Source organism: Clupea harengus, chromosome 3, assembly GCF_900700415.2.
Source record: "Clupea harengus chromosome 3, Ch_v2.0.2, whole genome shotgun sequence".
Lineage (NCBI taxonomy): Eukaryota > Metazoa > Chordata > Actinopteri > Clupeiformes > Clupeidae > Clupea > Clupea harengus.
The window spans coordinates 2,196,637-2,473,604 of NC_045154.1; the positions used below are offsets into that span (position 1 = coordinate 2,196,637).

Consider the following 276,968-nt stretch of genomic DNA (forward strand, 5'->3'; position numbering starts at 1 on the left):
TATGTTTGAGGAACATATGTAGATACAAAATAGTGTTTTGTATTTGAAAATCCTCAGTTTGAGACAGAGGTAGCCTGCACGAAGTAATACCACAAAAGTTATTAACTGCATGTGCATGTAATGACAGCTGTATAACTCATCCTCTACCCTAGGCCACATACTTATCAATCACCCCTCATATTTTCAAAATACTTCAATTATTTAAGACAAAAGGCTTCCCAACATCACCATGTATTGGCATGGTATGACATAAAACATTACATTGGCATTTCATTTTTCTCATTAGTATTACACATGACAGCACAACCTTTTGTCATTTTTCCATTACTGGGTATCTGTTGATACGTGGCTAATCTGCTACCTAGGTCCTAAAGCTAGGTAACATTACTAGTGTACTTTTTCCTTCATAGAATTGTATGGTTTTCCAGAAATCACACACTTCACCCACATGTATCATTACTCAAGCAACACATACACATGTAGTGAATATTATAGGAGGGCAAGATTACACAATGAAAACAATGGTCAGTTTTGCATACAGTATGTCTGTGGGAGAGATTGCTGCTTGTGCACTATTAGGTGACTGATGTATGATCAGGGTCACATCAGGATGATAAGTGTGATACTAACGTGAGTGAATGTCCTTCCACAGGCTTCGGAGAAGAAAGGAAGAGAGTTCCAAAGGAGACGTCAGGAGGAGGACAACAACAGGATGGATATCCAGAACCAGCTCCAAGGGGGCTTTAAACAGAACATTAGCATGCTGAGCACTCTGGATGCGCAGCATGACAAGGGCACGAAATATGAGCAAGTAAAACACTTCACTGATTATCGACAACAGCAAGTCCAGGAGAAGAAGGTAAGGTCTCCTATTCACATTTTCTCAAAGTTTGTGTAAGAATCAATGCAATTCTGAAAAGTTTGTCCTATCCCTTTGTAGAGGATATGTGTCATGGAACGGCAAAATGAGCTTGAGGAGGAACATCTCCGTTTGGCCTCAGCTCGTACTGCCCTGCTTCTTGAGAGGCAGCAGATGAGAGCCAACAAGCAGCAGCGGAAGGCTCTGGACAACACCAATGTCCAGCTTGCTGAGGCTCGCCGTGTTCAGTACGTTTTTTTTTACCTTTTACTTGCAGTTGAGATTTTGAGACCAGATTTGCCTCACAGCCCTTTTAGCTGTCTGTTCAGTGTATGCACTCAAAAAACACTCCAGTGTTTTTACACAGTCCTGGCTCTGTAAATAACAAACAAACATAGTGGCCCAGACTGAGCCATAAACAATTCCACCCAATCAACATGTTGCTTCAGGAGCACAGAAGGGAGGGGTGTCATTTGATTGGCTGTTGGGCTCAAGCATAAACAACCTTTCACTAGAATCGCGGACTCTACCTTTAATGCATTATGCTCTGTAGAGGCTGGAACTTCATGGATGCTGTACCTTTAATGCATTATACTCTGTAGAGGCTGGAACTTCATGAATGCTGTCAAGAAAAATTACATAAATTCTTGCCTTGAATCTCAAACCAAGCTCAAGAATTAGGAGAGGGTCATGTGTGCTACGCTTCCTACTTGAATATCACATCAGGAATCAATTAAATACGTATTTTGCAGAACTGTTGCATACAACTGTATATTTATTTGTTAATATTGATATGATGTTGATATTCATATGATATTGATCTATCTGTTCTCTTTTTTATTTCCAGGGGGAAAGGGCTTGAAAAGAATACCAATATCCCTGACGAGGGTTACTTTGCCCAGTTTAATACAGATTGCAGATAGAATCTGTATATATGTTTTACAAGTTAAAGCAAACGAAAATGAAGTTATCTTTTTCGGAAGGGTTGACTGACTTACTAAATCAATAAACAAATAAATGTGTAATGAAATAAAACTCATATTTAAAGCATCTTATGGTATTTTTTTGACTAAGATTAATTCACAAAGCCACTTATCCCTAGCACTGGGAGAACTAAGGAGTCGTTTAGCTATCATTGCTTTACATGCACTGTAAAAACTGATATTTGCAGCAAAAGCAGTAGAACACAGAACACTGAAAAGATAATACCTGTGTACTACAACATGTTTAATACCTGTGTAATACAACATGTCTAATACAACATGTTTAATACCTGTGTACTTCAACATGTTTAATAACTGTGTACTACAACATGTTTAATACCTGTGTACTACAACATGTTTAATACCTGTGTACTACAACATGTTTAATAACTGTGTACTACAACATGTTTAATACCTGTGTACTACAACATGTTTAATAACTGTGTACTACAACATGTTTAATACCTGTGTAATACAACATGTTTAATACCTGTGTAAAACAACATGTTTAATACCTGTGTACTACAACATGTTTAATACCTGTGTAAAACATTTTTGGTTCTACATAACCAGGCTTTACTGACACTGCGAACGGTTCTGGTGGTTATGGTGCCAGAAGTGGATTTTTTGGTGTTTTACTTTTTTGGTCTCACATATGTCAAAGAGAGTGATTAACTATTGTAAACACTACGGTGTGGTCATGCTTACATTCCCTCAATTTGAATCTGTTCACCTGTTTTCTTCTTGCCACTGGGCACCAAATCAAATTGTAGATGCCATGTTATTTTCAATATGTTATATTATAATAGACCCGTATAAAAGACCCAAAGGTGTGTGTGTGCATACTAAACCGAACCCGCTGCAGACGTTCAAGTCCCATTGCCTTCGAGCAAACATCTGAAGCTCTATGCGTGACTGTGAGGAGGGGGGCCGATTCGAAAAAAGGCCCAAAGTTCTACAAACTAGTCCATTTTAGGGATCAAAACATGAAAATTAATTTATAGAAAAAACGCCCCTAAATGCCTTTACTTTTTGACAGCTATCACTAGAAAACAAAATACTTTTAGAACAAAAATGCCTTTGGGTTCTATTCTCAGGGACAATTTGTTTCGATTCAGTATAATTGCAAGCTATTAATCAATCAGAAATGGACATTGATATCTGCTCGGAATTTTACACAAAACATGAAAGGGTCTCGTAAGAAGGCGAAGTCTGGCTCACATTATTTATCTTGCTATTAGCTTGGTTACGGCTATGGTAAGATCACACAGGCTACACACACAAAGTTATTTGAGAACGTAGATTTTAGAAGACTCTATCTTGACACTGAGCAATTTTCAGTATTGCTACCCTATCATTCAACTGATCAGAACATAGTAAAACTATATTGAAAATATCATAGTCTTCAAAGATGTTAAAAGTGAAAAATGGATTAGCTCTTAATAGCACTAGTACTATTTTTTGCAAAATAGGCCGTTTCCAGGTGAGTTGTTTTTACTGCTGTTTTTTTTAAAGATTTTCTAAAGATCTTTCCTCTGATATATCCTTGTGTACAAATATGTTTACCTGACTTGTTTACTCTTCTGGAAACACATAAGTTCTGGAAGTACACATACAATTCTTTGGACACATATTTTCATAATGACGTGTTCATTTATTCATCAAACTGGGATATATCATCAGCAGTCATATCCTCTCTAATTTTTCCTAAAAGAAATCGGTCCTTAAAAAACACTGTTGGCCAAATAGTACCAGCATCTCATCAGTGTTCCAAAATTAAAATTCGTTCTCAGCACCTACAGGCACCCAAGTTCAACTCCTGGCCATTTCCCATAGGCTACCCAATCTCTGACATGCTTATTTCCTGTCAATCTCTACTGTGTAAACATTTTACTTTGTAACGTTTACTAAAAGGAAAAATGACAAATGCATCACCCACCAGGAGTAAACAACTACCATTAGAAAACACTTTGGGAGTTTCCATGTCCATTTGAAGGCAAAAATCAAATAAAAAATTAAAAACAAAAAACGGCTTCATTTCTGTGTCTTCCTTTACTGTGAATATTTATGGTAAATTCTCCACCACAAACTTGTCCCACTTCTTTTGCCATTTGACCAATGCTTCCTCTTTTAGCTTAGGGGACAAGGAACTGTACCTGAAAGAGAATATAATGTTGGATTGTTGAGTAATTACATGAAATTCCCTCCTTGTACATGCAAGTTTTAAAATATTTTCATTATCATTTGTATGTTATTGCAAGCACTGAAAAACGAATTTTAATTTCAGAACACTGATGGGACGTGTATCAATGTAGTTGAAAATATGAAATAGTCTCACCTGATAGAGTTTACTGCTAGTTCTTTCAGTGTGCCTGTATCAGATTTCAATCCAGCAATGCCCACAAATGCCTCATAAAAATCATATGAGAGACCACTTGCCCCAAAGAGGGCCGGGTCATCTGAGCTGATCACAATGGGGTGACCCTCAGACATCAGAACTGCAGCAGGGTGGTTCCGCATGTCTGTCACCAGCTTCAGTACCTATGAAAGACAGAGAGTTAGTAATATGACTCCCGTGAAACAGCTGCAGGGCCCTGCATGTCAGCCAGTGCTTTGGGTATCTTAAATCATGTTTAATGCTTTTTTGTAGTCTGCGGTTTGTAAATAATTTACAATGAATGTGACTACTCATGTAAAAACATTCTGAAATGCTCACCTGGTTGGATATGGGACACACCTCCACTGCTACCCCCATTTTCCTGGAGAGGGCCTTGGTAGTTGGATGATGCACTAAAGCAAATCCGTGTCCAATGCGTGAGGTATTCAAAAGGAGGGCATCTAGCATGTTCTGGTCCACATCTGTCCCTTGCACATCTAGGATATCACAGCAGAAAAACTACAGCAATTCTTCAACTGAAAAAGTGAAGGCACTTGATTTAGCCACCCATCTTATTACAGAGCACAGAGTTAGCCACCCATCTTATTACAGAGCACAGAGTTAGCCACCCATCTTATTACAGAGCACAGAGTTAGCCACCCATCTTATTACAGAGCACAGAGTTAACTTGAATTTCCCGCTTTTTTTGTCAATACCCCCAGAAGACTTCCTTCCATTCCTTTCTACACATATTCGGATATGCACTGAATGTAGTGGTACTCTGCAAAAAATACAATTTGGATAACGTGCCAATCAGAAAGACATAGCGTTTGCATTTTTTTTTTTTACTGACTGACATTTTAAGACAGACATACAGTGCAGTACAGTTTACTCCTTATAACATGTGGATCACTGAAATCTTTCATCTGTAACTCTGGTTCGAGAATGACATTACCAGTCTCCCCGGCATGGAAGAAGTAGGGCATAGAGACTCCCAGTTCTGCTGGTAAGGACAAGGCTTCTCTGTAGTACCAAAGAGGTCTTCCAGTGTCCTCTCTCCCCACCTACATGCAGAAGTACATGGAAGACATTCCACCTTGCAGTGTTAAATCTGTTCACCTACATTACATTTACATTTAGTCATTTAGCAGACGCTTTTGTCCAAAGCGACGTACAAGGGAGAGAACAGTCAAGCTAAGAGCAATAAAAAAGCATGGTGTAACAATAAATACTACTTTACATGAGAATTAGAAAAACAACAACCTAGAAAAGAGGAAAAAGAAGTGCAGGAATGTAACTGCTGAAGTGCAAGTTAAGCGCTAGTCAGGTGCCAGTTAGGAGGGGAGGTGCTCTCTGAAGAGTTGGGTCTTCAAAAGCTTCTTGAAGGTAGAGAGGGACGCCCCTGCTCTGGTAGTACTAGGCAGTTCGTTCCACCAACGTGGAACTACAAATGAAAATAGTCTGGATTGCCGTGCTTGCACGGACGGCAGTGCCAAACGACGCTCACTAGACGAGCGCAGCGTCCTGGGTGTAACATTTGCCCTTACAAGAGCATTTAGGTAGGTGGGAGCAGAACCAGTAAGCACTCTGTAGGCAAGCATAAGTGACTTGAACTTAATGCGAGCAGCTACTAGCAGCCAGTGGAGCTCGATGAGTAGCGGGGTGACGTGTGCCCTTTTCGGTTGGTTGAACACCAGACGCGCCGCCGCGTTCTGGATCATCTGTAGTGGTTTCACCACGCAAGCCGGCAGGCCCGTTAGGAGGGCAACCTAAATCACAGATTATCGCCAAATGTGCACATCTGGGCAGACACCACTGGTTCAATTAAAACTGAGAACACGTACAGGGCCATTATCATGTCAAGACTGAGCATGTAAACTCAACATTTGTGAAGCAATTAACACATGATGAAATCATTCAAAGGACACACATACTTACTAAATCAAACCCAGCCATAATCTCAGGAAACTCTCTCTGTAGTTGAACTGCTTCCTTAATGACTTCTTTTAACTCTGATGCATTTAATCCTCTGTGAGAAACAAAGACTGCATTTCATTTAAAATTGAAGTTAAGTTGCTTCATAAAAAGGCATTGCACTGTGAACTTGATGAATTTACTTCTTTGTCAGACTTATGTGATAGATAAAAAACAAGTGTTTTCATTTGAGGTTATTCATAATACAAGTCTACCCTTTAATTTTCAAAATCAAAGTCTGGTTTATGTTTTACGTTGATTTTGATGACATTCACAAGGTTAACGCAAAATGTTCCACATTTCCCTGACAGCCAAAATAAAGGAGGTTGTGACTGTTTACTTCTAATGTGTCTATCTGTTTCAATCTGTCATGATACAAATTCCGACACTTTTTTGATAAAACCATAACTGGGAGTGTTTGAATTATATATGATTTACAGTGGGGAAAATAAATATTTGAACCCCTGCCGATTTCGCAAGTTTGGCCACTTGCAAAGAAATGTGTGATCTATAATTGAAATGGTAGGTGTATTTTAACAGTGAGAAATAGAATATCAACAAACAAATCCAGAAAACTGCATTTTATAACATTTATGACTTTATTTGTATTTGATGCAGAAAATAAGTATTTGAACCCCCAAGCAAACACTAAGAATTCTGGCTCCCAATGACCAGTTATGTGCCCAAGAAGCACACAGATTAGTCCTCATTAGGCCTAACAAGGTACACCTGATCTCAACTGGTGACGTGTATAAAAGAAACCTGTCCAAATAATCATACTTCACACCTTCAACCTCACCACCATGGGCAAGACCAAAGAGTTGACCAAGGACATCAGAGATAAGATTGTAGACCTGCACAAGGCTGGAATGGGTTACAAAACTATCGGCAAGCAGCTTGGTGAGAAGCAGACAACTATTGGTGCGATTATTCGTAAATGGAAGTAACACCAAACAACTGTCCATCGCTCTAGGTCTGGGGCTCCATGCAAAATATCCCCTCGTGCGGTATCAGTGATCATCCGAAAGGTGCAGAATAACCCCAGAACTACACAGGGGGATTTTGTGAATGATCTCAAGGCAGCTGGGACCACAGTCACCAAGAAAACCATTGGCAACACACTACGCCGTAATGGTTTGAAGTACTGCAGAACTCGCAAGGTCCCCCTGCTCAAGGAAGCACATGTACAGGGCCGTCTGAAGTTTGCCAATGAACACTTGAATGATTCTAAGGAGGATTGGGAGACAGGATGTGGTCAGATGAGACCAAAATCAAGCTCTTTGGCATCAACTCGACTTGCCGCGTTTGGAGGGGGAAGAATGCTGAAAATGACACCATCCCCACCGTCAAGCATGGAGGTGGAAACATTATGCTTTGGGGCTGTTTCTCTGCCAAGGGTACAGGACGACTCCACTGCATCGAGGGGACTATGGATGGGGCCATGTAATGTGGAATATTGGGCTTGAACCTCATTCCCTCATTCCCTCCCATTGAAAACGCAACCTTAAGGATTTGGAGAGGATCTGCAAAGAGGAGTGGACCAAAATCCCTCCTGAGATGTGTGTAAACCTGGTGACCAACTACAAGAAAAGTCTGACGTCTGTGCTTGCCAACAAGGGTTATTCCACCAAGTACTAAGTCATGTTTTGCTAGGGGTTCAAATACTTATTTTCTGCATCAAATGCAAATTAAGTCATAAATGTTATAAAATGCAGTTTTCTGTATTTTTTTTGTTGATATTCTGTTTCTCACTGTTAAAATACACCTACTATTACAATTATAGATCACACTTTTCTTTTCAAGTGGCCAAACTTGCGAAATCGGCAGGGGTTCAAATACTTATTTTCCCCACTGTATAGGCTAATTTGAGGTTAACTTTATCTGCAACTGCAATCAAAGGGACAGAAAAGTACATTTCAGAAATGTTGGGCTCCTACACATCTTTTCTCGATTTCGCATTTAAGAACATCTTGTACAATGAATAACCCTGAGGTACCACTGGCTAAGGCACTTTAATATTGTCCCTGGCTCTATAAAGATAAGTATTCCTGAAGGCCCATATTCCTAAAGTGAAAAAGCCAGTTCCAGGCTTTTAAATCCAACAGATATCTTTTGATAATCTGTTTCTGTGATGATCTGCTGATACAGCAACATAATCGTTTTTTCATCACACTTACCTATGGGCTGTGAAAATCACCCGAGCTCCAAAAAAGTCTGGATGTTCTGCCACAAACTGTTTTACTACTTCTTGATACGTTTTTAGTGTCCAAACTCTGTCATTTAAGGTTCCATCCAGCTCATATGTCTGTACAATAACAAGGAAACAAAAAGGGATCACCAGTTATTGCACATCAGCCATGAGAGCATTCCCATGTGTGGAGTGGACATGCTGTACTTACATACCTGTGGTAGCAAAGCCCGCAGCTCCAAATACATGACATTATCAGCATTAAACTGTTTCAGACCCTCAAAGAAATAATCTTTGAAAACAGGAGCATATGTGACCAGTCCCCATGCCGCAAGGAAGGTTTCCTCAAATCTTTTCCACACAACATCTTGATTAGGATATGCAGCCTCTGGGTTGTCAGTGTAGAGTGTTAGGTTGCGTATGAAGCTGTAAATGAGAAAGAAGATGGAGGAAGATGGATGGAGAGGATACCAACATGAATCAGTACACATTATTTTTCCCCAAAGACAAAATAAGATGTAATCATCTCAAACCTGTTGTCCAAATCAGTACAATTGTCAATCTTGGCCCTCATAGTTTCAAGCAGCATCCATTCGGAGCAATGAGGAACAGGTTTTGGTTGACAGGAAGCGAAAATAAACCGCACTGACTGATCATCAGTAAAACAAACATAGCAATGTTGTCTGTATGTAACATTCTTCACCAGCCAGTCCACATCCACCAAGGCAAAATCATGGACATGAAGAGCTCCACCTAAGGCAGAATGGAATAAATATTGACATATATTCTTCAGGAGCGGGTATATTAAGGTTATAAAATGTGGTAGTGTTTTTAAGGCTATCTACTTTACAACACCTTTAGGCATCTTCTGCAATAAACTGAAGAGGGTGCTGTTCCTTATCAGGGGTTTAGCCTTGAAGAAATGCATGGCTGGGGGAAACTCTGAACTTTCCATTTCTTGCTGCTTCAGTTTGTGTAACAGCACGCCGAGTTGCTGCTCTGCCTTTGAGAGAAGCACTCTGCCACCTGTTTGCTGGGACTGCTCCATCTTGATCAAGTGTTCTCTGTAATTTGGATCCGGCATGGCACTGCACAGTACTGTCCAGCAAAGCAGCACTAGTAACAGCTTTGTGGCCTTAGTGGTTCCTTCTAAAGGACTTCTTGGCATTATGATTGAATCAATGTTTCTTTCTGAAAAAACGAGAAACGTTTGCTGCATTTAATATTCAGGGACCACTCATTCACGGCCTACTAAAAATCAGTGTAAAACTCAGGGAATCGACTGATAAGTTCGCTGTGTTTTCGCTGAGCAGGTCAAAACGTTTTTTTCTATTGCCCTACACCACACCTCATTAATCAATTGTAGTGATCACATTAAGCGCTACTTGATATCTATCCTATGCAGAAGTAGGCCTGCAACGGACAAATCAGTCTATATGTCAAACCTGACGGGTCCGGTCTTACGAGGAAAATATCGTTTACCAAACAATCAGGTTCAATTCAGGTTGTTACGGGACTTCCCGAAGCTCTCCCTCCAGAGATGGCAACAATCAGGTCTAAAACATGCCTGGGTGACCCCTGGGTGCATGTAAAAAAGTTAGAAGAATCAAAATAAACAAATGAGACGCTGCGGTTTAGTTGACAAATTGGGTTGCATCATACAGTCTAATCGGTCGTCTTCAGTAGCATACGTTTGCGATGAGATATTCCTTCCGGAAAGGGTTGGGATGGGTCGTCGACGAAAACAATACGTGTTGAAACATGAATGCCAATGTTGTAACAGTTGTTGTTGTCATAGTTTCATTTATGGAGACGTCAATAGACACAGCCCAGTCAAGACCAAAGCCTACAGGCTGATCCCTCGCGACTGGGTATCTTCATATTTCCTCATATTCTTCAGACGGTAAGGTTTTAGCTCTATCTGGTAACGGTCATGGTAGCCTAAAGATCTTGTTTGGAATCGAATCACTTGCGCACTCAGCACCTGTGAACTAACTGACCATGGAATACTAACTTTCTCTTGCTTCTTTAATATGCAATGAATTTTGTTAGCTTATTGCACACGCGATGCAAATCGGAGGTGCACTTTCACCAAATGCTGTTGCACAGTGAGAGATATCCATACACTGTGAAAAAAGAGCTATCAAAAAGAAATCTGACCTCTCACATTGAAGAAACCCGTTCTGCTTTCAAAACAGTTGGCTACACGTCACATCCGTAAACAAAATAAACTCAGCGTAATGACAAAACACTTGAAACCGGAAGGGCTTTTAAATAAGCGTGAAACCATAGACATAAGATATGAGTGCTATAATAGTGTACTACATACTGGCCCAGTATACACTGTGTACTGCACGCTGTCGGTAGACGATGAGTGGAAGAGCAGATGATCGATATACCGGGAAGTCTACAGACACACGCTACTCCACACCCGAGTATACAGTATAGTATGCAAATATGAGAACCATACAGCACACTACACAGTCACATGAATGAAACATTCTAGGAGCTTTTACGTCAGCGTTATCAGAGGGAAAGCCTCATAACTGAATGAAGAAAATATAAGTTTTTTTTTGTAGTTTCCTGGAGTAAGGAAAACTCATCAGGACAAAGCTGAACAGTGCACCAACAAGAGACAAGAAGACCACGCAAAAATTGCATGCAAAGATTGAAGACCACCTGAATAAGTAGGCCAAATATTCCACATCCACATTAGGATGAAAAGTCATGCTGCTATTATCAAAACATATCTTAAAATATTTTTTTTTTACAGTGTTCTGCGTTTATCCACGCTGACACCACATTGTCAACTAAATGGCAATGCTCCTGCTGTTTTACTCTCTTGGAGATGGGGAGCTTAAAAAGATTTCCACTTTTCCAGACATGCCATGAAAAACTATCCATGGAGTTGTTTATCAAATTGCAGAGGGAGTTCTCAGCATTTATAGCAGGAAGAACACCTTCTCTCGTATGATGAGCTAGAGGTCACCAGAGAAGGGTTCACCCACCTGGCAGGTACTCCTGCCATACGCCATGTGGCTTGGAGTATTGACACTGGCAACATAGGACTCTTGTTCACTCAATTCAACAGCAGGCCATCTGTGACCACAAAGACTGCTTCTTAAATATCTACCTGGCTCTGTTCATGCTGTCCGGGACCCCAGGTTGAGCACAGAATATGTACAGAAGTGCCAGACCACCTTGCTGGTACAGCATTGGTGATGGTGGTTATTCTTGCCTTATTTCCCCCCATCTGTTTAATGACACCATATGGAGAGCATGATCAGAATGCTGTGCACCTGGCAAAAGTGAGGTGTTGAATGGAAGTGGGCCTTCGGGATAATTATGACCCTTGAGTGAAAGGAAATAAAATATATCTAAGTTTGACCAGGCATATGTACTTATGAAAATGAACTATGCACAGAAAGTCTAGAATAGATGCTCTACTCATGAGACCTTTGGTGCTTCCTGAGTAGGTATGATGAGAGTATGAGTGTGGTAGACAAGTAGAACATTGGGTCAACATTTGCCCCAGTAGTTTTTGTCCTGCTGTGCCTTCCCTGTATAACTTGTGCTTTTTGAAAAGTGATGAGGAACCATCAGACCAAACAAATAAGTTATAATACGCTGCATATCACCAAACTTGACAGTTGCTTGGCGGCTAGGTGATACTACGAGCACTCCTCTCCTTTATGTTCCCTGTGATATGGACATCAATGATAACCAAAATATCCATGACTTTCAAAACCTCATTATACACTATACATTTTCAGGTCCAAATGGACTTGGTTCTAAATCAATATTTCTGTATCCCATTGCATTTCCAGGCTTTTTATGTGCATACTGAATTGAACAGCCAAACTGCCCCTCACACTCATTTTAGCTCTGGCCACATGCATACTAGAATTAAAACTATTTTTCTCTTCTCCTGGGTTGCATTTAGACTGGTACCAGCATAAACCTTGACTTTGCATGTCCTTTATTAGATAGCCATAATAGTTCTTGTAAAGTCAGATTCACTCTCATACTTACAATACAACTCATTCTATCTCAAACACGGCCCAAATGTGATCTGGCCTACTCACTCCAAACTACAGTGCATATTGTAATGATTTCTGCAGCACATGCGAGATGTGATCATTTGCTTAACTGTGGATTTCTCATACATTATGACATTCCACAAAACATGTATACAAAGTATACAAATCATTCAAATACATGATTCTAAGACAGTTATACTTTCAAAAGAACCACCACACATCCTTGTACTTTTTCAGAATTAAAATTAGTTTGGAATCAAGTTTGGAAAATAATGTATTCCAAAAATCATCCACCACATAATTACTTTCACTTTTGATTTGCATATATATGCTCAATAATGACACTGTTCATATTAAGGAAAGGTTATTTATTTATTCTAAAAAAACAAAAAAAGTACAGAACTACATAACAGAAAATACTCGTCTGATTTACAAAATAATCTGTAAGTCAACTAAGAACTTGTAAACTTCACAGTAAAATGAAGGAAAAAACAGGCTTCTTTAGATGCACTTTGACTTTGCTCTACAAAAGTAAAATTTGATGTTAACAGGTAAAACCTGATACATTTATATATAAAAGTCAAATGTACAAGAGAAAATAAATATGTTTCACATTAAAAATCTAGTTTTTTTTTACTATTGCAGTAGAGAAATCAGACTGATATGGTCTCACACACACACTAGACCATTTCTAGTGTGGCAAACATAAAAGCACAACTAAAACACTGTAAAGAAGCTATCACAACCTCAAACAGAACAGCAATATAAACAGTGTTTCATAACAGTAGAGATGAACACAGTATTCTCAAGCATGTTGTACCTAAAGCAATAAAAGGGAAACAACATTGTTTACATTCCCAAATTTCTACCATCTTTCCTTGTCTAAAAAACAAACAAAAAAAAAAAATATTAAAAGCAATCAATGTGCGCTACATACTACAATTTGAAACAGTCAGGGAGAATCAAGAACTCTTTCTCCACAACAATGGACATCTGCTTTGTGTGGCAGCTAAAATTAACTGGGGAAGCAAAATTGTACTTATCAAAATGACTCTCTCCTTTTATTCAGTGAAAAACAAAACAAAGGGGGGAAAAAAATAAAAATAAAAAAAACTTCACAACCTTTCACCCTATATTTGGGAAACAACCACCAGTACATTTCCCCCCTCTATGTAAATGGTGCAATAGGGGTGAGATCAATTCCATTTTATTGAAAGTGGCCAATAAGATGACTTTAGCCAAACCTGGCACTGGTATGCCAATGCAAAACCACAGGGCCGTGTAAAATCTGATTTAGTGTAAGGTACCACTCAAAATTGGCCACGACACAAATATGTCTGTGCAGTGGGGAAGAACATGTAGTGTGGTTTGGATGTGTGAGGTAGATTTGTTAGTTGTGAGGCTCATGCTGTCCATGTGTGCACGTAGGGGTGGGGGTGGGGTGCAAATGGGCAAACAGGCAAGGAGAAGCATCACAAGTCACAATAGGTCAAGCACAACAGCTCTAATAACGCATACACTAACCAAGGAATAGTGAAAAGCAAACAGACTAAGAGGTTCAACATTTTTCGAAATGTACCACAGCAGGCATGATTTTGTTCCAAATGTTCCAATGCAAACCTGAATAAAAGTATTCTTTCACAGGCTCATAAGGTGAGGTTACCATAGTAATCACAGTTTCAGTCGTCTGTTGGTTGTTTTGTAATGTTCGAAAAATACCCGTATTCAAAACTACACCCTGAGGACATCATCAGTACACTGAATTGAGAAAAAGTAAGTTACAACAGTAATTAGTAACACAATCACACTATCGTTAGTACAAACAGTCATTTCACACATGAGATGCAACTCTTTCATCAGTATTCCCAAAACATACTATTCACATTTGAAAGGGCTTTAGTGAAAAGCAATCCAGAATATATAAACAGTAGATTGTTAAACTATTAACAATGACTTAAACTAGCCAGATCACTGTGATGACATTATTAAAACTAACCTGGCAAGAAATGCAGGTCAATGCAGAGTCTACTCCTTTTGTCTATCTGAAAACATTGACTGGGTAAGTAAACCGACAATAGGCGTAAGGTGTGATATCACGTACATTTTCAGGAAAGATTCTATATTGCTTTATTATTTACATATGGATCACCATTAACTTAAACGCTACCGAGTAGAATCAACTCCCCAGGAAGTAAAACCTTTTTCCATTAATGGAACATGAATCTGTAGAATTATAAAATGAAACTAAGTTGAAATGAAGGCAGCAATTAGCAATGCATAGCAAGAAAGCCTAAAGACTAAACAGAAAATACAAAGTTTCCTGTTAAACAGAAGTTGTGTTTTCCCTCCTTCCACAAAAGCCCCTGGTGGCATTAATTTACATCTAGTCATTCATAAATACATTCAAAAAAAGAAGGCAACCACATGCCCTGCACACTCACAGGGTTCCAGAGAAAGATGATCCAATGCAAGTTTGGAATACCCTTTCCACTTTTCATTAATTTGTTACACCTGAGTTTACTACTGATAGGAACTTTTTAAAATATATGTATGCAATTTCCCATAAGCATTCAGTATTTGCCGGTAAATGATCAACCATTTCCAGTTAAAAGTGATAAAATAGTGAAGGCTAGGGGCTCGACCACATGAGAAATATTAAAAGATCTTTTAATGGCACCGCTCTGCCACCTGCCCCTCAAAAGCCCTTCTGTGACTAGAACAAAAAGCACCTCCAAACACTCAACAGCTTCTGCACATGAAAAGGCTGAGCTGCATTCACTTCATGATAAGAAAAACTCACATTTTCGATTAGTAAAATGGTTTCACAATCACAATACAGAAACTGATGTGTTTATAGCTAGTCTGAAGAATTGATTGAAGGTATTCAATTTTGCTTGACTCTTCCTTTACCTGTTGATCATGAAAGAGAACCGATTTAGAACAGGAATTGAGAAGCATAAACTTAAAAGAAAATGTCCTTGATTGGTTTCCCACATCATGCACTTAAAAATGTTAAACTTCCTGTTTAGTGCTTAGAGCACTGGAGGATGCAAAAGCACTCAGTTTCTCATCATTATTATTATTATTATTATTATTACAAAACAACACAAATTGGTGATTAAAATCCAGAAATCCAATTAGTGCCCTCACCTGGGATGAAAGTAATGTTCAGGTGGCAGGCCACTCTGTGGGGGCATCCTCCCATGGTAGTGAGGCCCTGGCGGGGGGCGTCTCAGCGCCATGTGTGTGTGGCCAGGGGGGAAGGGGAGCTGCTGGGGACGCTGCAAGGCCTCCATGAGATGAGAGTTTGGTTGTTGGGGGCTGTAGTGTCCTCTGGCGTAGTGCTGCGGGGGATACGAGACTCTGGTCATCATGTGGAGTGGATGGGCCCCCCCATCGTGCTGCATCCCACCGTGCGCCGTCTGAGGATCGTATGTGCGGTTGGCCGAGTGCTGTGGGTAAGCGGGACGGCTCTGTCCTGCAAGTCTATGGCTGTCCAAATCCAAAATCTCTTTTGGGCTCTCGGCTCGATCAACATGTTCTTCAAGCTGAGCAGGCTTTACTGAACTGATTGCCTCCTTAGCCTCTACAGGACCACTGTGAGACCTGTTGGAAAGAGGGTTTGGGGAAATCAAGTTGCCACCTGTGCCATCTGAGCTCATAGGAGAAATGCTGCTCTCTTTGAGACGGCCATTTCCATTGGCTTGAGGGGGGTATGCATTACCAGGGCCGGTGTACTGGGCCCTGTGCCACTCCTCAGTCAGAAAGCCACTCCTGTTGCCTTGCTGCTGGGGATAGTAGTGATGTTGCTGATACTGTGGAAATACATTAGGGTGTCCCTCGGGAGGCTTACCCATCATGTGATACGAGTACGGAACGTGATGCCGATACGGGGGGTAACGAGCAGCCATGGGGTGCATATTCATATTTTGAGGTACGTTCTGACTTAGATGTTGGCCATTTGGAGATTGCAAAGATTTGCCCATGTGCTGCATGTAGAGTGGATTTGTCTGGCCGCTGTGGTTGTAATGGGCTGTGGGGTCATTGGTGCCATGGTGAGAGGGAGGCATGACTTGGCTATGAGTAGCACCTGCCACCTGAAGGCCTTCCACTCGTAATGAGTGTGATTCTGCACTGACACTTTGCTTAAGATGCCCATTGGGGGGCGCGGACCTCATCATGTTCGAGTTATTGTTGTCTTGGGATTCCAACCCACCACCCGAGACTCTCTGCTTTGGGGGCTCACTGTGTGTGTGATGATCTGTGCGTGTCATCTGGGGCCCAGTGGAAGTGAACGGAGCCATCTTTAGAGTACCTGGCTGCTCAGATCTTAGATTGCTCTGTTTGTCCTGTAGGTGGGCTTGGACGCCACTCGGGACATTTTGTGCAGAATTCTGGGTGACTTGAGAGGGACTGTGGGGAGGGTAATGAGGTCTCTTTTGAAAGCTCTCCAATGGGGAATTCTGTGTCTCAACCAAAGACATTTTCTGGGATTCCGTCACAGCACTTTTGAGGACTTGTTGAGGGGGGGCCTGGGAAACTTGCTGTCCTTTCTGGGAGGGGTGTTGAGAGAAATTCTGCGGAGTATGTGAAGAAATGTTTGGGGGTGACTGTGAGGAGACGTTCAGTGATATCTGTTGTGATGTAGTCGGAGGTGCATTCTGAGGACCATTTGAAGAAATCTGTATGGTTGGGTTAGGATGAGTTGCATTCTGGGAGTTCTGTTGCAGATGAGTTTGGGGAATTTTACTAGGTTCATCCAGAACCGTCTGTTGGGAAGAAGTCTGAGACACTTGCTGATTATGAGCTTGTTGGACACATTGGTTTCTCTCCTGTTTGCCCACATCACCATCAGGAGCACGACTCCCTTCCTCTGAGACTGAGCCTGGGCCACAAGGTTTCTCATAAGATCCACCAGATTCAGTTTTCAGTGGACTCCTTAAGCTGGAGCACTCCAAAGATTTGGAAAGAGTTGCTGACTCCTGCTTAGCTGATGGGAATCTTGTGGCGGATGGGATGCTTGACATTTTTGATGGTGTAAAACCTGCGAAGACAGAAACTTTCTTTCAGAGGGTATGATAAAAGATCCCAAACTTCTGAGCTTAATAATGACCTTAAAAGGTGAATGTGCCAAATAAAAAAATTAAAAAGATTTGAATTGGTACTAAAACTGACAATGTTTTTGTTTGGCTATAACAGTAAATTCAAATTCATAACACTCTCATTGCATGCAGAACTAATCCTTAGAAATTGACAATCACAGCATGCATGAAAACTCACACCCCTCCAGATTTTCAGATTATATCTGCAATGACTAAATTGGGGAGTTCTACAAATGCCAATCTGTGACTGGGTGTAAGCAGCTAAACTTTCTACTTCCAAATTCGGTTGACAAAGTTGTACTTGCCAACTGACAATCCTGAATCTGACAACCAGCAGATCTGGTAACATTAAGATCTCTGCTCTTCACAATACGTATCCCTCTACTTGCAGTAGGGGTTTAAAAAAATCCTGTATCGTGCTGTTCAATGCAACATCTTTGATTTGGTACACACTTGTAAAGTTCAATATATGAATAGCAATTAACTAGTCAATTTACTGTATAATAATGCATAGCCTGAAAATAGCCTACAGTCTGGTTGCAATCATTAGCTATCTAAGTAACGTTAGCAAGCTTGCTAGATCTCGGACATTGGCACTGGTAAGAAGTCCTGTTAGCGTTGGTTGCTGTTTAGCTAGCCAATCAAGTTTGCATCACTTTGAATCAGGAGGAATCCACCTTCAGTTTCATTGGTCAGTTTTTCTTTTCCCATTAGCATTCCCGCAACATCCATATGTTCTAGCTATGTGTTCATTGTACTGATTAGGATAGCTTAGCATCCTGCGAGTCTGTTTTGTGGAATGCTTGTGCTATCGTAAAATTCTATGGGCTGCTAAATTGCTTTTTTTACATGATGGGACTTTAACTGGCTGATGCATGAGCTAACTTGTTAGCTGGTTTACAGACCAGCTCGTTAGCCAGCTGCCGAGTCATAGAATTCTATGCGCAAAGCCATGAGACACAACCAATTTAAACAGTGTATGTTTTCCTCAAACTCTATCAGTAAATAATTGTTGCATGATTCAGAATTCATTACAAATTAACAACTTCATTTCAAATCCATATGTTATTGCATTGCAACAAGGTAATGTAAAATTAAGTTATTGCTTGTACTATTGTTATTTTTAAATGTTTGGAGATATATGTGGCATTTTACTGAGAGTTCTCACCCATTTGATTGCTGTGGATACTGTGGCTGTCTGTGGCAGGACAGAGAGGCTGGACCTCTGGTGGGGCCTTCTGAGAAGAATACAGTGGACCACTGCCGTGAGGATGCACCGGAAATGTGCCGATGGGTCGGTCAGCACAAGCTCGGGAAGAAGCAGACAACTGCTGCAAGGCCAGCATCTCTGGACTCTCAAGCATTGAAGACAGATGAGGCTTAGAGTTTTGAGGCATCATTGGCCGCTGAGAGATATGAGGAAGGGAGCCAACAACAGCTGGCATCTTGTTGGGATCATTGTGTGGAGTGCAGTCCACTGGTTGCTCTGCCCAAGACTTTGGCGGTAAGGGATGAACCACACCCAGGTTAAATGGGTGTCTGGGATTCCTATTTTGATCTACCATCATGGGACCCATCTGTCTGTGCTGTACATGATTGTTCATCCCTGACCACATGTTAGGTGGCTGACCGGGTGGACAGGAACTATGTTGAGGGGGAACATCTGGTCCTGGATATCTGTTGGTACCTCGGTAGAATATCTGGCCACCATCAGGAAGCTGCTGAGATGGGTACATGCTGCCCTCTGATGGGGGGGCACACAGGCCTCCAGACTGTAGGGCCACTGGTCTGGGACCCAAAGATGGGCCATGCATGGGGCCCATATAGGCATGCTGCCTCTGGTGCTGCGGTGGAAATGGTCGAGTCTCAGTCATTGGGTACCTTGGGCCTGTATAGTGACCCTGTCCATAAGTAGCCTGAAATGAATAGACAGTAACTGTGGTTATACAGCTTATTTTCCAAACAACCATTCTTTAAGGTTACTTAAATTGCTTAAAGGTGAGGGGGTAATATTAGACATCTCGGAGACTTTAAGTGCCCTGTTACTAATTTACCAGTATTCATTGTTTTTGTACAAATGTTATGGGAATTTCCGTCCATTGTGCATCTCACCTGCATGTTATAATTGTGTGGCATGCGCTGTGAACGGGAGTCCTGAGCCATAGGCATCAATGGGTTTTGCCCCAGGACCATCATCTGCTGAGGTAACATGCGAGGCCCAGAGGGATCCGCTGGATGATGGAGCTGCTAAGAGTCAAAACATCAGAAGGTTTTATTTATTTATTCATTCATTTTTATTTATTCATTTTTTTGTTCTGCTGTCCAGAGATATCAAGTTAGATATGTTTATTCATGGATATATCACTTACAGGAGCTATATGCAATTCTGGCTATCTGCCAGCTAGCGTGTTAAATTATTTCATAATCCATTCTCCAAGTACATTGGGGACAGTGGATCACTCTGGTGGTCCACCCCTACCTCTTCTCCCTTGACAGAAGTAACCCAAAAGGCTAAAGGCTCCATGTAGCATTTATATGATTGAAAGGTCACCATTAGTGTCTCCATCAACATCGATGGATATTTATAGGTTACATTAACTTAATTGACCCCTGGGTCATTCCATGCCAATTCACCTACAGCCTCCGGGTCATATCATGGATTTTCATGAAAAACTGTCCACTTAATGGTTTTTGTGTTATAAAAGTTTGAAGCTGGTGCCCCAAACTAAATATCCTGAATATACATATGTTTGACCAAATGGCTGAAATCGTATTGGATTTGGCTGAAATCTATTCTGGATATACATAGCATGCTCCAGATAAAGTCCTAGATTTCAACTTCATCTGTGTTCCTGAATTCATATACGTAGCTATAAAATAAATAAGAGCAGGACATGTTTCATGAATCAGCGTGCAAACACCAGTGTTTACAAAATAATATCTTGGGGATCTATATTTGTGCATTGTGTCTATGTTATTATTTGTGGAAATGATTAATATGTAGAATAAGGTGTCTCAAACTGGTTGGGGAGCTGAGGAAACTGGGACCAAATTTTGCATGGATAGTCACCAATTAGCACTAATTGTAACATATCCTGCAGAGATATATGAGAACATTATCAAGCGGATGTTACATTTACATTTAGCAGACGCTTTTATCCAAAGCGACTTACAATGTATACACATTTTACATTTACACTGATGGCACACTGCACATCAGGAGCAATTAGGGGTTCAGTGTCTTGCTCAAGGACGCTTCGACAGGGAATCGAACTAGCAACCTTCTGCTTACTAAACGACTTCTTTACCTCCTGTACCACTGTCGTGGGATGCCTGAAGAAAAGCCTGTTCTGTCATGCAACAACCGATACTAGAAAAGGAAAGTTCCTCTCTGTAGTCTGTTAGAACTAGAATCGGACAAGGAGTTACTGTATGGAATTCACTGTCTGTCTGCCGCATAAGATGACCAGCGGAACGGCAGGTGTGTTTATGACCATAAAGATGATTTTGAGGATTATATATATATATATATATATATATATATAAAAACTGCTTATGAAAACATACCTCAAAAGGGGCAAATTATTGCATAGTTTAACTTCAATGTGAACACTAAGGTAAAATGAAGTGGCTCTCTAATGATTATTTATGCAGAGAGAGCTAGTGACAAATTGTCTATTTTTCATAAAATGATTTGACAATGAAGACAAAATAACATTAATCCCTTTTGAGAAAATACAGGGTCAAAATTTCCTTAAAATACCTTCTGAGTTTTGTTGAAGGACAATATAATCCATAGGATTTCTAGACCTATGCAAGTACTAGGCCTACATATGATCAAAATCTGTAAGAACTACTAAGAAATGCCTAGGATTTTAATTTGTAAACACTGACGTTTGCATGCTGATTCATGAAAAATACAAATACAACAAATACAAACAGAAAGATATCACAGTAAATATGCTGGTGTCATGAGTTTTAAACTTGATTCCACTATCGGGCCAGTGATACTAAGGTTATCTTCAGGCCAAACGGGGCTAATGGCCCCGCAGAATTGCCCTAATACCCGCCTTATCACATGCTGCCTTGCAGTAAATGACACCCATTTCACAAGCAAGTGGAGAGTTCAAGGTGATTACACACACACACATGAAAGACACAATGGTTCAAGAGTTACAACAAATTCAACTTACATGTCTGGTTGGAAGGTAAAGATTAGGTTGAACATCACTTGTTGGTGGCGGCAGCGCTTCCATTTTGAATTTGTTCTCATTACCAGTTGTGCTGTTCTTGCCACTGGGGAATGCTTTGCGTCGCTGGACCAGTTCTGTGGCTCTTATCAGGCTGTCGGGGCCCGCCTGCCGCTGGCCCTTGCCTCGCTTGCGCTCCTTCCGATCTCGGTCGTCACTGCTCACATGAAACTCCTCATCTGTATCACAATCCTCAGAAGGCAAGTGCTTCTGCAGTGCTCGAATGAAACAGCGGTCCAGAGACTCAGCCATGATCGTATATTCTAGAAATATATAAAGAAAGCAATATGATAACTCATGATACTATCAGCAATGTATTTCACCTATACACTCTGCACACATAGACAAATCCCTGCTTTGTTACAAAAGTTGTTTCCCAGCTAGGATAGGTAGGCAGGCAAACAAATATGTTGTTGGGAATTCAGACCTATTCTTGGTCAGCTGCTAAGCAATAACAAGATACTACATTGTGTTACCGATTGGTCCTTCAAGTTTTAGTGGTCTTCTCCAATTTAATTTCTGTATTTGAAATATGTTTCGAGAACAAAATATGTTTCGGGATCATCAATGTACTTCTGAGAATCTAACCATGATGACAGTGTCAGACCACAGAAGGTGGTTGATTTCAATCATTGCCATAGTGCCAGTTAAGCGGTCTGGCAAACCTTTAAAATGGCTGTTCCTAGAGGTTTAAAACTAGGGGCTTGCCATGCAAAAATGTTACTACTAACGCAACCTCTATAAGGGAATGATATCAACACCATCACTATGACACAATATTTAGCATTGTTAATGCATCAGAACTATATGCATTGTCTTCATTTCAGTGTTCAATTACTTTTGTTAAAAACATTGTAAAAATCTGAACCAAGAATCATGGATCAAAGACAATCATGAGACATTTGAGACGGTGAATTGAATAGGCCAGGCACCAGACCCTGGAGGGTGAGTGTGTCGGTAATGCATGGGTGGGAGACACCATTGGAACATGAGCATTAAATATTGCTTAGTCTGAATCCTTTCATCCTTACTTACCACTATCCTCTCCATTGTATTCGAGGCAGTTCTCAAACATGAGCTTCACATCTTTCACAAACTCATCCTTGAGTACATACACTCCATCATTCAACTTCCTCTCAATTTTGGACAAGTCCATTGGCATCTTTGGGGAAAGATCAAAGCATAAAATACGTCATGACTCACAGTTTCTCTTTCCATTCATTCCTACTCGTGTCATATTCAAGAAAACCATGATGCGTACCTGGATAACCTCATTATAGTTTGGAGCATAGGACTCATCAACAGGTTCCAGGAATGGCCAAGCATCTTTATGAGCTTTAAGCACCTCCAACACTAAGAATACAAAGACCTCAATTAAGCATGTCATTGAGCATTTAGCATCACAAAATATTTACTGACTTAACAAATGGCATTTACGTTACCTTTGTACAGTGCCATATAATCATCATCCATTTCATAGCTGTAAGAGAAACAAATGTTTAAACAAAATACTATAGCAGTCAGTCACAAAAGAGTTAACTGCGAGCTGAGGCTGATGGGGCTCTTACAACTCTTTGGCGTGGTGACTGTGATGGATGGGTGAGTGTGGCTCCAGGTTCAGCAGTTCAGGAGGCAGGGGCTTCCCTTGAGACAGCAGCCAGGCCTTCTCCTCCCGCAGCTTCCTGCGGCGGGCACGCTCTGAAACAAATATACATATGGGTGAACACAGCCAGTCAGGAAGTGGCAGTGAGATGCTTCAGATATCAAACTGTTATATTGATTGGTTGCCCACGGTGACGTCATTTCGGTGACAATATTTTGATTTAGAATCTAAGTAATCTAAGTTGAGGTACTTGGGTAACTGGAAACTCTGAGGCGCAGATCAAATGAAAAGATGCTGGACACCATCTCTTAAGCAGGGTAGAAGAAATGTGATGGTCTGGGGGTGCTTTGGTGATAGTAATTTTACCATAACTCCATATGCCATACCTTGTGGACGGCACAACTGGAGCAACAAGGTGACCCAAAGCATTGCTCCAAATTACAACAGACCTCTTTAGGAAAAGTCTTAAAGTTGGACAGTTGAGTCCTGGAATTACTTCACAAAAAGAAAGGAGCTTTAGATTGGATTAGATTGGTGCTCACCCGCCACGGCTTTCTCCCTCTCCAGCTCCTCTTGCTGACGTTGCTCTTGCACCAGCCTATCCATCAGCAGCTGCCTGCCGGCCTCCTCCTCCTCTTTCTGCTGTTTCACTTCAGACCTTGCCTTCAGCGTCTCCTACGCATACATACATATTCAGACAAATGAGCTACTTACATTCTGTTCTGTTGTTCAAACACTTCTCCTTATCACTATCAGAGTGTAGCAACACCTTAAAGAAACAGAAGGTCATGGTTTGACCAGTTCACCTCAACAAGCACTCTATCTTTGTACCCTGCACGATAACCCGCAAGAACGCTGTCACGCTACATCCCACATCACTAAATATGATCTTGTAGGTGCTACTAATATGGCTGCTACAGCTACTGGCTGACTAGTAATAGCAGCTTGCTATACTCAGAGAAGTTATCATGGCACAGCTAAACTGGCTTGCAATGTCTTCTGCTGTTGCTCTAGCTTGCCGCTTGGCTGTGTTTGCAATATTGGCTTGCTAGTTTTTGACCGTAAGCTTAGCCTGGTCGCCTGGTCATCGGTACTGGTAATAAGTACTGTTAGCGTTGGTTGCTGTCTAGCTATATTGGAAAGCTAGCCTCATAAGTTTGCATCACTTTGTTTCAGGAGGAATCCAACTTCTGTTGGGCTGGTTAGCTGTTCTTTTTCTGTAACCATCCCCGACATCCCTATTAGCTAGGTGTCCGTTGTTCAGATTAAGTTAGTTTAGCATCCTATCATTCCGAGTTAAGTGGACTGCTTATGTAAACCTCGATTTGTAACCGGGGTTTTGTAGTCTTCTTAGGTGGTTCCAAATCCTTCAACATATCAACAAATGCACGTGTACAGCTGTCCCTATGAAGACTACAATTTGTATTTATGACTGCGGTCTAAATGTGAACTATACTCCAAAACTCTAGGGGCTGCCAAATCACAAAAGCACTTAAGTTGCTGTATTTAGTGGCATGGCAAATCATGTACGAACACAACTTGATGGATGATGGATGATAGATCTGCTTACCTCCTTGTTAACATATTTCTCAGAGTGTTTATGGTAGCTGCCCATGAACTTCTGTTTCTGCTCCTTCTCCTGTGGGGGAGATAATGTTATGAATATGTATCAGCCATTAGATCCAAAAAGGTTCAAACATTTCAATAGACTGACAACTTTTATTGTTCATTTTATATTCGTTCGATACCGTTTTATTCCAAAAATGCCTTTATACATTATAATTGGATCCATTGCATGTCTGGATTTGGACTAAAGTATTTTCAATAAACTACCGCTGTTTGGAAATCATCAACATGTCCGGCAAGAAGTGAAAATTTCACTTTAGAAATTTCATTATTGAAACATTTTATAATGTTAGAAATTTTGTAAGGTTTAAAAATGTGGAATTTGTAGATCATGTTATGACATTTGTCATCAACTCTTCCAGAGGATTGCCCCACAGACATCTACTTTTTACAGTGCATGAAATGCCCTGTATTGTTATTCCTTCGTTTCTTATACTACTTCTTATTATTCTTTGTACTGACTTCTGCTCTTAATTCAGCTCGAACCGCTTAACGTAGAAACTTCATTCGAAATGTGTCGCGTATGTCTAATTTTTCTAAACTTTATACTTTTTAAAATATTAAAGAAAAACTAATACAATTTCTCTCATTGACTTACATTGGGCCATTATGACATCATAATAGGATCATTAAACTGATCTGCACCTGTGCTTTAGTGACACCTGTGCCAAGGTTCCAAGGCTCCTCTTCTCTCTGTCCCTCTCCATTCAACTGTATAACTAGGAATATTAAGAGACACCTTCCATACTCTACTTTTTTTTTCTCTATCCCTCTCACTCTACTTTCTCTCACACTCCATCTCTCTGCTTCACTCCATTTTCTCTCCTTTCAATATTTTCCCTCTTCACTCTCCCTTCTTTCCTTCTTCCCTTCTTCCACTCTTCTTTCCTTCTTTCACTCTTCTTTCCTTCCTTCTTTCCTTCTTTCCTTCTTCCACTCTTCTTTCCTTTCTTCACTCTTCTTTCTTTTCTTCTTTCCTTTCTTCTTTCTTTCCTTCTTCCACTCTTCTTTCCTTCTTTTACTCTTATTTCCTTTCTTCTTTCCTTCTTTCACCCTTCTTTCTTTTCTTCTTCCTTTCTTAACTTTTGCATTTCATGCACTGGTATTTCCTTCAGGAAATGCATTTTCTAGTTTTCATTGTCATTTAGAGTGACTAAGATTTTAACGCCTCTTGGATAATCACCCTTCTTAAATTGGGGCTTTATTAGTTGCACCTGATCATCATGTGATTAGCCAAGTTAGATGCGTCTAAGAGAAAACCACCCTTCCTGAATTTGGCCCAGTGTAATTTCTGTGTCCGTGACATCAGTCTAATCAATCTGTCAAAGTGTGCGCTTTGATAAGATAATAATTCATCATTGCTTAAATCTTTAGTTGTCTTACAGCTGTGTCTGTTGATCCTTTAACCATGTATTAATGCATCAGGCTTAGTATACAAAGATGTGTCCAGTCATATAGCATACCTGTTGAAGCTGTTAAATATATTCATATGATAAATGAAGGATACCTAGCCATTGTCAACCGTTATACGTGGTGCAATGTTTTATGTTTTGAACATAAAATAATGTAAATTTGTTTGTTTACACAGACAGCTAGCAATATCACAAACTGTAAAATGGCGGCCATATGTTTGAATTTGTTTGTTATGTTTAAATCTACATGATTGTAAACTAATTTGCTTTTATTTTTGTTCTTTATAGACACATATACACACAGATTCATGCCCACTCAGCCAACTACATTCATGAATGCTGTTCTGACATAATTTGATAAATCCTGGATTAGATAACCTCTGCCTTAGACCATCCTTCAGACTGAGTGCCTCAGTTGAGGATCAGCAACTACTATTAAAACAACAATACAACCAGAAGTGCAGAAGTTTGACTTACTTTATGCTCCATCATACTGCCAATCTCTGGGATGAAGTTCTGGGTGATGATGCGGTATAGCTGCCGATCTTGAGATGATTGCCTGTGTTTGATGCCTTCAGCAAGTTTGACCCACTGTTCTTCTGTGTCGCAAACCAGAGACCAGGCTCCACGCTGACGTTCTGAAACAGGACAGACAGACAGGGGTGGATCTACATCTCTCCAAGGAGACATCTATAGACATACACATCCAGGAACAGACACCCACTCCTGCTTCACTCAGATAATCATCCTTTGATCAGAAAACACAACAGATGATTTCAAATGAGTACATAGACTGCTACTGCCTATAACTCACTGAAACTAATGAAACCACTGGTAAAATGAACTGAAACTAAAGGGAAATTCAGATTGAATACAAACATCATATCAAAATAAGAAGCTCTGCTGCTTGGCCCCCAATGAGAAAAGGTAGAAACACGTTTCTTACACCCTAGTCTGTAGATGCAACTTTTCCCTAATTCACCTTTCCAAGCCAGACTGTTTATAGTTTGCAACATGAATTAAATCAGCAGCTAAATATCGTTGTAATACCAAATCGGGAGGTCTGGCAACCTACACTCCTTATTTAAATAATTTGATTAGACATGCATTTCACGATTAAACCTTAAAAAAAAGAATATAGAACAAAATATAATGGAAATCACAGAATCTTGAAAATAATAAAATCAATTGATTTCATACAAGCCTTAATAATGACTTACTGCCAAAAATGGCTGAATCTAAATGCAGATGCATGTCCATAAGACATAGTAGACTCTTAACTACCTGAACCAGGGGCTGAAGAAGCGTGTAGAGCCTCACTTTCACCCACCATCATGTCATCGGTCGCACTGTAAAACAGACATCACATTAAACTACTAGACCTATTTAGATTGGCAAACAACACAGTTCTAGAAAACACGAGGCACGTTCAAACAGCACATGGCAGAAAGTCTCAGTGCCTTCTTGCTCAAGAGTACCTCAGTAGTTTCTCCTCAAGATTCTTCTTTTTTGGTGGCCTTCCCCTCTTCCTTTTCTCAGGTTCTTCCTTCACTACCACAGTTTCCCTGAACGAGAGAGGATCAGAGACAGAAGAATTACAATAACACCCTTTATGTAGTCATTACTCATCAATCATGAATCAATGGCCACACATTGTCCAACCCCTCTCCTTACCGTGCTTCTACTGCTTTGATGACTGGTTCCTCCTTATACATGCGAGTGCCATAGAAGTACCAGTACATAGCCCCGCTCCCATCCTCTCCAAGGGGCTCCACACGCAGACTGTCTGCATCCAGGCCCTAGGAACAACAGAAGTGAGAACCACCCAATTGTAAACTGAAAGACCACAACTGTAGCCCCAAGAGAAATAAGAAAATAACATTGCAAAATGGAACTTAACTCGGTCATCAACTACTGTCATTATGTGGATTTGGGGAAATATTTTCGATGCATGCTTTTATGGGTTATGAAAAACACAAATGAATTGATAAAAACTGAGGGGTAAAAATGGAGGTGAAATGAAAAATAGTGTGATTAAATTAATCAAAATGCTTGATCATTTGAGTCGATTTGATTAAAACAGCCGTGATATAATGGAAACAGAACCATGTTTCATCATTTTCATTCATTGTTCATCATTCACAAACCCATTTAGTTGAAATGATAGAAATATGTAGGTGATGAAAATGCATGTGAAAAACAGAGTGATAAACTGTCAATTGATTTGATAAACTACTGTCTACCACTCATCATTCACAATACCCAACTGACATTTATCGTTTACAGCAAGCACTTTTTGTTCCTGTCGCCCCTCAGAGGACATCATTAAATAGTCCAGTTACAGTTAACTGGCTTATGTAATCCCCAAATGTATTGTATTTTGTTTCAGTGGAGATAAACATTTCTAAACATTTGCCCAGGGTTATATACAGGATGATTTTTTTGAGGCCCTGATATCTAAAAATGTAACGCAAAAGGTCAAGTAAGGTAAAGTTGTTGTTCAATCGATCAGATATTCAACATTACCTTGAGAAGATCAAAGACATCAGCAGCATCCAAACGATAATCACACAGTCTATGCAGCAGCTCCACCTGTATGCGGGGAGGCAGCTGCTCAAAGGGACCCTCCCCCAGAGGGTTGGGTTTACCCTCCTCCAGCTCCCACCGGTAGCTGATGATGTCCTCCAGGTAACTCCTGAAGCCTTGAGGCCTGGGGGGGGAGAACAATGTTATAGAGGATGGGACACAGTAGGGAATAGCAGTCAACGACTTCAATTCCAATTTCATAGTTTTTTTTTGACCCACCCACTGAAGGACCAGCTTGTATTCTAAGGTGGTCAACAAACCTAAAATGAGTTAGATTATGCGCCCTCTATGTTTAAACGCGTGTCAAGTATAGCTAACATACAGATGTGTGAAATGTATTAAACATTTAAACATGGAAGTAGGTGTATCAGGGGCTTATCTCCCGGAAGCTACCCACTCCTCTCCCAGGAGTCACTCAGTTGGACCTTGAGAGAACCTTGCAAACACCAACAGCCCAGTTGGCACTAATAAAAGCTTCCCAACATACTATCTGGTGTCTTTGGGCGTTATTGCTGGCAATGTCGTGATGTGAAGGCTTTTTTTATTACAATTCCACAGGGTGTTCTGCCCGAACCACAGAACTACATAGTACATAGCCTGGACAGCTAGGTGTGTTTATCTATCCTTCACATGACCATATTCCATCAAAATTAATTTTGAAGATGATACCAAAAGTAGTTGCTCATAAAAGCATACCTCAAAAAGTGGAAAATAGTTGCATAGCATTGCTTTAAACCCAAGATTGGTACACTGTTACCCTCATTTCCTGACTATTCCTAACTCTCTCTACCTCTCTCTCATATATGAATCCCATTAAGGTATCTGGTCAGAAACGCCATGGGACAGACACATTTTCATTCACACTTAGTGCTGTATTCCCACCTGACAGTATTAAACGAGATGATACAGAGTACAAACCTTCGCGAGGTGTAAAACATGCAAGGTCTCATGCAAGGTTAACCTAGCTATGAACTATCCTAGTTATCCCCAGCTTAGAGAACCATACAGTTGGTAGTTGCCAACTTGTGTAACGTTAACATAATGTGAATATGAACTTGTGTTAAAACAACATTATGTGTCAATTGTACCTTAAAATAACAGCTTTAAAATCATTTTGGTGGTACACTGCCTTGTAATACGGAGAATGGTGTCTGTGCCACTGCCACAGCCACAGCATGCCTGGTTGCACTATGTACTTTGGTGGACAGGGCGCAACACCTACTGTGAGAACTACATAATGCTTTATGGCACCACCTCGCACAACAACAACTAAACCCTTCTGCTAACTATAAGAAGAAGCTAGCGCAGTATTCTCTGTATGGGGATCGTGGCAGAGGCGATGAAGAAACCAAAGGAGACGCTGTCGGAGGAGGCGAGGAAGAGGAAAGGAAAGAGTAACCGGGCAAGAGACAGAACAAGAGTTAGTCTCGGACTGGCTTTTGCTCGTTGGCGAGAGGTAAAAGAAAACAAAAGGATGCGAGTCAGATGCCGATCTGGCCTTCTTTCTGTTGGACTAGTCAGTAATAACTTATTAGCGGTATAGCTATGTCTTGTGTTGTGCTTGCTTGATGTTTGGCTGTGTTACCAAAGTTGTGAACTCACTAGTTTTTCCATCACAAACATCCCTGCAAATGTTATTTATGAAAGAATGCAACATAGTCTGTAATCTTATCAGTGTCATCCTTGTCTCCCTGATGCCTCAGTCCTGTCTCAGGCCAGCATCTAAATTAATTTATCTCACACCAAAAAGTAAAAAACTGGCTAATGAGTACAAAAAAACTTGAGTACACTGCAGCAAGGGAATGCCTATCGGCTTGTAAGACGCTCCAGTGAAATTGGTGTTAAAGCCAGGCCCTGAACTCTCACATATTTACTGCATTGTGCATTGAAATGGGCAGCAGCCATATGACGTTATTACTGCACACGACTAACAGGGAGTTTTTTCTTGCCCGTGTTGCCATTGTGCTTGCACTAAGGGGGTTCGGGCTCTGGGCTCTGTAAAGCGCCTAGAGACAATTGTATGGTTATGGCGCTATATAAATAAAATTGAATTTAATTGAATTATCCCTTTTCTGCTGTGCCTGCTGCCTAACCGGCATCTGAACAGGAGAGCCTCATTGATGTGGATCCATGAAAATTGTATTCAATCAGAAGCCTCTGCCAGATTTCTGGATAGGACTGTGCACAGAGTACCCTGCACTGGCAAAACGTGCTGTCAAGACATTGATGCCCTTTGCCACCACGTACTTGAGAGTGGCTTCTCAGCTCTGACGAGCATGAAAACAAAATACAGGCACAGACTGTGTGAGGAAAACAATTTAAGACTCTGACTTTCTCAAATTCTGAGGGGGTACGGGACTGTAAAAAGTTTGGGAAACACTGTATTAGGGGATATAAGCGCAATTTGTATTTACGACAGTGGTGTAAAAGTGAACTACACTTCACTCATTAGCAAAAAATAACAATTCTGGCATAATGGGGCTTTAATATGAGGCTGGACGGGCCCAGAGGGTTAAATTGTGGAGACTGTAACAGTGTGGGGAGGTGGTGTAGTATTTTTGCGCGAAATGCCCATTCTTACTTCACACAACTTTTAAATAGCTAGCTCACAGAGCAGACATCCTGTCAATTTGCTAATAGATTAACATAATTTAACCCTTCAGAATTTCTTCAGAAGGGATAGGGTGCCACGTAGTAGAGAGCCTATGCATAACAGTGGACTGTTTTGATTGGTTATAACTCAGCCGCAGAGCACAAGAGCGACACTACCCCATAGTCAGTGAGAGGGTGCACTTCTTAAAACAACAACAACAACAACAACAACAACAACAACAACAACAACCTCTTCTGCGGTGCTCCTCTGGCATTTTACGCCGTAGGCAACCGCCTAGGTCACCTATGCCACGGGCATACTGCAATGCAATCAATGCACTATTTAAAGAATGTGGCTTTATATAGCCTTTTGCGCATATTGGCGATTTAATGTGAAATTAGAAACTTGGCATAGGAATGGCTGTAGCCTTCACTAATTTCAGAATAATTCACATAACTCACGTGTTTCAAATTAATGAAATACTTGAGCCCTGCCCTAGCAGGCTTTGAATACTCAACACAACACGTGACAACTTGCCCCCTGGTCACTGAGACAGCGGCGTAGCGTTCTGGTGTACACTTACGTGATGTCTCTGCGCTGGTAACATCCCTGCAGAAGACAACAAATAAGATCTGCCAAGAAGTCTGCATCCTGCTTCAGCACAGCCTGCTCCAACTCCTGGAAGACCAAAAGAAAACAGAGGACCGAGTTAGCATCTTCACAATTGCCTTTGATCAGGCAATACCTGATTTTAAAATGACCTTTCAAAATGTACTTAATTGACAGTGGATCAGTAACCAATTCATTCTGATAATACAACAATGTTCATTAATAACCATTCTAGCAAATAACTAGAGATGCAAGTGTGATTGCTCAACAGCAGCAGAGGCTCACTAAGAGGAACTGCACAGATCAGACATGGGAATGAAAGCAGTGCACAGGAAATTGGGACAAAAAAAAACTAAAATACTGTTGAAATACAAGAACCCACATATATCAAGAGCAACATCCGTCATCATTACATTACCATAGTCACCCAACATAGGGGGCAGGGACAGGGGTGCACGCATATTCTTTTATTCATTCTTTGTGTCTTCAAAACACAGCTGCTTTTCATTCATCAAAAACTAAAATATGTAGAGCTATCTGTTGGTGTGTGAATATTAGTATGTTATTATAAGTATGTATGTATACAAAAAAAAAAAAAAACTCCCTGTTAGTCAGGAAGTACCCTTAAGTGTAAACGGGGCAAATAGGGGGGGGGGGGGGGGGGGGGCTCTTGAAGCCAGCTCTTGAAGCCAGCTGGGTGTATGAGAAATACAAACACCCCGAGCCACCTATATCCTACCCTAATAAACCTCTTACAGCCTGCCGGGTGTCCAAACCTAAACATACACCCACCATGAGACAGTCAGATGAATGAAGCGATAGCAGTGACAATAACCAGTGCTAATGTATAACCGTATCACCAACAGTAGATAGGTTGGGGTAATATTAGTAGTTTGATCCATCACAGTTCAGTCAAATACTGATCCATCAAATACTGGACACTCCAGAAGGAAGGGGACATGAAACCACGTTCATAATGCATTCTTCAGTGCCAGAGGGTATCACAGAAAGAAAAAAAAAAGATGTGCTGTCGGGCCGTGGTGTAGCTATGGTTCGGGTCATTGGGTTGGCAAATGATGGAGCTAGTGTAATGGTGGGTTGAAAGAGTTGCTTCAGAATATCCGGTTAACATGCCTGCAATGCCTCCAAGACTGTGCATGAAATAACTGCCTGTCACCACTATTAATAACATATATACACATACTACAAGAATTCCCCCATTCAAACACACCGACTCGCACATAAGGGGGGGCCCATCTGCTTGGAGCCGGCCGGGTAGAGAGGTAGAGATAGAAAAAGAAGGGGGGAGGACCTGTAAAGACTACAATTTTCATTTCAGTAGTAGACTTATATATGACAGTCAGTGTTTCAGACAACTTCTGTACTGAGTACTATGAGATTGGCCTTTTACATATTCAATTGAAAATAAGTCCTGTCCAATGACATAGGCCTACATTCATTTCATTTCATACTCAACACGTCGATGGATCAGATGAGATGCTAACACTAGGTCTTTAGGCTAGCCTTTAAACTGCTATGCTACTATAACTGAAAACATGTTGATTATGTCTTTAACAGGAAGTTGTGGATAACTCTTCCCTGAATAAGCTTTGACTTTTGTCAGATCTGAACATTGAAGGCGCATGAGAACCGTTTTGACACAACATTAATATCAGTGTTAAAAAATTCCCACACCACCACTAGTGTTCTACACACTGAGTCACTGGCATAAGTTATTTACCCCATAGATTAGGCCTGTAGCATTAAACAATATCCTCTCTAGCTAAATGTAACATTACAGTTGTTTGTCCACGTGACATTTCAGTAGTGGGGACGTAACTTGAAGCAGGGTTGGAGGTAGGGATGTAACGGTTACCGGTTTCCGCACATTTTTTGCAAATATTTTGTCAGCTCTATTTCATTTAGTAACATTGTGGACTTCAACTATGTGTCATTTTGGTCTGGTTTTAAGTTAACAGGAGTGAAATCCTAAGAAACAAATAGAAAAGTGTCCTGATGCGGGTCAATTGTAACACCCGTGTCTAAGGCGTAATTAACCAAATTTGTGATAATTGTGTCAAGTGAATGGTGTGCCGCAACTAAACATACAACAAAACATAAGCCACCTTAAACATCACTGTAAAAACAAATGCAGCAATCATGTAAGATATAAGCCAAGTCCTAACGGTTTTCCCCAAGTCAATATAACCAAAATAAGCATATTTAAAAAGGTTATTAATAAATCACAAAAAGACCAATAGTGTTACCAAAAGGTATTGTTTTTCCTGACACTCTTACTAATTTAAAGATACACTACAATATCATTTTTGTCAAATTCCTCCTCACAGCTAGCTGTCTGTTACAAAAATGTAATTAAAATAAAAACCTCCAGTGTTCATACACTGTCCTGGCTCCATAAATGGGAAACAGAGAGGCTTGGACTGAGCCATAAACAATTCAAGCCTATCAACACGTCACTTCATGAGGGAAGGGATGTCATTTGAATGGCTGTTGAGCTCAAATATCAACAACAAATTTCAACAGAATCACAGCCAGCATCGTTAACATCACCAGCCAAACACACGGTGTCAAATCTGATTATACCCAGTTCCAGGCATCTTTGGAACATTTTAGCATAAGCAGTGGTGAGAAGTTTTTGTGTAAAACTAGCAACTAGCCTATGGGACAAACCTTTCATGGGGGCAGGAAGCAGGACTGAAAATCCATTCTGCATAGACAGATTTCGTATGGGGGAGAGTGACAAAATGTGAAAGATGCGGACAGGAGCGGAATTAAACATTTTTGCAGGAGTGTGACAGAAAAATGTCCTGCGCAGACCTTCACAACATACCGGTCTCAGACCTCTACACCATACCGGTCTCAGACCTCTACACCATACCGGTCTCAGACCTTCACAACATACCGGTCTCAGACCTCTACAACATACCGGTCTCCTGCGCAGACCTCTACACCATACCGGCCTCCAAACAAGTTAAGAGCCTTGGCGTCATCGAGGACAATGTCTCTCAGATTGCTTTTTCCATCTACAAAACATCTCAAGACTGCGCCCTGCTTTAGCACAGCACTCCACGGAAGTCCTTGTCAATGCTCTGGTCACAGCACGCATTCACTATTGCAATTTGATCCTGGTAGGCAACCAACTCATTCACCCACCACATCCAGAGCTCAGCAGCACAGATTATTACACGCTTTAAGTCCACTGATTATGTCTCGCCCCTGCTGATTCAATTACACAGACTCCCTGTATTACAACAAATTCACTTTAAAATCTTATTAATGACATTTAAAGCTCTTCATAATCTTTCCCCTGCCTCCCACAGACCTTCACTCCCTCTCATTCCCTGCAGTCATCATCAGTACATCTAATAACACTATCAGTCTTCAACCTCAGCACAATGGGCACAAGGGCCTTGTCCTATGCTGCACCCAAACTCTTGAACTCACTTCTGACTGCGCACTGGACTTCATTACCCAATTCAAAAGTACTCTTAAAACTCATCTTTATAAACTAGCATACTCTCTCACCATCAGCTACATTCATTTAATTGTATCTTATTGTATGTTTTTATTGATGTAAGGTGACCCATCATAATTACTACTATTAAAGCTTTTCTTACATTTTTTGACCCAGACCATAGAAACTACATACTGATAGGTGTGTTTCTCACTTTTGCCATCCAAATTAATTTAGGATGTTATAAAACCTTGGTATCTAAAAAACATACTTCAAAGAGTTGCATAATGGGTTGTTGACACCAACACACATGCTTACTAAATGGACCACAATGGTCGAAAGGGATGGCATACTGATCGGCCATAGGGCTAACTAAAAATGTAATGACAATAAAAAAAGTTTCTTCTTAAATCCTCAATTTTGTTAAAGGAAAGCAGTGGTTATGCAACAGTTCTGTGACAATGGTACCTGATTCGTTGGTAGCTTATGTGGCTGTACAGGGGAGCACTGGCACTTTAACCAATGTAACCACTGGGCTAGTAATGCTATGGAGCCTAATTTCAATGAAATCCAACATAGTGTACCTTTCACCTCACCCTCCCGATCCAATAACAAAGCAATGGCTTTTTTGTCCTTGGAGGGAATGTGGTTTGGCGATGATTGCAATTAAAGATTGCAATTAAATCGTAGTCTGTGATTCTGGCGAATCATTGTTGACACCGTATTTTCCAGACTAATAAACTCATTGTATATAAACCGCATTACGGTATTTTATAAAACAAAGCCATGTATTGACCTCACAATACCGTATATTACTACAGTTTAGTCAAGGTTACATCATTATGTCAGGTAGAACTGTAGTTGGGGTGCGAGCGCTGGCCTACTAGCCATTTAAAAGAAATGGGCATTTCAAGAAAAGATTGGCCATTACACCCCCTTTCCTCACATACACACACAAAAACCTCACTGTCACTCACAGTTAAAACCATTTATTGAGCGTTTATTTGATGTTATGGTGTCTATCGGAATGGACGCTAAACGCTTCAGTCGAATCGTTAATTCATTCCCTGGCGACCTCGTACAATAAACAATAGTCTTTGCAGTAGGAAACCATTTGCATGAAATAATAGCTAGTCTATGTTAGGTGTAGTTTATGTTACAGTCTCCTCAATTTAACCCATAAGATTATGATAGGATAAGGTAGAAACCCAGGATGCCTGTGCAGCTTTCATATTAACATGAGACATGAGTTCATATTAACACACGCTAGCAGCTGCCAACTGCTAGAGATCTAGGACAGTGCATAGCTAGGTTAACTAGCCCTTGCATGTTTTACACACCTCTCACGGAGGTTTGCGTTTCGTAGTATCCGATAAACAGGCAGTGGGAATACACAATACCCGTTACTTTAAAGTTATGGAAGACTGTGTGTGTGAATGAAAATGTGTTATCTATCTCATGTTGAATTAACCTTATACGTTAATGGGATTTGTAAGTTAAAGAGGGAGAGCAAGAGCAAGACCCAATCACGCTTTACCTGGCAGAGTTACTGTGCAGTTACTGTTACATTTGGACTGGCAGTCTAAACCAGGCCCAAATGCTTGCTGCACATAGAGACATACTGAGTATCAGGATCCCCCAGTTTTCCCATTCTTCCAGTTTATGTCTCACTTCTTAGGCTATGTTCAGACTGCAGGCAAATTGGATTTGTTTCTCAAATCAGATCTTTTGCAATGACTGCACCAATCACCACCCTATCTGCATGGGTTGCTGTGGTAATGACATAGGTGTCAGTAACTACGATAGGTTCCTTCCAGCTATGCCCTGTATAAGCCTCCCCCAAAGTGCCAGCAGACAAATTGTTTCAGCATCTGTCCATGGACTGTTGTTCTCCATGTTGTCATGTCGACATTCCTCCATAGCGCTCTCAAAACAGTATAGAAGCAATGAATCAAGCAATGAATCAAGCAATGTTCTTTGGCGCTCCGCTAATAGCAGCATGTATTACAGCACTCCCGTCACTCTAGATTTGACACTGTCATTGTATGTCGCCTTGTGAGTGGCTCAAAAGACACTTTGAAATTCGATTTGAGAAGCCAGTGTGTCCGGACTGAAACGCATCTGCAGAAATCCGATTGGAATTGCTTTTCAAACCACTGACAAATGTGGTTTGTATTTTTTTCACTGTCCAGACTTTCAAACATCAATCTGGATATGACAGCAGCGTATAAAAGCAGCGTATAAAAGCGTATAAAAGCTTAGTTCTGGGTTCTTTCCCTGTTGGTAGTGCATCCCCAACACACAGCAGCTTTTAGGCATTTAGCAGACGAAAGTGACAAGGAGACACCTTCACGCAATACAAAGTGAATGGAGAGCGATGAATTGTTTTCCCCTCTGTTGTGGGCGGGACCTAATTGCGCCTATCCAATTCACTGCTGTTAAGATTTACTCCATCTGAGTCCATTTACAATCAAAACATTACTTTTCCAAAAATAAACCAATAGAAACCAATCTAGCTTCTTGGCTTTCACGAAGAGAGAACTGGGTAGCAAACTACATGATTTTAAATTCCGCCAACGTTAACTAACTTACCTACGCCTATAACGTAACAAAAGAAGCCACAATGAACGCAGTCACAACAGTTTAGCAAAAAGAATGTTAGCAAGATGTTTATCCAAATCAAAACAAACGGGGCCAGCCACATGGCCTAGCCCCGACTGAAATCACAGGGCAGTAGTTAGCTTCAAACGTCTCTGATTCATACTTTGCTGGCTAACTAAGCTAGGTATCCTTCCTTCAATGCTCGGGTTATGTCCCAGACTGTTAGATAGCCATGTGAGTTACTAAATAAAACTTTAGAAACTGCTTGCAGAAGTAAGCTATCGCACAGTAAGCCACTTCAGCACTGTTCAAGTTTCTTATTGTCTTCAGTTAAATTATACATCACAAATATATTTTAACAAAGCCGATCGACCAGCCCACAACTAACTAGCTAGCTAGCGTAGTAATTGGGTAGTTGGTTAGCTAGCTGGTCAGCCAACGGTTAGCTCGAGAGCTACTTATCGCAACACAGCATGCTGCCAGAGTTTTGACTGGCTAAGTAATTTAACACACCATCTAACGGTGTCTTACGATGACTAAAGCTACCACACTCGTTACCTTTTGTATGAAGTGATATACAGACAAATTCATCCAATAATTACCTCAATTTCAAAGTCTGGCAAGTTGAATGCTGTCCTAAACAGCGAGCAGAAATGGGCTATGGCGGGTACTTCCCACCAGGACTGGATCTCTTCCACAGATATTGTACATCCCTGGGACATTTTTTAAATGGTGTAACCTACGTGTCTCACATTAGTAAGGCGTCATCAAAAATACACACTACAGCCACTTCGTTTGCTATAACGTTTGGTGAACTTTAAACAAGACAAGCCGAGGCAGCGGGATTACTGATGCCATTGCAACCCTGGGAGGGTAGCAAGCTAATCTGTTTTCACCGTCCTCACAATGAGAGAACAGATGTGGTGGCGATACCACTTCCAATGAGAGGGGTGTGCATTAAAGGGAACAAGACAACAGTACTTAATTTTACAAACACTTTCAATAATTTCCTACTACACATCAAATATGCTGTTAATAAACTGTGTTGGAATTTTTTGTTATACAGACTGACTGTATAAATGTCGTTTTTAACGGCTCAAAAAACATTGTTGTCACGTTGATGTCGACTTGTCAAACTGTTTATTTCAAGGCTTGCCTTGATCTTGTTAGCACGCAAGACACGAAGCCCATCTGCTAATACAAGTAAAAGGACGGAGAGCGTACCAACCAGGGAAACTAATCGAGTCGCCCCCTGGTGGTAGTATTCCTAAGGGTGGGCGAAATTAATAGGATTCTCCATAGAGAAGATTTTAGAAACTGTGGCCCCTATTTTGAGACCAATTCCGCCACGGGTTGTCTGAATTCCGAACGAAATTTTTCGCCGTGGCATGGATTTTAATTATGGGTGTGTCGAAATGTTCTTCTCTGACAAGGAACATTAAAACATGCCAATCATAAACTATCCCTTTCGAAGTCTGATTTATCTATCTGGCAAAAAATAACAGGTTTGGACACATTATGCCTTCATATTTCTGTAATAACCAAGGATGCAGGGGGGAACCTGTGTTATGAGTTAATGCAATAAATGTATCTCGGATATCTTCGAAGTAAACACATATCCTGCCAGGCTTTAAACAAATAATACAAACAATTATTTTAAAGGTTTAATGCAAAGCACCCGACAGAAAGCAGTCCCAGGTTAGATGGTCGCCAACCCACACTCCACGACTTCTCTAGGAAAATAACTAGACCAGTCCGTGAAAAAGGTTACCAACGCTTAAGCAGTTTGGGTTGCCGGTGACTGTCGGCCCATCAACATAGTTGAGGACGGTGGGCTGACTGAGGTGATTCGAATTGCTTCAGGGGACAATTCTTACGATTTACCGTCGTGGGGCACCATTGTGTCTCGCATACATTCCTTGAATGACGGCGACAGAGCACGAAAAATTCAGCTCCTCGAGCAAGCTGCCAGCGTTGCCTTTACTGGTGACCACTGGACGTCAGTCAGCAATTACAATTACCTGGGTGTCACAGCTCATTTTATTGGCAATGTATGGAAATTGAGATATTTTGCATTGCATTGCAAAAAAAAAAAACAGAGGCGCGACATTCTGTGCAGAGGAATTCATCGACGTCTCAAACAGATGGGAGATAAGTGGCAAACTGACCACTTTAGGCACTGATAGTGCCCGTAACATGTTGGCAGCTGCTAGGCTACTTCCATTTTAACATCTACCCTGCGCGGCACACAGTCTGTACCTGGCTGGCACTTTATAGGTATGAATTATAGGCCTGACCTCTTTGAAAATACAGTTCTGTGTGTAGTTTTTTGTTAAAAAAAAAAATACAATTAAACAACAGTGTCTAAAATACACGCTGTCTGAAAGTGATTACTCGTTAATTTATAAGATTTAGTTTTAAGAAGTAAAACAAACTTTTAATCGCGATTAATCTAGATTAATGAATTTCAAAATGTGAGATTAATTAGTCATTTTTTGTATCTATTGACAGCCCTAATATTAATACAATGATTGAAATTGGATGTTTTAAACACAATATAAAATATATAAATAGGCATAACAGACAGATCATAAAAATAATATCCTATCTTGTTCGACTTTACAGCGTCATCAAGTTGAGGCGCTCTGTTAAGGTTTAGTCTGTGGCGATATTAGCGGGAAAATTGAGAATTTGCTGTGCACAAATAGGCCTAGGCCTACTGCAACTAAGTTCCTTTGTTTCAAAACTCTTTTGGACTAAAAATGCTCTGTGTGGTTTTATGTTGTTTTCTGGTACACAATACAATTTTGATGCAATATCTAGAGTTAGATTTCCTTGTATTCATTTCTAGGCTTCCACCTGTAGCAGGTGCTGATGTTGCTTTTTATGACACATAACAATCGCTTATTAATTAGAATTAATGGATTATAGATTCAATTAGCCTAATGGAATATAGATTAGCTAAAATAAGCGGGGTGTCTGTTGGGCCCCGATCTGTTACAAATACGAAAAGTTGGGCCTCGGAGTCGAAAAGGTGCACTGCAAACGTCCAATCAACATAAAAAAAAATTAAAAACCTGCTCCGCGGCCCACCAATGAAACCCTGCTCTAGTCCTCACAGTCCCTGAGCCAAAACTCCAACTTGATGATTATAGCGCCAGCTATGGGTACAGTACCTCATGTTTTGGGGTCTGGGAAGTGGGGAGAATCTGGAACAATGTGATGAAGGTTCATGTTTTGTGATAAACACTTTTAATGGATTAAAAATGAATCCGAAAAATAATCGGAACAATAACAACAGAGTTCCTACAGCTTGGACCCCTAACACGAGAACATTATAATACAGAACTATAGTGCTGAGCCTGAGGACATAATAATGCAGAACTATAGTGCTGACCCTGAGGACATAATAATGCAGAACTATAGTGCTGACCCTGAGGACATAATAATGCAGAACTATAGTGCTGACCCTGAGGACATAATAATGCAGAACTATAGTGCTGACCCTGAGGACATAATAATGCAGAACTATAGTGCTGACCCTGAGGACATAATAATGCGGAACTATAGTGCTGACCCTGAGGACATAATAATGCAGAACTATAGTGCTGAGCCTGAGGACATAATAATACATTTACATTGACATTTAGCAGACGCTTTTATCCAAAGCGACTTACAAGGATGTATACACATTTTACATTTACACTGATGGCACACTGCCCATCAGGAGCAATTAGGGGTTCAGTGTCTTGCTCAAGGACGGTTCGACAGGGAATCAAACTAGCAACCTTCTGATTACTAAACAACTTCTCTACCTCCTGTACCACGTTTGCCCCGATGCAGAACTATAGTGCTATAGTGCTGAGCCTGGGCAGTCAGTGGGAACGACAGTCATTCATAATGAACTTGCAGATGACACCAAAACTAGTTGCCTATACAAATGTACCTAAAAGTGTAAAACTGTTGCATAGTGGTGCTTTAATAAGGTCTTAAAAATAGCAAGGCTTGTGGTCCCCAGATTGGGTACAAACGGGTAGGACATTCCTCCACAATGGTACCACAAATGTCTGGAAAATGGAAATGTCTGAATTGCAATATCCTGCTGCAGAGAGAAAGCAGTCAAACATCATGCTTTAGTAAAAGTACACAAAACTGTAAGGACATAAGGATGCACTCCATGATTCTGTCAAAATCTTGTAGATATTTGAGCTCAACAGCCAATCAAATTACACCCCTTCCGCCCGTGCTCATGAAGCAATGTGTTGATTGGCTGGAACTGTTTATGGCTTGGTCCGAGCCATTATGTTTGTTTCCCATTTACAGTGCCAGAGTTCTACAGGAAGCTACAGGAAGGCCAGGAACAATTCGCTGAATTTGACAAAAAGTGCATTGGATTAGAAACGCAGACTGCTGCACTTATAAGCTGACACTGTACCATCCACATTTCTGTTTGAATAAAGCCTCCAGTAAAGATTCCTATTCAAACATATTCCTATTAAACAAATAAGATTTTGTTTAATGGCAGACTAATTGAGTGATAACAGCTCCACTCACTTAATAACTTAATAAAATAACTCATTAAACCCTGATATCCCTTATAAAAACAATACAATACCCAAATTATATATTACGCTTTGTACTCTCTCATTCTGAGCCAGTGAGTTGTTTTAGCTGATAGATTATCCAAGCCCCTCATGGGTGTCTGGCACTGTGTGGACTCCTACCAAGCCCGATTAATGTCTGTACCCCGCTGGGGTTTGATGATGATGGGTACAGGTCTCTTCCCAGTGGCCTCTGGCTTGACTTGACTGGTGAGCTGAGACACAGCCTCACTGTGCCCTTCTGCTGATGCACCAATAGGCTGCTGACACTCTGCAGACCACGTCTTGGCTGAGTTCTCTCTCATGTTTCTCTCGCAGGCACCGGAACTCAACGTCTCATCTGTAACTCAGAAAGGATGTGGGACAAGAGCACTGTCACAGATCGCAACTTAGACAATGATGTTGAGATAAAAAAAAATAGATAAGTCGCTCCAATGTACAAGTGGTCAACAGTATAGTTAGTCCTAGAGCTTTTAGAATGTGGGATTTCAATTCAGCTGTGTATAAATATGCATTGTAATGTGTAGTAAGATGTATACAGATGATGCATGGACATTTTTGACTATATGATGATGACTTTTAAAGGACATTACACCATGGCTTAGTTGAAATGTCAGTTAACTTTTGATACTGGCACACGTATGAAGTAGTTAACAGTTTTGTGACTGTATCACACTTGCATTTCAATTCGCCAAGTTTGTTCTGAAGTTTATAATAAACATTTGCTTTGTGACCGAATCACAGAGACAAACTGTTTTGTCACTTCTGAAATAACCTATATCACAATTAAACTGTATCTGGGTTCACAGTCATTTTACAAAGCTAAGGCTATACTAGCTTGGCAATGACAATGAGTGGAACTACCAACAGGGCTCTGACCAAAGAAACCATCTATTTATTTAGAACTGATAGCAGTTTGGGATGTAACTTATTCTACATCCACTAACTAACATATGTAAATGTAGTACACGGCATATCCTGTGGCCACCTACCTTTTGTTAAGACTATGATCATTTGCACAAACATGAATTGCGTGTACACTTGAGATCAGATCATAATGTGAACCAGAGCACCTCTGGTGCTTTGACTGATCTCATCACACAATTATTATCACAATTTGGGATGTGCATGTTGCTATCTTGTGTAGCGACATTTTTCACATACGTTCTCCAGATTGCATTGTGAGTAGATACGGCCCCAGTGAATACAGTTCATGTTACCTTTCCTTGTCCTGGATGCTTCGTAGAGGTCATAATTGCTGTCTGGTTGGTCAGTAGGCTTTCTGTGTGGCTGAATTTTCATGTCAGCCTTATTGAGGTACTCCTGAATCCACTCATGTTGCATGGCCTCATCCGGTGGCATGCGCTTATTGGGGTCCCACCTGGACAATTAAAGGAAAATCATTTCATTATTATTAAACAGAAGATTATTTAAATCAATAAGTGTTTTTTTTTTTTTTACTTTACATAGTGTTAGAGGACATGGGGAGAAGACAAGGGGACACACCAAATCAGTATACCTACATAAGACAGCCCTTCAGAAAGTCCAGGAAAGTAGCGTCATCTGTCCTCAAAACACTAGCCAGGTCTTTTGAGTTAGGGTGTCGTATTTTTCCCTTGCTGTTTGTAATGTTCTTAAGGTTTCCGCTGGAACCTAAATACACATTTCATATCATATAAAAAAGTGTATATGCCCCAACTAATACAAACTAATGGTCCATAAACATAGAGATCTGATATTATGAGTATAGATAGGATATTGGATTATAGAATCTTACCAAAGAATAGTCTCCGTCTGGATGCAGTCTGGATGAAGTCATCAGGAGGCATTCCTAACACCTAAGACAAAATAGAGAAGTAAACAAAAGATTAACAAAACTACCAACATCACTTTTTAGTAGATTTTGTTGTCTAAAAAGTCACTCTTTGGTCTATACACCTGTTATAGTAATTATAATATGAATGAATTACACATGGTTTTATATATATAATATATGGATATAAACACTTTCTATACACACACACTCACATACACACTGTCCTATCAATAGCACCTCAACAATGCATGCCATCTGCTCCCGTTCACTCTCCCCTGGAAACAGGGGGTAACCGGTGTAGAGCTCTGCCAGGATGCAGCCCAAACTCCACATATCGATAGCCATACTGTATGGGTGCCCAAGGATCACTTCTGGGGCGCGGTAAAAGCGGCTTTGGATATAGGTGTACACTATGGGGGATGAGAGAAACATATTAGCCAAGTTCAGAATGGTATAACTGACATTCAACCTAAAATCCACTGCTAGAAGTGTCTTCTACCTCTTTGCTGTTCGTAGCAACTGGATCCGAAGTCAACCACTTTAATGTTCCCCTGGCCCTTGGGACACAAGAGGATGTTCTCCTTTTTTGCACCAAAAGAGGAAACATCATTACAAAGATATACATTCAAGTTTGTTTTACAGACATAGATTATTAATTAAATCATCATTCAATTGTTATGTAGCTTAACATACAACATTTCTACAACATTATATAAAATACATATACCCAAATATTAATATCAGCATTTTATATACAAATATTTAAATCATAAATATATAATTACAGAATACCGGTTTAAGATCACAGTGGATGATCTTCTCTCTTCGTAACATCTGCAGGCACTTAAGTAAGGAATGAGCTATGCAACGAATCAGTGTAAAGCCGAAGCCATGGAAATGATTCTTCTTCATTAGCTCATACAGGTTCCCTCTGTTCCAAACATATCAAGAGAAATTGATAGTTCAACTGTAGTTCAGACAAAAAATCGTATAGGTTTTATTAATAAAATAGGTAATAACACATACGGCAAATAATGGCAATGACTTTCAATTAGATAGACCAAGAGAAAAACAATCCCTGGATCACAGTAAATACATTTTTGATTTTTAAAATGTATGTGATTTTTAATTCAATTGAAATCAACATATCAAAAAAATATTATTTAGGTAAAATAATGTAATACTGTAAGCTAAACTAAAACAATGTGCAATTAAAATGATATAATTATGTAGGCTACATTCCACGGTGAAAGTGCATACGGTTTCATCTTTCCCAGAAATGCATTTTACCACATGGTACCACAAACTTGGCAAGATTAATCAAACTTCAAAGTTTCACAGACACACAACTCTTTGTAGTCAGTGATTTGGTGGATAAGTGTGGATGGGTTTTCATCTGAATAGTTTTTGTTCATACAACTTATTAAAGTGCAAATGTTTAATGCCTATTCACTGTGCTACCCATTACCCTTCACATGCCACCTTACTCAGAGCTTACATATCATTATGTTGCATTTATTAAGCAAATTGTATGTGTTGTCATACAAATATAAAAAGCTGACTCACCCCAACAGCTCAAATGAAATGCAGAGATGGTTGCGGAAGTAGAAGTATTCTTTCATGTGAATGACATTGTGGCTGTTGTCCTTATCTTTTCTCCTCAAAGCATCAAGGATCTTTAACTCTACTAAGGCCTGATGGTGGAATCTACAAACCAGACATGAAAATCAACATAAGAAGCACAGTAGCTAGATATGAAATGGTTAAGCCTAACCACATTTAAGCAGGTTCCATGTAAAAATCCACTTTTTTAAGGGATGTGATTTTGAACTATGATGACTTATTAGTAATCATTTAGTCAAATAAAATGTAACCCAAACTATATGTTCCCCGAAGATTACAAGACTTTAAAGGCATACTCTGGATTGCTCAACTCTGTTCACATTAAACTGTGAGTGTGACATTTAGTTAACACATACAGCAAAATAGTTTTTTTAAGTTTGATAATTTGGCATATCTCAGTGTCTGATGTTTAGATAATTAGGCAGTGAATTGTTCAATCTTATTACACTATGGCATGCCACAGGCTAAAGATAATAATAATAATAATAATAATAATAATAATAAGTCCAGGCAAAAGACACTGCCCAGGTATACATTCCTACCCAGCAGCTATATTGGTTACATTTACCTATATATCGTCACAAATTATTCAAATCCCATTACCTTTCCTTGTTGCGAATAACCTTAATTGCAACAACTTCATTCGTTTTATGATCAAGACATCTGAAGACTTGGCCAAAGCATCCTTTCCCAATCATCTCCAGAATCTCAAAGCGGAACGCAATATGGTCATGTAGAACCTGTGTCAGTAGAAAAATGTAACTATTTTAGGAGCCACTGCTGCCTTTAACATTAAAAGAGTAAGATAACTGTACTGTCAATAAGGAACACTGATTGCAAGAGTGAAGAATATGTAGAGTCTCACCTTAATGTAACTGCCATGCTCATCATCATAGCCAGAGTTGTGTGGTGTCCTACGGGAGGCCTCAATCTTGTTGGTGTCCAGACCCAAGTACCATATCTCAGAATAATCCATGATCTCCTCCAGTTCAAACTCAGTGAGGTGACAGTGGAAGTGCTTCAGTGTTTCTGAAAGCGCAGTTAGAAGAGAGGACATACTGGAATACCGCACAAGCTGATCCATGGCATGAATAGACACATAGATCTCACACACAGTAGAATACATATACTATAGTGTTGTTGTGATATACATAGCATACTACTTTATAACCTTTTTGCAGAGTGATAAAGTATGCTAGATAAAGGAGATTTAGAACTGATCTCCTGCAGTGTATGGTTGCCCAAAATTGCATTGTGGGAAAATACTACCTTTGTATGGTGCTTTGACTTTTACTATGCACACATTTTCTGATAAATAATTACTTTTTAGTTTTCATATTCCTACTACCGTGAGTGTTATGCATAAAAAAATACTGGACGACATTAACACTGTGTTCCTGGCCAATTGCTGCCTGCAACATGCAGCCGTTTTTACAGGATATTTTCACAGTGTACCTGTTGGTGACATTGGTTGCCTTTGTCTTTCACATGTCCTCTCTTTTCCAGTATTATTCAAAATCCGTCTGGTGGCTATAGAATCTGAAGGTTCCTTCGCTGAGGAACTTGTTTCCATTTGAGAAGCCTTTTGGTTCCCCCCCTGTAAATCATACAAACCAAATGGGTTAAAAATGTTTTACAGAATTTCCTTGTGAAGACCCCTTACTTAAACATGTGGAATCACCTTATTTATGAAGTTGCTCCTCTGCACCTCTTGACTGATTATGTATGGCAAGATGCCATCAGAGTGATGGTGATGTTCCTCATTACCCACCACCATCTCATTCATGGTGGCCTGCACCTGAGATAGGATCCCGACCTTTGTGTCCAATTGCTGCACAAGACATAGATGATGAACAAGAAAATACATTCTTCAGGAAAAAAGAGAAGCATAGCTGAGTAAAGTTCTCAGTCAGCCAACAGATGAAGAGTGTCCATGACAGTGTCCTCTTCCTCTTGAACTAAAGCTGACTATTTTGTCTGTTTCAGCCTGACCCACAATAACACAAACAAATATGCATGCCTCTCTAATGTTTATATTTTAGAGCAGGTATTATGGTTGTTGTAGCAGCTTTTCAGGTTTGTATGGTATACAAACATCTGCCAAGTATAATCACCATCAGTTGCCAACTGCTACTTAAAGATTGAGTGTCATTGCAGTTTGTCAACACACTCAGGGCATTAAAGCCATTCACTAGGCTTTGGAACATACCCTGAACAGTTTCTTACATACAAGCATAGAGGAGAACTTTATAGTCCTTTATAGTAAGAAATGTGTTTACCTGGGAATAGGACCAGTGTGATGGCTGCGGCATGCTCTCAACCTGGAGGATGTGTGAGTGCGGAGAGGCATCAAGTTCTGTAGACTGCAGACGGAAGAACATCGAAAACATTGTGTACAGATTTGATGCAAAAAAGAAACACACTCACAGTTCTCCTCAGGTGTACTCAAACCAGTGGGGATTCTCACGTGGTGACTGTCCCTTATTCGTGGGTCAGTGTGTCATCTTGAGCTGCAGACACCATATGGAGGGACTAAAATCCCTGCAGCAGATGGCTGCTGGCTCATACGGTCAAGCCTGGCATTCTAGGCAGAGTAAAGATATTTGGTCCCTCTCTTTGGTAAATGTTTAATTTATTTCAAGTTTAGTTTGATTACCCAGCTTATAAACATCGATACTGCCTTCCGGAAACATAAATATTGAACATCCTTCCAGAGAAACATTAAACACAAAACTTGTCATGTAATTCAAAAGACAAAAAAGTGTGTGCTTTTCTAAATGTTCTGAGATAAACAGGCAATTCAGTAATAAAACAGGTCATCAAACATCTAAAACATGCTGCAATAATAACACACAGAATATTTTTCACAGAATCAAATGTCAATACTCCTGTGCCATATCCTATTATATTTTTATTTTCATTCATTTTTGTTAATTTCCCTTGTGTCAAATTGCCAGAAAAAAAACCCAAATGCTATTCCTCCTAATGGAGGGAAACAATGTGTATTTGCTTGTGTGTGTTTCATAAGCACACGTGTTTTTACAGTAGCCTACTTTAAATAACATAGTTCTTGTTAGTCCTGAAATATTTTATTTGCTTCCATTTTTATTTATATAAGAAGAAAACTAATGACTGCACTTTTAATGCTCTAAACAGATCTGGAACATATGACTACGATTCAATTATTTCATATTTACAACCTTTTCCAAATTATTTCCACCCTACCTTATGGATTTCAGGAAACATGATGCTGGAAATTTGACTTTCTTTCATCCCAAGGAGTTCATGAGGTAGACGCGTGGATCACGGTCACACTCTGTGTGAGATGATAGCCAATAGATCACCGCCAGTTTATCACGGCTGCTTAGCTTCCAGTTGTGAAAACGTAAGCGCTGTCGTCAGCTGGAGATCAGGAAAACAGAGAAGCAGGTGGTGCAGCTTACTCAATTAGATGGACAGGACCATTTCCAGAGAACCGCCACCTGCCTACATTTGCTTCTTGTTGACTGTGTGCAAGCCTGGCTGGTTTACCTCTATGTAGGCTAAGCGCCATAAGGCTTGACGGCTGTTGTGGTGAAATATAGCTACACCTACAGTGTAGCCATAAGGCTGACAGCTGTTGTGGTGAAATATAGCTTCACCTACAGTGTAGCCATAAGGCTGACAGCTGTTGTGGTGAAATATAGCTTCACCTACAGTGTAGCCATAAGGCTGACAGCTGTTGTGGTGAAATATAGCTACACCTACAGTGTAGCCATAAGGCTGACAGCTGTTGTGGTGAAATATAGCTACACCTACAGTGTAGCCATAAGGCTGACGGCTGTTGTGGTGAAATATAGCTACACCTACAGTGTAGCCATAAGGCTGACAGCTGTTGTGGTGAAATAAAGCTACACCTACAGTGTAGCCATAAGGCTGACGGCTGTTGTGGTGAAATATAGCTTCACCTACAGTGTAGCCATAAGGCTGACAGCTGTTGTGGTGAAATAAAGCTACACCTACAGTGTAGCCATAAGGCTGACAGCTGTTGTGGTGAAATATAGCTTCACCTACAGTGTAGCCATAAGGCTGACAGCTGTTGTGGTGAAATATAGCTACACCTACAGCTATAGAGGCAACCATGACCCATGATGGATTACTTCCCAGGCCTGGTGTTTCTTTTACCGCTTAGTAAATGGCTACTTATTATTAGGCTATGCACTGTTGCAAGATGTAGCTACCTCCGTCAATATAAGGAAGTTCATGTGTCAATGTGATATTAATGCATGTTCTATGCATATTTAGGCTAATATCTTAGTGTCATGTGGTACGGCAGGTAAAATGTGGTACAACAGAGATACTGCATGTTCTCTGTTCTTTGATTTTGACAGAGATACTGCATGTTCTCCCAGGTGCTTTCTCTCTTTCCCTGCACCTGCCACTCCCAGCTGTGCTAAGAGCAGCCTGGAGATGTCCATCACTCATCACAGTCTGGGTCCAGCAGTCAAGATCAAAGCTCCAGCGGTGGAATCCAGGAGAGGCAGTTCAGCACAAGGGGCATCGCAGCATAGGGATGGGTGGGTGTGTTACATCCCACAAGGCTCATTTGGTGAGGCAACATGAAGGGAGACCAGATGTGGAACGTTTCAATAAAGTTATTTATTAAAGTAAATAATAGTTAAATGCTAAATACCATCAATGTAAGCAAAAACTAAAATGTGATGCCAGTCAAGAGTAAGTTGTGTAGTAGTGTATAGAGAAAGCATAAGTCCAATGCATGCTGAAGAGGAGAAAGGGAACCCCACACACCAGCCAGGTATCCCTTTTACGGCCCCCGCAACCAATCAGGCACCTACCTGTCCTCAAGCTCCACCCTGCAAGACAGAAAAACAGGCAGGGTCGTAAGAGACGTCATTGGCCAGGTACAGAGTAGAATAACTGGGTTTGGTTTAGGTGACACTTAATAAGTATGGGGTAAGGCTACATTGCTGGAGAGGACACCACGGTAACCAGCTTCGTTTGCGTGCAAGAAGACGAGCAGCTCAGTGGCTCCTAAAGCAAAGCAAGGACAACGGATGAATTAGCATACTGTCAGATATTGTATAGTGACACAGTACATGTTAACTAGATTCATGTAGAGCAAAAATAAAGAGCTGGATGACGACCTGAATGTCTTCTACTGCAGGTCTGAGGGACAAATTCACACCCCAGCTCCAGCCCCCATCATACCTCTGGCATCCCACTTACCCTTCCACCCTGATAATCAATTTTCTGGGAACTACCATTTCGCAAGAGCTGAAGTGGGACACCTACATCAACTTCATCCCCAAAAAGTCCCAGCTGAGGATGTACTTTCTGCGGCAACTGAGGAAGTGTGGTCTGCCACAGGAGCTGTTGAACCAGTTCTACACCGCAGTGATCAAATCTGTCCTGTGCACATCCATCACAGTCTGGTTTGGAGCAGCCACTAAACTGAATAGGATCAGACTGCAGCGAACGGTCAGGACAGCAGAAAGAGTTTAGGCAGGCCTGTCAATGTTTTCTCGTGACACACCAGGTGTGGCAGAACACTACAAGGTGGTACATATAGCCAGAGACCAGACCAGACTACGCCACGTAAGGACTTGCACCTTGACAAGCTAAATGACAAACAAATGACTAGCTAGGAGGATCCCCAAAGCTATTAACTTCTTAGACAGAGAAGTGCTTTACAGTTGACTGGGAAATTGTAATCAATAGCAGCATATCTTTATTATAACACACACACACACACACAGCAAGCCATAGTAGAAAATGAAAATGCTCATTATTTGTACACCTAGTTCACCTCATGCAGTGTAGGGAGAAGGGGACCACCCTCCATTTACCCCAGACACTGGCGCCGGTACACTGACTCCTGCTGGTCCGAGGGAGAATTGAGAAGTGTGATTACTCTTCCTGAAGCCCAATATTAAAGCAAGGTGACCAGCCAGTACCCTGAAGCTGAGTACTAGAAGGACAGGACTGTCCTAAATGCATCTAACACATTGCCCAGTCAAATACCTCTTATAACAAGTAGTCCGAACATTAGCAAACAAAAATACACAAACGAAAAAATACAACACAGGAAAAAGACCCAACAAAACCAAAGAATCATTAAAACAATGAAAGAATTTGGAATACCGTTGTCACTGTTCGTGCATTTCCGTGACTGTTAACGGATACAATGCATAGCAACTATAGTTTAATTACATGTAGTTCACTACTTCCCAACACTGCAATTTAGGGGTCAGAAGGGGGTACGATTTTTACTTATTCCAGCCTGACAACTTAAGGCAGTGTCAGTGTATGTCAGTTCAGTGCATTGAGATAAATAGGTGGTGATATAAATCATTTCTCTATACATTTGCGAAATGGTGGCTGTAGTCTTATTCAGATGCCAGACCAAAGCAAAGAAATATAGCCTTGGCTAACAATGCAAATTGGTGCAATGGTATATGTTACCACCATAAACCATCTCCTGAAGCCACAACCATCCTCTTCAACTGAGGCTACAGAGGAGCAATGCAACAGCTTCATTGACTTTTTCTGATCCAAGGTCAACAACATTCACTCTCTGATGTCCAGCTCTCCATCTCTGCTTCCCTATGACACTAACATCTTATCTGCGAGTGTGCTGTCTCCTGTACATCTCGCTGAGGTTCGGGAGAGCCATGTTGAGGAAATCCTCAGAAAAATGAAATCCTGTACCTGTACCCTGGACCCCATTCCCACTGCTCTGCTCAAGTCACACATCCCCACTCTCAGTCCTTTCATCACCAAAGTTGTTAACCTTTCCCTTCAGTCTGGCTATGTCCCACCTGCTCTCAAGGTTGCTGTCATCCGTCCCCTTCTCAAGAAGCCCACCCTGGACCCGGAGGTTCTAGCCAACTCCAGGCCTATCTCAAACCTTGCCTTCCTGTCCAAGGTGTTAGAGAAAGTAGTTGCTTCTCAACTTCAGGACCATCTCAAACAGAACAACTTGTTTGAAAAATTTCAATCAGGATTTCGTTCGGCCCACAGCACTGAAACAGCTTTGCTCAGGGTGACGAATGACCTGCTGATGACAGCCGATGCAGGATCACCCTCACTCCTCATCCTCCTGGACCTGACTGCTGCATTTGACACAGTGGACCACACTATCCTCCTAGAGCGCCTCCACACCACCATTGGACTATCAGACTCTGCACTCAAGTGGTTTCAGTCCTACCTTTCTGGCAGAACTGAATATGTCTCACTGGGAAGATGCAAGTCCAGACAGCTCCCTGTCTCCTGTGGTGTTCCGCAAGGGTCGGTCCTCGGCCCCATCCTCTTCATTATTTACATGCTCCCCCTCGGTCGTGTCATCAGCAGACATGGGATGTCTTTCCACTGTTATGCTGACGACACACAGCTTTATATCAAAACTGCCCCAAACCCCACTGCAGCCATGTCATGTCTCACCGCCTGTCTTGGGGAGATAAAGGCATGGATGAGCAACAACTTTCTCCAGCTAAACAGTAGTATGAATATGAATGAATGTTGGTGGTGGTCGGAGGGGCCGTAGGCGCTGATTGGCAGCCACGCTTCTGTCAGTCTGCCCCAGGGCAGCTGTGGCTACTGATGTAGCTTACCACCACCGGTATGACTGTGTATGAATGACTACTGGACTCTGGACTCTGTAAAGCGACTTCGGGTATTTAGAGAAGCGCTATATAAGATTGAATTGATTGATTGATTGATTGAGTAGCAAAACCGAAGCCCTTCTTGTTGGCACTCCACACCAGGTTCAGTCATCCTCCTTAACTCATCTCACCTTCGACAGCCAGGTCATCCCCCTCTCCTCCACAGTCAATAATCTCGGAGTTAGGTTTGACCCTCACCTGACCAGCTCGCTCATCCACGACCCCAAAACCACTCCGCACCATGGGGGACCGGGCCTTTTGCTCGGCAGCGCCACGCTTATGGAACAGCCTCCCTGACCACCTAAGGGCAACGCAGACGCTGGACTCATTTGTATTCAGGAAGGCATTTCTGGCCTTGTGTTAAATCACTGCCACTAAGTTTTCTATTATGCTTATGTTAACTAATTTTTATTTTATTGTATTATTATAGTTAGTTTCTAATATGTTGGCACTCTGAGATTCTTCTGGATGAAGAGTGCCTTACAAATGAAATGAATTATTATTATTATTGTTATTATGTTTGTACAACATTAAATGTCAAAACGTTTTACCGCTGACTGGATTACACCTGTAGCTGTGATGTTTTCTGTGGTTTCATACCACAGCGAGTAATCATTATTCTTTGGCTTTTACTTTGAAATGTCACCGTCTCCCATCCTGAAAACGTGACCGGAAGTGATCTTCTGTATTTACTCTTATTTCACGCCGCTAGTTTCAATTTTCCTTTTCCTGCTTCTATGTTTATAGTTGGTTTAAATTACAATATACTGAAAGAGTAGTTTGTTACTGGCAAGGTGGGGGTGGACAGAGCACAGATGCAGACGAAGGACCTGGACAGGTAATAGTTGCAGCCATTAACCCACATTTGGATTAGCGAATTTGACAGCTAGAAGATTGTAACCCTTGGATTGTCGATAGTTAGAAAGGGAACAGTAACGCTAGTCTTTAAGGTCGAGGCACTAACGTTAGTCAGTCATTTGGCTCCATTTCGTAGGTTTCTATTAACACATAAAAACAATCAATTTATGTATTGCGTTAACGAAAAACTGATTAGCCAGCTAACGTTAACCAGTTCACTGACTGACACTTGTATGGTCAAGCCAAGAGAACAATCAAGAGGACAATTATTTTACACATATCCTTGTACAGCTCCTTGAAGCAATATGAACACTGTCATCCAGAATTATTTCGGGTAGCATATCTCAACCAGTTGGCACGGATAGTTTAATAAGATATTTCAATCATGATATAATAACACAAAGGACACACCAAATGGTTAAATAAAACAGACAAGATATTCAGCCACGGCCACCTCTTCTGTTAGAATAATTAGCTTCCTTGGACTTTGATTTTACTTTTCACAGACACTGTAAAGCAGTGCGGCAGTACCTGCACGCCACCAATTCATGTGAGATTGCCTTAAATATTGTCTATTTCTGGACAGGAAAGGAAAAGGACAGGATAAAAAGTGAAGGAGGGGGTTGTTCATGGCAGGAAGGGGGCTTTTTTATGATGGCACAGCATGTTAATTGCAGTACCCGGCCAAGACATGAAAACATTTGGAACTAATAAATAGGCCTAAAGGAAAATTATGAGATTGCAGTTATCGAGTATAGCTCAATGACTGTAAGAAAACAGCAGAGGCTGCACACACAATGTACTAAGACACAGACACGAACACCTCTACATACTCAGAGTGCAAGGCTCTGTGTTGGACCGTTGGGTTCGTCACCAAACTTGGAAAGAAACAAAATAATTGTATTTTTTATCAACCTCACTATGTGCACAGTTGCATTTTACTACTTTTTACATACTTCTACATACTAAACTTTGCAAACTTTACACAATGTACTCTTGGTTATACAGAGTAAATTATATAATGTGATACTGTTTGAATGTACTGTTGGTTATACAGAGTAAATTATAGTATGTGATATACTGTTTGAATGTACTGTTGGTTATACAGAGTAAATTATAGTATGTTATGATGTACTGTTTGAATGTACTGTTGGTTATACAGAGTAAATGATAGTATGTTATGATATACTGTTTGTGCTGATTGTGTATTTCTTTGTAGGTGTTGAATGGCTGATACTAAACTTTAATCCGCAAGTGTAACATTCAGAACAAGCACTTACGCTTTGCAGAGGAGAGAACATGAAGAGGAATAAAGAAAAGGTAAACGTCTCTGAAAAGGATTTTGTGTTCGAGTTCAAGGCAGGACGGCAGCAGTGTGTCCTGAAAGTTCCACTGCAGTTTCCTGTCCAGGAGAATCTAAATGACCTCCATGGAAGATTCATGCTGCTGCATAAAATTCCCTGCTTTGTAGAGAATGGTAAATATACTTTAGTTACCTTTGCGTTAATGTAAGAATTACAAAACCTATGTTGTTTTGGCACTTGAAAATGCCCTTTGTACTGATACCTGATTTATGCGATTTATGCGATGTACTTTCTCAATAGACTTGAAAACTTGTCTTTCCAACTTCATTGAGAGAGAAACCAATCAAGATTATGACAGAGTTGCTGAGAAAGCCCTTCAGAGCTTGATGAACAGTGAAGTAGACATCAGTGAACTCACTAATGCATGGGCAAAGACCTACTCTGAGGTAAGTTTGCACATTAGATGAAGCCTTATATCCTTTCAAACATAGTTGTATAGGAGTAGAAACCCTCTAGTAAATTTCCAGGGAAAAAATGCCATGGTTGGAATTGATCCATTTTTAATATTTTGGGATGCCATTTTGTAGTTAATTTCAGTTTCTTTGGTCTGCTTATTTATGCTTGTGCACATGCCAGAGGTTGTAAGTCTTAACTATTTAGAGGGATGGCTTTGAGAACATGATGTTGAGTTAAAAAAATAAACTCAAACTAAATATGAGAATGAAAATCAGTCAATAGTCAGTATTTTGAGGCTCAAATATGTGTTCACACATCTCTTTTACTATCTTAGTCTATTCCATATGTGCAAAGCAATTTAAGTGTAACTGTATGCAGATTGGTAACGTGTAAGAATAGACATATCAGTTGTACATTACAACTAGGAAAACCGCTCAACACTGTAGTCCACTGTGTGGAAAGGTGCCTGTCCCAAATGTCAGCTGGTTCTTGCTGGTGAAAGGTGTGAAGGTATGCATATGACGACTGCAGTCAGGAAGGCAACAGTGTTTACCCATTCACATTAATCCTTAGAGTGTTCATATACCTTAGGCCAGCCATGGCATGGTTACAGACAAACATGCCTTGATTTGAAAATCGATTTGATTTAATAGGAAAAGACACAGGGATAAAGAAGATATAATGGCATGAGAGAAACTTAAAGTCATGAACTGAACACCATTACACCACAAGTTACAGTCTTATTATTATTGATTTTATGATTCATGATTTTATGTTGTAATGCATGTACTTGTCAGTGAAATACACTTGATTATTTTGGCTTCCGAAATAGTGTAGTGTAGCTGTTCAGAGTAAAATACTGAGTGTGAAAATGTGTGTAAGTTTTATTTGTATGAAAATGGTGATTTCATGGGATTGAATACTTTCGAAAAATAAATCCTGAAATCTGATTAATCAGGCCTGATCATATGCAATCCAGATGTGCAGCATATGAAATTACAAAAAATAGGATGAAGATGTTAAATTTGAACTTATTTCCACTTAGTCCTGATTATTGTCCGCTGATTGTGCACGGTCTGTCTAAACCACTGCCATTGCTTAATACCCCATTCGTTTGTTGTCAGGTGTGTGATTGACGACCATGGTGAAGTTATCTTAGACGTTCGCTTGACGTTCAAGACATAGCTTTATCTATACTGTCATCTAATTAAAGATTTAATGAACTACGTGCACATTACGTTATTCTGCCTAATATGCAGTTGTTAAATGTAATACCATGTTCAAACACTATTTATAATTTTAAGGCATATTATTGCGTCCAACTGTTTAATCAGCTGTTTGCAGAGATGGCATTTCAAAATAAAAGCCCTTTCCTAAATTCATGCATAGGCCTATTGAACAGTAATTTGAGTGAGTAGAATATCAAGGCAAGAAATGGTCACCGATATTTGAATAATCATGTTTTCTGTTGTCTGTTCTGTCAGTTTTCTTGAAACGATTGTACAGGATTACTCATGATTACTGTTCTGAATATTAATAAGAATGTAAACCAAGGCATGACATTTTATTTCTTCATACATGACACAGATGACACATGTAAAGTGAGTGTACTTATGCCTCCATGTCATGAAATGAAAACATAAAAATGCCCCAAAAAAGTATTATAACTACTATTTCAAAAACTACTATCAGAAAACTAAAGTACTCGTATAGATCATTTTCTGATGTCTGTGATTTTAAACTCTAATTCTCTGTTTTCTCGTATATGTGGAGTTTAGAGGAACTAAAATCACAACATTTGTTTAGAAATCACCACCACAAAATGTGTCATTTTGATTGCAAATTGTAAAATCCTGGAGGGACTGATTAATTGATATAGAATGCCCCATATTTGAGTCATCCTACCACATGATGGCCTGTCTACTTCTTGTGTCCATCCAGACCACTTTGGAACATTCCCATCCGGAAGAGCCAAGTTGGGATGAGGACTTTGCAGACGTGTACCATGAACTGATCCACTCACCTGCCTCTGACACGCTGCTCAACCTGGAGCACAATTACTTCGTTAGCATTTCTGAACTCATCAGTGAGAGGGACATGGAGATCAAGAAATTACAGGAGAGGTCAGTGGAAGAAATTCAGTTGTACACCTGTTTTCTCGGGATTTGGAGTACACTTTGCATGATTTGACACGAAATTCAGGCAGCATTGTTTATTCAATGAGAACTTTTTAGTTCAAGGAACAAAATGGAGGAAACTTTCATTTTGGTAGTAGCACCCAGAGCTGTTCAGTGTAGGTCAAAGGAGTCACCCTGACATAATATGCTCTCACTTTTAAAAGATTGCTTGGAACAGTCACTGGACTGTCACTGGTGTGGGACCGAGGGCGGGGACTGCTTTCCATCTAAAGGGCCTTTAAATTCAAATCTCTTACTCATGACTACAGATCAGCCACTGCATCAGAACCGTCTGTCAATCAGATCTAGTTCAGCTACAAAGCCCTGTCAGATGTGCTGGTGTCTATGTGAAATGAGTTCTGACTGTCTGGTCTAAAAGGCCATTTACTAGCCAAGCACACAACCAATACAGGTAGCCGCGCTAGCCCCAAACCTTTGTTGCAGCAAATCATGCAAACGGAGACATTATTAGACATTATTACATCACATTATTTACACGTCTAATGTAAATATGTTCTTAGATATATTATTATATAAGTCCTATGAGGGTTTCTGACAATCTTTGTCATTGTTTTGTGGTGTTAATTGATTTTCAGTAATAAATGTACACATTTGCATAAATCAAACATATCTCATCCACTCCCATGTATTATCACATGGAAATGTACCTTTATGGTAAACTTTGAACAGTACAATAATGATGAGTTCTTATGTGAATAAGCGTGATTAAATATTATAACAGAAATACATTCTTTGTACTGCTATTCCTTTTTAAATGCTATGATTGTTTTGCTCCTTTGACTTCTTACGCTTAAGCTCATTTTCTTATTGCGATTCTATTCTTATGTTGTCATTGTCACTTGATAATTCTGCACCTAAAATGGAGAGTTTGGATATCTGGAGAGAGTCAGTGACAGCCCATTCACACATTTGACTCTCCTCTGCTGCGAATGTAATGGCATACCGTAACAATATCTGTTCTCTTTCATCCCAGGCAAGCAGCTGCAATGGACACAGTGATGCAGGAACTGGGGAAGACATTCAGTGACCAGGATGTAAACGCGGTGGCCTCTCAGCATTTTGATGCTCAGCAGGTAGGAACTATTTCACTGGTGTCTTTTATTGCCTTCTGTCTTTTAAAACGGTGGTAGTATTCTATCTACTTATTTGATCATGATCAGGTATTGGAGAGCAAGTGGGCCACTGAGCTAAAGCACGTGACAGGCATTCAGAAACAAGAATACCAGGAGTGGGTGATCAAACTCCACCAGGATCTGAAAAACCCCAACAACAGCACCATTAAGTAATGCCCTCTTACTTTTTCAGTGCATCGTGGATTGTATTAGAGTGTTATTAGAGGTTGTATGTGTTATTAAAGGCTGTCTTTTAAAAACAAATTCAGGTCCTAGAAATGTTCTTTGTCATTTTTTTTTTTCAGTGAGGAGATTAAGGTACAGACCAACCAGCTCACAGAATCCCCTGAATCTGGCTCGTGTCTCTTCGAGGAGCAGAGACAACTGGAAGAGAGCTTCACAATCCACTTAGGTGTGTCTCTTTGGACACTTCGCATGCATGCAGTTCAACAGAACCATGTTGGAAATACACAGCATATTCATTTGAATGTATGTTGTGGGATTTGTGTCTTCTTAGCGAGTTATATTTGCATGAAATTCCAAACATCATTTTGGCAGAGGAGATGTTTTTGTTTGGGATGAATGAGGAATGAGGAATAAGAATTTATATTTGTATGAGTGGGGCATACCTGTATACATGGAGGCATATTATGACAACTTTGAGCTGAAAACATGCCTTTTTAACATTTTAATAAGTGAATTCAACACGGACAACTCAGCTTGTGACTTTTAATAGTTTCAATTTAAAATTACTTTTGTCTGTATACATTTTCTTTGAACCTTCAAGACATTCTGGATTAGAGAGTACAACTCAACTAAAGCTTTCATAAACTGTCAGTGGTTGAATCATTTTGATTGCAGCTGTACATACAAGCTCACAGCACACCTCTTAGTATTTCTATCACAATCCAGTTAAACTTCTGTTTCAGTACCACAGCTTGTTAAGCACAGCTGTTTGGCTCTATCAGATAGAGCGTTTCCATACACAGTGAAGGGCACAGTTAAGCAAAATAATTCCATCTGCAAAGTTAAAACCACATTTGTTACATTTATACGGCAGAGACAGCCTTGGTCAAACACCTGCCAAAAAAATCCCTCTTGCTTCAAAAGCACCCTGAATCAAACCTTCTTTCTATGGTCAAAAGGCCCCTGACAGTGGCATGAGAATATGTGCAAAAACACGCCATACATTTAACTGTGTATCAGAAATCATTGTGTCTCAAGATACAAAATGATATTAAGATATCATTTGACTGTGTTGTTGTAGTTCACTCTATGAATTTTATGTAACTGAGCTCTGTCTGATCAATTTGGTAAATTGGTAGTCATGACAAGTCTGAGAAAATGAGGGAAACATTTAGGCTACTTTTCCGTGTTCCTCATTATCATTATGACATTTTATTTAGAAGTACGGTGATTGTAACATTTTGTAGCTATGTTAAGATGTTAAGATTTAGCAATACAGCCAAAATACTGGAACTATCTTTATGATGGTTCACAATGGAAATTTTGTTATGTTGCCTGTGATGGAACCATATTTATTATAGTCTGATAGTGTGCCATTGCCACCTACTGACTACTCTTGGTATTGCTGGTTGTGAATACTGAAACCTGTATATTCAACTTAGGACTGGACAATAGCGCACTTAAGTCTCTATTTACTGGGGAACGGCGTTCAGTTTAGTTTTAATAAAGAACACTATTTATGAATCATGTTTTGTCTTGAGTTCATGTGGACAGAAAAAAATGATTAAAATCATGAATCATTCATAACTCTTTAGCTAGCCCAGCCCTTGAATTGATGTGATATGTGCTTTTGTCTTTGATCAGGGGCTCAGCTGAAGACTATGCATAACCTGCGTCTGGTGCGGAGCGATGTGTTGGAACTCTGCAAGCACCGTCAGCATGGTAGCAGTGGAGTAAAGCTGCGCCGACTCCAAACTGCTCTCTCCCTGTACTCCTCCTCACTCTGCGGCCTTGTGCTGCTGGTGGATAACAGGGTGAACTCCTACAGCGGCATCAAAAGAGGTCGGGAAACCTTCCTCATCCATTTCACTCATGTCCCCATGCTACCCTGGGTCAGTTTGGTGTTGTAGTCGGGTGTTTGGTGTTGTAGTCGGGTGTTTGGATGTAAACTAGCATGCTACCCTGGGTCAGTTTGGTGTTGTAGTCGGGTGTTTGGTGTTGTAGTCGGGTGTTTGGTGTTGTAGTCGGGTGTTTGGTGTTGTAGTCGGGTGTTTGGTGTTGTAGTCGGGTGTTTGGATGTATACTAGCATGCTACCCTGGGTCAGTTTGGTGTTGTAGTCGGGTGTTTGGATGTAAACTAGCATGCACCCTATCCATTGTCCCCTGAGACATCCTGTATGAAGCTCTTCTTGGGTATCTTGGTCACCATCAAACAACTTTACCCACATTATTTTGGTTTTGCTTTTATTTCAGACTTTTCAACTGTGTCCATGGAGTGTACAGACTTCCATTTCCCACGTCTGGAGGAGCAGTTGGACATCGTGCAGCAGGTGATGTTGTACGCACGAGCACAACAGTCTAGCAAACTGAGAGAGCAGCCAGGTGAGTAACAACCACAGCTCTACATTATCTGTTTAGACGAAGATGAGTAAAAAACATGTCACAACTAATCTCACTATGTGAAATTTGCTACAACTAATTGCATTGGAAGTGGTTGATAGCCGTAGTTGGCCAGCTTCTAACAAACATTAGCTAACTTAGTGCATTATAATTTCCACCCAAGCTGGATGATCCATCTAGCAAATCAAACCTCTGTAGAATTTCCTTTAGCTAACATAAGCATTAGGGGGTACCTAAACCAATCTAGTTAGCTAGTTTCATGTAATAAATTGACTCCAAATTATAAAGCATAGGCTTTGGTCATTGGAATTGCGTCTTCCGACAAAACCAGCTGATTTCTTACGATGACAGTACAGAGTACCTGTAATGCTAATTTGCAATCTTCATAATTTTATTTTTGGGGTCTACTAGAGTATATTTACATGCTTCAATGTTCCAAAAACAAATTTGTCTCATACTGTACATCTCTATTCACCCTCTGTCCTGTGTCTTTAAGCCCCCCTCCCGATGAGCCCAGTGTGCTCTGATTGGTTAGCAGGATGGGCAGTAAGGATCGCGTTGCAAAATTGCTTCATTTAGTAAAAAAGGAAAAGGGCTGGAATTCCAACGAGGCATTTCAGGCAGCTGAGACAAGTGGTTTCTATCGAAGACTCCCTCTGACCTGTACTTCGGGCTTTGTAACTTTGCAAACTGAACAAAAATCAATAAAACACACTGAAGGAAAGGGAAACACCGGAAAGCATAGCATAGGTCCTCTTTAATCAGTGTTCATCACAGTGTACGTCTTAGCCCATTTGATACTTCCATTGAGTAAAGAAGACAAAATAGCCTATAGGTTAATGTATTAATCCCCATGAATATAGACTAAAGTATGAGTATTATTAGTATTATTATTATTATTATTATTGTAGGAAGCCGCTTTCTAGAGCAACAACGGAACTGGGAGTGGATGAAGGTTTTTGCGTGTTCCTCTGCCTGCACTTTGCTGAAATATAATATTTGATTAAAGGACCCAATCTTTGTGATTCCAGCATTTGTCGCTGCTCTGTTAATGCAATATTATTACCCATTAATACCTCCCTTACTTTTTGTCAATCTGGTTTCTTCTAGGAATAGTGTCGCTCAGGATTTCGCCATGGCTGTTTTCTAGATTTAGGCATATTCCACGGACACAACATGTTACTACTGTATTTTCCAGAGTATTAACCGCGGTTCATACATTGATTTAGCCAACATTTTGCATTTTATAGTCAGGTAAAAAGAACATGGGATGGGTACGAAATCTTCATTTACACTTCCATAAAGATAAAGTGAGAGGTGTTGTGTATTCCCAACCGACTGTTTTGAACTCTAGTTAGCTAGCATAGCAACTAAGCCATAGCAACCAAGTAACGTTTGCTGCATAGCCTGAAACAAAGTTTAATTTCTCAAAATCAGCTCACCAATAAAAGGGAGTCTTGGGTTCAAAGTGATCCCAACCACTTGTGGATGATGTTATATAGCTTCAAATATACGTTAAATAATAAATACTAAATACGTATAAATCCTGAGAGGTGTCGTGTATTCCCAACCGACTGTTTTGAACGGATGCTACAGAGCGTGGACCTCCATGAGAGGTGTAAAACATAGAAGGCCAGGTAACCTAGCTATCTCTAGCTTAGGGAACCATTTTAACAGGTAACCTAGCTATCTCTAGCTTAGGGAACCATCTTAACAGGTAACCTAGCTATCTCTAGCTTAGGGAACCATCTTAACAGGTAACCTAGCTATCTCTAGCTTAGGGAACCATCTTAACAGGTAACCTAGCTATCTCTAGCTTAGGGAACCATCTTAACAGTTAACCTAGCTATCTCTAGCTTAGGGAACCATCTTAACAGTTAACCTAGCTATCTCTAGCTTAGGGAACCATTTTAACAGTTGGTAGTTGCTAGTGTGTGTAATATGAACTCATACTAATATGAAGGGAATATGAACTCATGTGGATTCATTGGGCCTCATTCTCGAACGCAGTTAAGAAGAATTTAAGAAGGAATTTCTTCTGAATTGGATTTAGGAAAACATTTGGCATTCATGAAAGTTTTCTCATCTGGGATTTGTTCTGAACTTCAGAAGACTTTCCGAACTCGAAATAGCAGTCGTAAATCGGCAAAGATTTCTCAAATGCGATTCCTTAAAAAAACACAAGATGGCCACATGGGCCATCTTGTGGTTTTTTGAGGAATCGCATTTAAGAAAACTCTCCGTGTTAGAAGTGAGAAGTGTTAATGAATTTGTGAGAAATCGTTGGTGATTGCCGAGACATCCTCGAATTAAAATAATTATAATAATAATAAATACGAGAATATTTGTATCATTAACAATTACGTTTCACATGTATAGTCATGATTCTACGAGGCACCGTGATGTCATAAAATAAATAAAAGGACTACACCAGAATGCTGCGCTCGTCTCGTGAGCGTCGATTGGCACTGCCGTCTGTGCAAGTACGGCAATCCAGACTATTTTCATTTGTAGTTCCACATTGGTGGTACGAACTGCCTAGGACTACCAGAGCAGGGGCGTCCTTCTCTACATTTAAGAAGCTTTTGAAGACCCAACTCTTCAGAGAGCACCTCCCTTCCTAACTGGCACTTCGACTAGTGCTTAACTTGCACTTACAGCAGTTACATTCCTGCACTTCGTTTTTATTATTATTTATTTCTTATGTAAAGTAGTAGGCTATTTATTGTTACACTAGGTCTCTATTGCCCGTAGCTTGACTGTTCTCTCCCTTGTACGTCGCTTTGGACAAAAGCGTCTGCTAAATGACTAAATGCAATTACTGGTTTACGAGTTGCTTTCGTGTAGATTCGGTCGATTCCGACTGCACACGTCACTACGGTTGCGTGCCCTTATAAGCAGCTGTCGGGGCGTGTATGTATGCAAATTCAGGAGCACGAGAACGCGCTTTCAATTTAGGAAAACTCTTCCAGTGGAGCACAGCTCAGAACACTTCGGCTGCATAGGAACACATTTTCAAGCGTTTATGAATTTGGCGGATGTCTTTTCCTTACGTTGTTTTTCCGAAGCCCGTAAGAAACATTTCAGAAGAAACTTCAGAAAATGTTCGAGAAATGTTCGACAATGTAGTGAATGGAGGGGGTAAAGTCTCCCCTCCCCTTTGCCCTTCCCAAACACACTAATTCAATGGTTATGATTTCCACTGCAAGCCTGTCAGAAGATTGTCGTTTACGGTAGCCTACTAGGTCACCAGTGGATTGATTTAATGATTCGACTTAAACCTTTATCGTTTGTTCCCACACGACACCATTACACTAAATTAGCACTTAATTAAAGATTTTCACTGTGAGTAGGAATGATGTAGCCTATAATTCTGTGTGTGTGTGTGTGTGTATGTATGCATGTCGTGGACCTCATGGATCCCCTGGTGCCCCACATACTAGTGTTTAAAACATCTCAGGGGTCCTTCAGAAGGCGGTCGACCTGTCATGGGGGTCCTTCAGACACACTGTGTACTTTTAGAAAAACAACAACACTGGTATGGTTACTCAGACAGATTTGGCTCATTTTAGACACGATGAGCCCACAATTTAAAGACTGTTTTGTTCAGGTCATTAATATTGGATCTGGTGTTTGTCACATATCTTTGCACTCTAGAACTGTCAAGATCAAGCGGAGCCGAGGATAAGAACAAGAATGTTGACAAAAAAAATGGAAATATCTTACCAGGTATTTGTGTGTGTGTGTGTATCTGTCTGTCTGTCTAATTCTAACATGCATGACTGCACGACCACATTCAAATCATTGTTTTTAATGCTTAATTTTATTGGTTTTGCTCTGATCGTATTTATCTTGTGCTTATACCTCATTCAAATATTGAATGGCTCACTGCTATCAGGCACTTTACTAAAGTCACTCAAAACAGCTGCCATTAAGCCATACTTAAAAAAGAGAACTCTGGATGCCTCTGTGTTAAACAACTATAGACCTCAAATCTTCCTATTATAGCTAAAATCACTGAGTTGTTTTCAATCAACTCAGCAATGTTTTTTCTCAAGTGGTAATTTTGAAAGAATTCAATCAGGCTTCTGCCTTCAGTACTGAAAAGGCTCTTATAAAAGTGTTAAATGATATACAGTACGTCTGAATACTAATTCAGGTGTAATATCAGTTCTGGTTGACTAAATCTTAGTGCTGCATTTAACACTGTAGATCTCAGAATACTGCGAGACAGGTTGGAAAATTGGGAAGGACTTTCCGGAGCATTCCGTAATTGGTTCAGGTCTGATTTAGGAGGCTGGAGTTAATTTGTCACTGTCGGCCGTTATGAGTCTGATATGAGAGAGGCCATGACATGCTGAATCTCCCAGGGATCAGTTCTCTGACCTCTTCTGTTCAACCATTATATGCTGACCTTTGACCTGCATGCTCTATAGAACAGCAACATTGATTACCATAGTGATGCAGATGATGTCAGATACACAGAGATATAGCGGTCTCTCTCGCCAGATGACTACAGCCCAATGTGTAGATTTATAGAGCAAATAAAGAATTTGATGAGCCAAAAATGAATTAGGACAAAGCAGAGATAATTGTGTCTGGCATCAAAATTAGAATTAGAAAGAGAATTAGTAGGCACCTTGACTCTCTTGGCTCTAAACAACAAAGACCAAGTCCGAAATCTTGGCATTCTAAGAGACTCATTCTGTGCAAACCAAATCTATACAATGCGATTAACATTTTCTTTGCTAGTTTAATTAATCCATGCTATTTCATTTAAATCTTGTAAAGGGCCATATAGATATTTAAATTGTCCTACAGATCTGAAGATCACTTCTTCATCTATTCCTTCGTTGGGTTACTTTCCAGTGAAATTAAAGTGAATCGAGATGAAAATGGTTTATGATTTTACATTTACATTTACATTTTACATTTAGTCATTTAGCAGACGCTTTTGTCCAAAGCGACGTACAATGGAGAGAACAGTCAAGCTAAGAGCAATAAAGAACATGGTGTAACAATAAATACTACTTTACATAAGAATTAGAAAAACGACCTAGAAAGGAAAAAGAAGTGCAGGAATGTAACTGCTGAAGTGCAAGTTAAGCGCTAGTCAAGGTGCCAGTTAGGAAGGGAGGTGCTCTCTGAAGAGTTGGGTCTTCAGAAGCTTCTTGAAGGTAGAGAGGGACGCCCCTGCTCTGGTAGTACTAGGCAGTTCGTTCCACCAACGTGGGACTACAAATGAGAATAGTTTGGATTGCCGTGCTTGCACGGACGGCAGTGCCAAACGACGCTCACTAGACGAGCGCAGCGTCCTGGGTGTGACATTTGCCCTTACAAGAGCATTTAGGTAGGTGGGAGCAGAACCAACAAGCACTCTGTAGGCAAGCATAAGTGACTTGAACTTAATGCGAGCAGCTACCGGCATTTTCCACATTGACATATAATCATTCTTTCCCCAGGTGAATTCTACATTACCCGACATTCCAACCTGTCTGAGGTCCATGTGGTCTTCCACCTGTGTGTGGATGACAATGTGCGCTCTGGCAACATCACAGCCCGAGATCCCGCCATCATGGGCCTGCGGAACATTCTCAAGGTCTGCTGTACCCATGACATCACCACCATCACCATTCCCCTTCTGCTGGTACATGATATGTCAGAGGTAAGACTTCTGTTCTGCATGGCTGGATAGATGGATAGATGGATGGATGGATGAAGTAGAGGAGATGGTGCTTGGTGCTTGGTGGTTGGTGGTGTCATCAGAAACACACTGGGCTTCGAGCAGGACGCGATATATGAACACATTTCCTCTTATTTTTTGTTCGTATCCACGATTTGTTCTTATTTTATTAGTACCCATTGATTTCTGTAATTCATTGGTATTCTCTTAGGTAAGAGAACATTTTATTCTAAGCATCTCCTTCTTTTTAAAAACATTTTTAGCCACAGATGGGGAAATACTAACTTTAATACCCATGTGGAGGACCTCATTTGTAACTCTGGGTAGAGTCAGTGGAACATTCTCCGTATAAATTGATGTGGCATCCACATGAAGCGATATTGAGTGATATATATTATATATAAGTGGTTCAATAGATATATATTATATATAAGTGGTTTAATAGATATATATTATATATAAGTGGTTCAATAGATGTATATTATATATAAGTGGTTCAATAGACGTATATTATATATAAGTGGTTCAATAGACATATATTATATATAAGTGGTTCAATAGACATATATTATATATAAGTGGTTCAATAGATATATATTATATATAAGTGGTTCAATAGATATATATTATATATAAGTGGTTCAATAGATATATATTATATATAAGTGGTTCAATAGACATATATTATATATAAGTGGTTCAATAGATATATATTATATATAAGTGGTTCAATAGATATATATTATATATAAGTGGTTCAATAGACATATATTATATATAAGTGGTTCAATAGACGTATATTATATATAAGTGGTTCAGTAGACATATATTATATATAAGTGGTTCAATAGATATATATTATATATAAGTGGTTCAATAGATATATATTATATATAAGTGGTTCAATAGATATATATTATATATAAGTGGTTCAATAGATATATATTATATATAAGTGGTTCAATAGATATATATTATATATAAGTGGTTCAGTAGACATATATTATATATAAGTGGTTCAATAGATATATATTATATATAAGTGGTTCAATAGACATATATTATATATAAGTGGTTCAATAGATATATATTATATATATGTGGTTCAATAGACATATATATTATATATAAGTGGTTCAATAGATATATATTATATATAAGTGGTTCAATAGATATATATTATATATAAGTGGTTCAATAGATATATATTATATATAAGTGGTTCAATAGATATATATTATATATAAGTGGTTCAATATATATATATTATATATAAGTGGTTCAATAGATATATATTATATATAAGTGGTTCAATAGATATATATATTATATATGTGGTTCAATAGATATATATTATATATAAGTGGTTCAATAGATATATATTATATATAAGTGGTTCAATAGATATATATTATATATAAGGAGACAAAGTTTGCATGTGCCCCGTAGTGTGTCAAATAACTCTGACGCCTCCTCCAACACAACCGGGCTGAAGGATTAGCGTCGAGTATTTGAATCATATTGATCAAGTTATCGCCAAACTAGAACCCTCCAAAGATTTGGCCGCTCTCAAGTCCACTGCCTAAGACCTTGAGGTCAGCATTTAATCAAAGAAATTGGATGGTGATTGGTGTACCCCAAAGGGTCCTTACCGGGTTTGGGTATAACTGTGATCAGTCGACAACTGTACTACTATCAAACATCAAGTAAGCGCAACACAACACAATGAGTGAGGAAGACATCCCTGCAAAATTACTTTTGTAATATCTCATTTTCAGGAGATGACCATTCCCTGGTGTCTGAAGCGAGCAGAACTGGTGTTCAAGTGTGTCAAAGGTGAGACTTGGAACAGGCAAACTAGAGAAACACGACACAAGCAATTTACATGACAATTAGATGCTTTGGAAATTCTAATGAAAAGTGCAAGCTTTGAATTTATGTATATATTTTCAATTCATTAGAAAGTAAAAATTCCGTAAACTTCATAATATGAATATACCGTGGCTAGGTTGAATTCCTACAGTTTGCTGTCACTGTGTGGAAAAGTTGCAAATGAATGGAACAATAGAAGTACAGAGAGAAACAATACGTTCTAAATGTCTGAAATAACTTAGTAAGGCATGAACATTTATATTACTTTAGTGGGGCATCTGTGGTATAAGTGTGAATATGGGTTTCCCAGAATTTGGTTAGCAGAAAATAATGCACTAAGAATAAGTTTTAAGTTGCTTTAAAATGACACAAACGTTGCTTTCCCATGACAGGTTTTATGATGGAGATGGCCTCCTGGGATGGTGGCATCTCCAGGACAGTCCAGTTTCTTGTTCCACAGGTAAACGTTTATGTTTATCCACTGTCTCTGAGCCCACTTTAGCCTTTCGAGACAGCACAGTAACCCCTCGTTTGAAATGTATTTTTTCACACTGAAGCCATTGAAGTATGTATACATTTTTTATAAGTATTTTATGTCACATCTGTGCACTATATCAAAATCATTTCAAATGTACTAAATGTACTTACATTTGTGATCTATTCTCTTTTTGTTTCATTCCCAGAGTATCTCAGAAGAGATGTTCTATCAGCTAAGTAACATGCTACCTCAGATCTTCCGTGTCTCCTCCACCTTAACGCTCACTTCCAAGCGCTGAGTGAGACCGATCTGCTGGCCTGGACAACGCTCATGTTCTACAAGGCCATGTCAGTTTGCACTTTTAAATACCAACATCATCTTCATTTTGAGTCAGTGTGAAATATAACACACTTACACAAAACTGCGTACATCCTAGATTTCAGACTGTGGCTAGGAAGCCATCCTTGGCCATCGAGGGCCCCTTTTTCCAAATATTTGCCTTGTTTGCTTCTCCTGACGGTGCGCCCCTGAACTGCATACACTTTCACTACTGAGCACTCTTGTCATCCGAAACCACGGAATAGGTGCTGGCCAGAAGCAGTGTATTTTATGGTCCTCTTTAAAATGTAAATGTCATAAATAGACAAATGCAAGGAACTGACTGTATGAATAGAATCCTGTACGTCTAGACAAGAACACAGTTTGTGTTATTTCTAACTAACTATTTAACACAGCATTTGTGTAAGTTTTTTGCTCTTACTCTTACACATAATCAACACGTGTTTATAATGAATTAATATACAGTTCAAAATAAATGACTACCAAATAGCCATGACTACAAATTGACATGCATTTAATTAAGGCACAGCGCGTGTGTAAAGGAGCTCATCAACTATTAATAAAAGCTACAAAGTTAAGTTCTATACAAGTTTTTATCTTGTATTTATGTGTATCTCAACATCACGGTAAGAGATACAAAATCAGCAGCATCTTTGAGATGAATCATTTTGTAGTCATCATTCCTCTCTATTATATAAGTGTTGGGGTGTTAATATTCTGAGAAATTTGGATATGCTACATACAGCACAACATGGAGCAAAAGACCTCCAAAACGGTTTCATGTTTGGGATTAGGGACTCATATTGGAAAGTAGTTGTTGGGTTTCACCAAGCATTTAACCATTTTTGTAAATAAATATTTTATTGACTTTTCTGGCACCACTGTAATTCACAAGTTAACACATCCCAATCATATATTAATGTGCTGATGATGAATGTGAATGAACAATGATTTGCATCTGAACACAAAATACAACAAACATACAGCTTCAACATTTTTAATGATTCCTTCAATACATCTATCTCTTGTGCACAGCACATATGTACAAAAATAAAAGGAAAACATTTGCGATATATGTACCTATTTTCCCCCCAAAAATACACAATTGTTGGAAGCAGCAGGTGTTGCCCATAATGATAGCAGATCAGAACTAAGGAAGAAAGTGAGGTATGGGCCAAAAAGAGGAGGGGCATTGGAGGAAGCATTAGCCCCTTCAGTGCAGGATTGTACTTCTGGGAGAAGGGGCCAAGTTCTGGTGAGACACCCTTGTGCAGTATTTTGCAGAGGGGATGTTCCATAGTCAGACACAGCGTTTAATGTCTTACAAAACAGATTTAATGTCGCAGGAATCATGTTCTATGAATACTATCCAGTAACATCCCAATGAACTATTAGAGTGCAAGAAAGACTTCATGACATACAATATGTCCTTACATCAAAATTATTTTTGATTAAAATGTAAGACAAACTTAATAACAATTGCACACAATATTTCTGATACACAATTTTAGAGAGAGGAATATGTGAAGGGAGGTTTTTATGTCAGCATACGTCTAGATGTCTGAATGGCGAGCTTAAAATACTGCTTTCAAAAGTATAATGTTGACATTATGTCAATGGGAAACAACATACTATTTTGACCGCAATCAGTCTTAAACCGCAACCAGTCTTAAACCGCAAGTGGGACCTGTGGCTCATGAGCTCTCTGCAGCTCTTACTGAGAGTTTACACTAATCATTTAACATTGCTCCCAGTGCCAAACAATTAGAAAACATCTCCAGGGGAATGGTTTGGTCTGAAGACTACTGGGAATCTATTTTTGTATCAGTTCCAAGAAATTTGTATGTGAAGCCAACAGTCAGTGAGTTACCTTCTTGCTTAGAGCTCCAGAACAAGTGCTCACCCAAACAGTACGGAGCACCAGTGTCCAAAATCATCAAATATGTAACAAATATCTGACATGAGGTAAATGTAATGTTCAAGTGCTATTTAGGTACAACTGTATACTACAGCCAAAAAATACTATTAATGTCTTTAGCAGCATGCAATCATGTGCAAACTCATTTCTTAATGCGTGAAACTGTAAACAAGCACCAAGGCAGCAAGATCTCCCGAAGAAAGGAATAAAAGATGCACACACACTGTGCCTTCCTTCTGATGGCATATCATGAATGGGTCTGCAGATGAAGTTCACACTATCCCTGTAATCACTGGAATAGGGTCTGGTTAGTGTCTTGTGCTGATCGTAAATTATCTGCAAAAATAAAACAATAATAACAATAGTCAGGATTCTTAATATTTGCCACGTGTAACTGCCTCCTCCTTAAAAGGCAGGGTGGTTTACTACAGCATGTTTTGCAAATAAGGGCAGTCCGGTTTAGATGGAGGCAGTTAAACAGGTCACATACAGCAACTTTATGAGAAAAGGTCAGATATGTCAGATTTCCATTTACATTGGATGCTTAATCAATCCTGGTGCTGCAGACTGCTTTGTAAATTCTCGGTTCTAGGGTTTCAACTGTCATTGATCTAATTACAGAAGGAAATAAACTAAAGATACCCCAGGCCTTCTAGGAATTAGGCTAGTACACTTTGGAGTGTTACCATAAACCATGACTTGCAAGCAATGCATATTTTTTCCCTAAGTACATTTGCTGCATCACCACAATCAGGAAACTTAGGCACCCCCTAATTTCACAACGTGAATATCACTTTACTAAATTCAGTTTCGCCCACAAGACAATGACAATGATGAGCGTAGTCATCTAAACAAGCATCTCTCTCTCTCTGAAACCATCATGCACACTGAGGTAATAAAACACTGAAATGTCATTCCTAAAAGCCAAGGATATTAGTCATCCCAATGACATGGTATAATTTGCACCTGTTGTGGTAAGCACCCATTTAAAGTCATGGGCCATAACAAGAATAACAGAAGTCCCTTACATAATTATAACAGAAACTACAGGTAGCATAGACAATGAAATGCATAAAGATCTGACAAAAGTCTGTTGATGAAATTAGAAAGTATGTCTTTGTTTGTGTGTAAACAGAATAATAGGTCATCACTTTCTTCTGAAGTTCTGTGGATTTTCAATTTTCCTCGAACTCAAATGTGCAAATTAGTGACACCATGTAAGTAAAGCTCATAGCCGTGGTAGGAAGTGTGTAACCGTCATGGTGATGGAGGCCTTGGACCCTCTCTTCAGGCGCCCATTTTGTCTAATAGCGATGTAACATCCCCTATGTAGGGAAGACTCATAAGCATTGTAGTTGTTGGGCAGCAGGGTCTCCTTGAACTTGCATTCATCTTGGAAGACTCTCTGAAAAAAGTCAGGCAGTAAAGAGTTTAACAAACTGCTTCTATTTAAAACCACTCAACTCAAATTCAGCTGGTAAGTATTTCACGCTTTAATTCTATTGCACTGCTGGTCTGAATATTCACAGCGGCTGTTTTGACTATTTACTGATCACTTGTCATTCCTGCAGAAGACCAACAAGATAAATAATAAATGAAGCTATTGACTGATGTCTGAATCTGATATATCAGTCAATATATTTGGACCACCACGTTATCCACGGCCATTTCCTCTCAAATTCCTTCCACTCTGGTTACTGAGTAATCCGATGGAGTTGGATTCCAAAGGAATAAGGTCATAAAATGTGCAATGACAAACAGTCGTCATTAGGCTATACACCACTTATTCAAAGTCAGTATTTTATTTGTGAATTTCTGGTTTAATTCACAGTACAAAGTTAGGTGTAGGTTAGCTTTTTTTAAGTGTCAAAATGTGTAAGATATATTCACATCAGGTATAGGTTATCTATTCACAATATACAGATCTGCAGGATCCAAAGCAATGCCTTGTTTTCCTCAACATAACTTTTACCATTACTTCATTACTTCTATGACACATTCAGCAATCCGACAGGCATGCTCTCTTAGTTATGTACGTAGGAATACCATGGATGGCTTGATAAAATCTGTGATATAATACATACCGTTCCATACAATCTCCCACGGCTATTCATTGCGACAAACAGCTCACTTTTCACCCCAAACAAGCTAACGACTCCTCGCTCTACCGCTGAGATCTCTATTAGACCTGATAGAACAAAACATCGAATTAGCCTACACAAAGCAGAACTTCAACTATCCTATACTGCATGAAACATAGGATAACCTGGGGTGGAATTCATTAAAGATGGCTGATCTATGTTATGCAACTGTTGGTTTATTTCGATAACCCATATCTAATGTTAAGAAAATCCAGCCAGTTTTAGATGTGGGAGGCTAAATTCATTTATGGACACTCTGCAAAAAGATAAAAAGTTGTATCTTAATATTCATGTCATCTTTGAACTTTGAGACATGTATGGCTGATTTACTATCTGTCTTTTATTTGGGACACTTGTCTGTTCTCACAATGGATCATGCAAAAAGCAGGGATATGGGCTACATGCTTTATGACGTCATTATTTGTAGCCTCTTGAAGTGTGTAAGATAGTGCTTTAAATTTGGGGGCCAACTCACTGTACTGGTTTTCATTATGTGCGCCGTTTATCTTGCCGTCTGGGAGGATCTGAAGGTGAAACCCGATACCCACGTTGCAGTACAGCCTCCGCACTCTCTTGATACCAAGCAAATAGTCTCTCTCCCAGTTCAGGTCAGATTTCTCCCCGGAGATCCCTAAAATGGAACGAGCGAAAAGGTTCTCCCATGTTTCCTCCAATAAAATGACATTAGTCCTCTTTGAGATAGGATACAGTGACACAATCCCACAGAGGGACCCAAAGAAAACCAGCGCCGTCAACGTCCAGTGTGTGCTGGCTTCGTAGGACATACTGATGGGGGGCTTTTGCCCAGTGGCCATCCAGTTTACCTTCAGGGCACGTGGTCAAAATTAATGACCCTAAAAATAAGACTCTTCTTGTTTTTCTTCCTTCGGCATGGTGGCACAGACTTATTTTTGGAACAGAGATCACGACTTCAAGCTTGCGACAACAGCCACTGAACTGATCAGAAGCCTGGAGAGACAGAGCAGAGCTCGAGATTAAACTGGTGATTACCATGTTTTACTGGCCTAGGCCCCTGTCAATGAACAACGTTGCATGAGAAGAGGACTACTCACTGAAATGCTAAAGCTTACATGCTCGCAATATGATATCACACTGACATTAAAGCTGTCCTAACTAATAGAAAGGTCATTTAGAGAGAGCAGGAGGGAGGGGGGGAGGGAGAGAGAGAGAGAGAGAGAGAGAGAGAGAGAGAGAGAGAGAGAGGGGCTACGATCTACAGTGGGCAGCGTGGCAAAATGGTTGGCTAAAGCCCAGTCACTGATTGGCACTGGTCGCTCCCAAAATTGGATTAGTGGTGATGACGGGCTGCTTCTTTATTTAGAGTGAAGGAGTAAAAACAGTCCAGAGATCACTACATGGCATGACAGTCCAGGGATCACTATATGGCATGACAGTCCAGGGATCACTATATGGCATGACAGTCTAGAGGGGACCTTCCTTGGTTATTGTACATTAACCTGGGGACATTGAGGCCTAGCCTACATTTTCACCAGTAGTATTATGTGAAACCTGAGCATTTGGGAAAACAAACAAAGAAATGCTTTGTAAATGGTCTAAATGGTGTACAAATTTAACTGTAGTGCTGTTTGTCCACAACTCTGATTAATGTGATGTAAGACAAAATATAATTCCTTACGGATTTTGCATGTCTGCCTCTTGGCTTTGCTATGTCATATTGCCTGGAATTAGTATTATTGCTGTCTTTCTCTCAAAGCGTCACCTTATCTTACTGTTACTTGGTAACTGTAACTTACTTAAGTGTCTCCTTATCTAACTGTAACTTGGTTATTGTCACCTGTCAAATCCTTTGGATAAAAGTGTATACCAAATGAAAGTGTATACAAAATGAATACATGTAAATAATACTGCCACATACCAAATGAAAGCCCTCTAATACAAGTGAACCAAGGATTCAGGTGGAATTATTAGACAAATGTGGCCTATGCCTATATTGTAGTAATTACTGTTCAATTCAATTTACATTAAAAATTCACATTTCACATTTCACATTTTTTCCAGTTAGACTCTTAATGCACCTGAGGACTTAGACACCCAAGCACCAAATCAGGCAGCGGAAATGACAAAAAAAGAAAACAAGGCAAAAAGAGTGGCCTAAGCCACACACCACGCACATCTCATGAAGCTATTTTGCACATTCATTTGGTAATTTCATAACATGCACAGAGACCTAAGCGCCTTTGAGGTCGGACTAACACTAACTAATTTGTGTGTGTCTGATCAAACAAGGCATTTCAGTTCAATTGTTTCAAGGAAAATGCACTGATCTTGGTTTTCAATGTCTGAATCTAATTTTATCATCATCATCTAATCTAATCTCTACTTAACTCAACATTTTACCAAATGGCTACACGGGTGATGCCTTTAGGCACAACGACGCTCTCTGCTGCACAGAGAGTGAATACAATAAATTAATATCAAATCCAATATCATGCATTTGGGCTCATCAAAACGTGAGACACAAAAGTAATATCTTGTTTGTAATTTACAGCATAGTACTCACTCAGATCAGACCACTGATCAATGCAGGGTTCTCCCATTCACCGTTCTAAAATAGCCCAACATCCCTCAGTGCCGTGACAATGGAGATAGGCCTAATGTGAGAAGGGCTGTGCAATTTCTAGAAACAGGATAATTGCTGTAAAAAACTTGATTCATCTTCACTGTTCATTGCTGCTATCTTGGGCTAATGACATTTAAATTGAGATTTTCACAGCAAGTCTGTCCGAGTTCAGCAATGTTGTTTGAATAATAGTAGCACTATCTTATTCACCATTTGAAATGATTCACTTTGCTCTTTGATATGGAATATTATTTGTGTTTCATGAAGCTTTTTGCCATTTCCTGAAAAGGATTCAATTATTACAAGTCACTGCATTTAAAGAATTGTCGGTGTGGGATCAATACTTTTCTGTCATTCTTCTGTTGGGATTTTGCAGGGACTGTTTTGACACTATACTGTGAGTGTTTCGCAAAAAAAATACTTTGAAGACTCCATTATTTTTGGTCTATTGATTGATTTGCGCATAGCCTACCACTGTGATGACAGGAATGTTTCCCCTAAGGAAATTAGGCTACCCATCACTAGTAGGCTAACGTTTGACATTCAACATTTTGACTCTTCCAGTACCACTATATTCTACATAAATAAATTCCCTAATATCTTATGTAGCTGGCTTTCATGCCTGACCCAGAGGCCTATACGTGAAATAATAAAGGCCATGGCAATGATTACACTGTGGTGGTTTCAGTACTGGGCTGTTATCAATTCAATACAACTTATTTACTAAACAAGTGGCTCGTCATCACAGCACATCAGAATTGTTGGTATAATTGCCTCAAAAAAGACGGATTCTCCGTTCCCACACAGGCTTCACGCTACTCTTGCGTCCCATGAGTGCTGAAATGCAACTAACAATTATTCTTGGCCCCTCCCTTTCGTGTTGAATCAGTGGCACATTATCTTTATGATGTCATATGCGTAAGTCACAGCTCGTTGCCCTTTCAAATTAGGGTCCAAGATATGCAGTGTTTCTGAAGAGTGGTGTAATGACCAGAATTAATCTACCGGTGCATTCAGATGACTAAAATGGACTGAGCTGAAATGTATGCTATAATGACATGATATAATCATATGATATAATATCCTTCAGATCATTTCCTTCCTCTGAAATATACTGTATGATAGACAGGACATTAAAACAATACTCATTTTAATATACAATTTTTAGAAAACAATCAATTGTACATTTAAAAATAACCCATTATATTACATATAAAGGCACATGTGCCACCAACCATGTTCAAGAACTGCATGATTCAGAATTCCACTCCTCATGGACGAAATAGCCTCATTTGCAAAATGCTTAATCCTCATCACTTCCGGAAGTGCTTTAAAAATGGATCCTACACAAATAAAGATCAATATCTACACACTCTTAAAGCTGATTATGTCTTGGAGGCATTTGAACAACAAAAATAAAATAATGTGTAACAATAATGTGGGCCACAATAGAGAAAAACATGTTCATGATCAAACTTCCTGCTTTTGATAAAGTTTTAAAGAAAAGCATAATCTTGCCCTTGTGAAACTAGAATATCATACACATATACACATACCTCCTTAACCCTGAAGACATTCGGGTGATGTGAGTGAAATTTAATAAAATATATTAATTATGGACTAAGTAAACAAACAGTCAAACACTGTTTATTAATACATGTTTGAGTTATCTTGATAATATGAAAATGATTAAAAGTCTGATTCTTTCCACAAATATCCATGTGCAAAAATGACCCCTATTCAGTATTGCTCTTTTCAATGACTTCTGGTCATAAAGGTCATTAAATTGTGTTAAAACACTATTGGAATTTTGGAAACTTTGGAACTCTATAATGACATTTTCTTTGCCCAAGCTGTAATGCATTTTTCTTTTTCAGTGTCAGCAGCCATTTCCATGAGACAGTTGGCAGTATCAGATGCCCATTTAAATTTCATAGTATAGAAGCAAACTTATCTAGCAATGGAAGATTTCAAACACAGGGATCAGATATTTGATCAAAACTCTGTGAGAGGGAGAACAAAAGATTTGGATAATCCTGGGAGACAATTTTATAGACTAAAATTGAACTGTTTGGCCCCATGGATCATAAGAAAATAATGTCAGTCATAATAGAGGCCTATGACGAGAAAAAGACCATCGCCACAGCCAAGTCTGGAGGTGGATCTGTGCCGTTTCTGGGGTGTTCTGATACCACGGGACCTGGTGGTCTTGACCATGTGACGGGTACCATCAGTTATATGACAAAGAAGGCTGTTTTGGAGCAGATAGGCTTTCTAAGCTCAACTTTATCAAATAACTACATCAGTGTATTTGTAAACTTTATTAAACAGTTTACTAAAGTGTTCATTAACTTGTGTTAACAGCAGCAGAGTGTCTTGAAGGTAAAAAGGAGTTGAATACTTTTGATTGCAGCTTACTTATTAGGGTTTCTTTCTAACATTTGCTTTAGTATTGCAAGTTGTTTGGTTTAAGGTCAAACAATAAAATATACCCGCCCAACACTCACTTAATAATGCTTACCACTGAAAATGCAATTAGAAGCATCGGTGGCATTCATATGGCTAGGTAGTTAACATCTCAGGTCTTTTTGGTCAAAAATGACATGGTTTGCCAAGCAAATGGCAATAGCACCAAAAATAGCAGAACAGGCGATGTAGGCAGTGACAGACTGTGTAAGTTGCACGATCATGCCCATGAAGAAAGTGGGGAACACTTGAGACAGTAGAAAGGTGCTATCCAGAATGGCAAAATCCAGGCCAACGCCACGTTTTTCATGGTCATCTTCCTCTATGGAATTAGATGGGAAGCCATTCTGGTACTGCTGTGGGGGGTGGTATTCTGAAATATCCCTGCTGAAATATGCATTCCCGTTGACACAGCCAGGTTTATTGTTCAAGACCTCACCGCGATCATCTACTTTCAAATGCACAGATTCTCTTGTGATGGTGACACCATTCTTGTTTAATAATTTAGTTTTCCCATTTGGCATGTAAACCTAAAAAAAAAATAATAAGAAAAATAAGATCACTTGTGACACTGATTACATTGCAATATTATAAAACAGGTGAGAGCGAACCATTTATTTTTTTGCAGAGGAGAAATAAGTTACATGCAGATATGAACACGAGGTCTTACCTCTTTGTCTTTGTGATACTGGCACGTGAGAGTGTAGGGAAGAGTCTGCAGGGTCGCATAGGCAAATCCTGTCAGCGCAGACATGGTTGTAACCAAGATCACATTCTTGGACAAGCAGATGATGAGAGCAGAGATGGTGAAGCACACCATACTGCTCAGGTAGACCGTTCTTGAGCCAAAGAGACACACCAACCGGCTCATGAGCAATGAGAAGAACGTTGAGGTAGCACATTGTAGAAAAAGGCCCAAACTGCCCATTCGAATGCCTGTGTGAAAAAAAGAGGGTTATTCAAGTTTTAAAAGGAAAGACTCATCTAAATCTAGGAATAAAAATAAACCTATTTCTTACACATTGTCGTATTAATAATGATACGTAATAATATACAAACACTAAAGACTTTTCAAGTAGGGGCAATTTGTATTTTTTGGGGCTCCAGGGTGCATAAAATGTTTGGTCCCATTCAAGAGAGAGCATATATGATTCCTTGCTGAGGGAGCCTATACACTGCATTCATTGAAGTACTGTGAGTTGTACAAATACACAGACAGACATCTATATTTTTTGATGCTTAGGTTTGTGTTATTGTCCTCCTTTAGTAGTCATCTGAAGAAATTCAAACATTGCAAAACTCTTTTACAAATAAGCTTTATCTTAAACTCAGAGGGGCTTTCCGTGAATAACTGATGCTATCATTATTCTTGGGATATTGCCTGTTTGAGACATGGGTTCCTTTTTCGTGGGTGTGCAAGGTTGGTGCTCAAGGAGCAAACACTTGTTTTATAACAGAACAAAGCTGGCGCTTAGTAGAAATCTGCACTTGACTCCTTGAGTCCTTATAAATAACTGCATATATATTGTGAAGAAACAGTAAGCTGATGTGTTGTCTATCATGAGATGGCTTGACCAGTCATGTGATCTGAGATGCTATGGGAGTAACTGGACCATACATCCTTTAATAAGGTCCAACTAGTGTGAAACGTCCTACTCCAGGAGGCTTGGAGTAATATATAAAGTGAATACAAAATAAAATAAAAAACACCTGATTGATACGATGACTAGAGCACACAGCTGCTAATAATTTATTTGTTGAATGCAAGATTATTAAAATTATTATCCTATTGTTAATCAGGTTATGTGATTTTTGAACCTGTAAAAAATAAAGTGTCATCATTTAGATACCATGACAAGTTATTTCTGTCGAGATAAATATCCATTCTGGAGAATTTATTTAGGTCTACATTCATGACATGTGATACACATTCAATTTAAACATCTAAATGTGTCTAATGGAACACATTTGCAACTTCAGAACTAGGTACTGAAATGAGAAATGAATAGCTTACATCTCTGCCTAAATATTAAAATGTCTCAGCAGTTATTCTGGTACTTCTATTTAAATAGAAGTTTGAAATGGACACCCAGGTTTAGTTAGTACTTTAACTCTTTTCACCATTATGATAGGTGGTGTGAAAGGACAGTCTTAAGCATTTACAGCAACAACATATTATGTTTGTCTGAGATGGTACTACTATGGTATTCAATGTCAATTAGGTTAAGATTTTATATTTTACATAATTAATATTAATTCATTTTTACTTTGAATTATTCTGGGAACAAACTGTGGTTCTGCTAGCACCAGTTGGCCTAAACAGGTGAGAGAGTGGACACACAAATGTATTCAGTGTGTAGATGTACCGTGTGGCCGTTAGTCTACGCGAATGGAGGAATGAACCTCGAGTCTTTTAAGGGGCTTGAACATTTTTTTTTTTTTTTTTTAAAGCCTGATAGGATATGTGTTAACTTTGAGGTGTATCCGAGATGTATTAATAGCATTAACCCATAACACAGATTAGCTCCTGCTTCCTTGCTAAAACAGAAATAGGCATACTGCGCCACTCTTCCAATAAAGGGAACGTGATGTATATTTGCCAGATAAGTTAATCAGAATTACGCAGTGATGGTTTGTGATTGGCGTATGCACATTTTTCCTGTCTGAGAACACGTCGACATGCCTACCGGTATATCCAAAATCCAAACCTCGGGGGAATTGTTCATTTATCGTTTAAGACTAACTCATAAGTCATTTCCCCCGCCAAACTCGGGCCCAATGTCTCTGATATAAACAATGTGGTGAATTACAGGATGACAGTGAGAGGTTCACTTTCTCCAAGGTGACCATTTAGGGATTTGTTTAGAAATGCATTTCCACAAGAAACTGTGAATGTGATTGCGCCGCTCAGCAGCTCACCTTGCATATTGTAACCTGTGTAAATATCTGGACACTAACACTCTGCCCTAAGAAAGAAAGGGTTGACTCTCCTACCACCTGTTAGAGCAGCGATAAATAGAATCTAACAAGGCGCAGGGCAGCTATTCTCGAACACCAATGACTCACTGACCCACACACTCTGCTGTTTAAATATTATATTAAACAGTCAATGCTCAAAATTAGTTAATTGTGCCATTGTCTCCCTTCGTTGTGTGCAATGCACCTTATTGAGATCTAGAAAAAACTCAAATCACTTTGTTCCTCTGAAGAACGTCTGTTGTTGATATAGGCATTTTTGTAATGTCTTTTATCATCATCTTGAACACCTGTAGAACACCACTCAAAGCTTTGTTGACAAATGTAAGGATGCAAAAGCCTACATCCCATGGTATCCCCTACTTGGACATAAATTGACCAAACCATACAAAACCAGTAGCCTAGTGACACCACTTCAATCTCAAATCAGTCTCTTCAGAGCAAACCTGTGCCAAAACAATGCATGTCTGTTCATATGGTGAAATGCATGTCTGTTCATATGGTGAAATGCATGTCTGTTCATATGGTGAAATGCATGTCTGTTCATATGGTGAAATGCATGTCTGTTCATATGGTGAAATGCATGTCTGTTCATATGGTGAAATGCATGTCTGTTCATATGGCGAAATGCATGTCTGTTCATATGGTGAAATGCATGTCTGTTCATATGGTGAAATGCATGTCTGTTCATATGGTGAAATGCATGTCTGTTCATATGGTGAAATGCATGTCTGTTCATATGGTGAAATGCATGTCTGTTCATATGGTGAAATGCATGTCTTCATATGGTGAAATGCATGTCTGTTCATATGGTGAAATGCATGTCTGTTCATATGGTGAAATGCATGTCTGTTCATATGGTGAAATGCATGTCTGTTCATATGGTGAAATGCATGTCTGTTCATATGGTGAAATGCATGTCTGTTCATATGGTGAAATGCATGTCTGTTCATATGGTGAAATGCATGTCTGTTCATATGGTGAAATGCATGTCTGTTCATATGGTGAAATGCATGTCTGTTCATATGGTGAAATGCATGTCTTCATATGGTGAAATGCATGTCTGTTCATATGGTGAAATGCATGTCTTCATATGGTGAAATGCATGTCTTCATATGGTGAAATGCATGTCTGTTCATATGGTGAAATGCATGTCTTCATATGGTGAAATGCATGTCTGTTCATATGGTGAAATGCATGTCTGTTCATATGGTGAAATGCATGTCTGTTCATATGGTGAAATGCATGTCTGTTCATATGGTGAAATGCATGTCTGTTCATATGGTGAAATGCATGTCTGTTCATATGGTGAAATGCATGTCTGTTCATATGGTGAAATGCATGTCTGTTCATACGGTGAAATGCATGTCTGTTCATATGGTGAAATGCATGTCTTCATATGGTGAAATGCATGTCTGTTCATATGGTGAAATGCATGTCTTCATATGGTGAAATGCATGTCTTCATATGGTGAAATGCATGTCTTCATATGGTGAAATGCATGTCTTCATATGGTGAAATGCATGTCTTCATATGGTGAAATGCATGTCTTCATATGGTGAAATGCATGTCTTCATATGGTGAAATGCATGTCTTCATATGGTGAAATGCATGTCTGTTCATATGGTGAAATGCATGTCTTCATATGGTGAAATGTACTGCATTGCAGTAATGTCCAAGTAGCGCTCAGGTGTCTTGCAAGTCCATGGGGTGTTCTGTACAGACGTTAAGTTGTCAAAAAAAACTGGACCATGACCGTGTTAAAATGTAACCCATGAAACCAGTACACAACTTGACATGTGCTAACTTAACAACTTGGGACTTGACAACTTCAATTTTTTTATAATAAAATTGTCTCTCCATGAAAATGTTGGTAATTGTATACGACTGCAGCCGTCTTTGATTCTGAAGCCGGGGTGTGTGAGGACCGTCCAACTTTCTGAGATGGAATTATGACTTAAGGGGGTGTTCCAATCAAAACTTCTGACTTGGAACTCAGAAATTCCAACTACTGAGTTCAAATGGAACACACCATAAGTGGTGATCTCACACATGCTCACTTGTTTTTTTGTTTTGTTGTTGTTGTTGTGGTTGTTTATTATGGTATAATGATGCACTTTCTTAAAGAACCAATATGCAACATATTTAGTGCACTAAATCATAAATTGACCATGATATGTCATCAAAGATAGAAAACATGCTAAGTTGAAATACTGGCTTCCCCGACAACAATGCTACAGCCAGTATGTTCTCCTTTGAAATTTTAGTTCTGGAGCGGAACGTCTGTTTGTGTCCACTTAGATCCCAGAAAGATTTTTAAGACTGAAGCCGAGTTGGCTAATTTTCTCTGAACAGGTAAGTACTGAGCTTCAGCTAAGGTTAGCAAACCTTAACTAATTTATTACGGCTACTAGTAGGGATGTGCATTATAACTAATTACAAAATTGGAGTACTCACATTCATACTCTACACTACATGTGGTCTGTGTGCAGCTGGGTTATCAAGGCGGCAAGAATTTTGACACACAGCCGGTGAAGTGATCCCAACTAGTGCTGGCTAACGCTGTCATGCCAACACACGCTAACATTGACTGCCATCAGTAACACTAGAGACCTTGGCAACAACCAACGAGACAGAAATATATGACAGAAACGGCAAGTTTGATTCTAAACTGACTCAATTGAACGAATACTGACGTCTAAATCACGTAACATTACTCATTCCCATTCCTAGCTATTTATCTTACCTAATAGAAACAATTTACCCATTTTAGAAGACTTTATTCTATTCTGACTCAATGGATAGGAAATATAAGAGCATGTATTTTTTGGAGCTGTGGGCTTTTATTTTTTGGGATAATGAGCTTTGGCTACCGTAGCCAGCAATGCATCTAGCTAACATTGACAGAGTAAAAAAAAATCCACATGATCGGGTTAAGAATTTGCAAACAATAAAAACATTGCAACCGTATACATTAGCTGATCTACTTACAGTGTAAGACTCGTTGTGGCTTGCCATTGTCTAAGTTTAATGTTTGTGTAGGTTCAGTGTCCTCAACCTGGCAACGTGCGTGAGTTTCGAGTCTGGGAGGAGGAGCAGGAGGAGACAGGTGGAGACAACTCTCTCAAACATTTAGATTTGGACTGCACTACCCATTTTTAACACTTGCTGTTAGTGTTACATATTTGTGCCTTTAAGTTAGTCCTTTAAATGACATCTGAACATTTTATAATATCTCTTACTTAAAGCAGCACTAAGGAGTTTGCGTCCAAAACTAGTTAGCTAACTACCTCAAAAGTATGCAAAACATACTTTTTAAACAGGCGAAGTAGAGTGACTACATCATATTTTAATTCTAGAATTTCAAACAAGAAATGTCTTAAGGTAAATTACAGAACAATGAAAAAGGCAACAAGAGGGAAGTAAAAAGAGAAACTCAAACAATCTATATCAGGATGTATTTGAGTACAGTAAAAATATATAAAGAAGAGGCTTTTATTCAAAATGACTTATAGTCAAGTAGCTTATTAACTTTGATAGGGACATGCTGGACAAAAGCACCAAATTTAGTTTTGTGTCTCATTGGGTCCTAAAGATTCAAACTGGGTGCCACTGTATTTGAGCATTACCATAACATACATAACAAGTCATTTGACCATATTCCCTAATTTTTAACATGCAAGAATTGCTTGCTGGTAACATAATGACTGATTCACAGGGTAGAAATCCTAATGTTTATTCTTATTATTATTGTTGTTGCCCCTGAACCCTGAGGACAGGCTATTTTTGTGCTTATGTATAGTTGTCCTGAGTTATGCATGTAAGCAAGCAGTGGCAAGCTCATATAGCCATGCTGCAGCCAGGCCCGCTAAAAATATCACCATACAGGAAACTAGGGGAGCTTAATCCAGTGGCAGTATGTGGTTGTGATTAAACACGATATGTGGAAAGTGGTTATGAACGAACAAGTGTATGAAACACAGTCCAAAATGACCTGTGTGTTTTTAAACAGCACGCATAGGGGCAGATGCATGCACCTTTGAGAATGCAAGGCAAAAAGCAACTTTTTGGTTGATTGTACTAACCATAAACAATGCATGTCTCCACCCTCTAACCGTAAATTGTGGCGCTCACAACTGAAAGGAATCCCGAATAGAAGAGCAAAATGTAATAGGATCATGGAACCTCCAACAGATAGAGAAGGAAACGAAGGGGGGCACTGTGGCACAAGCAGTAGCCCCAACCATATACGGGCTTGAATGCCCACGGGGACACAGGTTCGATTCTGACCTGACCTGTCATTCCCCGATCCCACTCCAAAAACCTTCACTCTCCTATCCGATTAAAGGCAAAAAGCCCCAAAACAAATACAAAAAAGAAAAGGAAACGAAGGTTTAAGATCAGGAGATAGATATCCATGCTAATGAGGTGTTGATGGAAATTGATATTGCCATTCATTTATAGACTTACATTGCATTGCAGGCATGTTCTCCTGTGTTTGTGTGTGTGTGTGTGTGTGTGTGTGTGTGCCATGTCTATTGATAGTCTTAGTACACCTTTGTTTAAAGGCCCCAGCAGACATCCCCCTGCCCCAGGTGGAGGAATACACATTGTCCACCATTTTGGGCCTGTGTGTGTTCCTCCATAAGAAAATCCCCTCCCACTCACCTCCCCTTCCCAACCTTGACCTGTAGAACCTTCCCCAATGTTGACCTATCACCCCCAAGGTATCCTCCCATGATTGACTGGTATTTAACCTGTAACACTGTGGTGCATCTTTAGTCTTTGCCTGCCTCTACTTGATGTTGGTATTGACTCCCTGCAGGAGCACCTTGAAATACACCTCCAGAAACCTTTGATTCGCCTCGTGGTCCTTTGTCTAGAAGAGTGTCGGCCTAAGAAACCCCGTCAGTGTCCTCAAACAGAGAGGTATTACAGGGCCCTAATTCTACACCCACTCACAAAATACTTATTTACTAAATACGTATTTGGACGGTCTAACAAAGAAAAAATCAATGCTGTAACAGCTACACAAAGGAAAGTGGATGGCAAAAAATGGCAAGACAGAAAGAGACAAACCAAAGAAAAGGTTGCTTTTAACATGGCACAAATGAGTCAAACTGGTGTTCGGAATACTGCTTCCCTTGCTTCTGGAAGTTTTCCCTATGTACGCATCAAACGCGCAATTATATGTCTGTCCCCATCCCATCGAAAATGGTAATAGACTTTTACAAAACATATTTAAAAATTTAGATGCAACACCAATGCGCACCTACCCCTGTGTATATTTTAGTTTGTATTGATTTTAGTACACAAGTAACTAAATATGTGTAAGTATCTTTTGTAAAACACAAAACGGTTATTTTCAGGATGGTTGAATATTTTTGCAAAGTTTTGTTTCACATCTTACTCCATGGTTACTTTTCTACTCTTTCTCGAGAGAATGATTAGTTAGTAGGAATTAAAAAAGATGGATGGATGGATGGGTGCGTGGATGGACAGACTAATTAATAGACTTATTAGTGATCATATATTCATTTATAGTGAAATATTTTGATTGAGGTCAGAGAATGTAAATTTGAAATGGGTTACTAATTTCATTAGAATCGCTAATTAAGCACACACTTTCTGTTTCATCTGTGGAAATGGTCACTCATACAAACCTATGCTAAATTGCATCCTGATTGGTCAAGTATCTATAACTATAGTTCTTCTTACCGTCGTCATAACGTTGTCTCAGGGTTGTCCCAGGAGCAGCACTGGGGACACCTTCATACAACCCCTCTCCCACAAAGTCTGTGTAGAACAGCATGAAAGACATCACTGCGATCCAGCTGCAAAGCTGTGCTACGCAGAGCTGTCGCATCACACGTGGCACATGGCAATAGCTCCGGTAGATGGCGGGTGTCATGGTCCAGCACGTCTGCAGCAGACATAGCAGGGCCCCTGACTTCAGAAACCTGAATTTGCACCTGAGCAGGTAACAACAGGAGCACGGCACCCAACGGCCCGTCTGCAGGGGACTTGGCTCTAGAGCTGCAGAGGGATGCCCTGGCTCTTCTGATGCCTTCATCGTCACCAAGGCACTGGACACGAAGATGACGATGAGCAGTGAGAAGAGGCACTCTGCCTGCCCTCCGAGGTAAACTGACAGCAGCCCTCGACTCCAATCCAAAGCAGGAAGCAAATACCCAATACAGCCTCCCAGGCTGACCATGAAAGAGAACATGGCAAACGCCTGGCTGTAGTCCTCCTGGTCATGGTACAGGTCAGACAGCAGAGCCTCCAGAGGAGTGAAGCACAGCTGGCCACAGAAATCAAGCAGGCCCACGCCCAGGATAAGCAGACCCACATGAAGGGTTCGACCACCCCAGAAGTATGTGGCCAGAGCATCTGCGTGGGGAATGATGACCAGGGCAATCAGCACACCCAACGACAACAACCAGATGAAAGGCCACCGCCGCCCATAACTGCTGTTGCAATGATCACTAGCAGAACCAATCAGCGGGATGAAGAGTAGTCCAAAGACTGGTCCTATACCTGGGGGAAAAAAGAGAGTCACAGTAAGAAGAGTACTTTATCTCCACAGATACATACAGAATTGATGGAAATTGACTGTCAAGAATATGAAGATGTGTTTCATGCAGCTGCATTGAAATATTCCATATTTTTGAGTAAAAGAGGGATTTGATGCTATGTTGACATGACATCACAGGCTGGAGGAGTAGTCATTAAATCTTTAGAGCTGTACCTAACACCATAGTCATGTAGCGCTCCTCCACCCCTGCCTCCAGCAGCAGTGGGGGCACATAGGTGATCCCAGCTGCCACACAGATCTCTAAGCCACAGGTCAAGGAATTCAGCAGTATAAGTCGCCACCGGGACCTCCATTCAGGCATATTTTCACAGGCTGCCTTCCTGTCCTTCAGAACTGGGAAATCCAACAGATGGTGTCCAGTTTAGTGCCCGAGGACAGTGGCCACCGGAGGAGGGGAGCTGGGACACACAGAGGTCTCAGATGTCCTGATGGATCCATCCTGTTTTAGGCATTCTAGATCCACAGAACAAAACGCAGCATGAAGATAATGTCAGAGAGACCAGAACAAGAGAATCTCCTCTCTGACAACAGACTTGAAGGATAAAACACAAAAGGTGGACAACAGAACAGAAATATATGCAAGATATTAAATCAAATTAAGAACAATGGTTTAATGCAAAGTTTCTAAACATTTGTTGTTTTTATTGGCTAGACATGGAAAGAGTAATATGGAGCCATGCTTTTTAATTTTTTCCACCCTGAAGCAAAATGGCTCTCAGTAGGTGAGATGGTTTTCCCTTATTTATTCCTCTGGACAGGACCTTGTGAAACGTGTCTGTTTCAATATACCATAGTTCAGAATTTAGAAATGTAACATCCATATAAACGACTTAAGAGAGAACTACATTTTATGCAATACCTGGCATTACTAGGATTTTAGTTCTATCTATGTTTATATTAAAGCTTCACTATCCCCCCTCATCTAACCCCACCATCCCCTTCTCATTGTTAGGAAGCTAGTAGGCAAGCTATTACCGCCAATCTTGCCCCGAATTGTATCAGTTTCACACAAACACATATTGGCGTTATACCACATTCTAGTGGGAAAAAGTTACATAGGATCTGTTTAAAAATCCAAGAGTCATGTAGTTACTGTAGGCCCTTCCACACTGTAGTAATTAAATGGACAAAAGGTACGTTTGTTTCGTTGAGCGCATACATGCAAATTACCACTTATTTAGGGTATGTTTTTATAGGCAACTAGGTTTGGCATCATCTTCAAATTCATATTGATGGTGTGGTAATGTGAAGGACAACTAATTCGATTCCGTACCAATAGTTTGAATTTTATCGGTCTGGAATGTTTTTTTCCGTGTATATCAAAATTTTCTTTTTCTTTCCGTATGCTTTACTCCAAATCAATAGCATTAGGGACCATGGTGTTTGTTAGTGAAGAGGGTCAAAAGAATGGTTGCCTCCCCAACTGTGATGAAACCTAGAGCAGTGCTGTGTGGACGCAGGGGGCCATTGGGCAAAATAAATAGTTGCTAACAGGGCCCAATGGCCCCCTATCGGCACGGCTAACAGGGCCCAATGGCCCCCTATCGGCACGGCTTACAGGGTGGGCCATATGTCAGTAACAACATAGGTGAAGAACTCAGCACATTCACTAGGTATATCAACTTGGACATGAATTGTAAGGGGGCACAGGCTACGCGCAATAGTCGCTCCGAGGGCTTAAATGGCATGGGGGTGGAATACTAAATACACCTAGGCCTACACTACAGTGTGGTCTCAAAAATGATTTAGTGTTATCAGCACATGTAGGCTATGGGCTAGGCTACATTTCCATCATACAGTTCTTAAACTGCCACTAAGCTCGCTAATATGCATGCACACTGTTGTGCATACACAGACAATTTGACACTTCCCAATATGTTCATTAAAAGGTAGGCAAATGTCTGAGATGCTGGTGAAAGTTTGTTGATATTTGAGCTCCACAACTAATCGAATTTAAACACTCCCTTCTGTGCTCCTGAAGCAACGTTTTGATGTAGCACACGTGAATCAGCTCATATTAGGCAAAAACAACAGTCATAGATTTATTGGACTCATACATTCACTGCACAGCATTATCAGACGTGTCACTCGTAGTCTCGACAACTTCAGCTATGCAGATTTTCATACCACGAGGTTGACGAGAGAGATTTCAATAATAACTGAAACAGTTATGATAACTTTCTTTGGAGTGCAAGAGCATGATTGGTCCATAATTCAAAGTTTGTTATGCCTTGTTTTGTGATGAAGATTTGCGTTGTTTGGTTGCCCCCGTGCGCTCTTCCCCTCTCAATTATAGTCGTATAGCAATGATTTTCTCTGGCAATGCACTGCTTTTTTGTGTTTTGTGGGTAGTTCCCAATGACCAAGATGTGAATGTTCTGAACAGCTTGACAGGCGTAGCAACAGTAATCTAGAGTGCAAAGGGTCAATTGTTAAGGCTCGTTTACAGAGCCAGGCTGTGCACAATCCAGAGGTTTTTTTTTTTAATAGCATATAGACATTACGGACAGCTAGACGACCATGAGGAGCAATTCGCTAAATTTCTCAAAAAGTGCACTGGATCAGAATTGCAGACTGCAGCAAGTGATGCAAGTGATTTCTGGGTGAAAACAGATAATGTTGAACTGAACTGATACACCAACTTGATGTCCATAAATATCAGCAGAGCAAGTTGGAGGTTTTGATGCGTCTAACGTGAAGTTAGATACATTGCAGGACTGTAATTGCTTCTATTGCTGACTGCTTTTAGGCTAGCCTAAAAACATCACAAGCTAAGGAATTGCTATTCCGAATGCCTCCTCCCCCACTCCTATACAACACCGGCCCACTTTTGGTTAGCAGTAGTCTATGCTTAATACCTTACCAGCCGTTGGCAAAAGTAGGGTATATTTGCGAACAGTTGGGCAACCACAAACATCTAGTCTGCTATGGCCCTAAGTCTTCAGCAGGCAAATATAAAACTTAAGTCGTGAAATATCAGAGTGGATATCATAAGGGAAAAGTCGTTTGTTGTTCAATCATAGACTCTTCTTTTCACCAGACCACGGGATTTGGTGAGCATACCCTAGCCTAAGCAACTGCAGGAAACGGAAATCCTTAAGTTTCATTTATTACAAGCACTGATCATATTTTCTAGCCAACTTTAAAAAGAAAAAGGCTTTCGTGAACAGAACATGTCACTAACAGCGGTAGGAAAGACAGCTTTGCAGAAATCCACTTACCTTTAACCTTATCACCATAGATCTGAGGGCAAGTCGTTTACAAATTCCAACCCTCGCTGTTGCGCTGCCTAACTTTGTATGGAATCGACACGCACGTTGTGACGTGATGAGACTAGTCGGGGGAGGGATAGAGGAAGAGTCCTGAATTCGTCAGATGATAATAGAAACTTAGAAAGAGTAGGCTAATATGCACTGTCGTGTTAGGCTACGCTGCAACACGCAACTTTTACGTAATTAGTGGAACTCCTAATTGCTATGTGAAGGAGCGGTGTTCCGTGATATTGGTTTTCTAAGGTTGAGTTCGAGTTCGAATTAAGATGAGTTACTTCAGCTTGATGGTCAACGTACGTGAACTGCCAGTCTTGGTCGGGGAGGAGCTACAAAAGACGCCAGTCAAGCCCGGACAATTTTCTCCTTCCCGCATCTTACGTGACCGGTCGGAACTACCGGCGTGAAGCTATCCGACACTTTTGGCTTGGACACGGCTAATCTTGACGTTGTCCATTGACAGTTTAATATCCTGTTTATGCGGTCGATATGCTGAGATCTCGCGGAATTGTGTTCCTTATGGTTTATTGTGGATACAGTTGAAATTCTCTTTTACTGACATTAAAATGAACACGATGAGGGACCAAAATTATTTATTGGTGCTCATTTAACAAATACTTGTTTAGATACATTCAACAGGTCACCATTGCAGATCACATAAATTCAGAGTGTTTTGTGCACATTTCTTATCATCAGCCCACACCATAGCATAAACTAATAGAGGCATTAAAGGTTTTCAGTTGCCACGTTCAATCTCAAACTATTTTGCTACGGTTTTCGGGTTGAACATGTTTACTTGAAAGAGTTTGCAACGTTTGGTGGGTGTGTCAGAGGTGTTATCCAATCAGCAGCGACGTTTAAATATTTAAAGGTAGTCCATCGGCTAATGGGATGTTATATGGCGACTTTCAGGGAACATTCACGCAACGTTTAGAGGACCGTAATTATGCCTCCAGGTCTCTACACTATGTTCCCATAACGTTTGCAGAACTTTTAGTGACATTATAGGAACCTTTAGAGGACCAGCCTAGAATGTAATTTTTTGGTCTTGTTTAGGTCCTTCCATCATGTTCCCATAACATTTCCAGAACCTTAAGTAACATCCCAGGAACCTCAATAAGTGTTTTGTGTTTGTACTAGCGTATCTATCCAATGCAGAACATTTCAGCCCACTATTTTTGAAATACAGTCAAAACCATTTACCATTCATGTGTAATGCAAGACATTCTCAACATTTCAGTTCTTACTGTATGCAAGTGGTCAGCAGAAACAAATAAATACACAAAACGTTATTACTAGGATTTAAAGTGCAAAAAAATATATTAATATATATTGCCGTTTCAAATGAAAGCACAGGCAGTTTTGCTCATATATAAATTCTATTCTTTTATTTAATAGCGAGAGCGAGCTCTAACTTGCTGTCTTAATCTCCAGGGGCTGCTTCATTGCCTTCTTCCACTCCCTGACAAACCAGTAAATAACAATAACATAAACACATACATTACATTACTTTATAAACTTAGTCTTTTAGGGGTTTGACTTAAATTGTCATGCAACTGATTATCATGAACCTTAGCAGATTCTACAATATTACAAGTTACAAGTTGTTACCATCGACTGCAATGCTTCCTTGGCTTGTTTGATAAGTCTACAGGTAGCCTACCATGAATTTATATATAATTGAATATGAATAAATATGTCGCTACTTGATTTCTCTTTAGGTTAGTATAAGTTTTTATATGTGTATTATACAGTATGTTTAGTATATTGTATTGTATATTTATTTTGTATATTTAGTAGGTTTATTATATGTTTATCATATGTGTAATTTATGTCCAGAGTACTTATATGTTATGTTATAATATGTTATATTATGTTATGTTGCGGTGCGGTGTCTTGTCTTAAGAATTTCAGTGCCCAGTCTGTGTTCTGTGCATCTGACAATAAGACTTGAAAATGTCATCAATGTGCATTGACAAATTGGAACTGTTAAATGCTCCAAAAAAGATCTTACAGGTATTTGATTCCTGCCACGGGGAGGTGTGTGTTTAAGGGTGTCCCCTATATCTCTTTCCATCTCCTTTTCAGTGACCTTTGGGAACTGAATACCGTAAGCTCCTGGTCTTTAGCTGTTTAAGCTATATGAGTGAGAGTAGAGTTGGTAAAGAATAAAATTACACTTTGTTGTTTGTATGTGATTAGGCTACCTGGCAGAATAACAGCACAACACAAGTTTCATATTGCTTTTATACAACAGCTCTATTACCAATGAAATGAGTTTGAACATACAAGATTGTGATTTGTTTTGTTTATTTCTTTATGGATTCTTTATTCATTCAACGCAACGTTTGCCGGTGAGTGTTGCCAAGCAGAAAATACTGGCACTCTACAGCCAAGTTGATGTTGTGGAATTTAACAGTTACAATTGATCAAATGTGATTAGGAAGAGGCCGAGTGGGGTCGGAAAAGGATATCCTCACTCATGAAATGCCTCTTCTCCAATCAGGAATCAATAAAGTGCTCGACCGGAACTAACTGTTGTATAATATAGAAAGATAGACATAGCTTAGTGCAAAGCTTAGGCCTATACTTAAAACAATATGACGGAGTGTTGTCCCCAGGAAAGGAAGCTTTCATGCTATAATTTGCCCAGGTCTCATTGGTGCCAAGGTTCAGAGGGACTCGCCTCACTCACTCGGAGTTTGTGTGGGTGTACAGACGAGCAGGTATTGTTTGTAGGTTTTTTTAAGGTGTACGAGTGTTTAGGACTGTGTGTGTGTCTTTTACCTGTTCTGCCCCCTGCTGGTGGTGTGTGCTGGTGGATGTGAGGATGATCTGCAGCAGCCTGAGTGTGTGCAGAAGAATCTGCCTGTAGCGCCCCAGAGAGCAGAGGACATGAAGGAGGACCTCGAGCCAAACACCCTACATGGAGGCAGAGGAAAGGAGCATTCAAAAGGGAGAGACAGAAAGGGTTAACACACTCATTTCCCCTCTGGAGCATTCAAAAGTGTTCAAATCTCGTACCATTTTTTGATAGGCTTGGCCTCAATTGTCAGTGGAAAAGATCTGGGTGGTTTCAGATGGACAGTGCAAAGTACAGGCCAAAAATATCTGCCTGTACTCTTAAAAAGTGGCAGCCCCTCAACATTGAGATAAATCTCAAGCTCAGTAATGTCTCGAACATGATTGTGGGGATTTTAATTCAGGCACACAATAAATTAAACTGTCACACTAAAGTTCACATATTCCACTCCAGACACAATTTGGCTCTGGCATGATCTGTTTTTAACAGTAGTACATTCATATTTAAAGTAATAATTTGTAGAAATGTTGGCAAGCTAAGGTATCTAACTTAACATTGTGTATTATAACACAGAGCACAGACCTCTGAAGTTGGAACTACAAAAAGCGTCCATATTTTGCCCATCTACGGAGTCTAGTAATTGTACTGAATGACATGGGAATATTCAGTAATCACATCTACCAAACTCGGTTAGGAAGTAGTCGGAAATGCTCCCGTTTTGCTTTTGTCATATGGCTGAGTGGATCCTCCGATCTTTGATGCTAATATTTTGCTACATGGGAGCTAATCAAAGTTAACTGCTCAGCACACACTTAGGACATTATCCTGGAGAAAATGAGGGGGGGGGGGTTTGCTGTTGGCAAACCACTGTGGCATAAAATGTGCAGGTAGTGACAAGCAAGTTTTAGATTTCAGATTTACAGTACATTGGTAGTTTACTAGTTTCTAGTATGTTGTCTCTTGTTGTTGTCTTGATTGAACAATTGTATACACATAGGCTTTAAGCTAGATAACTTTCATACTAAGTTACCAGTTAGCTACCTAGTGATAGCTTTTTAACTAACATTAGCTCACAACGTGACAATTCACCTATTGCTAAGCCCCACCCTCCTTACAGAAGGTGTACCACTGATAGTGCTGGTGGTTGTCAAGGTAACATTAGTTCCCTGTAACTCACCCATGTGGTCCTGACCCAGGCAGATCAGCAACACTATCAGAACACAGGGGATGGATGCCATCTTCCTCTCCTGTCAACACCTTTCCTCTTCTTCTCAGTCTTCTGTGTGTGTGTGTGTGTGTGTACAGAGCTGGAAACTGAATGTGACTCTAGGCTCAGTGTCAATCTTCCTTCTGTGTGCGTTTCCTCTAAATGCAGCTGTGTGTGTGTGTGTGTGTTCAACCCCTTCTGTTCCTCCTGTGGTGTTTTTGGTTCTGAGAACTACTAGCAGGATGGGACACATTTACACCAGCAAAACCAAAACCACACATGCTACTGGTGGTAGTTCTGAAAGCACATCATCACTCTGTAGGATCTGTGCACGTGTGTGTGTGTGTGTGTGTGTGTTCCTTTATTTGAGGTGTAACTGGGCCCAAATCCTGAATCTGACTAATGGTGTTGTGCTGTGGTGTACATCTCCTGATGTCCTTTTGAGTATCTTAAACCACGGTCTACTACAACTTCAGAACTATACTGACACCAGTGTGTATGTTTGGTGTGTGTGTGTACACATTTTGAATCCATTTTCTTTTTTTTTCCTGATCCCATATGTTCCACCCCCAGTGCGCCCAAAGGAGCAACAGACCACAGAAGAAGACTGAAGATCATAGATGACTGTCTTCACACATGTTGGTGGTGTGGGGGGTTGTGAGAGTCCGACAAAGAGCTATGACACTTCTACTCCCACAGAACTTGTATCACCACTGCATGAAATATCTTGTATGCTAATAAGAAAACAAGTACCATAATTTCCGGACTATTGAGCGCACCTGAATATAAGCCTCACTGAATTTTTCAAAAATAATTAACATAAATAAGCCGCACATGTCTATAAGCCGCAAGTGCCTACCGGTACATTGAAACAAATGAACTTTACACAGGCTAAAATTAATAAATCAAAAGTAATACAATAGTGATGCATATTATTAGTTTTGCCAGTTACGATAAGTGCACTGTTGCTTTAAGAGAGCACAGTTGCAAGAGTCAATCAGAAGCTAGAACGTTAGATTGAAGACAGAGAGATAGAAGAAAGACGCTAGTTTGAAACCAGTGAGCTAAACAACTTGAAGACTGGATTTGTATTGTAGTAAACTTTTATTTTCTAAAGTGTTTTGAGTTGTGTTCTGTCTATGCCGGTAGACTGTGGTTATTTTGACATTAGTTAAGTTATTGAGAGATACTGAGAAATCGCGTGGAGCTAAGCATCCATGCGGCTGCATCCATGCTAGCATCCTAGCTCCACAAAGCCACCGTAACAGGTATCATAATCCATAAATTAGCCGCGTCATTGTTTAAGCCGCGAGGTTCAAAGCATGGGAAAAAAGTAGCGGCTTATAGTCCGGAAATTACGGTACACACAGTCCCAGGTCGAGCTCCTGTGGGTCAGTGCCTGACTCATTGAGCCTCAGCTCACTGCTCTCGGATCTGGCCTCTCTGGGCAGGTGGCTGAGGGCCTCAGGGGTGTTGCTGTTCCCCTGGCGTAGTTCAGATCTACCTGTAGCCAGTAGTGAGGTCGGCTTGTCAACCAGGTGTTGGGCTTCTTCCACGGTGGGAAGGCTCTGCAGACAGTAGTCCACATAGAAGGACCTTTCTATGGACACTCAACCCTAGGGTTGGGTACCGAAAACCGGTGCCAATATGGTAGCTAGCTAGCCATTTCGCAAAAAAAGATTCAAACAACACGACGTGTAGCAAATGCAACAAAACAATTGCGTGTAAAGGGGGGAACACATAAAATCTCATGAAACATCTGGCAACGCATAACATCCACTTGAAAGCAGAGGCATGCACCGTGTTCGACTGCCTGCGTGAGCATAAGCCCATGCCAAGCACATCAGCGGGCAGTGTAGACCTCCCTGGCCCCGGCGATGGGGAGACTGGTCCCAACCCTGAAACAGTGGATACCGATGAGGACAACAGCAGCCTTACCTCAGGTTTGTAATGTAACGTTGATTGCAAATCTTGCATTTATAAAAGTAGGCCTAATAACAAATGATAAATTAGGCATTATAACCATTTTTAAGTTAGCTAGCTAGCTACTAGCAAACTGTAATGTTAATGAAACTAGCGATGGCATGTGCAGTGATGCTTCTGTTGCCTGTAAAATATTTAACATTATTTATGTTTATATTTTAGGCTCTCCAGCTTCAACAGTGACCCCATTCACCTTGGCAAAGAAGGCTAATTTAACAAAAGAGAAGGTGGAGGAACTCCACAGGTCTGTGACCAAATTTGTGGTCAAGGGACTGCATTATTTTTCCACTGTGGAATCTCCATGGTTCAGGTAAAAAAAAGTGATGTGAAAACAATATTTGTATAAAATCTGTTCCATTAAGGCAATTCGTCAAAAAGACTAAAAAATATCCTCAAATGTATTTTATACAGAGAGATGACCACTGCCCTCAATCGTAGCTACCGACCCCCATCCAGGGAGGATCTGTCCAATACACTAATTCATGCATGGTATTCTGTTGAGAAACAGAAGTTAATAAGGCGGCTATTACATGTGATGGGTGGACCAGTGTGGCACAGGACCACTATTTAACAGTAACTGTAAACTACACCAGTCATGGCCACATTAAGCAGAAGGTGCTAAACACCAAAGCTGTGTACGAGTCACATACAGGCCTGGTGGTGGCAGACGAGATAAATAGCATTCTGTTGGAATTCTCTCTGAACACGAAAGTTGTAGCTGCCACAGTTAACAACGCCAGCAACATGGATGTTGCACTGAAGGCATTAAAGTTTTTAAAGGTGGGGTGCTTCGCCCATACCCTAAACCTGGCAGCACAGAAGGTTTACGGCATCACTGCTGTGACAAAGTGGTGTGCCAAACTTCGAGCTGTCGTGGTGTGGCTGAAGAGGTCCACCATGGCCAAAACCGTCCTGCAGGAGAAGCAGCGACTTCTCGGTAAGTTAAGTAGCGTAGCCTTATAAATCTAAAAAAATATATGTTTGTTTCAAACATCTTCAGCAGTGTAGATTGTAAATCAAAATGTGTATTTGTGTTTCAGATCTGCTAGAACACAACGCGATTCTGGATGTCAGAACACGGTGGAACTCCCTTTTCCTGATGGTGGAGAGGTTTTTGGAGCAGTACCCGGCCATCCAGGCAGCATCACTGGACCAACGACTCAGGAAGCCAATGGACAAAGACAGGTGAGTTGATGAATAAGAAGATCAATTGGTAAACAATGAGTAACAACATAATAATAGTTGATATTTAATTCTTATCTTCATACCTTCTTTTTAACCCTAGACTGAAAAGGCTCACTGATGACGACTTCCAGAAAACAGAGGAGTTTGTCAACATCATGAAGTTGTTGTACACCTCAACCCTCTGTGTATCCAGTGAGAGGTCCCCCACATGTGGCCAAATTCTCCCCATCCTGACTAAGACAACATTTACACATAGCCGGGTATTTACAGAAACGAATATTTCTGCCCCTCCGTTTTCAAAAATAACGTTGTACACACAAGATCGTTTTCAAAAAAGTTTCTGTTTACATGAACCCGCATAAATACGCCCCCGAGCTGATTATTATTGAAACGGCCGACCTAGACAGGCCGAATGCGTTTGCCGTTTTACGTAGTCTACCCTCATCAGATAAATAGTATAGAGTGAGGGCAACTTTTTTAATTACACTGACCGGCGACCGCATGACAGTAGTCTGACCTTTTATGGAGGGATGCAGTAACTCCGAAAGAGACAGTAGTGATGAGCGCGACATTCGGAAGTTCTTATGCCATTCCTCCGGGAGGACGACTTCTTTTTTCAAAGTTTTCCCACCAACACAAACAGGCAAAAAGCGTTTGCGGTAGGAAAGGAAAGAGTTAGGGAGAAGAAACCATTGTTTAGAGGTGCACACATAGAATCTTCATTGGACTTAACCAAATCCTATTTCAAACTTTTGCAATGCATCCACCATCTAGAAATTTTAAATAAATGTATTTTAAACAATACCTGTCCAATTGGGATGAGACGCAAGGTTGATCATTTGACCGGGTTCATCAAACCCGCATCTCCTGATAATGGCATCCTCACGAGAATAATGAATAACACGAACATCTGGATGATGAATAACATCAAAGCCTTAAGAGACCATTATTGCACTCTCTCTGTAGCTATACACACTGAATTAGGTCCCTTCCAACCGGTGGCCTTAGATAAAGCTATCAGATGGGCTAGGATGAGATATCGTAGGAAACTCACCAGTTCTTCCATAAACACTCTTTACTCCAGACTCCTCGTGACAAATTCTCACACAGCAGCCCCCTCTCAGACCCCTCGGGTTCTCTCCACTGGCCCATCTATTTCAACTTCTATTTGTCATCTACCTACCCCTATTTCCATCCCCCACGCATCTACATCTGCCCTTCATACATTGACTCCTCTCATCCCCCCTCCTCTACTACTGACAAAGTCTTCTCCTCCTCCTCTTTTACAGACTAGGCCTAAACATCTGGCCCAAAAGTCCTAATCTGCCCACATCAGTCAAAGCCCCATCCAGAGCCTCTAAGGCTGGACCTGTTCTTCAGGGTCAACCACGCACCACACCTCTCTTGAAGCCCCCTCCTCTTCCACATTGGCGGTCTCCTCCTGCTCCCTGGTCGCATCGGACCTCCTCGGTGCCCCCCCCCCCCCTTCCCTGTTGCCCAACCATCTAGCGGACACAGCTTGGCCCAAACTGGCTCGCCCTCATAACATTTCAGACAGCAAAACTCCTAGGTCTGAACCTGGCAAGGACAGGGTGGTTCTAACTATAGAACAGACACCCTCCACCCTACCACCGCTCACCCCACTCCGCACCTTTACACCCCCTCATTGAAGAACAACATCCCCTACAAACAATTGCCCTGCACCACATCTCTCTTCTTCTTCTTCTTCTCTCCTTGGAACTGCCAACATTCCTATGACTTCATTGGCATCTCGGACGCCGTGCATACCTCTTGTAGCTTCTGTTATGCCATCTCACCCTTTTGTAGCCTCCGTCATGCCATCTCACGCTTTGACTGGCCCGTCCCGTGCCACCTCACCTCTTCCTTCGGTGGCCAGAAACCGCCTATCCCTATCCCTGTCAGGAAAGAGAACGCAGCCATTTGCAGATCCCAACAGTTGGGAACCGGTCAGACACAAACAAACACATCGCAAACACACAGACTGGTTCGTAAACATCCGCAAATTCATTGTCTTTTTAGGGGACTCTAACCTGTCACGGATTCCCCCTTTGCAGTAGGCTGCAAATCGACAGCTACCCCGGCGCTAACATCCGCCACCTGACAGATATCATCAGGCAGCTGCCACAGCCAGATCCCCGGCCAACTATGGTGATATTCTCAGTGGGCATTCTAAACTGTGTGAAACCCAACTCGGAGACTACTATCCGCAAATACCTTCTCAGTCTATTGAGGGCGACTAATTCCCAATTTCCTGTGGCCAGAATTTGGTTCGCCCGCATCAATGACCACACAGTGTTGGCGAATGACTTCCGCACCGCGATTCGTTTTCTGAATGAGCTTGTAGTGGAAAAGGTGGATTCCTTGCCTGAGATTTAACATACATTTGTATGACATACATTTGTATGACCTGTGGGGTCCCTCAAGGATCCATTTTAGGGCCCTTACTTTTCAGTCTATACATGCTACCCCTTGGTAGTGTAATTAGGAGGCACAACATCGACTATCATAGCTATGCAGATGACACCCAGCTCTATATTTCTGTAACACCCAACAACTACAGCTCTATTGATTGTTTGGTAAATTGCATTTCTGATATAAATGTATGGATGTCACAAAACTTTCTCCAGCTAAACCAAGATAAAACAGAGGTATTAGTCATTGGTGAAAAAAACGAGAGAGAGAAACTAACTGCACACTTAAAAACACTAGCACTTAACACCAAGCACCAAGCCAGAAACCTAGGCGTCATACTTGACTCAGATCTCAATTTTGAAACCCATATCAAAAATATAATTAAAACATCTTTTTATCACTTAAGAAACATTGCTAAGGTGCAACCGTTTCTCGCTCAGGCTGACACCGAAAGACTGATGCCACGCGTTTATCACGAGCAGGCTAGACTACTGTAACTCGCTTTTGTCTGGTCTACCAAAAAAAGCCATTAGTCAACTACAAACAATACAGAATGCAGCAGCGCGAGTCCTCACTAAAACAAGACGGAGAGCGCACATCACACCAGTATTAAAATCACTGCACTGGCTACCTGTTAGTTTTAGAATAGATTTCAAGGTTCTCCTACTAGTCTATAAATCACTCCATAGTCATGCACCTGAATATATAACAGACATGCTCTCAAGGTACACACCCAGTAGATCCCTGAGGTCCTCCGGCACTGAACTTCTAACAGTTCCAAAAGCCAGGACAAAGAGACATGGGGAAGCAGCTTTTAGTTTCTATGCCCCCAACCTTTGGAACACTCTGCCAGAATACCTAAGAATGGCCGAAACGGTTGAAACCTTTAAACATGCACTTAAGACATACCTCTTTGATCTCGCTTATCACTCACTGTAAAATGTATTTAACATTTATGGAACATTTATTTATTTACTTATTTCTGTCTCTTTTCAAGTATTTGTACCCCCCCCCCCCCCCCCAGCAGCTGTCTCTTAGTTTGACGATAACTGTGCTGAGCAGTCCTTTATGGTGCCAGTGCGGTTAGTACGTAATTTCCTGTTCATTTATCTCTGGCAAAATCTGTGTCTTTTTATAAGTGTTTTGTAACTTGTAAAATGTATTTATTTAACATTAATGTAACATTTATTTATTTATTTACTTATCTGTGTCTCTTTACAAGTGTTTGTAACCCCCCCCCCCCCCCCCCAGCAGCTTAGTTTGACGATGACCGTGCTGAGTAGTCCTTTACGGTGGCAGTGCGGTTAGTACGTTTATTTTATTTTATTCATTTATCTCTTGAAAATCTGTGTGTTTTATACAAGTGTAACCCCCCCCCCCCCCCCTTTTCTTTCCTACTGTGAGGCGCATTGTGTTACTTCCTTGTATGAAATGCGCCGTACAAATAAAGTTTGATTTGATTTGATTTGAGATCGATCAGCAGCTGTTTCAGCTAGACCATCATGATCCCATTCACTGGACAGCTAACACAGCCCGCCATATTTTTGAAAATTGGTTACTAGAGTTAAACTGTTCAGAGGGGTTGAGGGCGATGAACCCCGATTGTCTAACATTATGAATTTGTGTTCTACATTCCGACTCACCACTAGGGATGGGTATCGTTTGGTTTTTATCCGATACCGGTACATAACCGATACTTTTAAAACGATACCGGTGCCCTAACGGTGCCGGAACCGATACTTTTTTTTTTTAAGCGCAAAGCGACGATTGACAACATTAAAGAAAGGCTTTTTTTATTGCCAAGGCAATTTTTTTCTTCAAATTGAACAATATATGAACTGTTTAAAGTATATTATAAATATAAATACATACAAAACACTTGGCTTCCAACTACAGCTTCAAACTTTTTAACTTCAAACTATGAACATTATATTAACTGTAAACAACAGTTTATAGTATACTTAAATAAATATAAATAAATACAAAAAAACAGCTTCAAACTTCTTTTGCAAAAATATGAGCATATTTGCCTTTGGAGTCAAAAACATATTATTTTGTTTGCATTTATTTCATGAAATTTCACCATTTTATGATTTGTTTATACCTATCTTTTCTATCTTGTAGTTAATCTTGTTACTTGAACACACTGAGAACGAGAAAATGTGTACTGCCCCTTTAAGAGACTACCGTTGGTAGTTTATCTGTCATCTCCGTTTATTTTTCAGTCTTCAGTTGCTGATCTGCCGTTGACTCTTGCCTTCTCTCCCCTCTTTTCACGCAATTATTTTGTTGCATTTGCTGCACGTCGCGATGTTTGAATCTTTTTGTGCGAAATACAGCCACACTTTTGACCGTTTACCTTTCAGTATTTTCTCTGTTAAAAGGTTGATGGCTAGTTCTGTTTGTGCTTGCCTGCTCTTCACTGTCATAAGACTGTTGCTATGAAAACACCAATGAGCGTGAGCGACACAGGACAAAGTTTACATTGGAAGCTGGGGCAGTTTTACATGTGCCCCACGGAATCTGCCTAGCGACAGTGTTCAATTGGCTCAGGCACCGAAATGAAGCACCGAAATCTGCGTTTCATTTCGGTCCGGGTAGGTACCGGTTGTATTGGAACCGGTTCCATATTGGTACCGGTTCTCGGTACCCAACCCTAGTTCCGGGTGGCTGACTGTACGTAACCTGTGTAGGCGACATTAGTGCCCTGTCCAGCTGAGGGTGCAGAGCACGCCTTATCTTTGGCCTTCCACTCACTAGTCCCCCACAGTCCAGGTGGAGGAGACGAGCAACGGTCGCCCACCTCCGACTAGCTGCTCGCTGTCCCAGCCCCCTGATGGAGGAGACGACCACCACTGGCTCAGACACCCTGGAGGAGACACCGGGGACCACCGCCGTGCCGCAGACTAGCCCATCACTGCCCTATTCCCCTGCCCTCTTGCCATCATCCCCCTAGGCCTAGGCTCTTAGACCCCCCCCCCTCTCACTCTTGGAGGACACGAGTAACCGCCACGCCTGCCATCACGCTCCAAGGCTCTTAGACTCCCCCCTCTCACTCTTGGAGGACATGAGTACCTGCCTACTGGTTGAAGGACGTTGTGTGCTGTCAGACAGACAGACAGAAAGACAAACAAGCTACTGGACGGAGACTACGGAAACCGGCATTCTGCCGGAGCTGGATATCGCAACTCCTCACCAGTCACGCTCGTCGGAAAAGTCTGCAACAAAGCTAGCAAAGGCAATGAAGGTGGAGAACGTCCCTAACACTGCAACGTTAAGTAGCCTACCTCCTTGCACACATTGTTGCCCTACTCAGCTAAATCGTGGAGATAGCTGCCTAGACTGTTCGTCAAGTTTTGTCCAACAGCGCTGTGTGTGTGCACCCCGAGCAAGGAGACGCTGAAGTATCTGAGCGGACCTGATTGTTCCAGCAACAGTAGGCCTCTATTCTTCTAATTACTTGTTTTAATAGGAGATTGTGGATATGCGCTGGCCCCTTGGCTGATGACCCCACTCATCAACCCTCAGACGGAGCAGGAGGTGGCCTACAACGAGAGGCACGCGCGGACTCGTTCCACCGTCGAGCGCAGCATCGGGCTGCTGAAAGGGTGGTGGATGTGTTTGGACGCAGCAGGTGGAAAACCAACACGCTCCAAGTCTGACAGCAATTAATTTGAAGAATGTAGGGCAAATAAAGCCTTTCAACATTCCTTTGACTGTCACTATTCTTTGATACAGTTTACAATTTATCTCAAGAACTAAACACATCACTTAAATAATACTCAAACAAGGGTGTCAGGGCATCTTTCTGTTCATTTGGGTGAAGGTATCGTGAATTTTCGCCATCGTTGACGCAAGCGCTTCCAGTGCCCCCGCGATTCTCTCCTGGCTGTCCAGCACCGCCTGTGTTATTATGTTGCCACAGCCCTGGGGGCAGAACAGCAGGGGCCCGTTCGTTGTAGGATTGAAGCTAAGTTAATCAATTGGCCTTTTAGCCCGTTAATATTAGCGAGCTGATTGAGAACAGCAAATATCGGTTCGTTAACGGCTGATCCGCATCCTAATCATGTGGTTAATTTCAACCAGGCTAAATTTATCATGGCATTTGCGCATGCACGTCCTACTTCAAAAGGCAGGAAAGGTCGATCACCAAAACCATGATTTTCTAACGGTATTATGGCGGAAAAGATAAAGGCGAGAGCGGTGATTTTCTCCGCTTCCGAGCAAGCTATCATAATTTCGCTATACGAAGACCATAAAGACGTTATTATGGCTAAATAAAACACCGCCACCGCTGCCAGAGCAAGACAGGCAGCTTGGCAAAAAATTGCCGATAAGCTAAATGCGTACGTTTTGGGAAAATGTATAGGCTCATCTTAAGTGCCTCATTACCCCAATCAATCAGATCACATTTCTTTAAATGTGCCTGCTGGCAGTAGGCTTAATGGAAATAATCATCGAATGAGATCTTGCTAGCGAAAATAATGATCTCAACTCTTTCAGAATAAGTAGATAAAAACAAGGCCAAAGAGTATCTAATTGATACGAATTCATAGACACATATATGTACTGAAAGCGCTTAAATATCAAGTACTATGTGTATATGCATGTATGTGTAGATGACCATATAGAAGTAGGAGTTTGAATATTTAAGTGCAAATCTGTGTATGGGCGGAACACAGTATGTATGCATTATTCATAATCAGAAATCCAATCAGTTGAAGCAGTGAAAAGAAATTGTGTTAGATTCTCTCTTCGTATCATGAGTCCACTTTAATCATTTTCAACAATAATGGTATGGTGTACTAATAACACTGTCATATAATTATGAGTGCTTTCAACCCCCATGTAGTTGCAACCCGGCCACTAAAAGGACTTGGGAGCAAGTAAAAGTCAAGCATAAAAACATCATTCAGGCTGGTGAGTCAATACAATTTGTGCCATGGTAATGTATTGAACAGCTTGTCAGTGTCATATCCTTCATAAAAATAAGGGTCAGTCAAACATACAAATAATCAAAACAGTATTACAGTATGAGCATACTGTGCAAGATAAAGTGTTAACAAAATAGCAATAAATGATGTGCACTTGCTATGATGTGTTGAATAAATAAGGATGCAAACTGCAGTGCATTGTGTGCGGGGGTCCCAGAGTCAGTGTGGTGCAGGGGGCTTGTTTGCGAGCCCCACTGCCGTGGGGAAGAAACAGGTCAGGTGGCGCCAAGTTTTGGTTTTAATGGACCGGACCCTTTTGCTGGATGGGAAGAGGTGGTGGACAGGATGGGAAGGGTCAGCAATGATCCTGCCTGCTCTCTTGCTGGTCCTGGAGTGAAACAGGTCAGGGTGGGACGGCAGGTCGCAGCCGATGGCCAAATGATCTGCTGCAGTCTGCCTTGGTCCTTGGCAGTGGAGGCAGCAAACCAGACGGTCATTGATTGATGAGTTGGGATGGACTCGATGATGGCTGAGGATGGACTATTAATGGGTAACTTAAAAGCAAAGAGGGTGGCAAACCATATACCCATTAACCATATAAATGAAACATGCAAACATAAAGGGAAAAACATGAAATGAGTCCAACATTACCCAAAGTCATCTGGACACCTATCTGAAATGATGATGGGCAATTATGTCCCTTGCAGCCGGTCCGGACCGCTCATCAGGCTGGACAGGTTCCAGATCGTCCTCAGGATAGGCCACGATCACTGGGACCCTCTCCCTCCTGAGTGTGGCCACATTGTGGAGCACTGCACAGGCCACCGTTATCGCACAGGCCCTGTCCGGTGCCACCCTCAGCCCCCGCAGACAATTAAATCTGGCCTTTAGTAGGCCAAAGGTCATCTCTATTCGTGCCCTCGTTCTAGCGAGAGCACCGTTGAACCTCACTTCAGGGCCTGGGGCTGGCTCGGGATAGGGGGTCATGAACCAGGGCCTGCAGGCGTAACCCCTGTCTCCAATTAGGGGCCCATCATAGTTACCTAGTATATGATATGAACAATGTTGGATCACCTCTACATAAAATAATCAATTTCTGAATGACATGAGATTTGCTATACCTTGCTCGAAGCTGTGGCACAGTGTAGACTCTCTGAATATCCGGGAGTCGTGGACAGAGCCCGGCCACTTGGCCTCAACATTGGTAATGAGGCAGGTGGAGTCACAGATCATCTAAGATGAATTGCAGTCAAGTCATGGGTATTGTACAGTACATGGGTAGCCTACAGCAGGCAATTGCAAGGTCCATGTCTATTGTCAAAGACAAATGATTGTTTTTATTGCAATGTAATTTGAGGAAAATGATGTCATAAGTACCTGCACATTAAGGCTGTGAAAGCCCTTTCTATTTACAAAATCGGCCTCGTTTGGCCCAGAGGGCCTTTTCAGGCGGATATGGGTGCAGTCCACTGCCCCAATGACATTAGGAAACTGCATAATGATAAGCTCCGTAATGAATAGTGATAGGAATGCATTCTCATGAAATGGTAAAATATTGAATTACTCAATTACCTGCAATTGCATAAAATCCCTCTTTGATTACATCGACGTGGACATGGCCAGGGAACATGATGAATTTATTCTTCAGCTGGTTTAGCGCCAGGTACACTTTCCTTACAGCAACGCATGCTGCGGCTTTGCCAATGTTTTCGGCATCACCTACACTGTATAAAAATGTACCTGACGCAAAACACCTCAACGCTATGCAGAGAGTCTGAAGCACAGTAAGAGCTCTGCTGCGGCGTGTGACATTTGCAATGTACGGCCCGAGAAGGTCTTGCAAATAAATTAGTCCTTGTCGGCTGAAACGATATCGCTCAAACAAGAACTCATCAGTGTAAAATAAAGGATCTTGGCAATCGCGCAGAACTCTATTCGTATGGAAAGCTAATCGAACTAGAATAGCTCCTTGGTCAACTGGGTCTCTCAAAAAGGGAGCTGCCATGTTTTTCCATGCTTATCCAGCTACACTTAAGTTAGCCTGCGCTGGAGCAGGTTAGTGCTAATTGATATGTTACTATGGTGATTTATCGAAAGTTGCTTCCACGAACCAAAAAGAGGGGCGTTTTTTATCTTAGCCTGAAAATTTGCTCGCTAAACCGCTTAGCGAGCTACGACGAATACCCCCCAGAGCCCCCTGCTTAGATTTTCAATATAACCTTTAAAAACACCACTAAGGCCATTTTCAACTAGTAATATTTCATCAAATTAAATTTACAAAAAAAAAATCGCTTTTCTATTGAGAAGATACAGCATATTGACCGAAAATATGAGCAAGCAAAGATCATCGTCAACTACTACACTAAGAACTACTGTTGCTAGCAAAGTCGCCACCATGGCTAGTAATGCTTTTAATGAGGAAACATCAACTTCAAACGGAGTTTCCATGCGTGAACTAGTTGCTGAACTGGGCAAACAACGAACTTCACTGAAAGAGGACATTTCTGCCTTAATTCAAGAGTCTATTGCCCCTCTCCAAGCCTCTGTGAACACATTAAATGAGACTGCAACCAGTTTCCAGACACGGCTAAATGCTACTGAAGCTCCCGCTGGAGACAACTTCACTGCATTAAACTTTGCGGGGAAAAAGATAAAACAACTGGAAGAACAAAACGTGACCCTGTTTGACCAATTGGAGGACCTGGAAAATCACTCTGGAAGGGCTTAGGATCTTAAATGTTCCGGAGGACAGCGAGAAAGGTCAGTCTACAGTACAGTGAAGTTTGTATCCAACATGCTAATGTTGGTGATGTCAGGACTTTTTGACAAACCACCTGAACTGGAACGAGCGCATCGCTCTCTTGGCCAAAAGCTCAAAGAAGAACGGCCACCCCGACCTTTTGTGGTCTGCTTTCACCGGTTTCAGGAGAAGGAAAAAGCATTGTGGTGAGCTCGTGTGAATGACGTGGAGTTCAAAGGCACTCCGCTGAGGATATACCCAGATTTGTCAGCAGCATTGGCGAAAAAACGCTCAACATTTAAGGATATCAAACAACTCCTGTACAAGAAGAATGTGCGATTCAACTTGCTCCACCCTGCACGAGTTCGAGTTGAGTTTGACAAGCAAACACATTACCCGGACATGTCCTCTTTTCGAGACCTAAAAAACGCGTCCGGCAGGGATTCCAAAATTGTCCGGGATTTTGCCTCGTCGGATATTTGTGTTTTTCTGTCAAAAATTCGTGGCGGGGGAGGCGGCGGAGTCATCTGCATGTGAAAAAGATGTCCAAAAACTCCGTCGCGGGGGAGGGGTCCCGCGACGAAGTGTCCTCTTTTTCACAATCTCAAATCTGGTCACCCTATATTACTCAACCAGTTAAATCTTTGGTCTAATCATGTTACCTAACTAGTTGTTTTAGTGGACTGGTTGAAAAGGCTAATTCACGTGTGCTGATTCAGAATGGTGACTGCCTGCGTTTACTTGTTTAGCATAAAGGGTAGCAATGTGGGGAGGATAACGTGAAGATGGACTATTGGAAGCTTAAGCACTATAGGGCTGCGGTTCGTCAGTATTCAGAGGACGAATTTAGAGTTCTTTCCTGTTCTATAGGGGGGTTTTGCCAAGGGTTTATTTTTCTTTCTTTTCAGTTTTTTCTCTTCTTCATACTTTGTCTCATGGCTATACAATAACATTACAAGCTTTACTACTTGTGCAAAGTGATATTAGGCTACTAGAACCACATGGATAGTAGAAGTTTGTCAGGAGGGTTTCAGTTACAATAAAGGAGTTTTTACATTGTACAGTGTCTATTTCTCGGTTACTTTTTAAAAATCTAAGCAAAAGAAAAGTCAAACAAACAACTTTTAGGTACAAATACGACCATCTACGGAGTTTGGTCCGGCATATTTTTTTTTTAGCTTCCCGCTCTTTAGACGTGAGCATAGACGCGATTTGATTGGCTAGCGCCTGTGCTGTCAGTTATGCATGAAAGGCAATTTGATTGGCTGACGCATGCGTTGCCTCTCGAAAAGTTGAAACATTTTCAACTCCTGCCGCAAGCAACGCATGAAACCCGACGCAACCTGAACCCAACGGAGCCACAATTCAGTTCGGCAAAGGATGACGTCACCCCATTGACGGAACCTTGACGGATCAACGCATTCCAACGTGTACGTGTGAGTCAAAGGATAGGGTCTCACCGTCACTCACCTTCTCACTCACTCACATACCTTTTCTGTCTGTGCTATGGCTGCGCTCCGTGTGGGATCACCTGCTTTGTTTTTGAACCGAGACGCGGAAACCCAAGGAGGCGATTGAATGGAGGTAGATGTTGCCGGTTGTGCAAGCCACTTGATACCCTCAAAATCTCCAGATAAGTTGGTTAACTGACTATATTGCCGATCGAGAATTTACCAGGATTAAGCCCTACGCATCACGCCCGTTTAGGAATACCATCACGGATATTCAGAGGAGGTGAGATTGATCCCTTTTTTTTCCTTTTTTGGTGCTTGTGACATTCATAAGGAAGGATTGACTCGCTACTCTTTTGGACTAATACATTTTTGGGGGATTTTTTCCCCGTGTTGTGGCTCTTGGACTGAAGTACAAAACTGCGCGTTTTTTCCGGTTACGTTACTTACTTGGACTGTGATACAGACTTTTCTGGGCTATGGGCTCTTTATGTTCCTAGTTATCCTCTCTTCACTCACAACAAATAAGCACTTAAATAAAAACAGAGTACAGGTACTTACAGGGACGTGCACAGGGCTAAGGTTGCTTGGGCAACTGCCCGTTTGCCCTCCTCGACTGAAGTTGCCCCTCCGAAGGAAATATAGGCGGTTAGTGAGAGTTTCAAGTGATATAGGCAAAATATGCGGGCTTAGAAGGTCTTGCATCAGGAAAAACAGAGGGGCTCTGAGGGTCAAGCTGAAATCGCACACCTGATCAGCGTTGGCCCTGAGTCACGGGAGAAAGTTTTGGGGTGCTGGTGAGCTTTAACTGATTTAATTGAGACTGCCATTGTGCATCTCGCCTCTCCATACATAGACTCCTCCAGAAAATGAAGAAGAGGAAATTGTTTTCCATATACCTTCCGAACACACGCCTGTTTATCAAGCAGAAATAAATTAGCTTAAAAGAAATCTAAAGGAAACTAACAGTCGTTTTAAAGCTCTTGAAAAGCAAGTGTTAGAGTCAAACTCAAACTTCTCCCATGACTCAGGGCCAAGGCAGATCAGGTGTGCGATTTCAGCTTGACCCTCAGAGCCCCTCTGATTAACCAAAGATTAAAAACAAAGCTGACTTAATAGTTGTGAAGTCTGAGACACACTCTCATGTTCATACTAAACACCCTCTGTCTCTCCTTGCTGTACCACTCTCCATCCGTGGCTTCCAGGGACCTGCCCTGCTGGACACAGGAAGTACTTTTTCCTGATGCAGGATAAACTGTGGCAGCAGATCAAGAAGCCACATGAAAACCTGATGCCTTGTGGAAATCAGGAGTTCGCCCTGGCTAATGGCACAGCTAAGCAGGCCTTAGGGAGAGCCCAGTGTACACTTGACCTCCACAACAGTTTCTGGACACACTCAATGTATATTCTTGCTGATAAAGATCTAGCATTTCCTGTCATTTTTGGCCTAGACTTCCTACAGAAGAGTGGCCTGTGCCTTGACTTCCTTCGAGGAACCTATGGTGTGAAAATTGGAGAACAAATTACATCCCAGCAAACAAAATAACGTCCCCTTGACGTCCTCTAATGGTCCTCTCCGAACGTTCCCTAAACGTAAATGTGTATGGTTCCCTTGACAGCCTGGGGACGTTCTGCAGGACGTTCCAAGAACATCCCAACGACATTGAGGGGACGTCTGGGAAACGTTTTCTAGACTTCCTGTGGACGTTATTTAGGGACGTTCAAAGGACGCACCCCGAACATAGTAGGGACGTTGGGGTAACGACCATTTTAGCAATGCTAGATGTGCTTTTGACGACCTTTAGTCGCCTTATATGGCACTTAAGTTGAACAGCAGATGTAGAATTCTTCTATTGCATAATTTAAATAGCAATAGAGATGGACTCCGGAGGCGATCTGCTGACTTTGACCTGCGCCACTGTATTTAAAAGTTGATCTAACACACCCACAACAGCCCTGATTGGCTGACCCCTTCAACTAATGATTTCACGAGCCCTCCCTCTCTCTCTGACCTCTCATCTGACTTTATCCATACAGAAGGTGATGCTGTACCTAATGACCCACCCCTTATTTTCCTTAGGTCAACACCTCCTTATTTGAGATCTCAATAGTATACAGCTATGTAACTAACCCACATTAAACACCCAAACTAATTAAATGGGTTACCTGGCAAATCCCTTGTTACTCGTATAAAAATATCCCACACTAACTGTCATAGCTGTTGCCTATCCCACGAGACGAGCATTTGAACGAAAAGGTCCGTGAACAGAAACCAATACTATACTGTGTCCATGTCCATGACAACAAAAGTTGCAGGCTGGTTAGTAAACGAAAGACCGAATGCGAACGTCAATGGGACGTTTTTGAAGGACCGAATGCGAACTTCCGGCAGAGGACCACAGGTAAACGTTACGGGGACGTTTTTGAAGGCCGTCCTGTGGACGTGTGCCGAGGGACCAAATCTGAACGTTCTATTAAAGTCCGATTTACGGCTCATTGCGAACGTCACAGAAGGACCAAATGTAGACTTGCTACGAACGTCAACAACGTCCTGGTAACGTCCGCTAGCGAACGTTGTGGCGGGGACCAATCGGGGACGTTGCAAATGTCCTGTTAACGTTTGCTGGGATACCATGCATACATTGACCAGAGTTAAAGGGAGTGGCACACAGCTAAAGGTGTAGCAAATGTTACCATTTGTTATGCTCTACCTGTTAAAAACACAGTCCCCAAAACACCACCTGTCCATCTTAGCGTTTTTTTTCCAACTTGCGCCTCACTGACGACATGCCCTTACGCTGACCAGCCTATCGAGAGAGACATCATCCAGCAGCAGCTGAAGGAGATGGAGACTGATGGAATCGTTGAGCCTTCTTCTTCCCCATGGGCCTCCCCGGTTGTCTTGGTGCCGAAGCCTGATAGGAAATGGCGGTTCTGCGTTGATTATAGACGCCTGAACAAGAAGACTCTGTTCGACGCCTATCCCATGCCCAGGATACATGACATCCTTGAGTAATTTTCGGGTGCATGCGTGTTCAGCTCTTTGGACTTGCGCTCTGGATACTGGCAAGGCGCTATGGACAAGGCCAGTATTGAAGAAAACAGCTTCCATCACACAATTCGGCCTCTTCCAATTCCTCTCCATGCCTTTTGGCCTAAATAATTCTGGGGCCACATTCCAGAGAATGTCTTGTCTGAACTGAAGGGTGTTTGTTGTTTTGTTTACATCGATTGTGTATTCAAAGTCTGAAGGTGTTTCACAAGCTCCATCATGCCTCGCTGACACTTAACCTGCAGAAATGTCATTTCTTTAAAACATCTCTGACGTTCTTAGGTCATCAGGTTTCCAGCCAAGGCATTTCAACCGATCCAGAAAAGCTCAAGGCCATCAAGGAATACCCACGACCTCAGAACATCAAAGAGCTCCAGCGGTTTCTCAGACTTTCTGGATGGTATCACAAGTTCATCAAGAACTTCGCCGATCTGGCGGCCTCTTTGAACCACCTCAAGAAAAAGGATGTTGCGTGGAATGGACAGAAGACTGTGAGAAGAGCTGGGAAAGGCTTAAAGAGGCTCTACAGTCCCCTCCAGTCCTGGCTCACCCAGATCTTTCAAAGCCCTTCAAGGTCTCTACTGACGCCAGTGATGTCGTACTCGGTGCAGTACTGACACAGGAAGACACCGATGGAGAGCACGTGATTGCCTTTGCATCTCGTCTGTTGAATGGGGCTGAACGAAACTACTTCGTCTCTGAAAAGGAGTGTTTAGCCGTGGTCTGGGCTGTCGAAAAATGGCAACATTTCCTTGAGGTAGAGTTTGAAGTGGTGACAGACCATGCAGTACTGTCCTGGGTGCTCGCCTCATCCACTGGACCCTGAGACTTCAGCCCTTCACCTTCACGGTACGGGAAGGGGACATTGAATGTGGTTCCTGATGCGCTGTCACAGATCCCAGAGTCTATTCCTGATACTGCACCGACCCTATCAAGCATTGCCGTATGCAGTAGTACTGCCAAAGTAACTGCTGACCTTCCAAGTTATCTGGCCGAACTTGCTGCTGCCCAAGCCAGAGATAGTTATGTAAAGGAAGTCTGAGAAAATCTGTTATCTACTGATTCTCTTCCTCCAAACATAATTTTCTTCCTCGACCTGCAGGGGCTGCTCTACAGAAGAGTACCGATTGCTCGGGATTAGGGGTGTAAAAAAACCCTGATACGTATCGATATCCGTTTTTAGCGTGTAAGATACAACTACATGGATGCGTGAAGTCCCGTATCGGTATTAAAATGGCATAAACCGGTCTTTGCCCGATTTAAAAGTTAAAAACCGGTTCACAAACGTTTGTCTCTCCGTTTTTTGCTACCCAAAACACAAAACATTGGCTGAACTGTTGCATTTGATCTCAGTCAGAACAATGACAGCCTGTCAGTGGCCAAAGCCTGGATAGCATAAACCAATCAGGCTGTATTCTCACAAATAACGCCAAGACGAGGAGAGAATGACAGATTACAACTCCCATTCATTTCAACGGCCAATGCTATGCTAGCTACGCTATTCATTTCAATGGCCAATGCTATGCTAGCTACTTCAGCCAAGGAAGATACATCGTTGTTGATTGCGTGATTCTACAGACATCCTTGGATTTAAATAATTATAATAATAATAAATAGGAGAATATTTGTATCATTAACAATTATGTGTAACATTTATAGTCATGATTCTGAGACCGAGCCATTGTGATGTCCTAACATAAATAAAAGCACTATATGAACACTGGAAATGGCAGTGAATAAATAAATAACCACTAAACTCAATCGCGTGGATATAGCCATAGTGGAATAGAATGGACATATCTACATTCTGTAACAGTACCTCTACCTCTGCCCCGGTGAAATTAGGTCTGGGTTTACCGGTGCTTGCTTTGAAATGATTTTGATCTGAAGTTGCTTTCGCGTTGCCCGTGGAGTGTGCACACGTTGCAATAGCATGCCCTTATAAGGAGCTGGCGGGGCGTTTCTGTATGCAAGTTCAGGTGCATGAGAGAGCGCGTTCAATTAAGAACACATTTCCAGGCATTCATGTATCCAGCGGAGATCTTTTCTGAGGTTGGTCTTTCGAGGTTGGTAAGAAGATATTTAATAAGACAAGTAAGAAAATGTTTCGAGAATGAGGTCCATTGTTTCCTCACAACTCAGTGTTTTCATGTATTGAACTGATTGATTGATTGATAGATTTATTTATTTATTTATTTGAGCCTCGGAAAACACATTGAGGAATAAGACCCTCATTTACAATGGTGCCGAGGGTACAATGAATAGTTAATACATTGAAAAATAAAATTAAAAAATTAAATAAATATGCATATACAATAGTACAGGAGTACAAGGGAACGATCATAAATAACAATTTTGAATATTCAGTAAAATACTATGGTTGAGTCAACAGTTACAATCATTGCACGAGAAGTCAGTTGTACATGTGATAAGATTTGAGAATTCCCTTAGTGAAATAAATGAGCACAACCGTAAAGATTTTTGGACCTCATTCCAAATGTAGGGTACCTTATAACAAAAGGCTGTCTTCCCCAATTTGGTGTTAACATGTGGCAGATATAATGAAAGGCAGCTTTGGGAGCGGGTATTGAGGGTATTACAGTTCCAGTGTATGAGAGAGGAGAGATATAGTGGCATTAGCCCAATGATCGTTTTGTAAATGAAGGTCTTCCAATGACCATCCCTTTTTTCAGACAGGGCTGGCCAGCCAACCTTGTTATAAAGAGTACAGTGGTGTGTGCCATAGCGGTCTCCAGTGATAAAACGCAGAGCAGAATGGTATACAGCATCCAGGGTTTTTAGTGTGCTGTGGGATGCATTCCCATAGATTACATCACCATAATCTAAAACTGATATAAAAACAGACTCGATAATGCGTTTTCTGGCTGGGAAAGTAAAACAGCACCTATTTCTGTATAAAAAGCCCAGTTTTATTCTTAGCTTTTTTACGAGTTGATTCACATGTGGTTTAAAATCAAGCTTCTCATCAACCCAGATGCCTAGGTACTTGTAGCTGGTGACACTTTCCAGAGCGGTACCATTTCTAGAGCAGAGTTTTAAACTGTTAAAATCAGTGCTTCTAGCTTTAGTAAAAATAATCCATTTGGTTTTAGCACAATTAAGGACTAGCTTCAGGTCACTTAACTGCTTCTCAAGCATGTGGAAGGAGAGCTGCAGTCTATTTATAGCAGAGTCAATGTGAGAGGCACTACAGTACAGAACTGTGTCATCCGCATAAAGATGAACTTGACAAAGTGGAGTGAGTGTGGAGGCAATTTCATTGATATAAATTATAAAAAGTAAAGGCCCAAGGACAGAGCCTTGGGGTACCCCCTTGTCAATATCTAAAAAAAGCGATGTTATTTTGCCCACCTTTACACATTGGGAGTGACCATTGAGAGAACTCTTTAACCACTCTAGGCTCATATGGTCAAATCCGATAAGTGATAATTTGTGTAAAAGCAGATGGTGGTCAACCGTTTAAAGGCCTTTGAGAGGTCGACAAATAGTGCGGCACAATGTTGCTTATTGTCCAAGGCAGCAATGACATCATTCACCACAAGAGAGGCTGCAGAAATAGTGCTATGTCGGGCTCTAAAACCTGATTGAGATGGACTCAAGAAAGAAGATAGTGAAAAAAATGACTTTAGCTGGGTATTAATAAAGGATTCAAGAATCTTTGAGAGACATAATTTTGAAATTGGCCTGTAGTTGTTCATATTATTAGTGTCACCACCCTTGTGCAGTGGGAGAACATGGGCTGTTTTCCAGGTTGGAGGGATAACACCAGTTGTTATGGAGAGATTGAAGATGTGAGTAATATGTTCAAAACTGCATCGAATCGCACTGAATCGTTTTTTTATCAACATGCAGCTTTTCTTGTATCATATCGTGCCCATGTATCGAGATACGAATCGGATCGTCTTTGTCATGAGAGATTTACACCCCTACTTGGGATGGATATAAATACCAGCTTGTTGTCCCAAAGGAACTGCATCTCCCATTCTTGCAGTATTACCATGATAACCCACTAGGTGGACACTTTGGGTGCATGAAGACCCTCCTTCGCATCCTGAAGGTTGCCTGGTGGCCAGATATCCGAAAAGACACCTGGACCCACATCAAAGAGTGCACTGTCTGCCAGCAACATAAACCCTCTAACACCAAATCCAGTGGCCTGCTGCAGTCAACCCAAGTGTCTGAAGTTGGAGGGATGGTGGGCATTGACCTCATGGGCCCCTTCCCTCGCAGCCGAAAAGGTAACTTTTACCTGGTCGTCCTTGTGGATTACTACTCCAAATGGAATGAGTTGTTCCCTGTGCGTAATAGCCGAACACCTAAATTGGAGATATTCACCGGGTGGGGGACGCCAAAATACCTCCTCTCTGACAGGGGAAGCCAGTTCACTAGTGGGTACACGAGTTCCGGTTTGCCATCAACTCCTCCTGGCAAGAGTCCACTGGTTTTGCTCCAGCCCTCCTGCATCTGGGACGTGCTCTGAAAGACAGAACCACAAGGAACAGGGAGTTCATGACAACCAGGAGATGAATCGTCAGGAGATGAATCGTCAGGGAAGTGGGAAGATTCTGGAGGTAGAGCTAGCAGGGATGCAGGTGACAGAGCAGTTCCTGTCCCAACCAGTTATTTCCCCTGTAGCCCAGTTCATGTGGGGGTTATGCTTGGAGAGCCATGGGAAACCCAGAATGAGGGGGTGTGATGGAGAGTTAAACAGATGAAAACTCAGAGATTCCGTATGTTTTTTGGAGATCTTCAATTGAATGGGACGAGTGAGTTATCCTACACAGTAAGCGTCCATCTAGAGCGGGAGCCTCTACTGACTTGGGGAGAGAAATAAAATGTAATTTTAATTTCTTAGCTAACCTCCAATCTATAAAGCTCTCATCAGCCCCAGAGTCTATTAAGACAGGAAGAGTGATAGTCTGAGATGACGTGATAAGCTGTGCTTGCATGAGAGGTCGAATAGAAAATATAGTAGTGTGGCTTACCAGAGGGTTTCTAGCAGATGACTGGTCTCTCACTGGACATGTAGACCCATCTGAGCACAATAAACGCACCTTCCCTCACACATTCAGCGTTGTCGTTCTTCAGCAGTAAGCCTGGTGCGACCCCAGTTTCTAGCCCACTCGGCAGTCGCCCATTTCTCAGCTCTGCCGGTGAGATGAGAGATTTTATACGCCACTCGGGAGCGCTCGGTCTGCAACTCAAAATGCAGACCACACTGGACCAAAAATGCCCGACAGTCCCCAGAGTTCCCAGAAAATCTCTCGGGACGGGAGAGATGTGATGTCGGAACAGGCGGAGCAATAGTGGGAAATAGAGCCGGAGCCGGAGCTGGAGCAGCACTTGCAGCTGTGAGGGCGTCCAGACGAGCCATGATCTGCTGGTTCTGACTAGTCAGTAGACTTACCTGGTTGTGAACATTCTCTGTCACTGCTTGCATCTCGAGGCGGACAGCGTTGAACTGTTCCTCCGTCTGAAAAAGTCGTTTGCCTTGCGCCTGCAGGGCAGCACGAATACATTCGGAGTCGGCTGGATCCATCATGGCCAGTTCGTACTGTAATGTACGTGGAAGTTTCGGATCCAAATGCTCGACTCGGAGACAGAGATGCAGAATAACAACTTTTACTGAACAGGTTCGGTACACGGTAAGACAGTCCAGACACAAACAAACAAATCCAATAAGGGGTGGGCAGTGGGGATCATCGTTTATCCAGTCCAGGGTTGTTACACAGGTAGCAGGTTGTAGAGGCAGAGGTACCGGCAAGGAAGAGGCAAACACAGATTCGATTAAACAGGCAAGGGTCGTTATCGCTAGAAACTCAGGGAACATGGAAAATCGCTGGGACGCTTGAAACGGGGTCAGCCCTATGTTCCCACATTTCTAAGGATTTTTTTTTCACTGACAATTTTGAAAATTAGGCCCTATGTTCCCACAGATCTATGTTCCCAGATTTATTTTGAAAAATTAGTCCCGGTGTTCCCACAGCCCTATGTTCCCACATTTCTAGATTTTTCTGAAAATTAAACCCTATGGTCCCACATTTCCTGTTAAACCCCAGCCGTTTTCGGGACAAAAACACCTACAAATGCATGCCTAAAGTAAATGATCAATTCCTCCACAATTATACAGTCGATTTGCATGTTCATGTTGCAATTTTTTTTTTTTACAAAAATCGCCATTTTGAAAAAAATCGCGGACCCGCCCGCGGGTAAGGGTTATAGGTTAGATGAACTGTAGGAACATAGGCCCTAATTTTGTAATGAATATTAGAAATGTGGGAACATAAGACCTAATTTTGAAAAAGCTCCTAGAAATGTGGGAACATAGGGCTGTGGGAATATAGGGCTGTGGGAACATTGGGCTGTGGGAACATAGGCACGCTCCCCTTGAAACACGGGGGAAACAAAGACGAATTGGCAACGAGACACAGGAATGTTACGAATTGCGGGTGATGTGCAGGTCTCAAACGCACGACTCAGAACTCAGCAGTACAATACAATAAATGTTTACTGGCAGGATATGGTACACAGGTTGGCAGTCCAAGAGCAGGCAAACAAATCCAAATGGGCATAGGCAATAGAGAAGTCGTTGTACAGTCCAGGGTCGGCAACACGAGAAACTTGATTAATTAACTATATACACACACAACAGATAACGAGGGACAGGTGAGAACAATCAATGTGGGGCAGACAATGAGACACAAGTGGACTAACAAGGGGCATGAACAGGACACAGGAGAAACCAATCAGACTAACAAACCGGGTGATGATTGGGAACAGGTGAGGGGTGGAGACACACAAGATGGCAGATGGCATAAACAAACAAACACAGGAAAGCACATGGTGGGAACAAGGAAGCACAAGGACTAGACACAGGAAGGAAACAATGGCAGACAGGAAGTAACATAAAATATCGAAAGGGAAACAAAGTAAAAGCACGGACAACAACAGCACAGACCTGACAAGGAACACACACAGACTAAATACACAAGGTGATGAGGGACAGGTGCAAACAATCAAGGAGGGGCAGATAATCAACAAGGTGGAGCACACACAAGGCAGGGCGTGATGAGTCTGAAATGAGAGGAGAGATGAGTAAACACACACAACACAGAACAGAAGGATAAACTATAAGAATCAGGGCCCCATTCGTCGTAAGGGTTGAAGCTAAGTTAATCAATTGTCCTTTTAGCCCGTTAACATTAGCGAGCTGATTGAGAACAGCAAATATCGGTTCGTCAACGGCTCATCCGCCTCCAAATCATGTGGTTAATTTCAACCAGGCTAAACTTATCAGGGAAATTGCGCGTGCACGTCCTACTTCAAAAGGCAGGAAAGGTCGATCACCAAAACAATGATTTTCTAACGGTATAATGGTTCTAAACTCAAAGAAAAGGGCAAGACAGTCAATGTGACTGTCGACTGTGGTGTTTGCAATAAATGACTCGAGAAGGTCTTGTAAATTAATTATTCCTTGTCGGCTGAATCGGTAGCGCTCATACAAGAACTCATCATGATGGAATAATGGATCTTGGCGATCGCAAAGAACTCTCTCCCTACGCTAATCTAACTATCAGTCCTTGGTCAATGGGATCTCTCCTTTTTCCGGGGCTGTGGCAAGCTTATCCGGTTCCATGGCAATGTTCCGAAAGCCCATTATTCCGACAGCCCGCTGTTCCGAAAATGTGAGCACAGCAACGTGAACCACTAAAGCCCACATGCACATCCCAATGAATTGATCACACAATCATAAACATATAAATGCATTTATTTCACATATAAATGCATTTATTTCACAAGCATGAACTTTAATTCAGAATATTATTATACACACATGGCATTTGCATCGCGATGATACTTTTATATATAGCATAAGGCTATATAGCAAAAATACTTTTATGATAGCCAACGCATGCATGCTTTGTCAGTGCTTGACAAGATCTGCGTATTGTCCTGCGATAATCTGCCGGTGATTTCCTTCGCACGAGTGGTACCCCATATTCAAAACCAGAGTAGGCTAAGTTAACAAATATTGCCTAGGAAAAGTGATATGCGTGATAGCCCGGTGAGCGCCTCCGCTCCGCTGCGCAAACTAAATGCTGTGTGTGTTTTGTGCCACTTAAAATATTTTCTAAATTATGCCAGGGGGACTATTTTTCGGAATATTGAGATTTCGGAATATCGGGCTTTCGGAACACTGGGCCGTGCCCGCTTATCCAGCTACACTTTAGTTAGCCTGCGCCGGGGCAGGTTAGTGCTAATTGATATGTTACTATGGTGATTTATCGAAAGTTGCTTCCATGAACCAAAGAGAGGGGCGTTTTTTATCTTAGCCTGAAAATGAGCTCGCTAAACCGCTTAGCGAGCTACGACGAATACCCCCCAGGCAAATTAACTTAATAAACCGGACTGGACGTACATGTCCTATGGCTGCGCTCTGTGTGGGATCACCTGCTTTGTTTTTAAACCGAGACGCGGAGGAGAATGAATGGAGGTAGATGTTGCCGTTGTGCAAGCCATCTGATACCCTCGAAATCTCCAGATAAGTTGGTTAACTGACTATATCACCGATCGAGAATTTACCAGGATTAAGCCCTACGCAAAACGCCTGTTTAGGAATACCGTCAGGGATATTCAGAGGAGGTGAGATCGATCCCTTTTTTCCTTTTTTGGTGCTTGTGACATTTATAAGGAAGGATTGACTTTTGCTTTTTGGACAAAAAACTCTTACCACAACTACTAGGGCCTACCACCAATTTCAACTATATTGGATTTTCCAGCATTTGGGATTTTATCTAAATGTCTTTTCGCTACTCCTAATTTGTCACACAGATTGTTTTATTGACTGAAGCTCCTGATGTATAAATGCAATGTCCTTGTAAGTCGCTTTGGATAAAAGCGTCTGCTAAATGACTAAATGTAATATTTTTTTTCTGTCGGATTCTACCACTAGACCGTCTGATCTGCCTTTGAATGTCATTGTCCAATCAGGTAACAGTCAGGCAGTGAGGCAAAAGTCGTGCTTCAAATGGCCCCGCCCCTTCTGGGCGATTTGGGGCGAAATGGCAATCGCCCCAGACCTCTCTCATTGACTCCCATTAAGAGAATGAGACTAATGAGATTAAATCCATTTTTTTCACAAAACAGAGCTCTCAATGCATTCTCTATGGCTTCCGGGAGGGCTCGCCCCTCCATGCTTTCGTCATAAGTAATGACGTAAAAGCGTATAAGACTGTCATACACATAGAAATATATACGTAATATATGTCTATGGTCATTGTCGCTACCGGACAGTAGTCCTTTAGCGGATGGTAGTCCCTGACATTGCGCATGCGTCACTTTGCGACACTGTCGACTGCTGGCGACAGCGAAGCCGCGCCGGGGGCCTCACAACGACAGATCCATTTTCAATCATGGAGGTAAAAAGCGACGAAAGCCAGTTTTATCAAAACATGACCATTTAATTAAAAACAAGGAAGATGTTGTCACAGTGGACAAAACAGATGAGGTGGAGGATCAAAAAGTCTCTCCCCAGTTTCGTTTCATATGTTGACGTAGAGCCTTATGCTGTTAGCCGTTTACAACATAATTAAATATAACATTGAATATACCCACATTATGCGTTAAGACAAGCCCCATATGTTGACGTTTAAACCGTTTACAACATTAATAAATATTACGTTAAATAAACCTACATTATGCGTTAAGACAAGCCAGAGCCTTATGCTGTAAACCGTTTTGTTGTCTGAGCATGCGCGATTATGTTGAGCCTTATGGCGTAAACCGTTTGTGTCTGAGCATGCGCAATGTGAGGGACTACCATCCGCCAAAGGACTACCGTCCGGTAGCGACAGTCATACAGCTTCGACCAAGGCATATTCTGTCAAGATGGCTAACGTTCAGTGCAACAACTCGATTCGCTCTTTGACAGAAACTCCTTTTTAGTCGGCGTACTAATGAAGATAAATTGACAACAAAAGAATTTGGACTTCCTAGACCAAATGTATCCATTCAACAGGCTTCTACAAAGGGAGGGAAATCCTACATCCAAGAATTGGAACGAAAGGAAATCGTGGTCGTGAAGTGGCTAACGCGGTCTGTATTTCTATATACCACTGTCACTGTTCACATGGTTTCACAGTGTGAATGTTCGCTTCTGGCACTAACACTGAATTATTTTCTATGTGATGACTTATTTTGCTTTTGTAAGCCAATACTTTCAAGATCAGTCAATAAATATTGTTGGTTTTGACTTAGGCTATATGTTGCCCCCTTCTTTAAGGTGTTACTGGACATATCATGTGTCTTGTTAAGCTATGTTACATCATTCAACATTTGAGATGTGGATAATGAAAAAGTGGGATCATTTAATGTGGAGCCACATCATGTTTGCTTATGAAGGCTCCTGGATGCAACTTTCCTCCATAGCTTTCCACCTGTAACTAGCTACTCTAGCTATGTAGTTCTGTTGTGTGCTGCCATCTAGTGGACAAAAAGGTATTGCTGTATGAGTTAATCAGCTAACTTAATGTACCTACTGAATGGGTCGCCTTAATCATTATCAAAAAAATGGCCCCCCCTGAGAATTTTTTCAGGAGCCGCCACTGCATTTAACGTAACTGAAAGTCATTGAAACTTGAAGTCAGAAGGTAGGTTGATCGAATTTGCGTGAAGAACTAAACGGCAACAAAATCATTAAAAAGAGGTATTTTGGAGGAATGTCTTCTATTGTTTTGGCAAGTAAGCGGGATATTTTTTTTTATTTCCGTAGACCTACATTCGTGCGTGTGGGCGTGCCTGCGAGCATTTGCGCTGATAAAAATGTATATTACTATTAATTTGTATGTTGCATTGCAAGCTTGCTCTTGTGTGTGTATGTGTGTGTGCCATGTATTAATTTAATGTTTTTTATAAAGAGATACAACTTATATTGAGCAGAATTGAGTTCAGCCTATTTGTCCGGCCCTCCACAACAGTTCCACTATCTCATGTGACTCCTTGGGGAAATGAATTGCCCACCCCTGGTCTAGAATCATGATTGTTATTTGAAGTCTTATCCTTAGATGAACTGCAAGCCTTAAGTCTCCATGTGTGTCCTGCTGCTCGACATGCATGTACTCAATGTCAGATGATGCATCCCCAGGGCCGTAAATAACAGTGCCTTGTACACTTAACCAGTTTGCCTGAACTTTACACACTCAATGACGTCAGTTTCAACTATAAAAAAAAATATTTTTGCTACTCCAGACTTTGTCCAATTTTTCACATATTATCTTCAGACAAAGCCTCACAGAAGTTATCACATGGATTTTAGATTTTCGAAAGTATTCACCCATAACAACCTAACCAGAAGTGAGCCCGTATCTCAGGAACACTTTAATGTATACACACCAAACACACGGAACTGGGTGGACAAAGGGAGCCCTGGAATAAATGATCAGGACGCCAGTGATGTTGCCATTTCCTATTCTGAAATCTTATTTGACAGGGAAGCCGCCAAACGGGTAAATATGTCATAATTTTGAAATTCTTTGATGTATTGATGCCAAACTTGGTAGTTAGCCACAAGACCCGATTTTCAAAATATTTTTTTCAATAAAAAAACTAGTCAAAATCGGTGACCATGCCATAACTGAGCCAATCTTTGGCAAATTGCAATAAAACTGGGTAGGAGAGCTTAAAACCATGCCCTTGATATGATGGCATTAAGTTGCCATGGCGACTATATCATGCTGGTTTGGTCCTCATCATCGCTCCTTGCAGCTATATTTCTTAATCTTCTTTTTCTAGCTAGGGTGTCTACTGCAGTCCCTAGAACCGTATTGTACAAAGATTTGAAATTTGGCACTGATTGGAGAAAAGTCCCCCTATTCTTTTCACCAAGTTGGAGGCTCTAGTGCACACCACATCCTATGACCTAAATTTCCACCATATTGGATTTTTTGGAAATCCCAAAAAGTTATCTACATAGCTTTTTGATAACTGAAAGGTTTAAAAAAAATCACAGGCCACAACTCTTTTTCCAATTTTCACCAAATTTGCTAAAGATGATCTTCACGCGAGCTTCAGATAGATTTGGGATTTTCCCAACGGTTTGTTCTCTACAGCCAAACAGAATCAGTGGCAAAGCAAGCAGACATTATCTCAGCTGTTTGTTGGATTGACAATTGACACCAAAGTTAGTATATGGACTCGAAACACCGTCCTGTGGTTGTACAAAAAATGTAACATGACTCCATTTGACCCCGGGGAGGCCCTACAATACAGCATACTGAATTCAGTGGGAAAGTCACCAAACAGGAAGTGAGCTTATCTGGGTGAAACTTCGGTAAATTAACATAAAACTTGCTGTGAGTGCTTACAGCAATGCACTTGATATCAAGTTCCCATGGCAACTATGCCCCTCATTGCTGCTTAGAGCTATGTTTACTTATATTCCTAAGTTCTACAAAGTTCTGACACCAACTATTACAACATTCTGAGACACCACAGCACATCATTCTTTGCTGCTATACACTGAATGTGGTTAAGTGCACTTTCCCTGCCGCCACGATTTCAACCAATGCTAGTGGCTGAACAGTATCAGGTTAATTCTGGGATGGGAAAGCACCTGAGAATGCAGGTACTCAATGCCGTTTTTTACGAGTTCCCTTTCTAATAATAAAAGCATGCACTGATAACACCGTTTACCATGGGTTCTTGATAGCAGCCTGATCAGAGAAAATACTGAGTTCTTGCAGGAACCTCATATCTTGTCACTGTGTAGAAAATCAATCGAGGAAATGCCTCTGCTGCCAAACATGAAGCCACTGTGTAGTACAGCGTGTTCGCCCTTCAATGTTAGGCAGCGTCGGACTTTGTTGTTAAATGTGAGATTAGTGCAAATAGCAGGTGCTGTAAACTTTACACTTTCAGTACACCTTCTGGAAATGATGATGTATGACTCAGTCTACCCTGTCTTCATTTTATTCCAAGTTGAATTGGGACTCTGGTGATGCATTACTATTAGATCAACACATGGAATTGACAAACTGAGTGAACAGGATCTTGAAGAAAAACAAGAGTCATTAGACATAACACAAAGCCAGACAATGGATGTCCTTGTTTAATCTGGTAAACAAAACATATCAATAACATTCTCATAAAGGTCTACTCATGCCTACAAAACAGGTTCAAATTCTTATTGAACATGTAAAATACCCACACGTGAAAAAGGCAAAAATGAAAATGAATGACAATTTAACACATTCAAATGTTTCAGATGTTGTCAGCTCAATCCTTTGGCTTCTGAAAGCCTCTCTTTGGTTTTTCCTCCAAACTTAGATCCTCATCTTCCAACACAGAGTGGTCTCGTTTTTTGGCGAACCTCTTTTTGATGCTCTCAACTAAATCTGCATACCTACAGGAATGATAAAGAATAGAGAATATATTTAGTCTATAGTAAGAATCATTTCCATAAACAACTTCGATAATTTCGTATGAATCTTGAAGTTACAGGGTAACAACAGAAAACAAGCATTGAGTGCAGGACATTTTAAGCAGCAGCAAAAACATAATGCATAACATTTATTCCAGAAAACTATGATTGTAATAACAGGAGCTTTCACATGGCATTATGTTTTTTTTTTCAGAGAGTGCGGGGGCAAAGCAAGCTTGAGTCAACAATTATTTTTCTCACTTTACTTCCTGTGTTTGACTTCTATGTATTGATGTTGTCATTCAGTAGCTTTTTACAGATTGGTATTTCATACCCACCAAAGTATAATGGCAGGGCAGGGCAGGGTTTAGGAATAGGTGAATTGTTAATTGTCAACAGCCTGCACTTGTCATGGTGTCTCCCGCCGTTTTAATCACCATCACACTATCTGTCTGTGTGTCTGTCTATATGTTTCTTTCATTTCATGAATAACTTGCAAACACTAGTATTTCCTTCTGGAAATTCAAATCTAGTTAAACTATATCTTTTTTATTTAAAAGTTGTTTTTACCTTAAGTAAAAAAAAAACTATTATTTAAAACAAGCAGGTGAACACTGAATACTCCTCACACTGGGGCAGGAGGTTTTAACAAACTCACCAGTTATTCCACCTTTCAGTTTAAGACTTTTTCACAAGACAATGATCCAACTGACTAACCAATGAACTGATGATCTGCTTACCTTGATGCCATTTCTTCATCTGTTATATCGGTGTCCATTTTGGCCATTTCCTCTTCAGGGCTTATATATTGACCTTTGTTTGTAACTGCCATCAGTTTCTGTCAAATAAAAGATAACATTAATACTCCCTATTTATATTTAATTCAACTCTGACCTGACAATGATAGATTGCCATATTCTGAATAGGGGTAACAGTTGATGTCATCTGCAGATATACATGAGATACTTTCAAGACATTGGGGGAAATTCATAAAACTCACAAATAAACCCACAATGCCAGCTAAAACACTGACATGTTACTTTAAGTCCATACATGAAAACAATGTGCTGGTAATCACAGCATGAATTCATTATAACCATCTTGTTCATTTCAGACATCACCCCAGCCATCACCCCAGCAACAACTAACCGAAACTGAGAGGGTAATGAGGTTCATTTTACATAAAATACTAAAATGGATACCTATGGCAGCACAAGTGTTTTGGAATCTGAGCTTCACATTGTGTCCAGAGGTTGTAGCATGCAGCAGGAAATTAGACTAATTATTCCAAGGCTGGTCATTCCCAAGTTACATGGTCGTTGCCTTAGCTAATTGAAGTATTAGTTAATAGATGGGTCTTTTTAGATTAATTTAACATGGGCCTATTAATATGAACTGTGTATTAACCTGCCTGTCACTGGAGTAGCCTACTTGTTATAGTTAAGGATTGCTATTAGAGGTTGCTGAAAGTCTATTGTTTTTGTAAGGATTATTGTTTCTTTTTTCCTTACACCAAAGTGTCTGGGTAGCAAACAGGTACTAAACTTGGTATAAGTGTTCCTGACCTAAGAGATCTCACAACATTGTAATTACCTCCACATGACTCTAGTGGGCACTATAATAAGCATGTTTACTTTTTGGCTCACATCTGGAGAACCGTATGTGTTAGAAACTAAAATGATATATTTCTCTGATTCTTTAGAAGTTGTGAAAATAATAATGATTCAAACTAACAAACTATAATGGTGCAAAGTAAGGGAAACTTGATAGGCATAGGTTGATAGGGAGCACTACAACTTCAAAAACTCAAGAACCGCTTGAGCTTAAAATCTGACATTTGGTATACTTATACTTGGCCCTATTTGCCTACATTTCCTTAAGTGCCAATTGGCTAGTTCGCCAAAACCAGAGTAAAACGACCAATACAAATTCAGCAGCCAATATTTGCTAGTGTAAATAGTCAATCTTCATGAAACTTTAGAGGCTCATACAGAAGCTAGTATGAAACAAAAGGGCCACAAAGGGGCACTGTAGTAAACACATTTACATTTGGTCTCATATCTCAGTCATCACATGGCCCTTTAACCGCCAATTTACAGCCCTTGCTTCTTTGGATGCATGAATATTGTTACCACAGTGAGATTGATAGAAAAAGCAAGATGGATTTTGAACTGCAAGTATAATAACATGGATGCAGTATGCAGGCTCCAGAATGTGGACCGAAACAAACACTTTACACACCAAAGGAACAAATGAAAGGAGAAAAAAGGGATAAAACATTACCTCAATCTCAGGATTGAAACCCTTGAATGAAATTCTCCCAAACACCAAATTCTCACAGGATACAAAACCTTTCTCCATTACAATGACGTTCCTTAAAGAAGACAAAGACATATAATTATTCATCTTAAAGTCGTTTGACACTATTCTGACAATTCATTCCACCATAAAAAAGAAATGTACCTAAAGCAACTGCAATATTAATATCAATAACAACAGCAGTAACAATAACAACTACATGGACGGTACACAAAGCTAAACCATGGAATTTATGTAGATGGATGTTGATCTGCTGCTCTGTAAGCAGCTATTAGTGACTTGAATTGAATGCAAGCAACCATAGAGAGCCAGTTTAAGGTAATTAACACCAGACTGGCATGTGCCCTCTTCTGCTGACCAAAGACCAATCACCCACTGCATTCTGGACCATCAGCAATAGGCTTGCTAGAAAAGTATTACACTTGTCAAGGTGGGAGACGACTCGCTTCAGATCACTGCAGTCTGATCACAAATCAAGACAACCCCCTAGGGTCATCATAGCTTGTTTGCAAACTCGTTTGCATTTCGTATCTCTATTTAAGCTTCTTTAAGCCACTTTATTAAACTTTGGTCTGAAACTCTGTAAGAAACACGGTGAAGATAGGACCAAACTATATACATATATTGATCTACCACAGGAAGACTCAGGGCCCGTCCAAACGGAACCGGTATTGCCTGAATCTGGACACATTTTTTGTCGGATCTGCCTTCCGTCCACACGAACACGGCGGGTTGGGTCCCCGAATCCGGCTCCAGAGTGGATACATTTCGACACGCCAGCGGATCCGTGTTCGTGTGGACGCCCGATACACACACATACACTTAACCCCGCTGCGTCACTTCATAACAGCAACAACAAACTAAATCGATGTTAAGAAGCTGGTTAGGAAAGGGATGGCATCAACAAGCCACACTTTAATCCATCACTGTTTAATCTATTTGCGTCAGACCATTGTTCAAAACCAGTTTTAAAAGTGTCAGCAATAGCCTATATGAGCAAATCTGACGTGAAACGATTTTTATTATAGATGGAAGTTACAAAACGGTAACTTAACACAAACAAGGGTTATGGCGAAGTGTGCGATTCTAACTAGTCCTGTTTGAGTGCTCACAAGCTCACAATAGGTTCACGTTAGGAACCCGACTTCTGTCTTCTGTCACTTTATGCGCATACTCCATGTCGTCTACTACAGCATTTTCAACCACTCCGCTCCGCTCCAGCGTTTCCGTGTGGACGCAGACATTTCTTGACAATGCGCCGTGTGTACACCATAAAATTCTTGTTTCTCAATTGAATTTCAGGCCATTTATATTACAATATACAACTCAAAACTGTACGGCTCCTCAAAATGTTGCACAAAGTTCCATTGATTTGAATGGGCCACCACAACATTCAAAGGTCTGATATGTCTGTATATTGACAGCTGCAAAATAATTAGAGCATTTCTTTCTTTGAAAATATATATATATTTTTTTTAGACATAAGAACAAATTCTACAAATTAAGACCTGACTGAAATATTCGTCAAATTATCACATCATCTTTAAGGTTGCGCTGATGACTTATAAAGCACTGCATGGCCTGGCACCGGAATAGATTTCTGAGTTTCTCCACCCCTATACTCCCCAAGTCCAGAAGGGTGACCATTCATTTGCAGTTTTGGCCCACACCACAATTTGGCTCCCAAATTCTTGAACAGCCTTTTCCAAATCCCTTTTAAAAACACATTTTTATAAATGTGTCTTTTCATATCTGTTAATTAATCTTTTAACTGCATTTGTTTAGTTCATTTTAATTTCATACACAAAGTCATTTTATATATCCAACATATTCTCATACATAGTATTCTATTCATTATAATTTAATATATTGTTTTTATATTATTATTACTACATGAGAAATGAACCATACTCATGTGCCATAAGTTCTGGAAGGTCCAAAAACCAGTGTTCATCACTAATGACTTTCTTTTCATCCTCTTCTAGTTGTTTCCTTGCTTCTGGATCAAGGCTCCGCTGCATAAACTGTGGAGAATCACAGAAACATCATAAACATTCATCCACACATTATTGTGTTACAACTGCTTCCAATTTAACAATTTTCCAAACATCAGAAATAATTTAGATGCTGATAATGGGCCATCACACACCCACTGAACTGTCAAGGTAGAGCATCCTATAAGCACCTGAGGGGTTGAGGTCACTAAATTATGGCTTTTTATATGGCGTCCTTGAGGTCTGCTGATACCTAAACCAACTGGATTTACTTTCCAATGTGACCTATGTTTTCCAATCTTAAGAGCTACTCATATTCGAGTTCAAATGTGAATTAGTCTAACATGTTCTCCAATCTTAAGAGCTATTCAATTGCGAAATTGGTGTAGTTTGATATACCAAACTAAAGCATATAAATAAAATCTAGGCTAACAACATTGCGTGCTGTTATACCGCAGTGTTCTTGGGCTTTTACTTTGAATTTGTACCCTCTCCCATCCAAAATCGAGACCGGAAGCGACCTTCACTATTTGGGCTAGTATGACGCTGCTCTGAAAGGAAACGTGTTCTACACGTTGGTTTGCTACTTGGGTTTGCAACAGCTCTACTGCAGTTGTAATTTATTTTCTACTCGAGTTAGTGTAATGCGCTTAATCATTAGTATTTCGCCATATGCAGGCCTGCAGTACATTCTATATATATAAAGTTACATAATTAACGTTACAGTCCATCACGAGTCCACTTTAAAATGTAATGATGTCCATCAGCATTACTATCTTTCACCGGTACATAATGCATTGATAAACAATTTAACCAAATAATAAAGATAAATCTACAACCAAACACATTGGCCACCTCTGGGCTATCAAATGGCAATCGAACATAACGTGACAAGCTAGCAACTCACCTTCATCTTTAGGACATTTTTGGACAGTTTTGCTGTCCCGTCGATATCCATGCTGTGGCTAGTCAACGTTACTCTTCTACTAAACAACACCGTTTCGGTTTCGAACACCACACTTTACGATACAAAGGGGATTTAATCATTACTTGACTAGCTTTAAAAAATGGTTCATAGTGGCATAAGCATAAATCCTTCAGCTTGTTCCTGTTTAGCTCTTTTCTTTTTCAAAACAAACCCACGTAGTAGCGTTTAGCCAGCGACAATAGCGAAAATGTCTTTATGGCCACCATTCGTATGTTTCCTTCAAAATAAAAGTCGAAACTTGTTTATTAGTTTAAAAATATACAAGGACGAAAAATGCTCCTTTAAACTGTATGCGCTACCGAACGTACAATGAACGTAAAGATGGGAATATACAAACCAAAATGGATTTTTCTTTTTTTAAAGCTGAAAAAAGTCATTTGTTTCTCCTAAAAAATCTGGTAAATGACAAATACAAAAGAGAGATTGAGACTGAGCGATAACATGTTTACATGTGAATGACATCACACCGCCATCTAATTCCAAATAATATAAATTGAATTGCCAATAGCATGACAAATTTGTACACTGAATTGCCAGTTGCAAATGCATTTTAATTAGAATAAAGAGGTCCAACAACCATGATGACATACTGTATTATTATATTTCTAAAGACTTTATTCTGGTGTCACACTGACTCCAGACCAACATTTACCTTTGAATTAACACTATGCAACAATTTGACAATTTTGAGGTATGGTTTTATAGGCAACTAGTTTTGGGACAGTACCATCCTAAAATTCCTTTTGGAACACCCTGCAAAAATGGAAGTAAAGCTTTCACACGTGTGACATTGTCAGCTATACTGCCAAAAGACACCACCTATTGGTGGTGTTGGCAAGGTTTATGCATGCCTTTTAGGTAGTTAGCTTACTAGTTTTGGAACAGAATTCCGTATTGCTGCTTTAAGTTCTAGCTCACCATTAACAGTTCAGGTACATACATAATAATAATAATAATAATGTTCTCATATTAGCTTTCTCAGGATCGATTATTTAGCAAATTCCCCAAAAATGGCTTTAAATATTTTCGATGGAAACTTTTGATACCTCATGGCACTTTGTCGAATGAGCCCAAATATAATTCAGCTAAGATAACTGGAAAGCTTTAGGGACCTTCAAGCTGAACAATGGTAGCGTGTGCACGACAATAACAACGGCCAAACACAAAACCAGACTCTAAATCTGTGAGCACCTCACACTAAACGTTTGAGCTTGTCAAATAAATGCCCACCACCACCCAAACTTCGCCTCTTTCCTGTCATTCCAATTATTGTGCTGCATATGTCCACCTCATATGTCATATTTTACTGCATTTACTAATGGTCATGTATTTGACCTGGCCTGTAATTGTCTGATCTTTTCAAGTGTTTAATCGCAAAAGAGTAGCTAGGTATGCATATTAGTCAATCTGCTTTTGAGTATTTTCCAATGTATCCCATTCATTGTCTGTGAGGATACTTACTGGCAAAATCATGGAATGTCCACCTAACCAGATTCTGGAAGAATGACATGTACTGAATGCGGTGGGACAATTGTGGTTCCGTTGTTATCTTTTCCTTGAATAGGTAGGATAAGTGTCAATGGTAATGGAGCAAGTAAAATAGTTTACAGTACTTAGGGGACAGACTAATTGAACTAGCCTTTGATCTTACAGTTCCAGCCTAATTTAACTAGCCTCTGATCTTACAGTTCCAGCCTAATTTAACTAGCCTCTGATCTTACAGTTCCAGCCTAATTTAACTAGCCACTGATCTTACACAGTTCCAGCCTAATTTAACTAGCCACTGATCTTACAAAGTTCCAGCCTAATTTAACTAGCCTCTGATCTTACAGTTCCAGCCTAATTTAACTAGCCTCTGATCTTACAGTTCCAGCCTAATTTAACTAGCCACTGATCTTACAAAGTTCCAGCCTAATTTAACTAGCCTCTGATCTTACAGTTCCAGCCTAATTTAACTAGCCACTGATCTTACAGTTCCAGCCTAATTTAACTAGCCTATGGTCTAACACAGTACTAAACATAATTGCTGATGGCTTTCATAGAACAAATTTAAATTCTGGAAGGAAACTCAAATTAAGATATTCAAGACTCATTTTTATTCATGAGCTGAATTTATTATTTATTTCAAGTGAAATTATTTACAGATGACAACATTTGTATTTCTCATTTTAAAACTGTGAAAATAAATTATGAAGAAAGTTGACAAAAGTATTTTACATTATATTTACTTATATACAGTATCATACTTAAGAAATGGTGCATGAATCATTTGAAAGTATCTGTGAGAATGTGTTCATATTCATTGTCAAAATCCCATTCTTTCCAAAAGATTTGTCTGGAGTATCTGTTCAAAAAGACAAAGAGAGGGCAGCGGAAGAGTAAGTGTATGTATGTGCAATATAGCCTGATTATTATCTACCAATGCATAATATTTCAGACAAATGTTTAGTTTCATATTTGGTAAATAGTTGTTTTGAAATCATATTTTATTTTCTGTATGTTGTTTTTAATGGATATATACTGTATTCAATTCAGTAAACTAAGTTGTTAAATCATTGAGGAAAGCACAGTCAAAAGCCTCTGTTCAAATAACATCGCCTTCATTTTTTGTGCAAAAACCAAACCAGTTTCCAGTGCCTTTTACTGTATCTACCTACACTTTGGGTCACATTACCTGTAACGAAAACTGGAAATCGTGTGGCAGCATTCTGAACTTGGAGGCGGATCAAACAGTGCAAGTAGTTCGGGTGATCCCGGGAGATGACATCACACTCGTGGTAGGGAAGCACTTCTACCATTCCTGCTTCTTGACAGCAATCCAGGAAATGCTTCTTATCATGCACATCTTGATGTGACCTGCATGGCGGCAGAAATGAGGTTTTATGTTTTGAGATGGACAATGCTCGGTGACTCTCCTAGACTCTGTAAGCAGACACTGAAAGCAAATCTGGTGCATATACCAATTCAGTACATTCTTTTGTGTACACAGCATGTTGAAGAGAGAGCAGACATGTACAATGAGTTGGTCTACATAAGATTTACCATGCATTTTCTCTGAACCTCCGGCTGTCTCTGTAGTGCAGAAACCATTTCCACTTTCCCTTTTTGCTGAGCTCCTCCAAGAAGACAACTATTTTTTTCATGTTCTCTGATAGGTAGAGTAAAAAAAAAAAAAGGTTACAAAATTATACAGCATAACACTTTGTTTATGTGAAATGTGTTTAACATAATTCATAGTAATTCAGGTCATACCCAGTGACAGTTTGTTTAGGGCTGTTCCTTCAAACACCACAAAACCCCCTTTGCCAAACAGCTCTTGATGTGTGAGATTGACAACGTCATCTGGTTGATCAATGCCAGCAAAGAGAACACTTGATGACTTCTTTAGTTCCAGCAGATGAGGAACCTAAGGGTCAGAAACATGACTTCATATTCCAAGTATTCTGGAAAAATGTGACTTTGAAAGATGCAGTCTGTGATTCGGTATCGGTTTCACAAAAGGGTGTTGATATTTGAGCTCAACAGCCAATCAAATGACACCCCTCCCTTCTGTGCTCCTGAAGCACCGTGTTTATTGACTGGGATTGTTTACGGCTCGGTCCAAGCCACTGTGTTTGAATCTCATTTACAGAGCCAGGACTGTGTACGACACAAGGACTCTTTTTAGCGCAAACACTGAACGAACAGCTAGCGCAAAGCCATTTACAAAATCTTAGGTGGGGCATTGATCTGTATCTTGTTTGTACAAGAATGTGGAAGTTGGAAAGTGGAAGTTATTTTAACCAAATGTACTATACATCTTTGCTTTTAGTTTATATTTGTATATTTGTTATATTTGTTGAGGCTCTAGTCACTTTCTAATCATACAGCAGGCTACAGAAAATGGTATCCCTACACTATATATAAACAACGACCTTAATCTACTCTACACTATGCCTGTCCACGATAACTGGTGACAACACAGTCTGCTCTCAGCATACTATATATATGTCTCATATAGACTTCTACAAGAACATAAAGGAAAATAAAAATGTTACTCATCCCCACAGTCTGACGTTGAACGGTCCCCAGAAGTTTCTATCGGTTTTCTTCATTTTTACTCCTTAAAACAACTAAATGCATTTTTACTACAACCTATATTGTTCATTACCTGGCATATATGCTTAGAAATGTCTTCATTCCTCAAAATGATAAGTAATGGAGAAGAAGGTCTGCTGTTCTCCAGATCAAACTGATCTGGCTCCACACTGATGTGCCCTTCGTTCTCCAGCAGGTCCTGAGAGGAACATACTTTAGTTTATCATGCAATGGTTCAAACAAACCACAGATTATCAGAACTGAATAACTGTAATTACCTTTGTCTCTCTGAAAAAAGGATCCTCTGATGTCACCAGGATAAAAAATCTGTACTTCGTCTTGCATGCCTCTCTTACCACAGAATTCAGACTATCGTGAAGGCGCTCAAACAAATCCTCCTTCATCTTTCCACAAAGTTCAACAGGCTTACTGGTTCTGAGCTTTGGAGAATCCTGCTGCTTCCTGATCCTGTCAGTTTGCCTGGTGGTACTTCTGTTTGTACAAACATCCTTCATCATTGCATAATACGACTTTGCGCATTCCGCTGCAATAGCTGAAATCTTTGAGCAAGCTGCTACACTTTCTCTCTTGCAGGAGAGCCTTTGGAGACGATAGGGCATATGTCCAGATCCTTCCTCCCTCTCCTCTTTCCGATCATGCAAAGTAACCTTAATCTTGCTTTCAGAAAACACTGGAAGAGCATCACACATTTCTTCAGATGCATCCTGTTCATTTAAACATGAAAACTGTATGGTCACAGGACTCTTGCAGGGCATGCTCAATCCCTCCTCTCTTTCTGACTTGCTGCATTTGAGAATATCATTCATTTTTTCTGAAAAGATTAGATATTCAAAATCCATTGAAGACTGAGTGACATCATCCTTAGTCTGATGCAGATCATCCCACTTTTGAAGAAACTTTTCCACATATCTTTGTGTGCCTTTATGGCACGTGTTCTTAATTGTCCTAGAATGCATAGTTGTTCTAGGTTTCGTGATGGGATAGTTCTTATAGGTCTTCTGCCTGTCTTCATCATCCAGCACAGCACATATGGGGGACTCATGGCCAGACAAGCTGCAATCTCCTCGTTTGAAATCTACTGTTACTTTAAGTCCCTCCCCTTTTCTGTAATTCTTGAAGGGTTTATTACAGAGTGATTCTTGCTCACTTTCACTTGAAGATGTACTAGAGCTTTGTGACGATTCTTCCATTTGGCCAGTCCTCAAAAACGTACTGTTCACACCAAAGTATAGTGCATCATGAAGTTCCTCTTCCTCTTCCTCCCAGTGCCAAGTCTTACCAGAAGTATCAATGTGTCCTGGATTTCTCCTCTGCTGACAATGGCTCCCTGATGAATGCTTTTGTTTAGTTGAATACAAATCTTTCCAACAACCCCATTCTTGTAGTTTATCTTCCATTCTGGTTATTGAGTCTGATTCAGTGTCAAGAATTTCTTCCTCTCGATTAGTTTGGACTTGTTTTTCTTTCCTGTCCCTCCTTGTACTGGCCTCACTTATAGAATGGAAACGGTCATGTGGTGTTCTCTTTGAGAGAACTTTGAGAATCGACTCTGAATCTCTGGCGTATGGGTCCATACTACTATGTCTATGGAATGGTGAAGTTACATCCTCTGACTTAAATTCCTGATCAGTCATAGAAACATCCTCACACTGCATCTTATATGATTCGGTGCTTTGTACATTTGACTCCATATAGTCTAAGAAACTCCCTTTGAGACCCTTATTTGAGCTGAACTGGCTAACACTGTTAGGATATTTCCAGTGAATCTTTCCACTTGACTGGCTTGAACTGCTGTCAACGGAGGTAGCAAGTCTTGTTGAGAGTTGTGAGGGCCCTGAATTCTGTCTTGGCCTAGAGTTAAACTCCCGTTTATTATTTCGTTCTTTCCTGAACCACGAGATCATATGGCCAAGAGCTGCTAAATCCAGTCCTTCAGTGTCATACAAAGCTTTGTCATAAGGGTCTGAACGAGCCTCATGAAAACTAGGCTCACAAGCAGCAGATCCACAATCTGATGGAAGTTCATCCTGTGTTGGGGTAGAGCTTCGGCTGAGGGCACTGCCTGTACCCATGGTATGACTTCGCTCATCAACACAAACACTAGCATTATCAGGTATCTCGTCAACAGTAGGAGTGAGAGATCTCTTGTCCTCAATGCCTTTTAATTCATGCACTTTGGTTATATGACATGGATCATGTGCTACCTGACTTGATGTCAACACAGCCATTTTGCTTGTTTTCTGTTGTTCTTCTACATCATTTGGCGTCTCAGTCCCACCTGCACTGGACTCATCCTTTGTCTCTCCTGCCACAATACTTCTTGACTGTTTCATTTGCTCATTTCGCTCTCTTGTTAATGTTAAATCTTCATCCACATTTCCTTCATGATCGCTTTCATCCTCCCATGCTTTCACTACTGCCCCCTCTAGCAAAATCTCATGTTCCGCACTTTGATGATCAATCTCTTCCATAGCCTCCATGACTGTGTCAATCTCTTCCATAGCCTTCATGACTGTGTCAATCTCTTCCCTAGTCTCCGTGACTGTGTCGGCTCGACGTTCATTACCTGCAGTGGATTTCTCACATTCCAGGTTGCAATCTCGCTGTACCTCCATGGGTACCTTGTGTTCATATTCATTTACAGAATACGCCAGCACTTTATGCACTTGTACATGTTTTTCATTCAAATCCATGACTGTTTTATCTTCAGAATAACGGTTATTCTCTTCTGATGTTGTTTCTGTGTTCAGATTAATCTGTACTAATGCCTGTGTTTCACCATCAGTGTTACTCTCTTCCCCTTCTACCACTGGCGTCCTTGGTTTTGATCCAGTCTGATCATTCATCTTCAGATTTGCCTTAATTTCAGAGTCATTATGGGTCTCCACTGCTGTTTCAGGGTTAGTGTCATGATTCTGCTCAGTTACAGCTGGTTGAACTTCAGAATCCTGTGGAGCCTGTGGAGCCACTGCTGTTTCCGGTTGGATCTCAGTCTGATTCTGCACAGCTAAGCAAGGCTGAACTTCATTTGGCGTCTTCACTGTCGCTGCGGTTTCAGGTTTAGCCTCATTCTGATTCTGTGCAGTTATGACTGGTTGAACTTCAGCATCATATGGGACCCGCACAGCCACTGCCGTTTCAGGTTTAGTCTGATTCTGATTCCATACAATAATGACCGGATCAGTTTCAGAATCATCCTGCTTTGGCTCAGTCATGGTGGTTTCAGCTTGACTATCTTTTTGATCATGCGGAATCTTTACCGTCTCAACTTTAGAGTCACTTGGATCATCCACCATCATGACGGTATGGGAATTTAAATCACTTGGATCATGCACAGTCATGGTGCTCTCTGTGCTGGGATCAGTCTGCTCTTGTACCATTTCAACCCTTGAATCAATTGGACCATGTACATCCAAAATTACACTTGCCTTCAAACCATGTGTATCCTGCATGGTGGTCTCAGCTTTAGGATCATGTAGATATTGCTCAATCATGATGGTGTCATCTTTAGAATTGTTTGCATCCTGCACTGTCATGACAGTCTCAACTTCAGAATTATTCTGCTCATGAACTGCCACTGCTGTTTCAGCGCCTAAATCATTCTGGTCCTGAACTGTCATGACAGTCTCCATTTTAGAATCATTCTGGTCCTGCACTGTCATGACAGTCTCCATTTTAGAATCATTCTGGTCCTGAACTGTCATGACAGTCTCCATTTTAGAATCATTCTGGTCCTGAACTGTCATGACAGTCTCCATTTTAGAATCATTCTGGTCCTGAACTGTCATGACAGTCTCCATTTTAGAATCATTCTGGTCCTGCACTGTCATGACAGTCTCCATTTTAGAATCATTCTGGTCCTGAACTGTCATGACAGTCTCCATTTTAGAATCATTCTGGTCCTGCACTGTCATGACAGTCTCCATTTTAGAATCATTCTGATCATTAACTGCCACTGCTGTTTCAGCAGAAGAGTCATTATCAGTTGGTACAGACGCTGTTGCTTCAACAGAAGAAACAGTATTACTCTTTACCGACACATGTCCAAGGGGTTTGACAACACTATCATGATTGATAAAAACATTGCTCCCATTATCTGGGGGCACTGTTGTAGATTCCCCACGAGCAAAGACGTCTTCAGTGTGATTTGGAGATGTACATTTTGCCACTGAGGAGATGGAGTCTTCTTTATGACCAATTTGATCAGTACTGTTTAATTGAACAACAGTTGCACTACTGCCCTGCTGGGCCAGCTCTTTGGTGCCAGGCAGAAGTATGTCAGAAGACTTCTGTGTTTCACTCCATGTATTTGCTGCCTGTTGAACATGAACATAATCCCTGCTTTTCGGGGGCCAGTTTGTGACATCATTCACATGGTAACTGCTCCCAACAACATCGTAGACCTATTGGAGAAAGGAAGACAAAGACAGTAGGATAAAAATAACAAAATAATAAGATAAGAATAATATCATTCCTTCATGCTACTTACTCTGAACTGAGAATCATTGTTGGTTGAGACGAGCTCTGACTTTCTTTCACTCAATGGACTATTGGTGTTTGTGTTTGTAGGCCAACCAAGGTTTTCCAAAGATTGTGAGTCATGTCTTTCACTGGAGGATTCCCTTGTCTTGGTATTTGCAGACGTAAGGTCCAATGGCCTACAACCTTTCAGTGACAGATCTAACACCTCAGATGAAGATGCGGAGGCTTTCGTAGTCTCATCCCTTTGATTTAAACCCCCAGGCTCAGAAGGCAGTGGTGAGGGAACTGTCGTCAAAGAGGTGTTGAACTGTGATGAGACTTTAATCCCCTTAGATTTAGAAAATTCTGAAGTGGAGTGAAGTTCAACTTCATCAGGTAACTTTGTAAATCCACCATCTTGCATGAGACATTTTGGGTCGATGTGAAAAAATCTGGATGCTGATCTGCTGTAGAACAGACCTATCCACATGTGGAAGATCAGATGGACTTCTTGAGGACTGTCCCCGATGTTGAAATCCCATGGGCTATTCAATAGAAAGGAGTGAGAATTTTTAGAAACATTGTAAATTCATGCCGTCACAATAAATTACAGGTTTCCCATGCATTCATGATGGCACATTTATGCTAAGACCAGTTGTTCTTCTATCAGTAGCCTGGTATATCTATGCTTAGTAGTTTATATGTATAAGTTTCAGGTATGCATAGGTGTCAACATACACTGCTTATTATTATTCATGAATATACATATGGGTCAAATAGTTAAGTGCAAAATCTTACATCAATATCGAGCTGGTTCTCATTTTAAATGTAGTTATTGAGGAGCACACTAAAGCAGACTTTTAAAACAGACTTCTCTGAACAAGCCAAATACTACAAACAAGAGCTACAGTTGCTAAGCTACCTGTACAACAGCAAAACCATTTTTGATCCCAGGTACCTACACTTCCAAGTTTGGCTCTAAAAGGTAATGTTGATGTTTCATTGCAGTGTAATGTGCAGTTGATCACTGATTAACTTCGATTTCCCATTTAAAACACCGTAACTTTTCCAGAAACGGGTTAAGGAGGGGACTTCCGTTTCATAAAGTATGTCTTCTGACAGTACAGAGCTACTGAAATGGTAATCAGATTTAATAATTTAATTATATTATTTTAATTACATATGAATGCATATTTTTGGCCAATAGCCATGGGAACCATGTCCTGTGCTTTATTAACTACTATAATTAAAATTATTCTCCAAAGACAATAGGATTGACAAATGATGACATACCCGTGCAGTGCTCTCGTCACAGTCTTATCATGTGGGTCATTTGTGAACTTGCTGTCCAGGCTGAAGTCATATTGTTCCTGCCACGGTCTTGTCACTTTAATTGATCCCTCTTTTTCAACAATCTGTCTATGCCGTTTAGACCTCGGCACATCCTTGGAGATGGACGACATCAGCTGTTTCATGGGTGGCTCCCATCCATTTATGTTTACACGTGTTTTATCCCAGGAGTCTGAGGAGGCCTCGCGATGTACTTGTAGCAGTATCCTGTCATCTTTGCTACTCAAAGGTCTGCCTTGCAGTCTCAGAGAATTTGGCAGGGTGAGGGAATCTGTACTTCTTGAGAAAGCCTTGAGAGGTGCACCTGACAAACCTAACATCAGAGATGGTGGCTGTGAGTAAGAATGATCTTTCGAAATGACCACAACACATTGCCCCTTCATAAGAAGAGCCTTTGACAACAGAGACTTTGAGGGTATCGTGAATCTGTCAGCAGGGTGCCCCAGCAGTGCATGAAGGACAGACACTGCCTCTTGAGAGCCACTTTCCTTCACACTGTCTTGCCTTCCCTGTCTTTGACTGAGCTTGCTCTCTAGACCTACTTGAAGGTTTTGCAACATTCTTTCATTTTTGCCACTATTGCCACTGAGGGCTATGTCAGCCAGTAAGGTCAGAGCATCAGCTGGCAGACATGCAGCGTTGACAACTCCTTCCAGACCGCAGCTCTTCTCATCTGAACCAACACATGGCTCTTCCAACACATGCCCAGTGAGGTCATTAGCTGTTTGACACTGAGCTTGGTTTAATTGGTCAGTGTTATGAGCTGCTGCTGTGTCAAAACTGAGGCACTCTGTAAGGATAAGGAACAGAAAAGAGGTAGACAGACAAATATGTAAAAGCACAACATTTAAAAAAAGTAGTATGACCTGTCAGTTTATTTCAAATGAGATGATAGAACTACTTACATGTTTGCTAACAAACTAATATCTTTAAAATGTATTTGATAAAAAACTGCTGAAACTGTGTGAAGAGCAATAGAAAACGGAACAAACAGAAAAACTGAATAAATACAATGATTTATTCCATATATTTTTGGAAATGCCTCTGCCAAGTCCATGAACAGTGTAAAGGCACAGATGATCCTCTGATATACTCATTCCCACTACCACACCATGGATTAGTTGATATATATCGCTACCTTCAGCTAGCCAGAGGGGCTTCCTGCCAAAACTAAAATGAAAATAAAAGAATGAAATGAAAATGCAAAAGCCTTTTTTCATTTCGTTACCATGCACACAAAAACGGGCAAAATTAAAAGGAAAAAAATGTAATCGCAATTTCATTTAAATTATGTGTACGAATGATGTAGGAGGCTGTTGTGTAAAATCTGCAAATTTAAATAGATTTGTTTACATAGTTGTCATGGCGGCAAAAGCACTGAAAGAACTAAATGAATGAACTGGCTAACGTTATCTCTCACGATCAAGTTAGCTTGTTATCTGTCTTTATGTGTGAACAGTTATATAGGCTACACGAACAGATATTACTGTGGGCAATATTAGTAGTATATAGTTACTACATTAACTACTACGTTATGTGTCTATATGCGTTATGTGCTAACAGGTGAAGTAGGCTGACTCTTCCCCCTATCCCCATTGAAACAACATCAAGACGTAATGTTAACGCTACTCATCCCTGGTTGACCATTCAAAGCGGTGGCTGCTTCTCTTAATAGCTCTGCTATGCTACTGACTTCCTGGAGGCCATTGTAGATTTATATTTAAGTTTTGGAACCGAGAAACATCAAAGATCACAATGACCACCAAACATTATAGTTTGTGTGTCAGATTTAATGGTAACATTTTCCAGATCTTAACAGATTGTTCTTTGTCCTCTCCTGATGATGAGGAGGAGCTGATTAACAGTTTTGTATCAGTGAAATATGATCTTCACAGAGCTTATGGGTAGTGTAGTACTGATAATGTATACCAGACTATATTTACCTTTAATCTGAGTTTATAGAGTATATGAATATATAGATTATATAAATGAGTAAATATAGGATAAATAAGATTGTATACAATTCATTCATACAATTAGCTAATCTTCCCCTTCACGTAACTTATGATCTAATGAACTTATGACAGGCCATGGCAACTGTAAACAAATCCATTTTAAATGCAGACTTTTCATTTTAGTTTCATCAGGAAAAAAAGCCCGCAAAACGTTAAAAACATTCACATGAATGTCTTTTAGATTCTTATACACAGCTTTCTAAAGGGAGGAATTAAGTGTATGTGTGAGTGTAGGGTGACAAAACGATAAAGACAACAAGGAAGAGAGGAGAATGAAAGGCATAATAAAAAGACTGACTAGGGCAGTGGTTCCCAAAGTGTGGGGCAGAGGGGCGGAGTTACAGCAAGAGGGGGGTGTGGGTCTCAATTCAGTTGAGACTCAATTAAGATTAAGAGTCACTGACAGGTTTGGAAATGAAACCTGTCTGGGTCATTCCACGTGAAATCAACCAGTGCCTGCCCCTTGACTCTCAGATTTTCCTTATTCACTGATATTATGTGCCCCAACATCGCAAAGGAGGGTCTGCCTGTCAAATCACAATTGCCTAAACATAGGTTTACTGGTGAAAACACAAATCTTTATGACACTCCTGGAGGGACAGCATGAGCAGCAAACCTTCGAGATGTGTAGGCACACAATTTCAGTTCATAGAGAAAATGAGGGGGTTGAGTGGGAAGGTTTTCCTAAATTGCCTCATTTGACGTGGAATGACCCACTGATATCCTTGGAACTAGCCTAGCAAAACTTGTATAGTTTTTTCCCCAGGCAAAATATGTTCCTAGGCCCCACTACACTATATAATATGATTTGACATGTTTACTTCTCCCATCTATGGTCTTATCAATTTAACAGCACATGCTTATGTGATGCCAAGTGTGATGTGATTCTAGTACAAGAACTGCACTTTTGTTGAAAACCTTAAAAAGCTAATAAGGGTAAAACAACTAATCTTATCAGTAAACACTCACCATTTTCTTTGAAGACGGCTTTCCTCTTACGCAATTTTCTTGGGGGATTGGCACGTTTGTTTCTAATTGTTGATGCCTTTTTAGGCGATGGCACATCTTTAAATTGAGTCAGCTCATTCAAGTCTTTACCCAGTTTCATGCCAGGTTCCAGGGTTTTTTTGTCAGATGGTTCCTGTGCAGAATCCAGCAAACTCTGATGTTTCTGACTTTGCCGAAGGCCCTCAGAATCCTCAGTTGTGGGAGTTGCTGGGCTGGCTTGGTCTGAGTTACCCTCACAGACACTGTCACTGTTGTTTTTACGGTCATCGTTGCTGTGAACATCATCTTTAAGTCTCTTTAAATTAGGCTCAGACTCACTTGTTTCAACTTCTTTTGTCTTCTCCGCAGCTGAAGCAGCATCTTTTTTGCCTCTCCTCAAAACAGTTCTTAACTGACTGATTGAAATAATAGTGTATTCAGCACTTCTTTTCTTCTTCTTTTGAGAAGAGTCTGTGCTACAGGGTTCCTTAGCCTCATCTATAACTAACTTTGATTCACTGGAAGACTCATTTCCAGTGTTGTGTTGTTCATGAACAGTGGGAGACTTCTGTTCTGACTGACATAAAGATGAGGGCCTGTCTGGATTCTGAACTTGGGATTCCTTTGCGTGTTCTGTAGTTGCTCCTATGTCTTTGGTCAAAGCTAGTGAATCCTCTTTGTCATCCATTACTTTTGGCACCAATTCATCATTTACGGTCTCACTGATGCCTACACTGTCTGCTCTATCTGAAGATATTGAAAGCGATTTTGACTCTTCAACCTCGGTTTTCTTCAAACCACTCTCATCATCAGCTGTTTTCTGCCCCTTCAACGCTAACTCTAAATCCTTATCGAACACTTCAGTGCCATGGGGAACAAATATCCTTCCGCAGTCAGTAATTATAGTTTTTAGGTCACACCTTAGACTTGGTCTGTCCATCTTCCTTTTTGGTGGATGGCTTCTTGTAGTCTCTATACTACATTCTCCCAAAATCTCTTTCTTACCCCTCTTGGGTACATCAGTTTGACTGTTCTGCTCTATCCTACAACGTCTAGGAAAACTCCTACACATAGTTTTAGAGGGAGTTTCTGAGTCAGATGATTGGTTTTCTTCTCTTTCCTGACTCTGGGAATAACTATTTTCCAAACATTCACTGGATGCAGAATTGTTGGGTTGCAATTCAGCCTGATCAACAAATGTCTTGTTAAAATCTTCACTGTTCCGTTTCTGCAGGCTTGACTGAACTTTTTCAGTATTTGGTTGGTTCTGTTCAGCCCCCACACAACGGTCATCTGTGACCTCTGCTGCAACATTGGGAGATAAACTGCTGGACTGCTTTAAGCTAATTTTTGACACAGGTGGTTTCAATATTCTCTTGCGTTTCCTGCCTCGACGCCGAGGTAGCGTCCTCCAGTCAGGTTTGGTGGGTGCTTTGTTCTCCATTTCTGGGCAAGGAGCCACATTTGCCTCAGTCTCAGCACATTTGGCATCACTAACCTCCATAGGCACACTGGTCTTTGAACTGATATGGAGTGTACTTTCATTAGTCATCACTTCCTGAGCAGATGAGCTAATCTTCAGTGTCTGGTCATCACAAGAGTTCGCAAATACACACTCCTTTGGGAAATCTGTGGACGTCAGTGATGAAAATGACTCTGTCAAGACTTCCTGTGTGACCACTGCAGCTGCAGGTGGTGATATCTCCGTGGATACTGCTGCTACTGTAAGTTCCACCCCCAAAGTTGTAGGTGAAGTTTTTGCGGCAGGACTGCTTTCCTTGCTCATTATCTCAGTATTCCCTTTACTTAAGTCAGACAGATCATGCTGCATTGATTCAGGGGGTGACTCTGGCGGCTCATAACGGTCTGATAACTCTTCAGCAGCAGAGTTAATCCCCCTAAATGTGTCAGTAGGGCAGCTGACATCTGCTTCCAAAGGCTTCTCAAGCCATTCCCTTGTTGGAGTCCTAGAAGCCTCCTCTGGTGATGAGATGCAGTAATACACCTCATCATCCGGGTCATCTCTACGCTGCTCTCGACCAACCCAAAGCAGCTCAGTAGCCCTTTTCACAGGAAACTCAAAGGAGCGAGGCTGATCCAAGTACGATCTCATTTGCAACTGGATGACTTCTGTCCACTTTGGTGTTGGAAAAAGGTGTTTGAACACATAGGGCACATCATACTGGTCAGGAAACATACTGGCCTCCCTTGGGGGACTGCTCTGCAATCCTGGATGAATCAGAGTCCCATAATGCTCAAGGTGTTTCTCCATAAGTATTCTGATTTTCTCATGCTGCCCTGGGCCAGACTTCTCCACTTCTGTCTCTGCATAGTTCAATGCTGGCAGGACTTGAAGAATCTCAGATGATACTGGTGACTTTTTTCGACAACTCTTAGTATCTGAAGAAGAAAAGAGACAGTACTAAGGGTACTAATAATTACTTATTAAAAATAGTGTCAGATCAATGTTAATTTGCATTCATGAAAATGAAAGACATACCTCGCTGTATAGTTCGAGATTCTGGGAATATAAACAAGCCTTGTAACGCCTCTGTTTTCTCAGAGTTCGCATCTGAAACAATCAAGGTCACAGTTGGAATTCATTAAAAAACAAACAACAATTATTATATTCATTTGTACTGTATTCATCTTCTCAAAGGCAAGGCAACAAGATGTTGCAAAGACTTCCTGTCTAATTGGCAAACTGTCTACAAATCAAGAGTAGATCACTGGCCAAGTCACTTCCATAAGTACTGAATGGCAAGGGGGATTTATTGAACTGGTAACTGGCAAGTATGGGATCAGCTCATTAATGTGGCTACACTGCATTAGCTTGTACAGATTGATCTACTCTTCTCTTATGAAGTTATCCTTTCAGAAAAGGCATGTTCTGTGACCTGTTACAATAACCCACCCTGACACCAAAAAAGAAAGATCACAGTCTGAATATTATCAATAAAATAATATGGTGTAAAATGATTTGCAGCATTGGTACAACATGAACTGTATGAAATTGAAGAAAGTGTTCTACCTTCATAAGAAAGGAAGTAAGATGAGTGTAACAGCACGAAAAAGCCAGAGTCACACAACGTAAAAACAAGAGCCTGTGGGCAGAAAGGTTTTCATGATGAGTAAAAAGGTAAGACTCAATGTAGCATCATTCTGGAAAAACATATGGATTAAAAAAAACTCACTATGTCCTTCTCTTTCAGCTTTCCAGTGAGAAGTGAGAGAAGGTTGTCATCTGCCTCAGTGGATACCACTTCATAAAGACTGCAACATTTTCCTCCCACCATAACTGCAACAATAGAATTATAATACTGAGGCTGTAACAGAGAAAACACCTAATTACAGTATTATCTACCACAAAATTGACCTTGTGACATTATGGACACAACATTTACTTCACACATATATGGTTGTCTAGTCTTGTTTTCATTTAACAACACTAAGCTTTGTTTGTTTCACAAGCCCAAACTGACCCAATCCCTACCTTCACCAGAAAAACAGGTTTCAAAAATTTCCTTTGGCAATAACATCGTCAGATCAGATACTCTGATTACACTTTTGATCCTTAATGTCTTCGGGCTGAAATGATACAAAATATGGAGCAAGACAGTGTTTGAAAGAATGTTAAGACATAAGTAGTGATTAAATTACATTTGATAATGGCAGTCAAATATAACCACAGAACCTGAATACATGACTCTTTCTCAACTAAGTGTAAAGTAAAAGGTAGGAACATACAGTTGCGCTGGTAACAAAGCTCCACTGCTGGACTTCAGTCCAATTTCATAGACGAAAGAGTCAATCACCAATTGGCCTGTCCAGGGCTGGTAGCAAAACACTGTTTAAAAAAATAAAAAAAAGAGTGGTAGTAATCTCTACACAATTAAAAATATAAAACTGTAGTAGAAAACTAGATGAAGTGACAGTGTACATCAAACACACAAGAATGATAATGAATAGTATTAAACTATGACTGGCATTGCACACATTTTCCAAAGTTGTTATTAACCTATTCATACCAGTTATGCCTTGTCAAAAAAAGGCAGTAAGTTATGTAATGCCAATCTAGGGGAAAGCTATTTCTGAGTGTGAAAATATCATTCTTACCTGTTTTCTCTTGACTGAAAAAAAGGAGAGAGGGGATGTGAACACTTTGTACAGTACCATGTACATGAGCATACATACTTCAGAATTAAGCCCAGCATGGGCACTGAAAGTCACAAAATCTTTTAGGCAATGTTCTAAATAAAAGCATCACATACATCTAAAACAGATCATGGCAGCATATGTTTTTAACAAATAATTGTATAAAAAAAATCCATCTTCTAAAAAAAGCTATACCGTAATTTCCCGACTATTAACCGTGCTTTATACATTTCTGCGCACAGTAACTCTGCGTGGGATAGATACAGTTCCATTCACATTCAGTCATCCATAACATTAAAGTATCGGGTGTCGTCTGTAGCTTATTTAACGGGATGCTACGGAACACAACCCTTCACGAGAGCTGTGTACAACATGCAAGGTCTCATGCCAGTTAACCTAGCTACTCTCGAGTTTAGGGAACCATCTTAACTGCTGGTAGCTGCTAGCATGTGTTAATATGAACTCATGTTAATATGTGTGAATATGGACTCGTGTTAAGCTGCACAGGCACCCTGAGGGTTTCTGTCTTTTCCTGTTATCATTTTATTCATTCAATTGAGGAGACTGTTCAGGCATGAAAACGGGTCAGGGGTGAAAAAGGTGAGAAGGATATTACCCCTCTAGGGGGGTCCGGGGGCATGCTCCCCCGTAAGACATTTTTTAATATTCCATATTTTAAAGCATCAATCTGATGCATTTAGAGATGCTTTTTTTGCCAACCTGGGGAGAGCTGGAGAAACTTAACTTCAGCCATGAGTCCAAAACTCCTTACTAAGTATTATGCACTGATGTCACTGGGTCTAACATACAGTATAAGAGGCACAATGTGGTAATGCATAGCCCCCACAAGAGATGGTGGACATGCTGTAACTTAACTTGTCTACTCTTCCATCATGATTGACAGCCAGTACAATGTTATGTAATTCAGATTTTAATTTGGGCTGTCAATAGATACAAAAAAATTAACTAATTAATCTCACATTTTGAAAAGCATTAATCTTAATTAATCGTGATTAAAAGTTTGTTTGACTTCTTAAGACTAAATCTTATAAATTAACGAGTAATCACTTTCAGACAGCGTGTATTTTAGACACTGTTGTTTAATTGTATTTTTTTTTTTAACACAAAACTACACGCAGAACTGTGTTTTCAAAGAGGCTCAGGCCTATAACTCATACCTATAAAGTGCCAGCCAGGTACAGACTGTGTGCCGCGGAGCTGAATTTTTCGTGCTCTCTCGCCGTCATACAAGGAATGTATGCGACGGTAAATCGTAAGAATTGTCCCCTGAAGCAATTCGAATCATCTCAGACAGCCCACCGTCCTCAACTATGTTGATGGGCCGACAGTCACCGGCAACCTAAACTGCGTAAGTGTTGGTAACCTTTTCACGGACTGGTCTAGTTATTTTAGTGAAGTCGTGGAGTGTGGGTTGGCGACCATCTAACCTGGGACTGCTTTCTGTCGGGTGCTTTGCATTAAGGTGATAACTTAAAGACGAGCTGCTTCTGTGATAGCTAAATTCAGCTTGACAAATGCTACATACAACTTTAGTTTTGTCGGTTGTTCCGTCATTTTTACTCTTAAACAGAAACTTTCCGCCCAACAATCCCTCTGCTCTCTCCATCTTCAACTACCGTCTCGGTCTCTCCTATTCCTGACTGCAGGCACGCGGCGGTTTCGTGTCATGTGTCAATGCACATCGGAAGTAAACAAAGTTGCGTTAACTGACTGAAAATATTTTATCGCATTAATCTCGGCCACAATAATCTCATACATTAACGCGTTAACTTTGACAGCCCTAATTTTAATACATTTTATTGGCAAAGATAACAATTTACATTACAGTTCGTAATACTCTCAGAACCAGATCATTTTTTCTTCTTTGCCTGAACCACCAGTGTCTTCATGGCCCGCTTTCGCTGTTTTGCCACGTCTCAGCCTCGCCCCTTTCTCTTCTTCAGCAGGCGTGCTTTTAGCTTCTGATGGTGGTCTGCACTGGTGATGCAAGGCAACTTCGCGTTAATATTTCCATGCACTCGCGCTCCCTTCTGGCACGCGCACCTGTTCGCGATTCACTGAATCTCGCGCTCCCTTCTGGCACGCGCACCTGTTCGCAGTTCACTGAATATGAATACCTACAACCCCCCCCCCCCCAAAACATTTTTTCTCATCGAATCTACACGATTCACGTAGGTCACCTATTTTGGTTTCTAAACGGCAAATTTCGCCGAAAGGTGAGGGATTTTCATGCCTGCTGTTACAAATAACTAGCTATCATTTCATGCAAACAGAATTCTGACATTAAAACTGTTTTTTAAGTTTTTCTTTAGCTAGCATAGCAACCATAGCAACCAGGAAACATAACTTGCAGCATAGCCTAAAGCAACGTTTAATTTCTCAAAATCAGCTCACCAATAAATGCAGTCTTGGGTTCAAAGTGAACACAACTACTTGGGGATGATGTTACATTGACTTTACGTAGACATTAAACAGCCTGAGATAAATAATGGAACATCAATGGAGCAAGGGCTTACTCTGATATCAATGTAAGTTAGTGAATGAAGGGGGAACAGTCCCTCTCCCCTCCCCCTACTCTAATCATTCAATGGTTGCAAGTCCCACTGCTTGCGTGTCAAAAGATTATCATTTATAGTAGCCTACGAGGTTGCCAGGGAATCGATTAGCGCTTTGACTTGAGTGTTTAACATCCAAACACCATTACACTAAATAAGTGCTCAATAAATGTTTTTCACTGTGAGTGGTAATGAGGTATTTGTGCGTGTGCGTGTTTGTTTGTGCAGGGAGGGGGTAGCATTTTTGCAAAAATTCCCATCCTTATTTCATTCAACTCTTTAATGGCTAGTAGCGCTCGCAACATTAATGCATGGCATTTAGTTTTACGAGACACGATTAAATAATATTGAATAAACAGCGGCCAATACACAGGTTTTTTTATGAGACTACATAAAATATTGTAATGTGGTTCATAAATGGTGCGGTTAGTCGGGAAAATCGGGTAGAGTTACCTTTTCTCTGATGACTCAGGAACAGCCGGCTCTGCTTTTTCATATGAGAATGCCACTATTGCAAATGGGCAGACCTGCCTAGGACACTTCTCTGTGTCTTTACCTCCATTCAAAAGCTCATACATGTAGTGCTGTAAGACATACACATAACATTGCTCAGGAACACACATTTTACCTGTATAAGAAACTAAAAAGGCATTTCTAATTGAAACATTTCAATTATTGTTTCTTCTTCTGGGTACTGTTACAAAAGGTGGATAAAGCGCTCTCTGGGTTTGTCTATAAGTTAATGTTAGCAACCTGTAAGAGGTTAAGTCATTCACTTAGCTAGGGCATGTCTGTGGCATGTTTTACTGATTCTTTTTTTTGGGGGGGGGGGCTTTTATGCCTTAAATCAAATAGGACAGTAGAGAGAGACAGGAAGCGAGCTGGAGAGAGATCGGGAGAGGGATTGGGAAAAGGCCACAAGCCGGACTCGAACACTTGTCCCCATGGGCGTTCAGACCCATTCATGGTACATGGATGCTGCCGCTTGCGCCACAGCTCCCCCGTTTTGCTGATTCTAACAAATAAACGATTTATAGGATTTGATTGTCTCATAGTGCCATTCCTTGTGGTAATAATCTGGTTTAGTTGTTATTTGAGTATTGGTGAGCCTACGCAAGAAATAGGCTATAGCTTCAAAATGACCTAGCTATCAACAGGCAACGAGGCATTTCTGTGGTATCTTTTGTCTCAAAATGCTTGAAAAGTGTGCCCTGGATGTTTTACGCGATAAACACAGGACTTAGTATATTCAAATAACTTTTTTGAATTACCTGAGTTCTCTCGAATGCCAGAAAGGAGCTGGTAGTGGCTGTGACTGTTCTAAGCTGATCTGACTCATGGCAATCAAACCCTTCTGTGGGAACTGTGAAGTTCACTGTGTAGTTCTCACTCTCTTCTTTCACCCTGCCCTGTTGACAAGACATGAATATTTAGACAAAGACACATATAACTTTGAATAATCATTTTGTATATCACTGAATTCAACACAAGGGAACAAGACAGTTGTGGACACGTTTATTTCTAAACACCCAGTCTAGTTTAGAACAATGTATTTTACATTATTTATTACTTTAACTGTTTTGGATAACACATACAATCATATGATGATAGTTACCTTGGTGAGTCTCACTATAGCAATATACCCCGACTTCCCACAGTACCATCGTTTCACGTCCAGGCAGTCTGAGTACTTTGAAACACACACTCCTATCAAACAAAGAATCACACATAATATCAGATTCCTGGTCTATTACCCAGGCACAGCTCACACATTTTACAAAATAGCAAAGCATATATTCACAGATATGTACAACTTCATGAGTTGTTCATGAGTAGTTGTTATGGTATGTTTATAATGCCATGCATACCATGATCTGATACCGTAATCCTGTTGACATTAGTCATGATTACACTATTGGGCCAATGGCAGCTAGGGCCACTTTGGGCCAACCGGGGCTAATGACCTGGGGCCTCAAGCTCAAAAACTAAAATAATATGTGTTTCTACTATTTGGCCGATAGCCCCGCAATCTTGCCCTTAAACACACCCGTAACATGCCACCTTAGTGTAAACATCACCCATTTCACAAGCAAGTGGGAAGTTCAAGTTGAGATATCATGCGATAAAGCCTGGATGCCAGGCACCTACGACAGAATAAGTTAAGAAAAGATATAATCTTAAATATTTTCGAAATTGCAGAATGTAGATGTGTCCATTCTATTCCACTATGGCTTTATCCCACGATTGAGTTCAGCGCTTATTTATTTATTCACTTACATTTGCAGAGTTCGTGTAGTGCTTTTATTCATTTTAGGACATCACGATGCCTCGTACAATCATGACTATAAATGTGAAACGTAATTGTTAATGATACAAATATTCTCGTATTTATTATTGTTGTAATTATTTAAATCCGAGGATGTCTGTAGAATTGATGTGAATGCAATCACCAACGATTTCTCACAAATTCAGCCCTTAAGAAAAATCTGTCCGATTTACGACTGCTATTTAGTGTTCTTAAGTTCTGGTCTAAGTTAAGAACGAATCCCAAATCCTTTCATGAATGGCAGATTTGTCCCGGAAACTTCATAAGTGGAGTTAAGAAGAAATTTCTTCTTAACTTGTTCTTAACTGCATTCGAGAATGAGGCCCATTATCAGTAAAAATGAGTTTAAAACAATAATAATAATAATTTATGAACAGTAAATGAAGTATATGCTCGTCATCCAATCTGTAAAATACCAAGTTGGACAAAGCCTAAATGCAAAGACTATAACTGTACAGCCATTTATTTCTGAATAGCGCTGTGCTCATCTACAGGTCTACACATTTACAGCTATTGCACAGGATGTCTTTTATTGCAGATCCCCACAGCGATTAGATAAAACACATCTATTACTATTTCCGTATTACCCAACTTGCCCTTTGTTCAAATGTTTAGGATGTTAACCTGGCTCAGAAAGCCCTGATTTACTGTCTTTATCTATGTTATCAGTTCTGCATTGACATTCTTTTTCATCAGAAGCCTGAATGTGTAAAGCGAACATTCCAGCAGGGACTTTAGTGCCTGTGTGATGTCTATAAGCAACTTTTACACAAGTCCTTGCTTGTTGCAACAGAATGCCGACCCCTTTTTCAAAGAAAGGAGTGCCCTTACCTCCAATTCCAAACACCACCCACACAGATATGAAACCAGAAAAACTAAACCTTCCACATTCTTCTGACCAGGCCGACAAGAGGGCCATTCCAAACCTACCAAACTCACTTTGGGCTTAACATGCAAACACTTAATACATTTATTTTGTTAAACTGTGCCATTAGGTTCCAAAAACGTTATATATATATATATATATGTGGCTTTGACATTACCATCTTGTACAGTTGCTTATTTAATAGAACTTGTTTAAAGTTGGGATTTTCCAAATATCACAACAGATTAGTTTGATAAAATAAAGCTTGTTACTACATGAGTTAAATCAGGTGGGTTTAAGCAAGGGTGCCTGTTAAAATGAGCTGTATCACCTTAAATCGCACATCTCCCTTCTGACAATAGCCGGTTGGGGTCTTTTATGATCTACTAAATTCTTGAAGTGTGCAAGACAATTTCCCACTAATATTTAACAGCAATATGTAAACCAGCACAATCTCTGTGGACTTTAGCCTGCAAGGCACAACATCTTGGTGGCACCTTGTTAATTGCACAACAGTACGTTCAGGATGAGTTCAAAACATGTTTGGGTGTTTTTGTTTAATGTGGGCTGGTAATGATTCACATGAAGAACAGACATCTGTTCTGATCTAATCCCCCTACTGAACACAAGCATATTATCTTTAGAGCAGTAGTTCAAGGGTTCTCATGTTAAACCATGTAATTCATCTTATATTAATGATAAGTACACATATACAAGGTATATACTGCAAAGAAATGTTCTTTACTGAACTGCTGCACATTATCTAAACCACTGTGTTCTTGATCTTGTGTGCAAGCTGTGTGTGTGTGGGAGGGGGGGGGGATCTTTCTTGTGCATCTCTGGTCCTTGAATATACCTGAATATACATACAGTGTTCTCAACTTTCACTTTCAAAACTATCAGAGCACCAAGCACAAGAACATCTCAGCAACAAAGTGTGAGTATTAAACATTTGGATTTTCCTCTGTATTGCATGCAAGCCCTCAACTGGTTAGATGTCAGATTTCAGTTATTCTAAAAAATACCAAAATATTGTTCATATCATTTCTAGTTGTATTTTTACAATATAATTGATTATGTTCATGCTACCACTTCATGCTACACTACACACATACCTCATCATCTGAAACGGTTGATCACATTACAAATAGTTACATCACTTTACCCTTTGAAGGATCTCCAAGCGTAGAGATTGTGCTGTGACCAGTGAGTAGACCACTATCCCCAAGTTTGTTTGCCTGAAAGATGCATCAAAACAATATTAAAACTTGATTATTTAATTACAAATATTTAAAGCAGAACATACCATGATATATATCAATTAATTTTCCGATACCTTGCTTTCATCCTCAAACAACAGGAAGCCAAACGACTCTTCGAGTTCCTCCTCAGTGTAGCCTCTCTCTCTTTTCTCCACTCGGAAGGCAGCGTACTGGGGAAACATGTCACTAGTTTATCTCCTAGATTTATTCTAAGTCAAAATGGGAAAGAAGCAGCAGTCTTCTGCTCTTCATTTGCCTCTCTTATCAATGCTACCTCTATTGCAAAGGCAACATGCCATGCAAAGTAATGACATAGTTAATATAAGAAATAACCTCCTTAATGCTATCCAATGAAGTGACAGCCATGGTACATTCAGAATGTATCACATAGCATTTAAAGACTCACCTCTTTAAAACTCATCTGTCATCCTGATGTATTTGTTCTAATGTGTTTGTTACAATTTGTATTATTATTATTATATTATTATTATTGTTAATTTTACTATGATCTGATATGCAACACTGTTATAAAAATGTCATTGGAATGGGCATAATGCTTTGGCTGTTTATTATATTTTTTTCCCCAATTTATTTTGTAGTTCACTTTAAACAAAAGTGTCCGCTAAATACCATATACCATTTTCATCCTTTTTTAAACAGTTTATTTTTTTTTAAATGTACAGATTTAAACAGTGACTCCAGCTTTTAAAGTCTGTTTGACCATTTTATGGAGTCATGAGTTTCTCCCCACACATTTGGATAGGAGCCTGAGCTTGCCGAGTGAAGATGGTTGCCTGGACTAGCATGTTATTTATGTTGTCAAACAGAAAGTATCTTTAATTAATAGCAATTTATATTCATGTCAATAATCTGCTATCATTTACTCAGGAATTTAACTAAAGCTAACGACACAGACTAATCCTAAAAAACATTTCAATAATGGGATCAATGACGTTACCTATACACTCTATACTGTAAATAAACATCATTCAGAGCAACAAACCATGGTCATGTAACAGATAAAATATACTTAAATAACAAACAAAAGTAAAACAAACTGCCCAACCAAATTTCGCATAATAGCACAAGTTGTGTTCAAGTGAGGAATGGCATAATCTCATGGGTTCATTATCACAAGATTAACATTCAGTGTCTGTGACAAGGCAAATGTTGCTTGTGTCTTTTTTCCAAACTTGAAAGGTTTAAGACAAGCAGTTGTGGCTAATTGCGTTGCTAATCGACTTAAATTAGTTTTGAACTAAAGTTAGTCAAGTCTCCTTCTGCAGAGCCGACATGTTTCCTTTTCTGTATATGGCAGATGCCCGTCTATGCTGGTCAACTCTGAATAATTGCAATGCAGCTGACGTCCCTCTTAGCATAGGCCAGGTTTGGTCGAAATGCTCTTAGATTTAAATGTTCTTGATCATACTGATGTTACCCCCCCCTATCACTTTTAGATTTTTACGTTTGGTCTCTGGTCGCAAAGTGATGTAGGCTACTCTAGCTACTCCAGCTTATACCTCGAAATAACCTTTGTTCCTATATGTAATGAGTTACTTGCAATGTGCTTAATAACTTAACCAACTAATTGACTATTAAATTAGTTGGCAACTATTTTTTTTAGCTGATTTTAGTCGATTAAGTCGATTAGTTGTTGCAGCCCTAGATCAAAGTAAATCTAATTGTATTTTAAACAAGTTTCCCGTCTTTACAAAAGCGTCTTGCTGGCAAATGGGTAAAACCTAGTGGTTGGAAGGATACTGACAAAATATAAAGATCTAAAATGACAATGAATTTGGGGTATTTAGGGTTGCAAGTGATCCGAAAAAGTATTTTAATATGTCATCTAATTATTGTTCCTCTTAGTATGCCTCACATGATTTTTTTTTTGTTCATAAACTGACGTTACTCTGAATGACATTTTAATGTTTGTCTTCTGTAACTCATGGTAAAAACACATGACGGCCTTTATAATATACAGACATTTTTGATGCTTGAAAACTCCTTTTCATCTGTAAAAAAAACAGATCACTTCACATCCTGGTAAAACTAAAATTGTTATATGGAATCTAAAGTACTCACTCGTTTCTGCAAGATATCATTATTTATCAGATGTGCAGAACTGTAAATGAAAGACTTCCTAGACTCCTCATACAGGTAAGAGTTGTATAAGGGGGGCAGAATACTGTCATCAAATATTGCTGAACCTGGAAGCACTGGCTCCAAAAGACCTGGTGAAAGAAAAAAATGGATACTGTTAGAATTGTTACTGTTGGTTTGGCGCATAGGCGACTACACAGGATAGCCTTTTTCTATCTGCATGATCAAAACTGCCAACCAATTAACCTTGAGGTGTAACCTCAAGCAACATACCATAGTGTGCATTTTCCAAGTAGTTACCAGAAATTGTTTATTCTCGCTCCTGAAAACCTCATCGTCTTTACTAAGAATGATGCAATGTTACTTAGGCCTAATTTTCTTTTTTTTAGAGGTAACACGATGATAAAGCTACAATACATTGTTGTTTGGAAAACAGTGGTTTGTGAACTTTGAACCAGAGGTATTCTTTACCTTTATATCGAAGAACTGATACATGCCAGCGAAGCGAATGTATTCCATTAATTTCTGTTGGAGGAAGGCGATTGTGACAGACGAGAGAATTGGGCCAAAAAAGTTGGGGAGTTTCATTCTATGCAAATGAGGAGCGAATTTCACTGGTGGCCAATCAGATTGTTTGGTGATGTCTCTGACTGTTTGAAAATTGCAGGACTATGGTGTCGTTCGGCCGTTTAATTTGCAAAAAAAAAAAAGCTTGGAGGGCCTTGTAAGGGGTTGTTGTTGTTCCTGGTATGTTAGATATTTAATCCTGTGCTAACTTTAACAGAATGACAGTTCTCATATAAAGACATGGATAGCCTACAAGCTGGTTAGCTTGCTAACTAGCTCACTACTCCAGTCTGTTACACTATTTCCACACACCACAACATGCCCACATCGCTGGCATACTACAGTACTGACAGTAAAGAGACCAAGCGACCAGCTGGCGTTCGTTTTCAATGAGAATTGGTGATTTACAGCGACAAGAGACAAGCTGCCGTTTCATCGGCAACTAGGCGGGTGGTCTATTTTATGCAAATACTAAGCGACGCCATACGGCAACTGTCACTGCACGATGGTAGTCCGCTACCCGATGGTAGTCGCGCACATCGCGCACACTCAGACACAAATGGTTTACAGCAGAAGGCTCAATGTCAACATATGGGGTTGTCTTAACGCATAATGTGGGTATATTTAATGTAATATTTAATTATTAAAAGTGTGGACACAGAGTAAGGGTAAAGGCAAATAGTTTGTATTATGAAGAAGTGAGAAAATATAGCAGTAAGTAAAACAAAGAAAGCATTGATGTGTTAGCCAATAGAACTTGACAGGGAGAACAAAAGAGGATATCCAGTATATCTTTAACTTCTTTATTATACAAACGTTAAGAACTTACAGCTGTATACAATGACCAAACTTCATAAAGTATACCGTCTTTCGCGAACTTCCACTAGCTGTAGCTAGCGATTGTATTCCGCTGTCGACAGTGTCGCAAAGTGACGCATGCGCGACTACCATCGGGTAGCGACTACATCGGGTAGTGCGCATGCGCGACTACCATCGTGTAGCGACTACCATTGTGCAGTGACAGCGACCACCAATGGGAGAGACTTGTAACTTTAACCTCAACTGGAATCAAAAACGATGGACCAAACTCCTTAGACAGTGTTTTTTGTATATAAATGTAATTTGTTTGGCTTTTTTCGCCTTAGATGTTTTAAAAGTTACCGAGAAAGACACTATATAATCTAAAAACTTGTTATTGTAAAAATATATCTGAGGTGATTTGTGAGACGTCTGCTAGCCAAACTGTCTAACGTTAGCACGTTAACAAACTAACTATCTACATTTTTCAGTGAAACTGACTGGGATTCATTGTACAATAACCAACAACTGCATGTAAAGATTACTAAAATAATTATTGTAATAGCAGCATGGTCAAGCCAAATCAGCAGAAAAAGGCTGTCGGATTTACTGGTTAAAATGTTTTAACATTTTTTTTATGTGATAGAGATGATAATTTTACCCTCCCATACCTTCATTGTGTGCTGTGTGTGAATATAATAATAGTTTATGATCATTAATCAACTTTCATTGAAACTCAGGTTCTTGTTATTCAACAACACTAACCATTGTACCACTGATCACACATGGTCAATTTCCCACACTTAAAAGTGGTATCTACAGTATTGTGATAAGCAAGCCAACAGATTAAAGCAAATCTGGCCCCCCACTGACCAGACGTCTCATCGGCCCCCAGGTAATTTGAGAATGAGACCCCTGGTTTAAAGGTATTGAGGCTCCCTTACAACATACAGGTAAACGGTCCTAGATTACATTCTAGAATCTTCTGAGTAGTTCAGAGCAAAGTCACGTGTGTTAACAGCTCTATGACTGAAAACAAAGGATATGGCACACTCCCAAGAAGAACCAGTTTTTCAAACATTACCACTCGAGTGAGGCACACAAACACACATTACAGACAAGTCGTAAACTATGGTTAAACTTTCTCATTCGCAACAGCCTGTCACCTAAAATGTAACAGAAATGTTAGGTTGCAATGCAAGTTATTGCATATGTATCCCCTTTTAAGTAACGTTAGGCCTACGCACACCCAGGTGTGACAAGGTTACACATGTCTTTTGCCCTGTAACTTAGGTCTTTACAAACATAGTTGCCAAGTCCAAACTGTGTATAATTGGGTCAAAATATGGATAAAGCTAAATGTGCTCCTTTCAGAACGTAGCCAATTAGCTAGGCTAATATTTTTTCAACGCAACCTGTGAGCTAATTTAACTGTACTTGGGTTTGCTAGCTCTGACACTTTAGTAGTGTGACAGAACTTGATGCGTTTTGCCAAAACCCTCTGAGTTGTACTAAGAGCCAAGCAGCCAGTGTAGCAAACTAGTCTCACACGGTCTGACCTTCGCTTCTTACTGAGACAATCATGTGATAAACACAATACTGAGAATAGAAAGCTGCCATTTCGTCAAAGATCAATCTAAAATGGAGAAGCTCATAGTCACCTTCTCTCGGTCTGATATCATTCTCCATGATTAGGCTAGCTAGCGAAGCGGAGTTTCTGGTCAGTCTGTTTTCTCTCCTTTTGAAGAACATCAGAAGAGTCTGTCATCATCAGCAACAAAAAAAGTAATCCAAAATGTCATAAATCAGTAGCTTTGTGTTACTCGTTGGCTGCTCAAATTCCGTATTACTGTAGACAACACATTGTTACGCCACTGGCTTGCTCGGTTAGGTCCTCTTGGGAAAATATGTTGCAACCAGGAAGCGAGATGTCATAAACAGTTAATGGGAGACTTAAGGCTGGAATACCGGTATCCTTATTTTGCAAATATTGTCATTATATTTCTGCATTAGCCTATATCTTACTCGTTAAGGACGGTGGCGGTTCGCTCCAGACTTTAAACGAAACCTAACTTGTCAAGAAAGAAACAGAAAGTTAAGAAGTACCAGTCTGCCATTTTGTAACTTCCTCAATGTAAGTCAGGTTGCTTGCTGGTTGTTGCTGCTGTCAGTAAAGGCTATGTTGCCGACAGCAGTCTTAAAGCGGTCAATATGTCATAGCCTACATCAATAAACTGTTTATGAAACAAAATGGTTAATATTTGTAAAAAATGTCCGCAACTGTCATTTTGTGGTTAACAGAAGCTAACTGATTAAACATCCTGAACATCTAACATATGTAGCCTACACGTGAACATGTCACAAAAACGAAGGGCTTGCAACACAGGTGTTTAACACAGATGTATTCAGCAGGGCTTAGCCAACATTATTGGCAACTTAACTGAAAAATAGTGTATAACAATCAATTTAAGTAAAAAATAAAACGGCATTATAAAATCCCCCCAAAAAGTTACAACTGGTATCCAGATAATGCAGTTGGACGAAATCGTGTAGGCTACTGTTTTTGCTTGAATTCCAAGCACGTAATAGAATATGAAGCAGGATGTTATGAATAGGCCTACAGAGCCCACCCAACACTAATTAATTTTACTGTGTAAATTTAGCCCTTTTTATCTCACCCAGTTCATCATGTTTTACTATAGATTGCAGTGACGTGCGGTGAGGTTTGTGGCTGGTGAGGCACTGACTCTTTCAGAGGCAGATTTACAAATACATAAACCCAATAAAGTATCTTAAATCACCATTCAATTGGCAGCTTGCACACTGACTACTGGTTGTTTTTCATATCAGCATTCTTTACCCAGGTATAGGTAAGGTACATACAGTTGGCAGCTGCTAGTTTGTGATGAACTCGTGTTAATATGTGTGCATATGCACTCATGAATATGAACTCTTTCATACGAAGTTGCACAAGCACCCTGAGGGTTTCTACCTTTTCCCATTATAATTTTAAGAGTTAAATCGAGGAGATTATAACATCAGCTAGATAACCAGCTATCATTTCATGCCAATATAACTCTTCCAATGAAATCGTTAAAAGTGATTAAGTTTCCTTAGTTAGCTAATTAGCTAGCGTAGCAACTGGATAACCATAGCAACCAGGAAACACAACTTTAGCTGCAATTTAACTTAAATTTCTCAAAGTCGTTTGAAGCATACCTTTTAGCTCCGGCATTGGTCTCCCATTATTGATCACTTCACGTTTTGATTGAAAGTCCAGTTTTGAAAAATTTTTTAGCTTAGCAATAGAATCTTCCATTTTCACAGTCAGGGTCCAATATAAGTGTAGAAGAAAAGCAACGGCAGAAACCCGACCGGTGGGCTCTCGCACGCCCCCTTCATTGAGGCAGAAGTACTGTGTGCCTCACCTCTGTGCTTTTTCAATGCGGTTCTATCTCAGATCAACAAGACTAAATAGGTTCTAGTTTGTGAGGGATTGCGCAATCTGAGGTGAGGCAGTGCCTCACCGTCTCCTGTCTTTTTGAACAGGACATGCGTAAATTCAGCGATTTTGATTATAAAAATGCTCGAAATGAATGGAATCATGCAGAAATTACATGTATAGCACAGATCAGTAGAGAAATATTAATATATATATATATATTTTTTTTACTTTTACTTTTCACGATGACAGGTGAGGCTCTGCCTCCCCTGACCGCACGTCCCTGATTGATTGGTGCATGTAGACAGCATACTAACAAACACATATACCAAACTGCCTGTGTAACAACCTCAAAGATTGAGAGCTGGATTTGTCTTGATCCACATATATTTATTAAGTGATGTTTACTGTAACACATGCAAAACACATTCGTCAGTTCAACAGCGCAACACATACGTTTCTCTCCTGCTGAGAACTGAATTAATCTATTTATATCGATATATACATTTCCAATACCGCCTCTGTGGTCACGTGACCGAACAACGAGGGAAATATAAGTTAGGCTAATCTCTGTCGAACACATGCTAGTTAGCTAACATACAGATCACCTCTATTTAATCAACCATCGCATCAAAGTTAACATTCTACACCACATGACATATTATTTTAACTTATATTTACAACTGACACCAGCTCACCTGTAACACATTCAAAACACATTCGTCAGTTCAACAGCGAAACACATACGTCTCTCTCCTGCTGAGAACTGAATTCATCTATTTCCTGCAGGAGCTAGCTTAGATACCGTAACCACAGTTTCTAGCGCGCTGCTGCCACCTAGTGGTAGAACTGGTGTACTTAGTCACGCATTAACCCTGAACACTTCTCCAAACTCTCTTCAGGCAATAATCTTGCGCTGAGGGCGCAACACTCTCCCCCTCAAATTAAAATGTTCACAACATTTTGTTACTTTCTAAATAATACCTCATAAACACATTTTCCCTTTTAAGTGGAGGTGAGTTCATCACAGTTAGGCTCTTATTCCACACTAAAGGGCAGCGAGGCCCAAATTATCATCATACACAAATCATCTATTATTTCCATCTATCGTTCTCCATGTTCTGACACTTAAATCAAAATGCTCAGCCTTTAGGCTTACACCTCTCTGTTCACTCTAGGCTAACTAAGGCACTTAGTGGACTAACCATTGAACTACACATTGAACAACACATTTGTTTTTCCCTATTCTTGTGTTTTTCTTTTAGTCTTTTTTTTGTGTGTGTGTGCATGGGTGCATCTTCATTCACCCTTGTACTTTAACGTCCATCACAGTCCAGGGGCGCCACAAGGTGTGAACTGACGGAAGGCCATAGTTAATTTGCAAATCGTTTATGCCTGCTCCCACCACAGATGGCTTACCCAGTTGCTCATATGTCAGCATCCTTGGCGGACGCCGCTCTCTCTGTGGGCGGGTATTCACAGGTTGCATATCAGGTTCATAATCCGAAGCTTGGGCCGAGTCTGGTTGGTCATCCCACTCCGGAGTGGGAGCATCGCCTTCCTGTATGTCAAAATCCCCTGTCTCCAGTGCTGCACCATTAGTCTCCTGTGCGAGTAGATATGGCTCTGCACATGTGACAGGAATTGGAGCCGCTTCTTCCTGCCCATCCAGGTGTGCTGTCTCTTGTGGCAGTGACTCGGGTTCCATTTCAGGATCGGGGACAAAGGGCTGCGCCTTTGGATTCAGCGCACTGTTACGTCTGGCACGTCTGGCAAACGTACAGACATAGTCACATTCGTTCTCACTTTCACTGTCTATTTGTTCAATGGGTTTTGTGTGATTTGTGTGTGCTCTCACAGGTGTCTTTCGGGTGTTGCTGGAGTCAGTCTGCTGTGGCCGGCCCCTGTTGGGCCTACCAGGCTCCAGTTCATCCAACGGCAAGCTGTCGCATGGGAGTAGCAGGTTTCGGTGGAGCACTCTTGTCTTCCCACCGCCTTCGGGCATGACTTCATAAACAGGGCTGCCATCACTTCTCCTTTGCACCACCACATGAACTCGATCCTCCCAATAGGACCTCAGCTTACCCGGGCCTCCTCTTTGAGACAGGTTCCGCACTAAAACTCTTCCCCCTGGCTGCAGATCAGTTCCATGAACTTTCCTGTCATAGAATAGCTTTCCTCTTGAAGCTCCCTTAGCAGCTGTTCTTGAAGCAATCTCATATGCTTGGTGCATTCTGGCCCGCCAGTTTTGCACATACTCTGAGTAACTCTCTTGTTTCTCAGGCGGTGTTAAATTGAACATTAAGTCGATGGGCAGGCGTGGGGATCGACCAAATAGTAGATAGTAGGGAGAAAACCCTGTTGCCTCACTGCGAGTGCAACTGAATGCATGCACCATTTTCTCCAGGGAATTCTTCCAGTCAGCTTTCTTTGTGTCAGTCAAGGTACGCAACATGGACAGGATGGTTTTATTAAAACGTTCCGTCTTCCCATTTCCAGCGGGATGGTAACACGTTGTATGAGAGCCTCGCACCCCAGAGCACTTCTTGAGCTGATCCATTAACCGATTCTCAAATTCTCCCCCCAAATCGTGGTGAATCTTCTCTGGGAACCCAAAGCGGAGGGCGAAGTCATTAAAGACCTTTTGGGCCACAGTCTTTGCAGACTTATCTTTAGTGGCATAAGCCTGTGCAAACCGTGTGTAATGGTCTATCAATACTTGGATGTATTCGTAGCCCCCTTTACATGTTTCCAGATGCAGAAAGTCCATTGACACTATTTCAAATGGATGTGTCGTAACAATGGAAACAAGGGGTGCTCTTGTTTGCTTTTGTGGCCTGCGTCTCTTCAGGCACTCACAGACATGTGCAATGTAGTGTTCTACCTCCTCTTGCATCCTGGGCCAATAAAACCTCTCCCGAATTAGGTCTACGTCCTGTCCACACCTGGATGTCCCATCTCTCTGTGCAGCTCTGTAAAAACAGTCTCACGATACTCTCTGGGGAGGACCCGCTGATGCCGATGCAAAGCACACCCTCTGGGTTGAGATACAACTTAGTCCACTGACGGAGGAGCACCTTTACATCTGGATGCTCTGAGGTAAGCAATCTGGATGATGGGGGCTGATTTGTTCTCTTCAGTCCCAAGGCTGGCCCAATGATAGGGTCTTTTTCCTGACTCTCTAGAATTTGTTGTGATGTTAAAGGCTGACGCGGAGGACCCCAAGATACATCACTTAACAGGCTCAAAGTATCCAGCTTGATCGTACTGACCCAAGTGGGGGGTATCTGCTGCATTGACACACCCTCAACAGACGCACTGATGGCTTCTTGGCTGATGTCTTCTGTGCACTGCTGCATGAAAGTATCTATTTCTAATGGCATTCTTGAAAGGCCGTCAGCATCAGCATTGCATCTGCCTGGGCGGTACTTAATAGAGAAATCAAAATCTGCGAGCTGAGCAACCCAGCGATGCCCTGTAGCATTTAATTTGGCTGTTGACAGTACATAGGTCAAAGGATTATTGTCTGTATAGACAGTGAAATGTGGTGCATGGTATAAGTAATCCCTAAAGCGCTCACAGACAGCCCATTTGAGTGCTAAAAATTCTAATTTGCCAGAATGCATGTGATAATTCTTTTCAGGTGGGGTCAGTGTCCGTGAGCCGTGTCCTATGACAACCATTTTCCCCTTCTGCCTCTGGTAAAGTATGGCACCCAGCCCCTCTTGTGACGCATCACAGTGGAGTACAAAGGGCTCAGTGAGGTCTGGATAGCCTAATATAGGTGGGACAGTCAATTTATCAATGAGAGAGTTCAGTCTTTCTTGATGGCATTGTGTCCATTCAATGGGACTGTTTGGTGACAAATTACCTTTGTTTCTTGTGCTCGCTCCCCTCTTGTCTTTTCCCCTTGCTGCAGGCGGCTGTTTGACTTGAGAGGATGACAGCAGCTGGTACAGTGGTGTTGCCAACTTGGAGAAGTTTGGTATATATGCTCTGTAATAGGAGAGAAATCCAAGTAGTCTTCTCAGGTCTCCTACTGTTGCAGGAGTCTTCTCTTTCAAAGCCAGGACAGGGGCTAATTCTGCAGGGTCCATGGTATATCCATCACTGGAGACCATACGTCCAAGGAAGCGCACTTTTCTTTTGAATATTTCACACTTGCGTGGACTCAGCTTGACACCATGCTTCTGATATCGCTGTAGCACTGTTCTCATGCACTAGAGATGCCCGTCAAAACTGGCACTGTGTACCAGATTATCGTCCAGGTACGGTTGACACATAACATCTCTAAGGCCAGTTAAACACTCCTCCATATTTCGTTGGAATTCTGCAGGAGCTGAGCTTAACCCAAATGATATCCTAATCCATTTACATTTAGTCATTTAGCAGACGCTTTTATCCAAAGCGACTTACATATGTGCGACTTACAATGTATACACATTTTACATTTACACTGATGGCACACTGCACATCAGGAGCAATTAGGGGTTCAGTGTCTTGCTCAAGGACGCTTCGACAGGGAATCGAACTAGCAACCTTCCGATTACTAAACGACTTCTCTACTTCTCGACCACTGTACCACTGTCGCCCTAATCCAGTGGTATAAACCCCAAGGTGTTATAAAAGCTGTTAAGGGTTGGCTTGGTTCATCTAGGAAGCCTTGGTGGTAGGCCTTACCTTGGTCCAGGACTGAAAACCACGAGCTACCACCAAGAGAGTCCAGCATATCTTGAATTCTTGGGATCGGGTGGCGGTCTGGAACTGATTTCTTATTTAACTCACGGTAGTCACAACACAGTCTCAGAGCGCCATCCCGTTTTCTGACGCACACTATGGGCGAAGCATACGGCGACCTTGACTGAGTAATCCAGCCACGATTGAGCAGGTCTTGAATGTATTCCTTGACCTCTTGGTGTAAAGGTTTGGGTACAGACATATAGGATTTCTTTACAGGAGTGGTGTCGTGAAGTGTGATGTGTAACTTCAGGGATGGGATAAACCCAATGTCGTAAGAAAAGGCGTGACTCCTCTCGCAGTATCTGCCTTACCCTCTCTTGTTGTGCAGGCTCTAAGTGGTCTACGTTCACCGGTGGATCCCAGCAGCTTGGCTTCTCTTTCACTTCCTTGTTAGGCATAACATCTCTCTGATTGACTATAGAGTTATCATTGTTTTGTTTTTCAGTTGAAGTCAGCTGTTCGGACTGAACTGTGTATGCTGTTTTCACCGTTTGAAGGACACCCAGGACGGTGCGTGCATTTACTGTGATATCATATTTGTGTTCATGAGAGGGACTGGAACACACATAGACTTGCCTCTTGTCACTGTCACTAACCCTTCCTCTACCGTCACACCCTCAGGTAGGTTTGGCTGGTCACAGGGGACCAACAGCAGGCTTTGGCCCTTGAACTGTGTTCCCGCACATGCTCTCACATTCACAGTGGTCACCTTTTCGGCAGCCAGACGAATTGTCCTTTTGCCAGTATAAACAGTTCCAACGTCACACTCTGAATCTTCTCTCATGAGTTGCATTACTAGCTTTGCCATTTTGCAGGTCACAGAAAAAGCTTGACTTAATTTCTGAATCGTCTGTGATGCTGTCTGCTTCTCATCCCCTTGGCTTATTATTGCTTGAATTACATTATACCCAATTATAGGCTGCTCGGCCACATTCGAGGTCACTTGAGACTAACAACGGGGCTAACAGTGGCTCTGATGAGCCCTGGTCTTGTGGTAGTCTGAATTCTACTTCTACCCAGCCTAAGAAGGGTATTTGAGTCTGATTTGCAGCAAGGCCAATTAAAGTACCTGGACCTACCTGTTCTTCAATGGGGCGTATTGGACGATGGGGCAGATGAGTGTTTCTCCATTCCTCATTAATAATACTGGCTTGTGCGCCGGTGTCCCAGAGTGCCTCCACTGGCACGTTATCAAAAAAACACTGTATTAGACATCGCTCACCGATTAAGTTAATCAGCCTGGTTTTGCGTTGAGGGGGGAGGTAACTCACCGGATTGCCTGGCACGGTAGCAGTCGCCTTCAGAGGGGTGGCAGGGGATGGGCGATTAGGGTATGTGCTGCCTGTCGGGGTCCACCGAGTCATTTTGCTGTCTGAGGACCTCTTCAGTGGGGCTACTGGCGGTCCTGACCTGGCAGCCCCCTCTCGTTTCCCTGGTCTCTCCTCTGTCTGCAGCCGCGAGAGAGGTGCCCCTCCTGCCCACACCGGAAGCAATGGCTACATGACTCACCTCTGCCTGATTCTTGACAGGCTCTGCATGCGGGTGGCCTGTAGCGAGGAGCATTCATGGGAGCGTGTGGCAGTGACTGTTGTTTACTTGCACCTACACTCTCCAGGAACATTTTCTTCATCTCCAGTATTTCAGCCTTGAGGTCATTAATCTGCTTACTCGATTCTGTGTCTTCATCCTTGCAGCGTGCTTGACATTTCTTGTTTTTGCTGGAGACTTCTCCTTTATCCACGGTGCTCACAGCGATGTGGTGCCGCTCTGCCTCACCACTGGATGCCGACTGCTGAGGGTCAGAGGGTAGATCGATCTGGATCTCGCTTATTCTTGAGGGGCGAGGTTGCACACCCTTTCTCAGCTTTTGCTGCCTCTCTTGTTCCAAATGTGCAGCTTCATTGACACGCTCTATCAGAACTTCATCTGTCACTCAATGGTCACACAGGTAGGGTCTGAGTTGGAACTTCACTGCATCGCTGATCAGCCCAGTCTCTAACGATCGCAAGAATCGTCTCTGAATCAGATCTGGACTCAGCTTTTCCTCTTCGTCCTTCTCCCCCAGCTTGCATAATTTCTCCCTCAACTCCATAGCTCGAAACAGGAAACTCTGTGTAGACTCCTTTGGATCCTGTGCCAGCGTCATCAGTCTATGCAGGAGATCGGAAGATGAGTCCGGTTTGTAGTGACCACGTAATATGGTCTTTAAAATGGCCAGTGTGAGGTCTCTCTTTATCTCCAACAAGTCTCTAAGGGGCAGGCCTGGGCATACCGCACGGATGACTGCTTCGGTAATTTCTGCTTCAGAATGTTCTTTTCGCTGCCCTGATTCAATTTGATTCATGAGGCTAGTATATGACAATTTTTCCCTCTGTCCTGCCTCCCCAATCTGTCCTATAATCCGGAACTCTGTCCTCAAGGTCACCTCAGGAATTCTCTTTTTCTTCTCCTGTGTCGTAATGGCCTTAACCTTATCTCCAGCTGCATCCATTTCTTCTTTTAGTAACTTCAATGCATCTTCCTGCTCTTTCTTGAGTTGGGAATATTTCTGCTTTAGTTCTTCAAGTTCTGATTAATCTGGATTTGGGGTTGCTGGATCTTCATCATTATTCTTCTGAGATTTAATAAAGGACAGGAGATCTTTCAAATATTGCAAAAACTGTTCAGCTTCTTCACCCTCTTCAGTTTCCTCTAAAGTGTTCTCTGCTAGCCTGATAAGGGCACGTCTTGCAAGGCTCTCGAACCCTCCCTTCTCTGGCTCCTTACACTTTAGATGCTGGCATACTAAAACTAGCTGAGGCTTCTCAAGAGTTAGCAATGCTTTACTGACTTGATCCTGTAAATCCTCCATTATTCTCTGTTTAGGTCTTCAATTTTCTCTTCTAGGTTTGTCTTTTAATATGAAGCTGGACGTGGATGGCTATTCACGCTGCTTCTCCTGGCTAGCTCGCCAAATATGTAACACCCTCAAAGATTGAGAGCTGGATTTGTTTTGATCCACATATATTTATTAAGTGATGTTTACTGTAACACATGCAAAACACATTCGTCAGTTCAACAGCGCAACACATATGTTTCTCTCCTGCTGAGAACTGAATTAATCTATTTATATCGATATATACATTTCCAATACCGCCTCTGTGGTCACGTGACCGAACAACGAGGGAAATAGAACTTAGGCTAATCTCTGTCGAACACATGCTAGTTAGCTAACATACAGATCACCTCTATTTAATCAACCATCGCATCAAAGTTAACATTCTACACCACATGACATGTTATTTTAACTTAGTAAACACTTATATTTACAACTGACACCAGCTCACCTGTAACACATGCAAAACACATTCGTCAGTTCAACAGCGCAACACATACGTTGTCGCTACACGATGGTAGTCTTTTGGCGGATAGTAGTCCCTAACATTGCGCATGCGTCATTTTGCGACACTGTCGACTGCTGTCGACAGCGAAGCCGCGCATGCGTCACAACGACAGATCCGTTTTCAATCATGGAGAAAAGCGACGAAAGCCAGTTTTTTGAAAACATGACCATTTATTTAAAAACAAAGAAGATGTTGTCACAGTGGACAAAACAGATGAGGTGGAGGATCAAAAAGTCTCTCCCCAGTTTCGTTTCATATGTTGACGTAGAGCCTTATGCTGTTAGCCGTTTACAACATAATTAAATATAACATTAAATATACCCACATTATGCGTTAAGACAAGCCCCATATGTTGACGTTTAAACCGTTTACAACATTATTAAATATTACGTTAAATAAACCTACATTATGCGTTAAGACAAGCCAGATATGTTGATGTTGAGCCTTATGCTGTAAACCGTTTTGTTGTCTGAGCATGCGCGATTATGTTGAGCCTTATGCCGTAAACCGTTTGTGTCTGAGCATGCGCAATGTGAGGGACTACTATCCGACAAAGGACTACCATCGTGTAGCGACATACGTCTCTCTCCTGCTGAGAACTGAATTAATCTATTTCCTGCAGGAGCTAGCTTAGATACCGTAACCACAGTTTCTAGCGCGCTGCTGCCACCTAGTGGTAGAACTGGTGTACTTAGTCATGCATTAACCCTGAACACTTCTCCAAACTCTCTTCAGGCAATAATCTTGCGCTGAGGGCGCAACACCTGCCCTGTCTCTTATTAATTTGGGAGGCAATAGGCCAAAGCTGCAAGGCCTGTAGCCTATTGTATTAGAGTCGCAAGGCAATTTGCAGTTCCGCCCAGTGCCATCTTTCTCGTATAGAGCGAGAGAGTAGCCTAAGTAGCTAACGGAATTCCCATATGACCAGTGAGTTTACATAGTCCTATAAGTGCCATGTGAATACACCAAATGCTGCCAGAGAGGAAGATCCAAGTTATGCGAGTTATAATCACTAGTCACGTGGAACAGCAGGTTTAAACATTGCATGATGTAGTGGCTGTTTATACCAGTTTATGTGTTCTATTTATGAGACCAACAGACCTCATGTGTATTCAGAATCATGAATCTCTCTTTCCGGAACAAATTACTTAAGGATTATGAGCCCAAGTCCACAATCCTTCTTCAGATCCAAAAGATCATCCATTCTGCTTCTAAACTAATCATGACATTGAAACAATAACAGAAAACTCACTGAAAAGTTGTATTTCTTTTTTACATTATCCAGCACTCTATCACTGTTTTTCCAACGTACATCCCAGACATATTCAGCCAAAGTGCATCTTGCTTTTTGTAGAATTGCATACAGTCAGATCTAAGGTTGTATCTTTTGTACACATAAAACGGTATGAAAAGCCAGGAAAACAAGCGTTCATCTGCATGGTCTCCGGGTGGTGTATAGCCTACGCGCATAATGTTTGTATTTTGCAGACTCGCAACACCACGCAGAACTAACGTGATGTCATAAGATCAACAGTCCGTGTATCACTGTGGTCATGAATTCACGTGCACGTAGGCCTATTACTCCCGTAATTGAACTGTCAACACATATCATGCCAATTGTATGGAAAGGTGCCAAACGGCCATCATCCAAGGTATATTTAACAATACGGAGGCCAAGATTTAAAATGCGTTTTGCGATTGTAAAATGCGACAGTATACTCATATTGGAATACAGGCCCCCAAAAAGTTTGATCAGTTTGATAATAAAAAATACCCCCACTTATTTGAGACTCCATGACATCTACAAATGTAGTGCAACAGCCTGGATGATTTATCCATTTTTTGGTAAAGCAGTGTACGAGCATGAATAAAAAAATGCGCCTGATCTCGGTTAGAATACATTGTCAATATATTCATTTATTCTTTGTTTTATTTAGCATATTTGTCCTCAATTTAACTTTGAACACAGATTTGACCCATTTGGCAGCAAAGTCCCCTAATAAACCCACAGGATGCGCAGCAAGAGAATTTCAAGTTCATCAAAAGGCGCGCCTTCCATGGAGAGGTTTACCTGGAAGATGCTAAACCGACCAATTTAAGGTGTGCCTCGACATATATAATGATAATTGTGGGAGTGGACATTAAGCGCATTCATGTACACATAATTGTTTGCTGATTTGACGTTCAGAGTTATGAAAAGAATAGGTGTACCTTGTGTTTGATAACTCTGATGAAAACCTTTGCACACAAATCACGGAATTGTGTGTACACATGGTCCTACGGTTCTTTCAATTCTCCACCCTTACTGGAAGTTTATGGCAGAGAGCCAAACCCTCTGTCCAGCACGGACGGATTTGAAGGTTTAAGATGACGGCTCACATAGAGCTGATTCGCCCAGCAAGCCTGAATTAGAGCGAGCTTGGCTCTTTTGCATGTTGGTACGGCGCCGCTGTAACGGAAATTCTGGACTGAGGGAACACCAACGCCCTTTTCCTACAGGAAACATGGATGTTTGATAACCAGTTCAAGTAACTACTGGCAACTGGGGGCACACTTTCATGTGTGGTGGGCATATTCTGCCGACAGAAGCTGGGAACTCCGGGCAGCCGGGTTGGACTTAAAGTGACCTCCAGGTCTTGGTTCAGCCTATCTCTTTGTCTATTGGACAGACAGTTGCCCCCATAAGCCCACCTTAAACAGGAGGTTAACCGGAGCCTACGGTTCGACACAACACTGTGGGGGAGACCAAACACTCAAAAGACACGATCAAAGATAAGATCAGAAGTCTCAGAAGCAGATGGAAGTTTAGGAAAAGGTACAAATTGCCAGGCCTTAGAAAATCTACCAACAATAGACAACAGTTACATTTAGTCATTTAGCAGACGCTTTTATCCAAAGCGACTTACATATGTGCGACTTACAATGTATACACATTTTACATTTACACTGATGGCACACTGCACATCAGGAGCAATTAGGGGTTCAGTGCCTTGCTCAAGGACACTTCGACAGGGAATCGAACTAGCAACCTTCTGATTACTAACCGACTTCTTTACCTCCTGTACCACTGTCGCACAGTTCACAGGAGAACCGTGTTACCTTGAGACAAAGGCAAGCCAGTGATAAATAGAGTTGGCAGACAGTTCAATTTAATTCAGTTCAATTTAATTTATATAACCCAAGCTATAAAATTGTCTGAACCCAGGGCCTGAACCCCCTTAAAGCAAGCACAATTGCGACAGGGGCATGGAAAAACTCCCTGTTAATTAGGAAGAAGCCTTAAGCAGAAACACAGGACATAAGGGGGTGCCGGTCTGCTTGAAGCCGGGCAGGTAGAGATAGGAAAGGGGAGGGGAAACAATCAGGAACATGGCAGATGAAATCATACACGTATTAGGATGAGCAGGCTAGCATACATGTTGTAAATGCACACAGCATACATGTGTACAAATTTACATAATACATACAAACATAACATGGTCTATACATGGTGCATACAAACATAACATGGTATAAACATGGTGCATACAAAATTGATAGAGGATAAGATGAGGAGAGGGCATTCAAGTATTGTAGAGCAGCTTAGTGGGTATACAGTGTGCCCGTAAAGTTACTATTACCTGGGTAGGGAGAGTAATGAATCAGAAAACTATGTTGAAGGTGGCAATTATTTACATTGCAGAGTATGGGGTAGAATAAGTGTATGACAGTGTGGTGGGGGTGGGAAGGTGTAGGCCGAGGGTTTCTACAGGTAGATCAGGCGGAGAGATTTGGCTGCCAATACGCTTATGTGTACATGATGGATATGGTAATGAGGAACAGTGTCTCCACAGTCATCAGCATTTGCAAGCAAAGGTCACACTATAAAATAGATACAAATTTAGTTAGTAGACATCAATTTGATAAACAGATGAGGAGATAAATTGAGGTAAACAATTAACAGTAGGTAACATGGCCACTTTATCAGTATCAGCATTAGCAGTGGCGTAACGTAGTTACGACGGGCCCAGGTGCAGGCTATTATGACCGCCCTAGTCAGTGGCGTAAGGCAGTGGTTCCCAAACATTTTACAGTCCCGTACCCCATGTTTGTAACCGCCGCCACGCCCCTTCCCCCTGCGCAGATATTTTTCTTGGGCACGAAAAGCCCACCGCACCTGCTGCACCCCCTATAGTTACGCCCCTGAGCATTAGTAATATGGTACACAAGGAGAGGGAGAGGCTGCCCGGCATTTTCATTTTGATGAGTTATATTTAGTTATGGTTGGCTGCCATGGTGAATGCAGATTTGAGTTAGGATAGCAAGGGTGGCAGGATATACAACAGTGCCCAATTGGCTGGCGACAGCCACAACACGTGTTGCATCCTTTACCCGGGATTTGTAAAGGCCCTCTTTCACAGTACGACATGCGCTGTCTGTAGCCCAGTTTTATTAATATTTGGAGTTTTAAATGTGTTTAGTTGTAATGGGTTATGTTTAGTTATGTGGGCTGGCTTGTTGCATGGGGATTTTTATAGAAGCATAGTAAGGGTGGCAGGATACAATAGCAGTGCACAATTGGCTGGCGACAGCCGCAAAACGTGCCGTAGGCTGTACTCAGGATCCGTAAAGGCACTCCTTCACAGAACAACATGCGCTGTCTGTAGTCCACTCCTGCTAAACACACCAACATGACCAGCAAGAAGAAAGTTGGGACAGGTGAAGGACTTCGGAATCACAAGGAGTCCTGCACTCCTATTTTGGAGCTAAGCCGTTTAGGGCTTTGTATGTTAGAAGGATCAGCTAGTTCTTTCCCGCTGCCTGGAACAATGGGTATCCTTGCCCTAACATGTTTCTTTGGAAGTGGCAGACCACAATGATTGTATACTGCTTGATAACTCATGGGGTGCGTTATATTAATGTGTGTTTTTGTCATTTCATTGATGAGGGTGCGTGTTTGTGTGTTTAGATTAATTGAGCTGGTAGGTTTGTCTGTTACACGGACGAGTCAGATGCTGCCCATCCAGAGTTTTATGTGCCCCATCAGGCTTTCCATGCCAGAGACACCACTGCCTCTCAGCATATGCACTCCCAGCCTCCCACTACTCTAGGTATACCAGATTGACTCTGTGCCATGGGCGTTAGCTTTCCAGCACTATGTTCTTTGCCTGCTTGTTTTGATCCTGATCATGTTATTGAACCTTGCCTGTACTTTGAATCCTGTCTCAGCCTGGTTTCCAACCTTCTACTTGTCCCATATCCTGCCCTGAATTCCAGTATTCGGCTTGCCCTCCTGGGAGGTCTTGCCTCTGCCGCCTGCTTGATCGCTGGATGGGACCCGCCTCTGCCACTGGCCTCCTGACTGACGCCGGGACAGGTTCCACCTTTGCCACTGGCTCCACCCCTCTGCTCACCTCTTTCCACTCTGCCAATCAGCACCCTCGGAACTCCCTGCCTCCACTACTCAAGTGCCAGATTGTCTTTGTGCCATGTGCCTTGGCGTTCCAGCGCTCTGGTTTTTGCCTGCTCGTTTTGATCCTTATCGTGTTTTTGAACCTTGCATGCACTTTGAATCCTGTCTCAGCCTGTTCCCTGTGCTTTTTTTGTCTGCCTAGTTTTTGCTACCTTGAACCCACATTTTGCTATTACACATACCTCTTGGTTTGTGGTCTTGGGTCCACTGATCTAAACTCTGACATCCAGGTCCATAGCAGTTTTGGTCCTTCCTACCTGAAAACTTTGTCTTTGAGGTTCTTCTCATTAGAAGGCAATCATTTCTCATCAGGACATATCTCACCTCTTATGTCTCTATCCTTACCTTCAGCTCAATCTAAAAAAAAAAACTGAGCTCATCAGGGACGTGCACAGGAATTTTGAAGGGCCTTTGCTCTGCCCTGGAAAAAAGGGGCAACACATACATTTTTGTAACCGCCGCCGCCACGCCCCCTCCCCCTGCGCGCATATTCTGCCTATATCACTTGCAACTGTGAAATTGTCAGGGCCGATCACTAACCGCCGCCGCCACGCCCCCTCCCCCTGCGCGCATATTCTGCCTATATCACTTGCAACTGTGAAATTGTCAGGGTCGATCACTAACCGCCGCCGCCGCCACTCCTCCCCCCACACACATATTCAACGATTTTTTTTATCTAGTTCTGGAAGTTCTGCAGCTGTAACACTATTTAAAAAAAAAAAAATGTATTCCTTTGGAGGGGCCATTTCAGTCGAGGAGGGCAAACGGGCAGTTGCCCAAGCAACCTTAGCCCCCTCCTGTGCACGTCTCATGCTATTGCCAGCCAATCTGGCTATCCCACAAAATATTAACATCCAGCTTGGTTCATCTTCATTGACCTTAACTAAAACTGCATGGAACCTGGGTGTAATTGATGAGCAACTTGTATGCATGTAACTTCTCGAGATCTTGTCGGTTCACTCTCTGCACCCTATCTCACCATTTACTATGCAACTTCTTGTGCAGGCCTTGGTTAATTCTAAAGTAGACTATTGCAGTGCAATTTGAATGGGCCTGCCTGCATGTGTGGTGAGCATTGTGCAGATGATGCAGAATGCGGCGGTGTGTTTGGCATTTGATCAGCCAAAGAGACTCATGTAACTCCTCTGCTGGTCACCCTTCTCTGGCTCCTTGTAGCTGCTAGAATGAAATTTAAATCCGCGATATGTTGTATTTGCCTTCTCCCAGCAGCAAGAGGTCGTAGTCAAGACTCTTTTGATTCATGGTACCTCAGTGGTGGAATGACCTACCTAGTGCTGTCAATTACGTGTGACAGCCTTGGTACATTTAAAAAGCATATAAAAACTCACTCTTTTTAAACATCATCTGTCTAATTAATGAATTCGCTTGAGGCATACTTTTAAAAATATTATGATAGTTTTGGTATTATAGCATTAATAATAATAATGTTATAAATGAGAATAAGAATAATTTCTTGTTTTTACTTTAGCCTAAAAGTTTTTGCTTTAATGTTTTGTAAGTCTTTTTGGACAAAAGCGTCTGCTAAATACTGTGACTACAACTAGTAACAGAGACCAGAAGGTACAAAGCTGTGCAGTAAGTAAACCTCAATCCCCAAAGACACATGCTAAACACACACTATAGGATTTTAGCTTTCTTGCCATCTCTCATGTCCAAGGTTGTAGGGTCGAGTGCGAGGCTCTGCTTATCACAATATGTAGGCCTATAATTTCCAAAGAATTTCAAAGAATACGTCAAAGTATTAGTTCTTTGACTCAAATGACTTTATGGTGAAAACATTGATTTGTAAAACACAGTATTTGCATTTTTTATTAAAATTAATTTCTCATTATAATTATGTATTGAACAATGAAACCCAAACAAAGTGCATTGTATTGTATTTTTTCTTTACACTGAGATATGGGTTTCTTTTGGGCCTCTAAAGTCATTTGAGTTCGATTTCAAAAATGAACAAAAAGCTGAATTGCACATTCTTTCTTAAATAAAATAAGTGGTTAGTGGCCCGCAAGGCCTAGACTGAGACATTGCTGCCACATTTGATATTCCTACTGCAATAATAGGGTCACTGATTAAGACTATTTCTTATTCCCAGACAGCTCCTGAAAATATGATAGGTCAGTTCATTTTCTCTCCAGTGCTCCATTAAACCTTGCAAAATTCATTTCATTTTATTTCACATTTTCCACTTTAAGTTTTCCGCGCACACTATCTCACACAAAAGTTTAGTGGGAGCTCAATGTCGGGGACACAGTCCTGCACAAGTCCGGGGTCTTCATGCGCAGAAATGAGAGGCCAGCTGAGTTCAATTTTGCTCATGCGCTTCAAGTGGCAGGCCTATGTTAGACTAAGCAAGGTGTAGGTCAAATCCTGCCTCACTGCCGCCAAGTCTGTCCGAAAATAGCAGTTCAGACTACAAGTCCCACAAGCCTCAGCTAGTAACGCTTCCAGGGTTATAGCAAGCTACTCAGTGTTGTATTGGTCTCTAGTAAATATGCCATGGACTTAGCTTTGGTGTTTATCTTCTCAACCATTTCCTCATGACGTTCGTATTAAAGCAACCGTAACTTAATATATGGAGACACGCTCCAGACCATCGCTCTTCAGCGACATTGGTAAGTCTCCTTGTATTTACTGATGGCTAACAGTAGTTGACTGGTTGGGTAGGGTCATTTCTAATCAACTCATTTGTCTTAAAGGTGCCTGAGCGAATGAAAGCTGATAGCTAGTCTGCAAGCGCTCAAACCCTTCAATAAACCATGTCACTGTACACATTTGATGATACATTTTCTAGTATACGTGTCTTAGCTGGAATATCAAATGGAAACGCTGTTCAGTTATTAATTAAACAACTAAACACCGGTGTTAGTTACGGTTTATTTTTGTTGGTTATCCTTTACCCTTGAACTGCATGACGCTTTGGCGTGACGTTAGCCAGGACGTCAATCAACGTCAATGCTTCTATAGGTCAGCCAAGAGCAGCATACACACACACTACATCTAAATGGTTGTAATTTGTGCATCTTGCAAAAGATGAGTGTTGAGTTTACCTTACGTGGCTACCCAGTACTCTGATCGAGCTATTTGGAATATGAAATTGCAAAATTGCCCCAGGGAAACTACAGTTTAATATGCTTTTAACGTTAGAGTGTAATAAGGCTAATTATGTGATCCGACCACATAGCCTACCGAACATGCCTCTATGACAGGCTACTTAAACGTTTGTGTGGTTTAGTGCGTTGAAATCTAACAGTATTCCAACATTGTGATGGACGTTTCATACTACCTTTATGCTGGCTTAACATTACACTTCTGGACAACTTGTGGCATAGGCTTATCTGAAAATACAAACAGCCATACAGCCATCTTCACCATGAACAAACAGTCAACGTCGCTTGCCAGAACCAACTTTACAGACCATGTATTCCATCAAACAAATGAGCAGGTCATTGTTCGGGTAATCACCAGCAAAACCCAGACGTTAGACCAGTCAGATCTATCCCTTTACAGTTTGCTGAATTCGATTTGTATGTGTCTACGTTGCGTTTGTTTTTGCGCAGGTGTAGGGTAACCCTAACGGCTAGGAGCTATAGTATCAAGCAAGTAAAGATGCAATATGACCATTTCAAATCCAGGCTTACAGTTAGTTATAAATTACTTAAAACAACTGCCTGACCTCTGCCTAAGCACCTGTCTTGCGATGTGTTTGCAGCACACGGATTGGGATTTTGGACAGATCGCTCAGCCGTGCACGAAGCAGCAGCGCGGGGTCAAGTGATGCAGCTGCAGAAGCTGATTCATAATGGTGCATCTGTAAATATTGTGGCAATGGACTCCATCACCCCTCTACATGAGGCCTGCATCCAAGGCCACAGTCAGTGTGTCCGTCTGCTACTGGATGCTGGAGCACACGTAAGCCTACACATTCACCTTTGGCAGTAACATTTCCATCATAGCAGCACAAATCACTGACGTTTCAGATGAATGTCCTCCCTCAGCTGTTGAAGCAAAGTGCTTCTGAGAATGAAAGAGCTGAAAAAAAGGTTTGCCTAGTCTTTGACCAGGGACATTTTTTAAGGACTGGAATGACATGACATGCTAGATGTGACGATAAAGTTGATGTTGAAACAAAAACACCAGTAGAGTACAATCTGGGGAGTAACTGCAATGTGCAGTGATGGATGAGGAAGACGTAAAAATGAAAATGTAATAAGATAAATTCAATTCGGTTTCAGTTTCCTGCAAACCAGGACATTGTGCTCAGCTCTCTCAGCCTGTGAAGCTTGTGTTATTGCCCCATAGGTTGATGCAAGGAACATTGATGGCAGCACTCCCCTGTGTGATGCGTGCGCTGCTGGGAGTCTGGAGTGTATAAAACTGCTGCTGGAGCACGGAGCAATGGTCAACCCCCCTCGTTTTACTTTCTCTCCGCTGCATGAAGCCTGCATGGGAGGTAGTGTGCCATGACCCCAAATACACTTTGAAATTGTTTCATCTAACAGCAAAGCTAGGTGTCAGTGTCGACTGTGCTGTGGTTGGGTGTTTGCATAGCATGTCCGTTGGCTAATAAGTAGTTACAGTTAAAGCTATGTAGCAGTAAAAAAATATGTATATTGTATCTTGAAATAAATCTAAGCACTATTGCAGTATAACTTTTGTATTAAACTATGATCATTTAAGTCTAAACATTGTGTGTCTCTATACCAGGTCATTCTGAATGTGTACAGCTCATGATATCAGAGGGGGCATCTATGGAAGCGCATGACGGTCATTATGGGACCCCTCTACATGTGGCCTGTGCCAGGCAGCACAAAGACTGCGCAAGAGTACTGCTGAATGCAGGTTGGGATTTTTGTACTGTTTTGTAGCTCCATCGTCAGAACAGGGTTCTTATAAATATCATTACGAGTACATTTTATCTTGCACATCGGGCCAGTTGTCAATGATCGCGATGTATTTTTGTAAAGGCATATCCTGACTGATACCCTTACCGTTTTTATTCTTTTGTGAAGATGTTGGAAAGAGATCACATCGACAATAGCCACTAGCACCAGGATTATGAAAATATCTGAATGTCCCATCTTCCTCTTTTTCCAAAGGTGCAAATGTGAATGCTGCTAAGCTACATGGGACTGCACTTCATCATGCTGCAAAAGTGGAGAATGTTCAGCTTATAGAACTGTTGGTGGAGTTTGGAGGAAATGTGTTGGCCAAAGACAGTCTTGGGAAAAAACCCGTCCATTACTCTACTCCAGGGTCATCGTCTGCGCTCTCCCTCGATTTCTATGAAAGTAAGTTTCACACTCAAACTGAAGACGCACCTTACACAGTAACACTAATACTAATACTAATACTAATAGACTTCTAAGGTAATAATAAGTGACACACACATAAATGAGACCCGATTGGTTATTTACTTCCTATTCCAGGTTTGAAACAGAACATATCATCTTTATGAATAAGAATGTCCATTCTACTGTTTCTAATTCTATGTGCCGAAACAATTATAATTCCCTTGAACTAGAGATAAGTTTAAAGGACTTTAAAAGAGTCTGGTCCCTAAAGTTTGTTAATAATCAAAATAAACAATATCTGTTCTCAATGTCAGTGAGAACTCTTCATCTCCAGCAGTCAGACTTAGTAGGATTGACCCAAAGTTGCTTCAGCCTTCATCATTCTATGTACAATCCCTAGGGTTCACCTATGGTACATGGTTACTATAAATGAGATGTTGACATTCTGTTTGTCACTGTATCTCCATATGAAGGTTTCCCTTGTTTTCTCAATATCCACAACACTGCAGTGGAATGCTGTACCCCTCAGACAATCAGAATACACCATGATATACAGTGAATTATCACAAATTATTAATTACAAAATTCACAGATTTTATAAATGTTAACATAATTCGTGGTTATTTGACAGTGCTGATGTGATGTGATGTGTTTTTGTGTCCCACCAGTTTCTTCCCAGGGTTGATTTTCGCTGCCAACAATAGCTGAATTTTAATTGGGAATGCTCAAAAATTGTATACACACACTCAATTTACATGAGATTGTGCAAATGCAAATTTATGGAAGGACTCCATTGTTCATCACATCATTTAAAAAGGGGACGTGATTGTCATGATTTTTTAAATCTTTGCTGTCATTATATTTGTGTTGCTCAGGTACTCCTTTAAGCCTCCAGCAGCTGTCCCGGCTAGCCCTGAGAGTGATGCTGGGCAGAAAAGCACTACAGGTGGTGGCTCAATTAGACCTGCCAAACCGCATCATAAGCTACCTCTGCTATACACAGCAACCTACAACAGACACTTGCTCCAGATGACACACACCGTTCTTCATCCATGAATGTCTCCTGACAGTGTTCAGAGTGGTCAGACGTACGCAGGCCTTGGCCACTGGTCAGTGTGTCATGGCTGTGGCGTACATCAGGTCTACTGTGATTCTTTTGCGACGGGATATAAAGAGAATGAAAGTTACTTGCGCCATTGGCAAAAGCACATTTTTAAAACTATAAATGAGGTTAGTCAGCTGTTCGTCCATTCCTGTTATGTCAATCAAATTAATCTGTTTCTTGTATTTTACCTCTGGATGTCTGGAAGCCCAATGTGTGTTGCAGTATCTTCAGATCTTATCTTTGGACAGTTCTGTGATTTTTATTTGTATGTTACCAAGTGAACATTCCCTCGAAAACACTAGTAGACTAACAGACAGGCTAATAGAAATCTTTAAACTGCTGACTAGGCCTTAATGATGACTGTTAGTATTACTAGGTATGTTGAAGACATGCACAGCCTAGTAGTCTTTGGGTGAAAATACAAAAGCTTGCTTTCTTTATCTAAAGCTTTATCAGCTGTTCAGAGAAATGGATTTTGTGATTGGTCACAACATATAGATTGTTAGGATCTGATCTACAGGTCTACAGTCACATTATATAGTGGACTTATACAATTATAGAAAGATCATTTATTGTATTTTTCTCCTCTAAGAGGCTGGATTATGTTTTGCAAATTCTCAAAGATTTTCTAACATTCATGGACAATCTGTTGTACAGTTGCATCATTAGCTTTAATAATGGGGAAATAACAGCTCCTTTTCACCTACTTAACAGTGATCCCACAGCCATGTAAAAGCTGTTAACAATCAAAATTGTGTGAAAACACAAAATGGTAACAAATGGTCCTCCCAGCTTTTAGACTCTGATAGTGCTCCTTGGATTGCATTCAATCCCACGGAAAGACTAAATGGAGCAGTAACTTTCCGCAACCCAAAGCTATTGATGCAGTTGCATAAGAGAATGACCAAATGATGGGAAATAGCTATTTTTTTATCAAGGCGTAAAACTTGCACCATTTGATGGTACAATAGGTTTACAAAGATGAAGTACATGTGTTATTCCATGAATACAGATCATATTACTTAGATTTGTTCATTTTATATGTAGTCTGCATAGCATTTGGATATTCTTTATAGAACAATACTGTGAACCTGGGTTTAACATGCAGTAATTCACTAAATTTGATATCTTGAATTTACACATAGGATGTGCATAGATAAGAAAAAGTAACCTTTCACTGTATCAGCTATCGGTTCTGTCTTATTCATCATAGAATCCTACCCTAGCGTTCTTTAAACAAATGTACAGCTGAAGCACACTGTAGATGCAACTCTGCTTGTCTGAAATACAACTTTGGTGGCAACTCCTCTTATTTGTAAACATCAGTATTAATACTAGTTTTTGAGGTTTCACCAAGTCAGTTGTGCGACACAACGGTTTTGGAAGTGCTGATCTGAAAGATATCAGTTGTGAAAGTGTAGTTTTCTACTGTCCATTATTTATGCAGCACTGTTTGCTGGACTTAAGTAAGCTTAATGTCATTAAATATAACTGGCACAAAAGAAGAAAATCCAAATGTTTGACATTGGTTCCATCATGCTTAGAAATGCTAGATTCAGTTTTTTGGGGGCTTGGCAGCTCAGTGTGGTGACATTTTCCATGTGGTCATTCCTATGCCAGTCTTCTAGTCCTCATTCTATCTTATGAAGAGAGTATGTCACTATTTCTGTTTTGCATATGTAATATACACTCAGATTGTTGCCACTTTATTAGGTACACCTAGCGAAAATGAAAGCAGTCTAATACAACAGTTCTGCAATAAATCTCCATTCATGATTGTTGTAATATTCAGTTTATTTTGGAAACATTTTAAGAGAGGTGACGATTCAACTGTATGATCATTTTGGAGGATGTTGTGTGTGATGCTGTTAAACTGTATTGAATTAAACGCGAAGGTGTTTCTGTTATTTCGCTTAGCCTCACTGATGAGGTGGTCAAAATAATAGAAACACGTCTCAGTACAACAATCAATACACTTCAATAGCAGCACAAACTGCAGCCTCCGAAATGAACACATAGTTGAATCAACAGCTCTCTAAATGAGTTTAAAGAAATACTGAATATTATAACCTTCATGAAGATCAGATTTATTGCAGGAATGATTTATTAGACTGCATTAGTTTCAGCTCACTGTTCCCGATAAACTGGCAACTGAGTGTATTTGACTGTTTTAAATAAAAACAATTCATCAGCACCATTCAAAATAACCACTGTTTGATTTGATTATTTGTTATACTGGTTTATTATACTGATACTGCACTGGCCTGTACACTGCAATCCTAAGTGTCTTCACTACATTTTAACGGGGATTGGTTCGCACATGGCATCTTTAATTGCAAAATTATATGAAAAGCAGTGCATGATGTGAGTTGAAGATAGTTTAAAGTACTTTAGTTAAATATTAAAAAGTTAGCAAGGGACTGAGTGGACATCATTTCACAAGCTCAAAATATGAATGACCCTTATTTGATTCCACAGTGGTATGCCTATTTATAAAGATTTGTTGTGAAGGTTGGACACCTGAAGATGAGTTGTGGAGAATCATTATTTAAAAAGCACTGTTGAGGAAAAGATACAACAAATGTTCATAAGCTTATGTTGCGTAGCCTTTTATTAAGCACTCAATAGCACCCAACCACCCAACCACAGGTGACCGAGATATGTGCATCACACCAGCCCCCCTTTGATATGACTCAGATGCAAGGACAGACAGAGTGCTAATGGGGATGAGGACTGGCAGAGAATGTGGATGATTACTGTGGCTTGACAGTTGTTCGTCTAGGAGTCTGCACAAATGGATGATGGGTTCACGGTCAAGATGACATTGCTAGATGCACTGCGCGACGGTAAGATCAGTATTGCCAAATGAGTTTGGGATACTCACAGCCTTATGAAGCCGTATGAACAGTGACTAAGTTTGGGATAAAAAATAAATGAATTGGCATTGATGAAAAACTAAACTGAAAAATAAAATAATAATTATTAATATATACTTATTAATAATGATTTCAGTTCCAGTGAACTAAAAGTCATTGAAATAAGCCAAGGTTCCAATAAAAAACAAATGTAACACACTTGATCCTTTTTGACCATACATTTGTAATATTATTATTTTATTATCGATGTCTCGAGACTTTTCAATGCCAACTTTGACTCTGTTTTGGCGTGGAAGGGAGTTTGGTGGGAGAAGCAAGAGACACAGGATTTGCATGAAACCAGCAACTCGTCTCTGAGCGGGGACGTGGCCTGCCGTGGGGGAAAACGAGAAGGGAAATCTCATGGAAGCCATGCAGTCAAGGCGTAGGCTGAGAAGCACATAGTTTGACACATCTCCAAAAGACATGAGTCAGCATGTTAGCAAGCCTTTTATCAGCGCCAACTGTGCTGTGGTTGGGGTTTGGAAGGATTTAGCATGCCTTTGCAGTAGTCAGATTGCTAGTCCTCGACCAAAATACCTAATTGACAGCCAGCTAAACTGAAATGTCAACTCAAATGATATATACAAAAAATATCACAACTCTGCACATCCTTGTCCACCCTTCAGGATGAAACATTCAGTGTTCAAAGGCAAAATAATTCCTTTTAAGAATTACATAAATGGAAGCCCATATTACATTTACCGACTACTAGTTCTGTCTACCCTTTAGAAGTTTATTTTGTTATCACAATATATCTCAAACTGTTTTTATTGCAATAAATCTGGTAGATCCTGAGTACGAAATCATAGTAAATAATGATTTTACAATGAAAACAATTGTAAGAGACTGGGACTACATACATATGTCCTACATAAAATGCATATGAGCAGATGAGAAATGATCAATTCACAGTAAAGCAATACGATTGAGGTAAAGAACGTTCCCTTTTATTTGGCTTTACTTAAAGATGATTTCAAATCAGCAAGCATCCACCTAACCTTTAGCCTTTTGTTGATGATAGCAGTTTGGTTACAATCATTGTTTACGGTGTGTGTGTGTGTGTGTGTGTGTGTGTGTGTGTGTGTGTGTGCGCGCTGATTCAGTCCTTCACCATATGAGCAGTTAGTATGTACGTAACTTCTGGGTTGGTGGTACAATACTAATGTGTTTTTGTAACCTCAAACCACATTGTTCCAGTCCTTGGCTTGCATACGTCTCAGACAGATTATTCACATATCTACAGATATTGTCACTAGATGCACAATGGATTGTGAAGAGTATTGGAAACTTTGTATTGGAGTTCCTGTTCAGAAAAGGAGTAAACTTTAAAACCGGTCCCTTATGGTTTGATCCCTCTTGAGAACATGTTGTTGGATTGGGTGGAGATGCTGCCGGCATCTTCAGCTCAGCTTAATGCTGCTTACCCCCCAATACTCGTCTTTGTTTTCTGTGGGAAAAGAAGAGTAATTTGTTAGATATTCATACAGAAAAGCATTAATATATATATATATATGTGTGAAAGTCTACATACTGGTTAGGTATACACAAAAGCTCTGCTCAGGTAAACACAGTATGTATTACAAACAATAGAAGACTTTGTACAGATTTTCTAGAGGAGAAACACTATGCTCTGTTTGACTCTGGGTGCATACTGGGTTGCCCAAGATCACTGATATGTGTGCACAAGAATTATTTATGTAGATTTCTCACTCAATAATGCCAACCACATGCCCAGCATGCCTTGTGATTCTTACTGCTTTGGCTTTGTCCACACACTGAATGTAAAGTGAGGCAATATTGGAACACGCTAAAGTCTGGCCTTGGTTGTCCTTATAACACTTCAGAATCTGTTGTTGCAGCTCAGAACAAGCAGGTTTGATGTGAAAGCGCCTGCAAGAGAAAGATAGAAATACCAGAAGTGTAAAAACAGAGTTGTATGACAGTTGTCGACAATAGTTTCATAGTTTCAAATGTTCATCATAAAATATTGAAGAGGTGGGAGACAAGTGGTTTTTTAACTCAATTAGAGGTTTCCACATGTAATGGCTGTATGTGTAGTGTACTGATAACAGTATATCCCCCCAGTCTCAAGAGCACACCCAAACTCACTTGAAGCGATTGTGTGCATCCTCTTTCCCCTTGATGAAGTTCTCACCAGTAACCTTGTAAAATTGCGCACTCTGAAAATGAAAGGTAACGCCACATCAGCACAAGTTCTCACATCAAATCCCTTGTTTTCTGTGAAGTGGACAGTTTGCTTTAGCCTTTGTTTACAGGCATCAAGAAACAAACAGCCAGCACCTGCTCATTAGTTGTTAAGGCAGCTCTTTTATGAAAACTTTTGCTCGTATGGAGGTCTTTACAGTCACAAACAATGTCACTGTGTTATGTTATTTTTTTTATAATTTATTATTTTAAAAGGAAACCTTACATGTTGTAAAGCTGTTTTAATTACAGCAACCTTACGTCCTTTTGGAATGGAATGCTTTTATGGAATGCAAAATCATCTTTGCGAGATTTCAAGATTCAGAAACCAGCCAAAACTCAATAACTTCCTCATCGTACCCAATACTTGCATTACAGAATATGCGTCACAACTGGCATTATGGAAGATCAAAACTCTTCATAGCTTCATGAGGAGAAAATGAAGCAGATAGCCTTGCCTTCTGTTCCAGTTTGTTTATCTGCTCCCTGTAGAGGGCATCTTGTTTCTGCAGGTCTTCACCTCTCTCCTCCAGCTTCTGAGCCTGAGGAAGATGACCAAGACAGAGAATTATTTAGTACAACAGTAACAAATTGTAGGAGTTAGTTGGTAAATGCATCGAGTCGTTTTGAGTGAATATACAATCCGTAAATGCTGTAGTGCATGGTACTTCTGAATGCTCTGAATTCACCTTTTTGAAGGGGCTTCATCAACTTCATAAAACACATGATTCCATCATTATCGTATACTCTAGCCAGCATGCCATTATAAATATAACATCTAAAGTTACTGGGAGGAGGGAAGAGAACTGGCATCAAATTTAGATTAGCCTGTAGAAGTTATACTTGTCCCACAGCAGTAAAGTCTTCATCAATAAAGGCTAGTTAACCCCAAATTCTAACAAGTCAATTTAATGGGGTTTTTTCTGGTAACATTTAGAGAGCATTACACACCCAAAAATAGGTTAATATTGCAAGAATATGTTCCATATGAATTGGTTGCATAAAGATTAAGATTAAGGCACTATTTTATATGTGTAATCTGTCAATCAAGCAGCTCACCACAATTCCATGTTTGGCTTCCAAAATATATCATAATTCATGCTTTGGTCAGTGTCACACTGTTACACACTTTTGGTCAGAACTACACAATGCATGGCACCACAATAATTCACAAAAAGGGCAGGCTGATGACAAAAGAAGAACATGCTGAATAATCTTTTCTTTTCTTTTCTTTTCTTACCTTCCGCTCCAACCACTGAAGCACAAAAAGAGGGAAAGAAGTAGTGAAATAAGGAGCCAAGATGGGGCAGTAAAGTAATCATGTTCATCAATACAGGATTGAACTATTTGTTCCCTAAAAGTCTTAAAGAGTCATGAAAAGCCATATTTAAATCAATAAAATGAATTAAAATAAATGAATAAAATGGTTTAAAAACTGGCTGAGTTGCTTGTCTACTCCTCGGCATTCTCCCCCACGCATACACTTCACATCTTGCTAAGGCATGAACTTGTATTGCCACACCTTGGAAACACCAATAACAGAAGCTTCTAGTGACATTGCCACAAAACTAAATGTAATGAAAAATACAGACGTCAATTACAAAACTGTATTCAATACTGATATCGATATAAGTGTATCTGTAAATAAGATTTTATAAGACCTGGATGAGCAGAGACTTTTACAGAAACCTATTTGCAACAGTACGGTCTTGAGTCTTCCGATAACACTCTTTTTTTGTTATGACAGCAAGAATGCAAACCTTTTAACGCGCTTGAGTTACTGACTACATGAAAATCCTGATCGTTTGAGACTTTTTTCTTAGTATAATTTCAATAATTTTGTCTTTAATTCAAATGAATTATCTGAATACACTTTGCACTTTTTTTCAGCAAAGTGTGGTTATGTAACAACATAATGCAATTCCTATTCCAACTGTAAGCCAATGGAGTCTAATCACAAAACATACTTCAACACCAAGAAGGACTACTACATTGATGGTCCTCTACCCATCGAGGGAGAACAACATACAAATTTGAACACCTCCAAATTTTACAAGATGAATTCACAGAATGACCATAAACTAGGGCTGAACGATTAATTGCATTTGCGATTTAATCGCGATATGATAGAACGCGATTTTCTAACCGCAACGTTCGCGATTAAAAAACGTGGTCTAAAAAAAAAAAAAAAAAAAGTTATTTTTTTTATTTTTTTTTTAAGATGGTACATTTTGCACACAGTGTTTAAAAAGTGCATGCCTAGTGTTTATACTTAAAATGACTTTTTTAGAATTACTTAAATGCACAGTGGCAAAGCCACCGATTTGTTATTCTTGTTTCTGTAATGAGCAGTTAAATAAAAATGTAAAATGTGGGAAAGAATATTTTACACTAAATGTATCTAATATTGTGTTGGTCCTATTTAAATCATTCATTACGTTTTGTTGGGGAAAAAAAGAGGATACAAAAAAAAATCGCATATTAAATCGCAATCGCAATATTTTGGTGAAAAATCGCAATTAGATTATTTTCCCAAATCGTTCAGCCCTACCATAAACCATGAAAGCCAAACCAAACCCATGAAAAAAAGGCAAAAAAAGTGTCAATTAAAAAGAAATATACTTGCAAAGTGGTCAGAGTAGCAAGATGATGTCTTACGTAATACTGGGCAATGAGGCGTTCATCCTCTGTGTTCATGCGCTCCCTCATGATGACATCTGTTAAAGTCCTTTGGTGGGCAGCTTTCTCTTCATCCAGAACCTTCTTCACCTGCTCCTGGATCTGGACCTGCGCTGCAGCCTGGGTCACAGCCCGCGCTCTGAGCTGCTCTTCTTCCAGTCTGTCCACAAAGAGACAAGTATCAACAGCTACACACAAAAAAAGGATTAGCAGAAACTGGCTAACACAGTCTAGTTAGAAACCCTTCAGATAGCCATTATCCAAATATAATGCATTGAGAGTTCTACTTACTGAGATTAACATAAACTTTCAGTGTTAACCCTTTAAAAAAATGATTCTCCTCACTGTTTTTGAATCCTTAATTGTGCTTGGCTCATCTCCTGCTCCAGTAGTCTCTGTAGTTCACCTTTGATTTGTTTTCTCAGTTCATCTTCATTGACTTCATATGAAAAAGAACATACATTTTCCTCAATACAATACAATATAAAACATTTAAATATTTTTACTTACTTGTAATTAGTTGGGACTTGCTTTCATTTCTTTCTTTTGACTTCCAGTAATACCAATTTGGTGTGCATTACATTTAAATATTATTTCTGTCTTTCATTTTTTTACCATTTCATTTTACAACTCTACTTGCTCTACTATACTTTACTTACTGATTTATGAGAAAAGTCACTGCAGTATCAAACTTATATCGAATTACTTAATTCTCCATCATTTAACACTGAATAATCATGTTGTAGTGCAACAGTGCAAAGTTACAGTGTACATTTTCCATCTCAAGCATTTGGACTGCAGTGATATTAGACAGTAATGTTTAGCAAGCTAAAACTGTTTCCAGGCATCTGGGTTTTATTGCTTGGAATGAAGCAAATAACTATATAATAAGTCACAGGACTTTGGCTCAACATGGGAACATTTTCACTCTTGGAAGCTACACTCTATTACTATGACTGTTGTCTAAGATTATTCATAAAAGGTATGACAACTAACTAATGGGCGATTGATAGCTGCAGGGCTACTTGACCCTTGTTGAATACTTCACCAAGTTATCTGGAATGAAATCAATGAAATCTTGGCATTCATCAGTAGCTTTTTAGTGGACATTCCAATTATTATGTTTTTAAGTCCTCTGATGTTACTCATATGCTCAGCCAGACTCACCCACAGGAGTTTGAGGAGGTGGAGGAGGAGGAGGAGGAGGAGGGCTCATGGTATCAAGGAGGGAGGGGATCGGATGAGTGTCCACAGGCTTCTCACACGGGGAGGGCAGGCTATCTAATCCTGAGGTCAGGGCTAATAGCTCACTGGCAGGGGGAGCTGCAGCTGAAGCGTTTGGAGAAACACCGGCATGTCCTTCCAGGGCAAGCAGTGGGACTGAGGCGAGCACTGAAGAGGGCATGGCAATGGCAATGGCTTCAATTTCTTCTACAATGGGTAGAGGTGCGGGTAGGGCTACTGGGCGGGATGTGCATACTGCTTCAGTAGGTGTAAGTGTAGGTGTCGTTTCAACAACATCAGGAGAAAAGTTTGGTACATCTTTAGTTTCACCAGGAAGGATAGACACAGAAATAGCATCTGAGGGAGGCACTGGTAAAGACATGGTCTCTGTAGGTGTAGTTATGCCTGTCGTTTCCATGGATGAGGACACAGCTACAGGTTCAAAATGACATGTGGGTGTGACTTCAGGTTCAACTGGGTGAGATATAGGTATAGCAGATTCTTCAGAATGTGCAGGTGCAGCCATAGCTTCAACAGGAAGTGTTGGTATGGCTGCCAGTTCCACAGGGTGTACTGGTGTATCTAGGGGCAGCACTGGGGGTGTGAGTTCAGCAACAGGTTCAATAGAGAGAGGTGTAGGTACAGCTAAAGGTTCCTCAGGTGAAGACTGTAGCATGACTACGGGTTCAATAGAGAGAGGTGGTGGTACAGCTAAAGGTTTTTCAGGTGAAGACTGTAGCATGACTACGGGTTCAATAGAGAGAGGTGGACGTACAGCTAAAAGTTCATCAGGTGAAGACTGTAGCATGACTACAGGTTCTTGTGGTGTGGGTGTAGACAGGGCCACAGTTTCAGTAGGAGGAGAGGACACATTGAAAGGTTCAACAGAAGGAGGGGTAGGTATAGCTACAGGTTCTACAGCTACAGATATAATGGTAGGTTCAACAAAAGGCTGTTTGTTGACTTCAGGCTCAGCTGTAGCTGTAGATTCAAAACACTCAACTGAGGGAGGAGGGGTGGGTGTTGCAACAGGTGGGGGTAGTGATAAGGCCACAGTTTCAGCAGGAACTGTTGCTTGAGCAGGTGGGGGTATGGGTTCCGCTGAGGGAGGAGGGGTGGGTGTTGCTTGAGCAGGTGGAGGTGGTGATAAGGAAACAGGTTCAACAGGAACAACTGTTGCTTGAGCAGGTGGGGGTATGGGTTCCGCTGAGGGAGGAGGGGTGGGTGTTGCTTGAGCAGGTGGAGGTGGTGATAAGGAAACAGGTTCAACAGGAACAACTGTTGCTTGAGCAGGTGGGGGTGTAGTTAAGGATAGAAGTCCAACAGGTGGAGGTGGTGATAAGGCCACAGGTTCAGCAGTTACAACTGTAGGTGTTGCTTGAGCAGGTGGGGGTATGGGTTCAGCTGAGGGAGGAGGGGTGGGTGTTGCTTGAGCAGGTGGAGGTGGTGATAAGGAAACAGGTTCAACAGGAACAACTGTAGGTGTTGCTTGAGCAGGTGGGGGTATGGGTTCAGCTGAGGGAGGAGGGGTGGGTGTTGCAGCAGGTGGAGGTGTAGTTAAGGATAGAAGTCCAACTGGTGGAGATGGTGATAAGGCCACAGGTTCAGCTGTAGGTGTTGCTTGAGCAGGTAGGGGTATGGGTTCAGTTAAAGGTGTGGGTGAAGAACTTGCAACCGATTCTGGAAGTGAAGGAGGTGGGGCTACAGTTTCAATTACTGGTGATGTAGGTGTTACTTGGCCTTCTGCAGGAGGAGTTGATGTAGGTGTTACTTGGCCTTCTGCAGGAGGTGTAGGAGGAGTTGACAGCTGCTTATTAAGTGCTTTGGGGGGCTGTGTTTTAACTTCCTCAGAGGAATGTTGAGAGGAAGGGCTTGGCAGTGGTTCAATGATTGGCACTGGCTCAATAAGTGGAGGTGGCATTAGAGTGCTCACAAAATGAGGAGAAGGAGGCAAAACTGGGGCCAATCGTTCAGCAGTGGGTATGGGTCTGGGTTGGGGAGGCGCAGGCACAGCATGGGGTGAAGAGGAGGCAGCTTTTTGGCCTGGGTCTGGGCGGGTCTTACTGGGTGACTCCCTCATACGGCCAATGACTCTATCAGAAAGCTATCATCAAACAATAAAGAAAGACAGAGCCTGTCAGGTAAACCAGAATTTCCTTTTTACGTTCATTTAGGCATAACCATACAAAGGACTTCATGACCAGTGCAATAACAAACATTGTCAATATACGCTCCATCTAATATCAAAACTGGGTCTTTTTTTGCAGAAATGGCCAAAAATAATAATTAAATTAAATTTAAATGGTAAGAACTATAATCAAGCTTGTGAACCAACAGAACATCTACATAACTCGGCTATATATCCCAAATATAGAAAACCTCAAGTAAAACACTTTGAAATCAAGCATGTGACCTTGTACAGGGATATTTCCATCGAGGAATAAGGAGTTGCTTGTGTTTAGAAACATGCCGTTTTGGTAATCCAAATAGCTGTATGAACCTCCAAGAGGTTACATTTAAATGAAAACACAAAAGACATGCCTCAGGCCTTTAACTGTATAGGCTATTTCAGAGGTTGCTTTCCCTTGGCCATCAGTTCTGTTTGGAAACATATCCCTTTCCCTTGCATGTTGCTCTACCAGAAGCACTTCTTGAAACTTGAAGCACTTCACAGAATTGTTCTTGAAAATATTTCAAGAGATAATCATTAAGGAATAAGTGCTTGAATATCTGTTTCCAAATTAATTGTCTCTTAATACACATTAAGGTTGCATCATTTCAGTGTCAACCGTGAAATATACATTAAGACTAGATAACAGATCTATGCCTAGGGACTTACTGTTTCATTGTGAGAAACGGGATAACCAACATGATCATATTTAAGAGCGGCTTCATTTAAATGATCGTTAGATACCTTTCAAATGTATTCATGATGTATTACAGCTTTGTAATCAAGAACACAAAAACAAGATAACCTACACGTGGAGCAAAACTTAACCTCCCGAGAATTTTTTTAAATTTGGCGACACGTGTAGGCAAAGGGTCTAGTGAATATGACCGGAGACAGTATATTAGCCTATTACTAAGAGAGCAATGTTTGTTATACAATTAAACTTTCTACCTCCTCCTATTCGTGCACTCACCCGAATGCCCTTCACAAACGTAACGCCTTCGTGACCGTCTGACTCAAAAGCGACATGACTGTTATTACTCCCCATACCTATAAAAACACTTTTCTGTGTTAAAATACGTTGTGGGTTTTTTAAAGCCACACGTTGTGTTCTGAACCGTATATTTCTTCTCAACGCAGGGGAGCCACATAGATTAAGCTATTCCCTGCTCTTCCCACTTTGGAGTACTATGTAGAATGATCGTTTCCATTGGATGACTTGGAAGACCTTGTGCAACATTGCTTTTCATTGGTCCAGTGTTACAAGATGGTGTACGTATGTACCCAACATATGTATGTGTATGCATTCAGTTCAGATGAAAGTATCATGTGCTGAACCATGGACATTAACCACTGACGTTAGTGACTGAATCTGTGTTTTGCTATTCTGAGACAGTTACCACAAGTCCAAGTCGTTCACCACGCAGACACAGAACCTTTTACCCTGGAGGCACTATAGCCTCTGTCACAACAATAACATTTCACTAACTACAAAAATGTATAACAAAAAAGTTTGCTGAGCTTGATTTTTAAAGATTATGAAAATGAACTTTTAAGAAATATAATACCAATGTTATCCACTATGCTGTTTTTCTTGTATTTGCCACATATCTGCCTGTTGGAAAATGAAGAAAAAAAAAACAACGATTGTCAAGCTTCCTCTGTTATCTCCAGAAAAACTGAACTAGGGATATTTATCCCATCTTTAGCCACACAGTAGAAATATACAGTGTCGTACAAAATAAATTAATAAAGCTATTGCAAGTGAGCAGAGAAATTTTACATGTCAGCGCTTTGTTGTACAAACAAGTCCCTTCTCTATTTTTTCCCAGTGAGAACATTTCCATACATGTACTTGGCCAATAAAGATGATTCTGATACATCAGTGTCACATCAGAAAATTTATTTATTGGATACTAGACAAGGGTTTAGCTGGTAGCATCACAGTAAGCATCACAGTGTAAGATGCAAGTCTGAGAGCAGCAATCCAATAGATCTCTGCTCATCCTACTCACCCAAGAGAAGAACCAGTTGACAGTGGAACATGCAATCAGGTTCCTATGTTTGACCGGACTGATGAACACAACAGACTACAAATAAGTCAAAGAAAAGTCCAGATTTTAACACCACACACTAACCACAACCAAGCATATTCATAATTTACAAATCATTTGAACTGTCTAGAGTTGTAAAGTGTACTGCTAGTGAAGACAACTGAAGTTGTGCTACAATATGTTCATAAATTGGAGATCAAAGGCTAAAGTTCAAGCTGTTAGGTGAACTCAGTTGGCTACTGTGTACTGGAAGAAGTAATGGTCTGCAAATTGTGCTTACTGCTCCAACTTATTTTATTTAGCTATGAATATCAACCAGTCTTCCAATTGTGTCAATGTTAACATTTCTATTGAATCTAACACACAGAGGAAAATTGTAAAACTTCAAAGAAGTCTTGAGCAATGTCTTTACGTTCTAACCACTCAAGTTATTACTGGTCTGCTGCCCTTACTATCCTCCCCATCTGTAGAACCCACTGGATATGTATTCTACTCTCTGAGGAACACTGAGGGAAATAAGGCCTTACTTTGATGACGTCTGTTTTGTGATTTTGGTCAATCAACACATGAATGAAAGAATGTACCCAATAAATTAAAGCAAGCAAAATCAAGTTAATCTGTAGCCCTACTTTAGTGAGTTAATGTCATTACTCATACAACTGTATAAACCTTTGGGATGTGTGAATGCTTATATATTTGTACCTTCGCTTTCCCCTCCAGTTGATTCAGAGTTAGACATTTTTCATTTGCTATTTTGAAGCTTTAAGACATCCATGCTGGTTATATAACAGTGATTCATGGGAAGCCTTCAAGTCTTTCATTTCTTTTTAAATACTTCTTACATTGTTGATGCATTGCATTTTGCTTAGGATGGCCAGAACATCACCCCCACCAATTACAATATTTCAAACAGGACTCAAAGGTTCTTGCCAAAGATTGTAGGTGAATTAGTAGTGTATTTTCTGATTTATTTTGTCAGCATCCCATATTCCCAAATAAACACAGATGAATCACAGTAAATGTTCTGATTTTAAAAAGTCTAGTTCGGGGGGGGGACTACGTCACCCATACATACATGGTTGGAAGTTTTACATTAATTCGTCATGAACATGATTGTCATGGCAATACAGGGCTTTCGATGAATTCTTTGAACTGTTTTTTGTGTGGGGTAGAATTATTTTACAATATACATCTTTAATAGAAGAAAAAACATTTGTTTTAACAGTTTTTTTTATGTATTTGGGGTTTTCTGAAATCAACACAAAGTGAAAATGATACATAAATCACAGCTAATATTTGTTTAAATGTCCCTTACCAAGTACATTATTTCTATCTAAGATGTATGTTGTACAATCATTCTGCCCCAGAAAAAGAACCGTTCAAAGAAATCACTGCAAGCCCAATATTTCTATGACATTCATGTCCATTATGAGTTTATGCAAACCTCCGACCACAACTGTATATCATATTTCCTGCAGAGTGTAGCTGTTGAAGTAGTGGATACATGAAATAGCACAAATTGTTAATTCCTGTCTACGGACATCTGATTCTGATTTCACAATGTAAAAATCATGGTCTTATGCAGATACAGTATATGGCAGACACATATCCCTTGCTTCTGTTTCGGCTTCAAAAGTGATCTTATATACACAGAACATATATTTCTTTTTAGAATTGCTTATGGATCTATGTAGAAAAAGTGCTGGACATAAAATAAAAACTAATACAAAAATTCAAGATTAGTCTTCACTGCATCTATACAGTAATTCTTATTTAAGTAATGGAGTGCTACATCAAGACTGTGCTCAGACAATATCTTAAAACCAATTTGTAAACTCACTTAGCTAGCTCGTATTACGTCTTGACAAACTCAAACAAATGTGTTGTTTACATGGTTACCAGTGTGTCATACAGGAAAAATCTGTTCCACAAATCTGTACCTTCACAAACGCTACGTAAAGTTGTACACCTCTTCGTAATGGTGTCTGACCTATGCTATCATCTTCTCAAAAAGTCATCTTCCTACGAGGTTGTTAAGCACAGATACAGAGACATTAAAATTACCTTGAACAAAAGTTAAGAACAGTCCCAGAGATTGAGATTTTCAAGACCAGTGTCAGAAAACCAAACAGCAGCAGAGAGGTGTAACCTCTTGGAAATGCCATAGCTATCCAATAAGCATCTTCAGTTAGTTGAATTATGACGTCATGTACGCCATCAGCAGATTTCAATTTTAGATCAAATTCTATGTTCTTTGGTGAATTATTCCCCTGCCACATTTCCCTTTTTAGCATTGTTACTGAGCATAAGAAAGTATGTTTGTATTGTTTGTAAAACTATTTTCATTACATCAAATGACACAGGCCATCGCCATTATCCTTTAATCCACGGTCCAAAGATTTCCACGGCAGAAAAATGTCAATGGTCTGTGCCAATGAGGGCTATGCCTGCACATTCAGGCAGGTCCATCCATCCAGACGATCCAGGGGAGGAGTCACAAAACTATTTTCAGAGGAGGAGTGCTCATTTATCCGTTAGTCTGCCTTCTTTGGTGGTTTGTCGCTTCTGAGGGCAGTCCGGACACTTGTCCAGACCTCTGTGTAGATAAGTGTACCCAGAAATACCACTGCTGTGCCCACCCAGTGCCAGGCAGTGAAGGGGTTCTGGAAGTACAAGATGGAGATGATGAGACTGAGGAACTTCCGTAGCGTTACCACCAGCGTAACTGTGAGTGAGGCACACTCTGTGGTCAGGATGAACACTCCCCGAATGCACACATATCTGATACAGCAGGTTAAAGGCAAAAGCTTTCTCACTGTTTACCAAACAAAGAGGACAAATCTCAAGTGCTTTCAATTCAGACCGTGTACATGAACTACTCCGACATCATGGCTTTTCTAGGTACATGTTGCAGCTCTCTGTATTTACAGTTTTTCTTATCCAAGTGGCACTTTAAAAGGTACAGTGTGTGGTTAGTAGTGGCGAGGTTGCTGAACTGCAACCAGCTGAATACCCTTCCCTTACCAGCATGTGCGAGTACCCACGGTGACAGTCATGAAAAACACGAAAAGCCCTATTTCGAGCCAGTGTTTTGGTTTGTCTGTTCTGAGCTATTATAGAAACGTGGGAGCGCAATAGGGCCGACTCCGTGGAAGAGAACCCGCTCCGTATTCAGATACGAAGGACTCATTCGAAGCTAACATTCTACTAATAGATGCCACTTTAAAGCTACACACTGTACCTCTTAATGCTACATTTTTAAATGTGTAAAAAGTAATATTGGAGTAAAATGCTGTGATGAAGGATACTGAGTTATGACATTCATCAGCAGATACAACCACATCACTGGAACAGCTTGTTCAATCACGGGGACGTCCACAGGAGCTGGGAGGAAACTGCTGTTAGTATGTTATCCGTTAGAATAAAGGGTATATGAGTAACAAACAAAAAAGGAACAAAGGCTAAAAATAGACTGTTGCAAAATATTTGTATTAAATGTGAGATCCAAAAGATCTGTAATTTGTGATCATTTTAAAATGCTAGATTTTAAACAACACACCACTTTGATTGAAGAGTAGACAGTGGTTGTAGATGTCTGTAGATAAGAGCAAGAATCCTGGTAATGGAAGGCAATGCTGAAAGAGAACAATATACCAGCATTCAAATGTGGGACCTGACCATGGATACATGACTGTAAAAACTTTAAACATAGAGTGAGTATTTAAGTTAATGTAACCAATGAGTTAAGTATGAACTACTAAATATTGTTAGAGGTTAATCACTGTGACATGCCAACACTGCACAAATACAGCACTAACATTATAGAAAAGGGCCTCTTTGGAGTGCTTTCCATACTCCTTATACAGTGTCTCCTGGAAAATCCCCATCCGAGCAGACATGACCAAGGCAAAGGTCAACATAGCAATGCCTAAAGAAGGAATAAAAAAACATGACTATTTTAAGATTTACACTTGTATGTGCCTCTTAAATCTGTGATTTTGCACAGCTTACACTGACAATAAAACCCTGTTCAGTAATCAACTTCACACTGGATTTATATTTTCCTCTTTTCTTTTTTGTGTAACACAAACCAGACTAGCCAGTAGAATGCCACTTTACAGGGGGGGGGGGAGGGGCGATTAGTTTGTGACACAGCAAAGCAAATACAACCCAGCCCTGATTACCATTTAGAGGTTTAACTGATTGTAGACCTACCCAAAAGCCAGCGCATAAAAGCATATGTGCTTTCATCCTCTGTAGTGCCTGTCGCTATATTCTGAAGAGACAGGGTTGGTTTTCAGTAGGTGGCGTTTTTCAGTAATGGTATATGAGAATACATAATCAGTCCATAATAACCAAGAAAACCAACAAAAGTTGTTAAAAGCTTACCACTTGTTTAGCAGACATGATGGTACAGATAAAGATTCCCACAGACACCAAAGCAATTGAAATGTATTTACTTGCTGTATATCTACAAGAGATAAAGTAATAGTTGAGATACCAATTTGAGTTTATATAGCTTCATAAGCAAAACCTGAACGAGTTATTAGCTTACCTTTTTTTCAGAATTATGATTCCAAGAATCATGTTGGCTATCAAAGAACCCTGATAAAGCAGATACATGGTTTACTGTCAAGTAAAATGCATTTTCAAGCACACCATTACCTTTACCGACGCAATAAAAGCAAATGCATACTTACAGATCTGAAAATCATGTGAAGGGGCATGGCAATGTTGAAGTTGAGGGCGTAATTGTTAATGACGCTGACGGTGAAGAACATGGTCACCATAATAACATAATTTCTGGAGTGAGGAAAAGGAAACCATGATTGTTTTTTTGTGTTGTGAATATACAACAGGCGTACATTGATTCATATCATCATATCAGTAGATAAGGAACAACCTACGACCAACCTGATAGGGATTGCAGGTTTCTTTCTTCCAAAATTCGTTTCAAAGATGAACCCTTCTAAGGCAATGAATGCAAACTGAGCGAAAGTGACAATGTTTCCACATCCTGGGAAGTCTCTGTATATGTATTTCAACAGATAAATTTCACATTAGGCTACAATACCGCAATAAAACATCAATAGAGGGAAAGCTATCCCATTGGCAAACAACATTTTCCGTAACCACCGAAGCGGGAGCATGCATGTTCTAAACTTACACAGGCTATTCATTTTAAGGTAATGTTATATTTAACCCGGTCAGAACAGCCTATGCCTTCAAACTCGAGTCGCAAAGTTGCAAACCACTGACCTTACTAAAAGTTCCAAAAATACGACGTTACTGCAGCACCCAACGAAAACCAAAAGGATTGCAAATGCTGAATTCATGTTTATCATTTACGCATAACCATATGAGTGTATCATCAAATTAGCGAGGCACCGAATACAACATCTATAAGTACCGCTCACGGACTGTTTGACAGAGTAGAAGTGTATGTGTATGCTACGTCGAGCGATCTCTTTCTTCCGGGTCGATAGTTGTGCATTGTGGGAAAAGTAGTTTACTCTTGTGAATTTCTCTCACAATCTGGGGTGATCATTTAGGATATAAAACACATTTCCCATATCGAAGGAGTATACACTACTCTTATAGGGAGTGTTCCATGTAAATTAAAAACGAAATCATAGGCTTGCACAAAATGTGTGATGTTGCTAAGAAATTATATCAGGTTTTCGTGGTCATGTAGCCTATTGATCTATACATCATTTAAACGTCTATCTCTGGGATGTTACTTTCACGTAACAAAATGAAACGATTTAGTCTCTATTGGTATAAATTACTAAATATATTTTGGTACTGGCATTAATTACAAATACCCGGCAGTGTACTCATTTCACTGTCTATTGCAGAGTAACTAGCCTGCTACTGCATTGGAGACATTACCTGACGCTTCTGAACATACTGCATCCACGCAGGCGCTGTGGATTTCACTCCTTTCCCAGAAGACGTGGCGGTAATAGTTGCAAAGCACAAGCACAACGTTTGTTGCGAAGACCAGGTCAATCGTAAAAATGATTTCGCTGACGGATTCTCAGAGTAAGCCAAATTTATATTTGAGGTCTTATCATCGTTTTCAGTGTGGTGTTCCACTATCGCTAAGATTACATAGGAATCCATGGCAATGGATGGTCAGAAAAAGTAACATTAGCTAGCTAGCTAGCTCACTGAACGAAAGAAAGGCCTGAATTCGGCGCTGTTGCCCTCCGCTAGTTTGCAGTGCCATTCATAGTTAAGAATGAGAAATCTGTCATTATTTGTGTTTCAAAGGGTCACAATTCCATGTGACAAAACACTTGAGGCGATGCCAGTAGTCATAAGGTTAACAGTTTAACGTTAGTTTACATCCTTCTGCTGCCTCTGTCTCTGCTTAGTAACGTTACCAAAGCTTCATCCAAACTTTTCATTCAAGTCATAATGCCATTTGCTTTGTCACCTCAGAGATTGGAATGGGTCTAACAGGATTCGGCGTGTTTTTCCTCTTCTTTGGAATGATCCTGTTCTTCGATAAAGCCCTCCTTGCCATAGGAAATGTAAGTTACTCTAACCATAAAGTTGCACCTGCAAAATGATGCTTCTGGTGGTACCAGCGCTTGTTTGAAGTTACAGTGAATCCCTGATCATTTGAAAGCCAGAGATATATGATTAACTGTTTTGTGACTTAATTGTGTGTTTGGGTGTGTAGATATTATTTGTTACAGGGTTATCATTTGTCATCGGCTTGGAACGCACCTTCAGATTCTTCTTCCAAAGGCATAAAGCAAAAGCCACCAGTTTCTTCCTGGGGGGTGTATTTATTGTATTGATCGGTTGGCCCATTGTTGGTGTGGTCCTCGAGACTTATGGCTTCTTTTTGTTATTCAGGTAAGTTTGGGATGCCTAAAAGATATTGAACATAAAGTATTTTCAATGATTTGAAGCTGGAGCTGTCCAGTCAAACTACAGTGAATTGAAGACATATAGAGAACAAGCTCTGTCTAAATCACGGAAACATTAAACAATTTAGACAGTGGTTTTCTTGACCACTTGAGCTTCGTAGTGTCTGATATGTTTGTAACTGTCATAACAACCATGGTGATCCCACAGCCAGTCATAGGCTCACAGTCATAGATTTCACAGACATGTTCCGAACTTCCATCTGCATATGCATTTATATATTATATATATATAAAATACACAGTATAATAAAAGGTGGAGTCCACTATACTAATCCAGTAGATATTTTGTCAAACTCAGCAAATTGCTCCTCACAGTCCTCTGTCTAGCTGCTTGTTCTGTGTGTCTGCGTAAACACCTGTGTATGTCAATCATGAGTCAATGCTGGAGGCTGGAGTGTGGTGTCTACACCAAAACTAGGTAATAATATCACGATTTGGACCAACATGTGGACAAACATGCTATAAAGTAGAGTCACTGATATTTCCACTTGGTTAGCAACCTGTAACGACAGCCATTTGAATGCCCTCACATCAGATTTGTATTAATGACACTGAAGTGGCAGTGTTCACCTATTGCATTGGTATTTATTGACAGAGTGAGAGTGGGGTTACTTTAGGTCAAAAGCAAGCATGGCGGAATATGACTGTGGATATTATAACAAACCGAACTGTGATGATATGCACAAGAACCTGAATGGGTTTGTTACTGTAGATAATCTTTGGCATCAGTGGGAAGTGATGTGCTTTTTCTGTGCCCAGTTTGTCTTTATCTGGGTGGCATTATTTTTAGTGTACCCAGGGGGTCATACTGTTGGATGGGGCAGTCTACTATTTGCAAGTTTAGGTGTGTCTCTGTATCTATGTATTGTATCATTCATCATACATTTCTATACCATTTGAGATGGCAGAGACACACCTCACTTTCCAATGACATTTGACCGTTTCCAAATCAGTCAAGTCACCCCAAACGCAGAGCAAATTAATCCATTTAAATAGGCTCCACAGGGTGTTACAATCATATACTATTTTTGTGTGAGTTTACCACTGACATGAAGGCACAAGAGATACTGTACATATCAGAATAGTCAGGCAAAGTGTGGTCCTTGAGCACTACGCACAAGAGGAGAAATGCATCCAGTGTCTGTCCTTCTCTGTCTGTTATGGTGGCACACGTGGGCACCTCATCTATCCTTACTGGGGGTTCTGAGCACACCACTATCACATTTGACCTCTTTTGAAAAGTCATTCTGAATTCAATACAAGGGAAGCAAGAGAACATTTGATATGGCATTATGTGTTGACCTGGTCACAGGACAATAGGACTACTGGTTTTGTGTAGCTTCTCTTTTAATGTTTGAAAAACTTTCTGTTTCTCTTCAATAGAGGGTTCTTTCCAGTGGCTGTTGGTTTTATTAGGAGGATACCCATTCTGGGGTCTCTGCTAAATCTCCCAGGTATCAGTGGGGTAAGTTCCTCCTTTAGCATATATGATATAAATATATATATATTTTTATATTATATTTATATATATATATATATAAATAAGTTAAGTATATTAATAATAATAATATTTATATATTAATTAAGTTCTTTATTATGCATTAACAATTCATTTTCCTTTTCCAGTTGGTTGATAAAGTTGGCGAGAGCAACACCATGGTATAACGGTAACTGATGGTCACAATGGACATTTGCTTGATCATTCCCTAACAATATTTATATTTCAAAGTTTTACATTTTAAATGTTACTTTACTGCCAACACTCCTTGAGGTGGATTTGGGCAGTCAATTCAGACCTCTTCTCATCTGAAGGAAACATTTGTTTTCCTCCATGAACTTTCATCTGGCTACTGAAGTTACTGAAGTTTCGTTTTGACGAGAGATAATGTGTTGCATTAAGTCTGTTGCCATGAAAGAAAAGACCTAGAAGATTTGGGGACTTGTTCCAGCCCAACCAAGAGACATTCTGTGATTCATGGTGTAACGTGCCTCCATCTGGTGGTGAACCAGGACTACAAACGTTGCACACCCTGAATCAGCACTGTTGGATCTGTAACTCCCTGTTGTGTGTGTGTGTGTGTGTGTGTGTTTTAAATGTTGATGTGAAATGCCCAAACTCTGGTGAATCAAGTGAGGGAACGAGCAGGCCATTCTTTACAGTGCTGTGCTGACACGATGGGAGTCTTGTGCGTGTAAAAAAACAAAAGGTTACTGAGTTTTGTAAGGTTGTTTTAAGTGTTGATGGTTCTGTATGTGCCACTGTGTCTGGGGATGACCAGTGAAGTTTGTCAACCGTCAATACAAGTACTCTGTACACCGAAACCAGAATACTGATCAACATAATCCATTATTTATACGCTATATTTTTTCACAAATTGTGAAAGGAAATTCTTTAACCAAATTCCCGGTATCAAAAAATGTAACTTATACATATCCTGAAATTACAAGCACAGGAAGTGTTGCGGAAACATTCTGGTAGGGGGGGGGAGAAAACGGCCCAGCTTATTAATGTATCTATGAAATTAAAATGCCAACACAAGCAAGACCAATGAGGGAATGTTGGCTCACCACTCATACCTATGGGTTATGGACAAATGGCACTAGGGCACCTGGTCATACACCGTGACGGGGAGTGTGATATTGTTCATAACATCATGGTTGTGATCACAGGCGTGAGTTGCGAGTGAATTTATGCGTTGCTATGATCACAGCAGCACCAGGGGTGCTTCTTGCCTCTTACCCTGTTTTATTTCACTGTGGCTGTGAGTTTTCCCAAATTCCTCAGGTAGTTAGACAGACAACGTTACTGATCAATCTGTTCAATCGGTTCGTATTACATTGTCTAATGTACCAATGCAATGATATGTATGACATCTACATGCAACTGGGGATATTTTCATTACGGTTTTTGTTTGAATCTGACAGTGTTCTGACAGAAGAATGGTATTGTGTGAAACTGACTTTCTGTTAATATTTGTAAATTATACATGTTGGAAACAATGGAAACTGCCTTTGACTGAAATACATAATGCTGACGGGAACCACTCATTTAATATTGTGTTGTTGCGCAGGTTTCCTTTAGACTTTGATGAGATTGATATTTATTTACTTGGGGATGTACAGTAGGCTTCAGTTAAGTGATGGACCAGTTCACAAGATCTCTGATTTTTAATCACAAACCTGAAACATCTGTACTTTTTACAAGAATGAAAAGTAAAATGTATGTACTAAACTACCCTTGAGTGTTTTGCTAACAGTAGTCACGTTTTAATCCTGTGGTTACAACATCAGTTTTAGTGGCTGAAAGACGAAATATAATTCTGCAAAAATTATGACATGCATATCTTGTGCATTTAAACCTTCAAAGTAACAAAAAGGGGTATGCATTCCTCTTACTGAAAAAAATCTGAGCTTTAGCCAGTTGAAACCAGCCACTGTCATTAGGGGCTGTCAGTGACTGCAGTTTCCCTTTAATGAATAAGTAATTTCATGCAGGTCATAACGTGCAGCATGTTGCAAGGACTAGAATCTCTGTCCCAAATAATGGCAAAAGAAGTGTGACAGACAAATTAAGTGTTGTTTCCCTTCGGTCATTTGGAGTCCAACTAAGACCTCAAAAATGTAGGCTAATTAGATTATAGAGGGATCTTGAAATGATTCCGCACAAATGTATTCAATTAGCACACTAATAGCCAGGGTGGCACTGCCCCTCCACAAATTCTGGCATCCCTAGGAAAGATGTGTAAAAAGGCCTGTTTAAAAGTAATCTTTTGGTGAATTATCTTAACTGAAAATAAAATGGGAAAGGCACCCATTAATTGAGGTTTATTCTGAGAAAAAAATCCCTCATGAAGTTACACATTTCTTACTATCTTTTCCAGATGTGCCGATTATTGTGGATGTTATTATGACTGTATTTTATCAGTATATATACGCTACGGGGTAAACTAACCCACTAGACTGATATTGTTGAATTCATCAGTTGACTGACAGAAGCACTAAAAGGATGAAGGATACATGCCTGGCAAAGAGCATTGAGTGCATCATGGAGAAGCTCATTTTCCTTTTCCATGAAAAGAATCTCTTCTACTATGTCCTAGTAGCCTCTTCCTTAAAGCAGCATTATAGAGTTTTGGTGTAAAACGATGTTCTTGGCGATGTCCTGCTATGAAGACTTTTCTTATGTTTTCATGGGGTGTTGCGACCCAAACAACCAAACTACATTGTGGAACTCAGAAACTTGCAAATTGTTGCATAGTGTTGCTATTTGTCCAACCTACAAATCTTTTAATATTTCCTTTAAAATTGCCCAACTAGCCAAATTGCGATTTTCTTAGGTTTTTAAGGTTTATTCAAACATATATAGAAATCAGTTACATTGAAATGACTGAGACCGTACGTAAGAGTTTTAACCATGCAGTGTTTTGAACTTTCAGGTTATTTGTAATGACTGAATGAATTGGTCACATTATTAAATCACAAGTCTTTCAGGTCCCTCTGGATGTTCCACAGTGTATCAGCGCTTCTCTTCAGCTGGGCCCTCTCATCATCAGTCAGAGTCATGTTGACCACACTGCTCACCCCATTGCTGTTCAGCACACAGGGCAGGCTCAAGTAGACCTCATCACCTATGCCAAACATGCCCTGCAAATCAAAGGCACACAGGTTATACTCACCAATCCATACATCCACTAGTACATATAGATTAGTGTTAGTATGTGTCTATCAAGTGGCTCAGTGTGTACTCCTGTACAAGGGGATTGTACTGACCTTTACCATAGTTGATACTGGATGGATCCTGTTCAGATTTTTCATGAGGCTTTCAATCAGATCAGCCACACTCAGACCAATGGCCCAGTTAGTGTAGCCCTTCAGTTTAATGACCTCGTAGGCACTGCAGTAAAAGTAGGCAATTGAGAAGTCAACGGTAATTACCATTATGTAGCTATATGTCAGGCTCTGTGTAACTGTATATGGCTCCTACCTGTCTACAACCTTCCTATGTGTTTCCGTCCAGTTCTCCTGGTCAGCGTCCGTCCCGATGTCTGGGTTGAGGTTCTGAAGATTCACTCCAGCTACATTAGCACCACTCCATACAGGCACTATAAAACACAAGGAGCATGTTCCAGTTAGTACGTTTATACGTGATGGATATCAATACCACCTACACCAGTGTTAAATGTATTTATAATTCAAAATAGGCATGATTTGGGTTAGTAATATACACAGTGGTACAGGAGGTAGAGAAGTCGTTTAGTAATCAGAAGGTTGCTGGTTCGATTCCCTGTCGAAGCGTCTTTGAGCAAGACACTGAACCCCTAATTGCTTCTGGTGCGCAGTGTGCCATCAGTGTAAATGTAAAATGTGTATACATTGAAAGTCGCACATATGTAAGTCGCTTTGGATAAAAGCGTCTGCTAAATGACTAAATGTAAATATGAAGGCTGCCCCAATGATGGATTATCTGTCAAATAAAAGGCCTGATTTCCTTATTAAATGTTTAAAAGTCAATGTTGAAATGGAACTTGGAGTAGCAAAACTCCCTCACTCCAGGATCAGGTCGCTTAATCACAAGCTCACATAATGGGCTAAAGACTCTCAGATTTCACTTCATTATATCACACTTATTACCTCCGCCAAGGAGGATATGTTTTCGGTGCCGTTTGTTTGTTTTGTCTGTCTGTTTGTCAACCCCCGGCCCCATGTCCATGAAACTTGGGTGAATGGTGTAGCATTACATTTGGGAGCGGATCCCAATTGTGGCAAGGATACATTTTTTCATTATTATTTTTGTATTATTTTTCACTAGGGCATTCGACCTTGGCAGAGGTCTGCACTCTATGAGTGCCCTTTTAGTCTGATAATGAAAAAGAAAAAAGCCTAACCTAAAGAAATGTTTTGGGAGAGGTTAAGTGATCTTGATAACAATATATTTAGTATCATTCTTTCTGTTTGTGCCTTTGCTCACCACTGGAGTCTCCGTGCTCTCCTAAGATCCAACCGTTGAAGCTGCTTGGGTGGATACCCAGCCTCTCGGCCATCAGGTAGCGGAAACGGGCAGAGTCCAAGTTGGTGCCGCTACCGATGACCCGGTGTTTGGGCAGACCACTCAGCTTCCAGGTCACATAGGTTAAGACATCCACTATGATCAGACAGAGAACTCTGTTAAGAAATGATCTGTATGTGGTGAAATTGTGAGAAGTTAATATCTCCAAATTCTGAGTGTAGAGGAGGCTCCAATATTTTAATCAATTCAATTTCATTTCTATAGCGCCAAAATAATAAAATTGTCTCAAGGTGACTGATGATATTTTATGTCAACCAGGTGTTAGTTGGCACAATAATTGAACATTGAAGTTGACTAAAATGGTAGATTAAAACGTGGCATGACTTATACTTTCTAAACTTCAACATGTCCACGTCTGGTCCATACTATGGTCTAGGCATGAGCATGTGTATGAATTGTACAGACGGCGATGTGAACCTGGGTTGGAAACCACAATCAGGATGCAGTTGGGGCTGTATCTGACAATCTGAGGGATGATGTGTTTAAAAATGTTGACATTCCTCTGCACCAGATTCAACCTGCTTTCCCCCTCTTGCTGGCGGACGCCAGCTGTGACCACAACGATCCGGGAGTGAGCAGTCACAGAGTAATCTAATGTTTTGGAGACATCAAAATAAAGCCATTCTAAGAATCCAGAACAATTTTTTAATGTAGAACACTCCTGTCACCTTTTTATATCAGTGGCTATCAAAGGCAACATATTGTAGTATTGGCATACAGACAAAATGGGAGAGGGATTTAGCTATAGACTTGCTAGATTGGGAAGGAATATGGGATATGGGTTTTCAATGCATCAAAAAAAAAAAAATCATCAACTAATACAATTTAAATTCTGTCATAGAGCATACTATACACCAATTGATAGGTTTCACGCCAAGCAAACAACTAGCTTAAATTGTGACCTGTGTGATGAAGATATTCCTGGCACTTTTAGACACATGCTTTGGGACTGCCAAGAAGAGGTAACTTTAATTTTGTCTGAGTTATTGGAAGTCGACATTCCTTTACACCCATGACTGTTAGTGCTTAATGATGACTCCCAAATTAAGTTCACTGAGAAACAGCGTGAAGTTTGGCTTGCAGGCTTAACAGCTGCAAAAAAACGTATTGTACAGAGGTGGTTACCCCACATAATAATTAAGACCTTTGTCAGGTTTTTAATGGCACACACGACACACTGGAACACACACGTGCATATATGGAGGCGACACAGGACACACACACACACACGTAGGCCTGAAGTCGCGGTGAATTTATTTTCTGCTTTTTCCCATCCTGGACCGTCCTTCCTCAAGGACCCCCCCAGGAGCAGTGGGCAGCTTTGCAGCGCCCGGGGACCAAGTGAAGTGAACTGTCCATCTTTGGTCAGGGATGGACATGAGTTCTGTTATTTTGCATGTTTTTACTGTTGGGGTTCTCTTGTGAACACGGGGAGAACATGCAAACTCCACACAGAAAGGCCTGGGAGATAGCCCACCTGAGCACTGTGCACTCTGGGGAGGACCTGCCCCCCAGAGCCAACAGCACCCCATGCGGGAATCGAACCCATGACCTTCTTGCTGTGCGACAGCAGTGCAAGCAACTGAGCCACCGTGCCATTCAAAAATGGTTGACGTACTTTCATGATGTTATAGTGATGGAACTTTCTACAGCTAGAGTTCATAATGCTGAGGCTACAACAACACACATGTGGGGGAAGAGTGCCAGGATGGTCACTGAATGGATGGGTGATCATATTTGAGGTCACTTCACATGTTTTACTGTCGTGTCTGTATTTGATTTAATTTGTTTTGTTTTTCCTCTATATTTTATAGGTCTTTCTGTCATTTTTGGGTCCATGAGATGTGCGATTCGTGTCTGAGGTTGGAATGGGTGGGTGGGGTGGGTGGGAGGACGGGAGTATTGGGATGTATTGTTGTTTTTTATAATACTGTTATGCTTTGTTTCATAAATAAAAACAGTGAATTACATTTTTTTTTTTTATAAAACTCCTGATCAATAATATTGTGATCCAGTTGCAAAAAAACATCCTCACCTTTGCCAGCAACTATCTTGGGTGTCTTTAAGAAGAGGCTGCCATGCTGGAGGTCCATCATCTCTCCTTTGAGTTTATCCTCCATCACATCCACCAGAGCCAACTCATCACAAAACTCCTATCGACAGATAGCGGAGAGGAAGATTTTTAACATGACCACTTTTCTTAAATGCTTACCTATGAACTATGAAATATCTCCTGAAGAATCTAAATTATGAAATAGAAATGACGTACGGTAAATATGTGATATTTGATGATATGTCACAGTTTGTCATAGTGAAGTCATCAATACAAGATGAGAGTGTTTTTGGTGATAAACCAACAAGATGTTTTAATAAAAACTTGCCCTTAGCAGGATGCTGATGGCACAGGCCATTCCCACTTGGCCCACTCCGACCACCGTCACCTTGTTCCTGGGTGGCTCTGCTGGCCCACTAAACATGGGCATAATGAGCTTCTGCAGGACTGAGGCCATGTCCAGAGCTGCAGCAAAACAGATTTGGCTAAGTAGGCTCCAACTGGCTCAGAGATCAAATGCATTAAGACCGATGTCCGTTTGCCAACTATGTACAAACAAACATATGCAAACACTTTGATTCATTACATTTTGTAGTTCATTAGCAAAGTCGTCCAGATATGTAGCTAAACCTTTACTCATAAGCAAAACATTTACTCATATTTATGTTAGGAGAATTGAAGGCTATTCATGTGAAAGCATCAATAAAGCACTACACAGATTTTTAGAAGAAAACTAGATAAATAGCAGACACTCAGTCTTTACTCTTTCACATGGCTTTCATGACCCTAGTTAGACATGAAGTTTAGGCCTCATCCTAAAAGGTTACATTCTAGTAGCCATTTTTCGTGGATCCAAAATGCACCCGCATTCAAGAGTTCATCCACCCCATCACAGATGCGCATGTCTCCATACACACACGCCCGCCACACAAACATGCACTGACTCTGTCCCACACAAAACCTAATGGTCAGAATAGAGTTCATTTGTCGGAAAAACAAGTGACAGAGTACTTGCTCAAATACTTACTTTGATCGATGATGTTCCGGGCTGCCAGGTATAGAAACCACCAAGAAATCAACATGGCATGTCAGAGACCGAGAGAGAGAAACAGGCATGCAGTTCCCCTGCAGCGTTCAATGTAGTTCACTGAGGAACTAAACTTCAGTGCCCAAGAGTGTCACCCCTACCTATCCCAATCAGGGAATAGTGCACCTGGTTCTGGCTGCAGCAGACACCACATGGGGGTTATGTCCTGAGATAGAAATACACTACACTGTCTCTTTTCCTCCTCCATCTCACCCCCTCCACCTCCACAATTATTTATCCCACTGCCAGTGTCTGTCTGCAGACAGGTAATTGGGTTAGTGTAATCCCTTGACAACTTCAATCTGCTACACCTGCACCCGAGTGTCATGTCAGAGTGTGTTAGATGCGCGTTACAAAAAAAAATGACATTGACTAAAAAATGTATGGAAACTTAATACAGAGTCGGGGAAATTTAACCATGTTAAGGATGCTCTTTAAATATATTTAGGAAAAAAGAATGAAACAGGACATTTTAATGTCTCTACTATGCCTATGTGTCTATTGGTGAAGAATGTCTTCCACAGAAATGTTAGTGTGTGTTAATAACTCCAGTGGATCAGATGTTACAGTTATTTTATACTTATGTGTCTTGGACTGAGAGTGACCAACATTACTGTTACCACTCTACATAAAAAAACATGCATAGACTGCCACTTAAATCCAGTGATGATCTCAAGGTAATCCAATTTTGGAGCTAGTCCCCTTTTTAATACCCAAAAGCTAGGGCATGTGTCAAGGGCAGGGAAAGTAAAAGCTTTACTATAAAAGCCTGTTAGCAAGGCTTGTTTTTTGTTTTACTTTTATGCACAATGGTGTATTAATGAGTAGCATGAATATCAGATTCTGTGGTACTCTGGTAATCATTCTAAAATGTTAATTATACCCCTTTAAGACCCAAGTAAAACCCATGTTGATTTTTAGTATGAAAGAGTCAACCTTTGGCTGATAAGGATGTATGGTATTCACCATGCTCATATACAAAATGTCGTCCCAACTCAAACAGTCTAATAATATCTGGCCCTGGAGTTTTACGACGAAGCAGATTAATTCTACTGTGTAATCGTCTTGAGATCCCTCGATGACATTGACATCTTACTGTAGTTGTTAATTAGGATTGGGAACATGCAGAGGCTTCAGTGGTGCAGCTCTCTTGCTTGTTCAGAAGACTAGATTTCAAAAGTGCAGTTTCGCCTCATCCAAAATCCCTTCTGTTCCAACACAAAGGTAAGGTGTTTTCATTCATTTGGTTGTGACGGAATGCTATACTCAGTTAGCTTCCATCTGATTATTATTTCAGGTCGGAAGTTATAGATGGAGATTGCGAGTGTCCCTGCCATCAGTTAACTACAGCAAGTATTATTCTCTCAGACTTACCAGAACATAAACGCCAGTGTTTGGGAGGCAGTTATTGCTGCAGGGGGCACTATAATGTCAAATATAGAAAAACAAAGCTGTAGTTCAAGTTCCATACATGTGAGTAAGTGAATAACTAAATCGCCTTTATTAACTGGCTGTTTATGAACCATTGAGCCTATCGATAACGTTTGAATGCTGAATGCATCTTGAAATTAAAAACTCGGACAAATATGAATCCATGCGTTGTTCAGGCTACTTCAACACAATGACGTCACTTTTAAACTCAATGCATCTGTCTGTGAAAACGTTATAACCAGCTTTAGACCAACACTGAGGGTGGGTTGGGTGGATGAAATGTCGATTTCCCTGCGACTGGAGATAGCAGTAGGTTATAACGATATATAGGCCTAATTCTGAGGGAGTAGTGTTGGTAGATCAGAGCTTCCCTTTACTTGAAGCACTTTGAGCTGCATTCTTTTGCATGTAAGGTGCTATATAAATAAAGTGTATTATTACTCTGGTTATTCTGGGTTCTCAAAAGTGCACCCAAACGTCCCTTTGTCAAAAATCGCGGACGTCTCATTTTGGCCAGGTATCTCGCTTCAACCAGGGTTAAATCCCTGCTATCCATCCTTCGTGTCAAAATCAGTCGGGCGGTGACTAGGCCCAGAAATAGCATGCCACCACCGTGAGATTTGTAATAATCTTATTAGGTAGAGCAGAATTGGTCTGTCGTTAAATTGACTAGGGTGTCCCGCTGCTGTAAACCATGGGAATGGCGGTGTTGAGCATGACTCCTTTCTTCTTGGTGTGGTTTCACTGTAAATGTTGTCCTCAATTACGAAAACGTTCAAAGCAGGCTTCAGGAACCAAGCCTTTATGCCAAGAGAACCTTAATAGAACCAAATCAATTACGCTAAGAGTATATGCTGCTCCAAAGATGTCTACAAGTAGTCACTCACTTTTCCTTCACTATATGATTGGTAAAATGTTGGCCGACATTTCTGATCAATTAGTGTTATGTAGACAACATAAGGGCAATTTCCAGTTTGGAAGACAGCGTTAAACCGAGTTCTAAAAAGTTAAATTCCAAAACTGAAATATCCAAGGTGCAAGCCCTCAAAAAACTAATTTTGAGCAAAGATATCTTAGAATACCTCATCACTGAACATGAATTAAGTGTAATTGCTCTTACAGAATAAATGATGCAGACATACAGAGCAACAACATGGCAAGTATGCTCTAGTTTAAGCAGTTGCAGTGTTCACACAATTTCCAGCTGGATTACTGGACTAGCCGGTCAATTCTGAGCCTACTTTGTTCAGAAAAAACATGGCATTCAACCAATGAAAGTAAACAAACATTTCGTCCAGGTACAGTTTAATCTTAAATTGACAAAACATTGGGTTTGGGGCCGAAATGACTGCATTTACTTTGCTTTTTCCGTTGTCTCTTAAACAAACATGTTCATTCTGTCGTCTGTCTTGGTTTGTGTGTACAGCAGCCGTAGAGGTGGGGAGCGGTGGTAGTTGGGGTTTTAAATATAGAAAAGAAAGCCATTAGCACATGGGGTGTTGGGGAAGTGTGTTTGGTGCTCTACTCAGTGAGGCCCAGCTTCTTCTTCAGGGACTCAGGCATCTCGGGGGGAGGGGGGCGGGGCAGACGGAAGTAGACCTTCACGGAGTCATAGATGAACCACTGCAGAGCAGTCAGGGTACCGATCATGATGATACGGGGCACAAGACCGTTCCACACGCCTGGTAGAAAAGGACAAACCAGCAAGAAAGTTGTCACACAAATGCCAACTATGCGCAGTTTATACTTCAATATAACAAAATGGTTGTCCGCCGTCCAGTCGTGCTGCACTGATGGATTCCAACAAGGGGTCAGTGCAGCTCTTAGACCAGAGGTGCAGGTAGACTGCTCTCACACGCCAATGACTCAAGCACCTCCAACTGTACAGCCGAAAAGCTGCTGGAAGTCTCCCCGCAGACACTGCAGTACCCACACAGAGTAAGCAGGCCTGAAGAGGAGCGCTTCCCAGAGGTGGATCTAAGGAACGTGTTGTAACACATGCGCATAGCACAGGATTTATTTTAGTAGCCTAGTTGGTTACTTAAATTAATCGGTTACCAATTTGTATGACTTACCATTTCTGTCCAACAGGATTTCTACAGTTTTGAGCATACATTTTTCAAAATACTACTAAGGAACTGAAAAGACTGCAGGGATAAAAGGGCTAGGATACTCACCTCTCGGCCCAAGCTTTTTGAGAACCCCCATAGCGGTACTGCCGCTCTCCTTGTTCAGCACGGAGACCACAGAGTCAGCAGGATGGGACACAATAGCGCAGAACACACCAGCTGTACAAGGTAAGACAGTTAGTTAACAGCAACTCAAATATTCACATACATGTGTTTAAAGTATTCAGGTAAAGATGAAACGGTTAGAAAATACAGGAAACTAAATGAAACAGCTACTTGTATAGGTCATATGTAATCTGACCACACAATAGCTGAAACTCACCGATGTAACCAGCAACAAAGGTGACGATCAGCTGCTCGCTCTTGCTGCACTCGTTGCGGGGCTTGGGCACGGCGTACTTGTAGAGCAGCTCCACGGTGCGCTCAAAGCAGGCAAACTTCATCATGGTGTATGGAATCTGCCTCATCCACAGAGGCACCACACCCTTATAAAACCTGCAAGAGTTCAGGAAACATAAAACCTCAGACCAATACAACAATTTCAACATGGCCATTGCCTTTGTTGAAGATTTGTCCGCCATCCAGTCGTGCTGCACTGATGGATTCCAACAAGGGGTCAGTGCAGCTCTTAGACCAGAGGTGCAGGTAGACTGCTCTCACACGCCAATGACTCAAGCACCTCCAACTGTACAGCCGAAAAGCTGCTGGAAGTCTCCTCGCAGACACTGCAGTACCCACACAGAGTAAGCAGGCCTGAAGAGGAGCGCTTCCCAGAGGTGGATCTAAGGAACGTGTTGAACACAATGTCATTGTAAAACAATGTCAATGTAACTGACAAGTAATGGCAGATCCTGGAATTCACTGGTTATGCACAAAGCTGTTGATCCACAACCATGGACTAGACTCAACATGAGGATTTTTGTCTGCCCCTTGATCATCTATTTACAATCTGACCAGCACCAATGTATACCCATGAGTCTCAGCTCTGCTTGTACTTACACCCACATGCCCTCCTCCGCATACATCTTGGGGAGACACTCCCTTAGGGTGTTGGCGTAGCCTGGCTTGGTCTGGATACGCACTTTGCATGCCTCCATGGGAGCCAGGGCTATGTCGGCAAAGAACTCTGCACTAGCAGAAGCTGCCAGGTAGAGGGATGTCCTCCACAAGTAAGTATTTTCCTGATGGGGAAGGAACAAGGTGACGGGAATGAGTTACGGACAAGTGACATTTTTCTCCAGATTGAAACGCTATTACTTCCAACAATCCAACATCTCAATCGAACCGACCCAGAGTAAATCAGCATTTAAACTCGGCACGCTAGTACTCACCTCACCAAGCAGATCGCTGTAGAAGATCTTGAACACCTCATAGAAACCAAACTTGCAGAGACCCTGCATGGAGTAGCCAATGAAGGTAGGTGCCCAGCCTTTACCAAGACCCCTCATACCATCCTCCTTCATTGTGACTGAAAAGCCATTGAAGATGGTCTTGTACTTCTCTGGATCCACCTAGGTTGGAGTGACATGACATTGTTATATCGTATTACAATTTTTAATAATTGTTGACAGTATTAATAATGTACTGAAAGGCAATTATACCAATAGTTATTCGGTATACCATCAAGGATTAATTTCACAGGTTAGTCTGGGAGACATGGTACACTAGCACAGCACACAATCAACATGCATGACCTTTTAAAAGGTGATGTGGGTAAGTAAATACAAAAGAAACAATGACAAACATTAACAACTTGACCCATACCAATGTGCTTCTATACCAGCTCTTACTTTGGAGGGGAGTGCTTAAATACAGACCTGTAGGCGGCACTTGACCAGATCAAGGGGCACAACTGCCGTGTGAGTGATGCCACAGCTCAGGATACCCCCAAATCCACACAGAGCATAGTATTTTAAGGAGCCAAAATCGCAGCTCACTTCCGCTTCTGTAGAACAGGACGAAACACCACAACACAAACATGCTCATGCTCAAAATCCACAGTACATACATGCTCATGCGGTTATCCCACACCGAGTGGAGACAGACCTGGAGTCGACACTTGATCAAATCAAGAGGCACCACAGCTGTGTGTGTGGTTCCACAGCTCAGAATTCCGCCAAAGCCACATAGGAGGAAATACTTCTGTGAGCCAAACTCACAGCTGTCTCCCTCTGAGGAGAGACCAAGCGCAATCATATGAGGCGCAACATAGTGGTGTGACATATGCCTGAAGGGCACCTTGGCTGACCTTTTGCACTGCCACAACTGAACTGGTCATTTAAGTCTGAGTCATTTTATGCTTATAATGCAGAGAACTTACTTCTAGTAGGAAGTAGTTTGTTTTGCAGTGACCCTAACATAGCTACAAAAAAGGGTCTAGTCATTAAGAAAAAAAAATATATATTTATATATAAACAAACCTACAAGACAATCAACACCTTGAAGTAGCATGCAAATATAACGCATGTGCATGTGTAATACAACTAACCACTGTTATAGCACAACTGTGCAACATGGCCTTTGCCTGAGCCAATGAAATCCGACCTTGTTAGCACGTCCCTCAATGCAACCAGCGGTCATGTGTTGAGGACGCATTGAAATATATTACATTCCCGATAGCCAGATATTACTTAACACAAGATAACCTTAATGTGAATTGTGGCATGAATCCATGGATGTGGTATAACAAAGTCTTGAGATTTCCCTTCATATAATCCTAAACTGTTTTTCCTACAGAACCAACTTTGTCCTTCACTGCCCTCCATTTCCATTGACAGCCCGGCAAGGCCTTCAGGCTTCGTCTGAACCTGATCGCAATTTGGACAGACATCCGAATCAAGCGCATGAACATTAGCATTTAATAATGAACAGCTGTTTAAAATGTAAAGCAATAGCGCTAAATGCTAGCAAGAAGATACCGTTAGCAAGAAGTTAGCTCAGGGTAGCTATTTAGCTAGCTAGCTGACTACCTATCGTTTGCTAGCTATGATGGCGAACTTAGGCTCTGCTTCAAACATAAACCCCTGACCCCAAAACGTCTGCTATTTTAACCATCTAATAAATCAAATGATATAACATGATACCGACCAGATGACTGCTAGTTTCTCTTTACGTTAATCCGCCAAGCTAAGATAACTACCCAACGCGGATGAGTTAGATATAACGGTAAGTTAGTCACCGGTAACGTGACACTAAGTTACAGCTAACAGCTCTTTCAGTTAGTTAATAGCCTCTACCATTAATGTTACCTAACCAGCTAAAACGTTATCATCTCAATATATTTCGGGCTGCTAATGCACCAACAAGAGTAATGTTAGCAGTGTATTGAGACAGTTGGCTTCTTAGAACAGCTCCCCTTCAAAAGGGTCGTTAGCACATAGCATAGCATTCTTACCGTCCGCCACTGCTGCGGCCGCAAATCTTCGGGTTTGTCCATTGACATTGGTTGTCTGTTTGGGCTCCTCAGTTTTTTGCAGTGAGAACAGCGGGGCACTGAAGGGATTCGCCCGGGCCAGTTGTGTCAAGGTGGTCGGGTACATCGTGTTCAGGCTGCTGTGTTGAAGGGGAATGATATTGCGAGTTTGAGACGGTTAGGTACCCTCTTTACTCATTGTTTAAGTCAACGTTATTTCACAACGATTACGAATTAGCACGCGACCGAATAATAAAACCACAACGTTACTAGACAAACAGAGTAGCTAACTGTTTTTACATTAAGCGTAGTGATTTGCTGACCATCTACAGTTAACTGCCCAGTAATTTCACACCAGCTAGTTTGCTAATGCTAAGTAACTTAGCTAGCTGTGAGCTATGTACAAATGTGTGGATATTTAAGTTACTGTTACATAGACTACATTAATACACATTTATAAACAATCCTGATGACCTCGCATATATCGTTCGCTGTAAAGAAACACACAAACATGAAAATTCACAAAGTTCCTCACCTTAGGAGAGCTCCTTGAAAATTGGTGTCTCCGACCTTCCCAACCGCCGGCTCGTAGAGAACGAATCCTGTCGCAGTCTGCCTGAACGAGATGTCTCGTAAAGGAAATGCCCACGTCAGAGCACATTCTGGCCACTCACAGTGAAGCTTTTTGGTGGTTACGCAATCGTTTCTGAGGCCTAGGCTAATATGCTAGCTAGACCTTCTACAGTGGCAGGTTTGACTTCTACTAGCAATATGCAACTTAAGGGTAGGTTATTGATTCATTTAGCCAAGGAACGAATTTGTCTTCTGCTTCATGCATGCTGTGCGATAACAGAAGATCACTGCATGCCACGGATGCCGCATTATATGTCGCCCGCGCATATTATTTACGGTTAAGGCTTAACAAAAAGAGCACGAGAGGCTACAGGCAGTCTATAGTATTGGCCATATGCAATTAAAGCGAAAAGGGCAGGTAGCAAGGTCATGGTGAAAGCTTCAAAAACATCAGGAGCCTCTGTAGCGGCTTTAGAATCTTTCTATCTCATTGTTACAAAATAAAAAATATAAAAATGCTTGTCTCTGTACCGTTCTTTTTCATTGTCATTTTGAACGGAGGCTCCTTGGGCTCCCTTGGTTCATCTTTGAGTCCTGTCCTGCTTGTTGTCATTTATTTCAATGTATTGTAATGTATGGTGTCAATAAACAATTATATGGACCTTTGCTCCTTTATATTTACATCACGAAAGTGAAGCCAAGGTTGCTGTTCTCAATAGCTGGATTTCCTTGTTGACAAAGTCCTGGACCTTGCTGATCATCAAAGCTGTTGTTGGAATATATGTCAAAGCAAAAAATAAAGAGTTAGATCACAGTTTTACACTTTATATGACACAGCAAGCCATTACATTAAAGCTGGACAGAGGGTGCATTATAGGACCACAGATTCAAAAACATGTAGTAGTCTACCTCACCCTCCCATTGGGAAATCGTTTTTGCTGCACCATGACATGGGAACTAAAAGTAAACCAGAGGTTTGTAAGGGCTAGTGAAATAAGCTACAATGGGGTGAAATGACATAAAGGCCTCTTTGTGTAGGTCCACACATTTAACGCAGATTCTGTCACAGTTTTGAATCATCCGTCTTTGGTGGCTAGACTCTGTTTTCCATCAATGGTACAGTAAGAGTTGCAGTTGAAGATGTTTGACTTTTGAAAATGTAAACAGTGGGGTGGGGGTAACAATGCAAATCTGTAGTGATTTTAAAATCAGATTTTGCTGGGATTATATTGTCAAGGAATGAGCAATCTAAAGAGGTCTAAAGTTTGTTTCAGTTGGGCTACAAATCAGTGGAGTGGAGGAGAGTGGTTTATGATAACAAAGGGGGTGAATCTTCATTTGAAAGGCAACATCAATATCGCCACTGTCAATGTTATACAATATGCTGCATTTGGATCCACTTTATAAAATATCCAGATAGCTCAAAAGGAAACCTGAATACCCTCCATCTGAATCTGGAACAAGGACTGAGGTAAAAAGTGTACATGAAGGCATTACAAACAACATGCAAGGAGCATGCCATGCTCAGCACATCCTAAGCATTAGGTGAAGCAGTAATATAATACTACAAATAATAGTGCACCAAAAGTTTAAAAGGTTTCACGTATGATTCATGTATCTTTAGTCTTTAGGATAGGAGTGAAGACTTACCAGCAAAACACAGTTGTTGTTTTTAAGTTAACACATGTGACACGTGGCTAAAACAGCTTGTGGCATGATCTCTAGACATTTTTAACAGTGTAAAAATATTTGAGATTCTTTTATGTTTATAATTTTATAATGCTCAGTTTAAGTGTGTAGTAAGTAATTCAAAACAGCAGAGGTTTTGTGAGATAATTTTAATAGTTGGTAATAACCTGAAGCCTGTCATTTAAAGTGCTTTCCAGTATACTTACACCTTGAACTATGTGGGTGGGTCAAAATGCATGGTAATACAATTATGGTCCAGATGATGACTGCAATTGTTAAGGAAGTCAGTCTCGTTATATGGCTCCTTGGTGGGAGCCCCTTAACGTGGGTTTAACCTTGGTCAAATCTCCATACGAAGGGGACATTGGTGGTGCATCTGAATGTGGATGAGGTGAGTATTCAACCTAGAATTCAATTTGACATTTTAGCTGCATATTATTTTATGAATTACAGGGTATCCATGCATTCAAAGACGATGTCGATGATTTAAAATAAATGGGCATGGGAAGATTTATTGAAATATGTCAATTGCATTTCGGTATGCCATTCTAAAGTATGATTCCCCGAAAACTGTAACCTAATTTGTCACATAAGGCAGGGGAATCAAACTCAAATGACCCGGGGGCCGATGAGTGTCCAGTCTGGTCAGTGGGGGGGAAACAAAAACGTGTGAGGACACTAGAGATGTTTAGTTTTTATTAGGCAGAGACATTAACATGTGCGCACACACAGAGAATTAAAAAAATAAAAACCTCAAACAGTAAATTCCAAAAATTAAAACTATGAAGACTCCATTCAGACACTGCTTGTGTCATTTCTGCATTGACTACAATAATGGATACACTTATTTTAAAAAGTCAGTAGTTTTGCTCAAGCCCCTTACAAAAATATAAAACCAAAGACGATTCACAGCTACTGAAACAGTACAAACATGCCGTCTGTATTAAACAAGATTCTTCATGTTAAGTCCTTGTGATTTGGATTCAGGGGGTTAAGTCCATGATCAGATGTTCAGTAGAAAAGCAAGAGGAGAAATTATTTGGCCAGAGCGGTCAACTGGTCTACAGGTACATGTATTTACAGTAGTCTAGTTTGGTTCACACAAATAGAAATGCTACATCACAAACAGTAAAACAATCACACAAGACATGATCAGTGCAGTCTGTCGCCTAACAACTGTATGAGCACCATCCCTGTTACTGCCCAAACCCATAATGAGTTACTAAAAATATGTTTACAAATGATCTTTGTCTGCTTGTCAAATGTCTAGGTGGCTAACATGATCCTGATGGACTGTGATCTTAACTGGCACTTGAGTTACTGTAAGGGAATATTGAGGTAACTACAGAAATGCCCTTCTCTGGTATGAACAGATCTCTCAAGATACATGGGGCAAAAGAAAAAGCCTTTCTCAATCAGCTAAATACATTTGACCCAACACAGCAGAACAACTTATTCCCTAATGACATTTTCAAGCTACATTCTGAAGGAGGGATTATCTAAAAATAAATCTTATGCAACTCCTTTTAGCTTCAAGTTGCTAAGACTGCATTCTAATGTAAATTTACTTCACACAAAAAAACAAAAAAAACTCTTTACAATACATTCTCCTAGACAGGCATTTTTTCAATCAGCAGAAAGGGTTCCAAACAGAACAATATGGTAAGACGGTCACGCTTTGGCCTGCCTCACTAATAGAATCTAAATTTAGCGCCACTGCCGAGGTTAACAGGTTATAGGTGTCGTGGTCTGAACGTATGAAAGCACGACCAAGAACCACACCTCCACTGAACAGTATCTTATATGGTACAGCTCATTCAAAGCATTCTAGAAGAAACATTGCCAGCTAGCACACTCCTCAAATGTGCTTTACTGATGCACCTTCACAGAAATGTGCCTTTGTGAAAGACAGTTGTGCATGATTGTGCATTCAATGAAATTGTGAAAGTAAAATATTAGATGTGCTATCAGTAGGTAAAGTAAGATTTTTGAACAGCTATTTGGTCAAAGGGTCATGTCAGTTCAATACTGACATAAAACAAGAGATAACTTTTGAAACACTAGATTTGTTCAGCTTCAGACTACAAAGCAAAAGTAGACATCCTGTAAAAACGTACAATAACGGCCAGTGCAGTATTGGCTTAAATGACTCAACACATCTGGTACTATTCGAGAAACGTCTTTACAAAACCCCATACATTTTTCTAATGTAGGGACAGCCAAAAGGTTTTTGGTAGTATCAATTCCAGGCTGACTGAGCCAATGTCATTACCATGCTGATGTAGCTACTCCGTAAGCAGTCATGGCAACTCGGCAACGGTGTGGAAAATCTAACAAGTTTAATAAAAAAATATGTTTCCCGTCATTCCTGTTAATGGAGAAAGGTGTGAACAAACTGAATAGTTGGCTGTTAATGGAGATTCTGCCTTTATTGGAAGTTTTTTTTTATTTTGAGGGACATTTCATACCCTTATCAAAGCACAGGTCTACAAATGAAACTCTGATGTATAAAATAATAGACTGTAACCTCCAGAGGAAAAAATCTAATGTTGTCAAATGTCATGATTATCATGTTCAGTTCTTGACACTGAATTTGGCTGTGACTGAAAAACCTGAAGTGAGTGTAGTCATGACAGAGGCGTCAGATTCTCCCAAACAAACCTGGGCATGGTTGGGTCAAATTGATCAATTATTAACACTTAAAAATACTACACTGAAAGCACAATACTTAAAAGCCAGTTTATGTTTAAGCCCTTACTTACTTAAAATTCATGCAAAACAGGTCATCTTCAATAACTTTGTTTTGAAGATCACTCTGAAGTGCTAAAGACATGACTGACAGTCACAAACACAAAGACCAACCATGCAAAACTACCTGTCTTAGAAAAAAAAGCTAGGAAAGCTAAAAAAAACAATTCAAACCAAGCTAAATGAAAGCCTGCCCCATGATGGTTTAAAAACTACTTTTTCTAGACTTCACTGAGACTGTTACCATCCAGGTGAGCTTGGGACAGCAGACTGCTGGAGAGGGATAACCCATAATTCATATCATGAGGGGCAGTTTGAGGTGGAGCTGCACAGGCGATGGCTGGATGAGGTATGGGCAGCAGTGTCTCTTGCTCATTCGCTGCTTTTGTCTGCTGTACTCTCACCTCCAGTGATCAGGGCGGGGATGCCGGTGCTCTCTACCAGGCCTCGGATGTAATTGATGTGCTCACTGTCCACATTCTGGTAGGTGTAGTAGACAGCTGCAATCACAGTGAGGAGAACCATCAGCCTCAAGAGCAGTGAGAGGCAGCGACCCACACGGGAGCCCTGAGAGGGGGGAGCTGCTAAGGTGGAGTGGCCCTGTAGGATGGAGCTGGTCTCTGTGTAGATACTCTGATGCTGGAGGGTTTCTTCTCTCCAGAGGTTCAAGGGCTTCACAGGCCGGCCAGCTGCCCCGTGAATAGGCTTTCGACAAGTGGCACTGACGTGGGCGAAAAGAAAGAAAGTCAGTGGATGCATTACTAAGGATCAGCTACTTGCGAGAGAACTGGAGACTGAAGTTTTATGGAAAACACGGCCCAAAAGTCTGTTTACCTGATTCCTGTGGGAGTGGCCGTCTGATTGGGAAACATCTCCTTTAAAACATCCTCCTCCTCAGTCACTGCAGTCTCATATGCAGCGGATACTTTTTCCTCCACCTGGAAGGTTGATACAAAATGTATAGTTGCAATGTATGGATGCCAGATGATATAACATTGTATGTTGCATATTTTTAAATCTTACATCTTATCTGGTAAATAAAATGTACCTATGCTGGAAAATATGGCAAAAGCTTGTCATTCTTAATTACACTTGCCTCTGTCTGTGACCTCCATTATTAAGGTCTAAGTGCCCAGGATACTATGCAATATGACTTCACTGTACCCACATATCTGGTCACTTCTAATCAATATTAAGGGCACATCCTGAATTGCGATCTATTATAGAATCCCAAAATGTTAGTTTTGGTGGGAATAGGGGACTTGCCTTATTTTGCCGTCTACTGCTGGTGCGGACTGTAACAGGAGTCTTGCTCCGGCTCCTGACTGGCTTGCTTACGACAGGGACAGGGGCTGGCTCTGGCTCTGGCTCAGGCACTGCTGGGGCTGATTCCTCTGCAAAGCAAACCGCAGCAAAGGATTGGGGATTTAATAACAATAATAATAGTAATCATAATAATAATCACACAAGATGAGATGACAGTACTACATCCTATACAAAGACCATGTTACTCTACATTTCCTTCTTGTCCTTATACCCAAATACGACTCAACACTACCAAACTCAGAGGTCACACTGAAATGTGGCTTGCCACAGGCTATTCTATTCAATTCAATTCATTCAATGAACTATTCTCTCAAGATGATGAGATGCAGAAGCCAGAAGCCTCAATCCCAGAAGAAAGGAAAGGCTAGGTGACAGATTCAACAAATCGATCTGAATCATTTGATTCTATACAGGGAAAATCTGTCTCAGAAAATACAATGATGAGAGCAAAATGCACTACCAGTACTGATATTCCTGAGGTCTCACAAAGAAAAAAGCAATGTAACTTCTCACCATCCTCCTTATCACTGTAGTGATCTTGCACAGAGTTTGTGTTTCCATTCTGACCGCCATCCGCCTTCAAGGTGGTTGGCTCTGGAGGACTTGATATGATGCTGGCAGCTCCATCTAGAACCTTCACTAGCTGCTTCTCATAGAGTCTGCGTGTTGAGGCTGAAGTGGAGAAATTGCAATCGATACATTAGGGGTAACAAGTGTGGGTGAGTACTTATTCATAATTAAAAATCATTTTTTATAAGACTCGGGGTTGTGACCTGGCTGAGAATGTGTGAAGGTGTAAATACCGTCAACCATGGTGGTCTAGGAGAGCGAGGCTATGATACTCCTAGATACTAGAACTTTCCTTAACTATGTTTGCTTTAAATAAAAAGTGAAGCACTACTACAACTACTGCTGCTACTACTACTACTACTACTACTACAACTAATACTAACAGTTTGTAACTAGGCGGATGAATGTGCCTGACCCTCACCTACAATAGGACCAGCATCAATTCCATGTTTAAGCAACTGGTCCTTCAGATCTTCATCGGAGAGGCCTGACATGTCAACCTCATCTGGTCGAGGTTTATCCGTCTTCCTTGAAGCTTTCTGGGGGGGAAATATATATCACTTTACAGCTTTAACAACACAAATGAGCAATCATGATAACCCAGTAGGTCTTTTTCTGATTTAAATGTTTGCACTGAGTGATATCTTGTCTAGTCTTTTGACTTTGTGTTTCCTAACTCAGTCCAGCGCAGTCCATTTTCGTGCGCTTTGGATTAGCGAATCCTGACATTCAGAAAAAAAAAAAAAAAAACACTAGGCTACAAAACGCATCTGGATCTGGGACTCAACGGGCAACGTCGTAATGTTTTGTCATTACCAGTGCTCTCCGCTACTCAAAGGCGACTCGAGTTCTACTCAAGTGAGTTCATTTTTGTTGCCCTCCTACTTAGGCGCACCTGCGATTTTATTTATGAAACGATAACGTGATCGCAGACTTCAGTGTGCTATTTTACATTGCACATCGATATACTTAAATTTGTCCAAAATTCTGCTGGCATCTCGCAGATTTCTCTTAGCTAGATTAGCTAAATGCACTCAAAATATAACGTAAAACAAGGGCTCCAATAATACCAGATGTGTGCCTTCGGTTATAACGTGAAGCATTTGCACGAACTATGAGCGAATGCTTGCTCTACATGATCGTGGTATTTACTACGATTACTACGGTATTTACAGTTTCAACAGTTCTGCAACGTGAACAATAAAGTTAGACGGCTAACGTTAGCTGGCTATCTACGTTGCATTAAAAGAAAGGGGCTAACAACACAGCTAGGTAGCAAGCTACAAGAACTTACCCTTCCTGAGGACCGAGTCCGATTGGAGACCACGGGAGTCGGCAGTTCATCATCACTCGAAAAGGTGTCTTGATAAGTCATGTTGTTTAACACAGTCAGTTTCTTCAAATATAATTGAACATACACCTCCTTCTTCTGGTCTCCATTTGGGAGAAGTACATCATTGGCTAGCAACTCACCTTTGAGTTTCTCTTTAGTGAGAACTGACGGGTCTTCGAGGAATTTCGCCATACCCGGTAGCTTAACGTTAAACTATTAACTTCCCGTGCCACCGTATCTATCACCTATAGAATTTCCGAAAGTTAGCTAACTAGCTAGCTAGTTAAGTGACTCAAATGACGATGTACTATTTTTAATTTCTCCAGGAACCCAATCAACCTGGAAACGAAGACTTAGTTATTTAACATTATTATCGCTAGCTAGCTAGTTAATGTTAGCTAGCGAGCAGACCGCTAACAAAAATGTGCGAATACGATTAGCAAAAAGGCAAACTGGTACGCTAAAATCTCGAGTGTAGCTAACTTTTTCCTAGATAAACTCGCCTAAGAGCTTTACATACGTCTCTGGGTTGCTGCTATTTGTCATACAAATACTCTTTGTATGCACATTTGTCTTCATAAGAGGCTATAAACTATATCGCAATCCGATCCGATCATTGCGCGCCTCAAATGTTTACATTTGTATAAAGTCGACTGTGATTGGACCGCAAAATGAAGAATCTCTATTGCCATTGGTGTTAATGAGCAATGTCAATTATGTTACAACCATATAGAGCAAATATTTTCATGGCAGTGCTCAAGACAGGAATGATCAAAGTTTAATAGAAAAGGGGGAGACGCAGTATCTTGCAAAAACAGAATTGAAGTACCAGTAGATACAAAAATGCTTGTTCAAAGCAGTTGAAGGTAACAAACAAAGTCTTCTGGTGGTTTTAATGGCGGGAGGCAAGCTAGATCAGTGCATTACCGCCATCTACTGAGACGAAATGTGGACCTTGTAGATATAAATAGCCTACTTAGAAGTCAACGACAATAAAACACAATAAAAAGATATTAAGCTCTGCACGCTTGATCCACTGTACAAATGTGCCTTCAATAATCTCTTTTTGCGTTTCTAATCGTTCTCCTATTCAGAGCCAGAGCTCCTCTGTATTCGGTTACCGTATCAAACGGATTGATTTAACTGTTGTAAAAACCTTGCCACATGTCTTAATCTTTACACTCATATGTCTACAATAGCTTCCTCTTCTTGAATTAGACACCTGTCTTCTAACCTCAACTGCTTAATCACACATTACTAGTTTCTGTAGCTCAACTAGTAGAGAAAGGTGAAAACAACACCAAGGTCATGGGTTTGATTTTCACGGAGCACATGCACTATCTGTACTATACTGTAAGTCACCTTGGATAGTTGTTTGATAAAACAGTTTACACTGACCCTACGTCATTAGGACCTCTAAATCATGTATTTCGAATCAAGGACACCTGAACCTGAATACTTCATCCCCTCAAGCTCTGCAGTTGCACTCTACCCTTGTGACAGTTTCATCATTTAAAGAAAGCCTGGCCTGTTGATACTATCATTCAAATCTTTTTATTCATTTTTTAATTTTTATTTTCCCATGCTATACAGTTCCACAACTTTCCAGTCTACTTATATTCTCAAGTATTATAAAGTATTACATTATTAAGTATTATATTCTCAAGATACATTCAGCATCCTTTCTGGCTCCCTTCGGGGTATGTATCTCCAGGGGAGTTCTAAAATTCAATTGACATTAAAGAATGAAATCATTTTAAAGCTGTGTGTATTTCATTTGTGCAACATATGGCCCAACAGACTCCTTAAGTTCAAACCAATGACCATTTATGTAGGGTTATTAACTATAATGTAACTGTAATTAACTATACATTTAAAAGGAGAGCATAGCATGTACACCACTAGAGGGCTATCCTGAACCAGTGAAAAAAATTCTAATTTTAAAAGGGATGGATGGATGGAAGGAAAGACTGCCACTACTATTGTGACATTTGCCTAAAAAGCCTTTTGTCCTGTAGAAATATCGACACTTTATTTTACCCATTACCCATCATTTCTGTATTTGGAGACAAATAAAGTGAAGATAGAGCACAATAACCTTGGTTAACAACCTTGTAGACAAATCCAGTCAATGCAAATAATTATAAAATACCTACTTTCCATTCCATTGAGCTCAAATTAGTTTCACTTTATATGGAAGATGTAGTCAGGATTAGCCAGTCTGAATAGAAAGTACTTATCGACTGACATGAAAATATATTGAATGCAAATACACATTTTCCAACTTGCTAAAGGCAAAGGGTCACAGTAGGAATTTTCTGGGACACTGATAACAAGTGTGTGTTTTCTGAATGTACATATACAGTCCCGTGACTCACATGAGCAGCCAATGACAATTGAGTGGTGTATTGCACCAGCGGAATGCAGGGGAAGGTCCATGGCACTGGGTGTAGGATACCTCATGACCTGATCGTCATTAACACCAAGACACAAATAAAGAGAGTAGGATTCCTACAATATGCAAAAGAACAAACCATATTTACATCCTCAAATGTGTCTTGACAAAAGACATTGAATAGTTCCCACCTGTCATCAACAGGTAGAAGGGAACAGATGATGGATTTTTTTGTTTTGTTAAAAGAAAATAGTTGACGGACATGACGGAATACCTCAAAAAATACTATGCACGTTTTAACAGTGTTTTATGGTTTTGTTAGTATTTTGCTTCTGTTACATCTTCAAATTAATTTTGATGATGTATCGTGATGTGAAGGAGTTATAGGCTACAGGTTCACCTGACGTTCCCACTAGTTGTCCAGTCTGTTCATTTAGTTTTGTGCCCCGGGTCCGAAAAACTGTCAAGATGTAAGAACAGCATTTACAGCCCAAAGTCACAGAGTATGTACCCAGAGTACATCAGTTACCAATCCATCCAGCTTTCATTAGTGTCCGCTGTGCTGTTGTTTGTGTTTTCTTGTTTTAAACAAAACACCGTAATGCAAATCGAGTATGTTTCATTAAAAGGTTAGATCACACAAGAGATTACAGACATGCATTTTTATAATCATTTGTTCATATGCTCTAGGGTTCATCATCTTCCAGCATGTCTTCCTCTAAGACTGAACTATGCCAAGGTTCCTCCAGCATGTCTTCCTCTAAGACTGAACTATGCCATGGTTCCTTGGTGTCTTCTGGGCATATTGGCACCCAATATCCCAGCCAAGGCCACCCAAGTATGACCACAGTTTGAGTTTAATTGTGCTACTGTAATTCCACCATTGTGATCCAGCTAAAAAATGTTGTTTCATTCCACGACAAACCACAAACAAGAAATTCACACCCTCCACAAATATCTGCCCAGTTGATTGGGATCAGGTCCCTTGTGGTGACCTGCAGTGAAAGGAAGGTGCTCCATATTTCACAAGAACAGCAGAGATTTGTGTGTCCTGGCATGGAAACACTCTTCCAACAGTGCTCACAGAGTATACTTTCCTCTGTTGACAATCCAGTCTGCACTTATAGGACACACACCTTGATGTCAACATCTCCCCCTGCAGGTAAAACGAGACTCCCTCTTTGGCATGTGTTGATTCTCTTTTGGCAGTTGCCATCCTTAAAAGGGTACAGTGTCAACCAGCGACTCCATGTGTTTGTATAATTATTACTTGAGCTTTGGTTGTTTGGTTTGGCATTCAAGGACAGAAAGCTCACTTCATGGCGGTGCTGGGTTCCATTCAAGTGCTATGTGAACTTTGTCAGTCTACCTACTTTGGGAAAGTTGGAAAAAATGGCCCACCTACTGCAAGAAAGTCAGACTTTTTCCTTTCACCTGATACATGGATGAAGGCACCTCAGGAGGGGCACATTGACTCTCAACGACCTATACATGTCAGCACAGGCATCTGAGATCATATGCAGAGCTAAGCACACTTTGTGCCAACAAGCTATGCAAAGCAGTTGCCCACACTGCTTAAGCAGAAATCCTGTGTCCCTAAATGCAGACATGACCACATAGACAAGCTTACAACAGCCACCATCATAAGTCAACACCCTCACAATAAAGTCTGTTAATCCCATAGAACCAAACCATCCAGCGCAGCTCAAACATCTATCGTGTCTTCAACGAGAAAATCTAACTAAAAAGTAAGAAGCTGTTTATTCTGACTTCAAAATGATTGATCTAGACAGCTAGAATTGAACAGCGATGTGTTTTGGTAGATTCAAATCACATGATTGCATGGGAACAAAATATTTCTGCATATCAAGATGGATGAGAGATATACATCTACTGTTGTTGCAATCTTCAATGTATCAGTTCAATGATGAGACAAAACAGGCAGTTACAAAATGAAGCCAGTTACAGCTGCAGAAAGACAGATTAGCTGCAGTGCATGCAATCCTACCGCGTACAGGTTTACAGGCAAAACTGCTAATTAGAAATGTGGATAATGTAACATTTGAATATGTTTTTAGAGTGTATGCATTGTTAATCACAATAATACTATACAAATAAAACTGAATTCATTCTCAATACAGTTTGGAGAACCACTACATTTATGGTTATTTTACCTGTTGTAAAAGCACTTCATTTTCCAACTTCACAACTCACGAAACTGAGTATTTTCATCCACTGTACCTAATAGCATTGAACTCCCACTGCAGTTTGGCATCATGGTGTGTGGCCGACAAGCCATGAGATTGTCAAGAGTCAGCTGTCTCTTCTGCGTTAATAAGGATTTCCTTCCTACCAGACAAAGTAAACCAGCTCTACGTGCATAGAGGACAACATATCCTACCTGTCTTTCCAAGAGACCTGGCTTCAGAGCAGGATGTGGTGATTATTGTGAAGGCTCAATGCAAGCCATGACCTACCTAACTCAAATTAAAGTGTGCTTAAGTTAGTGTAAACTGGAACAACTCTCTCTGTATGTGTGTGCGTATGTGCTGGATATTTCCATACACTACATTTAAATAATCCTGTAAACATACAAAAATGTTTTACATTAACTGCACATATATGTACAAAGCACTTAGTCATACACTTTGAGTTAGTTTTATATTTGGTTTGAAGCCATGTATTAACTAATGCCAGCTGAGGACCATACTAGTTGGCTAAGCAGTCCTCTTGTAATCTTTACTAACTGGCCATCTTTGTATCCACACTCTCTCCCAGACACCCACTGACATAGGAAAGAGCCGCTTCTTCCTGCAAGCTGCAGGATCAGTATATATTTTGACATCAGGCGCCAAATCAGTTTTAATGCTGTTCACCATCTGAATCTATTCTGTACAGTAAAAAATCTTATGTAATCAGTCAGATGCTTTTGTATGAGGTCAGATAATGAAGTGGCCTGAACTGATCACGGCATCTCAGAAGGATAAAGTGTCTTATCTCCTTATATGGAAAAGACTGGGAGGACTACTGCAACACTAACTTCAATAGCTGAGTGAGCACCTGTTGAGTAATCTTGTAGGTTTGTAGCCAAAGACATCAGAACAGAAGCAGGCCACAGAGTCAGCTGGCTGACCTGCCAGCCAATTAAAATTTTAATTAGGTTGCAATGTTTCATTTTCTTCTTTCTCTCCAGTGACGGCCATATCCGCTCATTGACTGCCCACCAACATGGAGGTATTTAGGTGAATGGAGGTAACAGGCATACAATGTGAAATGTCTAAAGTTAATCCATTCAGTTTTATTAATGAAGTACATCCGTGTCATTGTAGTTCTTGTAATAATCTGAGGGTGGTGCTGTTTTACAAAGTTGACAAATGTAAAAGTGTCCACTTAAAAGTTGGGTCAGCATTCCAATACTACAATAGACATTTTTTTCAAATTCAGCGAACTGCTCCTCACAATCCTCTAGCTATGTGTACACTCAATACTCTGGTGTTTGTACACAGTCCTTATTCTGTAAATGGGAAACATGGTGGCTCGGACTGAGCCATACACTATTCCAGTCAATCAACCCGTTGCTTAGTAGCACGGAAGGGAGGGGCGTAAACTGACTGGAAGCTAAGCTAAAATATCAACAACTTTTCACCAGAATCATGTTTAAGTGTGAGGTAATCATGTTTAGGTGTGAGGTAATCATGTTAATAAGTGGGGTTTTAATGTCATGAATTGCATAGCAATGGCTATTACTTCTGTAGATACATATGTTTCTGTCTAAGTTAATTGGAAATGTTTTTCCATAAAAAGAACATACCCTCTTAAGTTTTTTTCCTCACATTTGCTGGTGTAGCACTGCTCCATCTAATATCAACTGAACCCACAAGTTAATACCCCATAAATGGTTGTATTTTTTGTGATGGTTGTAATAGCTTACAGTAGTCTGCTGCCTGGGCTCTTTGGCCTTCTCTCTATTTGGCAGTGATCAACTAAAAATGTGCCTGTGAATAGAGCTACTGAATGCTACTATGTATTTTCTTGTCTGTAATATGATTTAAAAAAAATGCTTTTCTCATTTCTTGACTATGGAGAACACCACCTTATGGCGGTTTAAAGTAGGAACACGTGTAGGCCCACAATGACCATTTTTCTATGTAGGTGATAGAGATGGGTGTGTGAATTGATAAATGGTGTTAAGTTTAGTCAAACCACCCAGAAAAAGATCTTGCTGTGAGTTTATTAAAAATGATGTTCCCAGCAACGCCAGTATGTTTTGTTCTACCACTAAATGTTGGCAACTTTTCATCTAAATATCCTACAGATTTCTGTAGGTACTTTTGGACCTAAGTCCGTGGGTTGGGGACTAGGCCAGGAACAACAGAACCTTGCCAAGAGCCTGCTCCTAGCATAAGCTGAGAATGCTTGTCTGAGTTACAGTAAATCCTTCGGTGTGCAAGGCTAAGAAGCTTAGAGAAGCCGCAGGACTGCACCCAAACACCAATTCCTTTCTACAGATAACATCTGAGACGGCTATGGTGTGCAAGTGTTTGCCTTTATTGCAAGGATAGTATATGGCGATTATTTTTTAGTTAACTTGCCAGGTAAACAGACATTCTATTTTTATTGCATTACGTGAACCAGGTTCATGACTGCTATGGTATACAGAAGTTGTGGTTGAAACATTAGGAAAAGAGTATGAAAAGAGGTGCAGCAACCTTGGCACTAATTGTCCATTTCATAACTAGGGAGCAAAATGGCTTTTGGTAGCCTGACCCATTTAATAGTATTCAAAATATTATGGATGAATGTCATGTCATTCAAAGTAAATCAATCTTTCTAATTAAAACCGTTTTAACACTTCCTTTATTAAACCATAAACTTACTAAGTTAGTGAGTATTTAGTTTATTGATTGATATCAACATTAGTAGAAACTCTTGCCATTCATCAAAAAAGATCGTTTGGCAAATCTCAAATCACAGGTATTGAGAAAGAAGCATGGTAACATGATCATTTCCAATTACACATACCACAACACTGTCAAATGCATATCACAAGCTTGAATTGCTATTTCTAAAATGTTCAGTCCCTAAAGCTTTCATGTCAGTTTTAAGCATAAAAAAAATCCTAGTCGGAGACCCAAACATAAACATAGTGTAAACACTCAAGCTGGTAGAAACCGCTGAGGAAACATTACCAATATAAGCAAACCTTTATACAAACATGTTTTGAATTTATGTAATCGTCTGGAGAAAAAACACATCTTCCAGTAAGCTGGATATTTATTTGAATGCTACATAATGTTTACTGGGTATTTCAATATGTCGGGGCATGCTTATCATCTCTATTGTTTGTAGCAGACGGTTTGGACAACACTGAGGGAGGGTGACCCAGACATGAAGGCTGTCGATATGGGGGGTAGACATGTTGATATCCAAACCCAGCCTCGGCGGGAGCTCTCAGCTGCTTTACAGGATCATATATCAAGGGTACTCCTGGCCCTGGAACCCAGTCTGCCGGGCCTGTGATGGGGGCAAGTAAATGAAGGAGGGCGGACGGCACACCAGAGCTGTGTGCTGCAGTACAGTGAAGTCTTTTGCTCACTGCCATGCCGCCTGGGTGACCACAGAATTGCAATGTTTACTTAAGAGCCGGTGCATAAGAGAAGGACAGACCACCGGCAGCCACCACCCGTTGGGCCCTGGGCAGGCCCTGGGCCTGGGGCTCATCTTTGTTGAAAATGGCCCAGCAGCCCACTGCCTCCCACTGGACTGCTTCTATATTTAGCAACAAATTAAAAACTCTCCTCATTCTTAAAAAGTTGTTTTAGTTTCCTTTGAAAAAGAGGTTCAGAAGAGGACGATGGCAGAGTATTGAGCACTCAGAGAATGGGGCATTGCACGTACTGATGTCACACAGTGTTTCCTCTTGTGATTCCAGCAGACCATGGTCCCTATCAAGAATCCTGTAACTACAGGGAGCATGTTCTGTGTCCTCAGTGACTTAGCATCTCTGCTAGCAGCACACTCTAGAGGGGTGCAGATACGCTGCAGGGATGTTTTTGTGTTTTCAATAATTGCAAAAATGTCCATGTATTATTGCTCATTATTGCTACTTATCTATCTGATTGCTGTCACATAATTACCTAACATGAATTTACAAACTTGACCAAGAGCTATTTCATCCTATCTTTCAAGATTTTAAAGGCATTTGAACTAAAACTTGTTATTTTGGCCCAACCTAGCGAGGTATCTGAGACAGGCTGAAATAATATCCCACTTGGATTGTTGCAGTAGCCACCTGGTTGATAAGTGATTTGTTACCACTAAATATATATGTTTGTCTGTTAAGTAAAGTTATATTTCTGAATCTCTAATATGCTAAAGTTGCTTACCCTGGAAGGAAATGTCTGAAACAGACATTTCAAATGAATATTTCAATAGTGCAGCAAGAAATGCTGTGCAAATAGCTGTAAATAAGATGAATGCTTTCCAATAATTGCAGTCAATTTCATGGTTCAGCCTTCTTCCAAATATAGCTAAAATGACCTCATGTGTACCAGTCTGTACTTAAGTAGACATTTAAATAGTAAAAGAGATTATTGGAATGTGTTCTGAATAAAGAGAGCGGTTGGTTTGAATCAGACCTTTGACAAAATAATGGCCACCATTGATTTTCCGTTAATAATCACCATTAAGGTGTTGTTTTTCATGATTCACTTGAAATACAGTTATATAGAAGAGTTTGGGCAGCCCTGGGCAAATGACATCATGACATTTTGTTATTTTGATGTAATCAAATATGACTTCATCTCCTTAACCCTCATCTCACCTCCTCAACCCTCATCCTGAACACTGGTGTCCCACAGGGCTGCGTGCTGAGCCCTCTCCTCTACTCCCTCTTCACCCACGACTGCACAGCTGTACATGGTTCTAATACCATTGTAAAGTTTGCAGACGACACAACGTGATTGGCCTCATCAGCAACAATGATGAGTCGGCCTACAGGGAGGAGGTTCAGCACCTGGCAGAGTGGTGTGCCAATAACAACCTGGCTCTCCACACCAAGAAGACCAAGGAGCTCATTGTGGACTTCAGGAGGACCAAAGGTGGCGCACACACCCCGATCTGTATCAACGGGACGGAGGTGGAGCGTGTCGCCAGCTTTAAATTACATATATCTATATCACATCTGCACTAATCACCTTTATTGCTGCTCATGTTCTTACTGCTCATACCACTTATATCTTATGTCATACTGTATATACCATATTTATCTATATTTATATTACCATTTGCACATACTCTGCACTCTTCTACTTTGCACTTCTGGTTAGATGCTAACTGCATTTCGTTGCCTCAGTACCTGTACTCTGTGCAATGACAATAAAGTTGAATCTAATCTAATCTAATCTAAAAAAAATGCCATGAACATAGGAGAAGATGGAACACATTGTTGGCATGTGCCCAGAGGTGCCCAAATGTATGCATACAACTACCTGTACATGATGACCTCAAGGCCACTCAAACAGAGTGAATGATGTATCGGACCCTTACACTATATTGTTGTGTCTACAAGATTGAGGTTATTTTTGCAGGCTACCACCGTGTGTATGTTAAATCCCACAGAGAGCAAGAAGCAAAGGGGTGAAGGAAGGATAAAGGTTAAAAGTGTGGATAAAAATAATATTTAGGGTTGCTGACTATAAATGTTCATGCATTCAAAATATGCCGAAATATAAAACAAAGTGGTGGTTGTCAGGCTAAAGGGTCCTGCTGTTTAAAGGGTGTCAAATTTTGTACTTCAGCTGGATACGTGGAGGTTAGGATCCAGATGGCACGGATAAAGCCAAAACCAGGAGTCTTTGGCACTAGTCACCCGACATTGCTATGATGAGCCATTCTGCAAAGCTGGACAGGAATGAATGGCTTTGCGATGAAGCCCATATTACTGTAAATATTCACCTACAGTGTGTAATAACCTGGATATGATATTCACATACAGTGTGTAATAACCTGGATATGATATTATGACTCTTAAAACATTGGCATCAGCCACTTGTGGAATGCTCCTTTAACTTTAGATTAAGCCACTGAAGACAGTCTGTCTCCTGACGATGAACTTGAGAGAGAATGGTAGAGAAATGGCTGCCATGAAATCCCATTCACACTGGCCTCTTGTCCCAGAATAAGCATGGCGTCAGGTGGAGTGTCTGAAGTTGATGAGCCAAGGTATGGTTTGGACCAGTGTTTTTAATCTGGGTTGTCTGTCTGAATCCTCAAAATACTTCTCTTTACTTGACAGTGGACATCAGTGACATCTAAAAATATTTTTTCTATTATCACCATGAAGATCTTCAAGTCTGTTGTACATGTTTAAGTTAAAACTATTAAACATTTTAGAAATGTATCATATACTGTTAAGGGCTGGCATAATGTTTTGTTTGATTTAGTACCTCTAGAATACCTGACATGTGTGATACATTTCAAATCTAAACAATTTTATAAAGTTTGGGAACCTTACCTGAATTATTTGGACCCCAACGTCTCTGACATTATGTTACAGGGATTTTCTGAAAAGTCGTAAGAGAGAATACTTTGCTGTGTATCTGTTTTCTTTCTTTATTCATCATTTTCATTGTATTGAATATGTGTAGCTGAGCCGATGTTGTTGTATCTGTGTGTTGTGTTTTTGATGTGTGTGCTTGTTTGAAGTATGGTTGTGTGCTAAAAAAATGAAAACCAATAAACATATTTACAAAAATATTGATAATATACAAATTGATGGAAAAATGTTTTGCATTAGCTTAATAGCTTCAAGACCATTGTTATTTTGGAAATCCTATGTATTTGAAAGGCTGCAACCATAAAATCAAGCAAATACAATTGACTTTCTTTGTATTTTCAATCAACCACGGCTCATCTACCCAAACGGTTGCACCACCTGACATTTTTGGTCTTTGAGATGCCAAAATGTTAACATTAAATATGCTCAGACACAAAACATGTATGTCATGTCATTGCCCAATAAGAAGCGGACTGGGAACTTTAGCCCTGGCCATTTTCGTCTGGACTGGACCCATTTCCCCCCAACACACGCACACTGCAATATCAGGCTATTTATAACATATAGGCTAAGCAATAGATACGATTGGTAATCGAATATACAAATGGATACAGCTCCCAAAAAGAGAAAAGGTGGAGTGGAAAAGGTAAGAGAGACAAAGAAAAACAATCTTGAGGCTGATGCTGCATAATTTCAAATTAACAAATGTATTCAAAATATACGTTATCGATGCCAGTGCCAGGCAAAATGTAGCGCACCGGTGTTAAAGGAAGAGCAGGAGGAGAGAGTCTGGATGCAGGCTGATTCCAGTGGAGAGCAGAGAGAGTCTGGATGCAGGCTGATTCCAGTGGAGAGCAGAGCGAGTCTGGATGCAGGCTGATTCCAGTGGAGAGCAGAGGAGAGAAGAAGAGGTCGCTGTTGAGGATGAGTGCCATGACAACCTTGCAGGTGATACTACATGTTGTAGTGACAGTGCTCAGGTACATGTTGTAGTGACAGTGCTCAGGTGATACTACATGTTGTTGTTGTGACAGTGCTCAGGTGATACTACATGTTGTAGTGACAGTGCTCAGGTACATGTTGTTGTGACAGTGCTCAGGTGATACTACATGTTGTTGTAGTGACAGTGCTCAGGTGATACTACATGTTGTAGTGACAGTGCTCAGGTGCATGTAGTAGTGACAGTGCTCAGGTACATGTTGTAGTGACAGTGATCAGGTACATGTTGTAGTAGTGACAGTATTTAACAGAGACAGCAGAGCTAACAGAGCTAGGCCTGAGGGGATTCATCATACGGGTATCTGCCATGAATTATTTTGTGTTTGATTTGTTCTTTAAATACCATCCAAACCAGAACATAAAAAATACACGTGTAAAGAATGCATTTTAATGCAAGAACGCAAACCAAATGTGGGACATGTACCGTAAATCCTCAAATTGTGGCCGGGGCTTTTATTTACTTAGGCTGCACAGCGCACAAATCCCCCTTTATGCAGACCAGAGCAAGCCACTGCCCCATTGTAGTCTTTAGGAATACCGGTATGTCAACATATCATCACATATGATAACCTCCTGTCCCTCTCTGGTTAGCTACATACATGTTGGATACTTTGTCATGATCCCCAAACCCTTCTGACTCATTGAGACACATTTTGACATAGTTGGATTTTCTTTAAAAACAAGTTTATTTCAGGTGTGCACCTAGCTGCCAGTTGCTATGTATACGCTTCCTTGACAACAGATAACAGTCAGTCTGAACTAGGAGATAAGAAGCTCTGAAAGACTTGCTTTGTATGAAATGTATTAAATCCAGTAAGAAAAAAATAGATAGCAACATTCATTTTATGAAACTCTAGAGCTAGCATGGAGTGGCAAACACTAGGTCCTTTAGGACTGGAGGAACTTTTTCATAGTTCTTAGAATTGTTGGAGAAAGTACCCCCTTTTGAGAACATAAGAAAACAGTACTAGCATAGTTTAAGTGTCGTATCAGAGCAATTACATGAGTATTTTTTTTTTTACTAATGGCAGGTGCCGCTATGTGGAAAAACTTCCTGATATTGGTGGTTCTTGAACATATATCCACTGGCAGGCAGTGTCATTTTCCAAATGAAACATTCATTGATATTTTATTGTGCATTCCTATGGGGACAATCATGACTTAAAAGCACTTCAGAAAACAAGTAAAATTGTTATGCTTTTGTTAGCCTACATCAAATTACATGGCTAGCTTACATTAGGTTATGCTTGCTGCAACACCTGCATAGCATGCTAATGCTAAAGTTAACTGTTACATTGAGGTCATTTTCTGATCTACTGGGGTCTTTCCTCTGCCGGTCATTATTGTATAGGCTACTGTGTTCAACACTTAACCGTCATTATTGTATAGGCTACTGTGTTCAACACTTAACCGTCATTATTGTATAGGCTACTGTGTTCAACACTTAACCGTCATTATTGTATTGCCTACTGTGTTCAATACTTAACAATCATTATTGTATTGCCTACTGTGTTCAATACAATCAATTTACAAAATGTAGATTAGATGCAGGTTACTATTACGCTAGTGTTGGCCATAGCCTACAGAGGTTTCCATTGTCCACAGGGGGACTGCCAATGGAAACTAGCCTTTTGGCTATAATTGGTGCATTTACATTTTAATGTTCATGAATGTACACTGTCCCTCTTGATCAAATAAATACATTGATTGATTGATTGATTGGGGTCATCTCTCCGAAAAGCCTATAAAGCCACAAATCTCTTCATTTGCTCTCCCTTTCCCTATTCGATACCAAGAAGAAACTAATATATGTGTGTTTTATGATGTATCATGCAAGACATGGCACATGAATGACAATGTCCTCCATAGGCTATCAACATAAAAAATATTCCTGTCTTTGAAAAAATCTTCGACTTCCATTTGATGCACACATCAGAGTGCTGTGCACGAGAGACTTATAGAAAACGAACTAGCTGACCATCAAAAAGCTTGTACTAACAGACCAAAAACAGCATAGTATGTACTTCTATGTGACATATAATCAATTTGGGTAACAGTTCCATTTTAACCCATAGACTCCTGGACTGTTTTAAGAACAGTTTTTACAGCATATGGCCAAATATGCTAAAATACATCAGGTAGCAAGCAAGCTCAATTGTATCAGTATCAATAGTGTTTCTTATGCATTTCTGTTGGTTGTTAGCTACTTAACTTGATAGTTTTAGACATAAACTTGTTAAGGACTAGGCCATTATCATAAGTTGCATTAATCAACATTCATGTTATATATCTATATCTCTCTCTCTCTATCTATATCTATATCAGCACACACACACACAAAGGCTGTCAGCAGGGAACTGAGAACTGAGACTCTTAAGATGTCTTAATTCATGCACACAGCACTGCAATCATGCCTATTAAATGGGACCAAATATGAATTAACCCCAAAAGCCCACATGGTGCTTTTCCTTGATGTTCTCTGTGTTATTATCATTTCATGCGATATCTTTCATGGATACAAATAAAAGCGTATGCATTGAGCCCCTTTTGTGCCAGACAACCTGCTTTCCCCAACACTCGGTTTTAAAGAGACCACCATGACCATCGTGTGGCAGTGGGGCTCAGTGAAGAGGAGGTGAATACCTCTCGATCTGTTGGAGTTTGCTGAGGTTACGGTTGTGTACTCTGGGGAGAGTGGTCAGCCATGAGCTGTTTGCTTTAGAGCTATGGTGGGTGTGGTGGGCAGGTAGAGGGGAACCCAATGACTGTTTACACCTGTAGAACAGGGTGATGGGCCCTTTCTCCTGTGAGCCTTGACAAAGTTTGTTCAGTTGACACCTGGTGAAAGGTACCTATCAGAAACAAGTCGCGTGTAAATACGTAAAGCACATTTGATTGTATTTCACAACCTGCAGGTACAGGTCCACTAGAGAAAGCTCAAGATAAGAACCTCTCTTCTTTCTGTTCTGTCTCCAAGACAGACAGAGCACATCAGGCCACCACTACAATTCATCATGAACTCTTCTTAACCACTCATTCACTCATTTTTTTACATGCAGTATTCAGTGGGATAATAAAAGACTAACAAAGAAAGATGGATCTTTGTGGAGTCGTACCTGTATGCCTGCTTGCCTATTTTCCGCATACAAAATGAGAGAACAATTTATGAGAAAATTGAGAGAACACCCCCACACACACACACCCCCAGCCCTCTCTGTTTCTCTTGCTCATTCACACCCTCACCACACACAGGTTGGGCAGCGTGCTACACTCTCACCTCTTTAGTTCACAGCAGCTTCAGTCAGCCAAGTAAGACCCTAACAGTACCTTTACTCAGCTATTAGGGGGACTACAGCACAGGCAAAGTGGATGCACCTCAGTCTAAATATAATAAATGCCTTAGTTCATTTTAGCCTGTATTGTCTATTTGTAGTGCATGGAGGATATGAGAAGATGAACCTTTTTTGGATATATTTGGGATTTTTTTTCCATGCTGAGGAATGATCATCAACAGAACCTTAATGTCAGTAAAAAGCTGCTGTTTGGTTTGGTAGGATCACCAACAGATTTGAAAATCAGTTAAATATATTTTTCATTTTTCATTCATTATTGATTTTTTTGGAGGATACCTTTTTGGATGGTCATGTGCAGTAAGTCTTTTCAGTTTTTTCAATTCAGCTGTTTGTAATAAGGATGATTTTACATAAAACTAATATAATCAAAATAGCATTCAGGTCCATATTTCCTTAAGGCCTTATGAATAGATGTACAATCTGTCATTCCAAAATACTCTTTAAATGTTACAGGATGCAGGATGTTGAGGCAGTGGAGTTTTGCCGTATTACTTCTGTGCTTTCCTGTACCTCTTCATGGGGGGCCAATCACTGGACTAAGTAACAGAGTGTAAGTTTTTATTTGTTAACAGGTGTTTTGGTATCCATTTCCATCATGTGCAATATTAACAGCTGTAATCAACATTTTAGTTTTTTTTCCAGTTGTGAAAAACATGTACCGCCTACATAGTTACACCTCCTACATGTGGTTCACAACTGGTCTGACCTTGGAACCCACACTTTCCCATGGTCATTAAGTTGCGACCAACATTGTATAGAATTCAAACCATAAAATAAACATAAAATATAAGCATAGGGCCTACTTTTATCACTGCATTCATAGCAGATTTGCCTGTCTGACATCAGATAGATTTTAAATATTTTATTTTATTTTACCACACTGGCGAGTTATCTGGGACTATTTCCTTCACATTTTGCCCAACTTAATAATTCAAAAGTCATGTTACATTCTCTATCGAATTAGCTCGTTATACAAACATACATTTTGACTTCTTTGCCAAACACAAAACTACATATAACAGCTAATCTCAGTCACATGCTAACCGCAAATGACAAGAAAATAGGGAACGTTACCAGCATATATAACTACAGTAATTAGCTAAACGTTTTCCTTTTCTAACAGAATTATGAATTCGAATACAAACATTCAACTAGCCCACCAGTGACATATAGACAACTAGTAAGTTGAAGCTCTCCCTGCTCACGTTACAGCACCACTCCAATACTTCGGACTCGTACAGTAGACTATGCATCTGCCGCGCTCACGCAGAAGTGTCTATGGGACTTTTCCAAGCCGGACCTTCCCTACTCCGTCATCGAGTAAACGCTCTACTATTTTATAGTCTCTCGGCTGCGGAGGGACCTCTTAATGAAGAAGTAGCCTTCTGTAAAACAGCGGCAAACGTTGGGATGCTTTCGACAGGAAAAGGAAATTGACGTAAGAGTAGTTTTTATTTAATTAACGAACATAATACATGAGTAACACCATCAAATAGTCCTAAACGTTTTGGAGACCCTAGAAAATATAGGATTTCTCTCTTCTTTACTCCTTTCATCACCTTCACTTTTCCATACGCTGTAGGAAGTAGATCCACAAACGTTGTAACCTATTCAATGTAGGTATCTTTCTTTTCGATCTGCGTTTGCTGCTAATATTAGTGACTGATATGTTGTAAATTACTCTTTATAACAAATACGGCCATGCGGTCAGAAGAAAAAAAAGGTAAGAGTTAAGGTGTTGCACAGACACGAAAAAAAAGTTTCACAGGCTCGCGAAGTCTGCATAGACGCAGACTCGCTGTTGAAGGCTTTTATAACCCGCTTCCACTCCCCGGTTTGGGATGGCACTTGTGGCGGACCCTCCACGTGAACGCGCACACGGAGTGGAAGTGGATAGGGAGAGGGTGGTGGAGCGAATTGGGAAAAGGCCCTCTTTCCAATAGCTCCCTTTTCCTTTTGTGATCGAAGCATGAGCAGAGAATGAGGAGAAAGACACAAATTGATGAAGTACCTTACTGTACCTCCACTCCACTGTACCTCCACTGACTAGCTGCATCGCAGGTGTCTTCCATGTTTGTATTCACCAAACGATTCATTGTGATGAATGTCGAGTGACGTAGAAGTCGCACACATGGCCCACATATGGAAGTGACCAAATCAGATTTGAAAAGATTCCGTTTGATTTGTGCTGCTCACAATGTCATTACCCCCCCCCCCACAAAAACACACAAAAACACATTTAAGTCACATTTAGGCAAAAACAAGATTTGGGCCACTTTTGCTTGCAGTCTGAACGTTGCCCGTGTGTGTGTGTGTGTGTGTGTGTAATGTATGGAAATTGAATAGGAAATATTCGTCTGGAAATATTCGTTTCCTCTTGAGATGTTTCATCTGAATATTTTTCATCTGAGTATTCATCAGGATAACCTTATTCTCACAAATATGCTTTTGGTTTTCATCAATACAACTCTACTAAATATTGCTTCAAGCGTATACTGGCACCAATTCCTTTATTACCACATATCTAATTGTTTATGCTGCCATCTACTGACCAAACAGGATAGTGCAACTAACTATGATTGTATTGTTGATCGTGAGTGAGTGGTGAGATACTGTGGAGTATAATCTCGGTCACAGTTTATATTACTGTTCGCCTTCTTATATTGTAACTACACAACTAAGTACAATGTACGTGACACAATGAGTAACAAAAGGTTAGGGTTAGGATTGTGGATCAAATTAGAGTTAAGGTACATCTAAGTGTTAAGTATTAATGTACTATGACATATTAGTGTTATATTATACTTCATGGTAAAATTACAATGTAACAAGGGCACCGTAATATAAAGTGCACAGCAGAATCAAATTAAACTGATGCTCCTTTGATTTTGACAGAAAAAGGTCAGTGACACATGCCCAGCTGATGCATGACAAAGGCCGGGCACTGCAAGATTTTAAGCGTCGCCTGTGGCTGCAGGAGCTCCTTCAGGAGGTCCACACCGCTGTCTTTCAGGACTCAGTGAGATCAGGACTACTTGCTCCTCCGATGACAAGAAGGACAAGCCAACACGCAAAACCTGCAAGTGTGTCAAAGATACATCCTCTAGCATTTCATTTGGAGGGAGCTGGAGCTAGAGCTCGAGCCCACATCAGCTTACCGCAGGAGACTGAAAAAGCTCTCAGCCTCAGAGGCCAGCCAACGAAGGCGGCAGGCCAGAAGAGGAAAAGGACGTGGTTTGATAAATGGAGTCAGAACGAGAAGAAGAGACATCCGACGCATTCAGTGCAGATGCAGCGAAGTCAACATTAGCAAGAAAGTTGCTGAAAGGCCATCCAGCCAATGTTTAACATCACACATTGGTTATCTACCTATAACAACGGTTTGTCAAACAGTGGCAATGTGTGTAATCAATAGTGCTGATGATTAACTTGTAATGATTTTGTAACACACAGTATATGTATAAAATGCCTTTTGCTACATACAGTGATTAATCACATCCACAAAGTGGTTGGAAATAACACTTTAGAATGTGAAAAGAACATTTTCAGTGGGTTGACAGGACAACATTGCACAGTATTAATTGTCAATATCACAACATTCATTAGTAGTAGTCTTAAATTTTACTTTCTCGTTGGGAAAAATTATGAGAGGAACTTTAATTTATTTTGAGAAATATTTATTTTATGAATGTATTTGTGTACTGCTGACTTATTTATTTTTTTCCTTTTTGTGGGTGGGGGTGATCATGGTCTATACTTGTAACCTTAGGTTTTGTGGATTTCTGATGTATTACTGTAATCTTAATTTGTTTTTCTCTAACTGTCTGATCAACAAACATGTTTTGTATGGTCAGTATGATGCCAATATTGTCCTTACTGGTAAGAAATGTAACACCCTTGCACTGACAAAGTATATAATTTAGTGTTATTAAACATACATACTTAAAAACTAACACTTCTTGTTCCATGCTTTATGTTCCCATCTCTGGCTGCAGATAAGTACAGGTTCCTAGGTGATCGTTCAGCCATCATATCGTAAAGTCAACGGGGAGGTGTAATTATGAAGAAAACAATAGGTGTGTCACAGAGGAATGATGTAAAATTGATTGACTATAAATGATAGCTGTAACTAATAAATCATTATTTGTTTAGGAAAGCACAACAACTCATTTATAGCTTTGATAATTTCATCTCAAATGGGTTTTAATGAGGCTGGTTCTGCTTTTAATGTACTTAGGTAGAATAGTGTGGACCTAATAGAGGCAAAGCAAACACATCAATGTGATACTTCCTACTCTAAGAGCATCTTTATGACCCATTAGAAGGAACATTATCATAAACACCACTGATAAGGACCTCGCTTTATGCACCAGCTAACACATACTAACCTAAGAATAATAACCAGCGACACAGGATCAACCTGCGAACACTTATATAAGTGTATATATCTCTTTCACTTTAAATGAAGTTCAGTCAACCAGAATGAATTCAGACTCAACTGGTGTTTGCCATCCCACTGATGTCAAGCTATCAGAGCTACTAAACCTAAAAGAGAGAAGCTCCTGGAAAAGCTTTGTTACAATTGTCAGATTTTGCAGTATTTCTAATGTCAAGAGAGTATTCTTTGATTCCACCAATGGCCTACAAATATATACTTTGGGTAACTTAAGGATATAATATCATAAAAATGGCGGTAAGTACATGTTTGCTTTTTAGCTTTGACAGGAAATTACAAAACAAAAATGTGTAGAATAATGGTTTTAATTAAATGTAAGTCTTTAAAGTCATTACATTTAGCATTAGCAATTGTATGTACCATTTTAATAAAACCTCTCTTGTCCTTCCATGTTTTTGTTCTATTCCCTCTGCTACTGACTACAGGCGCACAATACATATTCCCTGATCTTTGCCTGCACCTGTGGTGTGATATTAGGGATTGGTTTCTTTGCCAACCTACTGGTTTTCTCCCTCTTTGCCAAGTACAACACACTGAGAAAAAACCGTCTGGACATCCTGCTGCTGAGCATGGCCCTCGCTGACTTCCTCACCCTGCTGCTCATTCCCTTCACTCTGCACTCCGCCATGAGCTTCTCCTGGCCCCTGGGAGACACCTCCTGCAAAGTCTATCAGTTCCTGCTGGCGTTCCTGCTCGCTGCCAGCACTTACTCGCTGTGTGCAGTGTCTATGGCCAGAGCCATGATAATCACTAACCCTTACCAGCCACCCACCATGGACTTGGTAGTCCTAATGTTCATGCTGGTCTGGGCTCTCAGCTTCTTCATCAGCCTACCACTACGACTCTTCGCCACCAAGGTAAGCCTCGGTCCAAGTATGAACAATGTAAGCTTTTGCTTACCCACCATCCATGAGCATCATTACCAGGTGGTGATCAGTCAGTTTGTCCTCTACTACTTTGTGCCGATGCTAGTCATTGCAGTCAATTATGTACGTCTAACACTATTTTTACACAAAAGCCCTGTGATGTCAGTGGCCAGTGCTCGCAATACTCGGCGGGCCTCACTCATGGTTTTCCTGGCTGCAGGGACATTTTCAGTGTGCTGGTTACCAGGATACATACTGGAGCTTTGTGTTTACCTTGGCCTGTACCGCCACGGACAGTCTTGGGAGATGTTCTACTTCACCTGCACTGTGCTGCAGTATCTGCACCCGTGCGTCAACCCAGTGCTGTACGTGCTGCTGTCTAAACGCTACCGCCATGGGAGGGCAGTGTGTCTACTCAACTGCAACAAGAACAGGGTCCATCCTCATGTTATCAGTGTGACTGACAGCTTTAATTAAAGGATGTTATGATGGGAATGTCTATTTTAAAATCTGTTGATTCCTAGCATAGAAACTTGCACTCAAAGTAAATGTAAGTGTATTTTATTTTATGAATGCAGTCCTACCCATGCATCCATTGTACAAAGCTGATGGATTTAAAATTTCAGGCTCATATCAAAGAAATAATCAATGTAATCAACATTAAATATCTGCAATATATTTGTGTTCCATAAGTATGACAGTCTGCATAACATTTCCTTTGGTAAAAAAATGCCATAAAATATTCCAAACTCCACGGCTAGTACCTTGAGGTGCTACTTACAGCTACATTTGAGTTTAAGCTTCGAGCTAGTCGGCTGCTGATTGCTGATTTATAAAAATACTTACTTTCATTTACCATTCATGATGAAAAGAAATTGTAATCACAGATATGAGAAATATACAGATAATTGTACTCACAAAGAAACAGGGGCATAACACATATTAAAGTGCCATGCCATAGACGTTTGTGGTGAGCCATATCATAGACGTCTGTGGTGAGCCATATCATAGACGTCTGTGGTGAGCCATATCATAGACGTCTGTGGTGAGCCATACCATAGATGTCTGTGGTGAACCAATTCTAGTTTGTTTAAAATTTGTCTTACCACAGTTTTACATGCCAATTCCATCTACTTTCTTTTACTAGCTAATACATGTTAGCACAACTACTGTGATGCCAATGTGCCATGGACCGTTAATTCAATACATTTTTTTTTTTACAGTGAATTATACTTACAGTCATATTTACAGCACTTTTGTGATTTTCACAGAAACAAGAGCACAAATGTGTGCTTCTGGGATTGTGAGAAAGATTTATTACAAGTACTGAAAAAGGATATATGACATATACAAGTACTGATGGATATCAGCTCAGTCAACTGCCAAACAGCTTTCATACGCTTTAACACCTTGGTATCAACTGTGACGGTCTGATAATAGTAAGCAAATCATTCCAGTTCACATGAGCCTATTGATAATTGACTGATGACCACCAGACGTCTATACCAGGAATATGCTGTCAAGAATATGCTGGCAGGCGCTACAGGACTATGTACACAAAAACCACCAGACACAGGAACAGTTTTTTCCCCCTTCCGTCACTCTAGTGAACAGTTGACAGATTATTATATTTTATTATTATATTACATATTATATTTATTTATTATCCTAAACTGTTGCATGCATATTTTCCAGTTTAAGTACATTGAGAGCAATTAAACCCAGGAAAAATTCCTTGTATGTGGAAATGTACTTGGCCAATAAAGATGATTCTGATTCTGATAACTTTTACAAAAATAACATGGTATCTTACATCATATGAAATTCCAATCCAATTACATTTCTAGTTTCCAGCCATCAATGCATTCAAACAAATAACTGATATAAGATTTAGATGTCTTCTTACTGTACTGTCATTGCAAAGGTATCTTTATGATTTATTATACGTATATGCATGCTCTGTTAATACTGTTACACACCCTGTGTGATAGGGTGGAGGGTAAGGTTAACAGCATGACATATCCAGTGACAATATTCACTCTCTCAGTTGGACACTGTATGTGCTGCTTTTAGTTATTTTTGCTCAATAAAAACTAAAAAACTTGGTGGTCAAAGTCAATGTATTCCTCTGCCCATGGCTTCTGTTCATAGTATAGTACGGTTAGCCAACACGCCAACTGAGCCTAGATCTCCAGACTAAATCAATTTGAAATACTGTAATGCAGTAAGTTCCCTATGGTGTGTAAACATGGTACAAACTCTGTTTATGGTAAGCTTACCATACAAACTTTATTATATCTCAAACAAGCCACTATTTGTCAGGCTACAAGTCATACAGTGTCAAGGAAGTAATTGATGTATTCAATAGGTGGTGGTTTAGGTCATGGTCTTCCAGTCATATGCGTTGACTTCCTGTCTGTGGCTGACCCCTGGTCCTTACCCACAGCATGCCACAGTTCACACTTACACTGGGCTGTCCTGCATTCCCCCTGTCTGTATATGCACAGAAAGCCAATGATAATCACTGCAGTACTGATTAGGCACTACAAAGCATGTCCTTAAATATGACATCGCTTGGGTCAAAACAATTCTATGAAAACAACAAATGGCAATTTGAGAAAGCAGCTTTTGCTCCAACAAAACTAATTCCGTTAGGATGCAAATAAAGATGGCTGCCAACACAAACTGCCTACAGGTTAGCTCAATCTCATAAATATACAGCTAGCAATCTCTAGCATAAATATAAAGCTGATTTAGTACAGTACAGAACAGTTTCTTGGGAATGAGTGTCGTTCATTAACTGAGCGTGCAAAAGTCAAGTAATTTCCAGTAGCCTCAAATATCCTTATTTACCTTAGCAAGCCTCCATACATTTCTTGCAAAGCTGATGAACAATATTTGTCAAACATTTCCTGTGTTTACCAAGAAACTGTCTGTATAGTTCAGAAGATCTTTTCACACCAGAGCTAACAGCATGACTGGGGAGGATCCTACCTGTTGGTCATTACAGGTAGAGTGGAGGGTGTGGTGTGTGACTTGCACCCCCTCCCTGTGCAGAGAACATAAAACGCGGACAAATATAGAAAGCAATTAGTCTCATCTCAGTTCACAGGTTAACCTGTTCCCATTGCACAGGGTTTCCCACACATTATTTTACTTGGGTGGGCCGCACAGGCATATTAACAGTTGTATATTTGGTGACCCATTCTATCTTACATTTTGTATCTGTCCAAGAGAACGATGGCCACCTTGACAGATTAACTAGTTGGAAATGTCCCCTCTCACTACCCCTTCTGTGCCTGTTCATCCTGCTATCATGAGAAGGGTCTATTGAGGGATGGAGACATATTGTATTACGTTAGAAGGTGCAGGCATGGTGGCTATTCTAAGCACGGGCAAGGTAAAGCATTTTATCTGTATTGTGTAATTGTTCTCTGACTTTGGTAGTGGCTTCGAATTCCATGAAATAAAGCAGCAAATATGCTGCGTTGGTAGGTACAAGACTAAAGAGTGTATTCAGCACACATAACAACACAATACTTATGTCAAAGTTATACTTCCTTTTTTTCCAAACATTCTGTTTCCACTTTGTCATTATGGGGTATTGAATGTAGATTGATAAATTTAAATGGTTTTAGCATAAGGCTGCAACATAACAAAATGTCATAAAGTGACGGGATCTGAATACTTTCTAAATGTCTGGTATTCCAGCCTTCTCCCCCCGCCGCCCTGCACGTAACAGTGACCAGCGCCTAGAAGTAGCAATGATGAATACCGTGCCCCCCTCGGCCCTTTTCACTGGCTACCAACACAGGTATATATCAGATCTGTGGGAAACACTGTAGTCTCATGATAATAACTGCTTATGACGACACTGTCACATCACAGGACTCTAACTCTTGTTACTACTTCTAGCAGGTTATGACATTAAATGTTTGAGTTGTTAGTCATACAACCAATTTATAGTCCAGTCGAGAAGTGTCGCTTGACAAAAAATTACGTAAAAGTGTCAACATTTGGAAAGGGTGCAGACCACTGATTGTCGCTCACTCTGATTGGATGAAAAGAGATTCAATGTATGGTTGGCTATGTTTACATAGATATGGCTACCAGGGTAGTAGCATCCTAGGTAACTTCCAACTGTAAATTTCATACTTGATTCAATGTTGTCTTAAATCGGGGAGATATCATTTACATGTTAATGCTAGGATCACAAATTTTAAAGAAGAAAACTGTGTCGTCAAGGATTGTTCTGTCCGTCTTCTTTGGCCAATTTGATTGGAACTAGTCTAATGTAAGCTAGCAAGATCGCTGAGTTGCCATAGAAATGACACATTCTATTCTGAGCCAGTGTGTCATTGGTGATTTAGAATAAAAGCCTACAGGTGCTGCGCCCTCGCCAGACCCATTTCATTTTTGTCGAGTGACTCTTATCAACTGGACTCTATAATGCAGGGTTCAAGTAATGTCAATTTTCAATTATATAGCTATACCTTTAAAATTATTGCTGTGTTTATATCAACTATTCATGATGTTTATATACTATGAGGAATATTCAAATAAAAAAAAATATGCTCACACTTGACTGGTCCACCTACCATGGTTTGTTTTTCTTGGCACCCCTGAGGACATGGAGGATGATGGAGTGATGGAGGATGATGGAGTGATGGAGGACTCACTCTGTTCCTGCTGGACGCACACCTGAACCGGACCTAAGTCCAAACCTGTCACCAACACATGTGCGTGCACACACCCCACACACACACACACACACACACACACACACACACACACACACACACACACACACACAAATTAATGAACAAAAGGAGGGACAGGCTGCAAAACAAAGAGGCTGAATGATATTTTCATTTAAAGTAAAAAAAAACATAGTCTAAATGCCAGTCTTTAGGAGTATTACCACTCAGACTGTTTCCCAGCCCCAGCTGTATCCTGCTCCTAATGTAGCCTGACATCAGATGACGCAAGTATTCTGACTGAAAGGCATACAGACAAAAACATCAAATTGTCAATTATCAATTATGATTGGTTTGACTAAATGGGGTGAAAACATTTGGGGTGAAATGAAAGATGGATAAAAAAAAACAATTCTAGTCAGAGGTGCAGTAAAGTTGTAGAGGTGCAAGGCTTTTAATACCTTTGATTTCATTGACCCCTTCTCTTTATCAAAGACCAAATATAGTACAGACATCTGGGGAGAGAAGACACAACAGACTGACCTCGCATGACATGAATATATTCACAACCTTCATGGCACTAATGAAATGAATGCATACCTCAGAAAAGAGTGAAAACAGTCTACCATGGCAAATACAGAATTCACATTGAACAAATTGACCTTAGCAAATTAATTGTTTAAGGCTATCAATACCATTGATAAGACCATCTTGCTACCTTAGAGGTGGAGAAACCTGAGAGACTCATGAATAAGGCAGTTAGGAAATGGCTTGGGGTGCCACACCACATTGTCTAAACACTGTAGCACTGTATGGGAAAGGAATTTTGGAGTTCCCAATAACCAGCTTGGTTGAGGACTTGTGCTAAGACAAGCCCGTAGATGACTTTATCAAAGTCTAAGGATTCTGCAGTCACTGCTCCAATGGTGAACACAGGGAAGAAGTGGATGAATCGGTTCAACATGTACACGGTGCACTACAGCATAGGGATATCACTGGACAGAGTGGAAGAGCAGGGTTTGGGTTAGGTGACAGTTTGAAGGCATGAGGTAAGGCTTCATTGCCAGAGAGTCGGCAGATGGTAGCCAGCTTTGTTGACTAGCAAGAGGAGGAAACTGGAGGAGCAGCAGCGGCTTCTCCAAAAAAAAAGGGGCAGTGGATGAACTGGCATGATGCTGAGAAGAGGAAGATCAGCTGGGTGAGCGTTGTGGGTTATGGATGCTAACCGCATCATATTCATTTCTGTCACTGATGATGTCATCCCAACTCAGCAAAACCTCAGTCAGTGGGTGGAGGAGGATGGAAATGTAGTTATGTACGGGTGTTGGCCGGTTAATGACAGGGACAATAGATTTTCTTTTGTGCGAGAGGGGCAGAAAAGTGGACACCAGGTACGTACAAACAGTACTGGCAAATTGGGCAAAGCGTGGTATTGGTGATTGCTGGCTGATGTCAGACGACAACTTCAAGTTTCACAATGTATGACTGCTATGAGACCAGACATGGTGTTGTATTCTGAGTTTAAGCACCTTGTTTATTTTATTACGTTAACGATTCTCTTTGAAGATATGATTGAGGAAGCCTTTCAAAGGAAGAAGTTAAAGTATACTGAACTGGTAGCAGGAATGAGGTTGGCAAGCACACACCTGACCAGTGGAGATAGATGTTAGAGGCTTTGTAGCTAAATCAACCACATCACTTTTGTTGGATTTTGGTTTTCTAGGATAGTGACTCAAAGGGGCTTTATGTGAGGAAGCCTGTTGTCGCAAGACGTTCTGGAAGCTTGCATGCTTGCATACTTTGACATACTTTTGCAAGATCTTCTGGATTTTGGCATATCTAGAGCATGCATCAACGAGGCATATAGCTGATGAGGCTATTCTTAGAGCCACCTTAAGCTACAGAGCATAAGTATGGCTGAATATAGCATACTTACAGCCACCTGCAAATGGGCCTAAGTATAGCTGAGGAACTCGGTTGGACTTGCATTCGGTCATGGTTGTTGTGGCGAAGTCTCTCAGTAATGCTTGAGGTGTATCTTGAGGTGTATGTGTGTATGGAGGGGGGTGGGTCTGGGACGTCAGACACCATTGTGGAGCCTTCTGGAGGTGTTGTGAGCCTAATTCAATAAAACACTGGTGAAGGAAGGTGCCCACTTGACCTCCTTAGTGAAATGCTCACGAAGGCATCTTTGTTGTTGTAGTTGGTGGTGTTGTTGAGTATTCCTAAGTATCGGTATGATGGTTGTAGTGCACCCTGGTGTGGTATTAATCTTAGGCTAGGTTGTTGGGTATGAGTACTTGCATGTGACAGTAAGAGGTTGGGGCGTGGTCCCCAACCGATAGCACAAGGAATTTAACATATTTTCCTGTGTATAACTAAAGAAATTACTACAATGTTTTGTGGTCATATCGTCACTTTTTTGCAGCTGTGGTCAAGTATGTATCCTGGTCGACACCTTTGTGTTGGCATCAGTGGGCTCGCGTGGAGTATCCCGTTTTCTTCTCCGGAGCATATGCTGAGGAACTCGTAGCTGTCACACACACACACACACACACACACACACACACACACACACACACACACACACACACACACACACACACACACACACACACACACACACACACACACACACACACACACACACACACACACACACACACACACACACAAGCACAAACACAAACATGACACTGTTAATCACCTCCCAACAGTTCACCGGCACCTATTTCTTTTGATAAGCTTTCCATATTCACAAAAGTACAGGAGCATGTAAAAATGCTAACTGTAGCTATTCTGAATTGTGACCTGTATGAAGTATGCCATTATGAGGAATAACTCACAGGCTTTAAGGTATATTCACCCTCCCCTTTGACATCACCATCCTGTAGGAAAAATGATGAGCTGTTAAGACAAATCTGAAAATTGGCATGCTAGCTAATCAAAATCCCCCCTCATGCCGGGATCAGACTACATGATATTCTTGTATTTCATGATGGTCACTATGTCAGATTAGGCAATCGTAGTGCCAAACATTCTTGCTGTGCCTTGGTCGGGGGACTGGCAACACTACAATTTTGACCACGACCAATCATCATTCATGTTTTTGTGTGTCGTTGGGGAGGAGGGTCAAGAAATTGTCAATCATGGCTACATAAGTGCTATGTGTGATGCTGCCGGTCTTGTGTGTTCCAAAAAGAGAAAGAAAATAAAGATAAAAAGATTGTGGACCCGTTCCTGGGTGTCACGCAGAGGACAGTTTGGGCTGTCTTTCCTTCAAAGAGAACTTAACAAATCTTTCCTCTGTTCCCTCTTTGTCTTCACCATGTTTACATATGTATGTCAGAGAGCACTCTGCTATCCTATTGGTCAACATAAAGGAACACATGGGAGTTGTCAAACTAGGTAGGGAAATATAAAAATGTTCAGATATGCTGGACTTTTCATCGGGGTGTCATGGGGTATCCCAGACGCCACGTCGCTGTTCTTCAATTATGTCCCACTACAAGGCCTATGTTCATATTCTGGCTCATCGAAGAAATGTGTTGGCGCCGACAGAACGAGTCAAAATTGGGCTGAATTGTGTAGTCGGATCCCAGGATTAAGGAGAATCAACTGTTGCCGCAAACCTTAGTCTGTATGAATTTGGTTTTGAAAATTAAATGAAAGTGCTGTTTTGGTGAATCCAAACTAAGTTCTGTGTTTCATAGTATTACTCACATATTAGACATAATCATATCATATTAAAGTCACCACCTTTTTCTCTTCGGGGGTTTCCTCTCCTTGCCTCACTAGACAAGAACAGTCTCTCTGCTTCTTGGACTTGATTGACCTTTTCATCTAGGCAAAGGTCAGAGTGAAGATAAAAAAGAAGGATCTTTCCAGAAGGTGCCTAGGCTACGTTTGCAATGAGTGGTAAATGTGACCCAATTCCAATGATTTGCTCCCAAGTGGCACAGATTGGATATGTCTCATACCAGTCAAAACAGGACAACAATGCATATCTTCAGATCATCCATAGGTGGGACTAAATCAGATTTCTGATCATGTGACGACTGTGTAACTGCACAGATTTTAAGGTACATGCATTTCCAATTGTAATTTGCGCAACTTCATGTGTTTGTAGAGGTGCACCTTTAAAGCTTCAAATATCATAAACCTTAACATTCTAAAAGTGAGGGTGAGTGATTCCTCTTCATGTGTTTGTAGAGGTGCACCTTTAAGGCTTTAAGGTGGGCTGGAGGCCCGTCAGAGTCAGAGCTGTTAGATCCACTGGTGCTGAAACAAAATCATAAACACAGAATCTTTATATAAGCCTTTTCACTTAAATATAATACAAGAAAACACAATGTGGAAAGCAAATGCATTCAGGTATTATTTGCACAGGCTAATTAGTTTGGAAAACCTTAGGGGCAATTCATAGTCCAGGCGAAAAGTATCTCTCGACAAATTGTCAACAGATGTTGCAACGCTGTAGGCATTCATAGTCCTTCGCAAGAGACAAAATGGCAGAATAGAACATCATCTGCAGTTTCTGACAACTTGTATACTTGTTACGACGTAGCTAAAGTTATTTTCATCTTCTTACTTTACATTTAATTGCAAAACACAGCCACACACCATGACCACGAAAACACACCAGAACGTAGAACTTTGAGTCGCTATCCAATCAGAGTGCGTGACAAGGTCTGCACTCATTTAAATTTTTTGATGTACGCGACAAGCTCTGCGACACCCTAGCAGACACAAATGTTGTGTCTTTGACGTCATTTTCTGTTGAGCAACACACATAGTCGTCTGGACTACAAATTGGCGTTTAGATATTGCAAAACACACCTGCCGTCATCACTTTGTGGTGCTTCTGCTTGAGAAGAGGCAAGAGCCAGGAGGGTTTCTTGTCTGAGTGCATCCTGCAACTCTCTTATACACATATTGTACTAAAAAAGAATTTCACAAAGATCTGTTTCCTTAAATCTCACAAACAACATAAGACAGATCAATTCAACTCACATCACAACATGGCACAGGCCTGCCTAACAAGATGTTACAAGACCTGTGCTACAGCCTGCTGCTCAGTGAACAGCTTTGCATGTGTGTGCACCAAACATCGTAAAAACTCCTACAATGAAAACCAATGATACTTCGCCATGCAGTTTTCTTTTCTGCAGATTAAACTCGTAAATGCATGAAATTCGCACAAAATCTTGTAATGAGAAATTCATTTGGATTAACTACCGAATCGCATAGGGTAAAATGTGACTACGGATGATGGAAACAGGTTTATTTGCATGAATGTGAATTTGTTGCAATTGTGTCCATTTTTAAATCACATAACACAGTTGATAGAAAAGAATTTTCATGAATGCCCTTTAAATATGGGAATGAGTGATCTACAAGGTAGATCAGTCAGAAAAGGCTGCGCACAAAAGCCTCCAAGCCCAATCCGGAGATACCAGGCACAAGTAACCTGTTTAAATATAGGTTTAAATATAAATGTTAATGAAGAGCTGTTGATATGTCTAATATGTGATATACTTTCTTTTTTTAGCCAGGCCTCTGAAATGACTTGTCTGGCAGAACAATCCAAGCAACAGAAGGATATCGGAGAAATTTGACACTTCTTCATTAATTAATAAATAGACATTTCGGAGCACTTTGCTCTAAATTGCAACAGGAAGAATGGTAGGCTCAAACACAAAACATCTAAAGTTAGACATATGGTATTACAAATACATATGGCATCAGTCTACACTTCATGAACATTAAAACAAAGCTTGATTCTTTTTCTTTGCATTTTTGCAACCTTTTCTTCATTTTGTTCTCAGGAATTTCCACAATATGACTGAATGACAAATGATTGACATCGGTCTGTGCACAAGTCATGCTCCCCTACTAAAGCAGGCATAGCAACAACAAGAACACTACAGTTGGTTATAACTGTATATGCTCATGTTTGTTTCGTTAGACACACAGACACAGGCATACATACCTTGGTCCTGTCAGGATCGCAGTAGTCAAGCAGTGTATCACAGAAGTGAGCTCCCAAATTCTCAAGGTCTGTCATGCTGAAATGGGTTCCCTTCTGTTGACCTACCAAACAATTTGATGAAAACCCTCTGAACTAGCAGAAACCAACCTGGGAAAGTTCTCTTTTTATTTGACAATTTTATTCATTTTGTGTTCAGCAGTAAGAGAGGAGCGAAATGGTGAAACTGGCTGCATGGCTAAATATAATAGGTGTGATTTGTCATTCATCTAGGCACTTTGTTGAAAGTAAAAACAGTAAAAAAAATGATTATTTGATTTCAATTACTTAAGTAATACAACCACTGAATGACATTTTGGCTCACATACCGATGCTTGAGCCGCAAAAGGAGGTTTCTAATGTGAAGCTGTTAAGGATTCCCAGTTTCCACAGAGCTATGCGACCAGTCCCGCCCTTACTTCGCTGCACCTTGAACTTACAGGTCTGAAAGGAGAACTTTAGAGACAGAATGAAAAGCTTGCTCTCCTGAGCTCTGTTATCTGCTATGGAAGTTCTAGCACAGCACAGCTGTTTTAACAAGTCAGGATATTTCCAAGGAAACAATCATTTTTGCTTAACTTTGCGCGACTGTGTGTGAGTGGCACATTGATGGGGTGGGGGGTCTCCTGAGGTGGTGGACTTTTGTATGAAAAACGAAACTCAGATACTTTTTTACATTTCAAGGTTTTACATCACAGCTCGATTGCTTTTTGAACAGATTGTGTAACAATAACTAAATGTTGTATGAAATATAGGTAATTTAGCTCATACTTCAGTCACTAAAGAATAATCATGCTGAGATAATTATGAGTACTGTCCATTAATGCATGCAAATAAATATAGGAGTTCCTTCATTATCTTAAAACGACATCATTCAGTAGTAAATGCCTCACATGGTTCATTGTAACTGCTTACCATGTCAGGACAATTCTTACTCAGCATAAAGGGAAAGACTCGCTCATGCAGCTGATTGTCAGCTGCCCTTGCACAGCCATAGGTGAAGACATTCTGTTTACGGCTGTGTCCATGGAGATCACAGTACATCCGCACCTCACGCTCCTCACACAACCTAAGAGAGAAATCTTCAATGTCAAAATCTCAGGCATGTAGTTTCATGATGTCATGACGGGTTAACAAATCCTTATACCAATGGCATTTCTCTGGTACTATGGGGTGCTCAAGCACCAAGCTTTGTTTTAATAGTCACTTATATGTTCTAATCTGATTAAGCTCATGATAGAGCAGTACCATCTCTCATACACTGATTTATTTTGATTCACTTCATTTTAATCCGATTTTGTTTCATTGCATTGAATACTCCTAAACATGTTAATGCTGGCATTCCAAAAGAATGTGTATTATGACAACAGACCAGTGTGCATACAGAAAGGAACAGTCTAAACATGTTTACCTATGGACCATAGTCCGCATCGCATGTACAGTGGGAAAAGAAGCCGTCAGATTGGAGCTGTAGCTGCGGTTAAGGTCACAGCCACTAAGAGAGCAGCGGTAGTTTCCTACGATCACACCATCCGGATTCAGCATAGGAACCAGCTTGAAGATGAAAGCGTCTCGGAGCAGTTTTGCATCAGGTGTGTCACTCAATAGGAAGTCCATGATACCTTTCATCACCCAGGAGCTGTTGGTCTCACCAGGATGGACACGTCCCGTTACCACTATGGCTGGCTTATGTGCTGCCTCCCATTCAGAGGGACTGGTCACTGTCAGCACTGGCACCAAATTACCTGCCAGTGAACGACAGAGTGTCCGTATTTTGCAGAAAGAGGAGAGCCTGGGTTTGCGCTCTATCTCTGAGAGGTGTTCCCACAGTTGGGTGTAAGTGTAGGGGTAGCAGTGTGCCAGGTAGCAGGTGTCTTGGTCATAAGGGAAGCAGAAGCCCCAAGAGAGGGAGAAACAGGGCAAGTCTAAGTGGAAGCGCCCGTTAAGATAGTAGGACACATCATGACCCACACGGTGCCAACCCACACCAGAAGCTCTGGCTTTCTCCTCCGAGTACAGCAGGGGTTTCTGACCCTTCTCATAGAGACTGGTAGATTTCAGCAGGTTGGTGATGGTGAAGCGGTAAGGTACGCCTGCCCGCATGTTCCTCACTCTGAAGTAAAACCACTGTGTGTGCTTTTTGGTGTAGAGGTCAGTCCTGAGCATGAGTTCATAGTCAAACTGCCCACTGAAATGAAAAGGGAACACACTTATTAATCATCCATGTAAACTGACCATGGCTGTGTAGAATATTGTCTGGGGTACCATATTATAATTTATACTAGATTCACACTACATTCATCACCAGAATAGGCTTTTTACATTTGAGGGCCATGTTCGTATACACTATTCTTTTGGTATAACAATATTTTCCAAGTTAAAGTGATTTTGAGGCACAAAATTGTGGTCACAATGAAGAGCAACACATAAAAATAGAAGCAGTGTACCTCCTTCTTGAAATGTGCAAGTGTATGTGCAAATTATGAATATACTATTAGTGCTGGATAAATTGGACCCACTAAAACGGAAACTTAGTTTCTCTGAGCATGCGGACACCTTCTGTCTAAAGGTATTGTTGCCTTACTCTTTAATATTTGGAAGATCAGACCCTATCTCACCCAATATGCTACACAACTCCTTGTGCAGGCCCTGATCATTTCTAGACTAGACTATTCCAATACTCTTTTAGCAGGCCTGGGTCCATGAGCGGGGAGACCATTGCAGATGATCTAGAATGCAGCAGCGGCGCAAGGTCTCTGATCAGATAGGAAACCTCACCCCTCTGCTGATTGCCCTTCACTAGGTGCTAGAGATTAATTTCAATCTCTCACTCTTGCCTACAGGACAGCCACAGGATCGGCACCTTCCTATTTCAAATCTCTGCCCCCTCTTGACCACTTTCTTCCTCTCCCCGAAGCAAGAGGCCACAATCAATAGTATCTTGATGGCAGTACCCAATTCTGTTTGTTCTAGCAAAAGCCTTGGTATTTTCAAGAATTATTTTGAGGCCCACCTCTTCCAAACTTGTTGGTTTCCATCAAATATACAGCCAAAATACACCTGTGAGCCTGTTAGCTTTAATCAGCAAATGTTTCTTGAATCAGAACAATGTTCACCTTAACAGAATAAAAAAATGTAATATCTATCAATTGTTACATTTTCATTCAGATTGAAAACCAACTCACATTCTGTGTGCAGACATCAAGTTGCCACTTTCAAAGCGCCCCTCAAAAAGAAGTGTGGTGTCATCAGGCCCAGAGAGCGGTATAGAGGCTTGCGGAAGAGGTGAACGGTTTCCCCCTGCACGAGACCCTGAAAAGTAGTACTCCTTACCTGGAAAAGTATCATAGATGTAAATACATCTTTAGGGATATAGGAAACAAATTTCTGAATGAAAACAGCTGAACAAAGCTTTATTGTACAGCCCTAGTGGTTACTTAAGCAGTTATTTCTTATTACAATTACTATATAATATAAATCTATTATTTATTAGCTATAGAAGACTTTATAATGTAAATTATGCAATGACCTGCTTGTGCATCATAAACAAGAGTGCCTTCCTCCACATTCTGGTATAGGGGCCCTTCATCAGATTTTGGGATACAAAAAGGCTCAGGAGAAGGAGGTGTCCATTCTGTGAAATAAAGCTTTCTTATGGGTCCACATTTTGTATATATATATATATATACTATATACTGTATACTGTATTTTATATATATATATATATATATATATATATATACTGTATATATATCATTATTATTATTTATACAGTACACTGCATGTCTTCCATCTGTAAGTAAAAGGAAGAAATGTAGATGTTTATAGATATCTGACATGAGACATTTTAGTTCTCTCACCAATATGATGAATGTCTTCTTGTATAACCACACACTCCTTTGGCCAGCGAGAGTGGGTCTGCGACACGTGTCCAGAGACACCATAAAGGTGGCGTGGCTCACAGAGACGAGGCACAGACCGCCCAGATTGGATCTCAAAAACGACCTGTGTGGTTTTTGGCAACTGTGCGGCACCAGTGGCATCTGTTACAGAAGATAAATGTGAAATGTCTGTACAAGTTACCCTGAGCCCTGAAGAAAATAAAAGTTCCAAGACACTCAAATCTATATGTGTTTAGGTTCAGGCCCTTGGCTCTATAAACCGCGCCTAGAAACTATTTTATTGTTTTGGCGCTATATAATTAAAATTGAACTGAACTGAGTTGAATTGAATTGGACCTCCAGTGAAGCTACAGTATCCAACACTACACCCCATTCATAATTATTCTGAGACCCAAAAGACCCAAAAGTTGAGAAACACTGGTGTAGCTACTTGTTTAAATTCTGTAACCTGGTAACCCCAAACCAGGAATGCCCATAAGCGACCAGTGACAAGGGTTTGTCTCTCTCCTGCATAGACATCTGAAGACTCTTTCAATGTCTATGCTTTCCTGTGTCATGTACAGCTGGGTGACAAATTAAAGGAAAAAACAACATAAAATGTCTTAGTAAGATGTTGGGCCACCACGAGCTGCCAGAACATCTTCAATGGGCACTGATTCTACAAGTCTCTGGAACTCTACTGGAGGGATGGAACACCATTATCCAAATAAATCCAGGTCTAGGTTACTAGGAAATACTTATTTTCTGCATCAAATACAAATAAAGTCATAAATGTTATAAAATGCAGTTTTCTGGATTTGTTTGTTGATATTCTATTTCTCACTGTTAAAATACACCTACCATTACAATTATAGATCAAATACTTATTTTCCCCACTGTAGACTCAGGATCCCTTCTTGAGATGGAGCAAAAATGTTGCATCATTTTTCCACTAGGGAGCACCATAATAAGCAAACATGTTTTTTTTTTTTGTGCCTATGGCAACGTGAGATAAAAAGGTTGTTTTTGTTTAAAAAAATTTAAAAATTTAAAAAACACCCACATGAAATATTTCAGAATGTTCCAAATGCAATGGACATTATTTGTTTCTGTTTCTAAAATAAAAATGTTTGTGATCAATAAATTGCCATGGAGTTTGTGCACTGTTGCCACGTAATTAGATTCCGTACCAATAGTTTGAATACTATCAATCTGGAATGTGGTATTCCCATTCCGCAGCAATTGGGTCTGTGGTAATTGTCGCCTCCCATGCTGTGGTAAATCCGTGTGCGGTGCAGAACCGACATGGGGGCAATAAGGCACTGCTCTGCGTGGGCAGTCCGGCCACTAGCACTCCCTCTGGGGCGCACCTCACTGACCCAATAGCCCCCGTCAGCACGGCTCCATGATGCAGGTTAGTTAGGGTAGGCCGTATCTTTAGTCAGTAACTTTGTGACAACATTAATTGATTAAAGGTAAAGGACTCAGCACATGTTTTCGTCTGAAGTGATTTACATTAACAGGAAATCGAACGCAAGTCAACTACTTGTGAGGCAACAATATCATTCACTATACCAATTTGGGCATTACATTTAGTCATTTAGCAGACACTTTTATCCAAAGCGACTTACAAGGTATACACATTTTACATTTTTCACTGATGGCACACTGCACATGAGGAGCAATTAGAGGTACAGTGTCTTGCTCAAGGACGCTTCGACAGGGAATTGAACTAGCAACCTTCTGATTACTATACGACTTCTCTACCACCTTCTCTAACTCCTGTACCACTGCCGTCCAGTTGTAAATCATAAGGAAGCATGAAGCATGAACTATTAATTAACTATTAATCTTATTGCCATGGCATTCCGTAGCAATAGTCTCTTTGTTTGTCAAAAGGTCCAATAAACACTTACAAACATTGGCTATGTCTTTACAGGATTAAATTAGACCTATATATAAATATATATTATTCTGTCTTTTTATATTTTTTCCATATGGTTTTAATTTCCTAGGTCCTAGGTACATCTAGTTAATTCAAAAAGTGTGACTATCATATTCATGGTGTAGCTTATTTTTTATATATATGATCAAACACCCTCAAATTCAACATCGTGTTGAAGCAGCAGGATTCAAGTGTAAGTGTGGCTAAAAATGGAATGTGCGTGTGAGACATGAGTGAGTTATGGGTTATATCCTGCACTAGGGCCAGCAAAAACAATCAAGTGTTACACAACTTCATTTTTGTGATTTTCATCGGCATCAATTTTTACAACTCACAAGATCTGATCACATTGTTGGTCAAAATTATGCTTATTTCTTCTTCTCTTTAAAAGACCAACAAAATAGCATAACTGTATACACATAGTTTAACAAACATAATAATAACAGTTTGGTCATTGTCATTAAAATCTTTGGTCAAAAAAGTATTAAATTGCTAAACAGGACCAATTGAGTTTTGCGGCTCCATACCATATTTGAACTAGTGGATGGATATTGGACAGATCTGCCCCTGATGTTATTTTAGAGCAAACGTCTAACACAATCTCCCTTTTATCTGGGATGGCAGTGGAAGCTTAGCTTGACTTCAGGAATTATATTTATTTTCCATGAAGATAGTCTCCCATATCAGGGTGTACAGGGCATTACCTTCATACTTGTTCACATGCCCTGGCTCTTTGTATTCTTCTGTCTGTTCTTGCATTGCCTCATCTTCATCCTCAAACTCATCCTCCTCTTCCGATGTTGAGGAACTAACAAAACTGTGGCCATTGACATCATTTTCACACTTCATCTTGTCTTCATCTTTTGCTCTGCCTGTAAAGAGGTGCATTTTTCATGTGAATCATCCTCAGTCTCCAAAATCACCAAACGTTAATGGTGAGCAAAGTTGGATTCAAAACCAGGCATATAGGAATGTTACAGCATCAAAAGTGACAGTTGACTTGCCAGGTTCAGGATGATCTTAAAAAGTAGATGGCGTGTTAAGCCATTTTCAACCCATACAATGCAGATTTTTTTCCTCTCTCTCTCTCTCTCTCTCTCTATATATATATATATATATGTGTGTATATATATATATATACATGGTAATTTTGTCAATGTTAACACCAGCCTTAATGTGTTTCATCAAGGCACAGCCATATCATTTAATTTACAGCTTAAAAAACATGTCAGTGTGTATACTATCTCTTTACACATACACCAGTATCCTACACTATTGATAACGTTTCTAATGTATCCTTGCTATCCTATGTTTAGCTTGCTAAGGATAGTCAGTTAGCTGTCGCTAACTATCGCTTACAGTAGCTAAAACTATGCTGTCTGTGACAACATAGACTAGACCTATGTTTAATTGTCTTCAGCGGTCTTAACAACATATTTCATAGAGGAAGCCAATGATAACTCACATGACGACATTACTGCAACAACAGCTCTCTCTGGTGAGCTCCATTTGCATTGTTATTATCTTACTTTCAACATGCAAGTTATGCTATGCTACATTATGCTAGTTAACTAGTGTTAATGGAAACAGGGTTTGACATCTCCATGACAACCTGTCATTCTGTTGTCCGCGCCCTCTGTTGGGGACCAGCATGCAAAGGCTATATTTGGTATGAGAATCATCTCTATGTGAGGGGTAAGCTTTACAGTAAATTATATACTATTACTACTGCGAAAAATGTATCCTCAGATAAAAGGGCTACATGTGTCATTGGAGCAATGCCAACTCATTCAAGCTGCAGCCTGTGAAATGACGAAATACACACAGCCTAAAAGAAATCTGCAATGCAACATTTATTTTCAACAGGAAAACCTATTTTGGGGCTTTGTCGCTTTATTGCTAAAACTATGAATGTAATAAAGTTCCAGTGCTCTGTGCTGTTCAGCTGTCACACATTTTGACATGAATATTTTGTTTACCATTGCTAACCTTTCCTTTTTATTTTAGATTTCTATGCTTACTGTAGCTCATATATTTACTTCATACTAGTCACTTCATACTACTTTAACTCCATACTAGTCATGGCGATTTGCAGGGTTTATGATTCAGATCTGCGTATTCTTCCCTAACGTGCAAACTTCACAGCCTGCAATACATGTGTTGTGGGTTTGCTAAGACTGTAGCCCAACCTATGTAGCTGGTATTGCCAGGTTGCACTTCTTGACGGCAACTTCCTGAAATCAGTTGTTATTAAACTGAAACAGACCAGATATTGTTGCCGACAAACAGACAGACTAATAGCCAAAGTCATCAATTCGGCTGGCTCGGTCACATGTGGGCTGTTAAGGCTCTGCCCTGCTGTATTCTCTGCTCTAGAATCCTAAATTTAGACGCTGTCATGTTTGATCAGTTGAAGACTCATTGGAAGGGGAGCACCGAACTCTAGTCAAGTGGGGTATGGCAGCGTGCCGGTAGAGCACTGGATGTCCATCGAGCTAATGCAATGGCCTTTCTTAACAACGTTGACAGTGAAATGGACCTGGAACAGTTTCACCGTATTCCCTATTCTAACGTTAAATCCGTTAGGACTGAGAAAATAGAACAGGAGAAATTATCCGGTGTAGTGAAGAATGTCCACCGAAAACTTCGGAGGAAATATGTTGAAGGTAATGCTTATTGCTACGCGATAGCTACAACGGAACTTCGCTAACGTTACTTGTAAGTTAGCTCTGTCTGTTGGACTGAGGAGGTTGTCATAGATAATGTATGACTGGTATAGCTTAACGTCGCCTACATGCCATAGCAACATGTTATTGTTTATTTAGAGTCGTTTCTAGTTTGAACACAGGTCTTTCATGCGATAATCCGGTAGGGACATGGCTAGCTAACGTTGGTCAATTGGGGCTGGCGTTTACACAGCTAACGCTAATTTACATGGCTAAATTAGTTAGCCAGATTATACCTTTTTAAAGATGGATAGAGCTTTCCATCTTATTGCCGTCTACTTCATTGTTATGAACTGAGTTTTAGCAGTTAAACTGCACTTCTTTCCCTGTCTTAATGTAACCTTGGTCACCGGCGAAGCTACGTTAACGTTAGACCGTGCCATAATTGCAAAAATGGTAGTTCCAGCAATGTCTGGTCAGGTTTTTTTTTTTGACCCATCCAATACTAGACTAGAGACTGAGAGCGGAACGTAAGTTTAGTAAATGTAAGGTCTGATATTGCGTTCGAATAATGTGTGCTAACATGTTGTTTTGTCTACCACATACCGTATGGCTAGCAGAGGAACCAGCCCTATCTACCCCAAATTGCGTTAGCCTAATCGTTGGAGGCTGTCTGAAAAGCACGAAACGATGCAGTTGAAAATCTGTAATGGCACATTATATGTTGGACTTTTAGTATATTATATTTAGTATAGAGACGTGCAAAGAAAGTAGTGATTCAGTACGAGTGTCCTCTCCTGCTGTTGCAAGGGTTGATTCCTGTGTGAGAAGGAGAATGCAGATGGTCCATTCTTGGACCTCATACTTGGATAATCAGGAAGGCATGATCTGTTAAGCCTATCTCCAGCCTGGCATTATATTGCATTCAGGGGAGGGTCCAATGTTTCCTACTTTGGAGATTCATCATTAGATTTATGGTGTTTTTTGGGAGAGGGGGGATTTTGCTGGTGGAATTTTAGCAGGTTACTGTCAAGCACTCCACTGCACTGAGCTGAGCACTTTGTTGAACTCAGAAGGGTTGATCATCCATTAAAACCATTTTTGAGATGTTTTAGGTCAGTTACCTGTATTTAAGGTGCAGACTTTTGAATGATTCACCTAACGATCGTACCTCCCAGGAGGCCATGTCAGAATTTCCTAACTGTTACTGTCACACAGTAGTTTACAACTGCACACATAATAAACACATGCCACCTGGGACTAGGTCTGTAACTCATGACTATTTTGATAACCAATTAAACAGTCTCTTAATTTAATTAATTACATTTCCTTATTTTAGAATGTCATGCAGGCGGCTCGTGATGTTGCAAATGTGAATCATAGGCGACTTAATCTGGTTTTGAACTAAAATGAACTCTCCTCCCACAGAGCCCAATCCTGTGTAGACCTGTAGCTGATGTGCTCCCTGCTAGGCGAGGTCAGCTGCAGTTGACGACCCGCTTAGTTGCTCATATTTTTTTTTTAAATGTTTTTGGTTGTTCTGGTGTTGACACATTTTTTTCGCTTGTTACAACTAAGTGACAATCCATAGACCTAGAAACCAACATTTTGTCTATGTCTCAGACTGTTAATGCGTGCAACAACGTGCTTAATGATTTGGCCAACTAATCGACTATTACGGCATTTAAAAAATGAATTGCTGCACTGTCTGGTCAAGATTACCAAGGTTTTTCCCTATGTAATGCTTTGCAGTGGGTGACTTTGAGAAGATTTGGCGCGAGCACTGTGAAGATGAGCTAACTCTCAGTGAGTATGCTGTGGCCATGAAGAATCTTGCTGATAACTGCTGGACTAAAAATTGTGAAGGAGAAGTTCGCATTGAATGGTGTCGCAGGTAAGACACTTTCACTTTGTCTTTCAATAGATGGACTGAATTCTTTCCTCTCTAAATATACAACTGTTGTGAACCATTCTTGGCTGTTTCATATCCCTATAGCAAATGTAATGTAATAGAATAGACTTGACATGGAAAAGAAAATGAGCACATGATTGAGGCTTATATTGGACATTGGTGAGAAGGCCACATTGATCACAGCTGCAGTCTTTGTGTGATCATTCCCCAATAAGTCTCAGATACAATGGATGTAGTCCCAAAGAGACATTTTATATTCAGAGCAAAAGAGGAATACTTTTTATTGACTTCTAATTGATCTGTAGTTTGTAGTATGCATTCAATGTACATCGAGATCGTTTCCTATTCATATGTGGACAATTTAAGTGCAAGGTAACTTTACTGGTGCTCACATAACTGCAGTCTTGCTGTGCTTTAAGGTACAGCCCGGTATTCTAATCCCATACACTTTTTGTCAGATTCAGTGAATTGCTCCTCATGGTCCTCTCCTCAACTCCGGTGTTCATACACAGTCCTGGTTCTGTAAATGAGAAACAAACATAGTGGCTTGGACCAAACCATAAACAATCCTAGCCAATAAACACGGTGCTTCAGGAGCACGAAAGGGAGGGGTGTCATTTAATTGGCTGTTGAGCTCGAACATCAACAACCTTAATGAGAATAAAGTTATAAGAATAAACATCATAGTATTACAGATTTGCGCATATGTATGTCAATCACATTTACTTAAGCCATTAAGACAGGGTGCGAGATTTGGGTGCTTCTTTAGAAGCCGGATGCAATGTCATTGTTTTCAAGTGCAAGAAATGCATTGTGATTCCCTGTAATACAGGTTGGGAAGGCGAACTGCATTATGAGCTACATTTTTGCATTTTGCTAAAAAGTTTTTAAAGTTGCACTTCAGACAGTGACAATGGCTGATGACCTGAGCGAGGGGAGCGACACTGATGCAGAGAACAGCAGTTAACTACTAATGTTGACAATCTATTGAGTGTACAACAAAAAGAAAGCTAAAATACATACAGTTCCTGCTGAAAGTGCCCTTGATTCTGGATTCTAATCCAGTACACTTTTTGTCAAATTCAGCAAATTGCTTCTCACAGTCCACTAGCTGTCTGTTCAAAGTTTGTGCTCAGAAAAACACTGGTGTTCGTACACAATCCTGGCGTTAATGAGAAACAAACATGGCTCTGGGGGGCAGGTCCTCCCCAGACCTTCAGTGCTCAGGTGGGCTATCTCCCGGGCCTTTCTGTGTGGAGTTTGCATGTTCTCCCCGTGTTCACAAGGGGTTTCCTCCACTAAGATCCCCAACAGAAAAACATGCAAAAAAAGAACAGAACACTCCTGTCCGTCTCTGACCGAGACGGACGGTTCAATTGGTCCCCGGGCGCTGAGAAGCTGCCCACTGCTCCTGGAGGATCCTGGAGGAGGGACGATCCGGGATGGGTTAAAGGCAGAAGTTGAATTCACGGCGACCTCAGGCCTGCGTGTGTGCGTGTGTGTGTGTGTGTGTGTGTGTGTCCTGTGTCGCCTACATATATATATATATATATATATATATATATATATATATATAACACGTGTGTGTTGCAGTGAGTCGTTTGTGCAATAAAAAACTGACAGCAGTCAGCCTTGTTGTTTGTTGTTGTTGTTGTTGTTTGTTGTTGTTTGTTTGTTGTTACAGCCAGGCAACACTTTGCTTCAAGAACACGGAAGGGAGGGGTGTAATTTTACATTTATATTTAGTCATTTAGCAGATGCTTTTATCCAAAGCGACGTACAAAGGAGAGAACAATCAATAACATTTTAATTTGAGCTGTTGAGCATAAATATCATCAACCTTTCGGTGGGCAATGTGCAGATGTGTGACCTATGGAAGCTGATGGCACAGAGTGTGCATCAAAGGTGCATACATTTAGGTGTAGCTGTTTCTCTGAGTAACAGATGCCTCAAAGCCACTTTATTAGCCTAAATAGTCCCTGGAAAACATCAGTCTTGTCTGCAACTGACGAGGCCTTGGAATTCTGGCCTTCTAGCCAGGGGTTCAAAGATGAAGCTGATGGAACTGCAAAATAGCTATTTTACTGTTATTTTGTATAATTTGTATCTGTAACTTATATTGATATTTCCTTCTATTGGCTGTTGCGTGGTGGTTATTGTGTGATCATGGAAATGCTCATATGGGGGACTGATAGAACAGGAAATATTGCTATTCTGTTGTTGTAAGACATTAACTAAGTGTAGCCTTATTTTCTATCTGTATCTCATCCTTGGATGTGTACTCTGTCTGTCTCACTAAGACCTGAACAAATGGCATGTGAACCCCTCCCCCCCAGAGTCTCCTTCCTGCTATAACCCTTTGTACCCTGTTATCACCCCCACCCCCATAGGTGAACCCCTCACCCCACTGTCTCCCCCTTCCTCTCACCTATAGGGTGTGATCATCCCCTCCCCTATGGTATTCTACCTGACTGAAATGGTTTAAATACCAGCTTAGTGTACAGTAAGGTAGGCCTTTCTCTGAGCACCAGCTGAGAGGGGGTCTCCACGCTGAAATAAACTACAGAAACCTGACTACGTCTTCCGGTCCCTTCTTCAACTTTGGCGTGCTCATTTAGATTCTAACAAAGCCATATCTGAGACCGGTCAATGGACTAAAGACTAAAATGGGCTAATGGACACAGATACTGGGTGGAAGATGATTGAAAGTGTTTTTATAGCCGGACAAATCTTGTTGGTTTATTTGAAATCTACAACAAGGAAGTATATTTCATGTTACAACAAGACAGTGACCCAATGCACAGCTCCAAAATGATGCAAGACCTATTTAGGGAAGAAGCAGACAAGCTGTGATTGCTGCAAATAGAGGATATTTTGATGAGACAATTTTCAAGCACAACATTTTTATTTGAAGCATTATTTCTGTTTCTCATTGTCTTGGCTATATTTTGTATTAATTTTGCACATTATTTGATGGATATCAATATTTTCCTGGAATATAGTCCTGGCATTTTCTTGTTGATTCCAAACATTTGAATGGAAGTGTAAAGCTCAGATGTGTCCGTTGCAATGCGTTGATCCAAGGGATGACGGAGTAGGAGTCTGGCGCATGGGGTTGTTTTGATAATGGAGACGTTATAGTGAGATTGGTTTGTTGACCTGTCAATCACGCCGCTAGCAAGCTGTGTACCTTGTGGGTAGTAGCATGCTAACATTAGATAGGTGGCTCAGACACCTCGCAAATCCCCACAGACGTATTTTTCAGTTACAATAACGGGGTTTTTACAATGTACAGTCTATTTCTCTGTAACTTTTTAAAAATCTAAGCAAAAAAAAGTCAGACAAACAACCTTTAGGTACAAATACGACCATCTACGGAGTTTGGTCTGCCAATTTTTTTTTTTTTTGTATTGCTTTGCAACACCCACAACCGTCGGAGAACCATGAATGTAAACAAGTCCGTTGAAGCAGCTGCGTGACCACGGAGTAACGGAGTCGTAGAAGTATATTTCGGCCTTAAGGCAACATGCCTAAATGTTTAGTGAACCAAGATTCTATTTGGATATTGTTCAACTTCTCACCTATGAAGTTATGTGTGTTTTCTGTTTAGTATTTGTCAAGACTATTTTCTTGATGGTGGAATGAAGAGAATGCTGGAGAAAGATGAGAAAAGTACAAAGTATGCCTTTTGTGGGTCTGCTGTAAATGCCCAGACTCGCTCCTCTTCCAGGTACTGTCTTATTCCTACTCTCACATTGATTATTGAGTGTATGACCTGAACTGTAAATGTTTAACGTGGAATTTCTAACGTTCCCATTTCAATGTGTGCTATTTCAAGAGGACTGTCTTTTGTTTTAATAAAATCCCAAATCTTGGGATTTATTCCAGGGAGCCGATTTAAAAAAAAATGAAAAATTTTAGCCTGTAGTCTGATCTAACACTGCAAATTTCAGTTTGTTGATTCTAGAACTGCTCTAAGGCCTTGTTCACACCTGCCATTAACACACCTTAATACACTTATTTTTACTGTAGGTCAGCTCTCCATTCAGGGAAGATTCGTCTGTTAGATGTGGGAAGCTGTTTTAACCCATTTCTGAAATTTGATGAATTTCTCACAGTTGGTATTGACATAGTGCCTGCAGTTGAGGTACGTTCTACTGATTCCTTCAGTTGAGAAAACTTACATACATACATATAAGACATAGTGACTACATTTCCCTTGGTCACTTTTTCCAGTAGTGACTTATCATTTTAATTATTATTATCATTTTAATTATTATCATTACGTTATACGTTACGTTACGTAACCTTTTTCACTTTCACTGTAACCTTTGCAACCTCCAACACATCCTTGATTTGCAGAGTGTGTACAAGTGTGACTTCCTGAACCTGCAGCTGCAGCAGCCCCTGCAGTTGGCCCCTGATGCGGTGGAGGCCTTTTTACAGCAGCTCCAGGGCCCCATCGAGGCGCTGCCAGCTCAGCTCTTTGAGGTGGTGGTCTTCTCTCTGCTCCTGTCTTACTTCCCCTCTCCATACCAGCGCTGGATCTGCTGCAAGAAGGCCCATGAGCTGCTCAACCTAAATGGCCTTCTACTAATCATCACACCAGACTCCTCCCACCAGAACCGCCACGCCCCCATGATGCGCAGCTGGCGTATCGCCGTGGAGTCACTGGGCTTCCGCCGCTACAAGTATGCCAAGTCATCCCACATGCACCTCATGGCCTTCCGCAAGGTGTCTCTGACAACCACCAGCGACCTGGTGAGTTGTAATTACCCCGAGATGCTCTACATCCCTCAGGACTTCCATAGCCCAGAGCAGGAAGAGCTTGAAGGGGTTGTGGACATCCGGTCAGACCTGGAGGATGACCAGTTAGCTCTTGGCTTTACGGAGCTGCCAGACATGCCATACGACTCAGACTCTGGGGACAGCCAGAGCAGCAGTGCCCCACTTCATGAGCTGGAGGACCCAGTCTTGCTCCAGAATTAGAACACTCGTACTCCCCATTCCTCCCCATCTTTCTCCTGTCCTTCCCTTCTGCCAGCCTGACGAGACAGACCTGCTGCCAAATTAACTCTTCTCACTCCTACGCACACGTCCCTGTAATGGTTTTGTACAAAACAATGCAGTTTGCACAATGGAAGAGAATGTGTTTACAGACTATGAGTTCTTCGTCTCGGCCCCTTACGCATTCCCTTTTTTTTTTTTAAAGCTGTGGCTCAGGTTTGAAGTTTTGGAAAGCTGGTCCTTCATATATCCTATCAGAAGAACATTGGTCATTTCCCTAATATTTAGCCTGTGCTTATTGAGGCCTGCCACTTCTCCCAGTAAGGAACTCTTTCTGAGCATTGGAGCACTAGAGCACGGTCATGTGGTTCTACCATGTCACAAGTGTTCTAGAGGCACTGCAGGTTTACTTTGTTTAAAGCTGGAGAATGGTCAGCATGTCTGCTGTGTTGGAAGGGGTTGCTTGCCAGAACTATTCCTGGTTAGGAGAAAATAATAGAATTGCAATTTAAAAATAGAGAGTTCCACCAGCATTTTAAAGATATGGTAAACTTTTTAGTAAGATGGTTGGTTTTTCACGTTTTATTTTCAGTACAGTACAAGTTTCATTACAGGCGTAGTGTGGATTAATTGAGGTTGCCACGTGTTTGCACAAGTGTTACTTGATGAAAGAACTTGATTCTTTTCAGGCATTTTGTTTCTTTGCTCAAAAACCTAATTGAGGCAAATAATTGAATGTGTATCAAACAGTGGGCTGTGGGCTGTTGGTCAGCCAGCTTAGAAATGTGAAGAATTCTAATGTGATGGTACCTTTTTAAAGAGAAATCATTTCATGAAACATCATCATTTTGGTGTAGTTCTGAGAGATTTGTCGATGAGTAGCACACCAAACTTTGTTGGACTTCAGGACGAGTAGGATGAGGTGAAGACTGATGGGAGACCCTGTAGTGAGTTTTATGTAGCCAATAGACAATGGAGACTAGAGGGGGTGGGGAAACCCAGGCAAGACATCATCATTGTTGTTGTTGTTGTTTAAAACTGTATTTTAGCTTTAGATGAATTTTTTTATTGGTTTGACAAAATTAGATTTTAGAAAAGAGTACACCAAATTACAAAACTACTTCCTTAGTGAAATGGTTGCCAAGCCGTAGGTTGGCCCTTTGATTTCTGTCAAAGAGAAGGCTGCAGTCAGAATCAATTCTAATCATTAGAAGTCACTGTTAATGTGGAATGGCACC

At 40.7% G+C, this 276,968-nt stretch overlaps 20 protein-coding genes, 2 long non-coding RNA genes, 2 other non-coding genes and 1 pseudogene across 39 annotated transcripts in view; 6 read left to right on the forward strand and 19 right to left on the reverse strand.

Annotated features, from left to right (window-relative positions):
• The window catches only part of ribc2 (RIB43A domain with coiled-coils 2), a 4,555-nt gene extending 2,646 nt beyond the window's left edge, over positions 1 to 1,909 (forward strand). Inside the window, exons 5-7 of one of the 2 annotated variants that reach the window (XM_031564162.1) lie at positions 653 to 859; positions 941 to 1,107; positions 1,707 to 1,909. In XM_031564162.1, coding sequence (XP_031420022.1) covers positions 653 to 859; positions 941 to 1,107; positions 1,707 to 1,782 — 450 coding nt within the window. In that variant the 3' untranslated portion in view covers positions 1,783 to 1,909. The other variant, XM_031564161.2, reaches the window with a different exon arrangement.
• Positions 1,910 to 3,475: 1,566 nt separating this feature from the next.
• On the reverse strand, positions 3,476 to 10,834 carry ada2a (adenosine deaminase 2a). 3 transcript variants are annotated; one of them, XM_031564155.2, is made up of 10 exons: positions 10,542 to 10,834; positions 9,237 to 9,572; positions 8,915 to 9,134; positions 8,597 to 8,807; positions 8,371 to 8,498; positions 6,158 to 6,248; positions 5,175 to 5,283; positions 4,559 to 4,716; positions 4,181 to 4,383; positions 3,476 to 3,998 (listed from the first exon to the last, which is right to left on the reverse strand). In XM_031564155.2, the coding sequence occupies exons 2-10, from the start codon at positions 9,547 to 9,549 to the stop codon at positions 3,908 to 3,910; spliced, it is 1,524 nt and encodes a 507-aa protein (XP_031420015.1). In that variant the 5' UTR covers positions 9,550 to 9,572; positions 10,542 to 10,834; the 3' UTR covers positions 3,476 to 3,907. The 3 variants fall into 3 exon arrangements, with proteins under 3 accessions (XP_031420015.1, XP_012677807.2, XP_031420013.1); XM_012822353.3 differs by having other exon boundaries at positions 9,864 to 10,834; XM_031564153.2 differs by having other exon boundaries at positions 9,237 to 10,834.
• A 1,940-nt stretch (positions 10,835 to 12,774) lies between these two features.
• On the reverse strand, positions 12,775 to 39,190 carry LOC105895612 (cat eye syndrome critical region protein 2 homolog). Of its 2 annotated transcripts, none has more exons than XM_031564148.2 (18): positions 38,881 to 39,190; positions 32,177 to 32,271; positions 28,941 to 29,124; positions 28,089 to 28,213; positions 27,893 to 27,979; positions 27,699 to 27,763; positions 26,892 to 27,052; positions 24,947 to 25,015; positions 23,919 to 24,051; positions 23,342 to 23,471; positions 23,216 to 23,253; positions 23,035 to 23,126; positions 22,809 to 22,935; positions 21,717 to 22,036; positions 19,636 to 19,767; positions 18,692 to 19,439; positions 15,572 to 17,465; positions 12,775 to 15,331 (listed from the first exon to the last, which is right to left on the reverse strand). In XM_031564148.2, the coding sequence occupies exons 1-18, from the start codon at positions 38,998 to 39,000 to the stop codon at positions 15,328 to 15,330; spliced, it is 4,524 nt and encodes a 1,507-aa protein (XP_031420008.1). In that variant the 5' UTR covers positions 39,001 to 39,190; the 3' UTR covers positions 12,775 to 15,327. The 2 variants fall into 2 exon arrangements, with proteins under 2 accessions (XP_031420008.1, XP_031420007.1); XM_031564147.2 differs by having other exon boundaries at positions 19,636 to 19,770.
• A 3,048-nt stretch (positions 39,191 to 42,238) lies between these two features.
• dyrk4 (dual-specificity tyrosine-(Y)-phosphorylation regulated kinase 4) lies at positions 42,239 to 49,718 on the reverse strand. The gene is made up of 14 exons (XM_031564150.2): positions 49,544 to 49,718; positions 48,598 to 48,681; positions 48,000 to 48,149; positions 47,774 to 47,915; positions 47,184 to 47,347; positions 46,922 to 47,058; positions 46,262 to 46,402; positions 45,488 to 45,626; positions 45,195 to 45,276; positions 44,933 to 45,105; positions 44,657 to 44,717; positions 44,403 to 44,532; positions 44,100 to 44,260; positions 42,239 to 43,219 (listed from the first exon to the last, which is right to left on the reverse strand). The coding sequence occupies exons 1-14, from the start codon at positions 49,589 to 49,591 to the stop codon at positions 42,999 to 43,001; spliced, it is 1,833 nt and encodes a 610-aa protein (XP_031420010.1). The 5' UTR covers positions 49,592 to 49,718; the 3' UTR covers positions 42,239 to 42,998.
• A 4,917-nt stretch (positions 49,719 to 54,635) lies between these two features.
• c3h12orf4 (chromosome 3 C12orf4 homolog) lies at positions 54,636 to 71,231 on the forward strand. The gene is made up of 14 exons (XM_012822322.3): positions 54,636 to 54,817; positions 56,057 to 56,314; positions 56,442 to 56,587; positions 58,539 to 58,720; positions 59,769 to 59,868; positions 59,956 to 60,077; positions 60,213 to 60,319; positions 61,738 to 61,935; positions 62,347 to 62,475; positions 66,151 to 66,222; positions 67,956 to 68,158; positions 69,955 to 70,012; positions 70,441 to 70,508; positions 70,732 to 71,231. Exons 2-14 carry the CDS (start codon positions 56,137 to 56,139, stop codon positions 70,822 to 70,824), a joined length of 1,656 nt encoding a protein of 551 aa, XP_012677776.1. The 5' UTR covers positions 54,636 to 54,817; positions 56,057 to 56,136; the 3' UTR covers positions 70,825 to 71,231.
• A 550-nt stretch (positions 71,232 to 71,781) lies between these two features.
• Positions 71,782 to 76,100, reverse strand: fgf6a (fibroblast growth factor 6a). The gene is made up of 3 exons (XM_012822361.3): positions 75,400 to 76,100; positions 74,868 to 74,971; positions 71,782 to 74,188 (listed from the first exon to the last, which is right to left on the reverse strand). The coding sequence occupies exons 1-3, from the start codon at positions 75,737 to 75,739 to the stop codon at positions 74,012 to 74,014; spliced, it is 621 nt and encodes a 206-aa protein (XP_012677815.1). The 5' UTR covers positions 75,740 to 76,100; the 3' UTR covers positions 71,782 to 74,011.
• A 2,559-nt stretch (positions 76,101 to 78,659) lies between these two features.
• Positions 78,660 to 93,508, reverse strand: LOC105895655 (solute carrier family 45 member 3). Its single transcript, XM_012822323.3, has 5 exons — positions 92,788 to 93,508; positions 89,720 to 90,019; positions 88,687 to 89,508; positions 80,663 to 80,928; positions 78,660 to 80,522 (listed from the first exon to the last, which is right to left on the reverse strand). The coding sequence occupies exons 2-5, from the start codon at positions 89,865 to 89,867 to the stop codon at positions 80,097 to 80,099; spliced, it is 1,662 nt and encodes a 553-aa protein (XP_012677777.1). The 5' UTR covers positions 89,868 to 90,019; positions 92,788 to 93,508; the 3' UTR covers positions 78,660 to 80,096.
• A 14,345-nt stretch (positions 93,509 to 107,853) lies between these two features.
• Positions 107,854 to 109,385, reverse strand: LOC116219354 (annotated as a pseudogene).
• An 18,329-nt stretch (positions 109,386 to 127,714) lies between these two features.
• Positions 127,715 to 133,564, reverse strand: mphosph6 (M-phase phosphoprotein 6). Its single transcript, XM_012822324.3, has 5 exons — positions 133,282 to 133,564; positions 132,292 to 132,404; positions 130,345 to 130,435; positions 128,802 to 128,899; positions 127,715 to 128,043 (listed from the first exon to the last, which is right to left on the reverse strand). The coding sequence occupies exons 1-5, from the start codon at positions 133,330 to 133,332 to the stop codon at positions 127,917 to 127,919; spliced, it is 480 nt and encodes a 159-aa protein (XP_012677778.1). The 5' UTR covers positions 133,333 to 133,564; the 3' UTR covers positions 127,715 to 127,916.
• Positions 133,565 to 135,435: 1,871 nt separating this feature from the next.
• On the reverse strand, positions 135,436 to 163,105 carry tasor2 (transcription activation suppressor family member 2). Of its 4 annotated transcripts, none has more exons than XM_031564167.2 (23): positions 162,584 to 163,105; positions 159,540 to 159,688; positions 157,532 to 157,627; positions 157,361 to 157,433; positions 154,620 to 154,711; positions 154,276 to 154,413; positions 153,458 to 153,588; positions 150,390 to 150,403; positions 150,021 to 150,120; positions 149,767 to 149,861; positions 149,468 to 149,571; positions 149,305 to 149,377; positions 148,774 to 148,845; positions 146,256 to 148,673; positions 143,215 to 144,061; positions 141,950 to 142,466; positions 141,387 to 141,863; positions 137,718 to 141,344; positions 137,513 to 137,638; positions 136,615 to 136,768; positions 136,405 to 136,510; positions 136,037 to 136,218; positions 135,436 to 135,706 (listed from the first exon to the last, which is right to left on the reverse strand). In XM_031564167.2, the coding sequence occupies exons 1-23, from the start codon at positions 162,672 to 162,674 to the stop codon at positions 135,609 to 135,611; spliced, it is 9,780 nt and encodes a 3,259-aa protein (XP_031420027.1). In that variant the 5' UTR covers positions 162,675 to 163,105; the 3' UTR covers positions 135,436 to 135,608. The 4 variants fall into 4 exon arrangements, with proteins under 4 accessions (XP_031420027.1, XP_031420028.1, XP_012677714.2 ...); XM_031564168.2 differs by having other exon boundaries at positions 137,718 to 141,236; positions 141,363 to 141,863; XM_012822260.3 differs by having other exon boundaries at positions 137,718 to 141,863.
• Positions 163,106 to 168,928: 5,823 nt separating this feature from the next.
• LOC116219959 lies at positions 168,929 to 182,251 on the reverse strand. Its single transcript, XR_004163374.1, has 3 exons — positions 182,067 to 182,251; positions 176,653 to 176,655; positions 168,929 to 168,956 (listed from the first exon to the last, which is right to left on the reverse strand). It is a non-coding gene; the product is annotated as an uncharacterized LOC116219959 (long non-coding RNA).
• asb13b (ankyrin repeat and SOCS box containing 13b) lies at positions 180,330 to 186,563 on the forward strand. The gene is made up of 6 exons (XM_012822349.3): positions 180,330 to 180,572; positions 181,670 to 181,869; positions 182,260 to 182,410; positions 182,665 to 182,799; positions 183,057 to 183,248; positions 184,127 to 186,563. Exons 1-6 carry the CDS (start codon positions 180,533 to 180,535, stop codon positions 184,282 to 184,284), a joined length of 876 nt encoding a protein of 291 aa, XP_012677803.1. The 5' UTR covers positions 180,330 to 180,532; the 3' UTR covers positions 184,285 to 186,563.
• A 1,636-nt stretch (positions 186,564 to 188,199) lies between these two features.
• On the reverse strand, positions 188,200 to 196,730 carry LOC105895609 (mucin-2-like). Of its 3 annotated transcripts, none has more exons than XM_042707473.1 (9): positions 196,526 to 196,730; positions 193,326 to 195,486; positions 192,504 to 192,597; positions 192,138 to 192,318; positions 190,720 to 190,734; positions 189,938 to 190,021; positions 189,384 to 189,454; positions 189,029 to 189,164; positions 188,200 to 188,721 (listed from the first exon to the last, which is right to left on the reverse strand). In XM_042707473.1, exons 1-9 carry the CDS (start codon positions 196,598 to 196,600, stop codon positions 188,695 to 188,697), a joined length of 2,844 nt encoding a protein of 947 aa, XP_042563407.1. In that variant the 5' UTR covers positions 196,601 to 196,730; the 3' UTR covers positions 188,200 to 188,694. The 3 variants fall into 3 exon arrangements, with proteins under 3 accessions (XP_042563407.1, XP_031420031.1, XP_042563406.1); XM_031564171.2 differs by having other exon boundaries at positions 188,985 to 189,164; XM_042707472.1 differs by lacking the exon at positions 190,720 to 190,734 and having other exon boundaries at positions 188,985 to 189,164.
• Positions 196,731 to 198,553: 1,823 nt separating this feature from the next.
• Positions 198,554 to 203,080, reverse strand: slc35b4 (solute carrier family 35 member B4). Its single transcript, XM_012822335.3, has 10 exons — positions 202,866 to 203,080; positions 202,521 to 202,634; positions 202,307 to 202,409; positions 202,162 to 202,211; positions 201,996 to 202,077; positions 201,822 to 201,882; positions 201,425 to 201,534; positions 201,166 to 201,241; positions 200,915 to 200,990; positions 198,554 to 200,387 (listed from the first exon to the last, which is right to left on the reverse strand). Exons 1-10 carry the CDS (start codon positions 202,949 to 202,951, stop codon positions 200,141 to 200,143), a joined length of 1,005 nt encoding a protein of 334 aa, XP_012677789.1. The 5' UTR covers positions 202,952 to 203,080; the 3' UTR covers positions 198,554 to 200,140.
• Positions 203,081 to 203,176: 96 nt separating this feature from the next.
• Positions 203,177 to 208,372, forward strand: golt1bb (golgi transport 1Bb). The gene is made up of 5 exons (XM_012822336.2): positions 203,177 to 203,651; positions 204,054 to 204,145; positions 204,298 to 204,476; positions 205,934 to 206,015; positions 206,177 to 208,372. Exons 1-5 carry the CDS (start codon positions 203,627 to 203,629, stop codon positions 206,213 to 206,215), a joined length of 417 nt encoding a protein of 138 aa, XP_012677790.1. The 5' UTR covers positions 203,177 to 203,626; the 3' UTR covers positions 206,216 to 208,372.
• A 511-nt stretch (positions 208,373 to 208,883) lies between these two features.
• Positions 208,884 to 213,933, reverse strand: ldhbb (lactate dehydrogenase Bb). The gene is made up of 8 exons (XM_012822334.3): positions 213,698 to 213,933; positions 212,999 to 213,135; positions 212,653 to 212,770; positions 211,035 to 211,208; positions 210,519 to 210,692; positions 209,535 to 209,652; positions 209,321 to 209,444; positions 208,884 to 209,194 (listed from the first exon to the last, which is right to left on the reverse strand). Exons 1-8 carry the CDS (start codon positions 213,750 to 213,752, stop codon positions 209,027 to 209,029), a joined length of 1,068 nt encoding a protein of 355 aa, XP_012677788.1. The 5' UTR covers positions 213,753 to 213,933; the 3' UTR covers positions 208,884 to 209,026.
• Positions 213,934 to 216,476: 2,543 nt separating this feature from the next.
• On the reverse strand, positions 216,477 to 221,675 carry slc25a3b (solute carrier family 25 member 3b). 4 transcript variants are annotated; one of them, XM_031564174.2, is made up of 8 exons: positions 221,265 to 221,675; positions 220,712 to 220,866; positions 219,135 to 219,262; positions 218,649 to 218,828; positions 218,317 to 218,498; positions 217,640 to 217,812; positions 217,366 to 217,476; positions 216,477 to 216,870 (listed from the first exon to the last, which is right to left on the reverse strand). In XM_031564174.2, exons 2-8 carry the CDS (start codon positions 220,854 to 220,856, stop codon positions 216,710 to 216,712), a joined length of 1,080 nt encoding a protein of 359 aa, XP_031420034.1. In that variant the 5' UTR covers positions 220,857 to 220,866; positions 221,265 to 221,675; the 3' UTR covers positions 216,477 to 216,709. The 4 variants fall into 4 exon arrangements, with proteins under 4 accessions (XP_031420034.1, XP_012677786.2, XP_031420033.1 ...); XM_012822332.3 differs by lacking the exon at positions 219,135 to 219,262 and adding an exon at positions 219,364 to 219,488; XM_031564173.2 differs by having other exon boundaries at positions 220,712 to 220,869.
• LOC116220086 lies at positions 216,953 to 217,179 on the reverse strand. Its single transcript, XR_004163462.1, has one exon. It is a non-coding gene; the product is annotated as a small nucleolar RNA SNORA53 (small nucleolar RNA).
• On the reverse strand, positions 217,887 to 218,113 carry LOC116220085. Its single transcript, XR_004163461.1, has one exon. It is a non-coding gene; the product is annotated as a small nucleolar RNA SNORA53 (small nucleolar RNA).
• Positions 221,676 to 224,581: 2,906 nt separating the features above from the next.
• Positions 224,582 to 229,802, reverse strand: tmpob (thymopoietin b). Of its 2 annotated transcripts, XM_012822348.3 has the most exons (7): positions 229,109 to 229,802; positions 228,930 to 228,997; positions 228,057 to 228,174; positions 227,579 to 227,737; positions 227,006 to 227,133; positions 226,574 to 226,677; positions 224,582 to 226,460 (listed from the first exon to the last, which is right to left on the reverse strand). In XM_012822348.3, exons 1-7 carry the CDS (start codon positions 229,158 to 229,160, stop codon positions 226,112 to 226,114), a joined length of 978 nt encoding a protein of 325 aa, XP_012677802.2. In that variant the 5' UTR covers positions 229,161 to 229,802; the 3' UTR covers positions 224,582 to 226,111. The 2 variants fall into 2 exon arrangements, with proteins under 2 accessions (XP_012677802.2, XP_042563408.1); XM_042707474.1 differs by having other exon boundaries at positions 228,930 to 229,801.
• A 734-nt stretch (positions 229,803 to 230,536) lies between these two features.
• Positions 230,537 to 233,783, reverse strand: LOC122132821. Its single transcript, XR_006152333.1, has 2 exons — positions 233,538 to 233,783; positions 230,537 to 231,434 (listed from the first exon to the last, which is right to left on the reverse strand). It is a non-coding gene; the product is annotated as an uncharacterized LOC122132821 (long non-coding RNA).
• A 15,364-nt stretch (positions 233,784 to 249,147) lies between these two features.
• On the forward strand, positions 249,148 to 250,071 carry LOC122132794 (galanin receptor 2b; the record flags this gene model as incomplete). Its single annotated transcript, XM_042707408.1, has 1 exon — positions 249,148 to 250,071. A coding segment is annotated over one exon (924 nt), but the record flags the coding sequence as incomplete, so codon positions are not given.
• A 3,975-nt stretch (positions 250,072 to 254,046) lies between these two features.
• LOC105895606 (cytosolic carboxypeptidase 3) lies at positions 254,047 to 267,884 on the reverse strand. Of its 2 annotated transcripts, XM_042707476.1 has the most exons (17): positions 267,611 to 267,884; positions 266,850 to 267,017; positions 264,180 to 264,362; positions 263,849 to 263,953; positions 263,505 to 263,652; positions 261,731 to 262,507; positions 261,235 to 261,388; positions 260,649 to 260,775; positions 260,284 to 260,384; positions 259,131 to 259,231; positions 258,512 to 258,572; positions 258,051 to 258,134; positions 257,138 to 257,179; positions 256,750 to 256,824; positions 254,753 to 254,806; positions 254,516 to 254,591; positions 254,047 to 254,318 (listed from the first exon to the last, which is right to left on the reverse strand). In XM_042707476.1, the coding sequence occupies exons 1-17, from the start codon at positions 267,618 to 267,620 to the stop codon at positions 254,170 to 254,172; spliced, it is 2,415 nt and encodes an 804-aa protein (XP_042563410.1). In that variant the 5' UTR covers positions 267,621 to 267,884; the 3' UTR covers positions 254,047 to 254,169. The 2 variants fall into 2 exon arrangements, with proteins under 2 accessions (XP_042563410.1, XP_042563409.1); XM_042707475.1 differs by lacking the exon at positions 267,611 to 267,884 and having other exon boundaries at positions 266,850 to 267,168.
• Positions 267,885 to 268,474: 590 nt separating this feature from the next.
• bmt2 (base methyltransferase of 25S rRNA 2 homolog) lies at positions 268,475 to 276,908 on the forward strand. Of its 2 annotated transcripts, XM_031564176.2 has the most exons (6): positions 268,671 to 268,811; positions 270,240 to 270,288; positions 270,564 to 270,705; positions 274,334 to 274,453; positions 274,756 to 274,870; positions 275,086 to 276,908. In XM_031564176.2, the coding sequence occupies exons 1-6, from the start codon at positions 268,776 to 268,778 to the stop codon at positions 275,710 to 275,712; spliced, it is 1,089 nt and encodes a 362-aa protein (XP_031420036.1). In that variant the 5' UTR covers positions 268,671 to 268,775; the 3' UTR covers positions 275,713 to 276,908. The 2 variants fall into 2 exon arrangements, with proteins under 2 accessions (XP_012677816.1, XP_031420036.1); XM_012822362.3 differs by lacking the exon at positions 270,240 to 270,288 and having other exon boundaries at positions 268,475 to 268,811; positions 275,086 to 276,905.
• dock4 (dedicator of cytokinesis 4) overlaps positions 276,574 to 276,968 on the reverse strand; it is a 32,675-nt gene continuing 32,280 nt past the window's right edge. The window contains exon 37 of the mRNA XM_042707409.1: positions 276,574 to 276,631. Coding sequence (XP_042563343.1) covers positions 276,574 to 276,631 — 58 coding nt within the window. The remainder of the gene's footprint in view (positions 276,632 to 276,968) is intronic.

Coding starts and splice junctions, on each gene's coding strand:
- tmpob (XM_042707474.1), bottom strand. CDS start 229,160: ATGGCGAAATTCCTCGAAGACCCGTCAGTTCTCACTAAAGAGAAACTC. Junction 228,175..228,929: donor GGACTCGGTCCTCAGGAAGG/GTAAGTTCTTGT, acceptor TTTCCCCCCCAG/AAAGCTTCAAGGAAGACGGA. Junction 226,678..227,005: donor GCAGTAGACGGCAAAATAAG/GCAAGTCCCCTA, acceptor TCAACCTTCCAG/GTGGAGGAAAAAGTATCCGC.
- LOC105895612 (XM_031564147.2), bottom strand. CDS start 39,000: ATGTCCCAGGGATGTACAATATCTGTGGAAGAGATCCAGTCCTGGTGG. Junction 27,764..27,892: donor CTTGAGGAGAAACTACTGAG/GTACTCTTGAGC, acceptor TCTGTTTTACAG/TGCGACCGATGACATGATGG. Junction 23,127..23,215: donor TTATATGGCACTGTACAAAG/GTAACGTAAATG, acceptor TTGTATTCTTAG/TGTTGGAGGTGCTTAAAGCT.
- LOC105895606 (XM_042707475.1), bottom strand. CDS start 267,033: ATGCACCTCTTTACAGGCAGAGCAAAAGATGAAGACAAGATGAAGTGT. Junction 263,653..263,848: donor TGTTTATGATGCACAAGCAG/GTCATTGCATAA, acceptor ATACTTTTCCAG/GTAAGGAGTACTACTTTTCA. Junction 260,385..260,648: donor CTTTTGCGGCTCAAGCATCG/GTATGTGAGCCA, acceptor ATTGTTTGGTAG/GTCAACAGAAGGGAACCCAT.
- c3h12orf4 (XM_012822322.3), top strand. CDS start 56,137: ATGAAGAGGAATAAAGAAAAGGTAAACGTCTCTGAAAAGGATTTTGTG. Junction 56,315..56,441: donor TCCCTGCTTTGTAGAGAATG/GTAAATATACTT, acceptor CTTTCTCAATAG/ACTTGAAAACTTGTCTTTCC. Junction 68,159..69,954: donor TGGTACATGATATGTCAGAG/GTAAGACTTCTG, acceptor TCTCATTTTCAG/GAGATGACCATTCCCTGGTG.
- ada2a (XM_031564153.2), bottom strand. CDS start 9,600: ATGCAGCAAACGTTTCTCGTTTTTTCAGAAAGAAACATTGATTCAATC. Junction 8,808..8,914: donor TGTACTGATTTGGACAACAG/GTTTGAGATGAT, acceptor TCTCATTTACAG/CTTCATACGCAACCTAACAC. Junction 8,499..8,596: donor TGCGGGCTTTGCTACCACAG/GTATGTAAGTAC, acceptor GTTATTGTACAG/ACATATGAGCTGGATGGAAC.
- mphosph6 (XM_012822324.3), bottom strand. CDS start 133,332: ATGGATATCGACGGGACAGCAAAACTGTCCAAAAATGTCCTAAAGATG. Junction 132,405..133,281: donor AAAATGTCCTAAAGATGAAG/GTGAGTTGCTAG, acceptor GATTCTCCACAG/TTTATGCAGCGGAGCCTTGA. Junction 128,044..128,801: donor GATGAAGAAATGGCATCAAG/GTAAGCAGATCA, acceptor TCATTCCTGTAG/GTATGCAGATTTAGTTGAGA.
- bmt2 (XM_012822362.3), top strand. CDS start 268,649: ATGGCCTTTCTTAACAACGTTGACAGTGAAATGGACCTGGAACAGTTT. Junction 268,812..270,563: donor TCGGAGGAAATATGTTGAAG/GTAATGCTTATT, acceptor AATGCTTTGCAG/TGGGTGACTTTGAGAAGATT. Junction 274,871..275,085: donor ACATAGTGCCTGCAGTTGAG/GTACGTTCTACT, acceptor CTTGATTTGCAG/AGTGTGTACAAGTGTGACTT.
- slc35b4 (XM_012822335.3), bottom strand. CDS start 202,951: ATGATAAACATGAATTCAGCATTTGCAATCCTTTTGGTTTTCGTTGGG. Junction 202,410..202,520: donor AAACCTGCAATCCCTATCAG/GTTGGTCGTAGG, acceptor TCCTCACTCCAG/AAATTATGTTATTATGGTGA. Junction 202,212..202,306: donor TTCACATGATTTTCAGATCT/GTAAGTATGCAT, acceptor CTGCTTTATCAG/GGTTCTTTGATAGCCAACAT.
- golt1bb (XM_012822336.2), top strand. CDS start 203,627: ATGATTTCGCTGACGGATTCTCAGA. Junction 203,652..204,053: donor TTCGCTGACGGATTCTCAGA/GTAAGCCAAATT, acceptor TTGTCACCTCAG/AGATTGGAATGGGTCTAACA. Junction 204,146..204,297: donor CCCTCCTTGCCATAGGAAAT/GTAAGTTACTCT, acceptor TTGGGTGTGTAG/ATATTATTTGTTACAGGGTT.
- tasor2 (XM_012822260.3), bottom strand. CDS start 162,674: ATGTTCTTCAAAAGGAGAGAAAACAGACTGACCAGAAACTCCGCTTCG. Junction 154,414..154,619: donor CTATAGTGAGACTCACCAAG/GTAACTATCATC, acceptor TCTTGTCAACAG/GGCAGGGTGAAAGAAGAGAG. Junction 137,639..137,717: donor CTTTTTTCAGAGAGACAAAG/GTAATTACAGTT, acceptor TGTTCCTCTCAG/GACCTGCTGGAGAACGAAGG.
- fgf6a (XM_012822361.3), bottom strand. CDS start 75,739: ATGGCCACTGGGCAAAAGCCCCCCATCAGTATGTCCTACGAAGCCAGC. Junction 74,972..75,399: donor ACATAATGAAAACCAGTACA/GTGAGTTGGCCC, acceptor TTGTTCTATCAG/GTCTAATAGAGATCTCAGCG. Junction 74,189..74,867: donor GTGGGAGATTGTATGGAACG/GTATGTATTATA, acceptor GACTTTTTTCAG/AGAGTCTTCCAAGATGAATG.
- ldhbb (XM_012822334.3), bottom strand. CDS start 213,752: ATGTTGATTTCTTGGTGGTTTCTATACCTGGCAGCCCGGAACATCATC. Junction 209,653..210,518: donor AGAGCACGGAGACTCCAGTG/GTGAGCAAAGGC, acceptor TGTGTTTTATAG/TGCCTGTATGGAGTGGTGCT. Junction 209,445..209,534: donor CATAGGAAGGTTGTAGACAG/GTAGGAGCCATA, acceptor CTTTTACTGCAG/TGCCTACGAGGTCATTAAAC.
- asb13b (XM_012822349.3), top strand. CDS start 180,533: ATGGAGACACGCTCCAGACCATCGCTCTTCAGCGACATTG. Junction 181,870..182,259: donor TACTGGATGCTGGAGCACAC/GTAAGCCTACAC, acceptor ATTGCCCCATAG/GTTGATGCAAGGAACATTGA. Junction 182,411..182,664: donor GCATGAAGCCTGCATGGGAG/GTAGTGTGCCAT, acceptor TCTCTATACCAG/GTCATTCTGAATGTGTACAG.
- LOC105895655 (XM_012822323.3), bottom strand. CDS start 89,867: ATGCCTGAATGGAGGTCCCGGTGGCGACTTATACTGCTGAATTCCTTG. Junction 80,929..88,686: donor GAGACAACGTTATGACGACG/GTAAGAAGAACT, acceptor TTTTTCACACAG/GCATTCGAATGGGCAGTTTG. Junction 80,523..80,662: donor AGTATCACAAAGACAAAGAG/GTAAGACCTCGT, acceptor TTTTTTTTTTAG/GTTTACATGCCAAATGGGAA.
- slc25a3b (XM_031564174.2), bottom strand. CDS start 220,856: ATGTACCCGACCACCTTGACACAACTGGCCCGGGCGAATCCCTTCAGT. Junction 218,499..218,648: donor ACAGCGATCTGCTTGGTGAG/GTGAGTACTAGC, acceptor CTTCCCCATCAG/GAAAATACTTACTTGTGGAG. Junction 217,477..217,639: donor CTTTGTTGCTGGTTACATCG/GTGAGTTTCAGC, acceptor TACCTTGTACAG/CTGGTGTGTTCTGCGCTATT.
- LOC105895609 (XM_031564171.2), bottom strand. CDS start 196,600: ATGGGGAGTAATAACAGTCATGTCGCTTTTGAGTCAGACGGTCACGAA. Junction 192,319..192,503: donor CAATTAAGGATTCAAAAACA/GTGAGGAGAATC, acceptor CTTTGTGGACAG/ACTGGAAGAAGAGCAGCTCA. Junction 189,165..189,383: donor GATGCACACAATCGCTTCAA/GTGAGTTTGGGT, acceptor TTTCTCTTGCAG/GCGCTTTCACATCAAACCTG.
- dyrk4 (XM_031564150.2), bottom strand. CDS start 49,591: ATGAAAGAAAGTCAAATTTCCAGCATCATGTTTCCTGAAATCCATAAG. Junction 48,682..49,543: donor TGTTTCCTGAAATCCATAAG/GTAGGGTGGAAA, acceptor TTCCGTCTGCAG/TCTACAGAACTTGATGCCTC. Junction 45,277..45,487: donor TCCACTGTGATCTTAAACCG/GTATTCTGTAAT, acceptor GGTGCAAAAAAG/GAGAACATCCTCTTGTGTCC.